This window comes from Ambystoma mexicanum, chromosome 3q (genome assembly GCF_040938575.1).
Source record: "Ambystoma mexicanum isolate Mex_15411 chromosome 3q, UKY_AmexF1_1, whole genome shotgun sequence".
Lineage (NCBI taxonomy): Eukaryota > Metazoa > Chordata > Amphibia > Caudata > Ambystomatidae > Ambystoma > Ambystoma mexicanum.
In genome coordinates, this window is record NC_090926.1 from 855,216,220 (window position 1) to 855,504,577 (window position 288,358).

The window sequence follows — 288,358 nt, forward strand, 5'->3', positions numbered from 1 at the left end:
TGGTCCCAGGCTGGGAAGCTCACGGGCGCACCAATCAGAACATGGGGCTCTTATCACTGACGCCAGTAATATTAACCAATCCTCAGGAGTCTTCATGTAACAATTCTCATGTATCTAATTGTAGGGACAACCCAGATATATCACCTGACTACCCTTTGTCCACTAACATTGTTCTCTATATGTGTGCTATACTAACCCTACCACTCGAGCAACCAATTAAGAGTGGCGATAGGTTTTTTGTTAACTTTCTGAAGTGACGCAAGTAGCGCGTCATAATACAGTAAAAAGGGCCTGCGAGCCCCACGATTGTGTGTGTGTCAGGACGGACGCGTACGCTCCTTGACCCATCCCTGCCGTTTTGTCTAATAAACAGCAGAGTCACCTTGCTCCTTGTGTGTGTCTCATACTCTATCTCATCTGGGATATACACGGGAGGAGTTGGGGCCTCCCTGCCTGGAGGTCTGCGGACGGCCCGGCCGACCCCGGCAGAATTTCCCCCCGACACTTCTTCTCTAGATAACTTAATTTAGGGACCAAAGAGGCAATTCGTTTTGGATAGTCTAGTTCTTGTCGCAGGTTTCCTATTAATTCTATTTTACAGGTAACGGGGTGCCGCATTGTTCAGGCATTTATGTGTGAGGGAGGCAACTTTAAGTTTAATTTTATCATGTGTGGAAAGCCAATTGTTAGCTCTTCTCGTCTCGGGGATGTGTTCTCTCCTAGCAATTCCAAGTGCTGCTCTAAGAGCATTGTTTTGCAAGAATTGGATTTTCTTAGTTTGTTTGCTAGCCCCTATGTACAAGGCGTTGCAGTAGTCAAGCTTTGACAAGGTAAGTGCTCTGGCAAGGGTGATACAACTAGTATTAGACAGGAAAGCTTTGCCTGCTCTAATCAGTTTGCAGGTATATGCCGTGGCCGAGGCCATTGCGTTAACCTGTTTGTTGAAGGAGAGAGTAGAATCCAGGTAGAAGTCCAGGGTTTTTATCTCCTTAGCCACTGTAATAATATTATGGTCTATGTTGAAGACCGAATATTTGGGACTGTTTTTTTTAGGGTCGATGGCGTACCCAGGATGATCTCGGTCTTAAGTATCAATATATACTCATTGATACAAAACTTCAAAGCTGTAACATCCACATTAAAATCAAAACACAAATGCACTGAAAAATATATAAAAATCAAATCTATCAACTTGTTTTGAAGGCACACCCATTTCCTTTTAGGGTCACAAAACGACCATTATAAATGATCAATGGCAACTGCATGAAAGCAGGTTTTGAAGAGCATGTTCAAAAAATATTTTTTTAATGATTTGCATAGTCAACGGGACATCTTCATTTATATTCTTTTGTTAAAACCAAGCTTCTCATGATCAATTTGCTTTAGGTAAGCACACACTGACCTAAAGATAAATGGAGAGCAGTTAATCATATGTGCCACATCGCATACCCCCTAATTGCCCAGCAATGAACTAGTACCCTAACCGCTTTCTTCAATTCTTTATTTACCTAACATATTTAGATAGCTAATTCCGGCCATGTAGGTTTCTCCTAATGCATGCTCCACAGATCTAATATTCATCTCTTTAGTGCATTATTCAAATACTCGGCAAAGATATGCATCAATATGTGAGTTGCTATCCACCCTTACTCCTTAAATTATTTTACTCCTACCATGAGAAACCTTATATTCTCACCACTTCTTACACTGCATATAGTGGGACAAAATAGTAAACAATCCGCCTAAACACCTGATGTAAAACACTATTAAGAAGCATTTATCAAATTGAATGTCAAAAGAAATTGCTGGATGCATAGACATTTTTAAATAACTGCTTTAAGGACAGTATTCCATCTTTACCTTGCCATTCAGTCACTGAGGTATGAGTAAGGATGATGCTCTCTCAGTTCATGTCTTGCATTGAGTGTTTTAGCACCCATCAGATCGCAAATAGTTCAGTCCTTAAATTACAAAGTCAAAGGTTGCCATTATGTCTCAAAAGAAATTTCAAAGTGGGTGGCCATTTTAGAGGGGACAGATTCCATTTATCAACACCAACCTTTTATATAGAGCGCCACACTTATGTGTTCAACGCACAAATAAAAGTACAACTATTTTCCTTTGATGATTTGAAGATAACCTGTAAAACCAGGTATGTGCATTGCAATCATTTAGCAAAGGACGTGTCTTCATAATGCACCTATTTAAAAAAAGAAAAGAAAACGCAGACCACACTATTGCAAACATTTTTTAAAGATGTTCATTTCTAAGAAAATGTTTTGCTTTAACCACAGCCCAACAGGAGCCTCTAAACTAAGGCCATCCATACCACTTTTAAGCTGCTAAATCCATAACTGTTCCCACCTAGACAATCTCTTTTTAAAGGGATACGGCACCATACATTCTTCAGTACCTTCTCAATGGCCCACCATCGAGATCATCAGGGATATATACTACTGCTTAAATAAACAAATTATTCCAGTCTTCACAATGACGTACCAAAAGAAATTCTCAACTAGTGGTAACTAAACCATGTGAATGTCCCACTTTGCATATTTCATTATGAAAAACATCATCAAAATCGAATTATGCTTTGAAAGTTCAAGATAAGCCTGTTCAAGCGACAATAATGCTGACATTACAAAAGTCTCCTGCTAACCTGCACTATCCTTACATTGACACAAAAGAGGACACAAGACTATGTTTAAAACGTGTCATATTTATTACAAAATATATTTTTCTACTGAATTACCTTTTCCTTAATTTTCTTTTAGTCTTTCTACAAAAATAAACAAGTCTAATGCATAACCCAGTTATTTTAATAAATGATCACATCATTCCCATATTGTACACATTTCATCACATTGTTTCAATGTCCACATCTTAAAAATGCTCTTGCTTCCAACATATGAAGTAAACATTTTGTTTTACTCTGAAGACAACCGTTAATATTGGGCCCGCCGAATGTAGATTTGGCATTGTCCTTACCCTGAAATTTATCACTCCACCCTCTATATTCTTTTGACTTTCCTTAGAGGTCTTTAGATACATTATGTTGATGTTTTAAATCCCCAGAAAATCAGTTTGGTGTTTCAACGCCTGACTGTTTTCTGTTGGGATCAAATAATGCAAATCTATTATTGTGTTGCATTTTCTACAATACCAACCTTTGCTACATATTTTAGCCTTCGTTTTTACCTTAATCTAGGATTGGCTGTTGCTCCTTCATTAGTTGCAGTTCAAGGGTACTTTTGGAGGTACCTGCAGCTTTCTCCAATGACCTCTTTGCACAAATATTGTCTGAGATAGAGAAATACTAAAGCTAGGTGCTGGATTTTGTGTTGCTAACATCCTAGTTTTTACATTTCAAAACATTTCAGAGGACAGTGTCTCTTTACCTAAATGGAGTGCTTTTCCTCTAGTATAATTAGATTTGAATTCTGTTCATCTTTGCTATACCTATTTGGCTTTTTATGTGGGATTATCTTACTTTTCTAAGGTGCCTTTAAAGAAGAAATGCAAAATCGGATACTCGGCTTTATTTTAAACCATTACCAGTGGTATGTGATTATAAAAGTAAAAATATCAAAATGCTCACCTTTCTAATTGTCCTTGGCTCACGATAGCCTTATTGTAAAATTTGCAAACCCCGATTCCTCCATAACACATGTTTAGAATGGAAGCATTCAGGAATAGCAGAACTGCAAAGAACAACAAGCTTCCACCAACCCAACATTATCCACTGGTCGGCCAGAATGCGAATATAATTCTTCAACTCTCAGTGGCATCGACAAGCCAAATTGATGTTCATACGCAGGTACAAAAAGGTGCATAAGCTGAACACATCTACATATTTCAATTCCAAACCCTAATATTATGTGTGTATCTAGAAGTACTCTGTGATCTTAAAGTAAATTAAGAGGCAGGTTGCCACTGAAGGGCTTGGTGATCGAAAATGTGTACACTTTCATGTGAAAGCGTAAACATCAGCTAAAAACTGGTTTCAAAACAGCAATGTTAACAGGGAAAATACATACTCATTGTTTTCTAAGGAAGGTGGACAATCACAGACTTACTATGTAATAACGTTAACTGTGGATTTCTTTCTGTATATGAAAACTAAAGGTTTTTCATTTTAGTTTCTGAAACAGATCATGAAAAAGTATTGCGATTGAAACACATAATCTGCAATCAGGGGAAGCGCTCCAAAAACTCTCTGCACCACATGATGGTCAAAGCAATTCAAATAATTGTTTGGTGTATTTCAATGAAAAACAAAATCTGCAAAATGCCCCCAGAAATACGGTCATAACATTCGTACGTTGCAGGTTCTCAGCAGTGGGTTGGTCATTTCGCTTGCTTTTACAAAACATCCTTAAAGGAGATAGTGAGGAAAAGGATAAAGCGGGGCAGCAAATGAATAGCCAACACCTGTCAACATAAAACATTTAACCAATGTATTTTTATTTTCTTTAAAAAATATAAAAATATGAATGATTTTTGATACAACACTTTTTTTTAAACAAAGGGATGACTATGTCTGCTTGTATGCCGAAATTGATGAATCTGGAAACAATCAGTACTTGCACAGTTTACTGCAGCAACTGCCCATTTTCAGAGCTCACTTGATCTGTACCGACTGATAAAGTTTCTACGATCAGTCTTGGTTCTATCAATGAAGTCCAGCTCTGGGTTATCTAGAATATAAAGACATGGGAAGTTAGTTACAGGCATCTCATCCATTTTGTAGCATTCACAAGAGACACGTTTACAACAAGGGCATTTTGTGGTAGATGTCCTTGAGCAGAGAAGCAGCATTGTGTTATGCAGACTTATATGACTGATCGGCATATCTTAATTTGAACATGTTCAAAGATTGTCATTATCCTAACAACTCTAGTAAACATTCTGAATATCAGATTCACAAGTTCCCCATCTACCTACATATCATATTCATTTCATTATGTTAATTATGCAAAAACAGTGCAATGTTTAATTAACTGAATTTTAGAGCATTTTAAAGCATGACAGGGATATCGTGTATACTTCTCACGTCCTAGGAGTAATTAAATCGGGCAGTTGACTCCTGCATTCTATTTCTCATAATTCCTCTAGATATGCAACTACAAGTTGATTTTTACTAGCACTTTGCCTTTCCCAACCCCATTCTACAATATTCCAATTTCTACTTGAGCTTTGTACATTTCATCTTTCGTCTGCTGGTTATTTTTCCTATATTTGGCCCGGTCACATGTGTCTGCCTCGCTCAGCCACCCACTCAATGCTTCTGTGCAGCACTGTCAGCAATCTAAAAAGGAGCTGGTTATTCCAAATGATGCCCTTGACTCAGATGTTCAGTATCCTAATCATATTGAAACAGCTGACACTGATGTAACAAATACTATGCATTTAGTTTGCTACCCGTAGAAAACAACCGCCACAATTGTGGTCAGTAGTAGGATGTCTGCAAAGGAATAGACTGTCAGATACTGGGAAAGGACTAAGGAAGCAGATTATTAACAGGCCTTCACCCAATCAGAAATTGTGTTTGGGAAGGGGATAAGGGCATGTTCTACTTCTCTGCATGCAAACTTTGTGCCATGAAGTGATCCCAGAAGTACCTGAAACATTTCTTTTTCTTCCTTAAACTAATATTTAATGCATCAGTTTTCATTTTAGAGGATAGTAATAGGTTCAACAAACTTAATACTTGCACTAATCAATTCTTGATTTCTTGCTACTATACGCTTGTATATCAGTGCTAAACAATACACATAGAAATCTCAAAAACAAAATCACACTTTCACCAAACAGTCCTACTGCTGAATGTAAAGCTAATCTGATCATACGTTCACTGCAAAGATAATTTTTTTCTCTAAGAGAAGATCATTTTAGGAGAAGATCATTTTAGGAAGAATAACTAAGCTTTGAAATGTGCTTAGTACGGTGTGATTAAGTAACAAACTGTTATATAGTTGATACAAAAATGTAACATATTTGTAAAATACTGTTTATACAGGCAGTTTTCCAAAAATTGCATCATGCAGGTATGGTGGGTCTTAAAAGTGTGAAAACATATGATTAACATTGTTCTGAAGTACTTTCAAACATTTAAACTTGACAAGAAGCTCACATGAAGCATAGCAATTTCATTTAAATAGTGATTGCTAAACTGCGATAAATTGTGACACAATGTACTGCGTGATTGGATGCTCCTATTGGAGGGCAGCATAAATACAAGTTTTCCATGCTAGAGGAAGAATTGATCTGCTACATTCTCCTTTATTCAGTTCAGATGACCACAGAATATGGCCACCAAAGAAAAATACATTTCCCATCAAACCAGGGAAGATTTGTAGATCTTACAAAATAAACTAGGATCAGTCTCCTTATTCATACATCCACTTGGAGTCTGCTGCATTCTTTTCGTTTGAGCTTCACATGCGGGTCCCCAACATTTTCTACTGCAAATTAGTTGTTTGTTATTTCTTTGCAAATACTTATTGCTATACAAAAGCAGCCAACATTTCAAATGTAATCATTTGCAACTTGTGCTTTTAAAAGTAGGTGATAGAAGAATCATGGGTAAAGACGCTGCATTTAGGTGGTTAGCTTAACTGAATTTGGGCTATATGAATTAGAAAGTGCATTGTGTAGATTTGGTGGCATGGACACAGTAGTGCAAAACATTATGACAACGTGATTCACAATACGGATACAAACGTGCGGAATATCAGGCATTATCTTACACGTTCTGCAGCTTAGTCAGATCATACCCTTTACCTTTCCTCTACTTTAGTCCCCTGGACATCCTCCTGTCGAGCCAGTAGGTGAATTTAAATAAATAAGCGCTAAGAGAAAGCAGATCCTGGTGATCTTATTCAAGGCGCTCCTTTACTCACATCTTTAGTATGACAATTTTTCTCATCAGACCCTATAATGCCCCATTAATAGAGAAAGGGATTTCATTTCACCTGTAGCCTCTTACAGGGAAGAATTCTCCTTGTTTTCTCTCGCTCTCCTCCTTTTTCGTAACCAAACCTGCAGGTATCTTGAATCTCACTGGAGGAAAACATAAAATGACAGACCCGATCCTAATAAAAGGAAGCACTTTCAGAATATGAGAAAGCAATCTTTCAAGCAAAGAGACTAAGGGAGATTAATCTTCAGCAGCCTTAAACCAAGGGACATTGTCATATGTACACATTTTGCTAGATCCCACCTCTACCATTGGTTTACCCACGTAAATCAGTTCTTTTTAAAAAGAACCATATTCAAAAGGCTTTTGTCTTTAATCTGTCCACTTCCTCTCATTCTTCATTTGCTACTCCTTTACTAGCCATTTCAGTTTGGTGGCCTTTTTCTGCTCTTCTTCCATTTGGTAACAATGATTTGATTATATATTTCACTCTGCTCCCTTTGGCCAACTTCCAGCCCAGTGGATGGTATCCCCGCCAATCTAGTTTAGCTCTGGGGGCTGTTCTGGCACCTTGTAAATCCAAATTTGTCAACCTGTCTTTCATCAGGGTTGGAACACTCTGCCTTAAAACAAGTCATGTTAAAATCCCTGGAAACAAAAAAATAATTGCTGGCCTATGCTGGGCTTCCTTGGTTGTCGAAAGTTCTTGGAGAAGGGTGTTCACTGGCCAACTTTCTGGAAATACACATGTGCTCTTGACATTTATCATTCTGGATCTCTCCCAAAGCATGGGACTAAAACTGCCCTTCTGGGAGATGGTATCTTTGCCCAGGCTAAAGACTGCACTCCTTCACTGGTCATCAGGCTTGATTTATCTGAGCTTTTGATGCCAAGAATAATAAATAGCCAGGACTGGTTATCGAACGTAACACAAGTGTGGAAAATTTCACTAAGGTAGTTCTGTTCCTTATTAAGTGGCAGGGCACACAAAGCTCAGTAGGGCATGTTCTGCTACCCTGCAGTTCCTGTTGATTTGAGAGCGAGACAGGGGCCCATATCTTTTTACACTTCTGAAGTTACGTAAGAGTTTGGATATCATGCTTAAGCAGATGACCCACAAACATTCTTGTGTGTCAATAACCCCAATCAGGATTCTTACACCATGTTCACCAGCTTGTTCTCTTGTCAGCGCTTGAATAAGAGTGTGGACACAAACGTAACCCCTCAAAAACATTGCTACTTTTGACAGGACAAGATCATTTGTGACATACTCCTAGCCACTATTCTTGGCTCAAACTTTGTTAAGGGAGATTAAAACAAATTGGGGATAAACTGGTAATATGACCCAAGCACGAACGCCGAAGTAAATGCCATTTTGAGTTGCATCAATTAAGATGGTAGTAGTAGCTAACCGAGAGGGATTCCAGGTTAAGAAGGGGGGGGCCTGGTATGTATACACAACAACTACACATGACCTGCTCCATCTCTCTACTGGCCTGTGGTATAGTTTGCTAGAGTTAGAAACAGTATAAATCTGCAGTGAATTCCATGGAGTTAAGGTATCAAAGTGCATGGGGTATTCAACCTGACAATGCTCGCCTTCAGAAAAACATTTAGAACAATTGGCATTTAAAAAAACGTACACTACAATTAAAACCATCAAAAAGGGGCTTGTGCTACAGAAAATGACCAGTGCCTAACACCTCTTCAGTGACTTGAAAGTGCATGTACAATGAAGTACAGTAATACATACGTTAATAATCCTCTAATATCAACATTAAAGTATTAAAAAGCACACATTTTTCGTAACATAGACCACAATTCTCATTATCCACAAAGCTGTGTGATCAAACCTTTACTTGAACACAAATCTAGGTTCTAAGTCCTTATATACGATATTATCTTACTACAACCTAACCCAACACCTATTCTGGTGCTGATAAAAAAAATAAAAAAAAATAAACATTTTTCGTTGCTCCTTTCTGACTGGGACAGGGGATGGAAATCTCCCATTATCCAATCTTCCCAACTCTTTACTTACTGCAAGAGGATCTGCAACCACCAGCTATGGTCAGTTTTCTGGTCATGCTTAGGTGCTTGGGACTGAAATCTTAAAAGCCATACAATCCAATACATATTGGATATTTAAGTTCATGGGGAACCAATTGGGATCCATTTCCATAATCTGGCACAGTGGAAAGATTTTAGGAGGCCACCCTAGTTATAATGAACAGGGAGCTTGGAGAGGTTAGCCAAAACCCAATCAAGGTACGTGGATGAGCAGTCAAGGCTTAGTCTCAGGAGTGTGAGTGGGTTCAGGAGCCCTCAATGAGTCCACACAGAATAGCACACAATTCAATGTAGTCAGTTATAAAAATACAGTTATTTATTTAGCAATGTAGAACACAATGAAAAATTTAACTAGTAGGTAGTAATATAACAATATTCTACACTACACATTTATACAAATCATTGTTAGGTTCACTTAATAGACATCAAATAACTTATCAAGCAATGCAGGTAAGTACTGTAGCTGCAATAAAATGCTGGGAACCAGTCACAAGTACAATATCCCAACTTTAGAAGTCCAAATCCTAAGATTAATGAGGCCATGCATCAAAATTCACAAGGTCCAAAACAGTGTTTCTCACAGGTATGAGTTCTCTTTAAAACAGATGCAATTGGTTTGTGGTGGGGATTAGTTTCAAACCAATTAAAAGTTCAATAATTTACCCAAGCATAGTTCTCTCCTTTCTTCCAGATCCAAGTCTAACCAGGGGCAGGATACCCCTACCAGGGATCGACAACTTAAGGCGAGTGGAGACACGGGAGACAAAGGGACAAGTTTGCAATGTTATCCTATAGAGGAGAGGTGGATACAAGCACACTGATGCTTACTTACCCCACCCCAATCCGATGTTCCCAGATGTCGTTATGGATCGTCTGGGGTGATGGGGTGTTGCTGGGGGCTTGATCTTCTAACTTCCGTTTCAGTAAGAGGTGCCCAGTGTTAGGGAGATATATCAGTTTTATAATGAATCCCCTCTCCTAATGATACCAACCAGCAATTTTTGCTGGACTTCTGGACCTTTTTCTTTCTGTCCTGAATGAGGGGCGTCTTTCATTCTAATGGGCTCTGTCTTTTGGAACTCTGTTCTCCAAGTTTTACTGTCCTATGGAGTCTACTTTCCCCCATACCCTTGGCACAGTGTCCCTTCACTCAAATGTTGCTGCAACATCCCTTCCAAAGTCCCTCCTTTCGTTACCACGGCCAAGGAACAGGAGACCAGGTCCACCGCTGCTGTACCGTGAAAGAATCTAGCTGCATCTTCTTCACAACTCCTCAGGTACTGTGGGACTCGTGGTAGTACATAACTCGAGTCAGTCATTTGGTCGCTCCTGTGCTGCAAGAGTACCCCTTCCAGTGTTTGGGTGTACGCCTATACCGTACACCCAGGCCTAATGCTTTTGCACCCATAGGGAGCCTTTCTCAAGGTCCCTGAAACCTTTCTGACCTTCTAAAGCTGTCTACTTACTTGTAATGGAAGAATCCTTTGTAGCCTTGTCTTTTCTGCTGTTATGCCTTATCTGCTTTATCTACAATCTGACTTTGAAAAACTCATACTTAGATAAGGATGGTCAGCTTAAGCCTTAAGGCCTCTGGAGGAGTGAGTAATGAACGTTTGACCCTGTTTGAAGAGGTGTTTCCCTACCTAAACCAAGGATCTGTCTGCGTCAGAATGTCAAAATAAAATTGTCCTGTGTCCAAAATTCTATTATGACCCTCACACCATAAACTTAACACTGAAGTGAAGGGGAAAGAGTCTTTAACCCTGGGTGGTTAGAAAAGAAAAGTGTTCAGAAAAAGAATACATGGCTCCAACACAAAGGTTCTTCAAGAGCAACAATCCTTGTTCTAGAGAGTGGTTCCCTTCCCCTGGATTCTTCTTTGTTTAAGTATTTCACAAATAACAGTTCTCTGAGCCTTTTCCTGGCCAACAGTCACCTTTATAAAAGAACTTGGTTGACTTTGTAACTGTCTCTTTCAAGATTCCCATTCTGACTTTCTACCAGGATGGTTTCTTTCCTCCGATTTAACACAATCCTTTGTTTAGTTCCAATTTTACCCCCCAGGACTTCTTTGGATCTTGCACTCCTCTTGTTATGACCTGGTATACTCTGCTGCCAGGGCTTCTGGTCTCACACTTGTAATCATGGGTCTTTGCCCTCTCTTTCTTATCAACAGTGTTGGATCATGTATCCTCTTGATATGACATGCATTACTTAGCGTAATAGCATTTCTGATGATATCAGTTTAGATCAGTGGTATTCAAACCGTGGCCCCTACAGGAGCATGAAATTGGATGAAATGGCCAGGGGCAGCTCACATGGCCGTGCTGAAGCATGAATGTCTCAGGCCCCAATAAAAAAGTGGCTGTCATGCTCACCCGATTCCCACTGAGGCGCAGGTCTGGCTTCGAGTGCTGATGCTTCTTCAATGGTGAAGCGCAGGACTCTGATGATCGACAGGAAGGGCCCCTCTACTCTGGCTTTTCTGGCGCGCAGGAATATTCCCCTGTGCGTGAAAAGGGAGTATTACCTACTGACGGAATAATGCTCAAGCCTCCCACTCCCTTCCAACCCTCCTCGATACCCTTCCAAGATTCCCCGTGAAGTCTCACCTTAGGGTCTGGAAGGATGAGTTCTCCATCCTGCTTCTGATGCAGGGGCGCGTTGAAACCCAGTTACTTCACTGGATTGAGGTTTGATGGGAGTTCAAAATAAGCTTGACTATTCTGGTGAGGCGCTGTAAGAGTTCTGTTGCAAGTTCAAAAGTTCAAGCTTAATAATAATGTTCATTGTCTTATTGCAGCAAGCGATAATGCTTATGTCTTTTTCCCCTTAGGGGCCGGGGTTCGGAATGCCGGAGATATGGCGCCGACCCGAAGTGTAAGTTCTGGATGAGCGTTCAGGTAATGTCTTTGCATTCCCTCATTCAATGTCTTTGTCTTTTTTCCCCATTGGGGCCGGGGTCCGGAATGCCAGGAAGCGGCAGGACCCGAAATGAAATGGGAATGACCCAACAGGTAAGTCTTAGAAGGAAACAGAGCTTTTCCTATTTCCCTTCCTTCTCTCACCTTGTTTTCTTGTCTTTTCTCTCTAGGCTCTGGGAAGTGGGTGCGGATCCGGATGATCGCTGCTGAAGATGGAGGCGCCCAGGAAAGGTGAGTGAAATGCAGCGCTGCAGCGATCGAAGCGAAATGCTTTTAAAATGATGTCTTCCCTTTCAGGATCGTCGGTGTGATGTCCCCGTCATGCAGCTTTAGCAGGTAAGGTCTTCTTTCTCTCCAATTCTCTCTTATCTCCCTTTGCAGGCGACCCAGGATGCTGACAGGCGTGGCTGAAGTCCAGATGCAGGAGCTGACACGGTGAGCGTCCAGCTGCGAGGAGCAGAACAACGCGAAGCGGGAGTTGCTGATCGGGCGTGGTTTAAATAGCTTTGGAAGAAGTTCCAGGTATGTATCCTTCCCCGACCACACCCAGGTGGAAAGTAGTCCCACAGGTAAAGTAGTTCCATTCAGGCCTCAAGAGGGCCTGGATGTAGCAGCATGGTCTGCATCAGGTAAGTGCACATTAAAACACTTGAACACATGTCTAGCTTCATGAGCCTGGCGCCTAAGGCGCCAGGTCTGTGTCCAAAGGGCCCCAGCTTGGGCCCGCTGGCACTTCCCTGGGGGGGAATGATGCCTGCCTCTGGGGTTGCTGGGTCGGACCTGGCTCCTTGGAGGTAGGCATCATGACAGTGGCCCACAGTTGTAAATGGATATTCATTCCTTTAGTCACGCACTGTTTGACTAGTACTCAAGGGGGTGCTTTGTGTTAAAATGTAAGTAAATTGAGATATTTATTCAGCAACAATGGTCAAAATTACTAACTGCATAGTGAAGTACCTGATCAAACTGGCCCACATTGCCCAAAAAGTTGGCCCATTTTGACTGGCCCACACTATCATTTTTGGTACAGACATTGCCATATTGTACTATAGGCCAGTCCGAACCTGGCGGCTCATCCATAATGGCAAGGGGACGCCCATCACGTGGCCCCCTCACCCTTTATAGAGTAGCTAAGGAGCCATCCCAGTGAAACAATGAGCACTCCCTCAGATGCTTTTTCCAGCTGAGGGAGTGCTCCTGGGCTGGCTGAACTGTCAAAGGGAAACGCTATTTACCTTTAACAGTTCAGTTCCCCAGCCGCACATGCTCACTGAGCCATGCAAGGCTGGGGCGTTTTGCTTCGCCAGCATTGCATAGCAAGTGGTGGATAGAGGGGGGAAGGAGGGTTATACAACAAAGGCATTTTAAAAATGCCTAAATGCCTTTGTTGCACAATCCCCCTACCCACCTGCCAAAATCAGCTCTCCTTCTGAAGCGCTGTGGAGCCCAGGGACAGGGATGGTATTTTTTTTTTACTGGATTTCTATATATGTCTAGTCGAAAAAACATGCTTTCCCCCTTGGCACCTCAGCGCCTTGCATACACACATAATCATGTTGATTGTGTTAGGCCCAGTGGGGCCCAGGGGACAGGGATGGCATCTTTTTACTGGACATCTATCATGGATGTCCAGTAAAAAATGTCATGCCTTCCCCCTGGGCTCCCCTGCACCAATTGCAAACTGTTTGGCTATTTACCAATTTTTCTTTAAAGTATGCTCTACAATGCAACATTTTAACACATTATTTTAAAAATAATTCACGGGGTGGGAAAACCCCCCCGAACCTCACTTGATTGGTTCGGGCTCCCTCGCTGCGCTTGGTCGCTATGGCTTTTTTGTGGGAAATAGTTATGCCACACCACTTAAATTCACCAGCCGCCACAGGGACTGTGTTGGGAACGGGATCGGGGAAGCCTAGGGACTGTGTTGGGAGCAGGACGGGCAGGAACCATGGGATAGTGGTGGGAGCAGAGTGGGGAGAGTCCATGGTGTGTGATGAGTGGAGAGAGCCCAGAGACTGGGTAGGAGTGGGACGAGGGAGCCCAGCAACTGTGATGGGAGCAGGTGGTGGAGCCCAGGGACTATACTGGGACTAAGGGGCGTGACGGCACGCAATACATACTGTCCATTTGGCATTTTTGGGGAGGCCCGACCTGCCCAAATTTTGCTTAGGTGCAGCCCAGGGCAAAAAAGATTGAAGACCACTGGCTTATATATACATACTGTGCATATAGTCCGACATCTAGTGATAATCGGAGTATTGCATCTTTCTTTCGAGGATCGAAAGAGGACGTCGACATGGGCGTGCGTGTAACACTATCCCTTACTTGATGTGTAGTGTATGATATGATAGTTTATAGCACCTATACACAATGTGTTTCAAAGCACTTCAAGGCACACAGGAAAAATATAAACAGTGAACATTCATACAAGGCATTGAACAATAAGAATGAAATTTACTATCATACTCAGCCTGTGACATTTCAGATTGTCCAAGAGCTAAGACACAGATAAGGGAGGGAGGTGGTGGGAGGAAAGGGAACAGACATGCGTCTAACATACTAGGCCGGATGACATTTCTGATAGAGCCAGAGGATTACAAGAGGAGTGGGTTAAGTCCCTCACGCATCAAGGTCCCCCAGAATGTATTTTTTCTGCCGTGAGGGAGTCTAATGACTATCGTGAGTAAGTGCAGAGAGAGAAAGGTGTAAGAGGTCTATGTTCCTTCTACCCTCTCTGGGGAGGAAGGGTGGGCACATGTGAATCTAAGCAGATACAATCATCAGAAATGCAATTATGGTAAGTAATGCATGTCTTCAGATGGTTGTTAATCTGCTTAGAATCACATGTGGTGCATAGACTAGCGAGCAGTACCCAGAGATGGTGCTGGGATGTGTGAAGGAACAGAAACAAATCGATGTCTTAGCACTGCATTTCCCACCTGAGAATTAGACCTAGAGTGTTTATCTAGGCAGTAGTGTTGTGTAAAGGTGTGTACAGAACTCCAGGTTCCTGCTTTACAAATGGACTCAAGAGGAACATATGCAATGAATGCTATGGAAGCCCCAGAGTAGTGTGCTCGAGGCTTGAAGGACAAATCTCTCTTGGCAAGTGCATAGCACAGTGTGATGCAGTTTACAATCCACTTTCAAATGGCCGATTTACAGACAGGGTCCCCTTCTCTACCACCTGCCGCTGAAACGAAAAATTGATTTGTCTTTCTTAGTGGTTTAGTCTTTTCCAGATAGTATATCACTGCTCTCCTCACATCCAGTGTGTGGAGGCTTCTTTCTGCCACATTTGTGGGGTTCTGGAAGAAGGTGGGTAATTCAATTGATTAGTTCACATGGAACTTTCAAATACATTTAGGCCCAAACCGTGGGTGAATGTGCAAGTACACCTTATCTTTGTGAATTGTGACAAATGGGTCTTGAACTGAAAAGACCTGCAGTTCACCAACTCTCCTTATTGATGTAAATGACACCAAGAAGGTGGTCTTGCAAGTAAGTGCTTTAAGGCTAGCCTTACGCATAGGTTCAAAGGGAGGTCCCATTAGTCTAGTCAGAACAACATTTAGGTCCCATCCGGGAGCTGGGTTGGAGATAGGGGAATTAAGTCTTTTAACCCCCTCCATAAAAGCCTTGATTACTGGTATCTTCCACCACTAAACCTTTCTCTGGGATGTGGTGTAGGCTGAAAGTGCAGCTAAGTGTATTTTTAGGGAATTTAGGGAGTCTAGAAGGTGAGTCAGGTACAGGACAATATCTGTGGGAGAACAAATCAATTGGGTCGATACTCTTGGTCTTGCACCAGATGATGAAGAGTTTCCATTTATTGGAGTAGCAATGTCTGGTGTTGGGTTTTCATGTTTCCCCAAGTATATCCATGCATCTCTGAGGGAGGTGTCCGAACTCTATGACCTCAGGAGCCAGGCTGCCAAGTTGAGAGTTTTCAGGCATGGATGCAGTGTCTCCCCTCTATCTTGCGACAGCATGTTGTACGGGCATGGCAGCTTTTTCACCGGAGCCACTGACATTGCCACAGAGTGAGAGAACCAGAGTTGGCGGGCCCACATTGGGGCCACCAGAATCATCGTGACCGGTTCCTGGTGCATTTTGTGCACTATTTTGTTGATTAGGGGAGGCGGGGGAAAAGCGTAAACAAATTTCCCTGACCATATTATCCACAAACCGTTCCCTATGGAAAGTTTCTGCGGGTACCTCGAGGCATAATCTGGACATTGTGCGTTCTCTAGAGGTGAGAACAAGTCGATCTCTGGGAAGCCCCAGTCTGCGAAGACGTTGATTAGAATGTCTTTGTGTAACTGCCATTCGTACTCTACGGGTAGTGGGAAGTCTCGACTGAGCACGTCCGCCAGAAGATTGAGTTCCCCTGGAACGTGTTGGGACAGGGGAAACATCTTGTGTTTGAGCGCCCACTTTCAAATGTTCTGGAAGAGTTTGGATATCCCTGGAGAGTGAGCGTCCCCTTGTTTGTTCAGGTAATACATGGCTGTGGTACTGTCCGCGAGGACTAGGACCGTCTTCCCCTGGAGGCCTGTTTGGAATGCCTTCAGGGCCTTGAATACTGCCACCCGTTCCAACAGGTTTATGTGGTTGCTTGCTACCACCAGGGACCACAAGCTGTGTGCCATCTGGTGAAGGAGGTGAGCCCCCCACCCTGTCAGAAGCATCCGTTGTGAGAGTGGCTTCTACTGTGGGGGTATGGTGAAGGTTTTCCCCTGCAAGAGGTTCTCCCTTGATCACTACTGCAGAGACTGAACGAGCGCTGCCGAGACAACTACTAGATCGTCCCATTATCCATTGGCCTGACTGACACCACTGGCTCAATTGCCACTCTTGCATGGGGTGCATGCACGGACGCGCGTGCGGGACTAGATATTGCTCGACTTGGCTGGGGTCTAGGCTGGACTTCTCGTTGATCGAGAACCCCAGACTGAATAGGAGATCTACCGTCTTCTGGGTATTTGATAGGCATTCTCTGTACAAATCTCGCATTATTTGCCAATTGTCGAGGTAAGAATAGACTGGGAGGGACTGCCTGCCCAGGTGTGCCGCTACTACCACCAGTACCTGGTAAAGACCCTTGGGGCTGAGGCAATGCCGAAGGGGAGAACCTTGAACTGATAGTGCTTGTTCTCGATTATGAACCTTAGGTACTTTATGCGCTGGCAACATTGAAATATGAAAATATGAAACTATGCATCTTTCATATCCAGTGTTGCCTTGTAATCCCCCTGCGTTAACAGAGTGATTACTTCCTGTAGTGTTGTCATTCTGAACTTTTGTGGTTTGACAAATTTGTTCGCTGGGTGCAAGTCAGGGCGCATGGAGAGATACTTTTTGGGTACAAGGAAGTATACTGAATAAATAACCTTGTTTACCGGATGAATGGGGACTACTTCTATGGCACTCTTTTTTTTGAAGGTTCTGCACCTCTTCCAGTAGACTCTGCAGGTGGGATGGCGATCGGCATCTGTCTTGGTGGATGGTATTGAGGTGGCTGGCGGACCTTGATGCAATAACCGTGGGCTATGGTCTTGAGTACCCACTGGTCTGACGTGACTCCCTCCCATGCGTGGAGAATGATGTTAAAAGTCCCCCGACTGGGAAGACATGGGGGGGACCCGGACTGGCGAGTCATTTATGGGCGGAGGCCGGGGAGCCTCTTGGGATGGAGCTCCTACTCCTGCCTTTGCCTCTTCGCAGACCTCTTTGTTGGTATTGACCTGTGACAGATGTGCCCTGTCAGGAGGACCATGGTGCACTCCCTGTTCCATACTGGTTGTAGGGAGAACGTGAGAAGGATTGCCCTTGAAAGGAATGTCGAGAGATACCGCCTCGCTGTTGATAGTGTTGTGCTGTAATTTGATTTAGAGTCTTAGAGTCTCATGCTCCTCCTTTGCTGTTTCGAAGGCATCATCCACTGCCTTCCCAAATAACGTAAGAGTCCTCCACTGGTTTGTTTATAAGGGATGCCTGTGTCTCAGGCTTAAATCCAGAATGTATGAGTCTCTACTGACCCCCTAAAACCGGGGTGCCTTAGGGGTCGAGATTTGTCAGCCATAGCCTTACAGGGGGGCTGTGACCCATTTGAATATTCTTCTCAGCGTTTAGACACGTCCTTCGGCTCATTTGCCGCTGAAACGATGTTCGCAAGACCCTTGCGTAGCTCCGGCAGGTGGGGTAGTGTTTGACGAGCATGACAGCCTTGTCGAGGTTTAAAGCGCCGCCAAAACCCTTGGCGCTGACGCGCTCTTATGAGGCGCTTCACCACTCTGTTGTTAGAATGCCCGGACGCATGCCGTAGTGACGGTTGCGGAGAGGGCAGCCGATCATTGGGATCGGTGGGTGAAATGAAGTGATATTTTATCCTGTACACAAGTGTTTCAGAGCGCTACCAGTCAAAGGGAAGGGAACAGGGAAGAACAAAAATAACGATCTTACTAGGCCCAGTGACATTGAGAAAGCGCAAGTGCATGGGAAAGGGAAAAAGGGGGAAGTGCTGGAAGGGGGGAGAAGTGGAAAGAGGAACAGAGGAGAGACAGAATAAATGATAAGTAAAATAAAGGAGATAAACAGTGGTAGTGCAGCCAGCAAGTGGCAAGTGCTAGGTTAAGCAGATAGGGTATAACTAGTGCAGAAGAAAATGGGTGGGGACTGTATGGGTAAAGATACAGGCCCCAGTGCAAGGAGTTGCCTGGAGGCAGTGCAGGAGGGTGACCGGGTGAGCAGGTACATAGGCACGAAGGACAGAGGGTGGCCAGGTGCACAATGCCGAGAAAGAAAACCGATTAGCAGGGGAGCAGAGGGGCAAAGGCAGAAGCGAAGAGGTAGCTTGAGGTGCTTACGGAACCCGAAATGGTTCTCCTCAAGTTTCAAAGTGGCAGGGAGGCTGTTCCAAAGGGAGGCCCCAGCCAAAGACAGATCTACCTCCCAGCTTGTTTCTTTGAAAAACAACTGACCCTGAGGGAGTTAAAAGTAGAGGAGCTAAGGTCTCGAGAGGGGAGGCATTTACTGAGGGATAGTTGAAGGTATTTGAAGGTGCCGTCAAAACTGTCGACTGGCCTGTTGGCGTCTGGCTTTCTCGACAAATCTGTTGAGGAAGCTCGTGGGGTTGTGTGCTTTTCTTTTTGTGGTACGGGTGTACCACTGTCGTCAGGATATTTGTCTCCCCATAGGAGAACCGGTGGCCTGCCTGCCGGGGACGGACACTACAGAACCTGCTGGTTCTGCAGAGAGGTCAATGGCCTCCACATCGGAGCCATGGCTGCCGCTTGAATCCTCATCACTCGAGGCGCCTGCGCCGACGGAGGAACCACTCTTGGCCTGCTGCATGGCATAGGCCGGCCATCGCTTTGTCTGCCAACCGGTCGTGGATAATGAAATAAAAATTTTGAAATGTACGAGCTGCGCATAAGGCGACCAGCTAGTGGGGCAGAATTAAACTATTTGAGGTACTGATGCGCGAGGGATTTAGAGTACACTACACAACACATTAAGGATAGTGTTACAGGCACGCCCATGTCGATGTCCCCTTTCGATCCACGAAAGAAAGATGCAATACTTCACGATTACCACGAGATGCCGGACTATATGCACAGCATGTGATTCTAAGCAGATTAACCACCAACAGAAATTATTTTACTCAGGTTTTCTATTTGCTTGCATTGCGCCCATTCATATATGAATAAGGGTTTCGTTTGTGGTTCTTTTCCCTTTAAATAATAGGTCTTTGTGAACTCTTTCTCTCAATTATACAGAGTACAATTATCTGCACTCGGTGTGAGGGCTCCACTGTCTTCGGGAGGACTCGGTTTCTGAATGGCAGTCCCGATTTTTCTCATAGTCAGTAAAGGAATTCTGCTGGTTTCATTGTTGCAACCACTTCTTCTTCGTCTGTCCGTCTCTCCCGGCTTCCACAGATCTTGTCCGCTTCCTTCTTAGCTCTGGTAAGTAAAGCGCTGACATTGGTCACCTGCAAACGCCCCAGAGTCCCTCACCGTTTTTTGGCATTCTTGCAGTGTGTACTGGTGCTACAGTATCTTCTTGTTTCGTCTGTGAGCCCCCTAGCTGCAACATGCTGGCTCCAGCCATTCTCCCAGTTCTCGGAGATAGGTTGCGCTTCATCCCACCTGCTGCAGCAGACCTCGCAGACTCTGCCTTTTGAACTTCCTAGGTTCTGGTGCATGCAAGTGAACCCAAGAGCGCTTGTTGGACCTGGGGCCCGCTTCAATCTACATTCTTTGATCATCTTCGTCACAATATTTTGAGAAATCTGGAACATGCAGTCCATGGTTGCAAGTTGATTCAGACAACGAGAATATACGCATTTTCAAGGGTTTGAGAAAGTAGACTAAAATGTGGAGAATTAGTCTATAGGTTTGGGCAAGGTGGTTTCCTTATTCTCTGGAGGGGAATGAGTAGATGTAGGACAGACCATGAGGGTATTTGCTATGTGAAGGTTATCTTTAAGGGAAAATGAGGGATATCATGTCTCACCCAATGAAGCCATGACATCTCCCCAGAGGTTGTCTCCTCCCATGTGATCTTCCCTCATATAGCCGCCCCAGGGTCAGGATCAGGTAGCGGCTGCCATCCCCTGGCCTCATAATCTTTCCAAGTAGGGCTGAACACTGCAATGTAATCCAAGTATGCCATGCAGAAGTCCCCCATCCCATTCAGAACTTGATTAACCATCCTTTGGAATGTAGCAGGTGCATTTTTTAATCCAAAAAGGCATTACCTTAAACTGGTAGAGGCTTGCTGGGGTCGAAAATGCAGTTTTCTCCTTGGCATGGTCTGTCAGAGCTATTTGCCAATAGCCTGATGTTAGATCAAATGTACTGAGGTATTTGGCTGAACCAAGTTTGTCCACCAGTTCATCTGTCCTAGGTAAAGGATGGGCATCAGTCTTTGTGACTGCATTAAGAGCTCTATAGTCCACACAGAATCTCAACTCCTTGGATCCTGCCTTTGGCACTAGTACAACTGGACTAGACTATGGACTGGTAGATGGCGCTATTACCCCGAGATCAAGCATCTTGTTGACCTCTTCCTTTATGCGGTCTCTTACATGTTCCGACATCCTGTAACCTCTGCTTTTAACAGGTAAACATTCACCAGTGAGAATATCCTGCTGGCCCAAAGGGATCAAGCCTGGTGATAGTGAAAACAGAGGGCAAACTGATTTAACAGATTTGCACTCCTCCTGTTGTTCCAGTGTCAGATTGGAAGAGATTAACTCCTATCTTCCCATCTAAAGGTTGTCCCGAGGAGGTCAGGTAGAGGTTCACTCTCCTCATCCTCCTGAGCAGACGCTAGAAGCAAAGCTCCCACTTCTGGTCTAGAGACAAAGGCTTTTAAATGGTTGGCGTGAAAGACCCTGGGGGCCTCCTTAGGATTGCTTAAGTCCAAATAATTGACCTCTCCAAGTTTTCCCACAAGGTCCAATCCATTTGTCCTGTAAAGCCCTCTCCTCTGCCTTGTAGGTACCATAACTAGAACTAGCTGGTCTTGAGTAAACTCAACCATGCTTGCCTTTTGGTCATGCCAATGCTTCACCAGAGCCTGACCTGCTTTCAAGTTGTCAGAAGCTTCCGTCATGTGTGTCGTTCTCCTACAGAGACCTAACACAGTCAGTGACTCACTGGCTTGGGGGAAGGAGCACTCTCCAACCCCTCCTTAATTAGGGCCAATGGACCTCTAACTGGATGACCATAGAGGAGCTCAAAGGGACTAAATCCAACTCCCTCCTGAGGGACTTCTCTATAAGCAAAGAGAAGGCATGGCAGTAGAAGGTCCCACTTACTTCTAAGGGGTTCTTCTAAAGCACCTATCCTGCTCTTCTTAGTTCTATTAAACCTCTCTACCAACCCATTCGTCAGGGATGGTAGGCAGTTGAGAACGTGTAGGTTTCTCCACAGTTTTTCCACATGGCCTGCATGTAGTGGGACATAAAATGAGATCCCCTGGAGACCCTCACGAGCCGCACATAGGATTTCAGGCACAACACGCCTAACGGCGCCATTGTTCCTCTGGGGGACCGCGGTGAGGCCAGAGGGAAATGAGAACCTCACCCTCCCTAAGGAAAGAGGGAGTCTCCCTCCCAGACTTGCAAACATATAGAGCGGCCCAACTTAGGGCGCTGGCCCCACACCTCAGGGAGAACCCCAACAAACAATGGGTCTACCTCAAAAACTTTTACCTCCGCCCAGTCACGGTAGGCGAATGGTTGTGGGTCCCTTTGAAGAAACTACCAAGAAGAATCAGGGAACACCCCATACTTGGAACGATGTGGAAAGCACTGGCAGGGAAGGGATCTAGAGAGAAGGTGACCACCTGGCCCTCCCCCCTGAGTCACATCTGGTCCACGCCAGTCCTAGAAGAAATCCCAGTCCACGAACATTACCAGTCCTGGTTTTGACGCCGGACTTTGTAGAGTCGGTCAGTTAGTGAGGGAGAGTGGGAGGCAGGGAGGGATGGAGGAAGGGACACCTTCATAACCATTCAAGAGCTTGAGGAGGCCTTGGGAATTGGTAAACTCTCCCCGCTCCTATATCTAAGACTCAAGGGAGTCTTAATGAAACCAAAACTAAAGCCATGTATTCAAAGAAAGCTTACCCCGGTCGAAAAAATCCTAGACTCGCATGTAGAAATGAAAGGTCTAATCTCTCTCCTGTACGGAGCACTCATGATCCCCCGAGAGGGAACAACCAAAAGCCTTAGAAGGAAATGGGAAAGGGACCTGGGCTGTGGAATAGGGGATGGTCTATGGGGATGAATATGCAGCAGGGCATTCAAGACATCCATCTCCTGGCAACATAAGACACATGCCATCAAGCTGCTTCCTAGGTGGCAGTATGACCCGATTACCCTCTCTAAGATGTTCCTCGATGTCGTCCCGATGTGATGGCACGGATGTGGGGAAAAAGCCAACTATTGGCACATGTGGTGGTCATGCAAGAAAGTGCAAGCATACTGGTCAGAACTCTTAAACTGGCTAAAGGAGGTTTACCCACAGGACCCTATCCTAATGTTTGGATTGCAGCTAAGGGATGAACACTGGGAAAAACTTCCGGACCCGACACATTCGCTACTTCTGGCAGCTCGAGTCAGAACATGGAAGAGGGCCGCCCTCCCCACGAGAAGAGAGTGGGTGGCAGTGGCCAAGGACATTTATTTCATGGAAAGACTCACGGTGGCAATACAGGGCTCAAGTGCCCAGATAGAGATGGACTGGCTACAGTTTATGGAGGTGTTTGGCCACACGGAAGAATCACCCGGAGAATCACACTGGCTCTCGGCCCGGCCCGAAATAGGCAATAGTACATGACACTTTGTTCCAGATTTGGGGAAGTCGGTAGGTATAGCTTCAGGATACCTAGTAGCATGGTCTACTACAACCAATATAAATCGATTGCCTGAAGAGGTTGCAGGGTCTAAGGGACCAACAATGTCGATTCCTACCCTCTCAAAAAGGGACTCTCACCACTGGGAGAGGCACCAAAAGGTGCCACATTCTTGGCTCCACTCTTGCCAGATGTCTGCCAAGTGTGACAGCTCCTACATAATGTATCTACATCAGACCCCAATTTAGGCCAGTAGAAAGAGAAAGCCTTTCCTTGGTCTTCTTAAGTGACCAGCCAAAGGAATATTATGGGCTATCTTTAGGAACTGATATCTTATCTCATGAGGCACTACAAGTCTTCTGTAGTCCCCTGGGATAGAGTCAGTAGGTTCACTGTAGAAGAGGTCATCTTCCCAGTATAACATGTGCTTCCCTGGCTCTTGTCTGTCCACTGGGAAGCTGCCTGTTGGCGAAGTCCTTCAAAAGTAGGACACTCTCTTTGACCTCTGCTGAAGTCTGCCCTATAGGGGCCACCTTCTGCCAGTAAAGACTGCAGCTCAGGATAGTCTTTAGGATCCAGATCAACAACAGGCGGAAGGTCTTCTTCCAGCTCGGAATCTTCCTGGTTGTTTCTCACACGCAGCCTCAGCTGGTGGAGTAGTTACAGGTGCGACTTTGGACAGTCCTCTCGGGGATGTCCTAGTTGGATGCACAGGAATGCTATCTTGTTTCTTTACTCAGACCTTGAGTTTCCCCTTTGTCTCCTTCTTGAAAATAGCAGTTAGTAGTTCCTGTGGACTGGGTGTTATAGGTTCTCCTGTAACAACCTCAAGAGTCATTTAGGGTGATCTCTCTGGCCCTCCTGGTCTGCTCCGGTTTCCTTTTACTGGGAGGCCTGGGGTGCTTGATACAACTCCAAGAGTCTTGAAGTCATTCCCCAACAGGACTCTCCCAAGCACGTAACTTTGTACACTAACAGTTATTCTGACAGTCATGTTGTTGCACTGGATGAGAGCTGGTAGTCTTGGAAGCATTTGGACAGGGCCTCCAGCAAGCTTAGTGAGGCCTTTGGGTGCCTTAGCAACATCCTCACGTTTGAAAAAGGTCTCATCCACCACCGTAATGCTGGCCCCAGTGTCTCTAATGGCAGGGGTCTACTGACCATTTACAAGTACACTGTCCTTGTAATATTCTTTTGTGTTATCTGGAATTGAATTCTAGACAACTAAATTCTGCTGTTCCCACAGACCCAGGTACACTAAAGAAACACTGGCAGAGACTCCAATGGGGTCTTCAGCCAAAAATGTAAAGTTTCCACTAGCAATATGTACTTCCTCCTCTGGGGAGAATGCTAAGGAGGCAGTGTGGGCCCCTACACTGGGATCCCCTTTCACATGGCCATTGACCCACAAGCCTAACATTTTCCAAAGGTTTTGACAAATGGGGGCTTCTGCTGTCCTCCCTCTGGTTTGGTACCAGAGGTTTCAGTAGCCCGATTCGGTTCCCCTTGTGGCTTAGCCTTCTTCTGTTTGGGGCCCTCTTTTGGATTGGTGGTATTAGAATTCTCTTTACCATCTTTCTTTTGCTGCTTCCCTTCAACCTTTTCCTGAGTTGCCCCAGAATCCTTGTGAGTAGCCCTGTTGGCAATCCACAAGTCAGCAGCCTTTGCTAGCCTCTTGGGATCAAGCTCTTTAGAGTCAGCCAGGTGCTGTCTCAGCTCAGGAGAGCAGGCATCAAAAATAGATTCCAACATGAACAGATTTCTCATTCCTTCAAAAGTGTTCACTCTGTAACCCTTTACCCAACCATCTAAGTTTCTCAAACAGGCACATAGCCAGGTAGCCCAAGGGGTACCATTATTCTTTTTGAGGGTTCTAAACCTCTTAAGGTACTGGGAAGGAGTTTTCTCAAATCTAGTTATCAAAGCTAGCTTCACATTTTCATACTTCAATCTTTCAAGTCCCCCCACGTCCATTACAGCATCAGTTGCAACCTGGGGTAGCCTATACAAAAGCCAACGAATTAACTGATTCCCTGTGAAACCCTGAATCCCAGAGTTATATTCAAAAGCACCCAACCAATCCAAAATAAAGTTTCACATCATACATTCGGCTTCTTTAGGCATGCAAGGTCTCTTTGGACTGGAAGACCGAGAAGAATTTGGGAAAGAAACCGAGACAATTTCTTCATTTCAAGAGCATGTTGCATTTTCATTTCCCTTAGTTTGATGTCCTGATGTTTGGTTTCAGCTTTGACATGTAATCTTTTGAATTCTAACTCAAGTCTCATTTTCTCAAGAGAGACAAAGTCGAGGCTCAGTGATGGACCTTGTGGGTTCCCAGTGGCTTAGGTTTGAGGCAAAAGGGCCTGTTGAGGCGAAGAGGGGCTCTCTTCCTGAGACTCCTCTCCCTCTTCTGACTCTTAAGACATCAGAGTTAGACTCTGCATTATCATCCCCAATATCATTTTCCACATTTCCTGGGTTAGTAGGTGTGACAGGCCTACTACCCAGACTTTGATGATTCAATAATCTTGCAACCAATTCATTTTTCTTTCCTTTAACAGGGAGACAGCTGACTTTACACATTTCTTTCTGTTGCTCTACTGTCAAAATGATTAGGGCTTCCCGACTGAAGTTATCCATATTTGGCATATTACAATTGCTTTTCTAGTGGAGCTTAGCCTTGTGAAGGTTTTCAGTTGAAGAAAAGCAAAGTAAAGTCTTAGAGTGACAACTGTACAATAAATCCTGACCGCCTGCCACCAGTGTTAGGCCAAATTGTATGCAGTAACCTTTGGGTGCAATACAACAACCCTGACCTCCTTGCAATAGAAACCCAACCTTTGGTACATGTCTATAACACACAGGTTGGTAGTGTGGTCGAGTAGCCAGGCTTATCTCAACAGGGGTCAATGTGAGCTGTAGGGGAGTTACACAGAGATTCACAGTGACAAGTATTCAAATAAAAACTTACACGCAAGGTTTCTTGATTAAAGAATTATTAATTTGTCAGATAGAGTAAGCCTTCTTCAGAAAGGGCAATATAATAGCAACACTGAAATACACTTAAACCCCCCCCCCCCTTAGTTTCAAAATCAGCAAATACCCATTTGGGATGGCATACAGACACTACCTACACCCTCAGGTGACTTCAATAGTTGGGGTGTTGTTGACATTAATATATCACTATTGCATTTAGAATATTCTTGTGAAGTGTCAAAGAAAAGAGGGTTCAGACTAAAACAAGTATTCATGCTATTATTCTTAACCAGGTAAGTACTTTCAATAACCACCCAATGCAAAGTCAGTTAACCCTTTCCTGAAGGAAGGCAAAAACACATAAGCAAGGGAGAGAAGAGTCATTCAGGGAGACAAGCCAGCCAAAGTTAAGTTAGCAAAAGTCAAAGTGAGCTGAAGCCCTTCTCGCAGGTAAGTAAAAAGTATTTCACAATGTTTAAAACGTCTTTGTAGAATAGAAGAAATCAAAGTAGGGCCACAAGCTGATCAGGCTTGTGAGGTAGAGAAGCTGCAAGCAACTCTACAAGAGCCACCGAGACAAGTCTCCAGCAAGGACAAGCAAGGTAGCACAAGTAGTAAGTTCTCTCAGACTTTACAGTACCTTTAGGTTGAAGAAAAAGGGCAGCAGATGACTTCTGTTCCTGTGCAGCTCTGCAGATCCTGTTCGTGGGCCTCAGTCGTGGGGACAAGAGGGAGGACGTCTGGGGACTCCTGCACTGCAATGGGATGGTAACGGTTTGCAAACGGCGAACTTCAAACAAGTGACACTTCAGTGTTACAGCTACTCACGTCTACCGCAAATAGCAACACCGCGGTTCCTGGCTGTCGAGGTGGGCTTTCCTTGCATCTGGTGTCCTGCACTCTGTTGAGGCGGTTCAGGCTTTGTCAGTCCCGCTACCTGGGAGTCCGGAGGATCTTGGCCAGCTTAAAAGCAACACACACAATCTGGTGTTCCTCTCCCTAGCTATTCTGTTCCAGCAGCAACTGCAGCAAAATTTCAACCAGCTCCGAGAGGATGTCCAGGTGGCTTACTTTGGAATGGATTAGTCCCACCAACTCAAAGGGAGAAGTCGTCCTTGCAGGGGCTTCTCTGTCGATACAAATTTGGAGTTTCAGCACAGCAACAGGGCTTCTCCGGGCAAACCAACGGTCCAGGTATTGCAGCAGGGGTGCTCTTAAAGTTCTTCTTCGGATTCCTCCGTCCAGTGGTCGACTCTGCCTTTCAAGCCAAAAAGCCTCACCTTTTATGCAGGTTTCTCCCATTCGTTCCAGCCTAGCTAGCAGTCAACCAGTAGGGTGGCTGTTTTTGCCGGACAGCCAGTCGGCCAATCACCTAAGAGTGCATTCCTGTCTCCTAGGAGACTAAGCACAGGGAGGTTCGGCCACCTCCCTCGCTTTCTGCCCCCGTCAGACACCCTAGAGCCAGAGGCGAGCTTCACTCATGAATCCCGCCAAAAGCAAAATCAATAAAGGGACCAAACCAGGTTTGGCGCGCAGAGTAAATCTCAAGAAGGACCTTTCCACAAAGAAATGGCAAAAAAGAAGACCGGGCCATTTTGACAAAAATGGCACCCATGGCTACTGTACTGTGGCTGCGAACGCAGCCCGCGGTAAAAAACACACTGGTAGTAAAAATAGCCCACTGCCACCAGCCATTCAGTGAGGAAAGGGTAACCTAAAAATGTTACATGAGAAGCTAGACAAAGGGGATACTAAGTAACACCCCCATTTCCCTATTGTAGTGTGTGCTGGGTCTAGAAAGTTGCAAATGTAAGTAAAGTCAATTTCACTTTACTGCTCCGGGAAACAGTAGTTTATCCCAGAGAAGGGATTTAAACCTTGGGGAAATCTGAAAGACTTTCTTGTGTCACTGTACTGAAGGTGCTATTTGACAATGTAAAAGATGATGCCTATGGAGTCTGTCAAACTCCACAACCAATAGAAACAGTGCACAAAAATCACATTAAAATATGCGCGAGTGGGTAAAGGGTCTCACTCTCTCCAGGTTAAAAAAAATGATGTCCTCAAAATCCAGCAAAGTTGCTGGGGGGTCTCTAAGGTAGAGGGAATTGGCACATTTCTCAGAATTCTCCCTAACAGGTAATGACTTGAAAATTCTTGGAGTAGTCTCCAGTACCCCAAGGACTCTCAGCAAAAAGAGACAGGCTGACAAGATTGGCCAGAGAGGCAACGTTAAGAGACTCTCAGTTTGAGGTCAGGGAGTAATCCAGTATCGCAAACAAGCCGACAGGCCAGCCTTCTACTTCGAGAAAGAAGAAAGACCAAGGAGAAAGCCAGAGTCTCTGGAAAGAAAAAAAGGGTCTAAAACCCAAACCCGTTCTGAAAATAAGGCCTTCCCTGAGAGGACAGTCCGAGGTCACCCCAGTGACCCCATCCCCAGCTGAGGCTGAGTGGGTTGTAAGAAACCTGAAAGTATCTCCCTGACTAGTCCCCAGAGATCTGTCATCGTGGTGGTCAGGTCACGGCCATCGCTATTGGATACAGTTCCTGGGGGTGGACCAGTGAAGGAGTATCACCTGGATTGGGTATCCTCGGGGAGTAGAAGTGGGACACCGACAGGTGAGACGCGGTATGCCCCTTCTTTTAACACCTTTTCCCCATCCAACCATGTAGGATACTCAAACACCCTGCCCCCATCACCCTCTTTTCTGACATGAACACTTCGCACACCACGAAAGACGACAGACAAACACCAGAGTTGTTTACCTGCCATGTTCCAGCACAAGGGTCTGGCAAAGTCAGGCAATTGACCAGAATCTCACACACACTCACACACACACACGGACAGCCCTTTCCCTTCCCCACAGAGAAAAATGGTGGAGCACAAGAGCACACTACGAGCAATTCAGACTGCACGACGAGAGAACTATCCAAGCACGGCAGTTCACGAGGAGGAGAAAGTCAGCAAGAACTGAAGGAACGACAATGAGAGCAGCGTTCTTGCCCTTTCTGACCCCAACCAACGAAACCTTTGTGGAAGGAAACATAAGACTGCGAACAATATTCGGCTTGTGTTGCAACAGATGCAAACTGTATACAGAGCTCTCCTCCACCGATAACCATGTGAGGGGAGAGACACTTCCTACCGTGGTGCTGTCCTTGACTCCAGAAACAAGAAAAGCCAAGTGGTTCACCACAACCGGTGAGTCGGGGTGAGAACCGATAAGAAACCGCACTGTGATGAATAAAACTGTTACATGGCAAAATAAGGGAAGTTCAAAGAACTGCTAACATTAAGGGAACACCAGCTGCAGAGGGGTCCGGCACCAGGTGGGTGCCCATTGAAGAAACTCTGGTTGATCCCACGCAAGGTGAAGTTCCAAGTGGTCATACAGGGGTCTAGCAAAATCCCCCTGTAAAGTTGGAAGTCTGACTGACAAACCAGTGAAAACCCAAGGAAGGTGAATCCTGCATGATAAGTAGAAGGAAATGTAAAGTTGGCAAGAGTGAACTCGACAGAGGGATGCCGATGGAAAGGGGTGAAGTCTGAGGTCCCAATGAACAGTGTATTGACAAAGGTGAACCTGACAGAGGGATGTCCACAGTGAAGCTTTTAGAAAGACATCAAGATTTGTGAATGCCATGAGTAGAATTGATTAGAAAAGCTGTAGTGAACCTGACAGAGGCATACATTCGAGAAGGGTCTGAGCCCGGAAGAGGGGTGAAAAGCTATCACTGAACAACACGTGAATTTAACAGATAAAAGGTGTTGGAATACAAGCCATAGTGAACCAGACAGAGGGAGGCTGATATTCGAGAGGGGACTGAGCCCGGAAGAGGGGGACCCAAGGGTGAAGGAACATCACCCCTAGTGCTATCCGAAAAGGAACTTTTGTTTGTTACTTTGAACATATCAGGCCCTCGAAAGCAAGAGATCTAACCACCTGTGGTCCTGATATTGCTAGGAACTGTTTGTGGATATGAGCCCGGGAGAGGGGGATCCACAGGTTAAAAGTCATCACCGAAAGTGTATACAGAAAGGAACTTTTGTTTATTATTTTTGAACAACTCCGATCCTCTGAAACAAGAGGCTTTTTGGGCAAAGAGACAACCACAGAAGATTCTGATACACAAGAGCCGAACTGTAGTCTTGTGCTAGGGAAAGTTAGAGTGTGTGCTATGCTTACGACTCCCGCCATGTACCATGCTGAAAATGTGGGGAAGGGAGACCCCGCCTACCACATCCTGACTTATTGTGACCACTTCTTTCTTTCTTGTGAACACTATCCCACACTCTTTGTATTAATTGTAAGGATTGGCAAAAGGTTTTTCTTAGTATAGGCCCTTTTATTTTGACAAAATGCCACTAGGACTGCCTTATTCGATGGCTTATTCGATGGCCGTAGCTTGCTCCCATCTTAGATTTAGGTTTAGATTAGGTGTTTTCCAACTTGCATATACAGTTTAATAAACACCCTTGAACTGTGATCACTTGTGTCTGTCTTTACTGTTGCCACCATGAGTTCCTTACAGGATGGATAAACCAACTCCTGAAAACCCAGCTACTGGTGAAACAGAACTGAACGAGATCCTTCCCTGCTTGGATGATCTGGATCCTAGAGAACATCCTGAGCTGCAGACTTTGCTTACAGAAGGTGGTCCCTCTAGGGCAACTTTCAGTAGAGGACAGAGAGAGTGTTCCAAACTAGAAGGTCTGAGACAACAGACAGCTTCCCAGCTGGAAGGGCAAGAGCCAAGGAAGCATAGACTAAACTGGGAGGATGGACTCCTCTACAGTGACCCCACATAATCTACCATAGGTGACTTCATGCGACTGGTAGTACCTCAGGAGGTGAGATCTACTACTACTAGCAGATGAGATACCTCAGGCTGGTCGCTTGAGTTCTAAGAAGACCAAAGAAAGGCTTTCTCTGTACTTTTACTGGCCCAAGATGTGTGCAGATGTAGAGGCTACCACACATGCCAGTGGATCCAAGAATGTGGCAACTTTAGTACCCCTCCCATTAGTGGGAGGCCCTTTTGAGAGGGTGGGGATTGACATTGCTGGTCCCCTAGACACTCCTACTTCCTCAGGCAATCGATGTATATTGGTTGTGGTAGACCATGCTACCAGGTCCGCTGAGGCTATACCTATGAGGACTGTTACAGCCCAAGCAGTGGCTAAGGCCCTCCTTGGTATTTTTACCAGGGTTGGGTTTCCTAAGGAAGTCCTCTCTGACAGGGGAATTAATTTTATGTCCCACTATATGTAGACCATGTAGAGTAACCGTGGAGTAACTTACAAGTTCTCAACTGCCTACCACACTCAAACAAATGGGTTGGTGGAGAGATTTTACAGAACAATGAAGAGCATGATAGGTGCCTTAGAAGAATCCCTGAGAAGAAAGTGGATTAGTAGTGTAGATTCTACTGACATGCCTTCTCTTTGCTTACAGAAAGGTGACTCATGCTGGAGTGGGTTTCAGCCTCTTTGACCGGATGACCATAGATGAGCTCAGAGGCCCCGATTGGAGAGTCCTCCATCCGTGAAGCCAGTCTGTGTCACTGACTATGTGCTAGGCGCCTCAGGAGGAGGATGGTACTTTTGATGACAGAAGCAACAGAAAACCTGAAAGCTGGTCAGGCTCTGGTCAAACATTGGCATGACCAGAAGGCCAACATGGTGGAGTTTACTCCAAACCAGTTAGTATTGTTGATGGTTCCTACAAGGCAGAGGGCCTTACAGGACAAATGGATTGGACCCTTCAAAGTTGTGAATTATTTAGTGGACTTGGGCAACCCCAAGGAGGCCCCTAGGGTCTTTCACAATAACTGTCTAAAGGCCTATGTCTGTAGACCATAACTGGGAGCTTTGCTTCTAGCCTCTGATCAAGAGGAGGAGAGCAAGCCTCTTGCTGATCTCCTCAGTGGACACCCTTCAGATGCGACATTTGAAGGTGTCAAACGCTCTTCAGATTTGACTTTGCAGCAACAGGAGGAGTGCAAAGCTCTGTTAAATCAGTCTGCCTCCCTGTTTTCTCCGACACCAGGCTTGACCCGTTGGGTCCAGCATGATATTCTCACTGGTGACAGTCTCCCTGTGAATAGCAGGGGCTACAGAATGGCTGATCATGTCAGAACTCATTTAAAAGGAGGTAAACAAGATGCTTCACCTCAGGGTTATAGAGCCATCTACAAGTTCATGGGCTAGTCCAGTTGTGCTAGTGCCAAAGGCAGGAACCAAGGAATTGAGATTATGTGTGGACTATAGAGCCCTAAATGCAGCCACAAAGACTGATGCCCATCCTTTACCAAAGACAGATGGATCTGCCAAGTTCCTCAGCACATTTGATTAACTTGACCTTAGGCTATTGGCAAATGGCACCAACAGACCATGCCAAGGAGAAAGCTGCATTTTCCACCCCAGGAGGCTTATACCTGTTTAGAGTTATGCCTTTTGGACTATATATATTGCACCTGCTACAGGACTGGGTGACTCCCACTACTCAAACCCAGGTGAGAGCCTTTCTAGGTCTCACTGGGTACTACAGAAATTAAATATGGGACCATAGCTTCTCCCCTGAATGTCATCTCTCCCAAATTTCCTAAGAAGGTCAGATGGAATGAGGAGTGTGTCAAGGCATTCACAGGGCTGAAACAAGCCCTCTGCAAAGCTCCAGTCTTAAGAACTCCTGATTGCAACCAATCCTTTATATTACAAACAGATGCTACTAACACAGGGATAGGTGCTGTCGTAAGACAACTGGATGAGCAAGGCAGAGAACACCCTATTTGGTTCATCAGTAGAAAACTGAAGGACCATGATACAAGCTGGGCAACTATAGAATTTGAGTGTTTTGCCATTGGGTGGTCTTTGAAGAAGTTTAGGCCATACTTGTATGGTCCTACTTTCCTTATTCAAACAGACCACCAACCCTTGAGATGGTTAATGCTAATGAAGGGCTAAAAGATCCTAAATTACTTTACCATTGAGCATAAGCCAGGATTCAATCACCAAAATGCGGATGCTCTCTCCAGAAAGTATGAATGACTGGAACAAGAGATTCATCCAGGAGTGGATTAAACCCTCCAGACTAAGGGGCAGGACGAGACAAGTGTTGGGGAGAATTTTCATTTCTGTGCCAATTCCCTTTAACCTTTGAGACGCCCAGCTCATTTGCTGGACTCCAGGCTTTTTAAACCGTTACTACTGAGTGAGCGGGACCTTTTTCTCACTCACTCATGTGTTTGCCCGACTACGATTGTCTATGTTCCTTACTGTTTTATGGAGTCTGAAAAACTCTATAGGCATTTGCTTTTGCATTTTAACACACATCACCTTTTGTGCAGTGCCCTTTGGACTTCTCTCAATGTTCAACTACATTATCTTGGGTGAACTACTGTTCCCAAGAATAGTAAGAGGACCCCTGTCTTACTTAACTTTACTTTATGGATCCAGCATATACCACAATGTGTGGAGTGCTGGGGGAGGGTGGTGAGGGGGGATTACCTAGTAATCCCTTTAACCCATTCCTCATGTAACATTTGGTTACACTAACTCACTTGAATGGCTGGTGGCAGTGGTTTCCTTTTTACTACCTAGTGACTTATCTGCAGGCTGATACCTCAGCTGGGGTGCTGTAAAATGGCCTGGCTTCCTTTTTTCGCCATTTGTTGTTTGTTTTTTTCTAGGCCTTTACTCTGTTTACATCAGGTTTGAGCCCTTTGTGTAGTTTGCATTTGGCAGGCTTCAGCCCTGATGCCCGCCCAGGCTCCAGTGTGTCTGGAAAGGCAGGAAGTGAGGGAGCGTCCTGAAAATTCCCTCTCCTTTGTCTCTGGGTGTGCCTGAGGGAAACCAGTTCCTATTGGCCGGAGGCTATCCTGAAAGGACAGCCACCATGCTGTGTGATTGAAGGCCTAGAGCTATGAATGAATCGGAATTTGCATAAAAAGCGAAGTTTTGGGACTAAGCAGAGTCGACCAGGACAGAATCCGAAGCAGAGAACGGGAGAAGACGCCAGCAGCACCCTCCTGGAACGCGAAGTGCCCGGTGCAGCCCTGTAGCTGTGCTGACCCCCTTTTCGAATCGACAGGGAAGATCCGCAAAGGACTATTGCCTGCCTTAGGAATTGACAACTAGCCGTGAGACAAACTGTTTTGACAAACCCCCTACTTGCTGAGACTTTGCAAGGCTGCAGAATCCCAATACACAGGGTACCTCGACCACTTGCGAGTGCATTGTCTTCCGAAGTACGAACCCAGCCAGATCTTCGTAGGCATCCAGAGAACCCTACAGAAGTAAGAAATCTGCGTCCAGAGTCCCCTCATCAGAGTCCAGGACCGAGGGATCAAGGAAATCCAAACCAGAGCAGTTCATTCTTCATTGGCATGAGAAAAAGGCGCCAAAACCACAAAAGATGCTGAATCAATAGAAATCCATTGCTGACGAGTCTGTCTCTCGAGTGCTGCCGCAGGAGCCCACCAGGCGGCCTCTTGTCACCATGATCAAGGACCAGGAACAAGGGTCTACTGCATTGCATCATGAAGGCAACCAGCTGGAACACTTTCTTCATTTTCAAGGTACTGTGGGGCCGGAGGTATTTTATCCTTTTGCCATTTGGGGTGCTTCCCACCTTTGGGAGTGCGTTTTAACCCAACACCAAGTTTACCTCAATCTACCTGCATTGGCCTTACAGCTTGTACTTTCTAAAGACAACTCTTCTTGTGTTGCTGCGATTTCTCTTTTGAACACTGGCTATTTGAGAACATTTCTCTAAGAAGAGCATCAGAACTTTGACTTTGTCCATTGGCTTTGGCTGTCCTGGCTCCCTAAAACCCTCCTTCTGAACCAATTGACTTTGGCAGTGCTTGTTCACGTATAGGTCTTCAATGTTGAACACTTTAATGCTGGGATAATTGACTGCCTGTATCCCTTTGGGAGAATCTAACTGTTCTTATAACCCAACAGTCTGTTCTGATCCAACCCTAAACTTTCCTTCCTGAGAAACTCAATATTGCAAAGGTGATACTATATACATGTTATACTGACCTCACATGACGTCACCTCCGGGTGCTAGAACATGTGTAACACATGACGTAATTACTCACCTGCTTTATTGTTCACTTCTTGAATTTAATCCCAACTTGGAATTAATGTTACAGCTAATTATTGCTTTTTAAAGAATGCTTTAAATATCTTTGTGTATAAATAAATAATATATATTCTAACTGTAAGGGTGTAAGTGTTTACTTGGATACCTGCATTTACTGGCTTTATTGCACAGCTCTACAGCTCACATTATCCCTCTTAAAATAAGCCTGGCTGCTCAGTCACACTACGAACTTGTGTAGTACAGGCCTATCTATATTAACAGGTGGGTCTAATACAAAGGAGATAAATCTTGTGTAGTCCCACACCAGTTAGACTGCACTAATTTTTACCAAACACTGTCAAAGACAAAACTCAAATCAGGACCTCCTCCTCCCAGGATGGTAGGATGACCAAGAAAGAACCACCACACAAGAAATGCAGAAAAAGAAAGGAGCCACCATGTTGGAACAAAAAGTGCCCCTATCCTCCTGTGCATAGCCGCAGCTGTGAATACAGCCCGTGAGCAAAAATAGCACCTAAGTCGGTAGAACACATCCACTGGCACCAGCCATAACTATAGGGTTGTTACTGTAACAAATGTTACAGAAGCTGAGAGGGAGGGGATACTAGATAACCCCTCAGCCCTCCACATAGGCTGGTGTTGGCTGATCTCAAGAGGAAAAGCTAAGAAGGATAAAAAGTATCCCTCCAAGCTAAGGGAAATAAAAGAATAGAAAAAGGAGAGCACAAAGGGCTCCCAGCAACACTGCACACAGGGTGATGTGTGCTGCAAAGGTGAAACACAGATGCCTTTAAAAAAAAGTATGGAGGAAAGCAGGACTCCATAAAATAAAGTAAACACAATGAACAGGGTTCCCATGGTCGGAGCAAAAAGGTGAAGGGGGGGGAAGAGGGGGGGGGAACTGACTCCACTCATTCAGGAGAACATGGAAAAGGTCCAGAAGGCCAGCAGAAATGCTCCCCAACACTTACTGACATAAAAAAAGCAAGCTGTAAAAGCAAGTTACCATATGACATTTGTTTGTGTGGATAGATCACTTCTAGGTGCTTGCCTATGGCATGGGGCCATCTGGTAAGTTTGAATTGAGTTAGGTCAGATTCAGCCTTTCATCCTTCCAAGGTGTTCAACTGACTAAACATTTGGCTAATCCCCCACCCCTCAGCATTGTGTTTTGGATCATTGACTAATTTTGGGTCAAAAGAAAGACTGTTCTTGAAATCCCCTTGCTGTTACATACCCTTTTACCTTAAGGTATATTTTTTTTGGGTTGCCTCTATGGTTCCAAGAGCCAGGTGTGCCTCTCAGGCTCATTTTTTGCATATCCATCAACCTTCGATGGTTTTAGGGAGTAGGATGGTGGCAGCTAGACTTTATCGGCTTTACCAGGGGAGCAAGCCATTTTGCTGCATTGGAAGCCCAATTTATCTTTTTCTTAGCCATTGGGGTACTAATGTACCCTTTCCCCAGCCATATCTGTTTAAGTGCTTCTTTTGTTCAGGGTGACCATGAGGTGGCCTGTAAATGGCCGCTCAGAAGATGTGAGCCCACAATGTAAGCCTCCATATTTGTCCTAACTAGTTTGGGCCAGTGTAGTTCCCTGGGCTCTACAGCTCACTTCCTGTGGGGATCGCTAGGGCTATGTGGCAGTTCAACTGACCATCCGGAACGGTTGTTATCTGAACCTTTGCCCTCAGCCCTATTTAGTGATTGGCTGGCTCCTTTTTCAGTAGTATTTAGGCTCTATCCTGCCCCTGCTGCTCCTGTGTTGCTTTACTTCTGGAACTTTGAGGAGGCAGGTCTGCTCTCGGTTGAAGGGGTTTTGCCTTGTTTCCCACAGTTTAAACCCTCACTTGGGAAAACTTGCCGAGTGCAGTGGCTTGGTCAACCGGGTTTCAGTTTTTCCTGGTGGAATTCAGTACAAGTTTCTTGAAGACTCCTGCTGATTGCCCACATCTGAAGGGACGATCCCCCTTTCTGCAACCATTTTCAGAGCCATTTACCAGCGAATCCCACAGTTTCTTAGCAGTAACCCACAGCCACGCAGATGTCCAAAAGGGTTATGAGGCTTCAGCACCCTGACAATTCTTCAGATTGGGATGTCCAAGGGTGCCTCCAGCAGTTATCCCAGTCCCGGGAGCGTTTTGCTGCTATTCTGACTTCATCATTTCCCCCACTGAGTCCGATACCAGCCCTCATGGGTGCCCATAGCCGCCTGAAGCCCAGAGGTTCCCATTTCAGGCTGGTAGGAAGACTCTTTCCTTGGACGCTTGGATCTTTGCCGACTCAGGATGCAAGCCTTTGCGGAAAAAATTTGGTAAGCTACAGACCAGGGAAGAAGCCCTGTAAATACTAGGTTTTTTGTGCAACTGCAGACATTTGCCAAAACTGCTGTTGTGAGTACCTACTTATGGGTCCTGAGGTGGGCAATTACTTGTGATACTCTCAGGGGTCCCCCCCTAATGTGGGTTTTAGATTCTTTGGAAGAGCATCTACTTTATTTCCCATAGACCTCTAGGTTCCCTGGCTTGGCTGCTTTATCCTCAGGGGCTTCCGGTACATCCATAGACCCCTGCCACACTTCTTTGGAGTTTTTTTCTGGCCTTCCATGTGGGTGCTTGCCACACAATTTGCATCTGTGGGGTAGAAAGATTTACAGCCACTAAAATCAGATGGCCCATTGACTCTCCTCTTTTTTTCCTTTGGAACTTTGAACCTGCTCTGGGAACTCTGAAAAATTTACTCTGGGGTACTCACCTGCCCCTCGACATTTTTCCTGGATCCACAGGTGGGGTGTAGGGGTCAGTGAACTCAAGACAAGCATTGAACATTTTTGTATTTATCTTTCATTTTTAATACATTTTAATTCGAGCTCTGCATTTCAGCAATTTTTCACATTGCAGCCAATCCTGGGAAACACTAAAATACGTTTCCCTAAAATGTACGACAAAGGCAAGTGTTTCTAAAAATGTCTCAATTCTTGGAAGCTGCTAGTTTCAAACTGTTTCCTACGCTCAATTGCTTTGATGCTTTGTGTGTACATTTCAATACATGTTCATATTATGCCTGTGAGGGTATGGGAGTCCAACTGTAAGGGGAGTTCTGCTATAAGCATTAGGGCTTTTGCATATTTTTCCTCACTGGTCCCTGTCCCAAACACTGCTTATAGGTGTTTACCATGTCATCTAGGGCCTTCAACATGTACCAGAGCTGGGTTAGGTCTTTAGGATATTGTGCATGACTATGGGGATTTACCTGCTTCTTCAGCATGGTGGGTCCCTGTTTCTCACCACCCTGTGTTGAGAGTTTAACTTTGATTGTGGGCCCACATATTGACAGTGGGGTTAAGAGAGTCCTGTTTAGAAACACTATTTAAAATATAAATTATAAAAACAGCATTATACATGAAGTACTCATTTTGACCTAGTAGACTTCTATGAAGAACCTAATAAAGTATCGATTTTTTCAGTATATTAGTGTAGTGTAGGGACTAATTGTACCTTTGTGTTAACCTACTACTGAGAGTTAAGCATCGTAACTCTATCCACATTACCAACCTTCCCTTTCGTCTCAGGTGGTTTAGCCTCTCATTAGGGTTCGAGGTTGTAGTGACATAAGAGTATAGTCCAAAAACGGTCATCACGTTTATTAACTTTGTTTTCTCACCTCCACTTGTGTTTTCTCCCATGCTGTTAAGTTATAAGTTGGCCACATCACGGTGTAGATGTCTCCATGCAAGAACACACCCTCAACCTTTACTCCTAGCATTATTTTTAGTTACACTAGGGGTCACTTTATGATACAAACACATATCTAAAAGGGAGCAGAGGTATGCAAGAGCCATTGTGCCCTCTGTGCATCGATTTTTATAAGTGTAAAAGAAAAGGTCAAAAGCAGGAAGTGGGATTTTGTGACCTAAGGGTCACGTAGGAGGTTGGGCTTTATAGTTCAGCACTATGCAACAAGCTCTGGTTCAGTGACTGGGAGATGAATCCCCAGGGATTGGGCATCCAGGTGAGCAAGAGATGAATGAATGATATATTGGTACCTGCTTCATTGTTTAATTGCACCCTTAACTCAATGACCCTAGATCAACATTAAATATTTTCATCCACACATCTGTATTTCAGAAAAAGACTAGCATTCTTATAATGCACCTGTAATATATCTGGAAAACCCAACAGCCCAATCCAGAAACCATTTTGGACTGAGTTGCATTCAAACTGTTTTCACTATGACTGGAAGGAGACAGAAATGTCAATGGACTGCAACACTTAATACACCACAGCAGTTATTCTGCTGTTTCTATAAAAAAAACTCCTGGAGTTTGTCAGCACTGTATCCTCTCCCAAAATCCATGCCAGGGACTTCCATTAACCACATACATGACTGCCTGTGTTTAGCCCAATCATACAGCTCCACCCTGGCTTTCCTTCCCGCTTGCACTACTATAAAGCCCCTATAACCTTAAACTCCCTTTAAGGCCCCAGGGTCAGATGGGCTCCTGAGTGAATTTTATAAAACATACAAGCAGGAGGTGCTCTCCCCACTGCTCGCCATGTTAAACGAGGCGTATGAACAAGGGGAATTGCCGATGTCCCCGAGTGAGGCGATAATAATCCCACTCCTGAAACCAGGCTCGGACTGCGGTCCTTACCGACCCTTGTCCATGCTTAACCAGGATAGTAAGATCCTTACTGCCGTGCTAGCAAACAGGCTCAAACGCGTCATAGGGAAACTGGTCCATGCTGACCAAACAAGGTGTCACGACCCTCGCCCAAAACCCCCTCTGGCAAACCCATTGGCCAGGTGGAGTCAGGACTTGGGCGTTTAGAGCCTGGGATCCTCTTCAAAAGCCCTCATGGGGCCAGTCCTGGCGCCTATGGCGCCAGGCTCATACACCATGAAAAACAATGCGCTTGGCAACTACTTTATTGTATTGTCAGCCAACATGGAGGCATCCACATAGCTTGGTTCCTAAAGTGTTTTGGGTGTGGTAGCCTAGGGACTACTTTACCCGGACTATTTTGTTGGGGCTATTTAAACCACACCCGAGCAAGACAACACGCTTCATGTTACTTTGCGGCTTGCAACGCGACGCTCACCATGTCCAGCTATTCCCTTGAACCTCGGAGAAGCAGAACCTGCAAGGAGACAAAAGGATCATCATTAGCAGCAGCATCTTTCCTGCAGTCTTCATCTTTAAACACCCGCAGCTACTGAGAACAGCTTTCTCGAATCTGCACACCTCCCGGACAGAACGACCTGAAAGAGGAAGATGGAGGCAACATTAAAGAAAGCAGTAGAGACATTTACAAATTACGAACTGCTCAAAAGGCTTACCTGGCTGGTGGCCTCTCGGCTGGCACCACTCCGGACATTCCACTCGCGCTGAAGAACACCGCGACCTACAAGGAAGGAAAACACAGGTTAGCAAAGGCAAGACTTTGCAGCGCTGAGCATAGCGCTTAATTACCGCATCATAGCGCTCTTAATGCGCCATCATTTACCAGCGGGGCTCAACCAAGCCAGTTCGCCGCGCTGAAGCTCCGCATACCTAAGGGAGACAAAAAGAGACATTTTAAACAAAGAAAGGCATGCAGGATAGCAACAAAACTAAAGAACAGCAATAAGACCTACCTGAACAATATCAAACGGGCCGCATCAGTGAAGTAACTGGACCGCACTCGCCCATGAAAGTAACGCGCCCCTGCAAAGAAGGCAGCACGGAGAACATGCCTAATTCTACCACAAGGTGAGGAGAGTGCGCCAGAGGGACTGAAATCATAAGGGGGTGGCAGGAGGATACTTACCCCAGTTGGTCAGTCTGAACACAGTCCTCCTGTATTTTCAGGCAGAACCTTCCCCGCAGACCACATCAGGGCAAAGCTGAGAAGCATACCAGCGAGTAACCCGGCTGGGTGGCATCCCTGTGGATACCAGGGGAGCGTAACAAAGGTACGTACCAGGAAGGAATAGAACGGACAATCATAGGAGACTCCACCACATAATCGAACAAACTGAGAAAGACCCGGGCGAAATGGCGATAGCTTCGTTGGATGCAATTAAGGCCTTTGATTTGGTGAGGTGGCCGTGGCTGCTGGCGGCACTGAGGGAGTATGGTATGGGGCTGGGGTATTTGAGGTGGGCCAAAATAATGTATAGCTCCCCAACCGCCAGGATCAAAACGGGTGCCATGATCTCAGACAAATGGCAGCTCAGCAGGGGCACGAGACAGGGTTGTTCATGGTCACCCATGTTGTATATCCTTGTGCTGGAACCGCTGGCAATCTGCCTCAGACAACGGTATGGGGAAATCGGCATCCCCACAAAGGGAGGGACGCACCTCACCTCGCTGTATGCAGATGACATCCTGTTATACCTGCGCTTCCCAGAGGAAAACCTGCAATTTGTCCTGGAGATGATGGAACACTATGCCACCCTCTCGGGCATAGCGGTGAACCCCAGGAAATCGAGCTTGATCCCTTTGGGAAGATATAGAAGGGTCCCAGTGGAGGACTTGCCGGTCTTGCCGATACCCTGGCAGACCAGGACATTTAGGTATCTAGGCATTGATATATACCATTCAGTGGAGGACGAACACAAACAAAATGGAGCAGCGGGTATTAAGAACAGCATGGGGTTCTGGTCTAGGCTCTTCTTGGCCATGATGGGTAGAGCGGTGCTGCTTAAGATGGTGGTCCTGCCGAGACTGTTGCACTTCTTCGTGAATAATACATGTATGCTCCCCAGACGTTTTTTTTTTTTCGAAAACTCCACAGTTTATGTAGGGGCTTCATCTGGCACAATACCAGAAACAGGGTGGCTTTACGGAAATTGCAAAACCTGTGCGACAAAAGGGGCATAAATTTACCGAACTTTGATGAGCTGTATTGTCTGGCAGGACAACTTCAGTATGTGACCAGGTGGCTGTCCGAGGAAGAGTTCGCTGAGACCAGGCTGCTGTATAAGGACTCGGCCCCTTATTTTTTGAAGGAGGTGGTGTGGGTTGTCCAAAGCTAAGGTGCAGGGAAGGGCAAGGCTCCTAACACTGGAACAAAACGTGGCAGCTGGTGGGGATCCTGATTCCGTTCTCCCCGGAGGTGCCAATGGTAGCGGTATGCAGGGAGGACCCGCAATTGATAATGGCGGTCCGTAAATACTGGGAATCAATGGGACTTGTGACCCTCTGGGATGTATGGCAAGAGGGCGAGGCACTAGATTTTAGTAGGCTGATGGAAGACACCGGAGTGCATGCAGGCCAACACATTACCCATACTAGAATTATTAAATTGGTGTTGGATAGATGGTCTGTGGAAGAGTTAGCAGAGGAACCAGATATGGCCAGAGACAATGTATGATATCTCGGACGGTGGGCATGAAGTGTCCCGCATATACGAATTACTGATGTCCAGGGTGGGTAAGGAGGTGTTGCAATTGAGACGGGATTGGGAGGAGGAGGTGGGAGAACCCCTACTAGATGGGCAATGGGACAGAGTTCAGAGGTACCGCAAGAAGGTGTCTCGCAACGCAAGGTTTCAGCAGATACAGCTCTATGTCACCCATAGGCATATATGACCCCCGGTACGATTGCCCAGTTTGGGAACCCAGCGGCGCAAAAATGTCCACGATGTGGAGAGGCGGAAGCGGGGCTAGTACACATGTTCTGGGCTTGCCCGGAGGTGGGCAGATTCTGGACTGAGATCAAGTTGCGCCTGGCGGAGAAAGGGATCACATTGGAGGTGGAATCAGCATGGGCATGTTTGCTGGGGGGTGTTCGCCAGACCGCGTAAACGGGCGCATGTTAGCAAAATGAAGGATCTGGCTTACATTCTGGCCAAACGTAGAATTGCAATGTGCCGCAAGGCCGCCCAGCGCCCCAGAAAAGAGGCGTGGTGGACGGACCTTCTAAAATGGGCAGATGCTGAAACGACGGTCTGGTATGAAGCAATCAACAGGGATGGGGAGGAAGAAGTGGGACCCTTGATTGAATGGAGGCAACTTGTGTCCACACTAGCAGGCACCCCCAAGGCGGGCCCCGATGGGCACCCCGCGCAGGAGATGTGAGAGCACAATGAGATATTTTGGCGGGGGGCATGGAAATAGGGGCTCAGGGTAATGGGGGGGCGTAATGTTTGGTGTATTACTACATCACAACAGACTTAGTTGTAATGTTTGGTGTGTTGGTTATAAAAAAATATATATATTTAAAAAAAAAAAAAACTAAAAAAAAAACCTTAAACTCCCTTTTCATGCAGTGCGCTCTGAACCTCGTGCAGTCAAAACCCATTTGAAAATCGCTCTGCTTTGCGGACCATTCTGCCTTGTGCTGCGACTGATCCCTTCTCTCTGTTGCAGTGTTCCAATTTCCACAGCCCTGCCAGCCCGGTCCTCCCCTCGGTCAGCTGCCAGTGTGTTTTCTTCTTCCCCTTTTGCTGTGCACCTGCAGCTATTTATCCCCATTTCTTGTGTGAATGTCCTACAACTTCTGAGTCTCCGTTTATTGTGCTGTGTTTTCTTCTTTCCTTTTTTTGTGTCCCTGCAGCAATTTACCCAAGTTTCTTATGCTGATTTCCTGCTGCTCCCAGTCTCTATTCAGACTCCTTTTCTTCTCCCTGCTCTGCCTTCTGTTGCTCTTTAGGATTTATCTCAAGCTTCACCTCCACTTTGTCTGACTGTTTCCCTTGTATCTGTTTGTACACTTTTCCCTTAGATCTAGTCCTGCACTCCACAGCCTTGCATAATTTGTGTTTTTATAGTCCAGTTGTTCAGTCTGCTTTTGTTACCTAGATTCATTTACCTTGTACCAGTAGTTTGCATCTGTTACCTTGTACCAGTTCCATGCTGCAGGTTTCTGCATTCTAGTTTCTGCTTTCCCGTTCTGAATTCTTGTTTCCATTTTGGGGCTCTTAGTGTCTGGTGTTAGGACTTTATAAAACAATCCCCTTGCAATACAGAGTACCAACTTTTAATATAGACCTGTACCACTCAGACCATTGTTAGTATGGCAGAGCAGCCAGGCTTATTTTAGGAGCGAGATGTGAGCTGCAGGCAAGTACAAAGAAGGAAGCAAATACATAGGCCCAAGAAACCACTTACACATTGAAAAATAATATGTTATAGGAATAAAATGAACACCACTAACAGCAGGTCAGTACTTTTGAAGACTTTTAATAACTGTTCAGAGCCCTCAAGGCTTTAGCAGTCCATCCCTATCTAAGTAGGAGTTCTTCAAAGTCAAATTGGGGGCATGGGGGAGGGGAGAAGCAGGTTAGGCACAGCTGTAGAAAAGGCAAAGTTCCAAAGAATTCTTTAGTAACAAGTAGGTAGCAAGCTTTTGTTGATAAAAAGGGGGCTGGCTCTCCCTGTAGGTGCACACACGTTAGGCCTGGGCAAACGTGTATGGGTGAACACCCAAAATCTGGAATCGGCACTCCAGCAAGAAAGGAGCGACAGAATGGCTCAAGTTAAGTACTACCATGAGTCCCACAGTACCCGAGGAATGATGAAGTTGAACCTGGATGCCTTTGTGATGCCGCAGCTGCAGACACTGTTGCTTGTTCCTTGGTCGTGGTGACAAAACAAGGGACTCTTAATAATTTGTCACAGCAGCAGTCGAGTGAGGGGACCCCTCCGCAAAGGATTCTTCATGCTCCAACACAGATCTGTGGTTTTGGCGTCTTTTAACAGACACCGCGAACAGTGGTTCTCGTCAGATAGATTTGCCTCACTTGCTCGGTCCTGCACGCTGGTGAGGGGACTGAGGAGGGGATTCGTTCTTGGCAAGACTAGGCACTGCAAAGTGTTTTGCAGCACAGGAAGGTTGCAGCACGTTGAGGGATGGCTCAATTTGCAGGTCGTCTTCGGACTGATTATACCCACAAGTCCAAAGGAGGAAGCCGTCCTCTTCAGCGCTTCCCTGTCGATTCGAAAATGGCGTCAGGACTGCAGCAGTAAAGTAAAACCAGGACCTCCCCCCAACTAGGATGGCAGAAGGAGAACCAGGAAAGAATACAGCCACCATTTTGGATCAGTACCCCTTCTGTGCATTACTGTAGCTCCAAATACAGCCTGCGAGTAAAGATCACACAAAAGTCGATAGAACACGCCACTGCTACCAGTCATTCATGTATGCTTGCCACTGTAACAGATATGTTAGAAGAGCAGTGAGAAGGTGGATACAATATAATCCCTCAGCACTTCAAATAACGTACATAACGTGGTGTGTGCGGATCTCACAAAAGAAAGGTAAGAAGGATACAAAGTATCCCCCTATCCTTGGGAACCGTAGTCCTCACAAGGAAAATACAAATACACCACCCTCTATACCTGTGGTGTCCCCCAGGGCTCTATCCTATCACCCTACCTCTTCAATATCTATCTCGCCCCTCTAGTTCATCTGATCCCCCTCCTTCTGTCCTCATTTCCAGTGTTATGTCTATGATAAATAGCTTTCCATCAAACTTCCCCTCTACATCCTCCTCTCTCATCCCCGGCAATCTGTCCGCCATTCAGCACGATCTCTGTCTCAATGCCAGTAAGATGGAAATCCTCATTGGGGCACCTGTGCCCTCTTTTACTCCCACCATTTGGCCACCCTCCCGTGGCCCTCTACCCCACCATCCTGCGAGGCCAAAAACCTCAGGGTCATCTGTCTCAGCTCTCTCCTTCACCCCTCACATCATGGGCCTTACCAAAAAGTCCCACATCCAGCTCCACCTCCTCAGAGGCATTCTTCCTTTTCTCACCTTCCCCAGAAGTTCAATGTCTCGAGAGCTCTGGTCCTTTCCAGGCTGGACTACTGCAACAGCCTCTTTCCCAATCTCCATCTCTCCTCCCTTTACCCCATCCAGCTAATACAGAATAAGGCTGCAAGATTTATCCTAGGCCTCAAGCCCAGGGACAGTATATCTCCAGCCCTAAAATCACTCCCTTGGCTACAGGTGGTGTTATGGAGAATTCTCACAAATGTGCTAATTCCCTTCACCTTCGAGACCCCCAGCAACTTTGCTGGATTTTGAGGACTTGATTTTTTTACCTGGAAAGAGTGAGCCTTTTTTTCCCCACTCTTTTGTGCATTTTGATGTGCGTTTTACTCTTGGGTTCTTTGATTATGGAGTTTTAGATAACTCCATAGGCATTATCTTTTCATGTGCGTTATACAGCACCTTCAGTGCAGTGACAAAGGGATGCCTTAGACTTCGCAAAGGTTTACATACTTTCTCTGGGATAAACTACTGTTTCCCAGAGAATGTAAGGTTTAATTGACTTTACTAATCTTTTTAAGTTCCTAGACCCAGCACACACTATCTTCCTATAGAGTGCTGGAGCAGTTACCTAGTATCCCCACTGTCTAGAAACTCATGTAGCAGTCAAACGCTACCCTTTCCTAGCGAAATGGCTGGTGGCAGTGGTTTTACAATGAACTACCATGACTTTTCCCGACCACGAACACCGGTAGCAAAAAATTGCGGGAGACATGTTTTCAAGATGGCGCCTTAAACCCCTTTGTTTAAACAGGTCCCGGTCTTCTTTTTTTGCTATTTCTTTTTGGAAAGGTCCTCTGTGTCTCTGCGCGCCAAACCAGGTTTGGTCCCTTTGGTCGTATGCCTTTGGCGGGCTTCAAGACTGAAGACCGCCTCTGGTGCCTGAGTGTCTGGGGTGGGCAGAAAGTGAGGCAAGTGCCCGAAACTCCATGTGCTTAGTCTCCTAGGAGACCCAAATGCACTCTGGCGTGATTGGCTGGCTGACTGTCCGGCAAGGACAGCTACCCTGCTGGGTGAGTGACAGCTAGGCTGGAATGAAAAGGAGAAAACTGTTTAAAAGGTGAGTCTCTTGGACTGGAAAGTATAGTCCAACACTGGATTGAAAGAACCGAAGACGAGATGGAAGAGGACGGCTGCTGCAACTCCTGGACCATTGGTTTGCCCGGTGAAGCCCTGCTGCAGGTCCGAATTGCCAAGTTAATCTCGACAGATAAGCCCCTTCAAGGATGACTTCTTCCTTTGAGTTGGTGGGACCAATCAACTCATAAGCCACCTGGATAACATTCTCAGAGCTTGTTAGGATTAACCAGGGGGGAAGGACACCAGCTTGTGTGCTTGACGACAGCCTCGCGAACCGAAAATCAATTTTGCCAACTTGTTTGACCAGTCCCCATGCAGTGCAGGAGTCCCCCAACGCCCTCCCTCTTGTCCCCACGATTGAGCTCAGGAACTGTGAGATCTGCAGGAACAGACAGGAACCGCCAGGAACCAACGTCTTCAGCTGCATCTTTTCTTCATATTAAGGTACTGTGCGAACCCGATTGAGAGAACTTACATCTCGTGGTGAAAGTGTGTCAAACTTTCCCAACTTGCAGGCCTAATCAGCTTGTGACCCAACATATGATTCTTTTCCGTACAAACTACTTCTGAGAACTTTGGCAAAGACTTTACCGTTTACTACAAGAAATGCTCTTTCCTATCCAAGACAATAGCCCATGGACTTTGGCCTAGGCCTATTGAACTGAATCGAGTCCTCTAGTGAACTGAAACTATTTGCACTGCCTAAGAAAGTATTTGTGATCTATTCTATTAACTTGTGCCTTTTTGCTCCCATTTAAAGTAACTAAAATGCCGTTTTGCTCCCATTACAGGGGAGCCTAATTTACTCAGAAATGTATTGTTTTGGTATTGAAATGAGTTTGTGTATAATATTAAGTTGTCTCCTTCGAGTGAATATTTTCTAAAGGACTGTAATTAATAAGTATTTTACCAAGAAACCTTGAGTGCAAGTGTCTACTTGAACCACTGTGATTGTAAGACCTCTGTGTAACATACTTTTACTGCTCACATTCCCTCTTGTGATAAGCCTGGCTGCTCAGCTCGCTACCAGAAACTTTGTAGTACAGACTTATACCAAAGGCTGGTTTTGCTTACACCTGTAGTCCTAATTGTATGTGGTGGTCCCAGATGGTACTGCATGCAATTCTGCCTAACAGGTGGCAGCTAGGATCAAATTCAAGAACCTCTGCATCATCCACAAGGCCTTGTGGGGCCTAGTGCCACGCTCATCTCCAACTTTCCCTCTAAATACTCCATGCTAGAGCCCTAAATTCCTCTAATTCCACCTCTGTCAAACGCTTATCTAAGCAGAGATTGGGGGAGGGGGGTAGATCACTCTCCATGGCTGGACCCTCCCTTTGGACCAGCCTCCCTGCCCCTCTCAGACTTGAGCCGAATGTGCTTGAGATATGGAAACTGCTCAAAACTGCTCTTCTCTACCTTTTTCCCCCTCTCTCCCCTTTGTGCTAATCACCCCACTGCCACTGAGACCGGAGACCTGATCCTCATGTACCCCTACAGGCTCTCAGGCCCTTCCTACCAGTCATTACCAGCAACCTCCCCCCCCACTACACTGCCCTGTGGGCCCCATCTTGGTGGTTCCACATACCACCCTTGAGAACTGCCTGTTCTAGCACTTACCCTGACGTGCTCCTCCTGGCTCCCGTTAGCACTTCCCTCTCGGGCCCTCCACCAGCACTGGTCCACTCTGTTCCCCCTTTCCTTCCCCCTCCCCTGCACTTTTCATCAATTCACTTGCACAGTCGAATGCCACAAGACCTAGTAGGACCACGACTATATAGATATATATTATTTTCTTTTTGTGTCTTAACCAATTTTTTTTACACATCTTAACTCTTACAAAACAGAATATTAAAAAAAAGAAAAAAGAAACAATTCACTTCAATTATCACATACAAAAACTATGTGAGTCTAACATTAAAACAAAACTGTACAGACCATAACTAAGCATGACTCGTTATCTCATCGTCGCCTTTAAGAGGTAGAGAGCAAGAAAGAAGAAGGTTGGAGCTGGATGAGTAAAGGCATAAGATATAGGATGACGGACTGAATACAAGTCACTCATTGCAATCTAATCCATGCAATTTCTACGAGTCCAACTTTTCCAGACTAGTCCAATCCAGAAAATTACACCTAGGACCTGAACCACATTAAGCGTAAGCGTGGTCTCTTGTCAAGATAGTCTGTCCCAGAACATTTTTGACAAGATGCCCTCTTCTCTATCCACGAATCTTTGTAGAAGAGTTACTCTATATCCCAGATTCCCGTACAGTCCATCAGCAAGTGTCTTATTGTCTGCCTCCTGGGAACTTTACAAATATTACACTGTTTTTGTGCTTTCTCACCCCACCCCCATTTGGTAAGCACCTCCCATGTACGTACTTTCTTATTTTTTTTTATTTGCATTTTATGTCTTTAAAAGGAGAAAAAAACTTTTTGCAAAGGTCTGACATATCAGCCAAATCATTCCATTTAATTTCCTCTTGTACAAAATTAAAAGGCAGAACGAGGAAACACCTCAGAAGGACAGAGCATAATAGACTCCTCGTCTACATGAGAGTCTTTCGGCTAGTAAAAGACAGTGGGCCTCATTGTAAGTTTGCCGGTCTGGTAACAACGGTACCGGTAAGCTTGCCGGTACCGCTGTTACTAGACCCGAAAACTACAAGTTTTGCTCGCGGGTGCCTTCCCGCCAGCCAGGTCTGAACTGGCGGGCGGACCGGCACCCGCGAGCAGGCCCTGTCAGATGCACCGGCACCATTGACAAATGGTGCCGGTGCATTTGACCTCCCCATTTCCATTGAGCCCTACAGGGCTTCAATGGAAATGGGGAGCATTTTTTCTAGCTCCCGGCAATGGGCAATTACCGGGTCCGCCGGGGTTGTAATACCCTAGATATTGCCCATTCCCGGGTGCCGGAACTAAAAACTACTCCGGCGGCGGCCATGTCGGTTTTACCGGCACGGCTACAGGCGAAGTCGTAATGTGGCCCATTGATTTAGTAGTCATTCCATCATCTTTTACCGCCTATCAGGGCTTCTAGAGCATCCCAATAGAATGTAGCCATCGCTATCAACGGCACTCTTCTGCCCCCCCCCCACATTAGGGTCCACCAGTCATATGGGATGCATTACTCACCGTAATTGTATTTCTGATGCTTGTATCTGCTTAGATTCACATGCTGTGCATAGGCCGATATCTAGTGGAAGCTGCAGAGTATTACAGTTTGTTTTTCGAAACTCGAAAATGGGCATCGACACAGGGCGTGCCAGTAATACTATCTCTAGTGTGACGTCCACTGTACCCATGATCCCTCACGCTTATAGGACCCACAGATTGTATTTTTTCTGACATGAGGTAGCATGAGGAGAAGCGTGAGTACAGATAATCCAAGCAGATAGATAGAAAGGTAAGACTACAAGCATCCATGCGCCTTCTCTCAGAGGGGAGGAAGGGTGGGTCGTATGTGAATCTAAGCAGATACAAGCATCAGAAATATGATTACGGTGAGTAATGTATCCCTTCTGAGTTTTGTGGAATCTGCTTAGATCACATGCTGTGCATAGATTAGCAAGCAGTACCTGAAGGAAGTGGGATGTGAGAAGGGTCATGAGCAAATAAATGTCTTAGAACCGCTTGTCCCACTTGTGTGTCTGTCTTGGAATGAGTGTCAATGCAGTAGTGCTGAGTAAAAGTGTGAATAGAGCTCCAAGTAGCTGCTTTGCAAATGGTGTCAAGGGGTACATTTGCAATGAAAACCAGAGTGGCCCCAATGCCTCTTGTAGAGTGGGCCCTAGGCGTGAAAGGCAGAGTTTTTTCAGAAAGTGAGTAACACAGCTGGATACAGTTAATAATCCACTTAGAGATGGCACCTTTAGAGACGCGATCCCCCTCTCTGCCTGTAGCTACGGAGACAAGCAGCTGATCTGTTTTCCTAAGCGTCTGGTCTTGTTTACATAGTAGAGGACCGCCCTACACACATCTAGTGTGTGTAGTTTCACCTCAGCCGAGCTTTGTGGGTCTTGGAAGAAAGCCGGAAGCTCGATGGACTGGTTCACCTGGAATTGTGAAATAAACTTAGGTGAGAACCTAGGGTGTGTGCGTAAAACCAGTTTATCTTTATGGACAGTAAAGAAGGGATCTTGCACTGACAGAGCCTGAATTTCACTGACTCTTCTTATAGATGTAATTGCTAGTAAGAAGGCCGTTTTGTAAGTCAGGTGTTTGAGACTGCTTTTGTGCATGGGCTCGAATGGGGGGCCCATAAGCTTAGATAGCACCACGTTAAGGTCCCATCCTGGTGGTGGGTTTGAAATAGGAGGGTGAAGTCTCTTTACTCCTTCCATAAAGGCTTTAACTACTGGTACTTTCCACCACAACACCTTGTTGTGGGAAGTGGTCTAAGCTGACAGAGCTGCCAGGTGTACCTTCAGTGAGTTAAAAACCAGTCCTGCATCCAGCAGGTGGAGCATGTATGTAACAATAGTGGAAGGGGTGCAATCAACTGGGTTGATTTGTTTATTCTGGCACCAGATAACGAATCTCTTCCATTTGTCAAAGTAGCAGTGCCTCGTGTTTGGCTTCCTAGATTCTTTTAGGATGTCCATACACCTCTGTGGTAAATTGAGATGTCCGAACTCTATGACCTCAGGAGCCATGCTGCCAGGTTAATTGAGTTGGGTTGAGGATGCACTGTTTGACCTTGGTGCTGGGACAGTAGGTTGTACCAGGCCGGAAGTTTGATCGGTTCGCACACGGCTAATCTGCGTAAGTGTGGGAATCGCGGTTGTCTCGCCCACATGGGAGCAACCAGGACAAGCGTCATCGACTCTGTTAATCTTGTTGACCACCTTCCCGATGAGGAGTTGGTGGAAAAGCGTACGCAAACATTCCTGACCAGTTCATCCACAGGGCGTTCCCCTGGGAGTCTGGTTGGGGGAACCTGGATGCAAATCCTGGGCATTGTCTGTTTTCGCTTGTGGCAAATAGGTCTACAGTGGGGAAGCCCCACTGAGAGAAGATATCTTCTACGACTCCTCTGTGTAGACACCATTCGTGTTCTTCTGGGAGGGGATCTCTGCTTAGAGCATCCGCTAGAGAATTGAGATCCCCTGGAACATGTTGCAATGACAAGAAGATGTTCCGTCTGAGTGCCCATATCCAAATTTTCTGGGCAAGCTTGGACAGATTTGGCGAACAAGTCCCTCCTTGCTTGTTCAGGTAAAACATGGCTGTAGTGTTGTCCGTCCGGATTTGCACTGGCAGATTTAGCAGGTAGGGCTCGAACGCTTGAAGCGCTCCGAATACTGCCAGAAGCTCTAGCAGGTTGATGCAATTCTTGGCCACTGAGTGAGACCAGAGACCCTGAGCTGTGTGGTGGAGATGGTGAGCTCCCCACCCTGTCAGGCATGCATCAGTTGTGACTACCGTCTGTATCTCCGGATCGTAAAAGGGTTTCCCCTTGGACAGATTGTCTCTTGTCCACCAGTTTAGGCTTTGTACAAGTGTTGGCGAAACGACCACTAGATCGTCCCACTGACCACTTGCCTGAGACCACTGTTTTGCCAACCATTCCTGCATGGGACGCATGCACAGGCACGCGTGGGGGACAAGGTAAATACATGACGCCATCATGCCCAGCAACCGCATTGCTTTGCGTACCGTTAACTGGCGACCGGACTGATATTGTGGAATTTGCAGCAGTATATTCCGAATTCTTTCCTCGGAAGGAAAGGTCAACCCCTCTTGAGTGTCTAGGATAGCTCCTAGGAACTGTTTGGAAGTGCTTGGCACCAGACTTGACTTTCTTGTTTATTGAGAAGCCCAATTCGAAGAGGAGGTCGATTGTCCTTTGAATGTTTGTTCTGCAAATTACTGGGGTCTCCCCCGTGATGAGCCAGTCGTCCAGGTAAGGGTACCCTGGGATTGCCTCCCTGCGTAGGTGTGCTACCGCCACCGCCAGTACCTTGGTGAAAACCCTTGGAGCCGAAGCTATCCCAAAGGGCAGTACCTTGAACTGGTAGTGCCGACTGTCCACCTTGAAGCGCAAGTACTTTCTGTGCGCTGGGAACATGGAAATATGAAAATAGGCATCTTTCATGTCCAATGTTGCTATGTAATCCCCCCTTTTTTTTTTTTAGGAGGGGGATTATCTCTTGGAGAGTAGTCATGCGAAATGTTTGGGGCTGGACATACTTGTTTGCAGGCCGTAAGTCCAATACTGGGCGCATTGTCAAATCTTTTTTTAGCACAGGGAAGTAAGTTGAATAAATACCCTTGTTTACCTGGTGTCCCGGGACGAGTTCTATTGCGTCCTTTGCTAGCAGATTGACGATCTCCTCGAGAAGGATCTTCTGGTGCTCCAAAGAATGTATTCTTTGTCGTGGAGGATGGTTCCGGGGACGCTCTACTAGTTCTATGCAGTACCCAGCGGATTCTGTGGACAGCACCCATCTGTCTGATGTGATCCCTTCCCAAACTTGGGTGAAGTTGGAAATGCGTCCCCCTACTGGGGTTGCATGAGAAGGGACCCTGAACGGAGCGTCACTGTTTTGGTGGAGGCATGCCGCCTCCTTTACTGGGACTGCCTCTACCCTTACCACGTCCTCTTTTATTCCCCTGCCGTAACCCTGGGTAGACTGTTGGTTATTATTGTTCCACGGTGTACCCTGCCCCTGGGAATAGTTAGATCCTCTCTAGGAATTTTGGCCGCATGGGCGACGAAAATTACCATTCCCTCTCTGATTCGGGGGTTAGTTGGCCTAGGGATTTGAGTTTCTCATATTCGTCCTTGGTATTTTTTAGCGCGCCCTCGACGGCCTTACCAAACAGTTCCGGCTCCACCGGTTTATCTAACAAAGATGCTTGGGTTTCAGCTTTGAATCCATACTGCCTTAACCAAGCGTGTCTCTTGATAACAGTACCTTCTGCTATCAATCTGCCGGCATTATCCGCGGCATCAAAGGTTGCTTTTAAAATGCAACCGGAAACGGCTCTTCCCTCCGCCGCAACTCATGCCAACTGGCTTTTTAAGGGTTCTGGGGCGGAGTCTATGAGTGCCGCGACTTCTTCCCACTGATGGCAGTTGTAGCTGGCCAACAGGGTGGTGGAGTTGGCAAGCCTTGCCTGGTAGGCGGAAGTGGAGGCTACTTTCCTGACAAAACCATACAGTTTCTTGCTCTCCTTGTCGGGAGGAGCTTCGGAAGAGGACAAGGGTGTTCCAGCTCTCTTACGCGTGTAAGTAACAACCAGAGAGTCCGGTTTCAGATGCCCCCTTATATACAGTGGGTCTGATTGGGCTGCCTTGAAAAGTTTCTCAATCCTGGGGTTCACTGCCCTGGTGAGGCTAGGATTTAAAAGTGAGGGGTCTCTCCTTCTCTGAATAGACTTAAGGATAGGGATGGCCTGAGCAACAGGCCTCCTTTCTCCCACTAACTCTTCTGCGAAGTCCCTCTCCTCTCGAGCACCCTGGGTGTCAATGTGGAAATGTTCTGCCGCGGGACAGAACTTCATTCAGGAGAGGTTGATTGTCGACAGGGGAGTCGTTAATCGGGGGTTCTTTCTCTACCGGGGAATCTACTCTGTAGGTCTTCCTCTTTATCATCATCCCCATAGTAGCCCGTACCAGTTTGCTCTTCCAACATGCCCAAATCTGGATCCTCACAAAAGGCTGTATCCCCTTGATATTGGGAGTAAGGCTGTATATAAAAGGGGTCCGAAGACCGTGTTGGGGCTTCAAACCGGGACTTCTTACTTGGAGGTATTGGATCCTTAGAGCCTGAGGGTGCTGACCCGTCGGGAGTATAGGAGAGAAAGTGTTCAGGGTTCTTTGTGTAAAAATCTGCCAATGAAGACATCCTTGACATAACCCTGTCTATGTCATCACTAGACCATTCTCTAGAACTGGGAATGATCCTTTCTGGGGCTTTCTCCGCCTTATCCAGACTAGACTTACTGGTTTTAGCAGGTGTCCTTGGGATAACAGAGGACTGGGACTGGTCTGTCTGTTTATGAGGAGTGGGAAGTTTTTGAGGTGTGTGAGGAGGCTGAGACTGCTTCCTCTGTTTTCTCCCCTCCCCGTGGGCGGAAGAGTGTTTTCCCTGTTTCTTCGCCCCTCCGGAGCCTTCCGACGCCTGGCGTCGAGGTTCGGGGGTGGTGTCCCTATCTTTAGAACGTGGAGGTAGGGACTCGGGGAGCCGCCGTTACGTGGTCTGCGGGCGCCGACTCCTGGAGTGCGGTCTGGGGATGGAAGTCGGCTTAGTCTTCAGACGATCGAACTTCCGTTACACTGGGGAGCGAGGCACTCTTGGCAACAGTGGAAGATTGCCTGGAGTCATGCGGCGATCTAGATCGAGAACGCCCAGAGGACACCGATTCGGACCGTTCTCTATATGCCTCTTTCCGAGAACTCGAGGTGCGCGTCGAATCTCGGTTGGACTTCGTGTGCTTTGTGGAAGTGCTGTGTGTAGCGCTTGTGTCGCCGGGGGTCTTCCCCATAGCCGCCCTGCCGGACGCCCTTCCGAGGTCGGGGACTTGCGCTCGGCTGTCTCTTGACGCCACGTTGCCCTCGCCGTCTGAAAGTACGGCGTCACTGCCATCGCTGAAGGCGCTCTCCGCTGCCATGGCCTCCTGACGCTTGGCGTGGTGGACCCAACGCTTGATCGCACGGTCCTTAAGTGTTTTCGGTTTAAACCTACTACACGCTCTGCAGTTCGCCTCGGGGTGGTCCCTCGGCAAGCAGAGATTGCACGTGGCGTGCCTGTCGACCCAAAGGTACTTGCGGTTGCACTTGGGGCAGAATTGGAAAGGGGTACCCTCCATACGCACCTTGTGGCAGCGGGCTAGTAAGTGTAGGAATATATAAGAATGTACCTATATACCAAAAGAGTGTAGAGTATGTCCACCCCCCACTCTCCCTACTTGCAGGGCAGAGGCCTTCCAAGGCCCGGGCCGAGGCCAGAGGCCTTCCAAGGCCCAAATCCGTCATGCAGCTGTCGACGGTCTAATTCTTCTCCGGGCCGGCGTCGAGTGTGGAAGTTCGGTGACTCGACGTTGGGGTGGAGAAATGGGTAAATATTTAGCAAAAGTATGGCTAAGGCCAGGGAACTCCGCGAAATACTTCCGACCAGTATGGCGGAAAAAAACAATCTGAGGGTCCTACACGCATGAGGGATCATGGGTACAGTGGACGTCACACTAGGGATAGTATTACTGGCACGCCCTGTGTCGACGCCCATTTTCGAGTTTCGAAAAACAAACTGTAATACTCCGCAGCTTCCACTAGATGTCGGCCTATGCACAGCATGTGATCTAAGCAGATTCCACAAGCCTCAGAAATATATATATTATTGTTGCTCTTTGTTATTTTTGTTCCCCCTGTTCCCTTCCCCTTTACCCTTTTGGTGCTTTGAAACACAATTCTGTTGTATAAAGAGCCTTCCAAATGACCAATAAATACATTATTTTTAAAAAGGAAAGCCCAACACTGCACGAAAGGTACTGTGTGCTGTAAATGTGAATCACAGATGCTTTAGACAATATGGAAGAAAACAAGACTCCATAAAATAAGTAAAAACATAATGAACAGGGGTTCCCATAGTTGGAGCAAAAGAATGTATGAGGGAAAAAGGTTCCCCTCATTCAGGAGAACAGACACAAAGATCCAGGAGTCCAGCAAAAGGTGCTGGGGGGGTCTCACAGGTAGGGAGATGTTTCATTTGTATGCCAAATCCCTCTCTAACATCTAAAGTGTTATGACGCCTGGACCCATGCCTCTGTACGTCTTTGTACAGCTATTGGCTCATATACCCTAAAATTGGCTCATATACCCCGAAATTGCTGCCATGTCCTTTGTCTCTTCCTACCTGTAGTCTATAGTGTATTTCATGTAACAGCGAGTTGTTTCCTGTCCCCACAAAAGGCATTCACCATATATTCCGGCTGGACTCACACAGGCTTTGCGTGTAAGAACACTCCATTTTGTGCCCAAGGGTCCAGATACAGGAGCCACTTTTGCTGCCCCCTTCCCTGGGCTTGCAGATTGGGGGGCCCTGTAAGTGTAACTTGCAGAGGCATTAAGCTTCTCGATTTCTAGTCTCGAGTCCGACCTATGTACATCCCTAGTGGGATTGCTTATTGTGTCTCCAATCCATGGTGTCAATCCCTTCTTGTTCACCTTTGCAGTTTTCCTTTTCTTCCCGTTTCATTGTTCTTATTTAAATTGGCTTTTCCTCCCTGTTTACTCTCCTGCTGTATGCGCTTGCCTGTCCTTTTATATCAGCATATGAGCCCCCCACACCTATATCTAGGACACCCTGTGCACCTCCAGATACCAACAATGAAAATGGGACCACTATTACACATATTCCAGCAACCAAGAGTTTATCTAACAAGTTGTGCATGAACAATAAATGTATTTTAACATTACCGTTGTATCTTGAGATACAGCATACTCGATTGTATGTGCTCCACCTGCGTTCTCATAGACTAGATCAAATTTTCCTGGCACCTTCATAACTAAAACGAAGAAAAGAATACCGTATTAGCTACTTGAAATATACAAGATAAGGTGAATGCAATATAAGCAAAATGAAATCTAGATTTCTGAAACCAGATTTGCAAAAGGACTCTATCATAATTCAGATTCATCCCAAAACTCAGCGAGTGACAAGATTTCCTAGGATTTCTCTCCAGAACACTTTGGCATGTGGGGCTATGAAAAATATTAAATAAACATTAAATGGGAGAGAAATGGCTCCTATTTGCTGCACCTGCTAATACATTCTGATTCAGATCTCTGCATGTATCAAAGAAGCCCACTTAAAGAAACAGAATAGCTTCACTAGAAACAGATCCAATACTAAAAATTAAAAGGAAACAACCTAACTCTTTAATGCCTAAGAAATCTCAAACTGCAGATGTGCTAGAAGAAAGTTGACTCGATAATCAAGTTTTAAGTTTCCAAGCATAATCACTATCACAGCTTCACCAATGGCTTTAGTACGACAATAGTTACTTAATGAATAACCCAGCACTAAGGTGAACGGGGCTAACTCGCCTATTTGAAACCTAACACTTGAAGAAGAAAGGACACCTTCAAAAGAACCCCATCAGTAGCACCAGGGTAATACATTTAAAGTACTAGATTAAGCACAGTGATCTACCCATTCTACCGCCCTGCAATTGATTGAGGCATGCAGCATGGCCGAAGCCCTAGGTTTGAATAGGAAAATATATTTTGCTTGCGGCTACAGCCTGAAGTGCTGTAATGAATTACAACAAACTTGCACGAGCTGCATCAGCATGCTGAAAGCATGCTTTTGCAAATCTGTTTTGTTTTTCCAAAGTGTGTACATGTAAGCACAAAAGAAATAGTGATATAAATTTGGTGCATGGACAATGTGCCTAGCCCTCGGCAAGGACGAATGCCTACTCTGATTTACTCATTGGGGCATGCAGCATTTTCAGCTAATCTAGGGTGTTTCAAGCCTTCCACCTTGGCAGTTTCCTCCTGGGCTCCCATGAGCACTTGTCCATCCATACTTCAACTTTTATTTATGGAATTCTCTCACTGCACAATGCATATGTGCATTTATAGGAGCACTATGGATATCTTTTTGGTACAAGTATGGGAAATGCAGATACAAAAGATTTGTAGAACATTGTTAAGTGGCAGATGGTGGGTGGAAGTTTAATGTTGATACGCTATATGGAGAGTTTTTTAAAGTGATTGGTGGATACATGCGTGAATGGTTTAAAGTAGGCAATGAGGGAGTGTTACAAACATCAGTAAAAAAAAAAAGAGTAGAAGGGCTGTCTTGTGTGATGGTGTGCATGTGCAATCTGGGTTTTGTAATAAGGCACGGGCTAGACAGGGGAATGCAGAGACACTGGATAGTAATAAAAGGCAATGGATTATGGTGTTTATTGTATACTAGAGAGAATAATTTGACAGAAAATTGTTTGTGCTTTATTCTTTTTCTCTAGTATACAATTGTCCATTATTTCCATTAGCATAGTAGAAAATGCTAATGGAAATGTTGGAGAATCTTATTGAATACACATACTTCACTGGAAAATGTAAAGTAGATGGAGTCTATAAGCTGATATTTTACTTCTATTTTTGAACTCAAAAGGTGGTTGAAAAGGAACCTTTTTTAATGTTTTATTTTTGCATTAGAGGTCAGAGAGTAATGTGGGGAGGGAAATGAGGGAAGGGGCACCAACCAGAAATATGGAGGGGCAGATGAACAGGGGAAGATATTGCGCGTGCGTTTCTTCCAAGGTAGGGGCATGGTTTCTCATGCTGCTAGATTACAGATTCAAAAGCACTTCGAAATTGTTCCCCCCCCCTGCAGAGTGGTGTGTTGCAGTATATACAGAGTACTGTTGTCTTTGAAAGATATGGATCAACAGCCTCTTTTATCGCTTGCAAGGTAGGTGGTGGGATTTTTGTGTCCCACATAAGTAGGCTGTGTAGTTACATTATGTGTTGAAGAAGGTGAGGTAGAGGAAGACAGCTAACTACTTCCTGAGAAAGGAACAAACTCGCTGTGGCGGCGCATGGAGGTGGCCCCGTAGGAACACTGCCCAGGTAGTCCGCGACAGATTACAATGTCGCACTCTGTGCATTTCACTCTGGTAGCTTTAGCCTTTGGTATAAGCCTTTGGTACATTCCCAACAGTGGTAAAGAACTGCCACACCTACGATTCTCTCTGGGTGCTAGAGGTAGGCGCTTTCTCTATCTCATCTTCTGGTCCTCTTCATTGTCTTTTGAAGTATACTTCTTTCGATTTATATATCCTCCAGCTGGTAGTGGTGGTGGGTCTTGGGGAGGAGGGATGGCAATAGCTGATGTCACTTTTAAGATAAGTAGCAGTTTTGCTAATATTCTTCCAAGTATGTGCTGTGTGCTAGATTCTTAATGGATAATGAATAAGAAGAGGTGTAGGTGCTTCAAGGATTAAGAAATCCTTGAAGATAGGTGCCTTATAGTGGCTCAGCAATACTCGAGCAAATGGACCGAGTAGATGCAGTACCTGGGAAAAGTAAAAAAAAAAATATTTAAGAAAGTACTATGGAAGGAAGTTCTCGGTCTGATATCCAGAGAGAAGATGGTGCTATGCTACCTCTGTGCTCTACCATACAACCAGTTGCTGGAAATGGAAACAAATCCTCTCTGCAAGTCATGTTCTTCCCATAATGGAACCCCTTTCCCCTGTAGGTATGGCGATTAGGTTTTCAAACCTGTAAAAGCCACTGGGGAAACTGAGCACTCTGGGTTTTCATGACTGGTGAGGCAATTCCCAGAGCCCATTATGTTGTGTTACATCCAAAGATCCAACAATAATGTGTAGCAGGTAACCAGGACTGGGTATCTTAATCAGTCACTTGTGGAAGATTTATAAGTGCAGGTGGGAAAAATCTGTCTTGGTGACCCTCTATTCTAATAAGGTGTTCAGACACGGTCAGAAACTATGTTGGGCAGAAAACTGGTATTAGTCGATCTGAGCAGGAACGACCAAAAGTAATATCACCTGGATCAATGTTAAAATACATTAGCATTGATAGCATCCTCTTCCTATAAAGTCATTCTCTTCCTATAAAGCTCATAGATTAAGGACATAAATTGTATTGGTATTGCCACAAAATCTTGAATTTAAAAAAAAAGAAAGTATGGTAGATTTAATAGAATTTCAGATGTATGAAAAAGCCTAATCAAAGAAAAGTCAAATCTATCATACGGTACCATTGTAGCAAGCAAGGAGAGCAGGGGTTGCAGGGGTGTCCCTTGCACCTTTGTTAACTACAGCGATACCAGCGGTGTCCCCCGCTTCCTGTACAATAAAGTTGAAGAAAGAATCAAACAACAAAAATACATTAAAAACGGACCCTGTGGCGTCGGTTCCTATCCACACGTAAGGGAAGCAGTGTCGCTGGGAGATTGCGGGGGTTGGTGGGGAGGGGTCAAATAAGCTCCTAAACAGCAAAGGTTTGTCATGAGAATGCACACTGCACACTATAGGAAGCACCAGCCCCAGAGCAAAAATGACCAGAAAAGTGGGGAATCAAGAAAAACAAGTCTATTTAATAAAATGTATCCAACAATTCTAGATCCCCGCCTGCAACATAACAGATCTAAAAAATGGAATAAAAAATCTGAAAGTGAAAATGTGGCATGGTAGTTGGTCTGGTTACAGAACCCTGGTATATCTGCTGGGGTAGCAGCATGGGCTGGTTGACAACGCTTCAGAGAATTCTGTAGGCTCTTACGAGCCCTGTTAAAGTGGTTTGCCAAAGTCCCGTCTGTGACAAGACTTTAGAAAGCCCACCTTAGATAAACAGAGTTGCCCCCCTTCGGTTTAGCCTGAACTGGCCAAAGCTTTGATAGCTGTGGACGAGCAGGCAGGCTTAGTCGAGGAGAGCGGAGGGCTGTAGTGAGGCACACAGAACCCAGAGCATACACTTCAATGAAACTATTACATACTTGGATTATATAACAACTAGGTATTTATTTAGGCTTGTAGCATTCTGCTAGTACAATCACAAAAATATAATAGGAGAACAGCATTCATAGTTGGGTACTTCAGAATAGGAATAACAGTAACATAACATAATCAAACCTCCGAAACCTACATGCAAACCTTTTAAAACTTTTGCTAAATTCAACTAAGCCTACCTTAGAAAATCCAACCTTGTCTTAGGGTCATTACAGCTGTGATAATGCACAGAAGGGTCCCCATTAAGCTAGAATGGTGACTTCTTCCTGGGAGGTCCCGGTTGCACTTGTCTTCGGCGGGACGCCTATGTGTAGCCTGCCGAGGCTCCAGATTGTCTGTGAAGATAGAAGTGAGGGAGGAGTTTGAAACTCTGCTCTCCTTTGTCTTTTTGGTCCTGATTGGACAGCTAGACCAAAAGATGGACAGCTAGACCAAAAGATGGACAGCCACCCACACCTTTCTGTAAATTGCAGGGAGAGTTTGCACAGGATGAGTCTGGGTTCCTGTACCACTGGCCTGGATCTGGAAACTGAAGACAAGTCGACCACTGGAGCAGAATCTGATGAAGTGAAGACTGCTGCAGCTACCTCCAGCTACCAGAGATGCCCGATGTGTAACCGCTACCTGTGCTAACCCCTTCTTTGATGCGACAGAGGAGTCCCGGAGATGACACGACCCATAGACTGTTGGGACCAATCAGTCTGAAGAAGACCTGCATTTCGAGCCATTCCACAATAAGCTTTGACCTTCAGGGGCTGCGAACTACCAATACCCGGGTTCTGTGCAACGTCTTCCGAAGCAAGAATATTGCTGAAACTTTGGTGTACTCCTACTGGACCTACAGAGACATGATGCTACTCCCTGAAGTCCCCTCGCCAGAGTGCTGGACCGAGATAGGGAGGCAAATCCAATCAGCCACAACCATCCTTCATCTGTTACCTTGCAATGGGTGCCATAATCAAAGAGCCACAAGAAGCACCAAAGATTCCTTTATTGTGAGTCTTTTCTGTCAACTGCTGCTCCAAGTTCCCATCCAGTGTCCCGTCTTTCGTCACCACAACCAAGAATCCAGAGACCGGGTCCTTCATCGTGAAGGCATCCGTCTGCTAGCTCTTCTTCAATGCTGGAGGTACTTTGTGGCTTTGGGTAATACCTGAAGTCTTGTGTTGCTCCTGTGTGGCTAATGTGGCAAATCGTGTAGTTGGGAGATCGCCCATACTGTATGCCCAGGGCTAACACTGGAACGCCTATAGGGAGCCTTCTACGAAGTCCCTGAACACTTCCCCTAAATTCTGATACTCACTTGTCTGACGAGAAATCCTGTGGAACCGACTTTCCTACAGTTCTGCCTTATCGTGACCTGCCTACAGCTGGCTCCTGGAACCCCAGGGTCCCCTTCTGCCCCCGAGATCACTCATGCCCAGAATAGTCAAGGAAAGGATAGGCCTCTAAGAAACGATAACAAGCGTTGCAAAGTGCTTACTTGCTATAGGCTAGTGTTGTAACATTTATTCCTGAAACAGAATAAGTTAGTGTTACAAAGTTATTACTTATCTTTTGAGTTGCTTACTGCCCCTCTGAAAAGTATACTTCGTTATTTACTTGCCTTTGAAGTGTGTTGCACTCTTCTAAAAAAAGTAATGTTGGTTTGCCTACATATTCTTGAAAGAGAATAAGTAAGGGTGTTGGGTAAGATTTTCATAATTATCAACCCCAGAACCTTTTGCTTGGACTTGGTAATTATTATACCTTGTCCCTAGGTGAGTGGGAATCTTTTACCCCCTCTCACTTAGTCTTTTACTCTTTTTATGGGCAACCTTTTTAAGTATCGCCATAGTGTGTGATTGGATCTATAGTTCCCTATAACCCTGGGCTTAGGCTGGGTTGTCCCTTTGAGCTTCCCTTGTAGATTTCTCATTACTTCTTGGGTGAACTACTGTTCCCAATAAGCAAAGTGGGATTACCATCCCCTTTACATTTATAGTAGTGAGCCAGCACATCCCACCTTATGTGGAGTGCTGGGGAGATACATGGTAAATATGAAAAGGTATACATTGTAACATTTTTGTTACAATTGAAAGTTTACTTGAATGTCTGGGCACAGAGGTTTTACCTTAATGACTTTTTATTACTTGCAGGCTGTCAAATCAGCTGTGGTAATGCACAGGAGGGTCACCATTCTCCTAGAATGGTGGGCTCCTGTTTTTGCCATTTTGTGTTTGCTTGTTGCCTCTTAGGTCTTCTGCTGTTCTAGGTGGGAAAGACCCCGGTTGTAGGTGGGAAAGACCCCGGTTGAAGTTTTGTCTTTGGCAGAAATCCTTTGTATTCCTTGACGAGGCTCCAGTGTGTTTGAGAAGGGAGGAAACGAGGAAGTCCAAAACTCTGCAGCCCTTGGTCTTCCACCTTGCCTGAAAGGAACCCGTTCATACTGGGGGGTTGGCAGACATAATAGGACAGCAAGAGCCCACAAATTTGTAAACTGCAGGGAGAGTTTGCAGAAGTTATGCTGTAGTTCCTGATAAATACTCTGACCCTGGAAGCTGCTGACAAGTCAACCAATGGAACCAGATCTGAAGAGGAAGAAATGACAGCTGTAATATTTTTACGCCACTTGCGAGCCTGCTGTGCAACCGGAGCCTGATGTAACCCTTTCTTCCAAGTGACCTGTGGGTCCCATATGCGAAAACTTCTACCCAGAGGCTGGTGAGTTCCACTAGTCTTGAGAACACATGCCAAACGAAGCATCCCCTCAACGTGATGTGACCATATTGGGCTGCAAAACGTCAATACCAGGGGACCTCAAGCACAAGAGCAGTGCATTGTCTTCCGATGTCCGATTTCATCCGAAACTATGTTGGACTGCGGCTGGACCGCCAGAGACACGATTAGTATCTCTGAAGTGCCCTCACCAGAGTGCAGGGCAGAGAGAGTGACGAGAATCCAGGCGGGGATATTCATTTTCATCTGGCTCCTGTAAAAAGGTGCCTAATCCACAGAGCTGCAAGAAGCTGATAAGAATCCTTTGTTGGAAACCTCCCCGGTCAATGACTGCTGCCAGTTTTCGTTCATTTCTTCAGTCTCCAAACCAAGAACCCAAGGACCGGATCTTGTGCTGCTGCATCCTGGCGGCATCCACCCAGAAACTGAGGTACTGTGTCGGCTTGGGTAATACTTACCTTAAGTCTTGTGTGAATCCCGTGATGCTGAGTGGGTGATTCGAGTGTTTGGGAGTTTACCCATAACGAACCCCCAGATCCAACGCTGGTTTGCATACAGAAGCCTTCTGTGAAGTCACTGGACACGTAACAAACTCTAAAGCTAATACTTGTTGAAGAAGATATCCACTGGAACTCTGACTTTCCTGCAACTAAAACTGATCCTGACCCACATAGAGCTGGCACCTAGACCACTAGGGTCCCTCTTCTGCCTCAGAGGAAACTTATGCTATAGAGTAGGGAAGGGCGTTGATGAGGTTTCTGTCTTGAAAATATAACAAGTGTTGAAAACACTTATTTGTTAAAGAGTTAGTGTTGTAACTATGTCTGAAATAGAAGTAGTTCAATAAAAACTGTTACAAAAGTTTTCTTGCCTTTAAGTGTGTCTTGCTCGTTTAAAAAAAGTATGGAAGTTATTTTACTAGCACTGAATTGTGTTCCACTCTTCCTGAAAGTAATAGAGTTGGTTTCTAAAGTGAATGAGTAAAATCCTTCCCATACGATTTACCCATCTGGATTAGCTTTGTGCCCTTCTAAATAAGAGTTATTCGGTTTTGCTTGCCCTGATCTGCTTCAGTGCATTAGTCTTGTATTTAATACCGACCTATGCATTGCTGAATGCCATTCTTAAAAGTATAATAGGTTCCTTATGTAAACCTGCATTTCTTGCAGGTTTCTGTGTATTCGATTATTTTGGGCAGTCCGTTTTCATTTCTGTTGGGCCTTCGTCATGTGGGATCCCAGGGGACATGGTACGCTCCGCCAGCAGAGGGGAAGGGGAACATGGCTGAGGTGATTCTACCTCAGGTCCTGTCACAAGTCTCCCGCTAGCAGCCACCGGTGTGCAGGACTAATCAAGATAAGAAGCTCTGCGAATGGAGTGAAGGAGCTCTCTCTCGCTATCCCCCGGTGAAGCACATTGGGCATGCATGCCCTGTGCTGTGGTGGCTCGAGGGTGTGTGAGCTGCGCAACTCTGATAAAAACATAAGGGGCTGGTACGCCCTGCAGGTACCGGCGCAGCGTTGAGGGACAGAGCCCTGGCGCGTGTTATTTTCTCCATTACATGCAGAGGCTTAAAGGTAGGAGTGGGATTATGTGAGTGGAAGGAGCGGATAATTATGCACAGCGTGTGAGCTGGATTCCACCCCCCACGTCAGTTTTAGACAGGCGAGCTGGTCTGAGTAAGTCAGGTCCGTGGAGATTTAGCAGAGAGCAGCCCCTCTGCTCAGTGTACAAGTATTTCACCTTAGCCCGGTTGGACGAGCCAGTCTGGGCGGGTCCTGTCAGCTGGAAATTTAGGGAGAGTGGCCCCAGTTTCACAGTTGGTCACGGCTACAAGTGGGGAAAGAAAAAAAAAAGTACCTTACCTCATTACCACTCCGAGTGTCCTCTCATGGGTGCGTGTGTTGGTGTAGGGCCCTTGTGGGCGCCAACAAAAGAGAGAGAGTGGTCACTGACCCTTGTTACTGCTTTTACCCAGAGTGTGGCTGCAGTAGGCCCAGCTCTGAGCTAGTGTAATTATCAGTAAGAGATCGGAGGGCAGAAACCCAGGGGAGAGGAGTACTGTGGCCCGATACATCCCGGTTTTCACGAGAGCACCCGGGTCCCATTTTAGCAGGATTAGTTAAATGTTGGGCTGTGTATTATGTGTAGTGCAGCTTGTGGTAGCCTGCAGCTACTAGGGGAGGGTATTTTGTAAGGCTGGAGGGGCTTAAGGAAATACTAAGGAGAGGGGGCGCCAGCACTCCTACCCAGTGCAGAGTTGATGCTATTTAATTATTTAATTACCAAATGTGAATGAACTTGCTCCCATATACCACTCCATCCACATACTGAACGGATACTATAGGATTATTTGACAAATACCAATGAGTTCCTACTGCCTAGCCAGTTATCTATCTATTCATGTAATACCCTCCCCCCCTTTTAAATACCCCCTTGGCCAGGCGACTGAATTGGTGAAATTAATTATCTGTTAAAAGGTCAATTAATTGTCGAGTTGCTTCATGGATGTATTGGAAACGCCCCACAAGGACACAGATTTAAAGTTGCAATTGTTGTAAAGAAAACCGCTTACCCTGATAGTTATATAAGGAAAAGCAAAGCTACCAGGCCTTGCAAATGATATGATAGGATTTTTTATAACGTGCTCAATACCCAGAGGTTTCTAATCGCGGACCCGGGGATCGAACCTGTGTTGCTCCGTGTCGTATTGCTTCCAAGGTGAGCATGTTGCCCCTGAGCTATCCTCCCGAGACTAAAACTGTTTATTAAACCAGGTGCGCAGGTATAGCTGTCAGTCATCAGGGCTGAGCCACACTAGGAGAAGGGCAAATCCCCTCAGGGCAGCCTCCATAAACTGAGATCGGCCACAGACCCTCATATAAGGGTTCTCAATCATCCCCCTGGGGTTTCATTTGCACGTGTGCAGTAAGGTGCAAGTATCCCATGCTCAGGTCTCCGACAGGTTGCTGCTCACCCCTGATAAAGAATCATAGGGAGAAACACCTTAACACTCTTGGAGGCGCAGCTGAGATCGAGGTGGGCATTCACCCAACTTGGAGAGCGGTTATCCCTCCCGTTTACCAGACAGGGGCAAGGTTTAATGCATCTGTGGTTAATTGCAGTCAAAATGGTGCAGGTATATGTGTTGCATTGGGTACAAACCGAAGGGCTTAGTCCAGAAGCCTACTTCATAGTGGGTGAAGTCCCCGTTCATATCACAACAGATGAAGAACTAGCCATGACTGGTTCTTTGGAACCCATCACTGGGAAAGTGAAAAATGTGGGGTGCATACCTGGTCAAGATACCACATGTTATATGCTATGTTATGGTGGATTTTCTCTTACAGGTAAAACTTCGCCCACTCAAGTCCAAGGTGGGGAGCCTCTGATTATCTGCCCCGTTTGGACCTTAGAAACCTGGCCGGAATACCTCTGCACCCAGAAGCTACCACACACCAAAGATGCCATAGTCATTGCTGCTACGGTGGCTGAGGCGGTTAGAGTAACCATGGAATGGCAATCCCAATGTCATGACCACTGTGAGGGGGCACAAGAACCCAGAGGGCCGTAAAACCACTGCAAAAGGGCTCCTGGAGCCAGTCCTGACGCCTTTGGCACAAGGCTCATATGTAGGAAGGAAGGGCTGTTCAAACTAGATCCCATGTATGTACATGGGCCTTTAAATCCAACATGGAAGCACCCACACAGCCTAGTTCTAAGAACCAAGACATGCAGTCTAGTGTTTTGGGTTTGGCAGGCCTGGAACTACTTTCCCTGGTACTACTTTACCTGGGCTATATAAACCACACCCTGACTGCAGAACACGCTTTGCGTTATTCTGCAACCAGCAGCGTGACGCTCACTGTGTCCAGCTCCTGGTCTTCAGCATCTTCTTGCAGTCCTGCAAGAACAAGATTATTCTGTCTTACCTGAGAAAACACCATCCAGCACTCAGCATCTCAACCGGGCTGCAATCTGTGGAAACCGAGCGAAGAAGAAACATCACTCACCTGTGAGTACTAGCTTCAGGACTTCCGGCAAACCGCTACTACAGCTGCTGCTCGAACATCGCGACCTGCAATAACGAGAAAAGAAAAAATATTAGAGCGCGCGCGCTTCCAAAACATCGATTTCCATCAGTCTTACCTGAATTCCACTGCGCTATGCCGCGCTTCCATCCCGAGCACCACAGCAACATCTGCAAAGGAAGAAGACATTCAGGTTCACTTTCAATATTAAACAACCGCATAGCGCTGTACTTACCTTACCGGATTCTGGGGGCCCGTTTATCATCGCGCTCTCAGCCACTCGCAGCACCACAGTGGCCTCTGAGGAGAAGAAGAAGAAGAAAATACAGGTTAGCTTTAAAAGACAAAGGCGCTGCGCGCTTTCTCTTACCTGGAAATGTGCCTCTCCATCCGGCACACCAGCATCAAGACCTTCGCACCTGAAAAGAAGATAAAGACATTAACGAATTCCCACCATAAACAGAACAAAGACTTACAATTAACAAACCTACCTACCAGCAGATTTGGGGTCACAGCAGGCCGGGCCCCAAGGAAGGCGTACTGCACCAGTGAAGCAACTCGGCAGCTAGCCAACAAACGTCAAGTGCCCCTGCACAAGAAACGCAGGACGGATAGCTCACCCTAACAAATAACTAACGTGAGAAAAGAACCCAGTGGGAAGGGAATCGGTCAGAGGGAGGTGGGAGAGTCACCCATTAGAGACAGTTATCACAAATCCTCCCTTCTGTAATTGCAGATTCATTATTCAGCACTGGGCAACTACACATCCAGGGTTCCAGATCTCAGAGCCTTCCAGACGCCCCCGGGGATATCAGGTGAGCGTAACACCCAATCACCTTTGATTAGTGAACATGGAACCTACACCCGCCAACGACCCTTTTCAGGCGAAAAACCTGTGCCTAAAGGAGAAGAGGGCTACGAACTATGGGCCGATCTCACCCAGCATATGCTACACGACTAATGTCTGATCAAGAAAAGAGGGGATGAGTAATAGAAGTATTGCAAGGACCCGCACTGCTGACGGTACAGTCCCTTCGAGCATTGTGTCCTCATCCAACGTCCCTGTAAGTGATGGGCGCACTGGAAGGAGCGTTTGGCACTACCAAACCAGGAGAGGACCAGATGATTGAGGTTTCATGCCACCTGTCTGAAGCTGGGGGAGAAATGGTCTTCTTACCTGGTGAGGGTTGAGCAAATTCTACAACTGGCACACCATAGTGGAGGAATAGAGACTTCCCGATTGAACTGCTGTCGTCTGAAGCAGATACTTAGGGGCCAAAGAAGCCACCATACCCATTCTGCAACTGAGACAGAGTTAGAAACAGGACACCCCTCCATCCTATGAAGAGTTACTAAGGTCGATAAGGGCACTGGAAGAAGAAACCTGCAACATCAATGTCCAGAGCTACCCTGTACAAGGCAGAATCCCAGCACCCAACAATGCCACCTCTCAGCAGAAGCAAATTGAGGAGCTGCAACAGCTAGTTTGGAAGCTACAGACCCAGTTGCTGATCAGTACAAGTCCAAAAGCAAAATCAACATTGAGGTAGAGCGGTTATCCCTTTCTCGAGATGACGGGAAAAAGTATTTAAAAGAGCACAAGAGCTTCGAGAATATTTCCCCAATCCTATGCCCCGCTACCACTGTGGAGATTTTGCCATTAATGTGGGGATGACACCCACTCAACTCGACTGTGTGACCAAGACCCAGACTAAGCCCGAGTAGCTGCTCGCTTTAATGCACCGAAACCCACTCCAGCCTGAGCATTGTCAGGAAACGCACAGGAGGTTGTACCCAATACCCAGTACCGACGCAAGACTCTGGAGGGTCCCACAGCTGACCATCTCCTAGTCCATAAGCGGTGCAACTCCTAGAAGGTGCCACCAGCGAAATGTAACAGACTACAAACGCAAGCCCGTCTTCTCCAAGGCATTCCAGCTGGCCTCATTGGGCCCACCATGATCGTCCCAGATGAACTTGAAGGGCGAAGGACTACAGTATTACTGGGGAGTGGCTCCCAGGTTGCTATTGTATATGAGCCCTACTATAGGCAAAATATGTCACATCTGCCCTTAGAATCGCTGTAGGGGCTACATTTTATGCAAGACGGAGATGCAGCCTGCCGATACCTGGGGTACACCTGTGTGAAGATCCATTTAAATCAAGAGGTGGCTGGAGTAAACACAACCTTGACCACCCTGTAATTAGTGTGCACCACCATAAACCAGAATCCGGAGGTACCCCTGGTCATCAGAATCCTGAGGTAAGCCTGGTCATGGGCACCAACTCCACCCTGTTTGGTACGCTCGCCAGAATGTGTATAGAGATGGCAGGTCCACAGTGTACAATCTTTGAAGATGCACCCAGCTTGCCAACAGGCCTACCTCAAGAAAGCAGGGAGAAGGCGGAACAACCTGACGGGCCAGTGAGAGATGTGACCACCGCCAACCATGGTCAACTTGATATACTGCCTGGCCATGTGCAAATCCAAGGACAAAACTGGTACAGGATATTAGTGATGGAGGCTCCTGAAGGTGAAGACCTGCCTGGAGATCTGATGGTCCAACGCATTCTGATCAGTGTTACTGGCCAAGGAGTAAAAAACATTAGAGTCCCTATCACTAATATCACAGACAAAACAGTACATTTACCCGGCGGTCTGACATTCGCACAGTTTCACGCTGCTGACTCGGTCCCTCAGGCGGCTGGTACCAGAAGGGAGTAGTTTCTTACCTGTAACTCCATTTCTCCAGTGTTGGTATGTTCAATGGATTCACATGCTGTGAATATTTCCCGTCAGGCTGGGAAACCTCAGTAACTTTAATATAGTGGTTTTCCTATGGAAAACCTTCTTGAGTGTCCCACCAACGTCTTTATGGGTGCTTCAGGTCACACCCATGGGACGTCCCGTTTATAGCCCCGGCCCGCGGCTTCCCTTCAGATTCTAACCTCACCAAACAAGGAGGATACCTTAAGAGGATGTTTGACTGAAGGGGGAGGTCGGAGGCGCATGTGAAACCATGAGAGATACCAAAGCTGAAGAATTGGAGTTACAGGTGAGAAACTATTCCTCTCACCATCATTGGATCTTTCATGGATTCACATGCTGTGAATAGATTACGTAGCAGTAAGAGGACCAAGAGGTGCATAACAGGCAAAGGGGACCCGTACTACGGTTACAACAGAAAAACAACACTTTGTTATTCGAAAAAAAGGAACATGAGCAAAGCCAAAATCCGGAAGATGCAGGGCTTGCCTTACTGGAACAGGCGTTGAAGCACAGCATGCCCCACTTGCACGTCCTCCGCATGTTGTTGATTCAGGCAGTAGTGTCTGATAAATATGTGCGGGACTGCCCAGGTTGCTGCTTGGCAAATGTCACTGAGCGGTATGCCCGCCCAGAACCGCCAATGACGCTGTGGACCTTGTAGAGTGAGCCTTGGGAGTCAACTGTAAAGTCTTGTTGGCTCTTTTGTGGCAGAATGATATCGTAGACGAGACCCATCGTGAGAGGTCTTGCTTCAAAATCGGCTTTCCCCTTGGTAGAGGGGCTGACGCCACAAAGGATTGCCTAGATACCCAGTACGACTTTGTTCGGTTCAGGTAGAACTTCAAGGCTCTCTTGACATCCAATGAATGCAATGCTTTTTCCACTGGAGTGGAAGCCATAGGGATGTTAAGGATTTCAAAGGCACGGTACACTCCAGTCTAGAACCCTTGCTACTGCCGGCGAGGCAGCGCACAATCAAAACACTTTGGCACACAACCTGTCTCACACCCACATTTACAAACACCCTAGGTCACAATGGACCATGTACCAGGCTGATGTGTAACAATACAATATTTATTTATTTTTAATGAAAATCACACACACATGTAATATAGGGCAGCAATCACCAGTGTGGTGATAATTACACTGTAATTTGATAGAATACACTTAGTTTGACCCTGTTACATAGGATATATAATGCACAATTGAATACAGGCAAGATCATTTTTTGGGAGGTATTTTCTGATAGCACCACAGTCGAGATCCAAGTCTGTAGGTCCTTAGCATTCAACTGGCTCTGTATGTTAGTCTTTAACTTGTCCAATGGAGATGTGGTTGTAACACCCAAAAGTTTGTTGTCGGGTATTATGGCGATTGGTTCTGGCGCTATGTATGCGTCATCCCCCTCCCCGAGACGAGATCAAGTGTTCGCTTTACCATTGCATACTCCTGGTCGGTAGGTGATAACAGTCGCACTCTGCAAAGAACAGAGCCCATCGTAAATGGCATGATGACTGAGCTTTAGCAGGTATTAGTTATTGTAGGTTACAATGGTCTATGATTACTGTGACCGTATGTCTGGCCCCTAGGAGATAATGCCTCCACTTTTTGAAGGCCGACTTGATTGTGAGAAGATCTTTGTCCATGATGACGTAGTTTCTCTCAGCCGGGGAAGCGTTTCTTCAACCAGAATGCAACGGGATGCAAGTGCCCGGTTTCAGGATTTTTCTGTGATAGCAGCTACCATGGCAATATTGGAAGCGTCGGTTTCAACTATGCATGGGAGGTTGGGTTTCGGATGCTGTAGGATTGGCGCCGAGGTAAACAGATGTTTCAGATCTTGAAAGGCTTTCTCAGCTTCACTGGACCAAACAAAACGTTGGTTCTTCCACAGTAAGGTTGTGAATGGATGTACTATCTGCGAGAAACCAGGGATAAAACGGCGGTAAAAATTTGCGAAGCCTAGAAAGCTCTGGATCCCCTTGATGGATGTTGGTGAAGGGCCAGTTGAGTATCGTGTCAACCTTGCGATTGTCCATTCGAATGCCACGAGGGGTGAGAATAAACCCCAAAAATGCAACTTCACTGACGTGGAAGGAGCATTTTTCCAGCTTGGCATATAGCCGATGTTCCCGTAATCTTTCCAGGACAGCCTGTACAGGTTCAACGTGTTCCTGCGCCATGGCGGAATAGACCAAGATATTGTCGATGTATACGATAGCACAAATGAAGTTCATTCATGAAGCTTTGGAATGCAGCCGGAGCATTACAGAGCCCGAAGGGCATCACCTCGTATTCGTAGAGGCCGTACTTTGTTCTAAATGCCGTTTTCCATTCATCCCCAGGTTTTACTCGTACCAGGTAAAAGGCTCCCCTGAGGTCCAGCTTGGTGTAAATCTGTGCATCCTTTACTTGGTCTAGCAGTTCCGGTATCAGGGGTAAGGGTTATCTATTTTTTACAGTTATCTGGTTCAAGGACCTATAAAATCGATGGCGGCCCTAAGGTACCCCTCCTTCTAGGGCACGAAGAAGAGGGGTGATGCCACTGGAGATTTAGATGGCTGGATGAAGCCGTCCACTAAATATTGGTCGAGGTACTTCTTCAGGTGCTGGTTTTCCTGCTCTATTAAGGCATAAAGGCGGCTGCAAAGGACCTGGGCATCAGGGACGAGATCAATACGACAGTCAGATGCCCTGTGCGGAGGCAGTGTTTCTGCCTTTTCCTTTTGAAAAACATCCTGGTAGGCAAGATAAGCAGAGGGCAATACACCCATCAATCCCAACGTTGACCCTCTTTTGGACTGCTTAGACAGCTTCCATTAAAGAGCGTGGTTCACCCGTGTAGCAGGATTGGGTGCATTCCTTGGAGAAGGTCAGCACTCTGGAGCACCAGTCGATATGTGGATTGTGAGCCTCCAACCAAGGCATCCCCAGAATCAGCTGAAACTGTGGCGGATTTATTAAGTTGAAGGTGAGGACTTCCTTATGGTCATTCTGGCAAAGGAGTGTTACATCGGTGGTGTGAGTCACCGGTCCAGAAGACAATAGAGTACAGTCGACGGTTGTGACATTCTCCGTTGCAGCCTTTGACAAATGGGAAGACCAATCCGCACTGCCAGATCTTGATCAATGTAATTTCCCACTGCTCCGCTGTCTATGAAGACCTCTAAAGCTTTCATCCTAGACAGCTGTTGGTAAATCAGGATTACTGGCATGGCGAAGTGTGAGGTCTGTGGTTCCTTCTCCTCGCTCGACAAACTGACCCCTACGCTTGGCGGGCGTTGGAGTTTTCCGGGTCAAGATCGGGGCCTTCTTTTTCCAAAGCACCCACAGTTTTCCGGAGAGGTTTCACAGGACATTCACGCAAGAAATCTGCATAGGCTCTGAATGGTTCTCAGGTTGACGGGGTTGATTCTCCCTGGGACGTAGATAAGTTGTTCTCCCTTCTGCCCATGCCCAATCGGCTCTCCGGTCCTGCAATCTGTGATATAATTGTACTGCAAGATCGACATACTCAGCGCAGCCGTTGGGTGATTCACGACTTGGGCTAGCATGTCTTAGCAAACCCTGATAAAATAGAGTGGTGTTAAGCTCACCTGGTCGCTGTGGAGGCTTTGGGGCATGGTTGCAGCCCTCTCGGGAGGGAGGTCGCTCAGGTCCGACTTCAACCACTGCGCTTATGTGGTGACTGGTTGTTATAGGTGATGCTGCTCGGGACTGCTCCTGTGTGGAGAATAGGGGGCACGAGTATGCCAGCTTGTGCGCCCGATACCCTTCCAGACCCCTTCTCCCAAACCATGGTACCCGTGGGATGCGCAGTCCCTGGAAAGCTCACCTGTTATTAGTTTTGGCGAGCAGTCCGTCCTGTTGCTACTGGCAGGAGCCTTGTATGATCTGGATCAAGTTCCTTCACTGGTCCTTTGCACGTGGTAGTCCAGTCCTGCTGCGACTAAGCCACTATACTTCAGGTAAGTGTTCCAGTTTGCCTTTATCTTTCGACTGTTTTTATTGTAAAGTTTGTTGTCTTGTATTGCTGTCCGTTCCACTTTTGATGTTTTCTCTTTTGCTTTGTTCCCTTGCAGATGATGTTGCCGGGCGGGCACAGGCAGCGGAGCTCGAGGCGGCAGCCGGAGGGAATGAGGAACGAAGCTGCAGCGGTACAGTAGCTGGTAAGTTGTTAACTAGGGGCTAGGGGGCGCGCTGGGTTCAAATGCAGCACAGCCTTAGGACGGATGTTCTAACCTTGTCTTTCTTCTTCTTCACAGGGTCCGAGTTCGTGGATGCGGAGTGCGATGCTGCGGCGTCGGGATCAAGATCACTGGATGTCAGGAGATGAGTCTGCAGATTAAGCACTGGTTTCCTGCAGGTGAGTATGCAGGAGAACGCCTTGTTTCAAAGGTAAGTAAACTGGTCCAAGCGGCGGTGAGCATCACGTTGGAGGATGGAACAGCTTATATAGCTGAACTTCTGAAGCCACGCCCACCAGGTTCAGTCTTCCTGCCACACCTAATGAGTCAGCACATGAGGATGTTCTCTGGAATAAAGGCTTTCAGCTCCTGGAAAGTTTTGTAAAATAAAAGCACTCCTGCACTGAAATAAAGTGTTCCTGCGCACACCTCTATATGAGCCTGGCGCCAAAGGTGCCAGGACCGAGTCCAGCCAGGGCCCCTGTGTTTATGGGTCCCAAAGGGACATAAGGGAGTCAAGTGACCCATTGACCCCATCACTAGATGGTGTGGTTTTTGTGTTCTGGGGCCTGTGGCCATGACAGCACCCCTCTCATGGGTGGTTTCCCCCACTCCCCCATCGGCCCTGGTTTAGTGGGGTTATTGCAGTGGAACTGCATGATTAATCGTGGAGCGTTGACATGCTCACTGGGTTTCCAGGTCCGATCTTGGGGTCCATAACCTTTCCAGTCTATAAGGTAGTATAACTTGGACTGGACGATCCTAGAGTCCAGGATCCTTTTTAACTTCATATTCTGGTTCTCCTTCAACTATTCTGGGATCCGGTGGAGTATCGATCCGCATACCTGGTCTCAATGGTTTTAGGAGGGAGACATGAAACACCTGGTAGATCCGCATGTGGGCCGGTAATTCTAATTTCATGACTGCAGGGTTGATCACAACCTTGATCGTGTAGGGTCCCACATATCTGGGACGGAACGCACGTGGTCCTTTCAGGGGGATGTTTTTGAATGCTAACCAAACCTCGTCTGCGACTTGGTAGTTGGACACTTCCCTTCGGTATCGAGCCGCAAACTGCTTCCGTTTTTCTTTGGCTCTGGCAAAATGCTCTACGGCTTCCTTAAAAACCTGGGTGATGGTTTTGTGTAAAGTCGTTGCAGGGGGAATTTCTAATGATTCGAGTGGGTCGAAAAGGATTGTCCGTGGCTGTCGACCGTACACTATCTAGAATGGGCTTTGTCCCGGTACTGGTGTGAATGGAGTTATTATATGCGTATTCTGCTAACCAAAGTATGCCCTTCCAGGTATCCTTCGTTTGTTGCAGCATACACCTTATGTATTGCTCGAGGGTCTGGTTAGTGCGTTCGGTCTGGCCGTCGGTTTGGGGGTGATGGCTTGTAGATAACCAGAGGTCGATTTTGGCAATTTTACAACACCTTTTCCAGAATGCAGAGACAAACTGAGATCCTCGGTCCAATATCAATATTGATGGGAACCCGTGTAGCCGGAAGATCTGTTCCAAAAACACAGTGGCCAGAGTAGAAGCAATTGGGAGACCTTTCAGAGGAATAAAGTGGGCCATTTTGGAAAACAGATCTACGACTACGATGGTATTGTAGCCTTTACAGGAGGTAAGGTCTGTAATAAAATCCATTAATAGCTTATGCCAAGGAGCTGGGGGTACTTCTAAAGGACGTAGCAGACCTGCAGGACTTTGTTTTTGGGACTTGTGTTGTGCACAGGTGCCACAGGTTGCGATGACCTGGACAATGGCCTTTCGCCATGTTGGCCACCAGCAGTTTTTCTTTATTTCAGCTTGGGTTTGGCTATTCCCGGATGCCCTTCTACTAATGAATTGTGATAGTTTGCGATTATTTGATTTCTGTAATTTCTTATCCGGGATGTACAATCGTCCTTGGTAGTATGGTAGGTTGTCCATAATCGTATACCGGTCTCCCTTCCCTAGCCATTCCTGTTGCGCTGGTGGACTCATCAAGTGTTGCAGGTCAGATTTTAAGTTGTCTAGAGTGGTGGTTGCGGCAATCATGCCTTGGATTCGTCCTTCAGGGATGATGGCCACGGGGTCTGTGTAGTGAATGCCTCTTCTCATTCACTCATGCGAGACAGGGGGTCCACTTTTCCATTGCGTACTCCGGGCCTATAGGTGATGACGAAGTCGTATTCCGCAAAGAAGAGAGCCCAGCGGAGTTGGTGTGATGATTGCACTTTAGCGGTCTTCCGATATTGTAGATGGCAATGATCCGTGACGAAGGTGACTGTGGGTCTAGCTCCAAGAAGATAATGTCTCCAGGCTTTGAACGCTGCCTTAATTGCTAGAAGTTCCTTATCAGTGATTGCATAATTTGTTAAAATGGATTTCTGAACTCTGACCTGGAGGAGCAGAGGTTCAGAAGGCGAACCTAGTTTCTTGGAACAGGGTAACCTCTGGACAAGCCAGACCAATCAGGGTAGCTATGGCAGGCGGTCAAGATCAAGTCTGAAGAGGGGTGAGGGTGACTGAAAGACCTCAATGAGCACACAAAATAAGGACACTTACAAATTACTCCAGACAGGTGTTATATTAAAAAATATAGACACATTTATTACAAGGCCTTTGTAACAGACCATACCAAAGAGTCACAATAATACTGAAGAAAACCAACACATCACAATCAACACAATATATATACAAGACCAGAGGGGTCTAATGGATTAAGAAGCACGAAATATGTAGTCCACCTAGATGGGGAGGAAAACGGGCAGTGCAAGTAATCTTTAGACCCAGATCCACATCAAGAATACACCTAAGAGGCAGTCTAAGCCCTACGAAGAGAGGAGCCTTATGCTCAATAGTACATGCACACGCTTGTGCCACTGGTCAAAATAGGGTCTCTTCAAGGGTCACTAGTAGTTCAGGAAGGTGGATGCAGTCGATGAAGAACAAGTCCCCACTATTCAAGCAGGACCTCCACTTGTGGGCAGAGGCAGGTTGAGAGTGCAGGATAGAATCGCTATTTCGCAACAGCGGTGGATAAGAAATGGGCTCCTGCGCTAGGGGCCACCGGTTGGGGTATGGACTACTCACCGGTCCCCGACGCAGGGAGACCCAGACTTCGCCAGTTCAGTCCACTTCACTGGCAGGTTCGAATGCGACACTCAGGACGTCTCGACACCATGTAGTTTCCGCGGTAGCAGGCTTCAGGGTCAAGAGGGTCACAAGTGCAGCGAACTTGCACAGGTCGTTGCCACAGCAGGGCAACACAGTAACTGCGTTTACTCTGGTCCGGTTGCACTCGTCTCACTTCAGACGTGGGAATGTCAAGTGTACGAAATTTGGTGTGAGGGTGCCGTGGACACAGAGCAAGCAGTATTCCAAGTTTCGAGGGCTTCGCGATGGTTGGCCCAGGGACACTTCCGAAGAGGCTTACTTGCAGGGTTTGATGAAGGTGCCGAGAATAGTTGGTCCAACTATTCCTCTAATCCAAAGTTCCCTTCGCGCCAAAACGGAGAGGAGCCAATGGGAGATCTGATCACAAACAATCACTCCATACGTGGACCAATCACGGACCACGGTGGTCCCAGGCATTCGGGACACTCCAGACTCTCTGGCACCCAGGATGTGTATTGGGAACAGCCATCCCAGCCCACATCCTGGACGCACACACACAAGGCATGCAGAAGCCCGCGAAAGCTTTGGGTTTCGCGGGAATGTGCATGACCAAATAAGGACTGACCTCGGGAAGGTGAAGGGGCAAGATGGCCAAAGGACAGGACAAAAGAACCTCGTGGCATGGCCATTTTGGATCCAGGCCACCTATTTGTGCCAAACGCGATAAGTGCGGATAACATGGCAAAAAAGGGTTCAAAACATAAGATAAACGACAGCTGCCACCAGTCCTGTCTGTGACACATCTGCACAGTTCATAATAAGTCCAGCGAGAGTTTCTCGGGCCTTTGGAATGACTAGAGACCCAAGTGTGCGGTAAAGTAAGTTACACTGCACTCTTGTTACATGTTGCACAAAAGCTGCAACATGAGGAAAGGACTAAGGGAAACGAAGTCTCGCAGTACTGACTGTCTTAAGGGCATGTCAGTGTCCCCATAAGAAGTGAGCGAAAGCCCAGAGGAGTTCTCTGGCAAAGGTTAGATCAGGGTGTAAAACAGAAGCAAAAAGTTTGGGGGTTGACACAGAGGGAAAATTACATTCAAATATGAAATCTTTCCTAACATAATTCAATTCATAGGCTGAAAACTTGCAAGACCAGAATGCCACGTGATGCAACTGACCTATTTCGGGGTCTAGTTGTGACAGGACTGCTCCCATTGCTATGTTGGAAGAACAAGTTACTTTCTTACCTGGTAACGTTCTTTCGATGGGATGGTCCGACGACGTATTCCATATCTATGACAGGTAATCACCACAGCTGTGCTGCTTCGGAAACTTTTTTCGGCGTCCTGCGTCGATGACGTCGATGCGCCGTCGTCTAGGACCTCCTCCGACGTCATCCGATGTGATAAGTAGGACGCACGACGCCCATAGCCTCCGTTGTAGTTTTTTCCCCCAGAAGGTGTGACATTAGTCTACTGCCAGTCAGACACAAAGCCTTGCGGAACGTAAGCTGCAATCGCATAAGAAATTCTGCAGCGGGGAAGGTAGGGAGGGAGCGATATGGAATACGTCGTCGGACCATCCCATCGAAAGAACGTTACCAGGTAAGAAAGTAACTTGTTCTTCGAGGGGATTGGGTCCTCCGACGTATTCCATATCTATGACAGACTCCCAAAGCAGTACAAGAGCAAGGAGGAGGGAAAGAATTTGGAATTAAAATTTAGAATTGCCAATCAAATAGCGGAGCAAAGGACCGCCTTGCCAAAGGCCAGATCCTGTCCTCGGATGGAATCGAGGGAATAGTGACGTACAAATGTATGTACTGAAGCCCAGGTGGCTGCATCACAGATGTTGTGAATAGGAACACCCCTCTGCAGGGCAGTAGATGCAGCCATACCCCTGGTAGAATGGGCCCGCAAGCCAGCCGGTGGGTCCTTACCCGCCAAGCGGTAACACTCCGAGATGGCCAAAATAATCCAGCGAGACAAAGTCTGTTTCGTCACAGCTTGTCCCAAATGCTTTCCAGCGTAACCAATAAAGAGTTGATTGTCCACTCTGACCCGGGACATGCGTGAAACATAAAAGCTTAAAGCTCTCCTAGGATCAAGCCTATGGAGCCTCTCCTCTTCCTTACCAGGATGCGGAGGAGGATAGAATGCCGGAAGAACAACCTTCTGGGCCAAATGAAATTTCGTCACTACCTTCAGAAGAAAAGAAGGACGGACTCCAAGGACAGCCTTTCCTTATGGAAATCAGTGAAGGGAGGCTTAACTGAAAGTGCCTGTAACTCACTCACTCTGCGAGCGGAAGTGACCGCAACTAAAAACACAGTTTTAAGAGTCAACAGTCTCAAAGGACAAGAGTGCAAAGGCTCAAAGGGAGGACCCGTTAGAAACCTGAGAACAAGGTTCAAATCCCAACCGGGCACCAGGAAAGGTGACGGAGGGAACACATTAGTGAGCCCTTTCAGAAACGGTGAAATTAAAGGGATTTTAAAGTAGGAACACTCTTCAGACGAGCGCTTAAAGATGGACAGCGCCGCCAGGTAACCTTTAAATGGTACCCACTTGCAAGCCCGTCTGGGCCAAAGAAAGTAAAAAGGACAGAATCATGGGGATGTCACATGCAAAAGGATCCACATTCTGAACTCGGCACCAATCGCAGAACTTACGCCAACAGCAACGGTACAGAGACTTTGTTGCTGGCTGTCGGGCCGAGAGCAACACCTCCATCATGTCTTCAGGGAGGTCCCAATCCTTATACCTCAACCTTTCAGAAGCCAAGCGTGAAGGTTGAGGGATCTGACCTCTGGATGGAGAACCTGACCCCCCCCCTCCCGTGAGAGCAGATTGTCTCGGTAGGGAAGACGACGTGGAGGGCAGATGGACAAGTCGTGAAGGTCCGGGTACCACGTCCTCCGAGCCCACGCCGGAGCAATGAGGATCATCCGGGAACCAAACTTCCGTAACCTCCGCAGCACTTGCGGGATGACGGGGACTGGAGGAAACGCGTAGAGCAGTGGGAATGACCCCTCCACCACAAACGCGTCTCCTAAGGCTCCTTTTGGAGGAAATTTCCGCAAGCAGAACCTCTCGCACTTCCGGTTGACACTGGAGGCGAAGAGATCCACTTGAGGGGTCCCCCAAAGGGCGAAGATCTCCAGGAGAATCTCCTGAGCCAACTCCCACTCGTGAGATATTGTGCTCGGCCTGCTCAGAGCGTCCGCCATCACGTTTTCGTCTCCGGCCAGATGAACTGCCGAGATCGAAACTTCCTGCTGGATGGCCCAGAACTCGAGCTGCATCGCCTCCCTGCAAAGAGGAAGTGACCCTGCCCCCCCCTTTTTGTTGAGGTAGTGCATGGCCACTGTGTTGTCCGTCAGGATCAGGACATTCTTTCCTCGCACAGTCGGCAGAAAAGCCTTCAGGGCTAGCCTGACGGCCCTCAGCTCCAACAGATTGATATGGAGTCTGGACTCCGACGGAGACCAACGACCGCTGACTGTCAGCTCGTTGGCATGAGCTCCCCATCCCGTGAAGGATGCATCCGTCACGATCGTCACCTCCGGCCAGGGAAGCCAAAACAGTGCCCCCTTCATCAAGTTGCCTTCGACGGCCCACCACAGAAGGTCCTGGGCGACCGAGGACGGCACCTGAACCGGGTCCGACATCCTGCCGGAGGACTGCGACCATTGCATCTTGAGTGCCCACTGCAAAGATCTCATCCGCAGGCGAGCCTCTGGCACCAGAAGAATGCAGGATGCCATGAGGCCGAGCAACCTCAAGAACTCGGACGCTGGGAGTGTCTGGGCATGCTGAAACTTGTGCACCATCTGCTGAATGTGACGAGCCCTCACCTGGGGAGGAAAACACTGCCCCAGGGAAGTGTCGAGCACTGCTCCGATGTACTGGAGCCGCTGTGTTGGCGTCAAATGGGACTTCTTTAAATTGAGGTGGAAGCCCAGCCTGTGAAGGGAGTGGCAGGTGACTGACAGATGATCCAGGACCTGCTCGGGAGAGCACGCCCTGATCAACCAATCGTCCAGGTAGGGGTAGACTTGAATCCCCCACTTGCCTGAGATGCGCTGCCACCACCACCATGAGCTTGGTGAAAACCCTCGGGGCGGAGGTCAATCCGAACGGCAGGACCCGAAACTGAAAGTGCGAGTCGCCAACGGCGAACCTCAGGTACTTCTTGTGCTTGGGATGGATCGGCACATGGAAGTAAGCATCCTTGAGGTCGGGAGACACCAACCAGTCCTGAAGCTGAAGGGCCTGGAGGACTTGAGAGTAACCATCTTGAACTTGTCCTTCCTGAGGAGTTTGTTCAAACTGCGCAAGTCCATGATGGGTCTCAATCCCCCCCGTCTTTCTTCGAAATCAAAAAATAAGGGGAATACCATCCCTTGGTTCCTCTCCGATACAGGCTCCAGTTCTATGGCGCCTTTCTCCAGCAGGGCTTGAATTTCCTGCGCAAGGAGCGGATCCGGACTCTTCAAAGAGAGGTTCCCTGGTGGATTGTCGCGAGGCCTCTGCCGAAAGGGAAGACAGTAGCCGTGGCTTATGATCTCCAGAACCCACACATCTGAAGTAATGGCACGCCACTCTACAAGATGCTGCGCCAGCCTTCCCCCAACCGGCGAACCATGGGACATGGCCTCATGACTGAGTGGTAGCGGCTGCGGCGTTACCTGAGGGCAAAGAGGCAACTGCCCGAGCGGCCTTGGCACCACAGGTACCGTGTCGTCCACCTCTGGTACCCCTGCGTTGGCCTCTTTGACTGCCAGCTCCTCTCGCTTTACTGAAGTACGAGTAATAGCGAAAGGAACCACCCCTCCATTGCTCTCACCTAGGACGAAAAGGCAGAGGTTGCCGAACTGCAGCGCCCAACGACTTCGCTGCAGCTTTGGAGGTCTGCAACCTCTCAAGGCTCTCGTCAGCCTTGCTGCCAAAAAGGTGTTCACCGTCAAAGGGCATGTTGAGGAGCCGGGACTGCACATCAGGAGCAAACCCCGACTTCCGCAACCACGCAAACCTGCGTATCACGGTGCTCGCCGCCATGGACCTGCTGACGCATTCAGCCATGTCCAAATCCGACTGAACGGACTCACACATGGCATCCTTACCATCATGGACCATAGCAAGGAAACCATCCCGTTCGTCCCCTTCGGGAATATGTTCAGTCGCTAACGCAACACAGTTCCACAGAGTGTGTGTGAAACGAGACAAGGCACATATGGAGTTGGCCGCCTGAAGCGCCATACCACCTGAAGAAAACACTTTCTTCGCCCAGCCATCAAAGCGTTTGTCGTCCCTATCAGGAGGGATGGTACCAGGCCATCAGAATCATCATCCACCTCCGAAATATATTCCAGGTGGTGAAAAGAAGGCCCCCCGAGAGTGCTTGCTCTTAACCAGAGCCTTTCTAGGGGTTTCCCCCGTGCCACGGGGTACCTCTGACACCCCGGCCTCGAAAGGCGTCGAGTGAATCAGCGCCGGCGTCGAAAGAACAGGCATCGGCGCCGAGAGGATCGGCGTCGCGTAAATCGGCGTCGACGTCAGATGCAGCGCCGCCACCATCGACGGCGTCGACAGTCCTCGAAGCCGGAGCTCCGAGCGTGTCCTTCAACGACCTGAGCGTCGACGGCTTTGACGACTTCCTCTGAGCCTCGAGAAAGCCTGTTGACGCCCTCGACGCCTCAGGCGTCAATGTCTTCCTCAAAGACATCACAGGTGCACACGGTCTCGAACGCGTCGAGGACCGGGACCTGGAACGGGTACGTCGAGAACGAGTCCCCTTGTCTGAACGGGACCTCTCCCGTGACTCGTGCCGACCACTCTTACGAGCGGTGTCTCTCGACTTCTCACGGCCGACCCCACTCGGGGGTGCGGACGGCTTAGTACCCTGCGACTCGAGAATCGCCAGCATTTTCTTCCCGAAGGAAGCCCATTCCTCCGGCGTCGCACGGCTGGTGGGGTAAGCGATGTGCCGGGCACAGTCCTCAGACGAGGACCTGGAAGACGACTGCTGTCGGCGCTTCCGAGAATGCCTCGAAGAGGCCGAGGAGTGGCGAGACCGACTCCTAGAAGGAGACCCACGAGACTTCCGACGACGACGCGGAGAGTCACCTCTCGAATCATCCGTCGAAAGCCCCGCAGACTTCGACTTCCGGGGCTTGAACACCCGACCTACCGACAACAACTTCTTACGTTCCCGTGAGGCTTTGGACGTGAGCGACTGGCAGTCGATACAGTCATCTGTGTCGTGGGCCTCCCCGAGGCACCAGAGGCAGGCGTCGTGCGAGTCTGTCACCGACATCTTGGACCCACACCCCCCCACACTTCTTGAAGCCCAGACGCGGGGTCGAAGATGAAGTAGAAGACATCTTCTTACGAAGGATTTTCTCACAAAAACGAACAGGTTCGAAGAACCGAGAAGAACAGAACTCCAAAGAGTCGAGGCGTAACCGAGATTCACGAAGCAACACGTTCGCGGAAAAAACGGAACTGAGGCTACGGGCGTCGTGCGTCCTACTTATCACATCGGACGAGGTCCTCGACGACAGCGCATCGACGTAGGATGCAGAGAAAAGTTTCCGAAGCAGCACAGCTCTGGTGATTATCTGTCATAGATATGGAATACGTCGAAGGACCCAATCCCCTCGAACCATCAGTTTCAACCATGTATGGTAGTTCTGATCGAGGATGCCGTAGAATTGGTGCTGCAGTAAATGCTTGCTTTAGCTCCTGGAAGGCTTTCTCTGCCTCTGCGGAGCAATTAAATTGTTTATTTTTCCGTAGTAAAGAGGTGATTGGGTGGACAATCTGGGAGAACTCGGGAATGAACCGGCGATTTAAGTTGGCGAACCCGAGTACTCTGTACTGCCTTTATGGATGTCGGTGAGGGCCAGTTAAGGATAGAGTCTACCTTGCATGTATCCATGCGTACAACCCATGGTGTGAGAATAAAGTAGAAGAATTCTACCTCGGTCATATGAAAGAAGCATTTCTCCAATTTGGCATATAGCCGGTGTTGCAGACATGGTTGACGTGGTCCTCCTTGGTGGTCGAATAGGTAAGAATTTCATCAATATAGACAAGAGCGCAGGTGTGGCCTGAGCTCATGGAGTGAGGGGCTGCCTGTTTGAAGCTCCCGCAGAGATCCTGTTAAACACCCTTTTCTGCTAAGTTTTGTTGCTTTATGTGAATAACCCACCACACCGGCGAGTAGGGGAAGTGATCCTTGAGACCCTCCCCAAAATCCCCAAAAAATCAGTGCTGTTGAGCGGTGCAACGAACGCTGCGAACTGGAGCCCCCTGCGCTCCCAAAATGGCACCCACGGCAGTCCTCTGATCAGGCGAGAATAAGACCCAGAGCCGTTGGCACGGCGCCCCGACGGACCAAAAGCGTTCCCAGGAGCAGTCCGTACGTTGCTGGAGCTAAATAAATACGTACCGCTATTAGGAAGAAACAACCCTTGAACAGCGCCGCCGGCAGCTACGCCTAACGAGCCTGTGACCAGTGGAGCACTGTGCCTTGAAAGGGGGATGAGACGGAGAGTGGCGCTACGCCTCAGAGGTGGCAAAGAGGTGGGAGGCTAACTGAGCTACCCGCGGGAGGTGCGAGTAGGCAGCGAAGCCGAGTGTAACGGGCACAGAGGAGCCCCGGAAACGCCAGCCACTGGGGACCTGCTCTGGGGCGGGAGCATGTCGGACTGAGAGCCTGCAGGCTTGGAGGCACCCGGGAGGAGGAAGATACAGGGGACACAGGGGCTCGAGCCAGAATATAGTGGCGGCGTGCCACACTACGGAGCAAAGCCACATGAAACGGCTGGAAACCGAAAATTAACTGCGCTGACAACCGGAGCATACAGCACTGGAGGTAAGTGTTTGCGCAAGCAGGGCATGCCTGGCTTCCCCTAATTTTCGGCTAATGCGCTACAGCACAGTGGGGACTTTAATGCAACCACCCGCTAGAGACTCCTAAACTGCTGCCAGAGCAACGTCAAGACGCCCCTGCTGGATATTGCACCCATGTGTGCAGTGGCTGTAAACGCACTCCGGAGATGAGAACCAGCCAAATAGATTGGGCTGCGAGGGAGTGGTAACTACATATCACCTCAAGGAGGTAGGACTGGGTGCTGCACCCTGGGGGCTGGTACACTGGGGACTGGTGGGCGTTCACCCCAAGCCCAAAACACATGGACGGAAAGATCGGATAAGGCACGCAAACATAAGCCTGCAGTGCCGTGCAGGGAAGGGACGGCCCTGAGGGACCTGAGCACATGCAAAGCTACTTAGAGCAGATCAGCTGAACTGATTGGAAATGCGCCACCGGAGCAGCTAGGAAGGCGAACAGGTGAACCAGCCTACAGGAGCTGCACGGTAAAGCTACACTGGAGATAACCGCTCTCCTTAACGACACATCAGGCGAAACCACAAAGAGCTGGACAACAGGTTGTCAGTGCAGCCCACCGATGGCGCTGGGGGCATAGACTGAGAGACTGCACCAGGACCCTGTCCCATGCACCTCAACAGAGACGGCGACACTGAACCCCAACAGAAGGATAACTAACATTGCCCCACACCGGTGGGACGGATCAATGCGTTGCGAGTCCCGGTAGCTGACCCACTGTAGCAGCATCACAGATAGTAAGCACACCTAACAGCAACAAACCAAGATCCTAGTGCAACGAAGGGCTGCGCTTTCTACTCACCACAGGCGACACGCGGAGATCCGATCAGACATAGAAATAGAACAATTTGAAGTGTCGCTGAGGCATGTCACAGACCAAGGGGAAGACCAAGGGAAAGACAACAATAATGAAATCCTTCAATGCAGCTGCATCCAAGGGGACTCCGCAGGGAGAAATAAAGGCGCAACCAGCCCCGTCAGACAAGGAAACCGGGTCCAAAGACAGCCAGGTGCTGGATGCCATTGCAGCCTTGAAGTCCTTTATAGAAACGAAAATTGAGGAAGTCAAATTGGACGTCCAGCTTATGCTGCAAGATATCCGCAATCTCACTGAAAGGGTCACGAACACTGAGAAGGACTTGAAGGAAACAATGGACACTACCATAAGCCTGGAAAAAGACTCTCGGAGCTCGAAAAAAGAAACGCGGACCTTGAAGCCAGAGCAGAAGATGCAGAGGGACGCGCTTGACGCAACAACGTGCGCCTCCTAGGAATACCCGAGTGGATGGAGGGCTCGAACCCCACTGACTTTGTTGAAAACCTGATCTTGCAGGAAATTGGAAAAAGCAGCCTCTCACAGGGTTTTGTGGTGGAGAGGGCCCACAGGTCTTTGCAAAAGAAACCACCACCTGGCTCCTACCCTTGACCCATGATAGCAAAAATACTCAATTTCCGGGATAGAGAAGCCATCCTGAGGTTCTCGAGAGAGGGGGGAGGGGGGGGAGATCCGTCGGGACAATTTCAACATAACCATATACCCAGACTACACGCCTGCAGTTCAGCGAGCAAGGAATTCCTTTGTACCAGTTAAAGCAAGATTACGGCAGTTACACCTTAAGTACATGCTGATGTACCCCTCCAGACTCAGTGATATAGAAAGGGTGCCCGGTGTTCCTCGAAACGCCTGCAGCGACTACAATGTGGTTGGAGCACAACAACCTAGACCAAGGGGAGGAGCGAGTCACTTGAAAAGCACCTGATCAAAGTAAATGCAACAGAGGTGTGGTTGGGGCTGCTGTTTTGTTTGCCATGAAGATCCATGATTAAGCATGTAGGCGGGAGAAGGCCCTACACACTCAACCGGAGCAAAGACTGTTGGTGCCGGCCTATTGCTGACACCGCACAACTCACACCTGATGACCTGGATGTCCGGCTGCAGGGAACTTGAGCTCAAGGTACCAGATCAATTTGGCATTCATACGGTCTGTGCGTAGGTAGGGTGTTTGCTTGCTCTTTTTGAAAGACATCTTGGTAATCCAGGTATTCAGGTGGTAGTGAACTGGTGAGGCCCAGTATGATTTCTTTCTTCGACAAACCTGGGTTGGTAAGATCTTTTAATGAGAATCCCTTGCTATAACAGTTGTCGGCACATTCTTTGGGAAAGGTCGAGCGCCACAAGAGGACAGCGGCTGCTGAGCACAGTTATTTGTTTTTTGTTAACGGTTATAAGCTGGCTGAAGCTGTTGTATGCAGACTGTTGCATTCTTACTGTTCATTGAAGTGTTCTAAGGTCTTTATAGAGGGCTGTGTGCCAGCCGCAATGTATTAGTGCAGTGTGCTGTGTTCGGTTTGCGTGCTGGGAGGTTGTATGGTTTTGAATGGAAAATGGATGCTGCGGAGGGAGGCCTTCGAGGGGTGGTGGGGAGTGGGGAGGACGACGGGGGTTGCGGGACCTGTGATGGCCGAAAATGGAAGCCGATTTAAACGTATTGACATGGAATGTGAGGGGGATGGGAACGTACATGCGCAGGGACAGAATCAAATCCTACCTGGAGGAAGAAGAAGGTCTCCATATCCCTATTACAGGAGACACACCTAACTGCTGAAGGCAATAACAGTGTCGGATCATTGGGGGGGGGGGGAGACGAGGGTTAAGGGCTACTTACTCTTAATACGCTTGAGGGGTCTACACCTGGATCAGTGCTGAGGTGCCATTTCGGCTCTTGGTGAAGGTAGTAGATGCAGAAGGGATATATCTGCTTTTGAGAGGGAGCAAAGAACAACAAGAGATCTTTATAGTGAACACCTATCTCCCCAACCATAGATCTGCAGCATACCTGGTTGAGCTTGCAGCGAAATTGGCCTCATATAGGGGTTGTTTTTTCATTGGGGGGGGCGGGGAGACTAATGGTGTGTGCGATCCCACACTGGATAGGTCCACCCGCTGCCGCAAGGGATGCTACCGACCTCGACCACACTGAACAAGGCGATTGGTAACTTAGACCTGGTGGAGGTGTGAAGAGAGAAACACCCGGTAGACAGGGAATACGCCTATTCGTCCCCGCACGACCTTTACACTAGGATTATTTATTGATCGACAGAGTGTGTCTACCTCAAGTGGTGGCGGCTTCTTACCTAGGCAGAACAATCTTGGACCACTCCCCATTGCTCATTGTATGGAGGTTAAGGGGCCCTAGACCCACCATTCCGCTGTGGCGCATGCCAACAGACGCCCTTATGGACAGCGCTTACATGGAAGAGCTCAGGGACAGAATAGTAGACTACAAAGACATTAATGTGGGAAGCGTTAAGGGCTGGGACACCATATGGTAAACGCTGAAAGTAGTGGTCAGGGGGAAGGTAATTGCTAAAGCGGGTAGCACGAGACGACTGCTCAGAGAAGAACTTGAGAAAGATGAGAGTAAAATTAAACAACTGGGAGGTCTGCCCCCATAAAACTAGGGAGGTGTAACTGGAATTAGCCGAGACGAGAGAGAAGTGCCGAGGCGCATGGACCAGACTAAGTTTGACTACATAGCCAAAACAACCAGGGCACACGCAGAGGGAGTCATGATGGGTAGGCTGCTCTCACGGCTGTGTAAAAGAAAACCCAAAACACCAGATTGTGGCCGTCAGGGATGACACCGGCACGCTACACACCACACAATCAGCCATCAACAAAGTGTTTAAAGACTTCTATTCCCGACTGTACAGCCATGGCCGGCTGGTGCCCCAAGGGGAAATACAAGATGCACTGGAGGAAATAGGGCTGCCCTCACTAGATGCCGCACAGCGCGACTAGCTGGGTGCGAAACTAACAGCTGATGACATACAAGAGGCGATCCAATCGCTAGCCACGTGCAAGACACCAGGGAGCAATGGGTTACCCCCAGAGTTTTACAAAGTCTCTAGTTCAGAGTTGGTCCCTCTGTTGCATGAAACGTTCAAAGAAGCATATGAAACAGGGATACTACGCAAAAGTATGTGCGAGACACTAGTGGTCCCGATCTCGAAACCTGGAAAGCCTCTGGAAGATTGCGGGTCATATAGGCCGCTAGCCATGTTAAACTATGACATCAAAATCCTCATGACTATATTTACAAAATGGCTGTCGAGTGTTATAGGATCCATAGTCCACGGGGACCAAAATGGGTTTGTGCCAGGCAGAAGCACTGCAGGGAACCTACGCATGCTCCAGCACATTATTGCACAGACTTAGAACGAACAAGAGCAGTATGCAGTGATCTCCTTGGACGCTTTAAAGGCCTTTGACTCCATCGACTGGGAGTGGTTGATCGCACCTTTGAGTCAATTTGGATTGGGAGATAGCTTTATAAGGTGGATTAGAATGCTCTGCGAAGCAAGAGTTAAAACAGGGAGGACTGTCTCGGCACTATGGGACATCCGAAGGGGCACCCAACAAGGTTGCCCGCTATCCCCAATGCTCTACATCCTGGGCCTGGAGAAGATTGCAATCTATATAAGGAAGCAGTTCTTTGACACGGGCATACGTGTGGCGGGAGTGGATCATGTTGTGTCTTTGTATGCAGATGATGTACTAATCTATTTAAGAGACCCGCACCTGAATGTCCCTGTGATCATGGAAGTGCTGCAGAACTTTGCATGGGTCTCTGGAATTAGTACTGAGAAGTCATGCATATTCCCACTGGCAGGACTAACAAGAATGAGCGAGGAGGCCATCCCGCAGGTGGGGCTCGAGTGGCGTAAGCATGTGTTCAAGTATTTGGGGATTAATATCTGACACACCCCGGAGCAGATGCATGGGGGGGGTAACACAATGATGGCTGTACAACGACTCCGAAATTCTATGAAATTCTGGGCTAAGCTGCCGCTGTCAGTCATGGGCAGGGTGGCCATAACCAAAATGATAGTTCTGCCACGTTTCCTTTATTCTTTCCAAAACATTCACTACTATATACCGGCTTCCTTTTTTCGGTTATTGTAGAAACTACTGAGGGAACTGCTGTGGGGCCACAGCAGGAATCTACTCTCCCCAACTACATTAATGTTACCCTATAGGTCGGGTGGGGCTCAACTACCAGACCTCGAAAGTTACTATTTAGCTGCACAGCTTAGCCACGTGGCCAAATGGCTAGCGGATGAGGCCACCTCGGAAACAAGCCTACTTAAAACCTTAGAGGCACCTGCGCGCCTGAAATAGGTGCTATGGATACCACAGAAGTGCCTTAAGGAGCAACCAATGATCGTACAACTAGGGAGGAAGGTCTGGGGTAGGGCCTTGAAACTATTAGGACATGATTGCCCTTATTCCCCCGATACCCCGATACCTGCAAACTTATGCATGAAAAGGACAGATCTAGCTACGATCAGATTGTGGGAGAGACACAACATTTACACCTGGGGAGACCTACATGAGTAGGGCTCTTTCCGAGACTTTGACACCATAAGGGAGAAAGAGGGATTACCTGGGGGCAGTTCCTTTGGTACCAAAGGATCAGAAAGTTGGCAAAGAACATCTGGGTGACTTGGCCTGAGGAGCCGGAGGCGGCACCAATGCAGACACTGCTTCATAACTTGGGGGATGGGTGGAAGCCGGTATCCAGGCTTTAGGGCCAGCTTGCGGACAGGCTGAATCCTAGAAGTAATGCAATGAAGCTAGGGTGGGAATCAGACATAAGGACCACTATCACAGAGAAAGAGTGGGAGAGAATACTGGCATACCCCCGAGAAGTGTCCAGAAACGCCAGGTTCCGATTGCTCCGATTGAACGTCCTTTACAAAACATATGACGCTGCATAGAATCGCCAGATTCAGTAATACTACAGACCCACTGTGCCCTTGGTGTACGTCTGAAGGTGCAAACATGATACATATGTTCTGGGAATGCTTGAAGGTGCGTTGTTTTTGGCATAAGGTTCAGCAAGCATGCAGGAGGGCTGGACTGACGAGGTATGAGTGGACACTGAAGACATGCTTGCTTGGCTCCTACCCGAGAGTCAGCAAATTCAGGCACATAGTCAAATTGATGGACGTGGCATGTGTACTGGCCAAGAGGACTATTTTAATGGCGTGGAGGAAGCCTGGGGGCCACAATATGCTAGATGGTATGGTGAACTGGAGCATTGGTCAGGTGCTGAAAACACTGTATGGGGCGATGGTGTGACAAGGGCGGGCGGAGAGCAAAACCCGGCATAAGAGGCCTGGAAGACATTGATATGGGACATGTTCCACCTGTCAGACAATAAACCCCCCTGAGCATGATATACTTGATAAATGGCAGCCATAACGCCTGGACTGCAAGCTGCCACACCTGAAGGCACAAATTTGTAACTACTTGGCCCCCCGCGACTAGACACCTACTGCACCCTGCCCACTGAGCTTCCCTGTAGCACCTGTAAAATGACCCTCGATTACAGTGAAATGAAGACCACTTTTTGTTGGTTGTTGTTAATATAAATGCCAATAAAAACATTTTAAAATAGACAAGAGCACAGACGTCCAACAGTTTGCGGAGTACGTCATTCATGAAAAATTGGAACACCGCCGGGGCATTACATAGTCCAAAGGGTAGAACCTGATATTCATAAAGGCCATATTTCGTGCGAAAGGCCGTCTTCCACTCATCTCCTTTTTTGACTCACTAGATGGTAGGCCCGTCGTAAGTCTAGTTTTGTGTATATCTGAGCGGTTTTGACTTAATCCAAGAGCTCGGGGATAAGGGGAAACGGGCACCATTTTTTTTACTGTGATCTGGTTAAGTGCTCTATAGTCAACGCAAGTTCTCAGGTCTCCCTTTTTAGGCACAAAAAAGGAGGGGCGAGGAGGCAGGGGACTTGGACGGGCAAATTAAGCCATTTGCCAGATACTGATCGAGGTAGATTTTTAGATGCTGGTTTTCCTGTTCTGTTAGGGCATAAACCCGGCTGCAGGGAACTTGAGCTCCAGGTACCAGATCAATTTGGCATTCATACGTTCTGTGCGTAGGTAGGGTGTTCTTTTTGAAAGACATCTTGGTAATCCAGGTATTCAGGTGGTAGTGAACTGGTGAGGCCCAGTATGGTTTCTTTCTTCAACGAACCTGGGTTGGTAAGATCTTTTAATGAGAATCCCTTGCTATAACAGTTGTCGGCACAGTCTTTGGGAAAGGTCAGAACTCGTTTATGCTAGTCAATCCTGGGATTGTTGGTCTCCAGCCAGGGCATTCCCAAAATCATCTGGAACGGAGATTGAAGGTGATGTCCTCTTGGTAACCGTCCTGACACAGAAACGTGACCTTCTCTGTGTAATGCGTCACTGGGCCGGATGATAGCTGAGATCCATCAACTGCTGCAACGTTTTCCGAAACCTGCTTCTGTCGGAGAGGAAGGCCTATCTGGGTAGCCAAATCTTGGTCCACCTAATTTCCCACAGCCCCACTGTCAATGTATGCCTCTAAGCCATGTATTTTCGATGGTTGCTTGTGGTTGGTCTTTATAGGCGTCACGCTCACCTGATATCCACAGGGACACCACTCAGCCCTGGTTGGTTGCCGGAACCACCTCCCGATTCTGAATGTCGTCTTCGGAGGAAGTGTAGCCTAAAAAAAAAAAAAAACACAGGAAGGCTGGGTTCAGGATTGGCCGACACAGGTAAGGCATCCTCCCACCACCCCTTTGACTTCAGCCCTTAGGCCCTCTCCTCACCCTGGTGTGGCATTTGGTGTGCTCTCCATCCTTCTTTCTTAGCAGGGGTGCGTGGTTTTCAGTGGGCGTGGTGACTGAGTTACTTCATTGGTGCGTGCCTGTTCAAGTGTCTTTAAGGTAGGTCTTATTGCAGCAGTTTTTGTATAGCGCTGTTTATTCTAGTCTGCCTTTCTTTTGTGATTAACAATGTCTTTTCCTTCTCCCCAGGCGTGCGAGAGGTTCGAGCGTGGTGAGCTGGCACCGCCGGTATGTGCCGCTTTGTCTTGCCTTTGCTAACCTGTGTCTCCTCTCTTCCTTACAGGTCGCGATGTTCTTTTCCAGTGGGTGCGGAACTCCTGAACGATGCCGGCCGTGAGGTGACAAGCCAGGTAAGCCTCTAGTGATGTTCGTGGCTTACGCAATGCTGGAGTGTGTCTTTTCTAATGCTGTCTTTCTCCTTTTCAGGCTGCTTTGTTCCGGTAGGTATGCAGTGCCCAGAAGAAGCTGTCTGGAGGGCAGCCCACCAGTAGCAGACTCTGGAACGAACAGTGAGCAGATGACAGGATGGAGATTGCAGGTAAGATTCTATTAATGATGTTCCTTTTGTCTTCTCTGCAGGTTCGTTGGTCTGAGGCTCGCGGGTATCACAGGACACGATGAGCGTTACGCTGCAGTCTGCCAAGTAACGTGAAACGTGCTCTGTTGCTTGGGTGTGGTTTAAATAGCCTCCCAGCAAAGTAGTCCAGGTAAAGTAGTCCCAGGCCACCACGCCCAAAAGACTATACTGCATAGCTTAGTTCCTAGGAACTAAGCCTATGCGAATGCCTCCATGTTGACTGCAGGCCCAAGGTAAAATAGTCACCTTCAAACATGTTCTCCACGATGAATATGAGCCTGGCACGAGGACTGACTCAAAGAGAGTCTTGGGAGTGGATGCAAGGCCTCCAAGGCCTTAATGGACCCCAGACCCCTGACCTTACCTGGCAGGTGGACTTGCCAGTCGGTGTCTGGGGTAAGGGTCGTGACAATAGGTTCCTTTTCACTGCTCGACAAATGGACCCCTACGCTTGCCGGGCGTTGGAGTTTTCCCCGAGTCCTGTTCTTCTTCACCCTTGTCAGTTGCTCCAACTGCTTTCCAGGGTGGTTTCACCGGGCATTCTCGGAGATAGTGACCTGCCTTTACCACAGTACAAACAAAGCTGCTGCTGTCTCCTTTTCTCCCTTTCTGTCTTGGTGAGTGGGCTCCGCAAACCACCGATTTGCATTGGCTCAGACTGATTGTGTGACTTGGTTTGATTCTCATGGGGTCGCACGTAGATCGACCGCCCTTGGCCTTGGCCCGATCAATCTTCTGGTCCTGCAATCTGTGATCGAGCTGCACTGTCAGGTCGATGTATTCAGCACATCTTTCCTGGGGGGGGAGGGGGGGAATTTACTACTTGGGCTAATACGTCCTTAAGTTCCCTCACAAGCCTCGGTAAAAGAGCGTAGCTCTTTTCTCCTCTGGCCAGTTTGTGCTATCAGACGATTGAAAGAAGTGATATATGTTAGTAAGTCTTGATTACCCTGCCGTAGTGATAACAGTTAATTGTCCAGAGCCCACCCAGGAGTATGCCATGGAAAACCGTTTCTCCATTTCACGCTGGAAACCTCCGAAGTCTCGAAGCAAAGGATCATCCCGGTTTACCAAGGGTATTGACCAGTCCGCTGCACTACCTTGCAAATATCAGAGTACAAATGCCACTCCCGCTTGATCGTTGGGGAATGCCCGAGGTCTGCACAAGAAATGTAGGTGACATGGATTCATAAAGATGGCATACTTATTCGGACCGCCTGTGAAGCGTTCTGGTGGGGCCAGAGGCAGCCCCCCTGGAAGAACCACCTTTACTGGCGTGGGCTGTGGAGGCGCGGCAGGAGGAGCATACCCCGGCAGTGGGACCTGGCCTGCCTGTGCCTGGAGCATTTGCCTTGCTAGGTCATCTGTCCACTCCCGGTTCACAATTCGATCCCTCCTTAGGGCATTGGTTTCCTGTCTTGAGGCATGAACTTCAGCCCGTAACTCTCCCAGTAATCCGGCCATCTGGTCAGTTTCAGAAGTTTCCGCAACGCCCAGGCAGAGATTCGAAGAAGCTTCGCATTCTGTTACGCTCACCTGGTCTCTGCGGAAGCGTTGGGGCACGGTTGCAGCCCTCCCGGGGTGAGGTAGCTCGGGTCCGACTTCCCCCCTCTGCGCTTATGTGGTGACTGGAGTTAATAGGTGAGGCTGCTCGGGACTGCTCCTGCGTGGAGAATAGGGGGCGTGAGTATGCTAGCTTGTGCGCCTGGTCCCCTTCCAGACCCCTTCTCCCAAACCGTGGTACCCATGGGATGCGCTGTCCCTGGAAAGCTCACCTGTTGATTAGTTTTGGCGATCTGGACCGAGTTCCTTCACTGGTCCCTTGCACTTAGTAGTCCAGTCCTGCTGTTACTAAGCCACTATACTTCAGGTAAGTGTTCCTGTTTGCCTTTGTCTTTCCTCATCTGTTTTTTTTGTAAAGTTAGTTGTCTTGTATTGCTGTCCGGTCCACTTTTGATGTTTGCTCTTTTGCTTGCTTCCCTTGCAGGTGATGTTGCCAGCCGGCAGAAGCTGCAGAGCTCGAGGCGGCAGCGGGAGGGAATGAGGAACGAAGCTGCAGCGGTACAGTAGCTAGTAAGTTAACCAGGGGGCGCGCTGTGTTCAAATGCGGCACAGCCCTAGGATGGATGTTCTACCCTGGTCTTTTTTTCTTCACAGGGTACGAGCTTGTGGATGCGGAGTGCAGTGCTGCGGTGTCGGGACTAAGATCACTGGTTGTCAGGAGAGGAGTCTGCATATGAAGCGATGAAGCACCGGTTTCCTGGAGGTGAGAATGCAGGAGAACGCCTGGTTTCAAAGGTAAGTAAACTGGTCCAAGCGGCGGTGAGCATCACGTTGCACACGAGTGCACAGCAATACGAAGCACCGGCCTTAAAGGAATGGTTCGGTCAGAAATATTATTGTCCCTATGGTTCGGCCATGTGTTTTTAACCATAAGTCGATGGATCGTACAAACATTTCCTATGCACCTTACCAGAGTTTTCGTCTCTTGAACACAAGCGAAATCAGGCAGCAGGGCGTGGCCATCTTGTGATAGTCTTATCACTTGCTGCATCGCCCTGGGTGACCTGCGTTTGCGACACTAAATCATATCCCCCGCCCCTGAGCCTGACATCACTAGACACGTACCGCCCATTTCACAACGCCATAGCACGTCCTGTGTCAACATTCTCTGCGCTTCAGCTAATGATGTGTTGCCATAGAATGGCAGGAAGCCTCTTTCCTCGATAAGTATAATACCGTTCACAACACACAACAGCAGATTTTCTTTTCCATTCCTCTCACTGTATTTCTTTGAGTATTCTGTGACTCGTTTCTGTGATCTGGTCAGCTACCTTCGTTGCTTTGTAGCCCGTGTGAACAGATACCAGTACCACCGCTATAAATTATTTTTGTTTGTTTACCACACAATGGCAACAATAATGCCCTACCTGTACGAGCCAGAGTATTCCGAGGAGGAATTACTGGAAAGAGAAAGATGCGGAAACTATGGGGTTTTGGACGACAGTTGGGCGGACGTTTCAACAGATGACGAGCCTGGGCCTAGTCGCATGGACGGTGCTTCCACCTGGTGTACCTGCAATCGGTGCGCGCTAATGCCAAACCGAGTTGGAGAACTGCAGCTGTCGAGAAAACTCTGAATGCTTGTCCTAAATATCGCAAGGCGATCCACAGCCGCAATGCGTTACCGAGCTGCCAGAGTTCAGGGCAGCCTGCCTCACACGGTCCTTGTTGAGGATTTTGATGGTGCATATGCACGAACTTCGCGCAACAGTTCGCCCTCGTAATCCAAGTAACAAGTAAGTATAGTCTGGTTGTGATGTCAGTTAGGCCACTGCTATTTCATGGTTGTCTCCTATATTCTCGTAAATTCAACATATCATTGTCATATCAGTTTAGTCTTGCAATTGTCAAGTAATAGTCACATAAAAGTCATTCAATATTATGCAGTGTCTAGTTAGCATTTGTCCTGGCAAAAATGCCATTGGATACAAGAATTGTCATTGACAACTAAGGTTTAATACACTTAACTTGGTCATTTAAAAACAGTTTCTATCTTTCTTTTTCACAGGTGGTACAGGCTGGTGGCCCATCGTTCGTTTACATGGTGGCTTCATGGGAGGCTTGGACACCGCGTTCGACGAGTAATACCCGCCTGTGTCGTTGGTGCCATTAGAGAAACTTTCCCCAGTGACAGCGGATTTTCCCTCGCTGTGCTGCAACCAGACCTTTACAATGTAGTGTTTTGTGCCATCAAAATAATAAACCAAATAAAACGCAACATATTTTTATCAATGTTTGTTTCAGTTTAAGTGAATCAAGTGCGTTTCCATTCAGCAGTGTTCCGGTGCCTTGTCTGCATGCCCCAGGCCAATCCATCCCCCCTCCACTATCAAAGGCAGTTCGCACCAGTGGATGTGCGCTGGCAAGGGGAGCTGTCAGGGGAGCGAACGGCCAAGGTGCCAAACACCATGTACACTTCAAAAGCTATCTTACGCCCATTGTTCACATGGCCTCCTCAGACCCCGTGTCTCCAAGCAGGCTCCCTCTGAAGCAGGCCGCTCCCCTGCAATACACATAATACCACAACATAGTCATTCATTCACAAACGAACCCCGTTTTGTTATTCTTTATAAACCACTTGATATTTATCATGAGAACATCTTTGAGCACTGCAAGTTAACTCGTGAACGTGCTACTCTGTGACCGCTTCGAGTGAACTCGTCAGTCTGCTACCTGTGAACATTTCCCTGTTCTCCTGCCACTAACTACTCTGCTTGCTGAATCTAACTGTTGGTCAAGGTAAGGGCATGTATCCTAATCACTTCATTTGTAAATTGATATCTATTTCGAAGTAACGTACTCAGTAGTGCTATGTTAATTTGTCTCATTGCTACTGACTTGAGTTTCTTTTGTTATGTTATCGATTTATCAATTTTTATCAGTGTCAATTGGCATCAAATTGCATCCTTCGCGGACCGTGTCTATAGTATAAGCATGTTTCCTTTTCATGCACGATAGAACATTCAAGGGACGAGTTACATGTTCTGATTTTAAAACACATCAATGAATTGCTTGTGAAAATTATCCTATAATACAGCCGCCCACGCTGCACTGGTTTTGCTGTGGTGCCCAAAAGAAAGCATGCAATGAACAATGTAAATTCATTCTTTCTCACATTTTTATGCAAAACAATTTTCGAATAATGTTGCCCTTTATTTTGCAGAGAAATCGAAAATTGCTCCCAAACGCTATTCCGACTTTATTCGTTCACATGCCGCCACAGGTGAGTCATGCTTCCGGATTTAGCTTTACGCCTGCATTTCCTGTGTAAATTTCACTTCTAATACTTTCAATATTAATATGATTTAATAGCTGTTTAAATAATGACTATTTTGCTAAGCATCAATCCTTGTTTTTGAGAACCCTCATAGAAAATGGATTTATGGGCACAGATAACTATGCTATATTATGCATTTACATAAGCATAATTTTCTCATGTTGGCATTTCTCAATCGAATAATACTTTCCCTTTACAACTCCATGACTATCCACCGAATATGAAGCAACAAGATTCAACGTCCATGTCTTGCCTGGAGTCATCAACCACTTTGAACGCGTATCAGGTAATCTTATCTAGCTATTCTGTTCCAGACTGGTTTTATGCAAGGAATTTTAGATAATGTGATCACATTTTCGCAACGTATCATTGCTTTACACAATTTTTATCGTGGTTTGATATTGATATGTACCTTTGTCATCTTTCCAAATTGTGTCTCCAGTTTCCAATATTTTCATCCTTACACCTTGAAATTCTCTTCCCACAACATCAGAGGGCTGAACTCCCCCTCCAAGCGCAGATCCATACTACAACTACTATTGGATAACAAATCCGACGTGGCATTCCTACAGGAGACACCTCCAGCCGGTGGACTTTGCGCGACTGCGTAATAAACACTTCCAACATCAATTCCTAGCGTCCAACCGAACCAAAAAAAGGGGTAACCGCAATTCGCTTTGCGAAAGGCCTACACCCTCAAATATTGGACAAAAAACTATGTCCTGAGGGCTGCTATGTAGCACTTAAGTGCCTTCTACTGGGTCAACTATATTCACTTGTTTCCGTATACGCACCGAACGAAGGGGAAAACAGCTTTTAAGAATCCCTGGTCGAGGAACTGTCCCCTTTTGTGGAGGGCCAAGTCATAATCGGCGGAGACTTCAATGGAGTCCCTGACCCCTCTAAAGACAGATCACATTTTCCTTCCCCCAGGGACTTCAAGCAGGCCCTCAGTCTCCATCTCTTCAGTACGCTGGATGTGGTAGACTCATGGCGCGGCCTTCACCCTACTGAGAAGGACTACTCCATCTACTCCTAAGTCCACAGAACTTTGTCAAGGATAGACCTGCTCATGGCATCGCCGCGAGTCCTGTCTTATGTCGACGATGTCTCCATTGGCTTGAGGACTCTGTCTGATCATTCCCCGGTCTCCATGACACTCTGAGCGCATGATGCCTCCCCAAGCCCCCAACACAGCTGGTCCTTATACGACTCCATGCTTAATGACATGGCACAGATACTCCGTTGCCAGGTCCATCCAGAGCTTCTTCAGGGAAAACCCCTATGAGGATACTACCCCAGCTAACACCTGGGATGCTATGAAGGCAGTCATTCAGGGGGAGCTCATAGCGCAGGGAGTGGCATATCAAACGCCTACGCCAGACACGCCAATCGCTCAAGTAGGATCTCCTCAACGAGCGGTCCATACCACCCGGAACAAGCTGGAAGCACATTATGCAGAACATACAGCGCACCTGCTGGCGAAGACTAGACAATTTTATTACACGAAAAACAACAAAGCAAATAAATTACTGGTAGCAAAGCTAGCTAAAATGCGCAGGAGGAACACCATAACCAGACTCCGAGACCATCAGGGGGTGCTGCGATACTCAGAACAGGAGTAATTACAACTCACAGTAGACCACATGAAACAGGTGATGGATGCACCACTGCGAGACCCCGACGAACAGCGCAAATTCATACGAAAGGCGGCCCTCCCTCAACTAAACTATTTGGCCCGGAATGCCCTAGAAGCTCCGATCACAGGGGAGGAGATCGAGGCAGTCATCAAGGCCCTTAAACCCCGTGCCCCAGGTCCTGACGGCTTCTCCACCAAGTACTACAAAATATTTTGCCTGCAGCTGACCCCCTCCTTGGTCCAACTCTTCAGTTTCTTCAGGGACTCCGGTGCAGTATCTCCCTCCATGCAGGAGTCGATTACCATTCTCCTCACCAAGCCAGGCAAGGATCTTAAGGATATAACCTCCTACAGACCAATAGCCCTCCTGAATATAGATGCCAGCATTTACTCCAAAGTCCTTGCAAACCGTCTATCACAGATCCTGCCCAACATAATCAATCCCAACCAAACTGGCTTCATCTTAAACAGGTCCACGGGGGATAACATACGCAGAACTTTGAACTTAATAGACAGTGCATCCCAGGATTCAAGAAGATGGCACTCCTAGCCTTAGACGCCACCAAGGCATTTGACAAAGTTGATTGGGCATTTATGCAGCACACGCTGGAGGAATTCGATTCGGACCCACCTTTAGGGGTATGGTCATGGCCAACTACAGATCTCCAAAAACCCTCTTTAGGGTCAACGGCACACTCTCCAATCCAATTGCGCTGACATGTGGCATGAGGCAAGGATGCCCATTATCTCCTCTACTGTTTGCCCTGGTAACGGAACCCTTCGCCCAGAGGATCAGACAGAACACTAACATCAAAGGCCTACAGGTGGGCACGTCACAACACAAGATAGCCTTCTACGCATATGCCGTGCTCCTAACCATCTCGGAAGCGCACACCGCGATTAGACAGGCGCTCGCGGAAATTGATGCCTATGGGATGGTCACAGGCTTTACTATCAACTTTAGCAAATCCGTCTCCTTGGAGATCGGCCTCTCCTCAGGGGAAATAAAAGCCCTCAGCTCCCTCAGTCCCATCCAATGGGAAAGGAAGTCGATTCCTTACTTGGGAGTGTAGATCCCTGCAAATCCAAGGGATACATACAGAGTGAAATTCCCTCCCCTCCTCAAAGAGCTCAAAAAGGGACCTGAATCTCTGGGCAGGACAAGAAATCTCCCTGATGTGACGCATTACTGCCTTCAAAATGAACTCCCTCCCCAGGTTCCTATACGAGAGTACTGCATTACCCGTCGCAATCCCCCTCCCAGCCATACGTAACTTACAAAATAAAATGCTTCGGTTCATTTGGCGGCGCAGAAAATCAAGGATCACAGAACTCTAACTCGATGATGGGAGACGCCAAATTAGGAGGACTGGGAGTCCCCAATTTACGAAACTATCAAGTGGAGGTCCAGCTGGCCCAATCTCACGCCTGGATGTTGACCTCCGACCCCACCAGATGGGTTGAAACTGAACAATCACGGCTTCCCCTCCCGCTGCGGTTCCTGCCACACATCGTACCCCCTCATCGCCGGCGATGGTAAAAGCTACTAGCCTCCACTACCCAAACCTTGTGACTATGGGACTGGGCCTTGAAACGTAAGGGAGTTTCAAGAGGACTGAGCCCGTCCTCCCCAGTCTTTCACAATCCAGCATTCTCCCCGGGCACACATCTTCAAAATTTTTAAAACTAGACCACGGGAGGTCTAACAACTGTGAGCCCACTCTTTGTAGGGGGCGTGCCTCGCACATTCAAACAATTCATGGAAGTCTTTTGCCTCTCGGAGACGGACAGATTCCCCCACATCCAACTCTGCCACTGGAGCTCCAACCCCCACATGCGACAGGCCGAGACACGCACTGCAACAGCTCTTTAACTTACCTTACTGGAGCCCCTGGCGCGGCTTAGAACTTCTTCCTTATACAGATGCTTGCAGCCTGACTTTCTCTCCACAAAGGCGCCCTATATGGCACAATGGGAGGGCGATTTGGGCCGGCACATGGACGACCGAGAATGGGTAGACATATGGACGAGAAGCCATGCCTCGTCTCTTCGCCTAACGAACCCGGAATGTGCCTACAAAATCCTCCTGCACTGGTACTACCCCCTCCCCCGAGGCTCCACCATATGAACAAAGCTTTAAACCCCACCTGCTGGACACTCTGGCCAACCAGACTCCTACCACATGTGGTGGCTCTGCCCCAGAGTAAAACAGTTTTGGACACAATGCTTAGCCACCATTGAGAATATCACCCAGGTAGTACTTCCATTTGAGCCCGAGCAGGTTCTTCTGGGGGCTCCAAGCCTGGGGTGTACACACGATCCGGAAGAAAAGCCAAGTTGGTAACACAATGCCTACTTGCAGGGAGAATTGAGGTAGCACGCTCCTCGAAAACAACGGAGGGACCCCTAATGATCCTATGGTGGGGGAAGATGTGGGACATTCTAATAGCGGAGAAAGTAATGGCAACGAGAGCGGGACTTCACCGGTTCGTAGACATCTGGGCCCCCTTCCTGGAATATGACAGCCTTTCCAGCACTAACATTTAAACCCTGACATGGCCAGAGGGTCCTCAGAGTGGAGTGGGAGCCCCGGGAAGAGGCTGAGCCCAGAACGGAATGGGAGGCCTGTACATGAGGGCAAGCTCCAAACTAAAAGAGACATGGTGGGGAATTTCGGGGACTTTATTGGTATAATTTGTTGTTGCCTGCCTAAGGGGGTGGTTGTTGTAACCTTGCATTTGTTTAAAATAAACATTTATAAAAAATAAAAAAAAATGCCAGTTCTGCCAAACCAGTGTAAAGTATATTGGCCATTTGGTGTCATGCCGAAGGAGTGCGTGTAGATCCCGCCAAGATGGAAAGCCCTCAAAACGTTGCCCAGACCTCAGAACCTGCGAGAGATGAGAAGTTTCCTGGGGTTCTGCAATTATTACTGAAGGTTCGTGCCAGGCTTTGCCAACATAGCCCGACCACTCACTGAGTTGACCAAAGGCTACTCAGCCCCCCAGAAGACTGCAGCTAGAAGGTGTACTCATTCCAAGGCTGTGTACCATCCACTAGATAATATTGGTCTGCGGTGGAGCGAGTAGTGTGAGCAAGCCTTTGCCCGGCTGAAGAAAAAAAAAAAAAAAGAAAATCTTTCAGAAGCACCTGTCCTGGCGTATGTCATTCCACAACTACCTTATATCCTACATGTAGATGTCAGCTACAACGGGTTGGGTGCTGTACTGTGTCAAGAACAGCAGGCCACAGTCAGACCTGTGGAGTTTGCCAGCCGCCGGTTGAGTCCCTCCGAGATGCACTATCCCACCCACAAGTTGGATCTGAAGTGGGCCGTGGCTGAAAAACTGCATGACTAACTTTACGGAGCAACGTTCACAGTGAGAACGGACAACAATCCATTAACCTATATCTTGAAGTCGGCCAAGTTGGATGCTACGGGACATCGAGGGTTAACAGCTTTGTCCATTTACAACTTCCAGTTGGAGCATCGCCAGGGATCAACCATATTGATGCAGACTCCCCGTCCCGCAGACCTTCCACTGAAGACCACTTAGAAGCTACCCCCGGTGAAATGGCATCTGTAGCAAGTATGAAAGCTATTTGTCGAAGTTCCCATTCTCCACTAGCTGAGCCAATGCCATTTATTGACTGTCTGGGAGGGACTGCTAAAGGGGTCCCAGGTGAGCTATTGTGATGCAACCAGTCTGATGGCTCCGGAACTGCTGCACTTGACCCAGGCTGAACGGAGACAAATGCAGTTGAAGGACTTGGAACTGCACGAAGTGCTCCACAGCAAAGAAAACGGCGCTGAAGGGCCACCGGGCAGCCAAAACCTGGGCAATCTATTCCAAGGAGTGGAAATCGCTGGTAATGCAGGGAGGATTGCTGTACAAGGAGAGTCAAATCCAAGGGCACCTTATACACTGGCTGGTACTGCCTCGCTCATTTTGTCCACTGGCACTGCGCGCCCTTCATTATCAACATGGGAACCTGGGAAGTGAGCCAACACTAGAGTTAGTCCGAAGCCGATTTTACTGGCCTCGCTTGGGCCCGGAAGTAGAAGAGTATTGCCATACATGTGCCAGAAGCAGCACCTGGAAAACTCTCAGCCATCCAGCCGCAGCACTTCAACACCTCCAGAACTCTGGACCCATGGATTTAGTCTGCGTCGACTTCCTGAACATTGAAATAGACAACAGCGGAACTCAGAACGTTTTGGTAGTGACAGATCATTTTACCCAATATGCTCAAGTATATCCCACTAAAAATCAGAAGGCTACCACTATAGCCAAGGTACTTTGGGAAACATTCTTTGTGCATTATGGCTGGCTTGCTTGCCTACATTCCGACCAAGGGCAAGACTTCAAATCCAAGCTCATCAACAGAACTCATGCAGTTGATTTGGGTAAAGAAAACCAGGACATCCCCCTATCACCCACAAGGGGATGCGCAAGCTGAACGTTTGAATCTCACATTGTTTGGCATACTGGGGACTCTGAGTGCCAAAGAGAAACTCAAGTGGAATCAATATGTGCCCACTCTAGTTCATGCATACAACTGCACAAGGAACGACAGCACTGGGTTCACACCATATCAGGTGATGTTTAGAAGCGATGCCAGGCTACCCATAGACTTGAGTTTTTGGGTCTCCTCCGATGGAACTACTGCAAGTATGTGAAAGACCTCCAAGACCAATTGTCCCAAGCCTTCCAACTAGCGCAAGCCGCTGCTGAACAGAATGAGCAGCAAAACAAGAAGAGAGGATGATAAAGTCAGGATCCACAACCTACAACCCAGTGATCGGGTGCTCATCAGGAGTTTAGGGAAGAGGACAAAACAAGTTGGGAACCTCAGCCATACCTTGTTGAGTGACAGTTGACAGGGTTGCCTGTGTTTAGACTAGAATGTATCCGACTGTTGCTTAAGGATTTTCATCCCACCACAAGAGAACACATACCAAAGCCAGACCGACTACGGACAGGACTCCTGCATCAGTAGTCAATCAAGATCCAGCATCTGAAGTGCATTCGGAGGCATATGGTGAGCTCCGGCGATCTCAACGAGAGGTCAAGCCAGTCAGAATATTGAGCTACGACACTTCTGGGGCACAAACTGAAGCTATCAGAAGGGGATTTCTTGTTCAAGCTACCACATGTACAGCGTCATATGCTAATGAACCAATCGGTTATGCTCAACAATGGTGGAATGTACCATTGTTATAGGATGGAACATTTCAGTTTGTGTTGTCTGCCCCTCGAGAGCATGTAAAACCTTAGGGAAAAGGGTTTTCGAAGGATAGGGGTGTGAGTGTAAACCCACATTTCTTGCAGGTTTCTGTGTATTCACGATTGTTTTGGGCAGTCCCGTTTTCATTTCTGTTGGGCCTTCGTCACGTGAGATCCCAGGGCACATGGTACGCTCCGTCAGTAGGGGGAAGGGGAACGTGGCTGAGATGATTCTATCTCAGATCCTGTCACAAGTCCCCCCGCTAGCAGCCACCGGTGGGCAGGACAAATCGAAATAAGAGGCTCTGCGAGTGCCGCGAAGGGGCTCTCTCTCGCTCTCCCCTGGTGAAGCACGTAGGGCATCCAGGCCCTCTGCTGTGGCGGGTGGTCCGCAGAGGCCATCCCTCCATCTACGCTGACAATTTCTCTCTCCCCTACCCAGGGTTGAGGGTGTGTGAGTGGCACAACTCAGAGAAAAAAAAAAGAAAAAAAAGGGGGCTGGTACGGCCCAGAGGTACCGGCGCAGAAGTGAGGGACTGAGCCCTGCCGCGTGTTATTTTCTCCATTACACGTGGCAGCTTAAAAGTAGGAGTGGGATTACGCGAGGGGGAGGAGTGGATAATTATGTACAGCGTGTGAGCTGGATTCCACCCTCACGTCAGTTTCAGACAGGCGAGCCGGTCTGAGTACATCAGGTCGGTGGAGATTTAGCGGAGAGCAGCCCCTCTGCTCTGTTAGTCTCTGTGACACGTGTAGAAGTATTCCACCTCAGCCCAGTTGGACGAGACGGTCCGGGCGGGTCCTGTCAGCTGGAGATTTTGGGAGAACGGCCCCAGTTTCACAGTTGGTCATTGATACGAGTAGGGAAAGAAAAAAAGAAAAAAAAGTACCTTACCTCATTACCGCTCCAAGTGCCCTCTTAGGGGTGCGTGTGTTCGTGTAGGGCCCTTGTGGGCTCCAACAAAAGAGGGAGAGTGGTCACCAACCCTTGTTACTGCTTTTACCCAGAGTGTGGCTGCAGTAGGCCCAGCTCAGACCTAGTGTAATTATCAGTAAGAGATTGGAGGGCAGCAACCCAGGGGAGAAGAGTACTGTGGCCCGATGCATCCTGTTTTTTTTTTCTTCCAGGAGTACCCGGGTACCGTTTTAGCCAGATTAGTTAAATGTCGGGCTGTGTATTATATGTAGTGTCTCTTGTGGTAGTCTTCAGCTACTAGTCGAGGGACGGGGGTGTTTGTAAGGCTGGAGGGGCTTAAGGAATTACTAAGGAGAGGGGGCGCCAGCACTCGTACCCAGTGCAGAGCTGATGCCATTTAATTATTTACCAAATGTGAATGAGCTTGCTCACATATACCACTCCTCCCATTTACTGAACGGATACAACAGGATTATTTGACAAATACAAATGAGCTCCTGCTGCCTAGCCAGTTATTTATCTATTCATGTAATACCCCCCCCCCTTCAAACACCCCTCTCCCCAGGTGACTGAATTGGTGAAATGTAATTATCTGTTAATAGGTCAATTAATTGTTGAGTTGTTTCATGGATTTATTGGTAGCGCCCCACTAAGGGCACAGAATTAATGGTGCAATTGTTGTAAAGAAAACCTCATACCCTGATAGTTATATAAAGAAAAGCAAAGCTACCCAAGCCTTGCAAATTAACTAAGACTGTGTGTTTATTTAACCAAGTGCGCAGGTATAGCTTTCAGTCATCAGGGCCGAGTCACACAAGGAGAAGGACAAATCCCCTTCAGGGCAGCCTGCATATACGGAGGTCAGCCATAGACCCTCATATGAGGGTTCTCAATCATCCCCCTTGGTTTTCATTTGCACATGAGTGCCGTAAGGTGCAAGTATTTCATGTTCAGGTTGCTGCTCACCCCACCATACAGAATCATAGGGAGAAGCACCATACACTTACTTACCTTGAAATACATGGTGTCTTTCTTAAAGTGTATAACTGGTTTATGCTTTCCCTGAACAGCTTCAGAGCACTTCTAAAATAGTTATAGGAGTTCTTACTTAACCTAGAATTGGATTTTACAATTCTGAAAAGTATCCTTGGTCTATTCCTTTAATATAAATGGTTAAGTGCTTACATACCAATAGGTTATATTGGCCTTGAATAGCTGATGCTCTTCTTAACTAAGTTAACTGGAATACATACGTTTAGTTGCCTGACTGAAGTCACTCAATGTGTGGTTAGACGCGTACATGGTAAATTACTCACCTGTTGGGTTGTACTTTGCTTGAATTTCTTCAGTGTGCTTCTAAAATAGTTTACTGTGTCCATTAGGCCCCTATAAGTAGTATACAAGGTAAGTTACTCCCTCTGAACTGGTTTCTATATTGGTGTGTAACTGTATCCATTCATACTGAAGAAAGTTGCATATGTTAAAAGGTATACTTGTAACGGGGTTGGTCTAATCAAGTGTTTCTATAACTGGATATCACTGTGTGTTCTGACCAATAGGGTCCACTGCCCTCGAATTACTTGTATTCTGAAAGTATACCCAACCTGGTTTTACTCCACAAGAATAGCAAGAATAGCCAAATGGCATTCTGAATGTGTTATTGCAAACCGAAGTATAATCTTATTTAGATTAGTCCGTAGTCAAGGTGAGTCAAACCTATAAGTATCGAGTTGTTTTATATATAAAATTGTGTTAATATAGTACTTACTGCCCAAAGATTTATCTTGGCCTACTGTATTTAAAATAAACCATTATTTTTATGTTATAGAGAATTCTCAGAAGTGTGCCAATTCCTCTCTACCTTAGAGACCCCCAGCTCTTTAGCTAGACTTATTTTCTACCCTGGAGAGAGCGAGACCTTTTTCCCCACTCATGTTTTTTGCTGGGATTTCCTTTTGACTTTGGACTCTGACAATCTCCATAGGCATCATCTTTGCATTGTGACAGAACATTCAGTGCAGTGGCACAGGGAAGTCTTAGATTTCCCAAAGGTTTAAATACCTTCTCTTGGTGAAACTACTGTTCCTAAGAGCAGTGAAATGAAGTTGACTTTACTTACAATTTGTAACTTTCTAGACCCAGCACACACGATCTTACCATAGGGAGCTGGTGGGGTTACTTAGTATCACCGTTGTCTAGTTTCTCATGTAGCATTTGTTATGTTACCATTTCTACAGTTAATGGCTGGTGGCAGTGGTTTACTTTTCACTACCATTGTGCGTTTTTACCGCGGGCTGCGTTCGCAGCTGCAGTAAGGCACCCATGGGTGCCAATTTTGGCAAAATAGCCCTAGTCTTCTTTTATTGCCATTTCTCGTCAGAAAGGCCCTTCTTGAGATTTACTCTGCACGCCAAACCAGGTTTGGTCCCTTTGTTCGTTTTGCTTTTGGCGGGATTCACAAGTGAAGCCCGCCTCTGGCTCCAGTATGCCTGGCAGGGGCAGGAAGTGAGCGAGGTGCCCGAAACTCCCTGTGCTTAATCCCCTTGGTTACAGGCATGCACCCAAAGGTGATTGGTCGGCTGGCTGTCCGGTAAGGATAGTGACCCTGCTGTGTGATTAATAGCTAAGCTGGAATGAATGGGAGAAACCGGCATAAAAGGCAAGGCTTTTGGCTTGGAAGGAAGAGTCGACCACTGGACGAAGGAATCTGAAGAAGAACTTGGAAGAGACGCCTTTTGCAACTCCTGGACCATTGGTTTGCCCGGTGAAGCCCTGCTGCTGTGCTGAAGCTCTGAATTCGTTTCATCTAGAGAAACCCTGCAAGGATGACTTCTCCCCTTGGGTTGGTCGGACCAATCAACCCCAAAGTGAACTCGTTTGGACATCCTCTCGTCTCTGGCTGTACTTCCACTGCTGCTTCTGCTGGAAGCAAAGTGCCAGGGAGAGGAACACCAAATTGAGCGGATCCCTTTTAAGTCGGACCCGAACACCAGGAAGATCCTCCGGACTTCAAGAAGCAGGACTGACCAAGCCTGAGCCACCTCAACAGTGTGCTGGAATCCAGATGCGAGGAAAGTCCGAAGTGGTATCCGAGAACCGCAGTGTTGCTATATGCTGTTAGACGCAAGGAGCTGAAACCGCGAAGTGCCGCTGAATTGAAGTTTGCCAATTGCTGCCACTGACCTTCCCGTTGCAGGAGTCCCCCAGACATCCTCCCTCTTGTCCCCATGACTGAGGCCTAGGAACACCAGGATCAGAAGCCAGTTGGAACTATTCCTTCTAACCAAAGGTACCTTAAACCCAAGAGGACTTCCCTCTTGTGTAGCCTTATTTGCTCTCAGTTAAGACTTTTCTTGGTTGCCCTTGCAGAGTTGCTTGCAGCTTTTCCCCTCACAAGCCTCCCAGCTTGTAGCTCTTCAAGTGAATCTTATTTCTACAAACTTTTCTAAAACATTGTGCAAGACCTTTACTTACCTACTAAGATCTTCAGATCCGCTAGACTTTGCTCAACTAACATTGGCTGTCCTGGCTCCCCGAGATACCCTTCTTACCTCCGACTCTGTGCCTTTACCTTTCCCCCAGGAAAAGGTTACATTTACTTGACATTGGAAGGTTTAAAAAGTACTTACCTGTTAATTATTTGTTAACCTTTGTTTTATTCCCATATCTAACCTTATCAAACTCCCTATTGCTCTAAATGTACCAGTGATACATCAATGTCCACAGTGTCGTGGCTATTTAAGTCACCCGAGGGTATAGGAAGTGTGTGCGCCATACCCAGTGGGTATAATCTGATGTAGAGAAACTAAGTGTGTTTTGAAGTGTATTCCAATTGTTACATGTATTGCTCCCTTCTGAGGAAGGCTTATATAACTGACTGTTGAATAAATTAATAATTGTTTAATTAAGTAACCTTGAGTGTAAGTGTTTAAATAACTGTCACTGTGAAACTCTTTTACAACCCTGCTGCTCACATTGACCCCTCTTGAGATAAGCTGCTCAGCCACACTACCAAACTGTGTAGTAGAGACTTACACCAAAAGGTTGGGTTCCTATTGCCAGGAGGTCAAGGTTGCTGTAGTCTTCCAAAGGATACTGCACACAAACTTGCCTAACATTTTATAATACCGAGTGTCGGTGCTTGAGAGCCATATGTATGCTATAATTTCTCTAAACCAAGCTTCAGTCCTCTCTCCCTCCTAAGATATGCCTGGCTCCTCTGTATACATCATCAAATGGGTGGTACAACCTTATACTAAGAATGGAGCTTTGTATGGCTTCAGATATAAAGTTTATGAAGCCCTTAGTTGGACTTTAGAAAAACTGTCCCAACAAAGGGTTTACTACCAATAGGGATTTACTCACCTTGAACAGCTTACTGCCATTCTAAATGGGCAAGATTGGGTTTTGCTTAGCGTGAACTGCTTACTGCCTTTCTGAAAAAGTCTTTGAGTTCCTGCTTGCCTTAGAATTGTGTTCCACCAATCTGAAAATTAACATTGGTATGACTAGATAATCCTGAAATGGAATAAGTGTAAGAGTTTATTATCAATAGGGTTTTACTCACCTTGAATAGCTTACTGCCATTCTAAATGTGTAATCCCGAGTTCTTACTTAGAAGTGCATACTGCCTACCTGAAAAGTAATTCATACGTTTTCTTGCTTACCATAGAATTGTGTTCCACTATTCTGAAAAGTAATGTTGGTGTTACTATATAATTCTAGAAACTGAATAAGTAACAGTGTAATACTACCAATAGGATCAGCTTACCTTAAATTGCCTTGGGTCCTTCCAAGTCTACTAATGTGGTTTTACTCCCCTTGAATAGCTTACTACCATTCTAAATGTGTAACACTATGTTTTACTCAACTTGAACTGCATACTGTAATTCTAATTGTAGTTTATGCTTTCGTTTATCATAAGCACTGTTGGATTTTATATTGTATTTATGATTTTTCATAGTACTTACCTTTCTCACGAATTTTCTTTGCCCGTCTATGTAAACTAAACCTTTATTTTTACAATACATCAGTGTATCAATGTTTCTTTGGACCAACTGTATGCTACAAGTTCTTTGTACCTTCCTACAGCCCACTCTAACTCCTAAAATAAGCCTGACTGCTCTTTCCATGCTACCATAAGTATTGCAGGGTTTCATGTGATATTGCCGCAAAAATATCGTCATACAAAAATATCGCCATATTTTTGCGACGATATTACCCCACGGAACCTGCGGGGGACACCCCAGCAACTCCCATATATTTTAAAAGGGAGCGGGGGACACCCCCACAACCTCCCCATCCATTTACCCCATAAATTATCCCCACCAAAAATATCGCCTGTGGCCGTTCCCGACGGCCATATGTACAGCGATATTTTTGGTGGGGATATTACCGGATACCTATTGCAGGTCTGTACTAAATTATATTTTTCTGTATTGCCCAAGGTAGTTTTATGAAGCCTCTTGTGTGGACCTTTTGAAAAACGGTCCTAAGACAGGCATCAAAGGAGCAGAGTCCAGCGGGAACTCCTCAGGTTTGCAGGTTAACAGTCAGGTTTCACAGGAAAAAGACATTAGGAGGTTTCCTCACCGAATTACCCCAAGGTCGTGTCCTAAGGTAAGGTATAGGAAATCTGTCGTCCACCCCAATGTAACTCAAGCCAAGTCCTGGATGGGTGCGAATGCCGCTATCTGCACCACCCCAGAAGCACAGGAACAAAGCAATGCTCCAGGTAAGTAACTAGGATGCAGGACAGTACCTATTAGCAAAGACGCTGGTGCAGGAGGACGGTCCCCACTGAGGCGACAGCTGACCCCGGTTCGGATTTTTATGTCTTGGCGACATAAATTAAAGTAGAGTAGTTGGATGCACATCAGAGGATCTTTGCAGCACTAGCTCGTTGTCAGCCTTTTAAAGGCTCGGGTGAAGGACAGTTGTTATGTGGTAGACTTTGCTCCGGTTCTAGAGCCTCGTCTCGGCTTCAGCAGCGGGATCCAGTCTCTGGAGTCCCAGAAGGAAGCCCGCAAAATTTCAGATGAAACCGCACGGAAGACGTTGCACCACAAAATGGCACCCTGGGCATTGGAAAATTGTGGGCCATGGAGATCGTAGCTCTTCCAAGGAGGGTGCAAAATCCAGGTAGTCTTGGGACTGGATAGGGCCAGCAGTCAAAGGGAGGAAGTCTTCCTCTTTGGGGTTTCCCTATCGCACAGAAGTTGAGGTTGGGACAGTAGTGGTTACTAAGATGGCCCTGGCGATCGCTGGAAATCCTGTGGACGTCCTTCGTCGCAATCTTCTTGGTTCCAGTGGTCAACTCTAGTTTCAGCTCCAGGACACTCAGATTTATCCAGGAACACCAGCTCAGTCCACCAATCCCCACTCATGCACCATTCAAACTTGGAGGGAGGCTGTCCAATGGGGACAGCCAGCCTCCCAGTGCAAACTGGTTTCAGGCAGCACTCTGAAGGACAAAGACCCAAAGTTTCGGTCAGTTCCCCCGCTTCTGTCCTCTCAGGCACTCAAGAGTCTTAGTCCTCAAAAGACAAAAAGGCCCATCAAGGACTCCACCCCTCCCCACCCCCCTCCCAGCTAGGCAGAAGGCAGCTCAAGAAAGGACTAGTCATCGAGAACAGAGCTTAAAATAAATACAGACACCATTTTAGGTAAATGGTGTCCCTTGTGCCCCTCAACGCAACTGCGAAGATAGCTGGCGACAAAATTCCACAAAGTTGTGTAAAAAGGTACCATGCCACCAGCCTGTCAGATCTTGTCACAGTAACCAAAACGTAACTGGAGAGGCGAAAAAAGGGAGACATGGTTTCCCCCTCAGCACTCCACTTAAGTGGAGTGTGCTGATCTTGCAAAATAAAATACAGGTGTGACAAAAAGTGTCTCCCTGCCTGGTAACATTGATTTAACACAGGTAAAATAAAAATGAAGCTCTATGAGCTCCCAGCCACAGAAAGTTCTGTGTGCTATAATAGGAAAAGGTAGATACCGGGAAAGTTGCAGGAAAGCATAACTCCACTGAAAAGTACAAAAAAATATATAAAAAAAATAATAAATAAAAAGGCGGTAAAAAGGGTTCTCAGGGCAACAGCAAAAAGATTGTGTGTGTGTGTGGAAAAAGTCTCCCACTCACTCAGAAGAATCATTCCAAAACTCCAATAGTACAGAAACAATGCTGGGGGACTCACAAAGTGGGGAGAATTTTACTCAAAAAAGGAATATCTACCTAACAAGCCCAATGCTATTTTCGCTAAAACATGCATAGCCCCTGCAGAGTTATTCATTATTGCTGCTGTTCGGAGGGCCCAGTTTACGTGAGCAAGTGACTGGTGGGTTATGAATGAGAAAAGTTCATTTGGAAAATTAACAAGATAATCACTCAACAGCCCATTTAATGACTGGCCATCAATAATGGACTATTTTGTGGGTCAAGCATCTAAATACAAAGTGAAATCCAGGATAAAAGGAGAAGACAATCTTCAAACAAGTGTCCTACCCGATCCTTGGCACAGCCAAGTCTACCAGGTTATCCTCTGCTAAATTGAGAACTTGGGGTGAGATATCTAATGGAAGAAGTGCAAGCTGGTGGCAGGCAAAGACACTGGTCCCACCCATATCCTGAACAACCATAAGCAAAAGCTGCTAGTCATCAGGTGCTAGTACAAGGTAATGCCTGCCTATTTAACACTGCGCAATAGGTTTAGTGTTACAGACACAACAGGCAATCTTATAGGGATGTTTAATCTAACAAATGTAACAAAACAATGCAACCACACACGAACATTCCTCAAGCCAGGAACTGCAGTTAAGTGAGATTATGAGCATATATCAGAGCTCTCAATTCTAGGATGCATTATACTTGCCTGGTGAAGCTGTAAGTATCTCAAGATCCAATTGCTGGGTTGATGGATTGTAGCTAATAATTTTTCCCTCCTTTGAGTGAAGAAAGAAAAAGAAGAGCGGATTACTACACCCGTCGCATAACATCTTAATCACACTTAGCTATACAAATAAGATTTACAAATGCAATCCAAATAAGGTTCTGTTTCTAGCAAAGTTCTAAAGTCACTGGCTAACCTTTCCAAATGAAGGGTGTTAGGATAGTTTTTCTAAAGTCCTAACCAAACTTCATAAACACCTTATCTGAGGCAGTACATGGGCTCCACTCTTAGTATAAGGCTGTACACCAGAAAATTGGGTAGCATGGACAGAGCAGCCAGGCTCATTTTAGGAGAGCGTGTGTGTGTGTGTGCTTTAGCTTGGCACAAAGAAATAGTATACATATGGTCCAAAGAAACACTGAAACACTATGTATTGTACAGAATAAAGGGCTTATTTAAATAAAGGTATGCCAAGATAAATCTTGGCTAAGTACTATAACATCATATAAACACAATCATAACATCCAACTCAATACCTATGGTATGCAAACCAAGGTATAACCTTATTTAGTGGAGCAAGAAGCAAGTCAAGGCGAGTCAAACCTAAGGGTATACGTTCAGGATAGTAATATACTATTCTTGGGGAATAAGACCAGGTTGAATACACTTTTAGAATACAATCAGTATTTCCAGGGTAGTAAAAATCACATAACACAACTATGTTACAAGTATTTGTTAAATAAGATTTGGAGGAGTCCAACTGGTGAGGACTACACAAGACATATCTGCTTGGTATTAGGTAACCCACCTTTAAATATAGGCCTGTACTACACAAGTTGGTAGTGTGACTGAGCAGCCAGGCTCATTTTAAGAGGGGTAATGTGAGCTGTAGAGCGGTACAATTGAAATCATTAAGTACAAGTAGCCAAGTGGCACTTACACACAAAAGTTATATATGGGATACATTACTCACCGTAATCGTATTTCTGATGCTTGTATCTGCTTAGATTCCCATGCTGTGCATAGGCCGACATCTAATGGAAGCTGCGAGTATTAGTTTGTTTTTCGAAACTCGAAAAGGGGCGAACTGGGGCGTGCCAGTAATACTATCCCTAGTGTGACGTCCCATGTACCCATGATCCCTCACACGTGTAGGACCCACAGATTGCATTTTTTCTGACCTGAGGTAGCATGAGAAGTAGCGCGAGTACAGAGTATCAAAGAAGATAGGATAGATAAGACTACAAGCATCCATGCGCCTTCACTCAGAAGGGAGGAAGGGCGGGGGCATGTGAATCTAAGCAGATACAAGCATCAGAAATAAGATTACGGTGAGTAAAGTATCCCTTCTGAGGCTTGTGGAATCTACTTAGATCACATGCTGTGCATAGATTAGCGAGCAGTGTTCGAAGAAGGAGGTGGGTTGTGAGAAGGGTCATGAGCAAATAAATGTCTTAGAACTGCTTGTCCCACTTGAGTATCTGTCTTGGAATGAGTGTCAATGCAGTAGTGCTGAGTAAAGGTGTGAATAGAGCTCCATGTAGCTGCCTTGCAAATGCTGTCAAGGGGTACATTTGCAATGAAAGCCAGAGTGACTCCAGTACCTCTTGTAGAGTGGGCCCTTGGCGTAAAAGGCAGAGTTTTATCTGAGAGGGAATAGCACAGTTGGATACATGAGACTATCCATTCAGAGATGGCATTCTTTGAGACGCGATCTCCTTCTCTGCCTGGAGCTATGGAGACGAAGAGCTGATCTGTCTCTTAGCAGTCTGGTGTCTACATAGTAGAGGACCGCCCTCCTCACATCTAGTGTGTTGAGTTTCACCTCAGGAGAGCTTTTGGGTTCTTGGAAGAAGGCGGTAGCTCAATGGGCTGTTTAACATGGAATTTTAAAATAAACCTAGGTGAAAACCTAGGATGAGTGTGTAAAACCAGTTTATCCTTATGTACTGTAAAGAAAGGATCCCGCACTGACAGAGCTTGAATTTCACTGACCCTTCTTATGGATGTAATGGCTTCTAAGAAGGCCGTTTTGTAAGTAAGAGAAACTAGAGTTTGAGACTAGATTTGTGAATGGGCTCAAAGGGGGTCCCATGAGCTTAGCAAATACCACATTTAGGTCCCAACCTGGTGGTGGGTTATATCCCTTCCATAAATGCTTTGACAAGCACTTTCCACCATGACACTTTGTTATGGGAAGTGGTGTAGGCTGAGTGCACTTTAGGTGAATTAAACACTAACCCTGCATCCAGTAAGTAAGTGAAGCATATAGGTGACAATATTGGAAGAAGTACAATCAACTGGGTTGATTTGCTTATTCTGGCACCAAATAACAAATCATTTCCACTTATCAAAGTAACAGTGTCTTGTGTTAGGTTTTCTTGATTCTTTTAGAATATCCATACATCTCTGAGGCAGGTTGAGATGTCCGAACTCTGACTTCAGGAGCCATGATGCCAAGTTCATCAAGTTGGGCTGAGGATGCACTGTTAGCCCCTAGTGCTGGGAGAGTAGGTTGCACCGGCACGGGAGTTTGATGGGGTCGCACACCGCCAGTTTGCGTAGGTGTGGATACCATGGTTGTCTCGCCCACATACAAGCAACCAGGATGTGCGTCATTGATTCCCTGTGATCTTGTTAACCACCTTCCTCATCAGGGGGGTTGGTGGAAAGCGTAGGCAAACATCCCTGACCAATTCATCCATAGGGCGTTCCCCTGTGAGCCTGGCTGGGGGAATCTGGATGCGAAGTCTGGGCATTGCCTGTTTTCGCCTGTGGCGAATAGGTCTATAGTGGGGAAACCCCACTGAGAAGAGGTCTCCTACGACTTTGTGTAGTCGCCACTCGTGTTCCTCTGGGAGGGGATCCCTGCTCAGAGCGTCTGCCAGTGAGTTGAGATCCCCTGGAACATGTTGACAGGTAAATCTTCCGTTTGAGTGCCCACTTCCAAATTGTCTGGGCAAGCTTGGACTGATTTGGCAAACGAGTGCCCCCTTGTTTGTTTAAGTAAAACATAGCCGTAGTGCTGTCTGTTAGGATCTGCACTGACAGGTTCGGTAGGAGGTCTTCGAACGCTCGAAGCGCTCTGAAGACTGCCAGAAGTTCTAGCAGATTGATGTGGTTCTCAGCTACTGTGTGAGACCAGAGACCCTGAGCTGGATGATGAAGGTAGTGGGCTCCCCACCCTGCTAGGGAGGCATCTGTTGTGACAACGGCCTGTATCTCTGGATCGTAGAAGGGTTTCCCCTGCGTAAGATTCTCCCTTGTCCACCAGTGAAAACTCTGTACTAGTGTTGGCAAAACGACTACTAGATCGACACTGACCACTTGCTTGAGACCACTGTTTCGCCAACCATTCCTGCATGGGTCACATTTGTGGGGAACAAGGTAAATGCAAGATGCCATCATGCCTAGCAAACGCATTGCTTTGCGCACCCTTATGTGGCGACAGGCTTGGTATTGAGGAATTTGCAGCAACAGATTTCAAATTCTTTCCTCTGATGGAAAGGCCAACCCCTCTTGGGTGTTTAGAATAGTTCCTAGGAACTGTTTCGGAGGTGCTTGGCACCAGGCTTGATTTTTTCTCGTTGATCAAGAAGCCCAATTGGAAGAGGAGGTCGATAGTTCTTTGGATGTTTAGTCTGCAAATCATGGGGGGACTCCCCTGTAATGAGCCAGTCGTCCAGGTAAGGGTACACTGGGATTGCCTCCCTGCATAGGTGCGCCGCCACCACCGCCAGTACCTTGGTGAATACCCTTGGAGCCGAGGCTATTCTGAAGGGTAGCACCTTGAATTGTTAGTGCTGGTTGTCCATTTTGAAGCGCAAGAATCTTCTGTGTGCTGCGAACATTGAAATATGAAAATAGGCATCTTTCATATCCAATGTTGCCATGTAATCCCCTTTTTTAGTAGTGGGATTACTTCTTGCAGTGTAGTCATGCAGAATTTTTGTGGCATGACATACTTGTTTGCAGTGTGCAAGTCTAATACTGGGTGCATTGTTAGATTTTTTTTGTTTACCTGGCTGCCTGGACGATTTCTATGGCGTCCTTTGCCAGCAGAATGGTGATTTCCTCGAGAAGGATTTTCTGGTGTTCCAACGAGTGTACTTTCTGTCTTGGAGGATGGTCGTGGGGGCGCCCTAGTAGTTCTATACAGTACCCTGCGGACGCTGCGCTTTCCCTGATGTGCTTATTGCATTCTAAAATAGTTTTTGTGTGTTCATACTTGTCATTGAGTAGCATAATGCCCCTCCAGAAAGTGAGTTATTTTACTAGCTCCAAACTGAGTTCTAAAAAGTAATGTTGCAAGGAGTATACTGTTGGGGAGAACTTTAATTTCTGTGCTAATTCCCTTCAACCTTAGAGACCCCCAGCTCTTTTGCTGGACTCAGGGTTTTGTAAATTTTACTCGTGAGTGGGGCTCAGTCATGTGTTTTTCTGACTATGATTTTCTCTGTTCCTTATTGTTTTATTTATTTTGTCATTTGCATAGCGCACAAAACCGAGAGGCATCTGGGCACTTTTTGGCTTAAGAAATCGGTTACATTTGTTTCTTACAATGAAAACATGTTACAGTCATAACATGATATATCAAAATGTGCAGTCACAGATCGGTATGAGTGAAATGTTAGGGCACACAATTTGAGGTGTTACATCAAAATATGCAGTTATAAAAAGGTAAGATGCGACAATTTTAGGAACACATGTTGTAAAGCCTCGCCTCATGGTAAGGGTGCTACATCAAGATATGCGGTTACAAATAGGCAAGATGCGACTTAATATGCAGTTGCTGAGGGGTAGTGAACGAGTGGAAAGCATGCTGCGGTAAGCTAGTAATGGGGCAGAACAGTGCAGTCTTGGGGGCGTGGCTTGGCAGCTATGCGATAGAGACGCAGTTCCTAAGAGCTCCTTCATGATCCGACAAGCTGATTCGAAAAGCTGGTAAAATACATGTCGGCAAACTGAGAAACTTAAAGGAGAGGTGCCCGAAGGGCTGAGATACAGCTGGGGAAACGCTGAAGCAAAACCAGAGGACGGAGAGACCAGGAGAGAGCCCGAAGCAAGACTCGCGTCACCACACAAAATGGCTCACACATCAAAAAGGTGGAGGACCCAGGCCAAAGTAGATACATTGCACATTGGGAAGCGAAAATAGGAAAACCAATAAACGAAGCAGACTGGGGGAAATTATGGGCAAACATACCTAAGCTCACGAGGTCCCTCCAGATCCAGGAAATATGGATTAAATTGATGCTGTAGTGCAAGGCATAAAATAAGCAGTGTCGAAGAGCATTTGCTATGCAATCCAGTAGCTTTGCTAATTAAATTGGCACATGAGTAGCAAGGTTAGCCATTTAAGTTACCCTGTTCAAGGAAAGCAAAGATCACCCTGCATTCCTTTTGCCTTCAGAGCTCTGTCCACTCTCTTTTCTCTGTTCACTGCAAATTCAAAGGGGCTAATGGAGAGAGATTGCAGCAGTAATCATCACCTTCACCATGTGCCAAAAGGCCCATGTGAGAGTGTTAAGCACATTTTATTTTTATTTTTCCAATAATTGCAAACCAGAAAAAATCCTGTCTGCCAAAGACCAGTATGTGTTAGTTATTGTTTTTAAAAAAGGCTTCCAACTCCCTTTCTGAAAATGTAGGTTACAGTGTTGCTGGTGTAAAACACTGCATTGTCTCCATGCTTTACAGTGAAGTGCGTCTAAATCTCAGTATCAACTAGATTTCATTTTGTTGGAGAATATGCATCATATTAACGAGTGGACACTTTTCAAAATGTACATGACCACACGGCCAAATGCTTTGATGGCAAACCTAGTCCTGTTGCTTGCTGGTTACATACAGCTTGAAAATGGTGTTCAACCCATGAGCTGATCACATACTCCTTGACATTCTATTTTACCATGTTGGTTTATACCTGCTACCCTCAAAGTGAGATGGCAGCAAACTACAATATTCTGGCTAGTTTGCCCAGTTCCCTGCCTGATATGCCATCACTCTGCTTAGCCTTTTACATAATGATTACACAAAGCTAACTTGATATTTACTTAAAGTAGCGATCAAAGGTTTCATCCAGTCTGTACATCCACAGACCTAGTGCAAAACTGTACAATGTATTTGGCCTCCAGGGCACACTTTGCTCTACGATTACGATTGCATTATATATTTGCACCTGCAGTAGAGAGAGAGCTGGCCAAACTGTTTTAAGAAACTTTATCATATCCATTTATTTGTGTCAATTCATGTAGCTAACCTTTTAACCAACACTCACCCAGGGCTCTCAAAGTCTCTCCCACTCGCATAGTCGAGAAGATTTTAAGGAAGGCCAGTACCATTTGCAGAGGATGTTGGAAACCTTTATTTAAACTTTACTTTGTTTGCAGTAAATGTCAAATAAAAGGTTTCACTGTGCATGGCTGGCCTCTGGGTGGCAGCAGTGTTCCAAACTAAAGTGGCTTTGTGGTGACAGGCACCATTTTACAGAAATAATTTGCATGGCCCAACTTCTCACTAATGTCTTACTTCAGCGGTATACAAAACTGCGGTATTGTTGTTGCTCATTTTATATCTTGGGTACAAGTATCTTCTGGTGGCATTAAAACATTAGTACAAAATTGCTAATCAAATGGGTTTGTTTGCTAATCTAGAAAAATGTTAAACTCTGCTAATCAATTTTTGAAAACTAATTTATGCCTTGCAGTGGCACTAACCCCAGCAAAACTCCACAAAATGTACCCCCTGGAATCCAGACTGTCATGGGGAATGCAGGATGGAGGGAACCTGAAGCCACATTTGGTGGGAATGCCCCCACATCCACGAGTACTGGGGGGTAATCCAGGGAGCAGTCGAACAAACCCTGAGTGTAAAGGGAGGAGGTAATAGAGGCATGGCACTGATGGGCTTAGAGGGAACTTTGGACAAACTAACCGAGAGTGGAGCGCTAAGTATATGTCATCCTGATGATGGTGGTAGCACTAGTACTAGCACATAAGTAGAAGCGGAGGAGCTCCCCATGGAACACGAATGGGTCGGAAAAGTATGGAACTTTGAAGCCCTTGAGTGGCTAACTTACTCTCTACAAGGAGACAACTAAATCTACCTAACAGACAGGTCAAGGGTGCTGGGGTTTCTACAGAGGGGGACATGGGGTTGTGGTGCCCAAGAAGAATGAGCCTTTTGGGACTATTGTAACTGTCACAAACATTTACATATGAAGGAATCTGGGTCAGCAAAGGACCTTGTCAATCAATTGGTACCTAAATCTTAAACTATGAGGAGGGATAGGACAGAAGGAGCGGAACCGTCTGGGGGGCGGAGGGTTCAATTTATGTGGAAAAGTTTTACTGAAAATGCAAATAAAAGTTACAATAAAACATTTTTTTTTACCAGGTAAGCAAGAAAGGGGATACATTGTATCCCGCCCGCCCACCACATAAGGTGGGGTGTGCTGACTCACTTATAAAAAATGTAAAGGGTTTGCTTGGGAACAGTAGTTCATCCAAGTATATGAAACAGAAATTAACAGGGGAGCCCAGAGTCTAATCCCAAAAGTTGTAGGAAACTATAACTTCAACTATACACTATGGAGAGACATAGAAAGGTCACACATAAAAAGAGTAAAAGACTAGGTGAAAGGGGAAAAAGATTCCCCGTCACCTAGGGACAAGGTAAAATAGTTAACCAGTCCAAGCAAAATGTTCTGCGGTTGACACAGGTCAGGAAGATTTATCATAAATATGAACATCTTACCTAACAAGGTTCACCTGGAGATATGCAAAGACTTGGATGGATTTGGCCTTGCAAAGACGATGCACTTTTAATTGGTCCAAGGTCTCCTGATATTCGCAGTCTGCAGCTCTGGAGAGGCACAGCACCTCAGGAGATAGCTCGTCTCAGGGCTGGTTGGCCCCACCAGCCAAAACAAAAGGAGTCCTTTTCAGAGCTCCCCTGTCGAGTAGAAAACGGGGTCAGGACAGCAGTGGTGGCTTCATGGTGATGAGAAGAATCTGCAGGCGGCTCTGGTCGTCGTCAATTTAGATTACTTCAGTTTCCACTGGTCGCCTTTCACCTCAGGAACCTCGCCTTATATTTAGTTTCACCACAAACTCCTCTGCAAACTCTCTCCGCATTTTACAGAAAGGGGCAGGTGTCTGTCCAATCAGATATGCCAGGCCACCAGTGGTAACTGGCTCCATTCAGGCACTCGGGCAGACAAAGGGCAAGGGAGTGAATAGCTCCTCTCAACTTCCTGCCTGCCCAGAAACACTCGAGCCTAGGCGGGGACACTCAAGGGTTCCCACCAGAGGCAAAACAAACACATACACATACACACACACACCTCCGTCGCAGAATAGTAGAAGGGTTAACAAAGAACAACCACAATGGCAGAAAAAGAAAAAAAGGAGCCCCCATATTAGAACATAGGTGACCCAATTGTGCACAACCGAGACTCTGAATACAGTCTGCGGTAAAAAATAGCACAATAGTTGGTAGAACACGTCCACTTCCACCAGCCATAACTATAGGGTTGTTTATGTGACTAAAAAGACAGGACCAGAAGGAAGGGGTATACTAGCTATCCCCTTAGCACTGCACATAAGGTGGTGTGTGCTAATCTCGCATAATGTTATAGGAAGGATGCACAGTATCTCTCTATTCATAAGAACAGTAGTTACTTGAGGATAGTAAAATAATATCAAACGAGAACCCAAAGGGTTCCCACCAACACTGCACATAAGGTGCTGTATGCTGCAAAAGTTCAACAAAGATCCCTTAAAAAGGTATATGAGGAAAAGAAGACGCCATAAGAAAGTTAGAACACAGAACAGAGTTCCAAAAGTCAGAGGCAATAATAATGAATGAGGTGGAAAAAGGCTCTACTCATCTAGGATAGAGAGAAAAGGGTCCATGTCCAGCAAAGCGTGCTGGGGGACTCACTGGGAGAGGGGATTAAGCATACAAATGAAACATTTTCCAACAGGTATTAATACCCAAATTAAAAAAGGAGTGGTGCATAACAAACAAAATCATTGAACGGTGCCAGAACCAGTACAGGCCATTGTATGCCCTGGTTAGCTTTGTGTGTCTTAACAACCCACTAATTAGCATGAAAGGTTATCACCTCACCTTAAAACATTGTTAAAGAAATTAACAGTACCTTATATTGCGACACTTCAGGGGTGTAACTTTCAGTTAACTCCAAAAGCTGTTAAAAGAAGAAACACATGCAATGAATTGTGCATCAAGTCATTAAAAGTCATTACAAGACTCAGGCCAAATACCTAAAGACCCTACCAAACCTTTGTTTCAAGCCAAAAGTAATCCCAGTGTTGGTGAAATTATGTGCAACATGGGATTGGCTTAACTGTACAGCTTCAGCAATACTGGATAGGTATGCCCCTTTCTTTTTAAAGCTTGATTTCTCAAAATGTTTTAGTAACCACAACGGTAATGGGGTTACAATAAATATGCTCTTTATAAATAAATGGGTTTACATTGCCCTAGAGAATGATGTGCCCCCAACTGTAAATTAGATTAAGCTTACAGAGTAGTTATGGGCCATATGAAGAATTAAACCACACAGACAGTGCTTCATACGGGCACAGAACCTGTAGGAGAGTTCAAATATTCTGCATCAAAATATAACCCACATTAAAACCTGCATTCACTTTCTAAAGAAACTAATGGCTACCTTGAGTTTAGACAAGCATTTACAAAGAAAAGTGCAACTATTGGAAATCAATGTACTTGGGCACTTTTCAGCAGAGAGAAGTGTGAGGGGTCAGAAATGAAAGCCGGACACAACGTTGTCACATTTTTTATTAAAGAAATTTATTAACATAAATTGGTCGGGAAAATGCCTTTCTGACCCTGCACCTAGTCGAGTTTCCCTACCCAAAATCAAAAACTAAGGATCTGTCTGTCAGGATGCCAGAAATCAAAAGCCGTCTTTGTGTCAAACGTTCTATCCTGACCCTCACACTACAAATAAAATAATAAAGGGAGAAGGGAAATGTCTTTAACTTGGAATTTGAAACAAGTGTTCATAAAGGAAAAATAGAATAGCTCCAACGTAAATGTTCTCCAAGATGAAAAGACCTTGGTTCCAGAGGGTGATTCCTTTCCCCTGGATTCTGCAATGGTACGATAATGTCTCAGGTCCTAGTGTCGTTCTTGTCCCACAACAATTCTGTTAGCTTTACAAGTCCTTCTTTAACAACAGTTCCTTCTTTATTCAAACAAACACTGTCTTTTCATGACACTTCTTGTAGGTTTGCAATGTGCCTTGTATACTCGCTGCCAGAACTCTTTATGAACTTGTCCTGCCAGGACTTCTTATACACTTAAAACTTACTCACATTTTCCCCTGCCAGGACTTCTCTTGTACTTCAATTGCCTGGTATAGTCTTGCCAGTACTTCTCATTTCTTACTTTCTCTTGATCTTCAAAATGGCATAAACCCTCCTTGATTTGATATATCTTTCTGTTTCAATGTTTGTTTCAAACTTTCCCCACAACTGCATTAAATGCACTCATATGTTATTGGGAATCATGTTTGACTTGCAAACAATCTACTAATTACTTCTGCCTCTGCAGCCTCACAATATTTAAACGTTCTCTGTCGCCAAAACGCCCCTACTTTGCTTGGGCTGACTCACCAGCTCTGTGCGACGTCTTTGGTCCGTTTCGTGCATACGCATGTACCTTTGGCAGATGCATCCCACTGTGGGCTGCTCCAACGTCTCTCCTGCTCATCTCGCGGCTCTGCTTCTGCATGCCTGCTCCTTCAGTTTAGGGTAAAGGCAACGCTGCTTCTTTGAGCCGCTGAATGCCCAGGGATCCACTCGCGGTTCCTGGCGTCGCCACGGCACAACCTGCGCTTACAATGTTACTTCCCTTCTCTTCTGGCAAGCTCTTCTCGGCCACACCAGCGTGTGCCTTGAGCTTCCACAGGTCAGCGAGGGAGAGGAAACGTCTTCGCCTGAGCAGCTTTCACTTGAACAGCTTTCTCCTGTACTGCCGCTCATACTTGAATTTCCAGCTTTAAATGACCCACTCAGCAGGGCTTTTGGAAAACTAGCACGCTCATTGAACTTGAGGCTCCCGCTGCTCTGCATCATTTCCTTCATCCTCCTCGTCCCAGTACTTAGTTGGTTAAAGGAATTGGAGTCAATTGATGTCAAATGATGCATAGTATTTGGAAAGTCTCTTTCAATGATTGCATATGACAAGTCAGTTCTACATGAATGGGGTATTAGAACTGAAAAGGGTATTCTTGGAGCTTTTGCCTTTTAGACCAGGAATGGAAGGTTTGTCTGAAGGATGTTGGGAAAAGGTGTCTCCTTTCCCTAAAAGGAGGAACATATACATGACAATAAGCCATTAGGGTATAGGGTATCAGGGGGTCTGCTTCATGGGCAAATGGGGGATACCATGTATCATCCATTGAAGTCATGACATCTCCCCACCATCTATGATGAAACTTTGATAAGATAAGAGGCTCTGTGCGGCAACAAAAGGTTTCTTATAAAAGAAGGTTGAGCTGGGGAAAGCTGCATGCAACGTGAGCTACAGAATCCATGTCCAAGGTGAATGGTATCCACCCATTCCAAATCTTAGTCTCGTCTCCAGGGGGGGGGACATTTTACTCAATTTTCTGTGCATTTGTAAAGAGGGTAGTGGAAAAAAGGGGATAGAATTAGGGATTATAGGGATTGGGGAGGGGCTTTTCAAACAGATTGTAGGGGCAGGATGTTCCAAACAATACTGCAAAAAAGAAAAAAAAAATGCTGTGAAATGTCCCTCACTGCGAGAGGTCATGAATAACTCTCAGAGCCGCTTATGTTTTGGTACACTCACCTACTACACTCTCCTTGGATACTAGCTCTGAACCCATCTTGCCACTCATTCCTTTCACATCTTGGCATCACTCTTTCCATTGGCTCTTGGCAGTGTTCGGGAGTTCCACCCCATGGGTCTTACCAGTTTGATCCTGTCGCAGATTCAGCTTCTTAGCAGAGCACTACTGTGGACAGCTCCTCACCTCAGATCCACACCAGGATGAAAGTGGCAAGAGACAGAAGGTCCAGATACAGAGCCAGTATCCGAAGAGGGTGGAGGAGGTATAGGTGTAGTGGAGCGCAAGCAGTGCTGAGACACTAGAACAGGATGCTGCACGCTGGGAGTCAAGGTTCTGAAACTCTGAAACAGAGCATATGGGTTGACGACGCACAAAGAAAGGAAAATAACTGTACATTGTGAATTGCAGTCCTGTCACTACCTCATTTTGCGCGGAGACAAAGGAAGCCAAGCAGTGAGAATTTGTTTTAAGTTGTGGTTGAAACACTTTACAAGAAAATAAGAACCCTCAAAAAAAAAAAAAAAAAAAAAAAAAAAAGGCTCTGTCTCAGGTGAATTTTTGTCACTCCCCAATGTAGCACAAGAGGCAATGAACAGCCACTGTCATAGCAGGGCATACTAGATTAGCCATTTTGTGATAGGGAATGCAGAGCGACATGAATCCCAACAATCACAAATCCAAGGAACGTTCAGCGGAGAGAAATATAAAAAGAAGAGACCAAGAATGAAAGAGGGAAACATCGTTCTTTGTGATCGCAAAGTCTTCAAATTTAGTTGATTCATGGCGTCATGATTGGTGAAGAACCACCACACATGGTGTTAAAAGTGGGAAAGAGGAACCCAGCCACAACAACCACTAAAATATAATGTGCAACCACATGAATGAAAGGACCTGGATTAGTTTCTGCTTTGTAAAGATGACAGCCCTGCTAGCAAACCTACATACGGAACAGAGGGATCAGCAGAGCCAGATCTCACAGGCCCAAGGATCATGGAATTCCAGCCAGATATGGAGCCCAGCTCCAAACCCATATCCAAGTGGAAAGGTCAGGATACATATGCATGTCTGAGGATTCGAACCGTAGTGCTCCTTTCTCTCTTGCCATGCGCAAAATCAGGTCTCTATCTCGGTAGTTAAGAGGTTTTAGGTAGGGCGGTGCGGGTGGAGCCCCCCGGTTTGGGGACAGGAGCCAGGACCTGGTGTGCCCTCTCCACAAGGTAGTGCGAAAATTTGGATGAGTCGAACAAAGTTTTCAGAAGACGTTTGATAAATTGCTCCATCTGACCTTTACAGGCCGCCACCGGGATCCCGATTATCTGGATGTTGTTACATATAGATCAGGATTCTAAGTCCTCACGCTTATTATGAACTTTGCTGAATTCTTGCTGGAGGTGAGCAATGTATCGATCATGTTTGGAACCTTTATCTTCCGTTTCGCTAACCCTAGTTTCAACTTCAGTAATGGCCTCCCCTTCCTTTTCCAGCTTGGACTTCCAAGGATCCACTTGTAGAGACAATATTGTCAAGCTTCATGTTGACCGCCATGAAGCCTTCTGCATCGCAGCAAGGTGATGACCGTGTCTGGTGGTGTCGGATGCAGAGGGTTGTTCTTCCTCAGACTGTGTTTCTGTGACTCGAGGTTTTAGCCGGGATGCTAGTAGATATATCCATTGGCCCCTTCTTTTTGGCCCCAGCGCCCTTGGTCATGTTGATGTTGGACAGCTTGGGGCCAGGAGCTTTATAGTTAAAAGTGACAGACAGTTGCTAGATGCCCCTTTATGGAGTTGTTCTGGTTAGGGGACCCCTTTCAGTTTCTTCTATCCGGTAGTCAGCGCCGGTTCAGCTTCAGTAACAGGTCAACCTTATTGTGAATATTGCGTAGGCTCGGCTTGATCAGAGATACATGGGCATCTGCGGCAAGCCGCAGGTTCTTCAGGATAGTATAGCTTTCAATGGTGTCGTGTGGTCACGCCGCACAGTTCCAAACAGGCAGCGGCGGCGAGTGGAAACAATGGCTTTATCTCGGGACACTATTGTATGCAGCACACACGTCCATGCTTTTGTTTTCCTCTTGTGCGTGTATCAAGTTTGGTTTTGGAACTTTGAGCCTTCACGGTTGGGGCTCAGCAGGATCCCGAGATTGGGGCTTAAGTAGGCCCCCCGCGTCTCACGGGCACCATCACACAGAAATCTCAGTGTGCCTGTGTGGGTAGAGTCTGGGACCCGGATTACTTGGCAGATGCATCAGTGTGTGCCACCACAGTGCCCCTCAGCAGCCTAAAGATGGACCAAGAGTAAGCAAATCCCAGACTCCCCTCTCGGCAGCCAGTGGTGATGTGTGCACTTTCTCACCTTTTTATGCTCCCATTATGGAGGTCCGCCCAGGGAGGCCCAGGGCGGCTGCCAAGCGTAGTGCAGAGTGTCCACTGGATATGGCTGTAGAGCCCTTTGTTAGCTACGGATCATGCTTCTGCGTTTCGGGTCTCTTCTGAGCAGATCAATGTGCTGCTGCAGCTCCCGGGGCAGAGAACAGCGCTCCTCGCGCCTGGTTTGTGATGGGTGTATGCCACAAGAGACTCACTGTTCAGGAGCCCGCCACCTGTCTCGTTCGGCTCCCTGCGTTCCTCCAGCCACTCAGGGAGGGCCCAGACAGGAGAGTCACAATCTCCGCCTGGGTCAGGGCAGTTGTGACCTGCTGTATGGCCTTAAGTGAGGCGAACTTCCCCCACCGACCCGGAATGCCCTGCCACCTGGTCGAGTCAGAGCCCTGCAGGACCTACTGCGTTCTTCATCTCCCATGTCGGCCCACGTGTGAGATGTGCCTCTATGGAGCAGCTCTTGCAAACAGGAAATGGGCAGGTCCGTATCTTCTGGCGCTATAAAGGCTCCAACCACATCTCCCACAGTGGTAGTATTATGCCCGGGTGGGCGTCTATGCCGCAACGATCCGCAAACAGGTGGGCCGTACCATCCGCGGACCCATAAGAGGTCCCCACAAGATGGCGGCCGTGATCCAGGAAGCATCTGCTAGCTAACTGATCGGCGGCGAGCTCGTAGCTCTTTCAACAGCGGATCTTTGTCAACGGACTCCAACATTGGAGGTAAGAATCCTGACTAATGGAGGACTAGGGAAGTGTGCTCCGAATTTTAAACACGCAGTTTCAAATATATTTATGATCGAGCGACTAAGATATTAGAAACCCGATTATTAAAGTCTGTCTATTCTGTTTACACTTAGACCGTAAAGAGACCGGACTCACGGATACCTCTACTAGACCGAAGGCCCGTATAGAACTCTTCATTAATACAGCTATACACAACTTCTAGGTAAGAGTAATTCTTTCTTATCAAGATAAAAGATATTATCAGCCGGAAATAATCCTTATTTTACTAACAAAAGATTACCATTTTTTCATTACTAATAGGAGGAAAGCTAGAGAAAACTAATATCAGCGTTCAAGATAGACGCTTCGAAGACCCTGACCTAATTAATTAAAAGACTATGATGAAGAAGATCTGAGACTCCTAACACTCGCCACAGGTATTGACACCTCCTGTATTTTGTGTTTTATACACTTTTACTCAGAATTTTTAAATCGACAATATTAGATAAACAAGCTATTGGGTTCCCATGTCGGCCCCAGCTGAGTGTAAAACACTCAGGATTTTACAAGCAAAACATTTGTTTTTCAGGTGAACTCTCTACAAATTGGGGGAAATTCAACCAAAGAGAAGATATCCCTTGCTATACTCAAGGCTGCGTCCTTATATTCTCCACAGAACAGACCAGGTATATTTACCACTAGGCATGTTCTAGATCAATGAATGCTATAAGAGATTCAATCAAGCATTTAGAGCTTACTTTCTCTTTCTTGTTGTTTTTCAACAGTTACAACGGTTACTGTACGAAGAAATCTACAGTCGCACTGTTTTACAAGACGCTGTAGGAAGTCTACAGCAATAAACATTATTAATATACCTTGTAGTTGTTTTTATAGAATTAACAGTGACATTACTCCTGACGAAGGTTCCATTAACAACTTATAGAGGACCGAAACATGTTGAGCATATGACAATGGTTTATGTTTTTTGCCATCAAGAACAGTTGTCAAGTAGCTGATGAATGTGTTTATGAGAAGTTAATTCAAGCCTCTTAAACTAGACTGATTTCCGATCAACTAGGATCGGAGCAGAGTTTAAAAGTCAGCGTATGTCACCATTTCTTTAATTGCATTTTTTATACAGTGTTTTACAATGTTGAGGTTTTTATAACATGTATTTTTACGATTTAATAAACTATGAATTGATTATTTACAGAACAGTTGTGTTTAATGTTGACTACCGTTGAATAGAGCTCTCTATCTCTTGTTTATATAAAGTTTTACTACCCCTTAGAAGGTAGAGCTTCCACTTAGGTGGTTATTATGGGACTCCCTCCTAAATTTAGGGATACTGTGTTGTCTGCCATCTACTGAGAAAACCAATTCGAAATGTCCACTTATATTTGATTCCACGTGTTTGCAATACTCTGACCAGTGGTTGCATTTCTTGTCTTTTCTGGAGTGTTATCTGGGAGAAGTCCTGAAAGAGTTGAATCACCGACCCATTATAAGTGATCGAGGATTGATCGCAGGCTTTCCTCAAAATTAACTCTTTCTGTGGGTACGACGTACATGCTGAGAGCACATCTCGAGGGCTTGCCCCCAGGTAGTTTCTTTTTGGACCAGCATGATGCAAGCAATCTAAAGAAATTGTAGAGGGCTCATTCCCCCCCTTCACCCCTCCCCCCCCCCCCCCCAAGAGTAGATCCGCAAATATATGTGTCACTGCCTGCTTCAAATCTGATTCAGGAATTGTTTCCGGAACATTCCTTATCTGGATATTGGAGCGTCGGGATCTATTTTCCAAGTCCTCGCATTGTAGTTAGAGGTTACGTGTGGCTCTGGTCAGCTCTTCAAGCACTAGATCTGCTTGCTTGGACTCCCTTGTTAGTTCCTGGATAGCCCGTTCATTGACTTCTATGCGCTCACCAATGGTAGCAATATCTTTGCTGAACTCTGATAAAGATTGTTTACTGACGTGAAGGAAGTGAATTGTAACAAATGAATCCCTAAACTCATCTTGAAATTGCTGGAAGCTCGCCGCAAAATCTTCCTTAGGAGCTTGCCATCCTTGTTGTAGATCTTTGCAATAAGCGGAGAATCAGCATTTACTGGCATGTATAGTTTTTTACAGATCATTGTACACTCGCGATTTTGGTGCAATTACAGGTGGTACATATAGTCGTTCTAGATCATAAGCCATGGCCTTCATAATACTGGCCTGTATTCTTCGACAGGCGAGTGAGCTGGTGACCTCTACAATACTAGGGCATGGATTCTTTGTTAGGCTTGAGTGTTTGCCACACGCTTCTGCGCATTACACTCTGCAACCAGTGATTCAATGGTAAGTTAGCCCGGCCACACATCTCTGTAGAATTTACACATTAAAGAATATCCTCCCGAGATGAATGCAGATTTTATAGTCCTTTTTCAGTATGCATTGTTACTTGTTTTAACCGGTAAACACAAGATGGCGTACCGTGTATGCCTGGAACAGCTCCTGTTCCCATAGTGACCGTTACAGGTGCCACACACTCAAGCTTTCGAGTTTCAGAAGTGACCAGCTGAGGAGGGTTAGTTTCGATAACGTCCTGCTTTTTAACAGAGACATTGTTATTATATATACAGACGTGTTGTAGGCACAGTGGTTTGCCACTGCAGTACGTTATATTCACTCTTTAGCTCTCATCACAATCGTCTCTTGAATATTGTGAATTAGCCGCAACAGCGACTTTAGAGACAGTCACCTTCATACTAGAAGCTCCATTCTGAGGACAGTGTTGCTGAATTTCGGCAGAATCGTACCCCTGTTGAGAGTAAGTCTTGTTTTTATGGACCTCGAATTGGACTAAGTAATCTCCCTTATCCACATTATGTTATGGCGTGATCTCTTGTTTTTTGTGATTACGGGAGGTCTAGCCACATTCCTGACTGCAATAAAATTGGGTCACTTGGAAGGTCAAAATAAGACATGGGGGACCTCTTGCCCGATAGCCTCATGGGGATACAACATTTTGAGCATTTGTAAATATTAGGAATAGTGCTGCATTTAATGTTGCGTGCATTTCTTGTCACTAAGCACTCCTGTTGGTCCTAGTCTCAGTTTTTTGTTTTTTTTTACATTTCTTTATTGTTTTTTTAACTTAAACAACAAACACATAACATGCAAACAACTTTAACATAGATGGCTTATTGGCACTTCTTGCGGATCTTTTCTTTCCATTGTAGTTTCATAGTTTCCCCAGCGACCTTATCAGTTCGGTCTGGACCTCCCGTGGAGTCAGGCACCAGGTCTGGTACGCACAATGTTCTATTCTTGGGCTCCGTGCTGGCCTTACTATTACACCTATGGATCCTCTATTTCCGAGGGATCTTCAGAGCTTCCTTCCTCCGGGTGGCCAAAGGTGTCTTGTATTAGTGTGTTCCATGCAGACAACTTGTGCGCAGTTTCACCTTCCCCTCTTGTCCCTGCTCTTGTCCACACCACTGTCTCTGCCTGCGCCCACTTCTGAAGGTCTGACCACCATGCCTCCACACGTGGGCCCTCCTTTGACTTCCAAGACATTGCTATCAGTCTCTTGGCCAGTATACTTATCAAATCTTTCATCTTTGCCAGATGTGAATCATGCTTACCCCCTCTCGAGAAGAGGCCCAGTAGGTACTTTTCGGGATGTTCCGCCTGGATTTGAAGTCCACTTCCCGCTATCTTAAGTCTGATCCCGTCCCAGAACTCCTGTATCACTGCCAGGACCAGAACATGTGTACCATGTCCGCTCTGAGCTCCTGTATGGATTTTATTCATCTTCTTGGGTGTGAGATACGCTCTATGCGTTACGTATAGCTGTGCCTGCCTAAACCTTGCATTTCTGGATACCTTTTTCGGGGATCGTAAGGCCCTGGTCCATTCTTGATCGCTGAGGGGCCTCCCCAACTCCTCCTCCCAACGCTGCCTTGTGTGTTGTTCCTGTGGGTCCTTGGCCTTCAGTAGCTGTTCGTACAACCTAGAGGTTATGTGTGTTCCCTCTGCAATGTCATACCATACATCTAATGCTGTTTCCTCGTCCTGGTCTTCCCAATCTGGCCATCTTCCCGTGATGTTTCTCAGCATGCCAATATAGGATGAATTGACCCATATGTATTTCGTATTCATCTACCATTTCGTGGAAGTCTGCCCACCTTCCCTCCCTTCTCAGGTCTCCAATTTGTGCTACCCCTTTAGCTTCCCAGTGTGCTCGGTATGTTGCTAATGTATTTGTGTTCCCTCCCAGGAGACCCGCTAGGGGGATTTGCGTTGACTGCGGATCCTTTACCCCTTGGAGTTTCCACACTCTTTTCCATAAGTCCACTGCGATGTTAAGCATGTTCGGCAGGGCTCTGAGCCGGGGTCTATCGAGCCATAGTATTTCCCTTAGGTAATACTGTTTCAATGCAGGTTGGAAAATGCGAGTGTATTGTTTCGTCTTCCCCCAGCCATTTTACTGCAAATTGCAGCTGCCCCGCTAAATAATACCTCTCAAAGTCCGGTAGTCTGATACCCCCTTCTTCGTAATCCTTCTGCAGGGTCCTTATTGCGATCCTATTTCTCCCTCCCCCCATAGGAATTAACGCGTTATTGTATTTGGTTTGGTGAAAAAGGCCCTGGGTATGTTGTATGGGATGTTCGTGAGGAAGTATAGTAGGCGGGGCAGCACCACCATTTTCAGGAGGGCTGCTCTTCCCATCATTCCCAGTGGTAGTGTCCCCCAGAAAGTCATTGACCGCTGCGTTTTATCTAGAGCGACGAGCATGTTGGATGCATGGGTATCAGCGGTATTATGATGTATCCCTATACCCAAATATTTAAAGGTGCGGGGTGCCAACGTCAGACCCAGGTCTGGCAAACAATGGGGGGGGGCGTATTTCAGTCCTGCCACGGGGAAGAGGAGGGACTTGATTTATCGCTAGGCCCGAAAGCCTAGTGTACGTCCGGATCGCCTCTAGGAGGCAGGGTAGGTTAGTGGTTGGCTCGCGTACAAATAGGAGCATATCATCCGCGTATAGCGAGATTTGGTGGAGCACCCCATCTATGTCCAGTCCGGTGTCTCTATATTCTGCTCTAAGGAATACCGCAAATGGCTCTAGAGCCAGGATATATAACATTGGCGATAGCGGGCACCCCTGCTTGGTTCCCCTATACATCTTCCACTCCTCGGAAATGAATCGCCCCGTTTTCACCCTTGCTCTGGGTTCCCTGTATAGTAACCTGATCCACCGGAGGTCCCCCTCCCTGATACCAAATGGGAGAGTACACCCATCAGCCATTCCCAACGCACAGAATCGAAAGCTTTGACAGCGTCCAAAGACACTTACACTCTCGTCTTGCAGTCGATTTGTCGCATCTATCACATGGTGAAGTCTGCGGAGGTTCCAGGACGTGTTCCTACCCGGAATGTAGCCTGTTTGGTCCGGGTGGATCAGCGTTGATATTACCTGTTTTAAGCGGTTGGCTAGGACTGCCGTTAATATTTTGGCATCCTGATTAATAAGGGATATTGGCCTATAGGAGGCGCATTTCCTGGGGGGCTTCCCTGGTTTGAGAATCGGGACAATTATCGATTCCGACAGGCTTCCCGGGAGACGCATGGTTTCATATGCGTCTTGGAATGTCTCAAGCAATTTCGGGGCAATGGCGCTCTTGTACGTCTTGTAGAATTCCCCCGGGAGCCCATCCGGGCTCGGGGTTTTGACGGTGGGAAGCTCTGCGATCACCATCTCCATTTCTTCCACCGGGAGGGGTGCATCCAGCAGCTGGGCCTGTTCCTCCTCCAGCCTCGGCAACCCTATTTCTACCAGTGCATCTGTTATGTCCTCCGGGTCTATTTCCGGATTCGGGGCGTACAGTTGCTCATAAAAACGTGCAAACATTGCGTTAATGTGCCCTTGGTCCCTGATCTCTGCCCCGGTGTGATCTTCTAACACTGTTCTGGGATCTCTTATTCTCTTGTCTGGTAAGCCAGGGCAGGAGCCTGCTAGGTTTATCCCCTTCCGCGTGTAACCACTGTAGGTACCTCCCATAGTTTAGCCTCCCTAGTTTTTCCCAGAGCAACATATATTTAGTCCGCAGCTCTATCAGCTCTCCAGGTTCCTCCCCCTCTAATCCCGCTCGTTGTTCTCTCAATTCGATCTCCCTCTCGAGTTCATTCAATTCCCTCATGGCCGCCCCGTCAATCCTCCTGTTTTGCCTATTGCCGCTCCACTTATTACCACCTTGAATGCGTCCCATAATACAGCGCCACTCAACGCTGCCCTCGTTTTGCTCAAAATAATCACTGATCACCTCGCGGAGGTGTTCCTCAAACTCACTCTCCCTCAGGGCCTCTGCTCGAAGTCGCCACGTTGGGATAGGGGCTCTCCTATTGGTGTGCGCCCATGTCGCCACTACTGGGGCATGATCAGAGAGAGTGCGTGCTTTAATGGTGATTCCCCATGATGTCTTGTAGTGATTCTCTGCCCACGAATATGTGGTCTATACTTGTAAATGTTCCATGTGGTGCGCTGTAGTGTGTATAACCCCTCTGCTCCCCATGTACCTGTCTCCATACGTCTTCTAGCTGTAGCTGGTCCAGGATCCTACACAGTTCTTTGGCTGGAGGCGCCAGCTTCTTGTGTTCATTATCAGATCTGTCGAGGAGGGGATTCAAGGTGCAGTTGAAGTCGCCGGCCCAGATGACTGTCGCCTCCCTATATTGCGCTAACTTGGGCGCTAGCTTTCTGCAGAAGTCTGTTGCATCAGTATTCGGTGCGTAGGTGTTGGCCAGGCATACCTCCTTGTTTTCTAGTATAACATGCACCAGTACCAGCCGTCCCTCTGTGTCGGTCTCCTGCTTCAGCAGCTGGAATGGGACCCCCAGGGCAATCCATATTAGTACACCTTGTGCGTAACTTGAATATGTGGCGCTGTAAATCTGTCCTCCCCATTTCTTGTCCACCTTGGCCTGCCTGTCTCTTGTGAGGTGTGTCTCCTGTAACATCGCGATCTTGATTTTCATCCGGTCTAGCCAGGCATAAACCATAAGTCTCTTGACATACGCATTGAGTCCTCTCACATTCCAGGTAGCTATCGTCAGTTCATCCGGTTCCATGATCTCCCTTGTTAGCTTGGCTTCATTGTCCCACTGCCATGTCCTTGCACCCTGTGCTTTATTCCTCTCGTGCTCATCTCCCTCAGTGTCCTGGTCCCGGATCTATGCCTCTTGATGCAGCGGCTGCTGCTGTCACATGGGTCCTGTCCCATGTTGCTCCGGTCGCTTATTATCTGTATTATTTCAGTGTTCTTTGCAATAGTCCTTCCGTAGTTTGTGATTGTACTGCCCATTCACTCCATTCAACGTCCATAACTTCAACAAAAACTGAAAAACTAACGCCCAGCCACCCTCCCCCTGCTCGGGCTCCGCTGCTTCTCTCGCCATGCTCCTGTGATGGGCGCAGACTCGCTGCAGCGTGATGCCTTAAAAGTGACATCCAAACTGATAGTTCATTCTGCTCAGGGGCGCCGCCTCTCTCAGCCAATGCAGCTAATGTGGGGCCGGTTGCTCCTCCATGCTTACTGCTAGCTTCTTTTAACTTACGTTTTCTTGTTCCAGGTTGCCTTTGTTACTTCTCATCGGGGTCCATTTCCAGATTATTAGCGTTTCTCTGCCTCAGCTGGGGGAAGCCTTGTGTGTCCATCCAACTGTGGGCCTCTTCAGTGGAGTCAAAAAAACATGGTTTGCCTTGGTGTATCACCTTGAGTTTAGCGGGGAACAGGAGCATGTATCTCACCCCCGCGGTCCTGAGGCGTTCTTTTGTTGGGCCGAACTGTGCTCGTTGCCTCTGTACCATGGCTGTATAGTCCGGGTACATTGTGATCATGGAAGAGTTTGTGATGATTTCCCCCCCCCCCCCTCCTTGAGAACGCTAGTATTTTCTCCCTGTCTTTGTAGTTCATAATCCTAGCAATCATCGCTCTCGGGGGGGGCACCCGGTTGGGGTCTTCCAGTCAGGGCTCTGTGTGCCCCTTCTACCACAAAGCCCTGGGATAATGCACCTACTGGTACCTCCTGGAGGAGCATGTTCTCGACGTATTCAGTGGGGTCTTTGCCCTCACCTTCCGGAATTCCAATTATGCGGATGTTGTTCCTCCGCGCTCTCCCCTCTGCGTCTTCTGCTCTCCTTTCTAGAACCTTAATTCTCTGTAGTACCTCCGACATCTGTGTATGCGTTACCGCAACCCCTGCCGTAATTTGCTGCACTTGCTGTTCCGTCACCGTCACTCTTTCTGTTAGGTTCCTCGCGTCCTGACGGAGAAGGCCCACATCTACCATTACCGTATCCAGTTTATTTTCTAGAGATGCTTTCAGGGCCCCGATTGCTGTGTCCATTTTGTTTTCGAGCAATTCTTTCATGGAGGCGATTGCTTCCAGTATCGTGCCTTCGTTGGCGGCTTCCACAGGGCGCGACGTGTCATCCGCGGCTGCTGCTTTGTCCGCCGACGGCGACAGTTTGTGTCCTGACGCCATCGTAAAAGTCTCCATGCTTACTTGCTTGGTTTTCCCCTCCGCTTTCTTGTTCGGCATCGCGGGGGAGCCGCCCTCTGCCTGCGTCGCCGGTACCAGTCTTGGCTGTGCTCCACGTGCCGTAGCCCCTGCTTCTTCCACCGCCCTGGTCCCGGTGTTTTACGGGATTACTGCACTCTTCCGGCAGGTGTATTCGTTAGGCCCTCGTTGCGGGCGTCGCTTCAGGCCTTCCCGTGCCTGCTGCGTAGGCCGCCTCACCGTGTCAGGGGCCTTCCCGCTTCCACGTCCCACTTCCACCGGCCGCGCCGGTCTCCACTTCGCGGGGTTGACTCAGGCTCGGGTCTACCCCGCACTGGTTTCGTTGTTATGCGCGTGATGTGCCCCTCTCTCGTGGATTCACCGGTTCATTCTGTATTACGCGGCCGGGGTCCTCCCACAGCTCGCGCGTCCGCCATTTTGATTTCGCAGGGCGATTCCCTCCGACAGTCTATCTCCTTTTCCACTGGCCGGTTTCCTCCGGGGGCTTCGCCGGGTGGACAGCAGGTGTTCCTGTCTCTGTGAGGAGACTTTGGCGGTCTCCTGGAACCAATTTATGCTAGTTTTTAATCTGATTTGGTCAGGATCGCTCCGGAGCTCCTCGGCAGTGCGTCTCACTACATCGGCCGCTAAGCCATGCCCCCGGTCCTAGTCTCATAGTTCTACAATGTTTTGAGCATTTTGTAATACCAGGAATAGCGCCGCATTTTTCATTGGGTGCCTTTTGCTGCTGGCCGAGAGTGGATGGCTGGAATCCTTCACAGGTTGGTCTCTTAGATTTCTTGGACTCTATCTTGGATGTTACACATTAACAATTTGAACCATTTATGCTTGTTCACCATGCTTTCTTCAGTAGGAATTTATTCCACAGTCCGCTTTCCTTTTACATGGTGCGCCCACTTTTGTGAACCCAGGTAAGCCTGCTATGATCCTTAGGACATCATGGTACTCTAAGGCACTATATATATGGGTGATTTTTCCCAAGAGGTGGCTAGACAAGACTATTTCTATACCACTTTATATCAATATATTGAACAGATTATAGATTTGGGGTCACATCCAGTTCGCCATTTGTGATGAAGATTCTCACACTGAGTCGCTACTAAATGGATTGATTAAACACACTATTAACTGAGTTGCCTGCAGATGATTGAATAGTGTTTATCTTGAAGAACACATTAGAATGAATTAGTGATTCATGTTATTTTCCCCTTTCCAGTCCGTATAGCTCTTGAAGAAGAGGTATTTATCTCGAAACGCATAAGCCAGATACGGATGTTACATCAGAAACAGAAAATGTGATGCTATTAAAATAATTTTTCTTTGTTTTACAAAATATTCATACTGTTTTTTCTTTACAATATATACCGACTTAGTCAAATTTTTGTATAGCACTTGTTGAATTTTGGCTGTTTTATGGTATATGCTCGTGTGCAAGGGACGGGAGGATTCGACTATTGGATCCTTTGTTTTTTTATCCTTGTTGTAGGGGAATCAGATTTTCCTGGCGGAATACCTTTCCCTGTATCTCCAATTGCTGCTATCAGCTGCGTCGTTGCACAGAGTTTTTGTATTGGATTCTGTTTAGCCAGGAAGTCCCGTGTATCCCCCACTTGGGTTTGCTTATTTGTCCCCCTCGGCATAAAATGGACCAGAGTACTGTTGTAAGATTGCAGATTGGCTAAGTGCCTAGCGATTGTGTTCCAATGTGCAAAAGATATCAAGGGGATACCATCGGCAAGGACCGAGACCATAGTGAGTTAGTTCAGGTCCACCTTCCCTTCTGCCAGATAACTGCACACCTACTGGGTCTGGGTCCCCCCCCCCCCTCCAAAATGTTCTTTAAATGGGTATGGAGGTTGGTCTGTGGACAGCGGGGTGGGTAGCCTCCCTGCCCCGTCAAAGTTAGCGTCTATTGTAGCCCGACTATGCTGTGGGGAGTGTGGATTCTCAGGCTTACGAGTGATCACCGGCAGCAGCTCCACGTGTCCTTATCTCCTTGTTATTTTCTAGCCCACAGTTGAATGCAGGTGCCATGTCGATAAGGTTAAGTATTCGAAATCCACTGGTTCTGTATATTAGTGCAGATGCTGGTTGACCCTAGAAGGAGGTAACTATACCAGTGAGCGACTGTCTCCTCAGTCAAGCTGCAGATGACAGTTTATATAGCTGCACATGCTGCAATGTATAGATGGAGTCCGCTTTAAACCACGAGGAAGCAACTGGCAGCTGTCACCTTTTCACGTGCAATAACCACAGCTACTGTGATGCAGAGTGCAGCGTTTATTGCCAATGTGTGTTCCCCCACCCAACCCCTCTTCCAGTACCCAGTCTACTAGGGCACAAGCAGATACCCGTGATCAGGAAAGAGGAGGGCCAAATCCAGACAAAGAGCGTACAGCAGCAGGAACAAAGGCAGACCCATAGAAGTAAGCGCACTTAAATTCAGCTTGTTGCCTTCAGCACCCGATGATCATCGCCGGTCCCAGCAATGCATGCAGTGTTTCAGAGGAGTCACACTGTTACTGTTCGTTTCCACTGAGATGAGAAAGCTCTGATCGCAACCACCCGGGATATTAGAGGGATTTTATCTTACGCAGCATACCTTTCGCCTGCTTCCAATCCGGATGTCTGAAGTTAAGCGTTGAAGTTGCGGAACCACTCCAGAGGATTAGATACAACTTAGAGTTCCGGATCTGCCTCCTTCACCTCCGGACACTAAAAGGGCCCTGCTCCGCTCAGATACAACAGGACGTGTGCATTTGTTATGTAGCTCTAGATTTTAAATGGCCCTCAATAGCTGGATATTGTCAAAGAGCTGCTCCCAAGCATATAAAGTCACCCTGACTTCTTTTATGCTCGGATTATGCCCTTGAAAAAGACAAAATCTGACAGACCATCGAATCAAGCTCCCACAGCATCGCGAGACACACACACACACACACACACACCCACCCCCCACACCCCCCGGACTGCTTTTTCTCCTCCCTCACCCACAGATCTTCTAAAAATGACTGCCTCCCTCAAACATACTTCTTACTCCGACAAGATCATACCAGCCTCCAACATTAAACAATTGATGGTTTTGGCATTCAACAAGCTCCTCAGCATCATTAATGCCTCCCTCACAGAAGGGTCACTCAAGACTGGTCTTTTAAGATTTTAAGGCATTTGAAGGATTTAAGAAAGCCTTTTGTCAAGCTCCAGTCTTAAGAGCTCCCGACTACAGCCAAACCTTCATTGTGCAAGCAGATGCTTCCAATACAGGTATAGGTGCAGTTCGGAGTTAGCTGGATGAGAAAGGTAGGGAACACCCAATCTGCTTCATCAGTAGGAAACTGAAGGAACCTGAGATAAGGTGGGCAACCATAGAACGTGAGTGTTTTGCCATTGTGTGGTCTCTGAAGAAGTTTAGACCAGACTTCTATGGATCTACGTTTGCGATTCAGACAGATCACCAAGCCTTGAGATGGTTAATGCAGATGAAGGGGGAAAATCCTAAATTGTTAAGATGATCAATCAGCCTACAGAGGTTTGATTTTACCGTTGAACACAGGTCAGGGTGTAATCACCAAAATGCTGATGGTCTCTCCAGAATGTATGACCGACTGGAGTAAGGAGATTCATCCAGGGGTGGATTAAATCCTCCTGTCGCTTAGTCTTGGGGGGGGATCAGAGGAGGGGGGCGCGAGTGTTAGGGAGAATTCTCATAAATGTGCCAATTCCCTTCACCTTGGAGACCCCCAGCAATTTTGCTGGATTTTGAGGACTTGATTTTTTTACCTGGAGAGAGCGAGAGCCTTTTTCCCCCACTCCCTCGTGTATTTTGATATGTGTTTTACTCTTGTGTTCTTTGATTATGGAGTTTTAGACAACTCCATAGGCGTCATCTTTTGCTTTGTGTCACACAGCACCTTTAGTGCAGTGGCACAGGGTAGCCTTTCAGGCTTTCCCAAGCTTTAAATACCTTCTCTGGGATAAACTACTGTTTCCCAGAGAAAGTAAAGTGAAATTGACTTTACTAGTCTTTTCAAATTCCTAGACCCAGGGCACCCTATCCTAGAGTGCTGGAGGGGTTACCTAGTATGCCCTATTTCTAGATAATCATGTAGAAGTCAAATGCTACCCTTTCCTCTTGAAATGGCTGGTGGCAGTGGTCTTAAAACGAACTACCACGATTTTTCCCGACCGCGAAGACCAGTAGCATTAAATCGCGGAAGCCATGTTTTTCAAGATGGTGTTTGAGCCCCCTTTGTTTAAACAGGTCCCAGTCTTCTTTTTTCACCATTTCTTTTTGGAAAGGTCCTTCTAGAGTTCGTCTCTGCTCGCCAAACCAGGTTTCATCCCTTTGTTCCATCACCTTTGGTGGGCTTCAGGACTGAAGACCGCCTCTGGCGGCCGAGTGTCTGGGGTCGGCAGGAAGTGAGGGAAGTGCCCGAAACTCCCTGGGCTTAGTCTCCTAGGAGACCCAAATGCACCCTGGCGTGATTGGCAGCTAGGCTGGAATGAATGGGAGGAAAGTGGATAAAAGGCAAGTCTCTTGGCTTGGAAGTTAGAGTCGACCACTGGAATGAAAGAACCGAAGACTAGCTGGAAGAGGACGGCTGATGCAACTCCAGGACCGTTGGTTTGCCCGGTGAAGCCGTGCTGCAGGTCCGAATTGCCAAGTACATCTCGACAGAGAAGCCCTTCAAGGACGACTTCTCTCTTTGAGTTGGTGGGACCAACCAACTCGAACCGCAAGCCACCTGGATACCATTCTCGGAGCTGGTTGTATTTTCCTCGGAGTGCTGCAGGAAACCGAATAACCAGGGAGAGGGACACCAGTTTGTGTGCTTGACTACAGCCAACGGAATTTAAGATTTGCCAGCTTTTTGACCAGTCCCAGTGCAGGAGTCCCCAGACGTCCTCCCTCTTGTCCCCACGACTGAAACTCAGGAACAGCAAGATCTGCAGGAACTGCCAGGAACAGAAGTCTTCAGCTGCATCTTTTTCTTCATTGTAAGGTACTGTGAAAACCCGACCGAGAGAACTTACTTCTCACTGCGAAAGTGCTTGAAACTTTGGCAACTTGCAGGCCTAGTCAGCTTGTGACCCAACATAGGATTTTACAAACTACTTCTGAGAATTTTGGCAAAGACTTTTCCGTTTAACAACCAGAAACGTTTTACCCTATACAAGACTTTAGCCTACTGACTTTGGCCTAACCTATTGCATTGAATGGACTCCTCTGGTGAACTCAAACTATGTGCACGATCTAAGAAAAATTGAACTCTTCTTTTTATTAACCTATGCCTTTTTGCTCCTACTTCAAAGTACTCTGAATGCCATTTTGTTCCTCCTTCAAAGTAGTTTAAATGCCTCAGAAACATACTGTGTATTTTTGTGTGATATAGATTGCCTCCTTCTAGTGAATGTTTTATAACCGACTGTGAAATAAAATAAGTGTTTCACCAAGAAACCTTGAGTGTAAGAGTTTGTTTGAATACTTGTAATTCTAGACCTCTGTGTAACACCATTACAGCTCACATTCCCTCTTGAGATAAGCCTGGCTGCTCAGCAACGCTACCAAAACTGTAGTACACACTTATACCTAAGGTTGTTTTGCTGACACCTGTAGCTCTAGTTGTGTGTAGTGGCCCCCACGGGTACTGCATAAAAACTTTGCCTAACACTTGGTCTGCCTGGTGCAAGCCTAAATTAGTGTAGACCGTTACGGCTTACCTTAGTCTGTTTTCCACGGATCTGAAAAGCAACTGTAATTGTATATTACCCAATAAGGTCTTGCTCACCTGGTATAACTGTGTTATCCTGAATGTAATTATAGGTTTATACTGTTCCATTAATTGGTGTTCCACTATGCAGAAAAGTATCCTGGAAACAGGGTTGGTTTATTAAGTGATTTCTAAACCAGAGTGTCACTGCATGACTGACGGGGTCTACTACCCTTGACTTACTGTAAAGTAATCTAAAATTAATTTATGGTTTTACTCCCATTAATAGGTGTGTCCTATACTAAATGTGTTTGATAAGGTCCGACTTCCCTAGAAATACTGTTAAGTGTTCTGATCAGGGTCTATGTTTTGGTCTATGTACTTTGAAGCATTGTGTTGTGTTTTTATAAATGTGTTTATGACTATGACAAAAAAAAAAAAAAGTCCCACAGGCAAAGCCCACCCCAGCACTGCCACCTACCTTCTCGGTCATTCAGCCCATGAAGGGTGTGTCAATGGAAGCCTTTGTCGCTACTTTCTCTGCTCCTCCTACACCTGCGGCAGATTCACACTAACACAGCCCTCTCTAACCTGCATCTTTTTGTTTCCAACACTCTGAATGTCCTTGCCCCCGTCATGAGAATCCGTCTGAAGCCTACCCCAAGTTCAACTCTTGGTAGGACTCCAACCTCGCCGCCCTGAAACGCAAGTGTAGGGTGGCTGTAAAGAAGTGGAGGGCATTGGGCGCATCCTCCGACAAACCAGCCTGCCGCCTGCTCCAAATGCAATACAGACTCTCTGTCCTGTCCAAGAAGAGATTACATAGCCAAGCCCCCGTCTCTGCGGCCTCTACAAGTCGGGTCTATTTGTTTATTGTAAGGCGCACCGAACCCTTAGGTAACTGGCCACAACAAGGTACAAGGATACTTAAAGCTTAGTTACACAACGAGATAGGTACAGTGAGGCAACAGGAATAATGCAAGAAATAAATACAGAAAAGTGGTACAGTAGGTTACAAGCAGATTCCTAGGTATATACAACATTATCCAGGAGGGATTATATATCATTAGAGCGCAGCCAGGAAGTCAGGAAGTAGCTGGGAGGCGTAGGTTACAAGTGGCAAGAGTCCTTACAGTTGCAAGCTAGCAGGTCCGGGCAACGTCCAGCCACTGACAGGTGCCGACAGGCCCTTTTGCTCAGCCCTTCTGCAGAGGCGCTTCTGTGCTCCAGCTTCCGCCTCTCGGTTGGATTGGGGCTCTGAAATACAGCGCTTGGCCCATCAGAGGCTTAGATAGATGAACATGCTTACGAATGGGTCTGCATGCAAAAAGTGAGGCGGCCATTGACCGCATGGAAGGCAATGGAGGTGGGCGATCCGACCAAATTAATCCGTGGTCATGGAGCAGAATAAAGGTCCAAACACTGCACGGGTGTAAATAAATATGCAGGTTAGGAGATGATACAGGCGGTCGTTATAAAAATGTGGGATGGCGCGTCGTCGTAGCTGTACATCCTATATTTGTAAATCACAATGTGGGGCAGGGGAGAGGGGCTCCTGCCCGCTCCTCCTGAACAAAGCTGCTGGAATGGAATCTATGAAAGTGTTGTCCAAACAGGTGCTCCCCTGCTCCTCCAGAACCATCAAGGACCACATCGACACCCTTGCTTCAGCCTTGGTCAATTTTGCAAATCACTCTTTTGCCACTGGAACTTCCCCCTTTCCCCTCAAGCATTCTCTTTTGCAACCCATACTAAAATAAAAAAAGTCTTTGGACGAGCCTACCTGTCTGGCAAACTACTGCACGACCCCAATCACTCCTTTCCTGGGCAAACTCCTGGAAAAGCTGGCCATCTCCCAGCTTACTCTCCACACTGAATCTGTTGGTTGTCTTCATGACCATCAGTCTGGCATCAGATCAGCCAGAGGAACAGAAACTGCTATACTAAACACCCGTGAAGACTGCTCACTTATCTTGATTCTAGCCTTCCTTCGGTCCTCATCCTCCTTGACCTTTCCTCTGCTTTTGACATGGTCAATCACGTCATCCTGATCAATCGTCTCCATGAGAACCTGGGCATCACAGATCAGGCCTTGGCGTGGTGGACCTACTTCCTCCTGGACAGACCATCCCAGGTCCAACTTGGGTCCTTTCTCTCCACCACCTCCCTCTCCACGTATTCCCCAGGGCTCTAACCTCTCACCCTGGTTCTATAATGTCTACTTGGCCCACCTCATCTCTACCTTTTCCTCCAACGGAGTAATGTGTGGATGACACTAGGCTCCATTTCAGGCTCCCCTCAGCCTCCTCTCCTCTTTATTCCCGAGATTTATCCGCGATTCAGGAGTGGTGCATTCCAACTATCTCTGCCTTAATGCCAGCAAGACTGAGATCCTTCTCATTAGGACCCCTGCTCCCACTTTCCCTCTCACTCTGGCTGCTATCCTTGGGCCCTCTTCCTTCGCCTTCCTGGGAGGCAAAAAACCTTGATGTCATCTTCGACTCCAATATCTCCTCCTCTCTTCACATCACAGACCTTGCCAAGAAGGCCCACTACCAGCTGCACCTCCTCAGAGGTATTCTTCCTTTTCTCAATTTCCCCCCAGAAGCTCACTGTCTCCAAAGCCCTGGCTCTCTCAAGGCTACACTACCGCAACAGCCTCTTTCTCAATCTGCCTTCCTCTACGCTCCGCCATCTGCAACTAATCCAGAACAGGACAGCGTGACTTGTCCTTGGCCTCAAGCCCTGGAATTGTATCTCTCCAGTCCTGAAAGCTCTCCACTGGCTCCCGGTGGCTGCAAGGATCAAGTTCAAGACCATTTGCATCGGCCACAAGGCTTTCTGGGGCCAGTGTCTGCACTACATCCAACTCTCTTCCTAAACACCTGTTACGCTCACCTGATCTCTGCGGAGGCGTGGGGGCAGGGTTTCAGGCCTCCCGGGGTGAGGTCGCTCGGGTCCAATTTCGCCCTCTGCGCTTATGTGGTGACTGGTGGTAATAAGTGATGCTGCTCGGGACTGCTCCTGTTGATTAGTTTTGGCGAGCACTCTGTCCTACCGCTTCTGGCAGGGGCGCTTGTATGATCTGGACCGAGTTCCTTCACTGGTCCCTTGCACGTGGTAGTCCAGTCCTGCTGCGACTAAGCCACTATAGTTCAGGTAAGTGTTCCCGTTTGCCTTTGTCTTTCCTCGTCTGTTTTTGTTGTACTGTAAAGTTTGTTGTCTCGTATTGCTGTCCGTTCCACTTTTGATGTTTGCTCTTTTGCTTTCTTCCCTTGCAGGTGATGTTGCCGGCCCGACAGAAGCTGCAGAGCTCGAGGCGACAGCCAGAGGGAATGAGGAATGAAGCTGCAGCAGTACAGTAGCTGGTAACTTGTTAACAAGGGGGCGCGCAGGGTTCAAATGCGGCGCTGCCCTAGGACGGATGTTCTAACCTGGTCTTTCTTCTTCTTCACAGGGTCCGAGTTTGTGGACTCGGAGTGCAGTGCTCTGGCATCGGGATCAAGATCACTGGATGCCAGGAGATGAGTCTGCAGATGAAGCACCCGTTTCCTGGAGGTGAGTATGCAGGAGAACGCCTGGTTTCAAAGGTAAGTAAACTGGTCCAAGCGGCGGTGAGCGTCACGTTGCACGCGAGTGCACAGTAACGCAAAGCACCGGCCTTAAGGATGGAGCAGCTTATATAGCAGAGCTTCTGAAGCCACGCCCACCAGGTTCAGCCTGCCTGCCATACCCGATGAGTGAGCACATGATTAGGTTCTATGGAATAAAGGCTTTCAGCTCCTGGAAAGGTCTTGTAAAATAAAAGCACTCCTGCACTGAAATAAAGTGTTCCTACTTACATATCTATATGTTACACTCACCTGGTCTCTGCAGAGGCATCGGGGCACGGTTGCAGCCCTCCCTGAAATTGAATCACCCCCTTCAGGCCTCTCCCTCAGAAAAGCTGAGAGTGGTGGTACGTGGTGAAACTACTCCTGCATGGAGATAAGAGTGTGTGAGTGTGCCAATCTGGGATTGCTGTACCTCTCGAACCCTTCACCCCAAAGTATGGTTTCTGTGAGCATAGGCCGGCCCATAAAGCTCACCTGTGAATTATGGAAGATAAGCTCTCCGTCCTGCTACTTTGGGCAGGGGCGCATCAAATGGGATCTAGTTCCTTCACTGATCCCTGATAAGGATTAGTCTACCCAGCTGCGAGTATGGTTCTCCTTATGATTGGCAAGTCTTTTGTGAGCTCTTGTGATGCTGTTCGTTCTCTTTAATGTCTTTATATGTTGCTCTTATTTATGCCCGCAATAATGTCTCTCTTCTGTTTTCTTCCCTTAGATGGAAATGCTGCCTCAACGCAGCTGTGAAAGGCGAGACGTGGCCAGATGGAAGCTACCACAATGTTTGACAGCAGGTAAGTGATGGTTTAAGGAAAAGCGCGAAGTATGGCGAAGTGCAACCTTCAACTGACTGTTTTTTCGAAGGTAAGTCTGACCTCAGGCGACGGTGAGCGTTACGCTGCTTGCAAGTGCAGAATAACGCGAAGCATCTGTCTTGAGGATCGGGGCAGCTTCTATAGCTGAGATCGTGGGCATGTCCATTAGGGGCAGCTTACCAGCCACACCCTGCCCCTCCTAGAGCGTGAGCACGTGCAAAGGCAATCCATTAGCAGCCACACCCAAGAATACACTTGGGGCTGCTTAATGGATGGAATGTTCAAGGTTAATGCATCTGAAGTGCTATGTCCATAATAAAAGCCTTTTGGTGTTAAATGGATGTTCTTGCTTACTTTTGTTCATGAGCCTCGTGCCAAAGGCACCAGGACAGTGTCCACCCAGGTCTCCTGTGCATGCGACCCCTGCATGCCTGTGCCCATGACTTCACGACCACAGCATTCTCACATCTCACCTCTTCAATGCTGCACACTTCTCTCACAAGGCTACCACTTGGATCACATCCTTCCTTGAAGGTAGGGCCATGAAAGTGTACTCTGACCAGGACAGCACCCCCCCCCCACCACTATAAACTGTGGTGTCCCACAAGGGTCCTGCACTGCTCCGACCCTCTACAACCTATTCACCAAACCCCTCTTTGACTTACTGGACTCCCTCAACATAGCGTACACAAACTACGCAGATGACACGCAAGTTCTCCTCCCCCTCTCCGGAGACTACGACCTAGACTCAGAAGCCCTCCTCAAAATCTACTCGACTATCCAAACCTGGATGGCTACCAATGGTCTCTGCCTAAACGGAGACAAAACCGAAATCATCATCCTAGCCCCCAACGAAACACTAACCAAACTTAGCCCCAACTATTCTCACATGATCATCGACAGTATTAGCATACCTGTCTCCTCCGCCGTCAAGACCCTAGGAGTCTACATTGACGCCACACTCTCAATGACTAGACAAACCAGCGCCATCGCCTCAGCTTCTGCTCTGACCACCAAACTCATCTATGCCATAAAAACCTACCTCACCACTCCCAACTGCCTCTCCATAGCCAGAGCTACTATAGGAGCCAGATTGGACTACTGCAACGCTCTGCTGGCAGGCACATCGTCAAAAAACCTAAGCAGGCTCCAAATAGTGCAAAACAATGCCCTCCGCGCTGCACTACACATCCCCAAAACTGAACATATTTCACAGGCCAGAAGATTTGTCCACTGGCTCCAAGTCAAGGAAAGAATGAACTTTAAAATCCTCACTCTCACACACAAGTGCATCAATCATACAGCACCCCCCTACCTATCTGAAACTATAACTAAGAACTCTTCCACCCGTCCCAGAAGAAGCCACCACGCCAACCAACTCCGAGTACCCACTGTAAAAAGAGCCAAAGCCGGCGGCATTGGCTTCCCACACATAGCTCCTAAGCTCTGGAATGCCCTCCCTAACGCACTCAGAGCAGAACCTTCTCTGTACTCCTTTCGCAAATCTCTCAAAACCACTCTATTCAACTAACTCCATCCTTCTTTCACCCACACCAGCTCGCATACGTCTGTTACGAAATATGTCTGATACGAAACGTGCCTTGTAATGAAAACTGCTTTGTAACCATCTTCCTTCCACGGTAACCAGATTATGTATGTCCTCATGTAACAGCGCCACGATGCCCCCGGGCTGACGTGCGCTTTAAATAAATCCGAATAAATAAATAAAATAAATAAAAATAAATCTGAATAAATAAATGAACGCGACACTATATGAGCCTGGCGCCAGGAGTGAGTCAAGCCAGGGCCCCTGTGTTTATAGGTCCCAAAGGGACATAAGTGAGTCAAGTGACCCATTGCCCCCATCACTAGATGGTGTGGTTTTTGTGTTGTGGGGCCTGTGGCCATGACAACACCTTCCTTCTTGAGCCCTTCGCTCAGCCACTTCTAACTCTGAGGGTCAAGCGCTTCTCCAGGTAGAGAGTGGGGGTTAAATCTCTCGCCATCTGGAACGGCCTTGCTGCCCGTCTCAAACTTGAGCCGGAACACCAAGTTCCAGAAGCTGGTTAAGACCTTTGTTTCGCCTCTGCCTTCTCTCTCCCCTGCTGACCTACCGGTCTGCTGCGCCGACAGGTGCCTGGTTACACTCAGTCTCACAGGGTACCAGACTCCCCTGCACTGCCTCTGGCCCTACCACACACTTTGGGGCTATAACTAAAACCTTACAGTCCCTTGCCTCCTTGCACTTACCCAGAGTGTGCTGCCCTAACTGTACTTCTCCCTTCTCTCCCCCTGGCATTTCCCCCTCTCCCTGACACTTCCCTGCTGCACTTTGCATTACCACACTTGCACAATCTGAATGACATGGCCTAGTAAGATAGTTTGTTTTGTCCTCCCTCTGTCTTCCCACCCTGGTCTTGTCGCACCAAGAAACACTTGTGCACAGGCATGTTACAAAATAACTTTATACTTCCCCCTCAAGACTTAACTTGGCCTAATTGCGTTGATAATAAACCTTTATTTTTTATAATACTTTTGGTTGGAAGTGTTTCTGTTGAACCCATGGTATACTACAAGTTCTTTGTACCTTCCTACAGCACTCTCTCCCTCCTAAGGTTCGCCTGGCTGCTCCGTCTACGCTACCAAATACTCAGGAGTACAGCCTTATACTAAGAGTGGAGTTTTGCAAGGTCTCAGTTGCATGGTTTTACTAAGCCCTTAGCTGGACTGTCCCAGCAGCGCAATTCCAGGGTGTTTGAATCCAGTCGCAGGACAAAACGGGACCAGGATTATATGAGGTAAGGGGGAGGAGAGCTGTGGTTTTTGGGGGGGGTGCGAGGGCCCTGGGGTTGTTTTTCGGAGTGGTTGGGGGGCTCTGGGACTGTGCTGGGAGCAGGGTTGGGGGAGCCATGGGATAGTGGTGGGAGCAAGGTGGGGAGAGCCCAGGGACTGGGTAGGAGTGGGATGAGGGAGCCCAGTGACTGATGTGAGCAATACTGGGAGCAGGGTGTGGTGATGGTGCGTAATAGTTCATAGCCATTTTGACTTGCTGGCCATTTGGAATTTTTGGGGGGGGAACGGCCTGCCCACATTTTACTCAGGGGGATCCAGGGGGGGGGGGGAGACACAAGCCAAAATAGCTTGAAGACCACTTACCTAGAAGGATTTTATTCACAACTCTCTGACTCACCAAAATGCTTCACCATTGACAACAGCCTGTTCTTCCTGAAACACAGCCAATAATGGCCAAACAGCCTAACTCCGAATCTCCACCAGTCACAAAATCAAACGCTTTATTCCGCTGCAGGACTTCCAGACTGTAGCGCAGGCCCATGAGGTCACACATCGATTGAGGAAATGCCCTTCCGACAGAGCTCCCATCTGCTCAAATGACTCCCCTAAAAGCAGTCCACCACGCTGCAATTGTCTTAATTCGGGTGAACAGATATTTGACCTAATCACCCCCATCCTACGCAAACTACACTGCCTTCCTCTGAAGGCCAAGATACTATTCAAGATTGCATGCATCATCGAGAAAACAGTCACGAGTAGCACACCAGCGTACCTGGCAGCTAAACTCCACATAGCAGGTTGCAAACGCTCCTTGCGCAGCAAAATCAATCAACCGCAACTTGTCCGCAAAGAGAGGACCCTCAAAGAAATCCCTTGTTACACGACCACTTTCTGGAACTCGATCCCGCTATCAGCTCGGAATGGCCCGACAATTGCCCAATTTCACAAATCTCTCAAAACATGGCTTTTTGTACAACAACTGACCGAGGACTAATTCCAGTGGATGCACAGACCTCAACTACTATTAAAAGATGCCAGCCCAAAAGATGGCTACCCACTCTGTACAGCGCTCCACTGCTCTTGAGCTAGGTCAGTGCTTTAAACAATACAAGAAATAAATTATGTTTTTTCATAGCATGTGTTTACAAGACTAATTGACTCCTAAGAAACAAGTCTGAGAGCCGTGCTATGTTGCCCTTTGAGAGGTTTCTTTTGTCCAACTGCACCCTGTTCTTCCATTTATGATTGGTCTCTTCACACCACTTGCTCATGGATTGAGGAAAAAACTAAAACAGTAAGTTATGTCATATTTGATACAATAGATCTTATTTATTGATTTCAAAAAAGGTACCCTGACACAAGAGCTTACAAAAGTGGCCTGAAAATAATGTAAATGTTCAGTAATACTGAAGGAGTTGCAAGGAAAATGTTCGTTCCAATTATTTTGTGAGAATTCAGAGTACAATGAAGTCCAAGTTGTGCATTCATAACTCAAGTTAATTGAACCTACAGCCCTGAAGGAGCAAGAGAGAAAAACCAAACACATATAAATGCAAAGATACTAGGATTATGGGACCTATATTTGACATAAAGAGGGTGAGGAGGGCACCACTTGAAAGTTTAGTCTTGTAGTAGTTGCTTAGATTAAGAAAATCATGAATTTTCTATAAAGAACAGTCTTTTATAATATTCTCGCCTGGAGCTGCCAATCCAAAAAACGGTCCTGTAGGACTAGGACCTAATTGAACAAAAAACTTCCAGGAAACTAAGTGACTCCACTTTGTTAGGAAAGGCGCTTCACAGTTAGCCCCAGTTAGGTTGCTAATATTTAGTATGCTGTAGATTAAGTATCAAGTTTTCAATATGAAAGTAATGAAATTCAAAGAATTGTTTGATTCTTTGCAGGAATTGTTTAATTCGCATTCCTGTAATATTTGCCGCCAAAGTTTGTCTTTGTAAATCACACAATGAGTTTGCATCTCAAATTACCCATAATACTCTGGTGCCAATGCATTTCGGATAAAACCTTCATCAGGGCGCTATTATAGCAAAAAACAAATTATATAGCATGACTTATATTTCATCATTTGTTAACAGTATAGGTATACACATAACAGCCATTATTTAAAGGTAATTACAAAAGCACATACCAATCCGCGAGCCACGTCCATTTGAAGAGATAATGAACAAAAATAAAACAAAACGGCATTCCAATTAGCTAACTGAAGTAAATGTGCATTTTCTCTATCTTTTAAACTATATGTGCATGTCCTACCTTGGTCATGCCGAACGCTTGGATCGTGGTGTTGTACGGTAGTACAACAAGATCTACAAGAAAGTTAAACAATAATACTGAGCCATCCTCAAGAACTTCAGTAAGTGAAGCATGTAAAGCCTAATTGTTGCTGCTGTACTTACTAAGCATCTGCTGTTCACAAGCCGTGACCGCAGAGTGAGCCGCTTGCAACGCGCTCGCGTTAGTTTACCTTTCGTTTTAAAGGTTACCATGGAGACGGTGCAAGGCGTCGTGGTCCAACTGGAGCGCGTACGCCTCGCGCCCCACCCTCGGGCGCGAGCCAGGGGGCGGGGATGTCTCCATGGTGACCGTCGCATTGAGATTCAATGCGCGCGATTGTAGTCTCGTGTCTTCGAAGCCTTAAAGGCGCAGTTACTTGTGCAGGAAGGCTAATAGAAATGTGTATTCTTTGCATGGATCGCAATGATGTATTAAAGACTATGGGTCCGCATTGAACCAGCGACTGAATATGAGCAAGTAGAGCGTATTGAGGAATTAGTTAATCCAGTGTAATCCATCACTAGGACATGTATTCTGTTAATTGGGCATTGATCGCTATGATGTCATTATAGCAATGAGTTCAGAGCATTCCACTATTATGAAGAAATCAACCCAGGTATAGTCCAATCATAAAAAATTACATCAAAAATTGTAAGGTGCAGTTATATAGCGGAGCCATAAAAACGGATGGCTAGGAACAGAAGCTCCACGTTTAGATGGAAAAATGTCAATATTCTGTAAATAAAATATATTTTCGGGTGTGAATTAATCAAAAATTTCTTTGTGTGGTGATTAATCCACTCAAATTCATAATGTTACTTCTGGAGTTTATTAGCAATAACTCGTATTTCCGATATAAGGACGACTACTATCTCCAAGTGGCTGGGACAGCCATGGGAGCCACTATGGCCCCTTCCTATGCTAACTCATTCATGTACAAATTCGAATTTGAAAACATACTACAGAATGAACACTGGTACCCCAAATTGGGCCTTTGGATTAGGTATATTGATGATATATTTGGAGTATGGAAAGACATGGAAGAAGAACTGCTCAACTTCTTTACATATCTCAACAGCATAGATGCCCGCATCCAATTTACTCAGGAACACTCCCTAACTAACATCCATTTTCTGGACGTAGACATTAAGATTACCAACATAGGCTATCAGACCACCATCTTTCAAAAACCTACAGATCGGAACAATCTATTACAACGCCTCAGCTTCCATCAACCGAGTCTTATAAAAAACCTTCCATATAGCCAGATGCTCAGGGTAAAAAGATTGGTAAGTGACCCAGAAGACTACAAAATAGCCATCCAAGAGATGGGGAAGAAGTTCCTGGACAGGGGATATTCGGAAGAAGAAATAAACAGCTCAATCACGAGTAGTCACACAAAGCAGAGAAGACTTATTGAAGATAAAGACTAAGCAAGAGTCGGCTCCCCCACTGGTCTTTGTGTCCAAATACTCACGTCAAAGCAACCGCATTAAGTGCATTATCAAAAAACATTGGAACACATTATTATGTGATCAAAGAGTAGAACAATTGTTTAAGGAAGTACCCACATTCGCCTACCAGCGGAGTCAAAACCTAAAAGATAGACTAGTTCAAACCAAACCAGCACTTAAGAAGAAACTCACAGAAAGAATTGGAACATTTCCTTGTTTGAATTGTAGCAATTGTGGCTATGTGATGAAAGGAGAAACAGTAAAACATCCCCATACAGGAGAGACAATCAGATTGAAAGATTTTGCTACATGTGACTATTAACGTGATTTATGCCATCAAGTGTCCGTGTGGACTGTACTATGTGGGTCAGACATTGCGAGTAGCAAAAATTAGATGGAATGACCATAGATCATGCATAAGGAATCACAATTCGAACTCAGCTGTGTCAAGACATTGGGATGAGAGGAAACACAACTTGGCTCAGATCCGCTTTGTAATTCTAGAAGTGGTTTCTAAAAGAGACACCCACGAGAACTTCCAAAGGAAAATAGACCAAAGAGAAACCTTTTGGATAGACCGAGTTATCTCACTCCAAGAGGGCTCAATGAAGAAATAAACTATATGTGTTTCTTGTAAAATCATTTTTGAAGAACTGAAGTAACTTTATATTTTATTTACAGAATATTGACATTTTTCCATGTAAACGTGGAGCTTCTGTTCCTAGCCATCTGTTTTTATGGCTCCGCTATATAACTGCACTTTTATGATTGGACTATACCTGGGTTGATTTCTTCATAATAGTGGAATGCTCTCAACTCATTGCTATAATGACATCATAGCGATCAATGCACAATTAACAGAATACATGTCGTAGTGATGGATTACACTGGATTAACTAATTCCTCCATACGCTCTACTTCCTCATATTTAGTCGCTGGTTCAATGCGGACCCATAGTCTTTAATACATCATTGCGATCCATGCAAAGAATACACATTTCTATTACCCTTCCTGCACAAGTAACTGCGCATTTAAGGCTTCGAAGACACGAGATTACAATCACTCGCATTGAATCTCAATGCGACGGTCACCATGGAGACATCCCCGCCCCCTGCCTCGCGCCCGAGGGTGGGGCGCGAGGCGTACGTGCTCCAGTTGGACCATGACGCCTCGCACCGTCTCCATGGTAACCTTTAAAACAAAAGGTAAACTAACGCGAGCGCGTTGCAAGCGGCTCACTCTGCGGTCACGGCTTGTGACCAGCAGATGCTTAGTAAGTACAGCAGCAACAATTAGGCTTTACATGCTTCACTTACTGAAGTTCTTGATGATGACTCAGTATTATTGTTTAACTTTCGTGTAGATCTTGTTGTACTACCGTACAACACCACGATCCAAGCGTTCGGCATGACCAAGGTAGGACATGCACATATAGTTTAAAGATTGGGATGCCGTTTTGTTTTATTTTTGTTCATTATCTCTTCAAATGGACGCGGCTCGCGGATTGGTATGTGCTTTTGTAATTACCTTTAAATAATGGCTGTTATGTGTATACATATACTGTTAACAATGATGAAATATAAGTCATGCTATATGATTTGTTTTTTGCTATAATACCGCCCTGATGAAGGTTTTATCCGAAATGCATTGGCACCAGAGTATTATGGGCAATTTGAGATGCAAACTCATTGTGTGATTTACAAAGACAAACTTTGGCGGCAAATATTACAGGAATGTGAATTAAACAATTCCTGCCAAGAATCAAACAATTCTTTGAATTTCATTACTTTCATATTGAAAACTTGAAACTTAATCTACAGCATACTAAATATTAGCAACCTAACTGGGGCTAACTGTGAAGCGCCTTTCCTAACAAAGTGGAGTCACTTTGTTTCCTGGAAGTTTTTTTTTTTTACCTATATTTGACATCACACTTACTTTTGGATGGTATTGTGCACTTTTGCATTTTCCCTCTTAATGCCAGAGTACCATATACTCTAAAATGTCTATGCCACAAGATGGTCGATTGTCCTTTGGCCTTCTTGTAGTCTGACCTTCTTCCTACCCAGGAGTGGCCGGATTTTCCATATAAGGTAAGCCCTTTTCTGGAGAAGACTCCTGCTTTCACATGCAAAGTGGTGGTTGTGTGTTGCCAGATCTTGGGGGCTGGGTCTGTCTGGACCCAGCCCACACCCTTACCAGTTGTGTCTGTTGCTGGGCAGATGCAGTGGTCAGAGGCTATCTTGATTGGACAGAGCCTGCTAAGTTTTAATGGTGCAAATACTTGCCTCCAGCCTCGATTCTGGATAAGAGAGGGAGTTGGGGGGGGTTCTGCAGCCATGTCTCAGAGCATTGTTGGAGCCAAGACACCTACGAAGGAGAGAAGCCAGCTGAATACCTGGAAACTCATAGCTGGAAGATCGCCAGCATCCCCCTGTTCACTTGCCCGGCGAAGTCTCATCTCTCTGCAGATCTCAAGATGACCTTAATTGGTGCTTCGGCCCCAGACCGATGGGAACAACCAGTCCTGACCTCAGCTTGAAGATCCAGCTGCTGGAAGCAATCAGAACGGTCCTGAATAGGAGGAATATATTATTCTAAGTCCCAAGTGCCAAGCACAGTTCTATAATAGATTTATTTGTCGCCGATTGTTTTAGAGTTGAACGTTGCTCCAGGTAACAGTCTGTGCTAAGCTAACCAGGCTGTTCGAACATACAGAAGGATACAAAAATCTCCCAGTTATTTTGATCCTTGCAGCAGACAGGCTCAAATGGCAAGCAGAGCGAAGACAACAATTATCCAGAAGAATAAACTATGCTCAGATTTAGATAAGCTGGTAGAAATCAGGGACTTTGTGACTGGGATGAGCCGTAACTCAGGTCAACTGTTTAGGCAGTTATTTGCTTATGACATTATTCTTATTTGTTTGGAAGGACAACTGGCTGTCAAAATGGAATAATTTCTCTTCACAAAGTAATTATATGGTGTTTTCGGATTTGTACTTGCAACCACATTTATAATTTCTGCCAATTTCTGTGTAATGCATGAACCCAAAAAGTGGCACCTTAACCCACCTCTCCAAGATTTACACCTGACCAGGCTAGTAACATTTGCAGAGTGGATGGGATAAACCTGGGCAGACGATTTAGTATTAAGTATTTATCCGCATCAAGATCTGGTCTCACCAAGACATGGTCATGCTACAGATGTGTCAGCCTTAGCATTGTCTGATGACAAATGTCGAGAGGCGCTGGGAAGAATGGTTTAATATTATGTTGACCATTTTCCCTATGCAACTGAAGACAGGTGAAGGGTGGTTTGGGAGCATTTACACAAGTAGATTTTTTTTTTTTTTTTTAAACAAACCCATCTAAGCATCAGAGAAATCCATGTCAGTGCTGCCCTGAAGTCTGGGGCATCTCTCAATTTGACAGGCCATTTTGCTAAGATATGAAAAATAATGAAGTGGGAAAATTACGATAAATCATGCAGTCTTGTTACTTTGCTATTAACGGTATGCCTAGGTTCCATTACCTTAAATGCAATCTTTTGTCCAACTTGCGGAGCAGCGGCCAACAGAGGCAAGGCGCTGTAATCCTTTGTGGCCTGCAGTGGATTCTGACAAAACAAAAATGATCATCGAAAAAGAAGTATATTAAAAAGGTAAATGACATTGCAGCCTCTTCCTACGGATCACATTTAGAGTGTCTCGAATTACTCACTCTTTAACAGTGCACTCACATCAACCACAAATCTAATTATGCATACATTTGAGACATCAAATACATTACAAAGCCTTTAAGTTTGTAAGGAAAACTCCTCAAAATGGCACCAAAATATTCAAAAGGTGGCAAATGGCATTTAAAAGGTGAAGGGGTTACAGGGAGGAACTACCAGATCAAGTTTGCCCACCTTGATTGAAAAGCCAGGTCTATCGGAGTTTGCATCAGTATCCCCTCTCCTCATTCATAATGCACAAATCACTTACTAGTACCTGCTGCAGAACTATCTTTCCCATTGGCTAGGAGACAAGCCTCAAATGAAGCTAGGGTTCAGATCTTCTCTTCCTCCCAATGTTGCCAGCTTAATGCACTGCCTGACACTTGCCACGCCTGCTGACATCATCCCGTCTTCCAAAGCACTACCACCCCACTCTTCTTAAAGGTCCCTGTCACGACTTTCTCCGGAACACTTTTTTGCTGGCCCCCTCATATGTCTGTCCTAAGCACATTCAGGTCTCTGGTGCCAACGTCTCCTTTCCTGCTACGCCTCACCACTAATCGGTCCTGTTTTTCCAATGGCTTCTTCAGAATGCCTCCCTCTCTCTGCCTGAAAGCAACTTCCACGCCCCGTTTTTTTTAGAACCCAGACACTACTAGTCTCTTCCTCCATGGTCCTGTGGACCTACTAGCTGAAACGCCCTTGGCGGGGGCATTATCAGCTGGAAATGGTGTGAGGGCCATCATGAACCTGTAATTTAGAATCTGCGCCATTGTTAGCCAGTGATGTCCACCACTTCTGAGGTTATTGCTGAGTGTGCGCCTCATCTCACTTGAATGAGAATAGCCCCTAACTGGATGCAAGCAAAACACAAAAGGTTTTAAAATATGAGCCAACATTTTTTGCACCTACTGCTCTCTACAAAGCAGCCACCACATTTGATAACTAAAACTGCCTGTATTGCTTATCCAGTTTAACACCAGATCAAGGCCAAAAGCACTGGGATACGAGAGTGAATACTTAAAAAAAATAAAAATAAAAAAAAAATAAAAAAAAAAAAAAACAATCCCTTTACCACCTCATCTGTAAGATTCATTACAGATCTTGCTTGAACAAATTAAGCCAAAGCAGTGCCTGGCCGTTGACCAGCAGCACAGATCAAAGAGGATTTGTGCGGAGTACCCTTTAAAAAAAATATATATATAAAACTAAAATAAAAATAAATTATATTCCTTTGGTAAATGCAGGGGATATTAACTGTTGAACACCTTGCCTTGCATGCATAATCCATGACATAATTCAAGCATGCATTTGTTTTGCACGATACAGCAGCAATATGTCTGCAAATATCGGCAGTAATTGATCATTTTAACCCAGACTCTGGCCTCTGCATTTGAATTGAACCAAATCAGTGATGTACCCATTACTATGTTGCGATAGGCAGACATGTGGGTGGTGGGACCCAACACTGAATTGAAGTAATTGGGCACATGGCTGCGACAATGTGTTGCTCTATGATAGGCATGTAGCGAAACAGCTGTGGTCTATCAAGAATGTCATTGAATTTTAAAATACATTCCTCATCACTATTGGGAAATTTGGCAATGGCAAAGATGGTCTTGCTTAGAAAACTACTTTTTCAGGAAACGCCTATTCTTACTTGATAGCCCGATTCCAATACTTAATTCCGGTGGGGTAGCGCAAACTGCTGTATCCCATCATCGGTTGCCATATAAACTCAGTGGCATAGAAGCTGTGCGATTCAGGCGATCTCAGTACAGCCCAATTGCATTGTCCAATGGTTTTGAGGTTTTTTTATGGACCTGCCACATGAGGTGCCTGAGCCACTATTACCCAGATAGAAAGAAAAGGGTTGAGCCTGTGACCACCATGCCAGCCATTTGGGTTCAGTGGTCATGCCTTTGTTTGCGAAAACACTATGTGCAGAATTTCTGACTTTTGAAAGTTATTCAGATGGGGCCCGTTAGTTGCCCTATTGTGTAGAGGCAATGTATAAATACCACAAATCGCATGCTCATGTTGATTATAGGACACGATTGAATTTGACAAAGGGTAATTTTCCCCACTTGTTTTATTGTTTTCAGGCAATCCGTGGAGAATTTAGCGGCCACGCCTTGGACACATCATCAACCCGATATTAAGCATCCTGTGGTCCAGGAAGTGTTCTTTAGTTACACTCAAACGAGTGTTCATGACAAATTTATCTTGCTCTTTATATTGATAGGACACTTATCCTGTTGCTTTTTAGCAGAATTTGCACATTGTCAATAACAGTGTCTTGTTTGTTACTTGATGTTGACAGTCCCTGATGAATTTCCATGCACAACCCTTGCACTTTATTTTAGAAAAAAAACATGTTGGAATGAGTTGTATGAATGAGTAATGGTGAATCTGTATGTAGTGTTAGATTTAGTTTACCTGCGTATTTACACAGCACATGAAACTTTTATAACACCACTGACACTTTTTAGGCCATTTGACCCAATACTCTTGACCTATTGTTTTACTGTCGTTCTTTTGCACCGTCTGTTTATGATAATTGGGTATTTTCACCTTGTGTTGAAAAGGTGCATACTGGCGCCTTGTTAAAATTAGTTATAATGATTTAAAACTATTTATATATTTGTTAATAAAATTGTGTATATATCTTCCCGAACTTAGACCCGTTGTGGGCCTCTGAAGTTAATGCATTGCAAGCACTAACTGGTCCTTTTGGTTTTTGATTTTGTCTATTGTACAACATAGCAAAAACAGTACAATTTTCCTGCCTAACCCTAATGTTTGTTGTTGAAGGTGAAAAACCTTAATGAGGGTAGGTTAGCAGTGGGCAGTGCCACTCCCTCAGCCTCTTTCTGCGTGTAATGATTTCGAGTACGGACAGTTGTCCTCGAGGCGCCTTTACATAAGCAAGCTTTTGACGATAGATGGATCGCGACCAAGAGGGTCCTACTAGAGGCCGTTAGAAACAAGGAATCCCCTTCTCTGTAGCTTTTGGTTTGGGAACATGGCTCTGGACCGTTGTAGGAGTTATGACAAAGATAATGTTAAGGAATTACTTGACAAAGCATCCGGTTTGGGAGGCTCAATGGAAGAAACATCTAATATTACCTACTGGGATGAGTTGAGCCAACTAAAAAAAAAAACGCTTGATAAGGACCGAACTACACGGATCAATTATGCTGGAATATCTGAGAAAGGGCACCCTGCCCCAAGGACTTGTCGTGAGAAACGAACCACGAATTTTCCTCGACAATAAAAACTTTATACTCCAAAGGAGTTATGTAGCAAACAAATGCGGACGCGATTGGGTAATCCTCATTATTGATACTGCCGCTGAAATGACGGAAGAAATTCTAATTGACCTAAAAAATTAGAGGAAGAAATACAGAAGGTAGTCCCTCTGGATGTTTATAAAAAAAGATTAGATTCATTGATGCTAGAAATGTCTAATTTCAAGGACGACACCTTGAGAGAAAGAGCCAGAAGGATGAACAAAAATCTAACTAATTTCTCTCATGAGAAAGCCTTAAAAAATATACCCAAGACAACTACTTCCAACAAATTCAGACTGACAACAACCAGTCAGGAGGTCAGAAAAAAGTCCAGTTTAGAAACATCCTTCAGCTCTAGTAACGGCAGTTCTAATGGCGAGCCCACTCCAAGACGAGGACAATCCAACCGCAGACCCAGAGGCTCACGAACAACTATCGAGGCACAAATAACCACAACCGTGGAAACTTCCAAAATAAGACCACCACCATGCAAAATCCTCCGGCACCTTTTTTAGAGAGGAATCCGGAGGACTGGGATTTGGAGCCTCGTGTAACCAGAAGCATGCATGCATTATGGTGAATCTTTCATCTTATGCCCCCACAGAAGACGAAAGGAAAGTAATTGAACGTGGCATGGGCTTTGTCCCGACTAACCTACATGACCCGTTCAACTTTCGCCATGAATTTCTCAATTTCATGCGTAAAATCCACCTGTACCAACATTTTCACGGTACTAATTATGAACCTGAGCCCTCTGACACTGGGTCACATAATAATTCAACATACTGTGTCCCGAGTCAGGCACAAAGTGCTGAGGCTAAGGTTTTTCAAACCAATGTACTACATGACCTAGCACGACTTGAGAAAAAATCCAACAAGAAATCCACCTTTCACAACATGTGCTCCCAAGAGAAAAAAAGCCATGAGAAACCTGTTGGAAAATGAAACCATCATAATCAGTAAGGCGGACAAAGGTGGGGCTATCGTCCTACAGGACAGGGAACAATATGTCCGCGAGTGCAATAGACAATTACTTGACCTGACTTGCTGTGGCCACTTGGAAGATCCAACCCCCAAACTCGGAGGAATTATCGACGTCAAAGTCCAAAAAAGCAAGACAAAGGGACTGGATCACCTCAAAAGAGGCAGATTTTCTAACTAAAGACAAACCAAGGATACCTCAGTTCTACACACTGCCAAAAAATCACAAATCCCTATCAGATCTACCTGGGAGGCCTATTGTGTCTGGAGTAGATTCAGTATTAGAACCACTGTCAAGGTTTGCCGACGCCTTCCTTCAACCATTAGTTAGTCAAATGACATCTTACGTACAAGACAGTTCAGATGATCCAAGAAGTAGAATGTGCTGCTTTCAACCCTAAACTAGAGATTCTAGGGGGTCTGGATGTAGTAGCACTATATACCAGCATTCCACAGAGGGCGTCCACAGAAATGCTTTGAGGAGAAACTACTGGCAGACCATACCGTAAGCAAAACTTCTATCTCCTTCATTCTCTGGTGTGCCGAAATGAGTTTGCAAGAGAGCTACTTTCACTTCAACTGAGATTTTTATCAGCAGATCCAAGGCACCGCGATGGGTGCCACATTGGCACCTAGTATCGCCAACCTCTATATGGAGCAGTTTGAACGCACCAAAATACTACATAGCCATAACCCGTTTGAAAAAAAAACATAAACATAAGGACATGGCATAGATACGACATTTTCATCATATGGCAGGGTACGGAAAGTGACCTTCTACAAATTTCTTGAATTCACATCAATCTATAGCAGAACCAACTTGAATTTTCTAGACATCACCATTATAGGTAATGAAGTCTCCAACAAACTTTTTGTAGAACCAAACAACAAACCCACTGACAAACTCAAATGCTACATTACGACAGTTTCCACCCGAAACATGTCAGGGATAATCTGCCTCTGGGACAATTCCTCAGACTCAAACGCAACAGCTCTTACCAAAACGACTTTTTGACAGATGCTACCAAAATGCGGGACAACCCGACAGAGCGCTGTTACCCTAAGGAAGTGACGAACAGAGCATTGAAAAGAGCCAAGAATAACCATCGCGAGGCTCTTTTGGAATACAAGGAATACAACATCTCTAAAAAACAGGATAAACTAGTTTTCGTGAACACCTACAGCAATAGCCAATCAAATTAAGAATATTATGTTTAAAAACTGGAATATTCTGGACAAAAGCGAGACGCCACTACCAAGACCCACAGTAGCTTTCAAAAGAAGCAAAAGCATCAAAGATCTTGTCACTCGTAACAACATAACCGTAAGACATCAGAGCCAAAAAAGCATCACAAACCTGGAATATGCCTCCGATAATCGGCCATTTTCCTTGCGGAAAATGTACTCACTGCAGATTCACCCTCCCCCTGGCAACCGAACAAACACAAATTGCAACTCTGTAATGGTAATTTATGCCATCTGGTGCCCTTGCCAAAAGATCTATGTTGGCAAAACAGAAAGAAGAGTGAAACTACGGATTGGGGAGCACACAAGTTGCTTCAGGAACAGAATGAGCAATGCCCCGATGGTAGACCACTGGGTTGAAAATCAACACTCAGCCGATGATATCAAATGGCAAGTTCTGTATAAACCGTTACCCAGCATGGATACGAATAGAGACAAACGCACTCTGTTCCGTAAGGAGCAACAAATTATTTTTCTAACTAACAGTGCTGTAACTGGTCTCAATGAAGAAAAAAAAACGACTGCCAACAAGTTTAAAAGTAAGCGTACTATACCTTCAATGAGCCACCAGGAGCAATTTGGGCGCCTACAGAGCGAGACCAAACATTTTTTGTTGCTACTGTAGAATTTCCATCTCCCTGCTAAACACCTTTGGGACCGCCGGCATTAGGGCACAGCAGTCACTGTTGACCCGCGCCTTTAAGATCTCTCTTTCATGTGGCAACAGTTTTTAGCCACCTCTACATACTACGGCAGCTACCTTCGCGGGTACCAGCCACCACCCGGCTTTATTTCCATCTACCTTAAAGTTCCGCTCTAGTTTGTGCACATGATTCACGGACTCCATTTCTGTCTCATTGGTGGGAATGGAGACACCCAGAAAGTTTCCCCTAGTGCAGCTGACATCCCTTATCTTGTCCAATGAAATGGCACGCCTTCTCACACTCTCCTGTACTTAGAGATTAGCAGGTCACATGACGCAGATCTCCGGACCTAGAGGTAATGGATCCTTAGCCATGCAGCACCGCGTACGAATAACGGGTAAGCGTTTTCTCCACGTCCCTAAGAGACTGTATGCAAGTAACGTGTGATAAGACCCCTACAGACTCTTCCCTTCCCCTTTGGATCTCCTTACATGTTTGTTGTCTCCCACTTCCACTTTACTTAGGGTGAGTTTTGGCCATGGGATTCGACTCAGCCAACATTTATGGCTTGTACGGCGACCTATATACCCCAAACTTTTGACATGATTCTGTAACAATCTCGGGTATCTCCCATAATATACCCTCTCTCTCTCTCCTCAACGGTTCTGCAGAAACCGTTATCACCAACGGTCATCCCAGTCAGCCGTAACACTGACACACCGCGACTTTACTGGGTGGTCACGAGCATACCCGCTCTGGCGACAACTACAGCTTACGCCCACACAGCAGCACCAACCAATAGGGTAAGCTCATTCGACATTAGTAGGCGTTTCAGACTCGTTACTGAAGACCAGACACACCGAAACTTAGACCACAGCTTAAACCACGTTTCTTTTCTTTTTCCATCTGACAAACAGCTCGAACAGGGTGGACTTTTGGTTAACTTTCTGCATTGGAAATCCACTACATCGTGGGAAGTGCTCCGTGACAGGTCGTCTAACCGCATCCCGTGCTCATGATTTAAAGCATTTGTGCGTGCAGTGCAGCTCGCAGCCAACAGTAAGCGGTTTGCACGCACTGGATAATTGGAATTTTGGAGTCTGTAGTTGTGTATGCTGGTGAGGAATGGCCTCAACAGTGTTCGGTTTCGTAATGGTTTCAGCATGCTGCTCCGATACTCTGGGCCCTCCCTTAGGGAAGTCTGCTGCTACTGGACCTTTATTAACATGGAAAGTTACAGGTAACCTCTCCTCCCACTCGATGTACCTAGACACACGCTATGGGCAATTAGCTGATTTGTGGGCTTTGGGAACTCACCCACTTGTTTCTCACGCTTTGTGTTCTCCTTTCGACAATAACCCGATGGGCCCATTAGTTGCCCTATTGTGTACAGGCACGGTATTAATACCACAAATAGCATTCTCATGTTGATTATAGGACATGATTGAATTTGACAAAGGGTAATTTTCCCCATTTGTTTAATTGTTTTCAGGCAATCCGTGGTGAATTTAGCGGCCACGCCTTGGACATCACCAACCCGACATTAAGCATCCTGTGGTCCGGGAAGGGTTCTTTAGTTACACTCAAATGAGTGTTCATGACAAATTTATCTTGCTCTTTATAGTGACAGGACACTTATCCTTTTGCGTTTTAGCAGAATTTGCACATTGTCAATAACAGTGTCTTGTGTGTTACTTGATGTTGACGGTCCCTGATGAATTTCCATGCACAACCCTTGCACTTTATTTTGGAAAGAAACATGTTGGAATGATTTGTATGTGGATGAATCAGTAATGGTGTGTCTGTATGAAGTGTTAGATTTAGTTTACATGCGTATTTGCACAGCACATGACACTTTCATAACACCACTTACACTTTTTAGGCCATTTGACCCAATACACTTGACCTATTGTTTTACTGTTTGTAACATCTTTTGCAGTGTGTTTATGATAATTGTGTATTTTCACCTTGTGTTGAAACTTTATGGTGCATACTGGCACCTTATTAAAATTATTTAAAATCATTTAAACTATTTATATTTGTTAATAAAATTGTTTATATATCTTCTCAAACTTAGACCCGTTGTGTGCCTCTGAATTTAATGCATTGCAAGCACTAACTGGTCCTTTTGGTTTTGTCCATGGAGACTCCTCAGTCTGCTGGGACTCACCGTGGGCGACGGTCATTCTGCGCGAGAAGCGGTGCTGCATGCAGAGTAGAAACTGCTTGACAGAAGGGACATTCCAGCGACCTCATTTAATCTTCGTATCGCTTGCACAGAAGACATTTGGGAGTGTTACGCCCCATATATTGAAAGCTGCGTCGCGTGTAGAGTAGGAACTGCGACACAGTGGGGACGTTACGGCGGTCACAGTTTTTTGTCTATCCCTCTTTCATCACTACGAAGCCGGCCTCGATAAGAGACAGACGGTGCCGACACTTCATCTATACAAAGTCAAGGAGAGTTATCCTTTTTTATTGAGGGATTTTTGATGTTTACAAATTTCCTGGAGTGTGCTTTATAATGAGGACTACCTGTATTTAATCCAGCATCTCTAATACAGAGGAGAAGCCGGCCAAGACAAGACCAGTTTACCATCCGGTGTATGGTTTTCAGAAATGTTGTTAGGTTCTACCCTATCCTGATGAAGACATAGATAACTATCCAAGTCGAGATAACTTTTGTCTGGAGTGAACCATTATCATTGAACACAGGAAGTGTTGTTGACATTTCCATTACACAGAATTTGTATCCGTTTGCTTTTGATTCCATTAATTGTTTCTCTAGAAAGCGTAATTTTTATCCCAACAATGGTACAGTTGTTGCATTTTCTTCACTTTTACCTTTAAAAAATGTAAATGTACTATTTTTAGAGCTGTATTAGTATGAATGAATGTATGAATGTCTGCTATATAGGATGTGTTTTACAAAATGAATTAAAGATTTGTTACAATTTATAACAAAATAAAATGAATTTTTGATGTAATATCCTTTGCCTTGTTCTTCAGTTGCTCTCGTGTTTCCGGCACCACCACCTGTTTCATATGCTATAGATCAGTGCCACCTATTATCGTCTCTCTTTCTGAAGCAAAGTTTGACTTCCCTAAAATGACGGCTGACTAACTACCTGGGGATTTTCTATACTAGGCGCCTTCTTTCGCCCAGTATCACGGTCTTGTTCCACACGTTCTCACCGGAACCTTCCCTGAACTAAAGGTTCCCTTCCCGCCATACTGCTATTCCAGTATCTCACTCTGCCTTTCCACCTCAAACCTTTGATTTTACTTCTCTTACTTCTCAACTCCTTCATGTACTATTATCGCTACCTTCTCGCCTCTCGCTATTTCATATGTAATTTCGGTCTCGCTGATGTCTACTCTTATTCTCCCACTATCGCTATTACGATTCTGTCTCTCCTATTTCTACTCCATACTTAACCCTCGCTATCGCCCTCTACGACCTGCTAGCAATGTTTCTTCTGCTCACCAACGCTCTGTATTACCTACACCATTTCCAATATAATTCATTACCAACTACCACTACTTGCTACATTCTCTCACTCCTCGCTACTCCCACCATCTCCACTTCCAACTACTAGCACCACCACCACTGGTTCTCCTACTCTCTCTCTACTTCTCCCACTTATCCCTCTCACACACAAATACTCCACAGGCCACCCGGCTTACGATACCCTCCACACTCCTATAGCTCTAGCCTCCTCTGGTCTGTCTGACATCAACCTCCACCTCCTGTTCTCACCCAACTCAACCATTCTCACGGCTCCTTAAATACCCCACCACCTCCCAGGATTGGATACTTGCCCCATGAAATAAATTGCCTGGCTTCCAGGGGCGTGAAGTGGGCTGGCTATCGGTAGGGCTTAAGACGGCTTGTAAGACCTGCCCCTTGCAGCATGGGCCCCATCAAGGAGATGCTCTATGGCAGGCCTTCCTGGGCCTCTGGTGATTTAGCAGGGCAAGGCCTATGTAGAGGCGAACACAAGGAGCCGGTGCTAGCTGGCGCTGGTCGGTCATTTAGAATTACAATCAATCACAAAAATTAGGATGGCCAAAGAGTAAAGTGCTAGTTGTCATTTATTGTGTGTTCAGTTAATTGCGGAACACTGCTGAATATGTACTGCCGAAAGGCAGGCTGTTCCCTATTGCAGACATGCTGGACCTACCCACTGCGTTCACCCAGCCCATTGAGGGGTTTAGTTTCATGCTGCATATAAGCTCTACTTATTTGGAATCCATCTAATTTGCTAGACGGGTCACAATTGGCTCAGTAGTACGCAACAATCACTCTCCTATGATCCTACCACATGACATCAGACCAGTTATGCGCTTTGCAGGCTCGTCTGTATCCTCATACAGTTAACTCACCATTTGGATATTTACTTATCTTTGCCTTGATAAAGACCTAGGAAGGGTTGAAACACGTGTTGGCAGCTGAACATATAATAAATGGCAACTGGCACTTTACTTTTTGTTCATCCAAATTTTTGGGATAGATTATAATTCAAAATGACCAATGTAAGCTTCTTGTGTTTGATTATTCTAGAGACTCCCCGGCCACGCTACTTAATGCAGGTGTTTCAATTCCCAGATTTTGAAGCATAGATGGTGGTGCGCAGCCCGACCCACTTTACTCGCCCAATCTCCATCACTCCTTTCCTGGTCAAACTCCTGGAAATTTCCCAGCTTAATCTACGCATTGAATCCGTTGGTTGTCTCCATGACCATCAGTATGGCTTCAGAGCAGCCAGAAGCACAGAAACTGCGCTCCTGAACATCCATGAAGACCGGCTCTCTAATCCAGATTCTAATCTCGCCTCTGTCCTCATTTTACTCAATCTCTCTTCTGCCTTTGAAACGGTCAACCATGCCATCCTGCTCAATCGTCTCCATCATAGACTGGGTATCACCTATCAGGCCCTGGCCTGGTTGACCTGTTTCCTCTCTGATCCCCGGGAGTCTGCCCTCTCTCCCTGGCTGTTCAACCAATACCTAGCACTATTCGCCCACTGAATTGCTGGTCTCTGCTCCAACGTTTAGTGCTAATGTGGATGACACTCAGCTTGTTTTCAGGCACCCCTCTGCTACCTCTTCTCTTACTCTCATTTCTGAATGTCTGTCTGCTATCCAGGAGTGGTGTGCCGCCAACGATCTCTGCCTTAATGCCAGTAAGACAGATTCTCCTCATCGGCACACCTGCAACCTCCTTTCCCGTCACTCTCTGGCCGGCCTCCCTTGGCTCTCTTCCTGCTCCCACCTGTGAGGCTAAGAACCTCGGGGTCATCTTTGACTCCACATACTCCTTTTCTCCTCACATCTCTGATGTCTCTAAGAAGTAAAACTACCAACTGAACCTCCTCAGAGTATTCTTCCTTTGCACTCCTTCCCCCAGAAGCTCACTGTCTCTAGAGCTCTGGTTCTCTCTAGGCTGGACTACTGCAGCAGCCTCTTTCTAAATCTGCCTGCTTCTACTCTCCGCCCTCTGCAACTCATCCAGAACAGGACTGCAAGACTTTGGCCTCAAGCCCAGGGATCGTATCTCTACAGCACTGAAATCTTTGCATTGGTTCCCAGTGCATGCAAGGATTAAGTTCAAGACCCTCTGCATAGTCCACAAGGCTTCTGCGGACTGGGTCCTCAATATCTCCAACTCTCTTGTTAGGGAGAATTCTCAGAAATGTGCTAATTCCCGTCTACCTTAGAGACCCCCAGCTCTTTCTGCTGGACTTTAGGGCTTTAATGTATATCCTGGAGCGAGTGAGACCTTTTTCCCACTCCATAGGCGGCATCTTTTTACATTGTGACGGGGGCGTGGCCTGAGCTCACGCCGTAAGGTCGCATTCACCCGTGGCTCCTGCCTCGATCCTGGAAGATCCTGCGTTTTTCTGAGAAAAGACTACTTTGTGCGACTTAGTCCACACCAGCGGACACAAAAGGCGTCCCCCCACCCCCTTGTCCACACAAACAAAGAAACATGGAGTGCGGACGGGGAGGAAAAACGACAACAAAGCTGGGACCCCCCGGAATCAAGATGGCCGGCGCGGCATCGGCCTGGCAGTGGGGGGGGGGATTTGTGCAGCCAGGACGCGCAACAGCAAGTAATGCTGGCCGGCGCTGTGAGTTCTGGCATACCGAGACGGTGACTGAGGAGGACGTGAGGGGGCACAAAGACCTACTGCTGCGGCTGCCCAGACCACCTCACGCGCAGAGGCGAGACCGCGGGCGGAACCGGTGCAGGGTGCGTGTAGCCCCAGGTGACAGAGCGGAGGAGGCACTAGCACCGTAGCACATGCACTGGGCCGCCACCAACCAGTGCGGGGAGGCGGACCATCAACATCCCCGGACGGCCTGGACCGTCAACTAGATGCAGGTGGTGCCTCACCCTGATTGCGGATCAGCCAGAGCAGGAGAAGCACCGTGAAGACGAAGGTACACGGGACACGCTGAATGCAGGGGGACTATGCCACTGCATCCATAGCGGGCTAGCCAGAGCACAGGGGCCAAGACCAAAAAAAAACCCGGACACAATCACCCGCTTACAGATCACGGGAGGAAGCACAGGATTAGGCCATAACGCGGGCAGAGGCGCATAACAGGCGACCCAGAACTGAGGCACCACCCCCGTGGCCACGCACACGTTGGGGAAAGTGGAGCACAGCGCCAGACGGGGTAATGGAGAACACTGCCCGCCACACTGCGCAGGGAGCAACACACCTTGGTCCTGGCTGGGGGAATCAAAACTAAAACTCTGGGGTAATAGGCCACAAGGCCAGTACTCCCACGGGCAGTGGGAGGCCGAGTAAGCTGAGAACAGTGGTAATGCACATCACGACAAGGAGTGGCGCTCAGCTTAACAATCTGAGGGACCCACACAAGCAAGGGTTGGCACCTCGAACCCGCCACACTGCCCGTAGCCGATAGCACAGACCGCCACGCTCTGGGGAGCACATTACAACCAGATCTGGTGACAGATCACCACTAACGAGGTTCTGGGCCAACACACAACGGCACCGAAACCCACCAGGCAGCACCTGGCACGTGGAGATATTAGCCAAGTGCGAGATAAGTGATCCTGGGAGGCACACGGCGGGGCTGACCTGCAGGGCCCCATGTGGAGGTGACAACGCAGCACAAAACGCTGGACAGACCCAGAGCGCCACACTGATCAAACAAGGAGCATACGGTCTGCGTTGCAGCAGAAAACACAGCACTGCCAATATAACGGCAGGGCACCAAACAATATTGCCACATCCTTGCTGGCCACGGCCGAAACTCAAAACCCAGGACATAAACTGCGATAAGGGAAGGTCACCTGACGGAACTAATCTGGGGACCCCCCACCCCCCTCCACGGGCGATACGACAGCGCATAGGTAGCAAAGCGCACGCCTATAGAAGAACCGATATCCCCTGCACGACCAACCACAACCTGGGATATGCCCTCCACAAAACAGAAAAAAGGACCCAACAATCATGGACTCCTTTAACGTCGCCAGACAGAAGGGGCAGCCACAAACTGCCCCAGACAGAGAGGCCGCACAGCCTGTAGAGGACATCGCTACCAAGGACAACCAGGTGCTCTAAGCAATTGCAGCCCTATGAACTTTCATCGACACAAAGATCGAGGAGGTCAAGTCGGACGTACAACTGATGAGGCAAGACATGAGAAACCTCACGGAAAGAGTCACAACGGCTGAAACAATCCTAAAGGAGACAGCAGAAACCACTGGCGAGCTGGGGAGGCGGCTAATGGAGCTGGAAAGGAAGAACGCAATGCTGGAAGCTCGAACAGAGTGCGTAGAAGGGCGCGCCCGGCGGAACACCACCCGCGTCCTGGGAGTGCCCGAGGGGATGGAAGGGTCCAACCCAATGGACTTTGTTGAGAACATGATATTGCAAGAGATCGGAGCTGGAGTTCACGGTGGAAAGGGCCCATAGATCATTGCAAAAAGTCCACCCCCGGGCTCACATCCCTGCCCTATGATAGCTAAAATATTGAACTTTCGCGACAGAGGAACGATCCTGAAATTCTCCAGAGGAGGAGGCGTGATCCGCCGGGATAATGCCAACATAGCCATATAACCGGACTACACCCAAACGGTGCAGAGGGCCCGGAACTCTTTTGTGCCGGTCAAGATGAAATTCAGAAAACTGAACCTCAAGTACATGCTAATGTATCCGTCCTGGCTCAAGATCCTCTACAAAGGGCGTTCTGTTTTCCTAGACACAACAGCTGCGGCCCACATGCGGCTGGAGCACAACAATTTGGATGACGGCAAGGAAGCGGTCACATGAGGAACAGCGGTCCAGTCCGATATGCGGGGGGGGGTAAGGATGCAGCTACGAAAGCCCCCACGGGCGGAAGTAAAGAACTAAGAAAAACACCACAGTTTGTTACAAGGCAGGACACATTGGGGGCCAAACTATCCAGCCACCAAGACGGCCTCTGTATCTGGGGGGACGATCTTAACTGCGTCAGGGACTGGGAACTGGACATATCTAAGTCATCAGCAAACAGGAACGATGCAGCGACTGGTGCGTTAAATGCACTGATGGAAGCCCTAGACCTGGTCGACGTGTGGCGGGAGCTCCACCCAGCCGACAGAGGCTACTCTTGCTTCTCCACGCCGCACACCAGAATCGACTATTTGTACCCAAATACTACCAGGCACAAATAGACTCGGCTCAATACCTGGGCAGGTCAATCTCGGACCATTCCCCCGCTGCAGGTGACATGGAAGGTTGAGGGGCCCTAGGCTACCCAGATCACTATGGCGCACGTCACCAGACGCCCTGACAGACTAGGCCTTTGCAGAAGGGCTACGGGACAAACTCGATGAGTCCATAGAGGTGAATGTGGGCAGCGTTGAACAATGGGGAACAGTATGGGAAGCAATGAAGTAGACGTGAGGGGGAGGCAATCACAGGAGCGGGAGGCATAAGGAAAACACTAAGGCCGGAACTGGAAAAAAATGGGAGGCAATAGAGCACAAGGAAGCTAACACAAAGGGGACGCGGGAGGAGAAGGAAGAACTAGCACTGATGCAAGGAAACTGCCTGGAATCATGGGGCAGGCTCTCCAAATTTGACTACGCAGTTAAAACTGCCAAAACACATGCTGAGGAAGATAGACCAGGTAGACGCCTATCATGGTTATGCAGGAGGGAACACCCACAACATCAAATAACCGAAATTAAAGACAAAACAGGCACACTACTCAAAACACAACAGGAAATAAACGACACATTCCGGGACTTAGATACTCTGGAGAAAACAGGCCTCCCGAAAATAGAGATGACACACAGAGAGGCCCTAGACGCTGAAATAACTGGAGAGGACATTGCCGAGGGTCCCTCGCCTGTAGTAAGACACCTGGTAGCGACGGACTCCCCCCGGAGTTCTACAAAACATACGACACTCACCACACCGCTATTACTTGAGGTCTATCGAGAAGCATTTACCACAGGGGAGCTACCGGGGTCCATGAGAGAAACATTAATTGTCCCAATACCAAAGCCTGGGAAACCAACAGAAGACTGCAACTCCTACCGCCCACTGGCGATGCTAAATTAGGACGTCAAAATCCTTACCACGATACTTGCTAAACACCTGAATAGAATAAAAGGCGACCTAATACACAATGATCAAACGGGCTTCATACTTGGGCGTAGTACTACTCTAAACCTGCGCAGACTGCAACACATCCTGGCGCAGACTGAGGGATCCCAAAAGTAATACGCTATACTCTCCTTAGACACTATAAAAGCATTTGACTGAATCTACTGGGAGTGGTTGCTAGCGACGCTGGGGGAATTTGGTTTCGGGGAGGTCTTCATCCGTTGGGTCCGCATTTTATACACTCACCCCAAGGCCAGGGTTAAAACAGGGAGGTTGGCGTCTGCGATCTGGGATATAAAGAGGGGGACTAGGCAGGGCTGCCCGCTATCCCCAATGCTGTACATCCTGGGCCTTGAGCCAATAGCGATATACCTTAGGAAACAGTACCTAGCCGCTGGTATCTGGGTTGGGGGAGCGGGGCACCTATTGTCACTCTACACTGATGACGTGCTTTTATACGTAAGGGACCCGCACCTAAACTTCCCAGTTATCCTAGACATCCTGGACAACTATGCCAAGGTGTCCAGTATCAGCTTTAGTAGACCCAAATCCTGCATATTTCCAATAGCCGGACTAAAGGGGAGGGAGCCCAGCACACTACCTGTGTTAGGAATTAGATGGGAAACGGTCTTGTTTAAATATCTAAGGGTCAACATCAAACATACGCCTGAATAGCTGCATGGACTTAACACGGCTAGAGTATTGCAAGACATGAAGAACTCTATGAAGTTCTGGTCCAATCTACCGTTGTCTTTACTAGGCAGGGTAGCCATCACCAAGATGATCATCCTGCCGCAATTCTTATATTTCTTTAATAATGTGCACTACTCCATCAAAGCCTCCTTTTTACGAGTATTGGAGAAACTGACCCAGGGGTTCCTGTGGGGCGCAGCTCGCCACAGACTCTCACTACAAATATTACACTTGCCATATGACCAGGGGGGCGTGAAACTGCCAAACCTGGAAAAGTATTATCTAGCAGCCCAACTCAGCCACGTGGTTAAATGGCTGGCGTAAGAGTCCACCTCGGAGACTAACTTGCTTCAACAGCTGGTGACGTCCACCACGCTGAAAGAAGTACTTTGGGTAACACTTGGGGCGCCGGAGCACACTCCAATGCTAATAACACTAGGAAGGAAAATATGGAAGAGAACACAAGCTCTATTAAAACTCACGCACCGGTACTCCCCAGAAGTACCAATACCGGCAGGCACATGCCAGGACAGCACGGACTTGGCAGTGCTAAGGAGACGGGAGGGGAACAGGATATACACATGGGGAGGGAAATGTATGACGAGGGGGCCTTCAGGGAGTTCAGCTCAATAAAGGAACGGGAAGGGGTCCCGGGCGGACAGTTCCTCTAGTACCAACGGGTTCGAAAAGTGGTCAGGGATAGCTGAGTGGGCTGGCCGGAGGAGCCTCAGGCGGAACCAATTCTCAGTCTGATGTACAACCTCAGTAATGGCGGGCGCCGAGTCTCAAGACTGTACAGCATGCTCATAGACACACCCAACCCCAAGAGCACAGCGCTAAAAGAACAGTGGGAAGAAGACGTTGGCACAACATTAACGGAACAAGACTGGGAGAGGGCACTGAGCTACCCCAAAGCAGTGTCACGAAACCACTGTTTCAAACTGATACAGCTAAATGTGCTGTACCGCACTTACATGACCCCACACAGGATAGCCTCCTTCTACAAGAGCGCCAGCTCCTGATGCCCATGGTCCGGTAGCGAGGGAGCTGACATGATACACATGTTCTGGGGCTAAGGGCGTGCGAGGGGTTTTTGGTCACGGATAGAACAAGCTTGCAGAGCGGCTGGCGTAGCCAGGCATGAGTGGACGCCAAAGGAGTGCCTGCTTGGAGCCTACCCCAGGGTTAGTAAACAAGTGCTCAGAGTTATGGACCTCGCATGCATCCTGGCTAAAAGGACCATCGCCATGTCGTGGAAAAGGGTTGGGGGGCCACAATACCAAAACTGGCACAGGGAATTTGTGAGATGGGCAGAGGCTGATACCAAGGTGTGGATGGAAGCAGTCAGAAGAACGGGGCTGAAGGGTAACGACAAATGGGCTGCATGGAATACATTGGTGTGGGACATGTTTCACCCACCTGATGATACAGCCCCCTGAATGAACTGCATTTTGTGGAACACGCCCCCCCACGCCCACACGGCTAGCTCCCTGTACCTAATGAATAGATGCGGGCACTGCCATGTGAAAAAGGGCAAGAACAGCACCCCGGACGACGGGACGCCCACTCTGTCTCACAATGCCACATACTGAGACTGTTGTAGGAAATCACTGGTTTTGTTTGTTTGAAAGTTATTATTAAAAACTTGGCATAATTATATGATCTTAACAAAATGCGTGCAATGCAAGATTGTCTTTAACTAAATGGCAATAAAAACATTTTAAAATGAATCATCTTTTTACATTGCGACACACAGCACCTTCAGTGCAGTGGAACAGGGAAGTCTTCCAGATTTCCCAAAGTTTTAAATACCTTCCTTTGGTTAAACTACTGTTTCCAACAGCAGTGAGGTGAAATTGACTTTACTTACATTTGTAACTTTTCTAGACCCAGCCCACACCATTTTATAATAAGGTGCTGGAGGGGTTACTTAGTATCCCCTTTGTCTAGTTTCTTATGGAACATTTTTAGGTGACCCTTTCTACAACTAATGGCTGGTGGCAGTGGTTTACTTCTCCCCACCATTGTGTGTTTCTACCGCGGGCTGCAATTGCAGCTGCAGTAAAGTACCCATGGGTGCCCATTTTGTCAAAATGGCCCGGCCTTTTTTGACCATTTCTTGTTGGAAAGGTCCTTCTGTTTTGGCACGCAGAGTAAATCTCAAGGTGCGGTCCCTTTGTTCATTTTGTCTTTGGCAGGATTCACTGCTGACGCCCGCCTCTGGCTCCAGCATGTCTGGTAGGGCAGGAGATGAGGGAGGTGCCCGAAACTCCCTATGCTCAACACCTTGGTTACAGGAATGTACCCAAAAGGGATTGGGTGGCTGGCTGGCCTTGGAGGACAGCAACCCTGCTGTGCATGTGACAGCTAGGCTGCGAATGAATGGGAGAAACCTGCATTAAAAGGAGAGGTCTTTTGCTTGGAAGGCAGAGTCAACCATTGGACGAAGGAATCCGAAGAGCTTGGAAGAGACGCTTGCTGCAACTCCTGGACCATTGGTTTTCCCGGTGAAGCCCTGCTGCAGTGCTGAAGCTCTGAATTTGCCTCGACTAAAGAAGCCCTGCAAAGGACGATTTCTCCCCTTGGGTTGGTGGGGTCCAATCGACCTAGACAAATTCATCTGGAAATCCTCTCGGAACTGGCTGTACTTCCATTGCTGCTGCAGAAAAAGATTGCCAAGCAGAGGAACCCCAGAATCGAGTGCATCATTTTTAAGTCGGACGCGAGCTCCAGAAAGATCCCCCGGACTCCCAGGAAGCAGGACTGACCAAGCCTGAGCCAAAACAGAGTGCTGGACCCCAGATGTGAGGAAAGCCCATAAAGTATCCGAAAACCGTAGTGGTGCTATTCGCAAGAAGCTGAAACCGCAAAGTGCTGCTGATCTGAAGTTTGCCCGTTGCTGCCTGCCGACCTTCAAACCGCAGTGCAGGAGTCCCCAGACATCCTGCCTCTTGTCCCCACGACTAAGGCCCAGGGACAACAGGATCTGCCATACTTCAACTGGAACAGAAGCCAGCTGGAACCAATTTCTTCAGACCTTAGATACTGTAAACTAAGGGGTACTTGCCTCTTGTCGTGTAGCCTTGCTAGCGCTCAGTTGAGACTTGCCTTGGTTTCCTTTTGCAGAGTTGCTTGCAGCTTTGCCCTTCACAAGCTCTCCAGCTTGTGGCCAACAGTGATTTCATTTTCTACAAAGATTTCTAAAACAGAAGTCCCTGAAATAACTTTTTTTTTTTTGATAACTGAGTTTGAACAACACAACATAAAGAAACGAATATGAATGAGACATGACTCATCAGTATACATAGGATGAAGGCAACATGGCAATAATAACAGCTAGCATGGGCCCCCTGGGTCAAGGGCCGTAGGACATCAACAGGACGAGGCCGGCAAACAATGCTAACAGTGCTACCGATGTACCCCCACCCGCAGGTCTCAGTGAGCATCTAGCCATTTACCCCATACTTTTTCAAATTTACGGGGGCAGCCCCGTGCGTTATAAATCCAGCGCTCTGAGGCTGCGCACCTGTCCAGTTCGTTGCTCCAACGGTTTAGGCTCAGTGGGTCGGCAGATCCCCAATTGGCTGCGATAAGTCTTTTGCCTGCCCCCAACGCAATTGCCAGAAACAATCTCATATTTAGACAGGTCTACTTTTCCCTTCCCCCGATGCCCAAGAGTATCATCTTGTAGGGATTGGTGTCGCCAGAGCAGCTGAGATTGTGTTAACACAGTCCATCCAGAAGGCCTGTATCACCCGGCAGTCCCATATCATATGGTAGAAGGTGGCGGGTTCATTTTTGCATCGAATGCATGTCCCGTCTTCTATTCCACCCCATCTGGCCATTACGGCGCGTGAGTGGTATGAGCGATGGAAGATCCTCAACTGTATTAGTCGGAGCTTGGATTCTATACCAATTTCTCTGGGGGACATTAATGCCTCCACCCAATCTTCAGGTTCCAGGAGTCCTACGTCCCTTTCCCACTTTGCTTTGAGCCCGTCGAGCTGTGCCGCCCCGAATGAGTTAAGGGCCCGATAGAGAGTGGAGGGGACCTTAGAGGAGATGCGCTGTGGGAGAATATTGGTCTCAATGGGAGAGCAGGGGGGTATGATCGTTGCGTCAGGGAATTGGGTGCGGATGGCGTGGGTCAGTTGCGCATGCCGAAACCGGTCCATGGGTGCCAAGTCGAATTGGTCTCACAAAGTTTCAAAACCCAGGATGTGCCCCCCTTGTATCACATGTGCTAGTGTGTGTATTCCCTTTGCTTGCCAGTGACCAAAGGAGCCCATTTTCACTATTTCTGGGAGGAGCGCATTGTGCCATAAGGGTTGTGTCAATGTTGGCTGTCCTTTCCAGCCGATTAGTTTGTGTGCGTCCTGCCAGGTGCGCCGGATGTGGTGGGTCATTTTGGGCAGCGCCGGGAGTTGATCGTGGGTGGCGTAGAGGATTTGCAGCGGTGTTAACGGGGCCATGGTCTCCAGTTCGATACAGGTGTTAGGTAGTGTGTGGTCTGCGTGCATCCAGTTGTTCACCACTCCTATCTGTATGACCAGGTAATAAGTGTGTATGCAGGGTAAACCGATGCCTCCCTCCCATACTGATCTCTGGAGCGTGTCAAGGGCGATCCTGGATTGTTTCCCACCCCATAGCAGTGTGCGCAGGTTCTTGTCGATGAGTGTGAAGGTTTCTCGAGGGATGGGGGATGGGGCATTCTGGAGGACACAACAGTCTGGGGAGGGCCATCATTTTGAATAGTGTGGCGCGGCCCATTAGCGATAGGGGAAGTGATTGCCAATGGGGGGTGTCTCTGTTGAATCGCTCAATTACTGGTTGTCGATTAAGTCGGAGGAACCCGTTGAGCGTCGGGTCAAGCCGTATACCCAGGTATTTAAATTCCCTGATAGAGACATGGTATGGGCAGGTCTCCGGGATTGCAGACTCGCCACCCTGGATCGGGAAGAAGATTGTTTTGGCATCATTAACCTTTAGGCCCGCAAAGTACTGATATTCTCTGAGGATGAGGGAGACAGCCGGGCACGAGATGCTCGGGTTACTGAGATATATGAGCAGGTCATCCGCATAGAGCGAAAGGCGGTCTTCTCCTCCTCCTCCTGGCTAAACGAAACCGGTCCAGTTGGTGCTAGCTCTAAGTTCAATTGCCAGTAGTTTGATGGCCAGGAGGAAGAGGAGTGGGGATAGCGGGCATCCCTGTCTCGTGCCCTGACCCAAGGGAAATGATCTTGAGGACCTGCCGTTCACCCTCACCGTGGCCTCCGGGGATGCATATAGAAGTTTTACCCATAATATAAATGTCTGCCCCAGGTTCATCCTAGCCATGATCTCCCACAAGGCATCCCAGCCCACAGAGTCAAACGCCTTCTCGAAGTCCACCGCCAGGAGGGCGAGTGGGGCTGGTATTTCCTTTGCACTGGACAGCGGCAATTGGACTCTACGTAAGTTCATTCGAGTTGATTTATTGGGCATGAAGCTGCATTGGTCTGGGTGGACTAGGGTCTCAGTAACCTGCAGTAGTCTGTTAGCGAGTGTTCTGGAGAGGACCTTTGCTTCGCCATTGATCAGGGATATTGGGCGATACGAGGCGCATTCCTCTGGGGGTTTCCCAGGCTTGTGTAGGACTACTATGCATGCCTTCCTGAGGTCTGGGGGGAGGGGTGATGCTCCTAGTTCTCTGCTGCGTAGGAACATGCGATGCATGTGGGTAGGTAGCATGCCACTGAGGCATTTCCATGTCTCTGTCCGGAACCCATTGGGGCCCAGAGTTGTCCCGGGTTGGAGCTGTGCCAGCGCCTCTTGCACCTCGGTGTCAGTGATGTCAGCATTCAGGAGATCTGATTGGTACTGTGGAAGTATCGGGATCTCGATTCGGTCGAGGTATCGTGAGGGTTCAACTGACGGGTTCCCGGTGGGTGGGGTATAGAGATGTTTGTAGTAGGCGGCGAATGCCTCAACAATGTCACAATCCTCTGTCAACAGTTTTCCATCCTGAGATCTGATGGCCCTCACATGTCCCCGGCTTTGTTCGCGTCTCTCCAACCAGGCCAGAGTCTTGTTAGCTTTGTCGTCCCGTTCATATATTTGGCTCCGGACTAATTGGTGAGCAGTTCGTGCGTTATCTAGTGATAGGTTACTAAGGGCATCTTGCGCCGTGAGCATCGCCTCCTTTGCTTCTTGGGTGCTTTGAATTAGGATTTGTCGTTCACACTCCAAGACGCGTGCTTCTGCTTCTCTGACCTCCTGGACTTGACGTTGTTGGTACGCCTCCCAGAACGAGATCGGGCAGTCCACGGAGCCCTCATTGAGTTCGAAATATTCTGTAGTCTTTTTTTCCAGCTCCTCAGCAATTTCAGGGAGACGCAGATCATATGCGTTTAGGCGCCAATTACGATCTGGACGGCGGCAGGAGTTTTTGATGGTTAGAAGGAGCGGAGAGTGGTCCGAAATTCCCCTTGCGAGAAATTCAGCGTCGAGAAGCCTGTGGTCTATGTTGCGGGGGATGAAGGCATAATCAATCCTGGAGAACGATTTGTGGACACCCAAATAGAAGGAAAAACCTGCCTCGTCTCCATGAAGTGAGCGCCATGTGTCCGTCAGTCCCACGGCCTCTGCGAACGCGGCGAGTGGTGTGGAGGTGGGGCGTGTTCCAGGTCTCCTATGGGTTCTACCGGCTGTGATGTCCATGACTTCATTAAAGTCCCCCCCCCCAATCACCCACGTATCGGCTTCTTCTTCCAGGAGCAAGTTCTGGAGTTCGGAGAGCAGTTCTTTCGTCAACGTGGGGGGTCGAGGGGGGCAGAGATTGGTGCCAGGCCCCATTTCTCACCCCAGATGTCCGCCAGCAACAGTACATAGCGGCCCCGGGGGTCTGTCCTGATCTTCCTAACCTGGAGAGGGACACGCTTGTGAACGAGTATCATTGTGCCCCTAGCACCTTTTGTGAATCCGGCATGGTAAGTATGCGAGTAGTTGGATCTTTTGAAAAAGTTGGTGTCTGTGCCTATCAAGTGTGTTTCATTTAAGAGGGCAATGTCCGGCGAATGTCGGTTTATGTACTGGAGCACCAGTCTCTGCTTTATGCTGGAGCCGAGGCCGTTGACATTCCAGGACAGTATGGTTACCTTGTTGGAGTGCATCCTATCTGCGTGAGTCCTTTTGTTGGGGTGTCTGGAAGGATTAGTGGCATTTGCGCTTTTTCCGGGGACATGTGTCGGTATCTTCTCAGGGGAGACGTCCAGGGGCCTCTCCGCACTGAAGTGCCTGATGACTGGCAGACTATCGCATCCACGGTCCTGACCAAAGACAGTGTTTGTTTACCTTGCCTGCATTTGTCCGCTTCCAGCCTTCTTGTCTCGTGATTCCGTTCCCTTGGGTCCCCAAAACTCACCCCACCCTGTACTCTCCCCCCTCCCTCTCCCCAACTGGGAGCACCTGTCGCCCAAACATTAAACTTATAACTTGGTGAACTTCAACTTCCTCGGGATGATCTGAACTCGGGTGGTAACCTCTGCGGGATCACCCGGACTGCGCTTGAGACTGCGGTGCCTAGACGGTGGCAGCCGCAATAGTGTAGTTTCCGTGGTATCCCGCGGCGAGTTCAGTTCTGTGATGCCCAGACCTCATCCGTTCCCTGTGGTATTTTTGGTGGGACGCTGTGGCGATTCGGATTCCGAGTCAATCTGAGTGAGGGGTGGCGAGTTCTGCCCAGGCCCGGGTTTGCGAACAGACGGTCCAGAGGGCGAGCGTCGGGCCGCAGGCCCATTGAGGATCTGCGTTACAAGCCAGTCCCATGCTTCTTTGGGGTTGTGAAATAGGTGGGTCGTGCCCTCGTGGTGGACCTTGAGCATCGCCGGGAAGAAGAGCGCGAACTTGATTGTCTGTCAAGAAGAAACTTCACTCCTTGTCAAACGATTGGCAGGCCTTTTGGACCTCTTTATTATAGTCCGGGTAGAACCCCACTTTGTAGCCGTTGTATGTGATTGGACCGGAGGCCCGTGCCATCTGCAGGATAGCGTCTCGGTCCCGATAGTTGAGGAGACGTGCAATTATTGTTCTGGGCGGGGCTCCTGGGGCAGGTCGCCCGGTGGGTATCCTGTGTGCCCTTTCGATAGAGAAGAATTTCGACAGTTTCTTGGGGGCGAAGATGTGAGTCAGCCAGTCTTCTAGGAAAAGTTTGACACTGGGGCCTTCCTCTTTCTCCGGGATCCCAAGAATCCTGAGGTTATTGCGACGTGCCCTGCCCTCGCTGCCTTCGGCTTGGTATTCAAGTTGGTTGACTTTTTGGGCAATTATGGGAAGTTGTTGTTCCAACTGGCGGACGTTATCTTCTGTGTCCGACACTCTTTGTTCCGCTTCTCCGACCCTGGACGATAAGTTGCAGAGATCTTGGCGTAGGAGAGATACTTCCGTGGAGACTCCGCCTATTTTGAGTTGCAGTGATGTTCTCGAGTCCCCAATTGCCTCCATTACGTCATTCAAGGAGAGTTGGGGGTCCCGAGTTTCTTCCCTGTTGCCTGCTTCCGCCAGGTTTTGCGTCTCCTGATGTGAGGGGGCCTCCACTGTGTAAAGGTCCATTTTACTCTGCAGGGTCTGCCGCTTGGCCTTGTCTTTGCCCATGGCCGGGGCAGTAATTTGTGTGATGATTTAGGCCCGGGTGGATCGTGTGGATGCCCTTCAGGGCATCCACACGTGGAGACCAAGTTGGGGTGGGCTTGTCGGGCGTCTATCTTTCACCCCTCTGTCCTTGATCCTGAGCCCCGGTGGGGCTATGTTGGTTGCTGAGAGCCAATCCCCTGTTCCTGCTGGTCCGGTGTGCTTGATGGAGGGTCATGCCCCGAAGATGGCCAGTCCTCTGGGCTTTTGGGCATTTTCGTGGTGTGGGGGTGGGGGTGGGGCCGCAGGCGCCGACACAAGCACCGGGTGCTTATTGAGGTGGGGGGGCGCCTTCAGTCCCCCCTGCTCCCCACTGTTATCTTGGGGTGTGCCGCCTCCCTCGTGCGGGTCTCTGTCCCGCAATTTGCTGGATTGGAGGGGGGGCCAGGCGGGAGGTGGGGGGGGGGAGGGAGCGGTTGCCCGTATCCTGCTGTTGCTGCTCGGGGAGCGCGGCACCGTGTTGCCTGTGCCGCAGCTCCACTCCAGGTGCTGCCGTCTCGCTGATGGGGGGGGGGGGGGGAAGGAGGGCGGAGGGGCTCCAGCTCCACACCTCGTCTCGTTTTGTGTAGCCCGGTCCGGCAGGTGTTCTTCCCCAGGAAATGGGGAGCGCGCTCAGCCCCCGTATACCAGCTCCTCCGCAGGCGTATCTGCCACGCCGCCAGGGAACACTGGAGAGGTGCGCCGCGCCCCCAGTGCGGGACACTGTCCAATTGTTCGCAGGGTTGGCAGGGGATGCTGCACGTACCTTGTGATGTTGTGGGGGAGCTGCAGCGCCGCGCTGCCCCCAGCCTTCTCTTTCCCCACTGCGTCCCGGCCCCAGGTGTCGCATTCTCGCTGATCGGGGGTGGGGGCCTGTTACAGTTCCTACGAGAGGCCGCCCTGTGCTGCCAGCTCCCAGTTGCTTGATGTGCCGTTCTCCGCCAGGGGATCGGGTCGCGATGGCCGCAGGCGCGGGATGTCAGCCGCGGTCGTGCCGCGATTCGGGGCCGCTTCTGGCCGCCTCCTCTGGATTCCAGCTGGGGGGAGGGAGAGGATGTCCCCCCCCCCCACGGTAGTCCGCAGGCGTGTTCTCGCCAATCGTGGTCCAGGGATCGCTCGTTCCCCGGGGGCCCAAGGCCGCGGCCGCTCTAGGGGGGAGGGGCGGAGCAGCCGCTCACATCTGCCCGGCAATGGCAGTCCGATTCTGCCCCAGGTTGCAGGGGTCGCCGCCTGGATGGGTGCGCTGCCTCTGTGTTGCCCGGGGTTGGGCGTTTTCAAACAATTACAGGCTTTTTTTCAGGATATGTTGTCGCAGCCACCGGGAGCTGATGCCTTTAGCTCCTCATGCGCGGCTCGCGCATGCGCAGTCATCTGAAATGCTCTTCTAACCTCCAGCTCTGTGCTTTAACTATCCCTCAACCAAAGTCAAACATTCTATAACATGTGTAGCTGGGAAAGGGTTAAATTTGCATTGGGGTTTCAAAAGTACTTAGCTGCTTAAGAATATTTGTTAACCATTCTTTTCCTTTTGACACCAAACTCAGTATTGCTCTAAATGTGCCAGTGATATTTCAATGTCCACAGTGTCAGTTATTTAAATTAATTCATGGTGTAGGAAGTGTCTGTGTGCCATCCCAAATGGGTAGCTACTGATTTATTGAAGTATATTTTTGTGTTACATATTACCTCCCTCCTAAAGAAAGCTTATTCAAACTGACTGTTAAATAAAAAAAATATTGTTTAAATCAAGAAACCTTTAGTGTAAGCGTTTATTTGGATACTTGTCACTGTGAAACTATGTTGCAACCCTACAGCTCACATTGACCCCTCTTGAGATAAGCCTGGCTGCTCAGTCACTCTACCAACTTGGGTAATACATGCTTATACCAAAGGATGGGTTAACTATTGCCAAGAGGACAAGGCTGATGCAGTCTCCCACAGGGTACTTCATACAATCTTGCCTAACATCTCTCTTCGTAGATACCTTCCTACCCTAGCTCTTCGCTCCTCCACCTCCTTCAGGGTCAATCGTTTCTCAAAGCAATGAGTTGATGGTAGATCTGTTTCTTCGGTTGGGGCCTCTCTGGAACAGCCTCCCTGCCTCTCTCAAACTTGGAGAACCATCTACTGTTCCGGAAGCACCTCAAGACCTCTTTGCTTCTGCCTTCTCTTGTCCTCCCCCTGGCTGACTTCCTGTCTGATACTGCACTGGTCACCTGGCTACCCTCCGATTCCGGGCGCAGGTCCTGCCCGCCCTCTTTCACATCCGCACTGCCTCCCGGAAACCCTTGCACTTGGGTCTGGAGCTGTAACCCTAGAGTCCCCCTACCTGCACTGGGCACCTGCTGTCTGCACTTCTTGTTATTGTTTTGATTTCATGTACAGCACTCCCCCCTCCGACTTCCCCTGGCACTTTCCCCTCCCCTGTGTGATCTCACGGTCACTTGGCCAAGTAAGATCATTGTCTCTATCCTCCCACTGTTCCCCCTTCCTTGCCTCATCGCGTCTTGAAACACTTGTATATAGGCCTGTTACAAATGCCATATCATACTTGTGCCCTACCCCCTTTGGCCTATGTAAATGCCTTTATATCATACAAAATGTAGTGCTAGTGGGCTCCTTGTCCAATAGGGATTCCCTGGTGGGTTAGTGGAAGTTCCCTCTTAGTGCGGTTTGCTGGAGCAGGCGATGAGGCACCCCCCAGGTGCCGCGTTCCTCATTGCCACGTCCTGCAGCGCCTTCTCCCTTAGCCCGGGATTGTGATGCCGGCCGCCGCACCCCGTGGCATCCCGCAGGACGTCATTCGTGTTGTGTCACCAAGCGCGGCTGGCCCTCAACTCTCTGGTGTCCTCCTGGATGCAGCAGGGTAGCGCCCTTATTGCAGTGGCGTTCTGCCACATCCTCCTCCACCATCGTCAAGGTAAGCAGGGGGCCTGCCCCCTTGCATCCCTAAAAAGGCCTGAAAGCAGGCCCCATCACAGCAAGTACAAAGGGGTTCTTATCTTTCAGGTTTTACTGCCCAGGTGAGAACACCAAAACACAGTGGAGTGGAAGGATAAAAAGAAACTTGTTCTCAATGTTATCCTATGAAAGAAAGGGGGAGACAATGCTTTGCGTTTACTTTCCCCATCCTCCCCACCCCTCATCTTTCCGGGGGGACTCGATGAGTCGCTTGAGGGGTAGTGGGGAGCAGGAGGTGGTCGCTGGAGGGTGGATTTTCTGCCATTGTTTCTGGTGAGAGGTGTCCAGGAGCTGCAGGTGCAAGGATTCTTCTCGTCTGGAGCAGAGTGCAACCCTTGGCGATGGAGAAATGCAGAAGGCACCGATGAAACACTAGTCGGGGTTTAAGTAGAGTTCCAGCAACGAATGGGAGACGGAGGGGGTGGGGGGATTCCAATGACAGTCACCGTACACAGACAGTAGGCATCCTTTCAGTCTCGGTTGAAGACCTTCCAGAGCAGGATCCGTTGAAGCTGGGAGGCTGAAATTTGGTAGGAATGCGATTTACCACACAGGCTGGCAACCACGAAAGTTCCGGCTGCAAACGTGGAATGGCGACGGTTTAAGTGAGGAAGCCCACTGGCGAGCCCGTCAGTCCACAGGGTGGTGCAGGGACACCTCTGAAGACTCATGATGGCTGGATCCTTCAGAACATGTTGACTAGGTGGTCCCAACAGTCCAGGGGTTGAGCGCTACAAAGGGCCTTCGAAGGACTTCACCAGGAGCTGAAAGGAACACTGGGCCTTTCACAAGTCTTCATATCTTCAGTTGGCTGTTCTTCTACACAGGCTTCTTCGATCGAATCCCGATCTGAAGAAATGGCTGTAGGAGTCTTCTTATCCAAAACCCTACCTGGAAGCAAGTCCAAGCCCACCAATGGGAAGGATCTGCACCATTCAAACAGCAAGCAGTGGTCCAATCAGTGACCACTGTGGGTTTGACTCATGCCCCACACCCAGACGTGCAGGCACAACGGATGTGGCGTGGGACCAGACAGACCCCACCCTCTTCCTGTGCCACATACACACAAATGCAACACTAGCCTGCGAAAACTGGGGCTCTCTCAGGCAAGTGCATTCGTTTATATGGTAATAATCAACAATCTCGTGGCTTGCCATTTTATGGCATTAGTCCCGTTTAGTAGCCACACACAGTAAATGCGAATGTGCACACTGCAAATAATGCACACATTTTAAAAATATATCTGCTGCCACCAGCTTATCTATAGGCACATATAAAAGTAACAAAAAATCCCAAGTGTAAAAGACTAGGGTGACATAAAAGTATCCCAACTGCATATCAAAAGGGAAACAGTTTGGGGTTCCATAGAGCAACGGAAGGACGGTTGCTAAAAGAAAAACCTTTCCTAGCAACAAACGCTTTAATACAAGTGTCAGGATGTTTTAACTGTCGGTCAGTCACAACTATGGGAATACTCCTCTTTCCCCAGAGTTCCAAAACTAAATATCCCAATAGTGCCTGCTCCACAGTATAGCATGTGGTTTCTTAGGGTACTTGTCAGGCATAGATGTTGGCCGAGGGGGCGATGAAGGGAGGGGGGGGGGGGGGGGGGGGGATTACCATCGGGGTTAGTTGAAAAACCCTTAAGACATACTACTTTCAGCAAATATCTATTCCCCTTGCTTATGGTTTTTGTTAGGATACAATAGTCTCATCCTACACCCGAGGGCCGCCAACATGTATCAATTTCTCCTGGTTAATGGTTGTAGTTCTGAACAAGTTCTTCAGGTAGTCGCCTTGGACTAGATTCTCCCTTTGTCAGAGATACAGCTTTCGATAGGCTCTTAAATTGCTTTCTAAATCTGGTCTTGAACAGTGTCTGAGATATAGCCTTCAGCAGGATCTTCAAAACCATCTTTCAACTGGATTTCAAACTGGGTCCCCAGGCAGCAAATAAAGTCTTCTGTAGCTGCCAGCTTGTGACGAATCAACTTCTGGGGTAGCAGTGGTCCAGAGATGAATATCGGTTTCTAAACCATCAATCAGCCCACACCTCTAGTACACCAGAAGGCATCTGAATAGATTGGAAAAACAAGCAAATTATTAACCTCCTGTCCAATTTTGGTAGCGTGGTCAGAAAGGCAGGCTTATCCCCGCAAGGTCGTGGATCGTTGGTTAGTTGCAACACAGCGAAACAATTATTACCCAATGATAAAAGGGACTGTCCAGTCAAGGTTGTATAAGAAAATATCGACTATTATTATCACAACGGACAGTTCTATCACACTACAAAATCCAACCCCACCTGTAAAGGAATGAAGAGCGCAGACAGTTTAAAGAAGGAAAGGGGATGCACTCTGGATACTGACAGGAGGGTAATCAGTAAAGTAATTTAAATCACAATACTTCAAGGATACTTGGTCTCAGAACAAAGGGACCAATGGGTCGTGAAATGTCACTAGGGGCCTTCAGAGCAGGACCAGGGGGACAGAACCACAATGTACCTCGTGCTTGTAGAAAACCTTGGTGCTCGACAGGTTCAAGTCGGATTCAGGGTGCTTTGAAGCTTCTGCTACAGTTGAAGACGGGAGACAGCTGCGGGTATCGGGCGGCAGGCACCTCGGCGAGGGAGGCTGGATGGATGGATGGATGGATGGACGGCTGCAGAATGGCCTACACGGCTGCTCGAGGTCAGGAAATCACTGTCTCAGTGCTGGTTGGCAGGTCTGAAGCACGGGTCGAGGTGTCTCGGACGGCGTGAGCGACTGCAGCGTAACAGTCAGCAGTGCAGTCGGTTGCAACTCGAGGGGCTCAACTGGCTCAAATATGTCCTTTAAGGAGTACGCTGGTAAATGCTAGTCGATGCACTCCTCCTAGCTTCTTCACTGGGTTCATCTCATCCTTTAAGGCAGACGTCCCAAAGCTGAGGCGAGAGTTGCAAGCCACGGCCTTGTCCTTGGTTTGGTTCAGAGACTCTCTGGCACTTCCCACCTAGGAAACTTGCTGCAGAGCCTAGCAGGGCACACGGTTTGCTGGCTGGGTACCGGTTCGGAGGCTGCTGGCGTGTCCTCTGGAGTCTCCCTCTGTTCCCTGGAAGATAGGGAGAGGTATCTTGCTCCCCTCTTTGGAAATCCGGGCCATCCTTCACTGGCTGAAGCTGTAAGGCAGACTGTACCTATAGCCAGGGTCCAAGGGGGGTGTGGCCTGGGCTCATGGAGTGAGGTGTCTGAGCAGAGCTCCCGTCCAGATCCTTGAATTGATCCTCCAACTTACCAGCTGCAAGAGTAATTTGCATTTTCATTGTCATTTATGCATAGTGGAAACGGTTCTGATAATAACCGCACGAAAACCGGAAAGAAAAGAAAATCAGAACTTGGACGCTGTTACTTTAGGCTCTCAAACAACCACCCCTCCGGCAGCAAGATGGCAGATACACCTGCTGCCTAACAGTGTAGTGGGGGAGGGACAGCGTTGCGCACCGAACTGCGTTGCGGACATCGGGAGTAGGCGGTCTCTCACCCTCTCCGGTCTGCAGTCCATCCGGCAACGGCAGAGACCCAGAACATCGAGCAGCGATGGAGCGCGCCGTGAGTTAGAGGGGCTGGAGCCTTGGCAGAGGTTCAACGGGCCGGATACAAGACGGGCGCACCCGGCGTGAGAGCTCCACACTGGGCGGAGAGGTGGGCGGGGGAGTGAAGTAGCCATACAAAGTTTGCACAATTGAGGCACACCCCCCTGATGGCTCAAGAAAGGGGGCGAACATGAAACTCACATCGGGGAGAGTGGGGGACCACCGCAGGGTGCTGCAACGAGGGCACGGACGTTGGAGCAAAGCATGGACGAAGCAACACCAGCTCTACACACAACCTGGCCCGAGACCGAAACCAAGCTGGCAGCAGGGGAGTTGCATCAAACGTGGGACATTTTGAGAGCACAGGGCCGGCATGCGTGCCACCTCAGCGCCGGAACACTTGAGGAGCACCACATGGGGAAATGAAGGGGGCAAAGATCAGAGGGGAAGAGGAGGGGTGCCCTGGCGGGAGCAAAACTGGGTTGCGCTATGCACCAATGGCGGCTGATACAAAAGTGCTGACATGGAATGTCAGAGCGATGGGCACCTACATGCAAAGGAACAGGATCAAAGCCTTCCTGAAAAGGAAGCGCGTCTCCATAGCTCTGCTGCAGGAGACCCACCTCACAACTGACAGCAACAATAAAGTGGCAGGGCACTGGCAAAGATAGGGCTTTGGAGCGGCATATTCTAAATACGCACGGGTTGTGTACACATGGTTTAGTGACACAGTGCCTTTCCGACTATTAACTAAGGAGGTGGACACTGAGGGAAGCATAAAGCAGCTAGAGATCTGCATAGTTAACGCCCACCTTCCGAACTGTGGGACCTCAGCATACCTGACCAAGCTGAGCGTGAAGCTAGCCCCCTACCACAACTGCCTCTTTATCTGGGGGAGGGGGGGGGTTTTAACTGTGTCTGATCTTACCCTCGACAGGTCTAGCCCGCTGGCACAGGGGGTGAGGACGATTCCGTCGTCGCTCAACAAAGTGATAGGGAACATAGACCTGGCCGAGGTGTGTAGGGAGTTCCACCCAGAGAGCAGAGAATTTTCTTATTTCTCGCCACGCCACGGGCTATACACTAGAATTGATTATCTACTAGTAGATCAAACACACTTGTCCCAAGTGGAATCAGAAACATATTTGGGCTGATCTATATCAGATTACTCACCGTTACTCATGGAATGGAAGATGCAGGGCCCCAGGCCACCCATACCACTGTGGCGCATGCCAACGGATGCCCTGACAGATGGTGCCTTCAGGGAAGGTCTCCGGAGCAGAATGGTGGAGTATAAAAACAACAATGTGGGACGTGTGGAAAGTTGGGGCACAATCTAGGAAGCACTGAAGGTCGTGGTTAGCGGGGAAGTCATTGCCAGCGCCTGGGGGGCATTAGAAAATCATTGAGAAATGAATTGGAGGCCAGAGAAGGGAGGATAAGACTGATGGAGGCTTGCGCCCAGAAAACCAGAGAGACGCAGAATCGGAACTAGCAGCAGTCAGGGACAGTTGCCAAAGCGCCTGGGCTAGACTAGCAAAGTTCGGCTATATTACAAAAACCACTGGGACACACTCGGAAGGGGACAAACCTAGCAGGCTGCTGTTGTGGCTGTGCAAGAGAGAACACCCGAAACATCGGATCACAGAAATCAAAGATGAGTCAGGCTCGGTGCACACTTCGCAATCGTCAATTAATGACGCTTTCAGCAAATTTTACTCCCAACTGTACCGCCACGACACGCTAACACACTAGGGCGATATACTGGACACGTTAGAGGAAATAGGCCTACCTTTACTTGATGGCACCCAACAGGAAATATTGGATGGGGAGTTTAACGGCAGAGGACATAAGTGATGCGATCAAATCATTAAGCACTAGCAAGACCCCTGGGAGCGATGGGTTGATGCAGGCATCAGAGTAGGAGGAGTGTACCATATTGTGTCCTTATATGCAGATGACATACTGCTGTACTTAAGGGACCCTCACCTTAATGTACCAGTGATTTTAGAAATGCTGGGGAACTTCGCGTGTGTGTCAGGGATCTCATTTAACAGGGAGAAATCCTGCATATTCCCATTGGTGGGGCTGGCAAAGAAATCAGAAGGGGACCTCCCGAAGGTTGGACTCTGGTGGAAGCTGCATTCGTTCAGGTATCTGGGTGTGAATGTCTGGCACACCTCCTGAGCTAACACACTGGGGCAACGGCTCAAATAGTCCACGAGGTTCTGGTCTAGACTCCCGCCATCAGTGATGGGCAGGGTAGCCATTATCAAAATGGTAGTCCTACCGAGGTTCCTATACTTCTTCCATAATGTTCAATGCTACATTTCGGCCACTTTCTTTTGGCTACTGGAAAAGCTGCTGAGAGAGTTACTTTGGTGTCCCGTCAGACACAGTCATCTCTCACTACTCTTACGCTGCCGTTCAAGGAGGGCGGGGTCCAACTGTCAGATTTAGAAAGAGATTATTTGGCAGCACAACTCAGCTTCGTGGCCAAGTGGCTGGCAGATGAGGCCACCTCGGACTAAACGGATAAGGCAACTGATAGCGCCTGTGTGACTAAATTTAACACTGTGGGTCACGCTGGGGCATGAGGGCAACACCCTAATGATTGTACGACTAGGCAGGAGAGTTTGGGGCAAGGCCCTGAAACTGATGGGACGCGAGCATCCCTACTCACCCAAGACCCCGATTGCATTTGATGTCTGTGCATTTGGAGCGGATCTGGCAACTGTAAGGCAATGGGAAAGGTACAGCATTTACACCTGGGGGAACCCATAGGAGGAGGGCGTTTTCAGGGAATTCGAATCCATGGATGAGAAAGAGGGACTGCCCACCGGTCAGTTCCTATGGTATAATAAGATTAGGAAGGTAGCAAAGAGGAAGTGGAAAGAATGGCCGGAGGAGCGGGAGACAGACCAAATACTAACCCTACTCCACAATTTGAGCGATGGATGGAAGCCAGTGTCCAAGATATATAGTCTGCTGGCAGACAGACCCAACCCCAAAAGAAATAAGCTGAAGCAGTGGTGGGAGGTGGAACCGGCATAACAGCGAAGGAATGGGAAAGGATCCTACTGTACCCCCGAGAAGTGTCGAGAAACACCCGATTTAGATTGATCAAACTAAATGTCCTGCACAGGACCTATATGACACTGAGCAGAGTAGCCAAATTTAGTAGCAACACAAACCCACCGTGTCCCTGGTGCGGGCGGAGGGAGCGGGAATGATGCATATGTTCTGGGGATGTTCGAAGACAATGCTTTTGGTCGAAAATAGGACAAGTCTGCGGAAAGGCTGGGGTGGCTCGGTTTGAATAGATGCTGAAGGAGTGCCTTCTGGGAGCCTACCCAAGAATAAGCAAGATCAGACATGTAATTAAGTTTATGGACATGGTATGTGTGCTGGCCAAAAGGTCCCTAGCAATGGGGTGAAAAAAGCACGGGGGCCCGCAATACGCCAGATGGTACAGCGAGTTGAAACACTGGACTGAGGCAGAAATGACGTATGGGGTAAAGGGGTGGCTAAAACAGGAGACGTGACCTGCATACGAAGCCTGGAAAACACTAAATTGGAACATGTTTCACCCATAAGACGATAAACCCCCATGAATGAACTGCGCCCATACTGGAGATATCTGGAACTCGCTGAAAGCAGGACTACTGTAACGGGGGAAGCCCGAATAGTCACCCTCTGGCTCCCAACAACCTCGGTCTCACCCTGTGTGTCAAGGCCTCCTTTAAATGGAGTGGCGAGTACCCCCACGAGTGAAGCTAGCAATAAAGACTAATTGTTGTTGTTATAAAGTTATTTGTTGTTCTTAACTTACCTTTATATTCAAACATGACAATGATGGTTAATAATGAAGCAAACTGTTCATGTACACTGTAAGTAAAAACACTTTAAAATAGAATAGTCAGGGTCCAAATGAGTTCTTCGTGTTACTCCTTGCAAAGGCTTCAGATGATCGGCCCAAAAAAGGGGCTCAGCCCTCAAGCCAAATGTGCCACAGCGATTGGTGTAGGCTAAGCCTACCTTAATTAACCAATCCTGGGTCCCCGCCAACAATCTCCTGTATGCAGGAGGTCATAACCAGAGTGCTTTGCAGCAGAAAAGGTAAAAGGCTTTTTTATTAAATGAGGAGAGTTAAAACAATTTGAATACTAGGTTACGTTTACCAAACAGTTTCAATATGGAAAGTGAACACAGCCAATGGTTGTGACCACTGGCCATGGATGAAGGCCATGGCACGAGGGCCCCCAACGAAAACCTATTGGGGCAACAATACAAGTGGTGCAATGTGGAAAGTATGCACTGCCGAAGGTCCTGGCTAGTGGGCCTGAAAGACATGTATAGTGGTCCTTGGCCATTTAGTGAGTCCAAAAGAAATATATTGGGAGAACATGTAAAGGGGTCATGCTAGTGGTCTGGTAGCATTTTAAAATATACAGTGGGCACGGCAAAAGGACCTGGCAGGTGGCCCGTAAAACAATAACAAAACCCTTGAAATTCACTGAAAAAAACTGCTGTGTTGCCATTGCAAAGCCCATGAAAACACATATTGTAAGAGAAGGGATTCACAATGACATACAAAATGGCATTATGGGGGACACAGCATTATGTGGGGGCATCAATGGGAGCACACCGGGTTAAGCTGGTCATTGCTTCCCACATCTGCTGAACTTCAAGGGTTTTGTTGCGTTAAATTTGCGCAACTTAACTGCACCTTAATTAAGGTTTTTTCAATGAATTTTAATATAGCTCCTGCTGTAGTTCATGCTATGAGGCAAGAAAAGAGACTGGAAACCGGCTCAAGACAAATGTTTCATACAGCAAATCACAACTGGTGCAAAATTCTTGTTCCAGAAACAAAACCCCAAAAATGTACAGAAAACGAGACGAGAACAATTTCTTTCTAACCTTAAATTAAGTGCAAGCAATACTCTTACCTGAATTACGATAGACCGGTTTGTAACACTGTGATTTAACTGCTGTTGTTTCAGATTGTCATTGCTGTAATCAAAATGGACGTGATTGGCATCTCCTCGTCCACGACCCTTCACTCTCCCACGGAATCCTCGCCCTCTGTGACCCCTCCAAAAAAAGGCATCTTCTCCCCTTCCACATCCCCTAGCTATGCCCCTCCCTGCGCCTCTTGCGTTTGGAGAGGGACCACATAAAACAGGAGTGGTTTGTTTAATACCATTTCCAACAAATACTTGTTCACCACTAGTCAAAGGTCCTACATTACTTTTTTTAATAACAAAACTGTCTGAATCAGAGCTGTCCGAACTCTCCGAGGACTCGGACCCATTCTTTTTTTGAGGTTGTAATGGCATTTTCTCTACTGTAGAGGGATTAGTAATTTCAGTGCATATCTTGCCGAGTGTGCCTTTAGCCACATCTTTATTGGATTTATCAGAGTCTGTGCTAGAAGATGAAGGATCCACTGTTTTACTAACTGCAGGGGTGATGTCAAGTCCTTTTGTTGAAGCTACAAGATCATTTGTAACATTACCTGTGGTGGTGGAGCCGGCACTCTGGTTGGGCTCAACCTTCTTTTTGATGGCTACTGAAGATCTGCTTGTCGGCTGTTTTGTTTTACTGTCTTTGTCCGATGAGCTGGAAGAATCACTTTCAGATGCTCTCTTAGACTCTTTGATTGTTTCCATAGCAACCTTTTTGGAGGTACTACTTTTTTCTAAGCACATAGATGCTTCTAAAGCTTTCTTGCCTTTAGCAATAGGAACATTTTTCACCTCTGTGTTCTGGTTTTCCAACTCTGTCTCTTTGAGTCTCTTTTTCCTTTTCTTCTTTAATTTTGTTGTCTGTCCAACACTAATATCCCTGTCTTCAGAGCTGGAATCCAGATGTCTATCTGGTTTTGTGCTGCTTTTCTTCGTTTTTTTCTGTAATTTCCCGTTTTCTAAGTGCAGAAGATTGGGCATCGAAGTTTCAAACTTTGGTTTCTTCTTTTTCTTCTTTGGGTGTGGTTCTTCTTCATTTTCATAGTTATGCCTAGATCTTTTACTGGCTTTCTTGGAGGAATAGGGGACCTCATCTTCAGCCTCGTGAACATCCTCTGGGTTACATACTTCTTCTAGTTTAACTCTGTTAAGTATAAAAACAAAATATTTATAAAAAAAAGAGTTATGTTATATTATGTCCCAGAACTAGAAAAAGAACATGGTAAAAATCACTTGAATCTATGGGTTACCATTTGCTCCTCCATTGCCCAAAAGGCGTTGCTAGGTGGGTGTGGGCTGAGGGGGCTATAGGCCCAGGTCTTTTGGTTGTAGCACCAGATAGATGTTCAGGTGCTACAACCAAAACGCAAGCTAGCCCTGACATTAGCGTAGCCCCTGATCTTTTCCAGACCTACCAACACCCCTGCATTGCCCCATTACTTGGTGGGAGTATGCCGTGTTTCGACAAACAAGTTAATGAGGGAGCATAACTGTTTACAAAAGTCAAGTATACAGAACCAAACTATATTACTAAAAAATGCCTGTCCTCCTTACTGTTATACAAACAAGGAACTGGCCTCATCCCATCAAAAATATGTATCTTATTACACACTGTTTTTTCCGTGTGGTGCTCTACGAACATAAGGCTTACAGCTAATTCGCCTATAAAACAATGAATGTTGAACCCAAATACTCTGGATATCTAATTAATTTGATATCTCAGGCTACCCCGAAGCATCGGGTGTTGCTGCCTTGGAGCAAAAAACAATATATAAAGAAAATTACTGTAATAGCTTAGTGGCTGTTTATTATTTGTACAGTTGTTGTCTAGCAAATAGACATGATCTCCCAAAGGAGCATTTACAAAAAAAAAAAATTGTACTTTCAAAAGCAGAAACCATGACCATTAAAGTGCACAGTGAATTGCATCGAATAGTGTGGAACATACACTCTGGTATTTGGCAAGAAATAAACATTTTCAAACAAGAACCATCCACAAGATGTGTAGCTGGATACACAGTCTATATAATGAGTTAAAAAGACAAAGTGAAGAGAAGGAAACAACAAAAAGCAAAACCCCAACACGTCCTGGTTGTGTGTGATAGGGCAAAGCAACCAAATGCGACCCCCACCAGAGTCTGGTGTATTAGCCAAAGAACCAAATGTCAAGTCCTAGGGTTTGGAGCCCAGGGCATACATGGTTCCAAACCAATGCCGGAGGTCAGGTCCTCCTGATAACTTGGAGGATCAGCTGATGGGAGTTTATCAAGAGACAAATCCTAGGTCAACGTCGGTGGTTATATTCCTGCTGATTTTGAAAAATGGGCCGTATAGCGATTATGTGTCCAATAAGACGTTTCGGCGGGCAGTGAAGTCTACCTTCACTGCCAGTAGCAGGAACAAATCACCCCCAGCATCCCACCAATCTGTACATGCCTAACAATGGTAGAACACGTGAAGCACTAGTAGTAAAAAGGGGAGGGTTCGAAAAGGAAAGAGACATGAAGCTGGAGAGGCCTTCCAGTTTTGACACATCGGGTTTCTACTCACCCTCTGCTCTACTGGCTTCGGGCCCCTACGGAGGAACCTGCTTCTTGCAACTACGGTTCCACACAGTACCTGTGCACATTTTGCACGGGCCCTCTGCTACTGATCATCGGAGCCTCTTCTCTACACCCCCCCTCTTCTCCGTTCAGGTGGGTAGTGCCAGCCTACAGGTGCCAAATGTTCTCTCCTTTTGGCAACCTCTCCAGCTTCATGTCTCTTTCCTTTTTAAACCCTCCCCTTTTTACTACTAGTGCTTCACGTGTTCTACCATTGTTAGGCATGTACAGATTGGTGGGATGCTGGGGGTGATTTGTTCTTACCCTCTCCCCTCTTCTGATTTCTTTTCTTTGCTCTGTTTCCCCACGTAGAGCGACATCCGCAGGTCCAGATGAAGATAGCCTTCACTGCCCGCCGAAACGTCTTATTGGATATACGGCCCATTTTTCAAAATCAGCAGGAATATAACCACCGACGTTGACCTAGGATTGGTCTCTTGATAAACTCCCATCAGCTGATCCTCCAAGTTATCAGGAGGACCTGACCTCCGGCATTGGTTTGGAACCATGTATGCCCTGGGCTCCAAACCCTAGGACTTGACATTTGGTTCTTTGGCCGTGGCCACTAATACACCAGACTCTGGTGGGGGGGGGTCGCATTTGGTTGCTTTGCCCTATCACACACCACCAGGACGTGTTGGGGTTTTGCTTTTTGTTGTTTCCTTCACTTCACTTTGTCTTTTTAACTCATTATATAGACTGTGTATCCAGCTACACATCTTGTGGATGGTTTTTGTTTGAAAATGTTTATTTCTTGCCAAATACCAGAGTGTATGTTCCACACTATTCGATGCAATTCACTGTGCACTTTAATGATCATGGTTTCTGCTTTTGAAAGTACCATTTTTTTTGTAAATGCTCCTTTGGGGGATCATGTCTATTTGCTAGACAACAACTGTACAATTAATAAACAGCCACTAAGCTATTACAGTCATTTTCTTTATATATTGTCTTTTGCTCCAAGGTAGCAACACCCGATGCTTTGGGGTAGCCTGAGATATCAAATTAGATATCCAGAGTATTTGGGTTCAACATTCATTGTTTCATAGGCGTACTAGTCTTAAGCCTTATGTTCGTAGAGCACCACACGGAAAAAACAGTGTGTGTAATAAGATAAATATTTTTGATGGGATGAGGCCAGTTCCTTGTTTGTATAACAGCATTTTCGATGCCCTTAACCTGACCTTCCCAATAGATAGGGCTTTCCCTCCAGTTTACTTGTCCTCCTTACTGACCAGTTTTGAGTTTGAAACTGGGACTGTCCAAAATATACCTACTACAGCAACTTCCAACCTATACAATATATGGCAATATTCCTGTCCCTGTAGTACAGAAGTGCTGTCAGTAGCAGGTTGCCCATGAACCTTATTCAGCAAATAACCAGTGGGCAAGATGCATCAAAGCCTCCGGGGCTGTGTCCTGGGCGATTTAGGGACCCATGACTGCTGTGATGGGCACCCCTTTCTCTTATCACTCTAAGCCAGGGGTGATCTCAAAAGTAGAAAATGAACTGTTCCTCCTTGCCAACACCTTGGATCCAGATAAATGTACTGTTGCTGGTCACTTGCACATAGCACTTCAACCCCTCCATGTGATGTCCTGCCTACTTACCAGTAATCTTCATAACACCTAGACCTTCCTTGTCACAGTCCTAACTCATTCATAAAGCCACTATGACTTCCCCAAGACACTTGTATCCTTAGTCCAAAATTATTATTATTTTCTTTTTTTAAATAATCCTATTCCTCCCTTCCTGCCATGGAATATAACCCATGATTTACCCAAACTCTTCCTGTTCTGTCAGGGCAATAAAGTACCCACGTCCTGTTCTCCCACTCCCACCTCATGAAGTATAGCAGCCAGATATCTTCCAGAGGAGAAAGATGGAGCCATAAATGATTCAACGTACAGTACACCTTTAATAACTAGTCAAGCAATTCCAGCCATTGTAATTGGATATTTATAATGTGCTTAAAACCCAGACGTTTCCAAGCGCGGTCCTTGGGAAATCGAACCTGTATTGCTCCGCGTGGTCTTTTTTCCATGACGAGCGCATTGCCCCCGAGCTATCCCCCCCCCTGAGACGCCATGGAAGAGCAGACCGAAGAACCATGATCAGGCACAGAGACGATCATTATGAAAACACATGCTCGGGTTGCCCATGCGTCAGAGCCTCTAAATACGCACTTGGGGCTTTGGGAGGTTTTGGAACATAGAATAATATGGTACCCAACGCAAGGCTCTGCAGAGTTGGATATCTATGCTTACTACAAGAGAACCCACAGCCCCTGTGCACCCGGTAGTCCTACTACTGAACAGCAGATTTGTTGTGGTATGACTTTAGAGTACACTAGAGCTTTTAGGAAACAATGATCATGACCTTTGTGTGCACAATTCAGAATTTCAACACTAATAGGAAGGCATAATTCTATTAAAGAAAGAGGCAAAGGATCATGCTTCCTCCAAACTTTACTTCGAGCAGCAATTTTAACTGACCAACATAATATAAACAACAAAGCGAATAGACTACAAATCCCAAAAAAGTTTGGGTCTTTGGTAGTCCATATATTATTGGTGTGCACAAAACATGCACTTGCGGTAAGGTACGTACTCGTATCTGGTTCCCCAATGTAGCTGCTGACTGCTAGGCAATGCCCGATACACATGAGCTGGTTTTAACATGAGCAATAAAATAGTTGCATGGATTACCAACATCCTACCCTTCTATTCACTTCTAAAACGTTAAAGCCACCTACAACCAATCAGCAATGTGTGCAGGTGGCCATTGTGGTACAGTAAATCCTATTCACAATCAAGTGCTGCTAAGATTGGCTTGGCAGGGAACAGATTAAATTATACGTGCCAACCCCTGAATAGCCCATTAAAAGGAAGGGTAAAGAGCATTGCATCTGTCAAAAGTCCCTTGCTTCCAAGGGCAGTTTAAGAACAACCTCAAATCACTCTAAAACCATGGAGGGGTGGGGAGGGAATACAGTTTCAGCATTTTAAGGACTCTGCAAGGATGCCTCACGTCTGTCCACTGTGCTTTGATGGATCCACTTATCCTGACCAGGGAAACTGAACAGGTAGCAGAGTCTTATGAGCTGTGCTGCGATTCGGTATCATAACGCAGTCAGTGTTTCACCAGCACAATAGTTTCAAAACCTTAATTTACTAAGGCTCTTGGGTTGGTGTAATGCCTAGCTGGCTCTAACTCTAAAGGGATGGTTCCCTTAACTGATGTTTATAAAGGCCGCCGACAAGAGTCTGTCTGTGTCTAAACCTATGCTTGCCCTCACCCTTTACAAAAATGTGTTAGAAAATCTTCAAAAAGGAAAAAGTGGTTCAATCCAAGGTTGGTTTCAGGTGAAATTCTGACCAGGTGTGGGGTGGTCAGCTTCACAAAAAGTAGATCAACAAAGGGATGTTCATCAGACCTTCTCCATAATTCTTGTCGCAGACTTACACTTTCAAATGTCTTACGTTCCTTAGGATTCCCTTCCCCAAGCTTTAGCTCTACCACGTTCCACAACACAACCAAAAAGAAACACACAGTTCCTTACCAAGCTCCTCGGTTTTCCCTTCCACAAGCTTCAACTCCTTTAGCATCAAAACCAATAAATATTCCACTCTTGGATTCAAACACAAGTTCAGCCATCACAAAATAATAGGTATTCCACTTTGTTAGGCCCCTCAAGGTGTCCCTTCCCCAAGCTCAGGCCCCTCTTGGATTCACACACAAGTTCAGTGGTCAGGATATACCTTTCCTTTTATATTGTGTTCCTTCATACACATTGCACGTGTGGGGTAGAATCAAAGACTTTACCTTCGAAACCGCCAGATTCTTTGCTTCTCCTAGGCGTGACCACTCTGATCGGTATCGCCTCTCTTTATTTCTTGCTCTTACCTTAACTTCAGGTGCTTCCTGCACCCCTTTCTTGCTTTCCTGCGTCTCTTACTTTCTCGTGCACCCTTGCACCTTCCTCCGCTTTGTTCTATCGATATTGTGCCTCTTGCACACGTTCCTTTAACGTGCACACTTGCACCTGGTTAACGTGCACACTTTCCTTCCCATGCTGCTGCACACTTTACACTCTTCAAAAAAGGTTTTAACTTTCACTCTGCGCAGCTAGCACCTTTACCTTCTTTCTGCTTTCCCCTTAAGCTTCCTGTCGCTTTCCGCTATGTGCCGCTTTATAAGCTTCCTCTCACTTTTCCATGCTGCGCTGCTTTTACAAACTGTCTTTCTCACACTCTGCTCTAATCAACCGCATACTCCACCGGACATGAAACTCATCGGACAGCGTTGTGTTGATGAGCGGTCACTCTAGATACACAGGGTCGAGGTCAGGGCACCCCACCTGCCCCTCAAATACCCTTGGGACAGGCACCAGTCCCAAGGGAACTAGCACCTCGCCGGACACCAACAGCAGGATGCAGGCTGCTGTGCTCTGGCTCATTGGAGGCACGGTTCCCAAGCCGAGCTGCAACCCCTCACAAAACACTAGGCCAGCATCTTGGCAAGCCGTTCTCCATGCTGCAGTTCCTGATGTTCTCTGATCTGAACTATTTGTATTTTGTTTATTTATATTGCGCACCGTACCCAGGGGCATCTGGGTGCATTTCTTACATGTTTACAGGTTAAGTTACAGTTGAAAACCTCAAGTTACAATTCTTGGAAGCAAGTACATAGTAAGAAGCAACGGTAGTGGAGGTGGGCACAAAACATATATTACGTCATTCAATACATAGTATATGCATTTATGAGTACACGTAATTTACTTAGAGCAGCTAGGCTATCCACAATATCCCCAGCTCGCTCTCTCCTCTGTGACAAACCAAACCTTTCATAGTTGAACAAACAGTCAAGTAGAGTCAGGTGGGAGTGGTCATTATCAAAATGTCTGACCCTGCCCAACTATTAGTGGGACAACTTGTGTTCTTTCTATAGTAGGTTTGCCTTACTTCCTCCCCCCACCCCCATCTTGTTTCTTCCCCATCTTGTTTCTATGGGTAACCTTCTCTGATACTAGTTGCATCCTCCTCGTCTCAGTATTTGCTAGAAATGGGTGGGGGGGGGGTCAGATTGTAAACACCCCATAAAGGCTGAGGGAGAGTGGGTTGTGATATTATTGGGAATTGGGGGTGGAGGGGATATCATGTCTCGCCCTTGGGTATCCTCTGCCCAGTCCCTCATGACCCTCCACTCAGGTGATTCTCCCTCACTTGTCCACCCCCAGGGTCTGGATCCAAAAGCAATGGCCCTTCCCTGGCCACCTGAATGGAAGATCCCAAAGGTGTAGGGGGAGAATACTGTCAGGTTGCTCACAATTATTATTAATAGATGATGGAAAAATTGATTTCAACCCACAAAACAGCAAAGAAATTTGAATTTGGAATATTTTGGGCCTATGACCAAACGTACCTTATCACGGGGAAAGCGTGTGAAAGTGGTCATCTGAAAACAGTTCTGCTTTTTTTAACTTTAGCTTGCTTCGAAACGATTGCAGCAAATTTTAAAACAGGTTAGCCTATAGGCAGAACTAAGGTCCTGGCCCATGCATCAAATTAGCCACTTGCTTTCTTTTTTCCCAGGTAAGCCATCTTGTAAATCAGCTGGGTCCTCCAGAATCTGCCCCAATCTAGCTTATTCAATGAACTGGCCTCCAGGGCTTCTGTGTATCATTGTTGTTCTGATCTGAGTTATACAGGGTGAAAGCTCATCCTCTCAGACCCCATCCAAATTACTCCAATTTTCTTGCTAGGCAATCCTTAGTAGTGGGTGTCATTCATGTAATTATTTGTTTCTGGACCTCACTGCGCGATTCGTATCCTATTTTGATAATATTCGATTTGCAAAAATGTCCATCTTAGAAATGCATCCCAGAACAGCGTTCTTCCATCTCTGGCTGCTGTAATATGTCCTTGATCATTTGGACTGAAACGTGAAGTGGTGGCCCATTGGAATAACAATTCTGTGACAAGCGACTTTTGCCTTGTGCTGTCATACCCAGAGTGCACGGTCTGTAGGAGGGGAGGGTGACAGGAAGGTTGGTTGTCCGGGCAACAGCCAAGAAGAAGAGACCCCCCCTCAATTGACTGAAGCACTCTGCTGGGCTACTCTAACTTCACCCCTTCCTGCATCTGCCTACGTCAAAAGAACTGCATTAATCAGCACCCTGGTGAGATGTGGCCATTGTAATGGCTGGACTGTCTTTGAATCCCTAGTACTCAGTTCAAACCCAAGGAGTGTTCCTGTGGTGTCTGGAGAAGGTGACCAGCCTTCACAGAGGAATTAAAGAGTGTGAACTCATTACACACAAGGCAATCTCATGCATAAGTCACTGTCCACCAGGCGATCACATGACATTAAATGCTTGCTGCGGTAGGATCGTCTAACCCCAGTAGTCACCATTTTAAAACCATACATGGCTTAGATTTATTTTTGAACCATCTGCCACCAGACATCTGCGGGAACACAATTATGATATTTTGAACTAGAGGTGCTTACAGGGTTCTTTGCGAGTATACAGTCCATTGAAAGCCACTCCAAAACAATGACTGGCTTTTTTTTTTTTTTTAAGACTGCCTTGAAGTGGCATCCAACAGATGGGATTTTGCCACAACTGTGTGTTGGGGAGGGGGCTCAGGGCAGGAGGAGGGGGACGGGTCCTACTCGCTCAATTCTTTTTCCACCCCAATCCTTCCCGCAGTGCGGTCTTCTCTGGGTGGCGGTTGCTGGTTGAACTCATTTAGAGGCGGGGGTGGAAATGTCGACCAAAAAAGTTACAAAGCTGCCACTGCCTGTTGAAAATATGTTTCAGCAGCTGCGTTTAGAAATGCACATGTGACCTTTGAACCCACCATGATACCCCTGCAAAGCAGTTGGGTGGGGGGGGGGGGAGATTTAGGTAGGTCAGTACACCATCACAAGAAGGTGCATGCATCGAGCATTAGGAGAGTGAACTTTAGAAGCAGAGCTTAAAAGCTCAGACTGTACCACCCTTACAAATGGCATTCTGTCACAACTAGCTCAGCACACACACACCTTGCCATGAAGACGAGTAATGTTTCAACAGTGTACTACGTAAATAAGCAATCCAAGATATAAACAAGCCCTTTCGTGCTCTGTGCAGTTTGCATATAGAAAATATATTTTAAACGCAAAAGAGTGTTTTAACTCACAATCAAATGTGGACATGATGTGTGTGTAAAATATGTTACCACCAATAGGCACGAACGTACATGTGAAAATCTCTCTTGTCAATTGAGATTATTGTGCATAGGTTCCAGGTGTATATAGCTTGCCTTGGTTTCTAATCTGTCAGTTCAAAGGCACATCATGCAATATTCAACAGACTGTCCTACAGCTGTCCAAATGTGAGGCACCTCTGGCCTCAGTGCAGAAGACTGCCATCCCTCAGATAGATCTCACCAGGTTATTCTTTATATGTGCAAACGAAAGAGCGTAGGCCCACAAGACTGTCTTTCAGCCAGCTTGCGACCCTTGTTGACACCCCAAAAAGGTTGCATGTGTTAATATCCCCATACAAGAAAGGTGTCGTATTTTTGCGGCAATATTAACCCATTGAACCTGCAGGTGGACACCCCTGCAAACCCCTATATTATTTTAAAAAGGAGCGGTGGACACTGCTGCAACCCCCGCTCCCATTTACCCCAACAATTATCCCCACTAATAAGATCGCCTATGGCCGTTCCCGACGACCATATATATGACGATATTATTGGTCGGGATATTACTTGATACCCAAACGCCAGACGGTTCGATGAGCAGGACTGAGCCATACACTCAAGGTAGGCCAGGATGACAGTAGACATGCAGAGAGGGCAACAGGGCCCTCTTACCCTGCAACATCTCTGGTGGGATAGCTGCTAGAAGATAAAGATAGAGACCATCTTACGCCTGAAGGGTGAGTCACACAAAGGGACTACTTTAGGAGAACGCAGCAGGTAAGGAAGAACGGAAAGAAGTGCTCAGAATTCACCAATCCTCCTGGCTAAAGTGTTCTTTGCCAAATAGATGGCCTTCATAGTCAGATGCTTGAGCGCTATCAGCAGGAGAGGTCAAACAGAGGACTTGGGGGGGGTGGAGATATTAGAAAGACAGGATGAAGGGCAGGTCCCAGATTGGAGTCAGAGACAATTTCACCTGTTGCATTCAGGTGAGGTGGTGAAAAATAAGGTCCCACTATTCAAGGAGGGTCTCCACAAGAGGGGAGAGCGAACTCCAAGAATTGGGAATAGCTTGGTAGCACAGGCTACCTTGACAAAGGAGAGTGGCCCTCAGGGGAGACTTGTGCGTAAAAGTCTATGGATGTGCCAGGGACCACCGGGAAGGGACGCAAGTACATACCGACCCTCGGCGGACCAAACTTTGCCAGTCAAGTCCAGTTCATTCGCAGGTTCGAATCCTGCAGTTGCACGTCTCTGCGGCTTTCAGGGGCTGTGTTCCGGGCCCTCAGTCCGTGGCGATTTCTCTGCTTCTGATGAAGCAATCGGGCTAGTTCCACTGCAGCTTGTCTTAGGGCACAGGGCAGCACAGCAGCAAGGTACCCACGAAGTTTGTCACCACAGCGGGGCAACACAGTGACCACGTATGCTTGGGTTCAGGCGAACTCGCCTAATTCCAGACCTAGGAATGCCAGGTGTACGAAACTCAGCGGGAGAGTGCCTTATATCCAGAGCTTACAGTCTCCAAAGGCAAAACTCGAGACGGCAGCGGCTCCAAGGCAAAGGTCCCACGCGAGCTGGTCAGTTCACTGGGCCGTCAAGGAACACTTCTGACCAGGATTGTTTGCAGGTTAAGCAGGAGGTGCAGAGAGTTGTTGTTTTCACTACAACAACGGGTCGAAGCGCCCTTGCAGGACTTCTGTGACCGATGCGAAACAGGGGCTCCGACAGGACAACAGCAGTGTCAGGAGTCCAAACCATCCAGCGGTTCCACAGTTTACTGAGTGTGGTGTGAACTCAGAAGAACAGCCTGGGTTTAAGGTGTCTTCTCTTATCCAAAATCTCCTTCGCGCCAAAAAATAAAGGAAACCAATAAGATCTGCTCACATTCAGCCATCCTAGACATTCAGCCATCCTAGACATGGACCAATCACAGACCAAGGTGGTCCCAGACATCCCAGCACACCAGAATGTGTATTGGAACTAGACAGCACTAGACCACATCTTGGAGGCACACACACAAGGAATGCAGAAGCCGGCGAAAGCTTCCGTTTGTGCGGGGGTTTGCATGAGCAAATAATGAATTTCCCGGGTCTGCTCGACCTGGGGAAGGCAAAGGAACAAAATGGCCAAAGGACAGGACAAAGGACCTTGTGACATGGCCATTTTAGGTACTGGCCACTGTGCTGGGCCAAACGCGGTTTGGATCATAGAAAAGAGTCAAAAATGCTTTAAAAGTAACAGCTGCCACAGCTCTGTCCTGGACACACTTGTGCATTCACCAAAAATCCTTTGAGGGCGTCTAGGGCCTTAAAAATGCAAAAGAGACCACAGCACACTGTACTGGAAGGTAAATTGTGCACTGATAAAGTGTTGCTAAGAAATAGCAACAAGGTGAAAGACTAAGGGAAACAAAGTCTCAGTATTAAGGGCATGTCAGTTTCCCCATAACAAAATGAGCAAAAGCCCAGCCTGGGCTCCACTGGCAAAACCCAGGCTAGGATGGTCAGACAATGCAAAAAGTTGGGGGAGGGGGAAGAGTTCACAACTGGAGGGAAAAACTACCCATAAATGGAAATCTTTCCTAACACAGACACATACAGTGTTGTACCTGTCCAAACTGGTGTGTGTATATATATATATATATATATATATATATATATATATATATATATCCTTCAATTTACAGACAACTTTGTTAGGGTGAGTATTGCAATTAAGCAAAACAGCAGAGTCTTACTTCCATTATTCGCATTAAAAGGGTTTCTTTTAAAATTGTAGACATTCATATATTCCCATTTTCCCCTTTGCTTTTATGCAAATCACCAGTATTGGGTTCTATAAGAGATACTGGGCCTCATTCCACGTATGGCGGTCCGGAAATACTGGCACCTTTTTCGGACAGTCATACCACGAGAAGGCCGGATGGTGGGCATGGATCCCCCAGCAGGCGACCTGCTGGGAGTCAAGGCCCCTACTGGCATGATTGTCACAGAAGCACCAGCACCCTTAGCAACAGTGCCAGTGCTTCCATGTACCCATTCCCATAGAGTCGTGCTTTTGACCAGGATATCAGGCAGCAGTAAGGGGTGACAGGGTTGGTGCCAACCTCGTAATGAGGCCCACTGTGTTGCATCTGGCTTGTGGTCACCAAAGGAGGAAAGGGTTCGTACAGCATATTTTTTTTCCATTTCCAGGACTGTTTATAACTGGTACATTACGGATCTGGGACTATTTATACTCTTTGAGGCGGCGGAGTTAGCAGAGGAAAAGATTGGAAGGAGGTTTCTGTCATGGAGGCTGATGCATCACAAGTAAGCATGCGAGAGGAAGAGGCAAGGCAGAGCAATGTTTTTGACAACCTACCTCGCATCCCCATCAATGCTTTTATAACAATTAGGGAGCTGGTGAAATCATAAAACACGGTTTGGTATCTCCTAGTTCACAGGCACTCAAAGCTGTGCATCCCCCCACTTTTTCAATCAAGAAAAGGCCCCCACAGTGCACCACCCGCACATCCATCGCTAGTGCGTTACCTAATGCAGTCGTTGTCGCGCACTACTCCGATAGATTCACACGGGGGCAGAAGGCATTCATCCAAGAACAGGCTGAGCCGCGTTTGGGCACTGAAGCCGAACCTGCTGCGGATCAGGCTGCCCAAGTCGGTAACCACGCGGCATCTGCTCAGGTCCAGCAGTAACCAACACTGGCAGCTTTCTGGCGTGTGGGGCGGTGGATAATCAAAAAAGAGCCGGAGCCGCAGTGAACCAACACCTGGAACAGACATGCTTCTCTATGCTTGGTTTCCACAACCTCAGACTCGTCAGTATCAGCACATTCATAGACACAGAAAAGGGACAAACACTTTGACACCACCTCTTCAGAGGCTGCACAGTGCGATAAACGAAGGACAAGGAATAAATCATGGGCATAGAAAAAAGACTTGAGAAACCCTATGGTTTTCAACATGCTTTATTGAATTCATATAACAAATGCATCCCACTGTTAAAGCTAGCGGATGATTAAAGAATAGAGAGCGACGATATACATGCCAACTTTGTAGAGTCGGCAGTTAATCCACCAGGCATTGGAATAAAACAGGGTCAGCAGGTCTCAGTTTACACGTCTTCTTTATTTCCCATCTACATACTAACTGCCCGCGGCGTTCCCTGACCCGCCCCCTCCCAAGTTCCCGTCACTTCCCTGGGATAGGCTCGCAACAGCGACCTTCCCACATAAAGATGTGGAGGAGTTGTATTCTGAGGTTGTTGGCAGAATCTGACATCTCCCTCCTTTTGAATGTACAGCTGTTATCCCATCACTTCAATGAGTCTTTGGAGTTTTATGTGACTTCTCTGTGGTCTTTGGTGACCGTGAGGAGTGCAGACGGCCGCCTGTGCCTGTGTGTCTTGCTCTTCTTCACCAGTGCAGGCAGTACCGGTTGTACATGTTTTTTCCCCATTTGCATTCAGCTCTATGAGCGGTGATCTGTAAAACCAAATCTAGGAGTTCACCATAGGCAGTGGGGACCACAGGAACGGTTGCCAGAGTGTCTTTAAGCTCGTTGGAGAATCCTTTGTAAAACACTGCTGACTTTCTCTCCTCCAGCCAGTGATTCTTAGCAGCAAGTTGTTTGAAGCAGGTTAGATAAGAGAACAATGAGGAGGAACCTTGTCCAAGACTCAAGAATTCCGAGTCGGTCGCCTGAGACTTGTAACGGGTGTAGAATACCCTATTCATTGCTGTGATGAGTGCAGCACAGTCATACAGCATATAGCTGGTTGTCTCCAACAACGGATTTGCACATGCTGCAGCCGTGCCCCCCAAAAGAAAGAGCACAAATGCAACTTTGGTGGTAGAATTAGGAAATGCCGTGGGGCGGCACAAAAAGTGCAATTTGCACTGATTAATGAAAGTCTGGTATTGTTTTGGGTCTCCGGAGAAGCATTTAGGTGGTTCTAACGGAAACTGGGTGACCATGAGGACTTGTGTTTGGTCACGGCCTGGGAAGGATGAGCCGGAACCGGAGGCCGTTGCCCCAGAGGAATCGGCCCCCGAAGGGCGGGAGCTTGCCATCTCTTGCAAGGAATCCATCCTATGATGCATTGAATCGTTGCATCGATCGTATCAGCTCGGAGATCGGCCACCAACTGTGTCAGCGTGGTCAAGGGGTCCGCACCTTCCATGGCTTCCAATTCTGTCACTCACCGGATGGAATGCCTGGTAATCCCGCAGAGACCCGAACCTGACTTGATTGCAGTGCCCTAGTTAGACCTAAACCAGGGCCTCCACTTTATTGAGGGATAGAACTCTTTTCAGTGATATGTCCCCAGACTGATCTAGATAGACAATCAAGTGAGGCCAATCACTTAAAAGAGCGGGAGCACGCACCGCTACGACCACCAGCTGTAAAGGAATAAACACTGTTTACTACTTTAGGTGAAGGCAGTCGCTGAGTACAACTGGATAGGACTGAGATATACCTGAACTATGGTGGCTTGATCTTCCTCTAAGAATCCCTGCCCTAGTTATCCTAGAGAAGAAAGGACGGTTAACTAACTGTCTATTGGATGGGAGTAAAGAACAACCAATATACAAAGAAGGGAAAAAGAATCCAATGATAGTATGTGAGTTCTTACCGTGTTGTTCGGAGAAGGTAAGAAGAACAACATTGTACCACAACGACTGGGATAAAATAACAAAGGGGGAAGGTTAGTACAGGAGCTACCCCGATGGAACGAGGAGCGCACTAAGGTCGGGGTGGTGCACGTTACTGCAAAGCATCCCCAGGTGCAGGTACATATGGGAGTGCTCCAGAAAACTGGTGTAGCGTAGAGAATGGTTCACAAGCAGGAGTGTCAATTGTAGAACAATGCAGACAACACGTTCAACTATGCAGGAGTAGAGAGATTGGGTAATGGCAACACAAAAGAGCAGAATAATACTTGCTGTGGAGTGCTCCGAGTAAGGCGTAATCAAGAAAACAGACAGTGGAAGTAGGTAAGAGGTCTGGTACACGGGGAGAGTCAGACAGCAACAAACGTAGCAAAAATGTATTTAGAGGCAGTCCGTGTAAGCAGACAAGAGGTCCGGTACACAGTGAGTGTCAAATGTAGCAAAAACATATTCAGAGGGAGTCCGTGTAAGCAGGCAAGAGGTCCGGTACACGAGGAGAGTTAGGCAGCAACAACGTAGAAAAAATGTAATCAGAGGCAGTCCGTGTAAACAGGCAAGAGGTCTGGTACACAGTGAGTTGGATTCAAAGCAGAACGAAGACGGAACTTCACAGAAAAAAATGCCAGAAGTAACTTCAATTGGAAGCAGCATTACGCGTCCTTCATGGTGTTTTGTGTGACCCAAAGTGAGGCTCTGGGTTCCCATTGGAGGCATCAGGGAGACGATGCAGGGGAGATGGGAATCGTAGTCCTGATATGATGCAGGAAGCAGCAGCCACGGGAACAGCCCGTTTCCACAGCCATTTCCATTGCCTGTGGAACAGAGCTGAAAATCTTGTTTGTGGCAAAAAAAGGGCACCAGGCCTCTTAAATAGATTATGGGCAGCAGGATAAGTGTGTACTTTTGTCCTGCGGGGAAGCACCGGGCCATGAACCGTAACGATTATGTTCTTCTGGTATCAGGTGTATATGGGCCACATTTGTGGCTACCTCAGATGGTAGGTCAGTTAGACAGGAAACCAGACCGTTAAATGAGTCCCAAGTACAATGCTCAACAAAAAATTCAGACCCTAGAAACAAAGTGTCAACAATGGAAGGGTCCTCCTGACCTGAGTCTTCGTTGCTGGACAGACTCAGTGATTCTTCCTGTGGTGGAGGCATTCCTTTCTTTCTGGAGGATCGCCTGTCCTTGTAGAGATAAAGACGTTCTCGGGGGGAAGCTACTATTCCAACCGTTTATGCAGCAAAGGCACAAGACTACCACCCGAAAAGACCAAAAGAAGGGAAAAAGCCAAATGGCACCAAAAAACCCTTCAGTCCGAAGCAAGATGATAAAGTAGAGAGCGGCTGAAGTTCTGGCAAATAGCAATGTCCAGTCGGGAGAATGATAAGTCCTTGAATCCCTTAGTAGCCAAGACAATTGGGTAGTCAGGAGATGAGCACCACGTAGAGTAATTGGTACTAGCACAAAAGCAAAAGGACAGGGAGTCCTGTAAGGTAGTACAGTGAAATCTCAGCAGAGACAGAAAGTAAGGAAGCGAGGAAGGCAGCAAGCAGTTCAAAGCAACAGAGTACCAGGAAGGAATCAGGAACGTACAAAAGGGTAGGAAGAACCAGAGCAAAGCAAAATCGAGAGAAGTAGCCAAGGTAGGGGAGAAAGGGCGAAGGATACGCACTATTGAAAACAGCATTTTACCCCAAAGATCCAAGAGCAGGGTTGCAACGCGCGGTACGACCGACACCAGAGAGATGTATAGGGAGAAGCGGCCATCATGTTGGAAATGAACTAGACCTGTAATGATGTTCCGGAGAAATATGGCAGAACATTAATAGCGCTGTAAACACCATTTCTTCCATAAGCTCCATGAGGGGCGGCCAATGACACAAAGTCCCGGCCGACCAATTTATAAAAGGATTATGCTGCTGAGCCATGGGATTCCTAGAACAATAGAGAAATGTGCAGCCTTAATGAGATCAAAACATATATTTTCTGAATGTTGAGCTACGGACATACGTAGGAGGAGAGTATTTTCCACAATCAGTCCAGATGAAAGAGGGCTGTCATTGTTGCCTTCCACTGGTGGACTGACTGTTTCCTTTGTGTAAGAATGTGGTGTTTTTGGAAAAGTCCATGAGGTTTCCCACTGCTCTGCAATCAACTAATGCCAGTGCCTGTATAGATTCCATGGGCGGGACGGGGCGGGGCGGTAGGAATCGGTGACTCCTAAAACCACCAAAGAAGACATTGTTACAGCTGATTGAACTGATATCTCGGAGCCGGATTCCATCTCCCTGTTCCGTGCAACGTGGAACGGGAGGCGGTGTTTCTAAAACATCTAGGAGGTGCTATTTGGCAATCCTTTACAATATGTGATCGGGAGGCACAGTACATACAAAGCCCCAGAGAAACTCTTTGTGCTTTTTCTTCAGGGGTTAGTGGTCCCCGTGCACTAACCAATTGCATGGGTTTGGGTTCCAAGGATGCAGTGGAACCAGGAGAAGGAAGAGGAACCGTTCTCTAGCAACATAAGAGCATGTTCTTTGCTGTTCCTGATGCCTTTCTTGAAGCCTATAGTCGTTCTAAAGAGCTAAGGAAAACATAGCACTCAGGGTATCAAGTCTTGGTATTTTAGCCAGCTCATCTTTAATGTGTTCAGTTAAACCCCTCCTATACAGAATACTGCAGGCATCATCCAACCATCCGGATTCCTTGGCCTGCTGTTTAAACTTGGTTGTATAGGTTATCAAGTCCTGCGAGCCTTGTCAACAATCCAAGAGGTTCTCGTGAGCTGAAAATACATATCAGGCCGGTCAAAGATGGCTCGCAAGGCAGCAAGAAAGGCTGTATAATTATCCAATACTGGATCGTTCGAAGTTACCAGGGCCGTAGCCCAAGATAAAGCATTAGCAGTAAGGTGAGATATAACAAATCGCACGTTTGCCCTATCAGACCTATATAATAAGCGCTTAAAGGGAAAATTAAATGTACATGAATCCAAAAACAGGCAATACTTTTTTGGGTTCCCGTCATATTTTCCTACGTAGGATTCTCATTGACAATGCATCTCTAGCGAGTACTATCTGCTTAACAGCAACATTTTCAGCCTTCACACTCTGTACATCTGCCGACAATTCTTGCACTGCCCGGATTACATCCTGCATATGTTCCATTCTTTCAGAGGATGTGTGGTGTCTCAAACTGCCAAGTTTTCTGCTTAACTGAGTCGGGGTGTGGGAATTAGATGAGGCAGCTTGCCTCTGTCGGTGCTGCCATCCCTGGTCACATGGGAGAAGGTCACCACCGGGAAATCAGTGATGACTCCATCAGATTCATCACAATGGTAAACAGATGCTCTAAGAGTCTTAATCTGAAGGATCTCCTTTACTTCGGCCGTATGTTTATTCATACAACTGGTTCCCTGATCCATTAGGATCTCCTTTGGGAAACCTACACAGGACATGAAGGGGATAAGATGTTTTCATATCTGCTGTGTATAGAGATTTCACATCACAAAAGCTTCTGGGTAACAGGTCACATAATCTAGGATAACCAATATGTATTTGTTACCAAGACGTGAAGGTTCTAGTGGACCCACAATATCTATGCAACAAACGATACCTCGATGATAGGTAATGGTTGTAGCGCAGCTGGAGGTGGCATATGTGGTGCTGTTTTCTGGCATACGGAGCACGTAGACACAACATTTTTTACATCTGTGAAAACTCCTGGCCAGTAGAATCAGTTTACAACCTGTACCTGGGTTTTAGCTGCCCCTAAGTCTCCCACGGTAAGGTGAGAATGGGTGATTTCCAAATCAACCCTACAATGACTTCTCAGGACTACAATATGGGATCGTGGGGTCCCCTCCTGGGTAATACCTGCCCTATACAGCAACATCTGCTTAATAAAGAAGAAGTGACCCTCTCTCTTCCTTCCCTCCTCCTTTGTTACAACTTTAAGGAACGCATCAGTTAAAATAGGGTAATTATGCTGCGCAAATGCCAGATCTGGCATGATTTCTGCCTCCTCAGTTTACACCCTTAGTGTTTCAGTTCTTATTTCGGTGTTTGGTTCTACATCAGCTTCACTGAACCCTTTTTCCCCCTCTATCAGTTTGATCTTGGTCGCGAACCGCTAACAAGTCCGGAAATATTGCTTTTTCTAAAATTCCCTGGAAGGTCTTATCGCCGATTTTAATATGATAAGTTTGTCTCCAGTTATTCTGAATCAGGATTTCTTTTTATTTGGTTTTATTAAGGTTTTCAAGAACATCTTACACACTACAAAACATTGCTTAAGGTACATCCTGGATATCAACTTTCCACTTCTGTCCCGCCCCCAAACAAACCCCTTGCTGTCCTTTTACAACACCTCCCCTCTCCTTGTCCCCCCCCCATGAAACGGTGCATCCTCCAGCATTTAACATAATGTTTTGCTTTTCTGCTTGTGGCAACTGTGCCGTTTTCCATCAGTCAATGGCGTTGGCCGCCTGGTTGAGGCACAGTTGGAAATACATTGTGGCTCTCCTCGGGTGAGATGTCTCTGTGATGTAAATTAGTCCACTCGTACGTGAGCAGTAAGCTTCCAAGGTCAGGGTCCACGATCCTTGTACAATACAACCTCTCAGGAGTTAGACATATATTTATTCAAAAATCCACCCCACAATAGCTCATATGGAGCAGATTTCCCATGGAGGGCTGCAGTAATTTTTTCCATTGTACAGATATTGGTGGCCACATTTACTCATTCTTTCTTACTAGGTACTGTGACCCCTTTTCATCGAATCACTAGGCAGGCCCATGCAGCCAAGAGGAGTGGTGTTGCCACTTCTGTTATTCTCCTGAGTTCCCCTTCACACTCCTCCAACCCAAATAGTATGAGGAGGGGTCCAGTAATACGCTGGATCCTGTCATGTTCCCTGATCCATCCCAGGACTTCGTCCCAAAACATCTTAATATGGGGGCACCCCCACCACATATGCCAATAATCCGCTCTCTCTCCGCATTGGTGCCAGCAAAGAGGACTTGTTCACTGGAACATCTTTGATAGTCTATATGGATCATATTGCCATCTGTGTAATAGCTTAATGGCATGTATTTTGTACTGGCTTCCTTTTGATATTTGCGATGCCCCTTTACATATTTTCGCCGACAGGTCAGGGTCTAATTCTGACCTGAGATCCCTTTCCCACCTGCGCTTCAGATTTACGGTTGACCCCTACCCTGCGTCTATCAAAGCTCTGTACATGGCTGAGATTGGGCACTTGGAGTCTCTCCTTTTGTGTAGGAGTTCTTCGAAGGGGGTAAGATCTTGCTGGATTTTCTCTTTCCATTTGTCCCTCCTGAGGATTTCTTTGAGCTGAAGGAAGAGAAATACCACCATGGGGCCTATCCCCAATGCCTCCTCTAATTCTGAGATTGTGACGAAGTTGGCCTCCCTCTAGAGTTGACCCACTCTTTCGAGGCCCGCTTTAAACCAGGATTGGAATCTTTAGTGGTTGGGGATATCTTCTCGGACCGGCAGTGCGCAGATATGGCTTAGAGGAGATGGCCATTAAGTGATCTGCTGCATGTCGACTCCTTCTCACTAGATCTCCCATATGGTGCCCAGTATCGGATGGTCCCTTATTCTGCGCATCAACCTATTTCTTGGGACCCATAGCCATTCCACGATCATGGCCGGGGACAGATTGCGATTGTCTAGATCTATCCATTGGAACTTTTTATGGCCTCTCAGATAAGGGACAAGAAATCTTAGCTGCACAGCCTCATATTATTTCCATATACCTGGCAGGCCTACACAACCCATGTCTTTGGGCAACGTTAGAACCTTGTATGCTACTCTAGCTTTCTTTCCTTGCCACAGAAACTTCAGGATTACCCTTTTACCTCACCAAAGAAGGATTTCGGGAGTCAGATAGGGAGCATTTGGAATGGGTGCAGGAATATGGGCAGACACACCATCTTGATAGCGTTTAATCTCCCCAGCCAGGATATCGTGAGTTTTTGCCATTTTTCTAGATCAGTCCAGAAGCTTGAGAGAAGAGGGGGATAGTTGGCTTCATATAGTGTGTCTAGGTCCCTTGTAATATTTATTCCCAGATATCAGAGGGTGTCATGTCCAATGGTTAGGCCCAATGGGGCAAATCTTTCAGTTTCACCCCAGTCAGTATTCTGCAGTGGAAATAAATTGACTTGGCCCTATTGATCTTCAAACCACATAATTCCCCATACTGTTCAATCAAGTGTATTGGAAGTCAAAGGGTTCTGTACATGTAGCAGTAGATCATCTGCGTAAAGGGCCACTTTGTATTACCTCCAGCCCACCTTAAGTCCCTCTACCTGTTGATCCCCTCTAAGTCTCTGGGCTAGGGGTTCAAGGGAGAGGGCAAACAATATCGCTGATAGGGGGCAACCCTGTCGCATTCCCTTAACTAGATCGAACCACCGGGAGTAATCGCCATTACTGATGCTTTGGGGGACGTATACACTGCCTTCACCCCTCTCCTAAATCTATTGTCCAGTCTCACTTTGCCCAGTACCGCCTCAAGAACATAACCCAAATAGCTCTACAACGTAATGTTAAACACCCGACTCAGGAAAGAATTGAAGCAGTATTTCCACAGGCTCTGCCGATTCTGGAGACGGATGCTACTCGCACTATAGCCCAGAAACTTAAATCCACACTGGACCTGGTGGTTAATACACTGGCCCCTCTGAAAAGGAAGAAGAAATCTGCAGAGACCAAAAGGAGTAATCCTTGGAATTTCAAACTCTTAAAGCAGATTCACTCAAATTATTCCATATCTGGAAAGTGAATTAACTTCCTTTAGCATTACAAAACTACAAGAAGGCCTCCAAAAATAGAAAATAGCCATAATGGAAGCTAAGAAGTCGCATCATAACTCCAGAATTTCTCAAGCATCTTCCGACTCGAGGGAATTGTTCAAAATCCTCAAAGAGCAGGAGTTAATTCCTCAACCTAAAGCGTCTACTTACATCAAAGATGACAAATGGTTTCTTGGCATTCAGCACGCCATGACAAAGAAACTGAAAGGGATTCGTGAAGGTATAGCTATCAAAAAGACTGCTACTGACACTATGGGGGTCCTTAGAGATGGTAAAACATTCATCAGAAATAAAGACATTCCCACTTTTGCTTTTACCCCTATATCAGAGGAGGACCTAGCCTCGATCATTACCAAACTTAAGGCTCCCAATTGCACAGGCGATCCTTGTGCATCGACTATCATCAAAGTCTGTCCGCCCTCACTAGTGCAGGCCATCTGTAAATTTGCCAACTCATCCTTTTCCTACAACACTGTCCCGGATGAGATGAAGCAGGCCTGGGTAACACCGCTATCGAAAAAGCCTAATTTGGATCAGTGTCCCTACCAGCTATATGCCAATAACGAATACCCCATTCCTGCTCAAAATACTGGATTGTGTTGCTTACTCCCAAATGGCCCAACATCTTAATATCTAACCTATTCTTAACCCTCTTCAATCTGGGTTCAGACAAGGTTTTGGCACAGAAACCTCTTTATTGGATCTTAAATTGCAACTTCTAAATAGATTGGACAATCAGCAGATCTCTCTTCTCATCTCTTTGGATCAATCCGCAGCATTTGACTTGGTCGATCATACCATTCTGGCCAATAGGGTCATGTCGGTGGCAAATTGCTACCAGGCCACCACGAAATAGTTGCTATCATTCCTATCCAACAGAATTAGTAGGGTTTGCGCAAACGAGGCGATGGCGCCTGCCATACTGGTGCTCTTTGGAGTTCCACAGGGAGCCAGTTTATCACCTTGCATCTACAATATTTTCATGGTCCCCTTTTTCGCACATCTGGCACAAGACCGGTACTCTTCTCCAATTACGCTGACAACACGCAATGTGTCATTCCACGCACGGGACTTCAAGATTCGGATGAAATTGAACTTAACCGAATATTCTCCATTATCGAGCAGTGGATGATGCAGAATAATCTTGCCCTCAATCGGGGAAAAATCCAAACTCATGGTAGTGGGTTCTGAGGGCATTTTAGCCAAACTTGACCCTGCATATAAACACTTTCAGTTGGGGGATGTTGAAATCCCCACCCTCCCGAAAGTGAAAATCTTGGGAGCGTTGCTGGACCAGTCTCTGAACATGAAGGCCTATGTAGGTTGCACAGTCGCATCCGCGTCCTATTACATCAAACTATTGGCTCACTTAAGACCCTACATCTCCCACCAGAATGCAGAGGCAATCGCACAAGCTACACTAGGCTCTAAATTAGACTACTGCTGTGGCCTATTGGTGGGGGCCAGCAAAGCAACCATCAGTAGACTTCAAGTGGTACAAAATGGAGCCGTAAGAGTCATAACAGGTATCCCCTTTCGCTCTCACATAACGGAAGCACGACGTGCACTTCACTGGCTCCCTGTAGAGGCATGAATCTCCTTTAGACTGCTGGTTATTACGTGCAAGTGTCACATGGGGACTATGCCCCCTTACCCACAAAAGCACGTTAGGGAAAACCCCTGTTACAGAACCCTAAAATCTAATAATCAAAATCTCCTCTTTCAGCCCAGATGCAAAACTAAGAAAGTCCAAGCAGTAGCATTCTTCTGCGTGGCCTCTATGCTTTGGAATGCTCTACCAACCCACTTAAGAAATGCATCTTCACTGAGCACCTTTAAAAAAGAGCTCAAGACCCTGCTTTTTAACTGGTCTCTGCTTTCTCTTCGCCTGTTTGCTCCTTTCTGTCTCTCCTGTGTGTCGGGACAGCTTTTGTACTTTGTTCTTGTCAGTCTTGTCCGTGCCCACAGACCCATGGGTCTATGGCTGCGCAGTATAAACGTTTTAAAGTAAAGTAAAGTAAAGAAAGCCCCATTCAAACCTGCCAAACGCTTTCTCTGCGTCCACAGAGAGGAGGGCCAGGTCTCCCACCATATTTCGCGACTCATGGATCAGGTGTAGTGTCTTCCGCATTGTGTCTGCGCCTTGTCTTCCCAATATAAAGCCGACCTGATCTGAATGTATCAGGCGAGGCATGAATATTTCCAATCTTGCTGCGAGTACTCTTGTATAGATCTTGGCCTCAATATTTAATAGCAATATGGGGCGGTAGGATCCGCACGTTTTGGTATCTCTGCCTGCTTTGGGGATCACCGTAATGAGCGCACGCGAGAAGGAGTCAGTGTCAGGCCTACGGTTTCCACCAGGTATCAATCACGCCTCACGGGTTTTCCCAGTATGGCTGCTAAACGTAACAGTAAAACACACACTCACGCATTCAGTTATGACACATGCTTTCATTCTACACACAGGAACATACGATATCTTTCCTCTCACTATGGTTCCCAAAGGTTCATGCGTTTCTGCCGTAAGGGACATTACGGCAAGGAATGGAAGTTACCATGGAGATGGGGGCGTCCTGGTAGGGGAGTTTCTGTATCACAACGTATACGTCAGTCACGTGATACAGCCTGAGACTCTTAAGCACCTCCCCTCCACTGCCTCGGTGCTTCTGAATCTGCCGAAGCGTGTTTGGATTGTTTGCCTGTTCTACTGTGACTTCCTGGTTTGCCTTGATCCTCACCTGACTCCTGGAATATCCTTTGTCTGCCCTTCATCTGTTGTGTTGCCTTGGACCTCATCTGGATTTTGTCGTGCTTGACCCAGAACGTTTCTACAGACTGCTTTGCCTCTCGTTTATCTGTTACTCTGCCTCAGACTTTTAATTACCTTGGAATCTGCTGCCCTCTGAACTGGCCATTTGGCATCTTCGCTTCACTTTGCAACCTAGTCACACGTCCAGAGTTGGCACCAAGTATCGTGGAGCAGACCCATCCTCGGCCTCACATGGACTAGAGACCTTCGGTGTGTGTTGGTGACACCCCCAGGCATCTGCATTCCGTCGGGCTAGGCGTTTGGGACTAGAGACTTTCATCCCGCTCCAGGCGTCCTTGTGCCGTCGGGAAGAGGCTCCATCTCTCTTAGTGCCTTCTGCTGCAACTCTCTACTATTCTTACTCTCCTTTGGAACCTACGGTAAGACGCTTCATTCACACCTGATTACATTGACATCATTAGTCTTGCTTCTCTGTCCTGCCTGTTCACTAGCGTGGTTATCCATTACAGATACAGACGTTCCCAAGGAATCCCTAATGCCTCAACGTTATCCTAGGGGGCTGGTGTTACTTCATTGCTTGCTGCTTTCTTCTCCAAGGTCAGTCCTAATTATGTAGGCTCATTTGTGAAATTCGTTATAGAAGGGTCTAACTAACCCTTTCCTCTTGTATCCTAGGTAGCCTGGTGTTCGTTGGTTCCATTCTTTCTAGGAATACATTCCTCTGTTCTGTTTATCCTATAGACAGTGGGTTCTATTGCTAGGAAGAATCCGTCGGCTACACTACGAGTGCCAAACGGAAGACAGATTCTTACAGTCAGGGGCTACGCCTGTCTCAAATATATCATTAAACAAGTTGACCCTAAAGCGGAGGAGTGAAGAGAGAAAGGACTTATAAAACTCTGCAGTGTAACCGTCCTCCCCCGGGGCCTTCCCTAGAGGCAGCCATGTTAGGCAAAGTTTGAATGCAGTACCCCCTGGGAACATTACAAACAACTATGACTACAGGTATAGGCAACCCAAACTTTGGTATAAGGTTGTACTACACAGTTTTGGTAGCGTGTCATAGCTCTCAACCATTTGTCTCGCAAAGGCGGGTGAAATCACCCGATTTTGTTTCTGGCGGGTGAGACGCCAATTGAAATGAATGGGCGTGTAGGAGACTTGGCGGGTGAGTCAGCCCTTTGCAAGGCGGGTGACACCCGCCAAAAGCGGGTGAGTTGAGAGCTATGAGCGTGTTGAGCAGCCAGGCTTATCTCAAGAGGGGAAATGTCAGCTGTAGTGGAGTCAAGAAACAACAGGGGAATCGAGGGGTACCTGTATTGCTCTCCTCTGAAAAGTGCACGGAACAACCATAAATCACCAATGCAATTATAGAGCAAATATTTCAACCCATAAACAGACAGACACAATAACTCACAGCCACGCACTCTTTAGCAGATAATCAGCTCTTTACGGCTATTTATTCAAAGATTACAAGTACATAGAAATAACTCATAAAACTAACATGGACATAGATCGCAGAAGAAGTAATGAAGTCAAAAGAAATACATCACCGTGAGCATAATTCTTGTCCTCATCTCTTCCAGAAGCGGCTGGAAGACTCCGGGGGGCAGCCAGGAGGAGAGTGCTACAGCTCACACGAAGGCCAGACGGAGCGTCCTTCTCTGGCTGAAGTCTCACCTGACCCCTCCGGGTTTCCGCATTTATAGGAACTCCAAAAAAAAAGGAGTTAATTCTCGAACCTTCTGGAATTACACCTGCGCAGTTGAGGAACAGCCGTCGGTTGCCAGCTGGGTCAATCGAGAGCTCCCCCCAAGGAACGCAGGGCCTCCCTGCTCTAAAAACATGCTCCACGGAGAACAGTAGCAAGTCATAACAACATTAGCTTTTCCCAGCAGAAATGGCCTTGACTGCATACCAAGTTTGAAAAAGCATGTTTGTCTCAGCACTGTGAATCTAACACTTCAGCAAAATGTGTGCAGCCTTTCACTGCGGAGTGAAGTAAATATCCAACATGGCTCCGAGCACTCCCAGAATGCATTGCGCGTCCGCGCCATTTTGAACTAAGCATGAATTAAGCAGAACATTTCCACCCTATGGATATTTATCTTCCGTAGCCAGGTGGCACTGGAACTGGTCTCTGAAACCTACGAAATGTTAAAGCTAAATTGGGAATACATTGAAGGCAACAAGAACAAGCAATTATAATAGACAGAATAATAAAAATGCAAGCAAAAATATAACGTAATGTACCCCCAATATCAGGTATCCATGAAAATAACCAATCCCACCAGTTTCTATTTTGATCTTGAGACACTTGAGAAATGAGATCCCTCAAACCTCTAATATGACTTTCAATGGATCATGAGTGGTCACTCAAATTGAAGCAACACATACCTTCAAAGGCATTACACCCTAAATGATGTTTCAGCAATAAGTAATCAACAGCAGCTCTGTTCTGCAAAGTAGCTTTTCTAATAACTTGACTATCAAGGAGTAATTCTTCTAAAGCTTGCGAAGTATGATTAAGACTTTTAACTACTAAGCTTCTGATAGCAAATGTACATGTGAATCACAGTCAGGAGATAGTTCCATAGATTCAAAGGTTGACCTTTTACCTCGAGTTATCGCTGAGTGTAAAGGAAACATCATTAGTCCTAATCGAGTCAAAGCACATGGACCTCCAGAAATGTTAGCTGGAATATAAGTATATGTAATATTACCACATGAAAAGAGCCATCCTGTTGGAAGTTTCACATGATTCAAATGACTAGAAGTTATCACTGTATGATTGCAAGACACTATAGTGTTATTTACACTGGTGCATTTGCGTGACATTCGTGAACACAGTCTCCTCTCGAATGTAATGTGATTGTATTGATCTTTCAACTCTATTTGTCTGCATTTACCAATTTCTTGTGCTTTGCACGTCATAATATAACATACATCACCTTGGGTTACGTTGTACGTGATCACACGTGTCAAATTTCTCCACTTCTTGTCGGTTTCTTGGCAGAAGCGGCAATACTCGTAGACTGAAAAAGATTGTCTAATGTCTGAATCTTGAACTAAAGAATCATTATGTGTGACGCCGAAAATACGCTTTAAAACCGGAACAGGCGTTGGCACCGCTACTAAACATGTAGTCAATAAAGCTTCAGCATTGGGCACATCAGATAAACAAAAGTGTGATATATTCAGTACTTGCTGTGCCAGATAGATCCACATATTTTCTTCTTGAGTAATCATAGGAGAGTGTTTCCTCCGTCCTACAAAGGGCTCCTGCGCAACTGGCATCAAGGTTGTTTTCACTTGCTCCTGATGTTTTTGTCGCAATTCACGGATCCATGTCTTCGGTCTGGCGTGTTTGTCGGCACTGGCATAGGGTTGCTTGGGGACAACATTATTCATCACTATCAGTATCCCCTTGATCATTGGCACAGATGTGACATTTATTGCTGGTGACAGAATACTTTTTAACCCGTCCAAATGGAGTCCATTTAGTGCCACAGTCACACCAACCAGACCCAGGATCTACAAAGCAAACCCAGAAAAGAGATATCAGTGTTGCACATCACTCTCTTAGGTAACATTTGTCTGCGGGTACATATTGCCATTTCCTTCTTACCAGGCTCCATTACTAAAACCACTTGATCTTTGCCTGATGCAATGACATCTGCTGGCACTGGTGGACCACTTGGCTGTTCCACCCACACCTTTACACCCGGTACCATGCTGTCTGAAGAGCCAAAACCGCGATCCCCACGGGTAGTTAACACTGTAGGAGGCTCCCCTTTCTTAATCATGGACAACTTAATAAGAATGACTATCAATTGGGCCACTCGATCACCCTTGTGGATTGATAACAATTGATCCCCACTATTCATTAGGATGACTTTAATCTCGCCTTGGTAATCAGCACCAATTACCCCTCCCAACACTTGCTAGACCAGATCTAGGGGCAATCCATCCCATATGCTCTGGGGGAATCTGTACTCCAATCCCTGTTTCAATAACAACTATTCCTCTTGGGTCTAATCTGATTTCTTCATTAGAATGCAAGTCTACCCCTGCTGACTCTGGAGTTGCTCGATAGGGAGCTAAAGAACCTGGTGTAATTTCCCAGTACAAGAGTGTTTCTCTGACTGAATTGGGTTGAACCTGCAAAGTAGGAGTCATTAATCGCATAAAAGGAGTTTCATGTTCATACACAGGCCTATTGTTCAACACTTGCAACGCATCAAACAGACGTTCACGCAAGCCTGTCAAACTGCGTTTCCAGATTTGCGCAACTGTTCTTTCAGTAACCCATTCATTCGTTCAATTAGCCCTGCTGCAGCTGAGTGGTAGGGAATATGATATACCCACTCAATGCTCTTTCCCTGATAAAACTCCTGGACTATTTTGCCTTTGAAATGTGACCCATTGTCACTTTGAATCTGCAAAGGCACTCCATAATGTAATATGATCTGATCTAACAATCTGATGGTGTTCAATTGGGTTGCACGTTTGCACGGCAAAACCATCAAATATCCCGAGTATGTATCTACAATAGTGCATGCATACTGACAACCTCTGCTGATTGGCATAGGACCGATATAATCAATCTGCCAAATTTGACCTGGTAATTTTACTCTTCTCAAGGTGCCTCGAACAATTTGAGGTATAGGTCTATGCAATTGGTGTTGGCACACGGGACACTGCAAAATAATGGTTTTCACTAGTTCTAAAGGAAGACTGATGCCTCGAGCTTGTGCCCACCTGATAGTAGCCTTTTCTCCAAGGTGCCCACATTTCTGATGGGCCCATTTGGCCAAACCCTCCATATCGTCTTCCCGAGCCTCTGCATCCACTGAGGCAATCTTGGTGTGTTCATCTGCAACAGAATTAAACCAACGTTCTAATGAATCTGTGGCACAATGCGCGTCTACATGATATACAGTGACTTCACTTTGTAACAACATTTCTGCAATATCTTGCCACAGTTCCTTTCCCCACAACTCTTTTGAATGAATCTTCCATCCATTCTTTTGCCAAGTTGGCAACCACACTGCCAATCCATTCGCCACTGACCATGAATCTGTGTACATATAACATTGTTTCAATGCTTGGTAAACTGCGTAAAGTTCTGCGAACTGACTGCTTTTTCCTTTCCCTGTCGTTGTCAACATCTTTTTGGTTTTGGGATTGTACGACACTGCTTTCCAGTACCGCTCAGTTCCCACATATCGGGCTGAACCATCCGTGAACCAAGCATGCTCTGTTTGTTCCACGGTCAAATCGCTGTAAGGTACTCCCCATTTCACAGGAGACTCACGTTTTTCAGGCACTTCCGGTGGTATGTAATCTGAGGGCGGTATGTTGGCTACTTGCTCATGTAATTTTGCCACTCCACCCTTTCCTGATTTGGCTCTGTCTTGAATGTACCATTTCCATGTAATTATGCTGGCTTCTTGAGCATGTCCTGTTCTATGTGTTTTAGGAGAGCTCAGTACCCATTGCATGATTGGTATTTCTGGCCTCATCAATACATCATGGCCCACCGTCATTTGCTCAGTATCAACAAGAGCCCAATAACATGCCAGCAATTGTTTCTCAAACGGAGTATATGAGTTACCAGCATCGGGCAACTTACGACTCCAAAACCCTAATGGCACACGTTTCCTGTCTTGTTTCTGCCACACACTCCAGTTAGCATAATTGTCCTGCACAGACACATTTAATTCCACTTCGCCTTCCTTCAAGGGCCATAAATCAAGCACCTGCTGCACGGCGTCTTTCGCCATCTCAAAGGCTCTCTGCTGCTCTTCCCCCCACTAAAACTCATTTTTCTTTCGTGTCACCTTGTAGATGGGGGGCAATATCTGCCCTAAATGGGGAATGTGCTGTCTCCAAAACCCAAACAGTCCTATAAACTGCTGAGCTTGCTTTTTGTTCGTTGGAGTGGTGAATTCAAGTATTTTCTGTCGATTTTTTGGCACCATTTCTCGATGCCCATGATGCCACTGAATCCCTAGAAATATCACTGTTTCAGCTGGACCTTGAATTTTACTCTGATTAATCTCCCACCCTTCCTTTTTCAATCCTTCCATAAGGACATCTAACTGACTTTGCACGCTGTGCTCATCCTTGCCCTGAATCAAAATGTCATCAATGTAATGAGAAATTTGTATGTCAGGTTTACACGGTATCTTGTCTAAGTGCTCTGCCACCAGCCGGTGACAGATAGTCGGGCTGTGCATGTACCCCATGGGTGGTCTCGTGAAAGTGTACTGACGTCCACCCCACGTAAATGCAAACTGTTCTTGACACTCTTCAGCAATTGGCACAGAGAAAAATGCATTAGCTAAATCAATCACTGCATACCAAGTCCCCTCAAACTTTTGGACATGCTCAATCAAAGTAATGGCATCTGGGACTGCGGGCACTAAGGGAGGAGTATGTTTATTCAACTCCCTGTAATCCACTGTCATCCTCCACGACCCATCCCCCTTTTTAATGGGCCGGAGCGGATTGTTCCATGATGTGGTAATAGGGCGTAATACACCTGCCTCCACGTACTCTTTGATGGTGTCTGAAATTTCCTTGTGCCCCCCAGGAATGCGGTATTGTTTCATTGCTACCCGCTTGGTTGCAATTGGCACTTGCACTGGGGGCATCTTCTACAGTAATGGGGGTACAAATCAATGCACTCACCCCAAGTTGGTACGTTTTACCGCCAAGTCCCAAGGTTAGCCCTTCCAAAATGTCAAAACCAATTATATACTCAGGTATCGGGACAATCAACACTTGGTATTTCTGCCTCTTTAAATTGCTTATTTTCATCTCCACTCGCGTTTGCACTGCGGAGGTCTCCTTTCCCCCTAAACCTGTGATTGTGAACTGTTTGCCTTTAAATCGTGTTGGTTTACCATGAATCAAAGAGGCCTCCGCCCCGGTGTCTATCAATGCTCGCACCCCTTGTGTATTTCCTGGCCCCCAAAAAATCTTAACATCAACATGAGGCCGTCTATCCACTTTTATGCGGGCAGACGCTGCCGGAGCTTGGCCGTAGCCCTAGTCAAACTTCGAATGAGTATGACTTGACTCCGCCTCTAGCTTTGCACTCACTACCTTTCTCAAATCAGCATATGTCGGCTGGTACGGGGAAGGTGTCCCCATAGACCCTTCATCTTGTTCTTCTGCAGGGGGAGCTGAAGGTGAGGCACCCCTCCTTGGCGTGGTGACTACTTGTTTCCTAACCTGTTTATAGTGCTCTTTTGCTGCAAGTCCTCGTTTTTTGTATAATCCATACATTACTCTGGTTTCAATGCCATCAATTTCTTCATGTGGCACACCATCTTTCAACAAAGCCAAAAACATGTCTTTTCGGGACATGTGGGAGTCTCTGCTATCTTGCCGCCTGCCTTCAGTTCTTCTCTCACTAGGCCCCTCTCTCTCCCGTGGCTTGTTATCGCTCTTGTCCCACTCTCCCAAATCTGCAAGTTGCCTAATGGCATCTGCTGCCTCATCAGTAGCCTTGCCCGTCATGCCTACGAGCAAAGTCATAATGATACTTTTGTATGCGGGTGGCACAGTTCTAATCACCATGTTGCGAGTTGAAACTGAGAGTGCCAGGGCTCCCATGTGATCAGGAGCATCTATGTGAATAGCCTCTTTCATAGCATGCTCTCTGACTTTTTGAATTGCTTCTCTCAATGTATACCACTTTGTTTCTTCACTAGGCGAGTCTGTGGTAATAGGGTATTTACGGTTACATGCTTGGGCTATCAGGTGCAACAAAGACACCTGCGTATCTTGACCATTTGCATCAGGGGGCGGTCCTGCTCTTAAGACCTCCTGTGCATTGGTGTCAATTGACAGGGGTAAAAAACGCGGTGAATCAGTAGAATCTACCAGCAACCCTGCAGCACCCCCATCTAGCAATCTCACCATCCATGTCAATAAAGCTTCCCCTGATTTTTGCCTCAAACGGGTAATCATTTCCCCAACCTCCTGTTGTGTGTAATCCTCCAGCGTGGTTAAATCCACCATACGACCACCAGGATTCTGCGGGTGTGGTCCGGCTCGCCGTCTTCTAACAGGCTTCACCGCCACTGTTTTCTGTTTTACCTCTGGTTTGGGGTCAGACTCTTCTGCAGAACTACTTTCTAGACTGGTGGAATCAAAAATATCACCATCCCATTTGTCTGGATCCCAGTTGGCGCCAGCGGTAGTGATTACAGTTGCCACCTTTCTTTTGTTGACCCTTGCCCGTCTTTTCCTATATTTATAACGAGCTACTCTGACTGCTGCCCTCTCGGCCACCGCCTGATATGTGTCGGCCTTACCTTTAAACAGTTTCATTTGAATCTGCTGCATTAACGCAGTCTGCCGTTCTGCAGCCAGCTCTCTCTCTAATCGCAAAACCTCATTTGTCATATCCATTTGCCTCTGATGTATTTTCCTATAAGCATGCAAAAGAACCCAACCTCGCCTGCCCAATGCCACACATTCTTTACCACTTTCTACTGAAAGTTGTTGCAAGCATGCAATTACATCAGCCGGATCGGCATCCCCCAATCCTTGATCCCAGGTCTCACATAGCCCGGCACCACAGGCCCATGCCTGAGCCAACTTATCATATGGACTCTTAGTCCAGCCTGGAATGACAACATAAGAGCATTCACGGCCAGCTGGAACATTCTTTTTCCTGAACAAACTATTCATTACTGCAAAATGGTACAAAACCTCTTTATATCTATTTTTCTTTTTTCTTTTCTCACTGCAATCACTCCCACAAGCACGCACACACCAGCAAGGAAGAAAAAAACAGCTTAACACAGTTCAACACTCACTGACAAATTACTGTTGCTTGTGAGATAACCGAAACCTATCTACGTTCAAACAGATGCTGGAATATTTGGAACACTTCATCAAAAATAACCCTGTTCACAGCGCCATAATGTATTGCTCTCCTCTGAAAAGTGTACGGAACAACCATAAATCACCAATGCAATTATAGAGCAAATACTTCAAACCATAAACAGATAGACACAATAACTCACAGCCACGCACTCTTTAGAAGATAATCAGCTCTTTACGGCTATTTATTCAAAGATTACAAGTACATAGAAATAACTCATAAAACTAACATGGACATAGATCGCAGAAGAAGTAAAGAAGTCAAAAGAAACACATCACCGTGAGCGTAATTCTTGTCCTCATCTCGTCCAGAAGCGGCTGGAAGACTCCGGGGGGCAGCCAGGAAGAGAGTGCTACAGCTCACAGGAAGGCCAGACGGAGAGTCCTTCTCTGGCTGAAGTCTCACCTGACCCCTCTGGGTTTCTGCATTTATAGGAACTCAAAAAAAAAAAGGAGTTAATTCTCGAACCTTCTGGAATTGCATCTGCGCAGTTGAGGAACAGCCGTCAGTTGCCAGCTGGGTCAATCGAGATCTCCCCCCAAGGAACGCAGGGCCTCTCCCTGCTCTAAAAACATGCTCCACGGAGAACAGTAGCAAGTCATAACAACATTAGCTTATCCCAGCAGAAATGGCGTTGACTGCATACCAAGTTTGAAAAAGCATGTTTGTCTCAGCACTGTGAATCTAACACTTCAGCAAAATGTGTGCAGCCTTTCACTGCGGAGTGAAGTAAATATCCAACATGGCTCCGAGCGCTCCCAGAATGCATTGCGCGTCCGCGCCATTTTGAACTAAGCATGAATTAAGCAGAACAGTACCTGTATTAACGTCCCTAGTCCTACAGGTCATTGAATCAAGAAACAACAGGGGAATGGACTAGTAGACAAAAAGAGGATGGCGGGATACCCAAAAAGTTTTTTAACTTGGTTTATATTTCCAAGATTTTTATTTTATTCAAAAACAAGTCTAAAATGATTATTAAACACAATTTCAATTAAAACATTATGGCTCATTCATTTTCAATCATTCACATTCACGCTCTCTTCAACAAATTATCACACTTCTTTTGTCAAAAAATGGTCTATACATAAGAAAACAGTCATATATCTGTTGCATCTTTGAACATTCAAAATTCATAAAGAGAAATCTCCATCAATTTGGGGTAACAAAAAGTCTGTGTTGTTTAGTTCCCACAGATTCTCACGTTTATTTATCAGTCAGTTATAAAGCCTTCTTCAGAAGGGAGCAATAGAATAGTAACACAAAAATATACTTCAATACTGTACATTCTGAGTTTCTGAATCAGACAAGGCCCTTTTGGGATGGCCCAAAGACACAACCTACACCCACAGGTGACTTCAGTAACAAGGGTGCTGGGCACATTAATACCTTACTGTTAGTATTCAGAATATTCTTAAAAAGTAAGTAAAAGGCAAAGGCTATTAGAACACAAGAAATTACAAATAGTCATAAGCAGGTCTAATACTTTCATATATCACTTAGAAGAGTCATTCAACTCAATAGGCTAAGCCAAAGTCAATAGGCCAAAGTCTTTGGCCCTCATTACGACCCTGGCGGAAATCGAAAAACGATGGCGGAAATGCAATACCGCCATCGAATAGCGCTCGGTGCGACTATGACCCGTCACCGCAAAGTACGAAGCCATTAGCGACACCGTAGTGAACGCCAACGTTAACTGCACCAAGCACGCGCGCGCGCCATGCCAAACCGCAAACACCACCATGGTGCAACGGTACGCCAATTCCGACCCTAGCGGACATGTACCTAACGCCATCAGGCATGGCGTAATGTACCATTCCGCCATGGCGAGAAGTACGGCATCGCGAATCAACCGTAAACGGCCCCACTGAGTGCCTGTACACCGCTCCCTGCCCACAAAGTACAACTCCCCGTAGGTGCAATGAAGCCACAATGCAACCATTGAAATGTACAAGTCACCCATGCATGCCAACGAACAAAAGAAACACAAGAGGGGCCAATGGGAGCTGCAGGGCACAGATGGCACGAATACAGAAGCCATCCCAATGGACATGACCACAGTCCCCCACCAAGAAACGCACGCAAACACAGGCACCTGTGACCAGCAATATTCCGAAAATCACATCATTCCACCAGTCCACCTGGCTGACCGGCATCTGTTACACAAAACCCAATCCCCCGCCCCTGAGCATGACAACATTCAAACTGTCATATTGGCAGCCCCCATCCCTGACCTCACTGGGCTTCGTAGGCAAACGCGCACAGCACAGTACCACGCAACTAAACCCCGAAGCTGGAACCCAATGCAGATCTCCTCACAATACATCGCCCCCCAAATAGGCATATGCCACATCACTTGCAAAGAAAAACGCTACACGGGCCAAATCAGAATAGAAATTTTATGCACATCAAAATCACCAAGCCCATACAGCCATCAGGCCATGAACTCCAAAACACTAATCACCATTGTGGGCTGCTTCCGCAAGAAATGACCAGCCACTACCTGTGTGTCGCCCTGTTCCCCCATGGTACACAGAGCCACATTCACGTACGAAAAGGCAACATGGAAGCGCACAGAACCGCAGGGCCGTCCCAATGGGGAGGCACTAGTCCAGCTGAAAGGCCGAAATGTTGCTCCGAGCCACCAGTACTGCGTAAGGGCATGTGGCCCATTGGCGATCGTCCCATAAGATCGTAATGCTGCTCCACTGATTAACACGAAGCAGCAGGTGTCGGGAGTAAAATCCATCAGCAGGAGTGGCATACAGATGGCAGTGGCAAAAGGGGAGGAGATACCTGTCAACCAAAAGAAAAGAAAAAGAACAGAATGGCCATCAGAACTACATTCCAACAACTCACCTCAATGATCACACGAAATCCACAGCCATATGCATGCTAGCCCACTCAAAAGGATCATCACCACCCCAAAACCACTTGCGACTCATAACTATCTATATCGAGGTGCAAACACCATCACAAACGAGTGTACCTGTGCATGCGTCTGTCAAAACAGATTCCATCAGATGGGAATGTTAACGTGCATGGACACAAGTGTCTGAGGGCGCCTCGAGACAGGGAGGGCTCAACAAGGCCAGATGGACGATGGTCCCACTATGGCAGCCCTGCATCACATAGCGTAGGGGAGGCGGATAGATCCCAAGAAGCCCTGTACATGGCAAACTCTGTATCAAATCACCTGCCCATGCATCCATCCATCATTCCCTCATCCCGGGATCAAAATGCCTGAATAATTACTCACATGACATTAGAAACATCCATTGAGTCTGTGCGTTATGCAGCCTGCTAAATCCACAGTGCCCCAGCCCGTGATTCCAGTGTTGTGAAGTAACATGTATTTGGGAACGTCCGGCCTCATCGCCCACGTAGCTATTGCGCATCCCAAACTATTCATATCAATCATTGCTCCCTCGCCATGGGCCCTGTCTCAAGGACATAGAACAATAGAACGTTACATTTGCAGTCAGACCTGTGGGCATCTCCTCGCCGCTAGCTGGAAACCGAAAGCGCCGCCCTTCGAATTCCTCATTTGCAACATCACGTCGAAAAGGCATCTGTGGCCGTTTGAAATCACTAATTATTCCATCGAGTGCGGCTGTGTGTGAAAATGGCAACTGCCTTCACCCACGAATGGGACGCCCCGCCCGTCGTTGCAACTCGGTACAGTGATGCATGAGGGCCCACCGTTACTCGAGTACTACGTTCCACTGACCCCTCACAAGTCTGTTCGCGACTGCACAGATAGTATGTGAAACAATGGGACCACAGCAGAATGAACATATCAACCAATCTTACACGGCCATCGGGTACAAATACATGATTGCAATAGCAAGATACAATTCCCCGAATTGCAGCGTTGTGCGCGGGACGTGCTCGGCCAAAGGGGAGAGCAGTTTGCACAGGTGGAATCAATCACCACAGGTGGAGGCCATACAGCCTGAAAACACATAAATTGCACAGCCAGTCTCCTCCCACAACCACTCCGAAATGCTACCGGCAGGACTCGCGATGTTGGCCCTGGGGGACCTGATAGCACTGCAAGTGCTCCGACTCCAAGAAGAAGACGAACACCAACTACAACCAGCCGCACGGAGGAGACGCAGGAGGAGGAGGAGGCCAAGGCAGGGCCAGCAAGGCCCACCAGCACAGCCACTACCACCACGCAGGCAGCCCGCAATCCCACGCCTCCGAGCACATCCGTTCAACCTCACTGATGAGCAGATCCACACCCTCTACCGTCTGGACCGGGACACCATAGCCGCCATTGTGGACATGACACAGGCTGACCTTGTCAGCATGATAGATAGCCCAACCGCCATCCCACCCCTACTGAAGGTGGTGTCTGTACTACACTTCCTGGCCACAGGCACCTACCAGCACACAGTCGGACAGTTGCATGGCATTTCTCAGCCACTGTTCTCACGGACACTATTGCAAGTGCTCGATGCCCTCCTGAAGCACGCAGACGACTACATCTCTCTACCACGCTCGGAGCAGGAAATAACCAACACAAAAGTGGGATTCCATGCACTTGCCGGCATACCGGGTTGCATTGGTGCCATCGACTGCACCCATGTTGAATTGGTCGTCCCACATGCCATGGAGGCCCAGTACCGCAACCGAAAACAATTTCATTCCCTGAATGTACAGATGGTGTGTGACTCCAACAGGATCATTACACATTGTTGTGCCCGATTCCCTGGATCAACCCATGATTCTATGGTCTTGAGGAACTCTACAATACCACGCTACATGGAGCGACACGCAGGGAACAGATCCTGGCTACTCGGTGAGTCTCATTACATGCATGATGATGTGGGGTATGTGAATTGGCAATGACCTGCCAGGAAGGGGGGGGGGTGTGCGTACGTATCAATGGCATTCCACATCATACGTTTCTCGTCCACATACAGGTGATGCTGGATATCCACTGAAGAGATGGCTCCTCACACCAGTCCGGAACCCACGGGACCAGCATGAGGAGGACTACAACCATGCCCACTCACGTACCCGTGTAGTCATTGAACAGGCATTCGGCCTACTGAAGACTCGTTTCCGCTGCCTCAGCAGGTCTGGCGGGGCACTCCTGTACCGCCATGAGAAGGTTGCAAAGATGGTGATGGCATGTGTCATGCTCCACAACATGTGCGTACGTAGAAATGTGCCCATGCCCCCTGACGCAGAACTGCAAGCACCTGATGATGGTCATGATGAGGGTGGGGATGTGGCAGCACCTCATGGAGTCTGCGAGGCACCGGAGGCCCGTGACATTCGTCAGCATCTCATTGATGTATGCTTCTAGCACTCACGCCTGGTGGCTGATACATGGACACGGGACTCGTGGCACTGCGTGTGTCTGGGACATGCACAATATGGACTGTACGCCTATGATGGCCTAGTACACAAAGATCAATGTCCACACTTCTCATTGGTTGATCGTGCACTTTTTATGGCATATGTGATATCATGTTGAACACCCTATCGACCCGCCACCCAAGTGAGCCCAACACACCTCCTCCACCCTCCTACCTCCCCCCCGAACACCAGTGTCCAAAGATGCTCATTGTCAGTGGGCTGTCGCTATTGCATGCCCCCTCTGCGGGTATCAGGGGCACCCCTGCCTGTGGAGCGCAGGTTCCTTCCAGATCTACGTTGGGGGCTGGCCTGGACGGAACTTGCAACGGATGATGTGTCTGCCTGCTCACGTCCATGCATGTCCCTAAGGGTTTGTGAGAGCTCAGTGAGCACACGGCGCACTGCGGCAAGTTCGGCACATACGTCTTTGGACGTCGCATGCAGTTCCCCCCTCAGGCTCTCGGTGCTTCTCTCAATTTGTGCCCTTAGCGTCTCTGTACCTCTCTCCATTTCTGCCCTAAGTGTCTCAGTTGATGTTTCTATGTCTGCCTTAGTGCCCCCACATTCATCGGCATGGTCCTTGAGGAGTGTGGCCAGTTGCTGCTGTTGTTCGATCAACTGGTCGAGGGACTGTTGCCTCTGCTGGGCCATGGCCATTTGCGGGGGTGTCACAGAGGGGCTGTTGTCCTCATGTTGCCTTGCCACAGGGCTTGTGGGGGATGGCCAGTCGTCGTCTTGTGGGTGCCCCTGCGTGGTATCCTCATGTTGTACGGGATGGGACAGACAGGGGGATTGGGACAGGTCATGGATGGATCTGACTTCGGCATCCCCGTTTTCTGTGTCCGAGCATGCTGCCATCAATGGGGTGTCACCTATGGTGCTGCTGCCACCAGAGGCAGTGCCTTCTGTGGCATCCATTGGGGGGACCTGTGGTGGTGGTGATGTGGGCATGCTGGCTGCTGGGGTGCCTGTTGATGTTCCCTCCTCTGTGCTGCCACCTGATTTGTGCTGCTGCCGTGTCTTGATGCGTGCAGCTGAGGTGGAGGGTCTCTGGCCGTTGGTCTTGGCCCTCTTTGCAGGTGTGCTGGTAGGGGTGTCCTGTAGCTCGTCGTTTGGATCGGACCCTGTGGTGGAGTAAAGGAGGGCGAGGGTTATTGATGGGTCTGTGGGAATTGGAATGGCATTGTATCACATGCTTTGGGGTGGTACCTGAGGGTGATTTGGGTCGGGGCCTTGGAGGTGCTTTGATTTGTGTGTGGAGTGAGGGTGCAGTTGTTTGGCAGCCTGCAGTTAGGGTGTGCCTGCTGCACGTGTAGTGCGTGTATTAGGGGTTTTTAATTATTTATGTATTTATTGTGGGTTTTAACGTGCGCTTTCAGGCCGATGTGTGTGGACGTTCTCCTGGACATGTGTTTCTGTTGCACTATGTGGACGCATGGTACTTCACATGGATGGACTGTGTGGATTTGGCATTGTTTTATCTGGCCCACCTACCTGAATCTTCGGATGTCTGCACTCCTTTCTCCATCCCTCCGACTCCCTCTATGCTCTCCATTCCGATGGTGGAGGCACAGATTTCTTCCCAGGGGGTCAACTTGATGGGTGATTCAGGACCTCCCCCGGTGGCTGTGGCAATGTTGCGGTTGGCAGAGAGTATGCTGCGGACGCGTATCCGCAGGTCGTCCCATCGCTTGCGGCATTGCTGTGGGGTGCGGGGTGCGGTCCCCACCGCACTTACCCGCTGTGCCACCAGAGCCCATATGGCCTTCTTGTTTGCAAGTGCCGTCCTGGTCATTTGCGTGGAGAAGACGACGGCAGCATTCTCCTGGAGGGTCTCTGTTAGCACGGTGAGTTCCTCACGGGAGAAGTGGACCTGCCGCTTGCGGTCGCACGCTTTCTTCGCTACTTTTCCCATTTTTCGTGGTTTCGCTAGGGTGGTTGATGGGTTGGGGTGTGTTTCAGGGTAGTGATTTTAGTGGTTGTGTGGTTTTAGTGTTTTTATAGGTGTACGCCGGGATGTTTCCCGTTCCGGGCCCATGTTTTAACTTCCGTTTCCGTATATTTCCGGGCACCGTACTTTCCGGTAGGCGCACACTGCGGTGACCGCTAAGAGGGGTGGCGGTATTGCACCTAGGGCGCCGTACGGCGGCGGTGTGGGCCGTTTTGGGGTCATTTCCGCCATCGCGGACTTTGCACTTCCGCCGTGGCGTGGTGCTCGTGCCCGATGGGTCGGAATGGGCCGCACTTTGCTCCTTCGTGCAATGGCGGAAACGCTATTTACGCTGTGGCGCTCCGGTCAGTCGCTTTCCGCCAGGGTCGTAATGAGGGCCTTTGTATAGGATGCAGCACTTCAGGTGAGTAAATGGAAAAGTCTTTGCACTAGTTCTTAGGATTCTTTGATAAAAAGAAGAACCAAATGTAGGGCCACAAACTGATTAGACTTGTGAGTTGCTGAGGTTACACGCACTACCACAGTAAGAGGTAAGTTCTCTTAGGCTAGTTTTACAGTACCTTAGTAAAGAAGAAAAAGATTCAGCTGAAGATTCCTGTTCCTGTACAGCTCTGCAGATCTCACTGTTCCTGGGCCTCAGTCGTGGGGACAAGAGGGAGGACGTCGGGGGACTCCTGCACTGTACTATCACCATCAAAGCTGACAACCGGCAAACTTTACTTTCAGTGGCTGTTCCGCGTTTCAGCTCCTTGCGGTACAGCAAATAGCAATAAGCGTGGTTCCTGGCTGTCAGGGTGGACTTTCCTCACATCTGAGGTCCCACACTCAACTGAGGGGGGTCAGGCTTGGTCAGTCCTGCTTTGTGGGAGTCCGGAGGATCTTCCAAAAGCTTTAGCCCAGCTTACAAGCATCGCATACAATCTGGTGTCCCTCTCCCTGGTTCTACGGTTTCCTGCAGCAACTCTGAGGAAATTCAACCAGCTCCGAGATGGGTGTCCAGGTGGTTACTTGGGAGTTGATTGGTCCCACCAACTCAAAAGGAGAAGTCGTCCTTGCAGGGCTTCTCTGTCGATGCGAACTTGGCGATTTGGACATGCAACAGGGCCTCACCGGGCAAACCAATGGTCCAGGAGTTGCAGCAACCGTCCTCTTCAAGCTCTTCTTCAGTGCATTCATCCGGTAGTCGACTCTGCCTTCCAAGCCAAGAGACTCGCCTTTTATTCAGTTCTCTCCCATTCATTCCAGCCTAGCTGCCACTTACCTAGCAGGGTGGCTGTCCGTGCCGGACAGTCATCCAGCCAATCGTCACAGAGTGCATTTGGGTCTCCTAGGAGACTTAGCACAGGGAGTTTCGGGCACCTCCCTCAGTTCCTGCCTACCGCAGACACTCTGGAGCCAGAGGTGGTCTTCACTCCTGAAGCCCGCCAAAGGCGAATGAACAAAGAGACCAAACCTGGTTTGGCGCACAGAGAAAAACTCTAGAAGGACCTTTCCACAAAGACCTGGCGAAAAAAGGAGACCGGGCACCATTTTAGCAATGCTGGCTGGACGTCATCCTGAAAAAGATGGCCCCCGCGGTTAACGTTACAGGGTCCGCGAACGGTCGCGGTAAATACTAATGTTGGTAGTTCAAAACGAAACCACTGCCACCAGCCAGTCAATTGAGGAAAGGGTAACAAAAAAGATGTTACATGAGCATATAGACACAGGGGATACTAAGTAACCCCTCCAGCACTCTAGGGTAAGATAGGGTGTGCTGGGTCTAGCAGGTACAATGCTAAGTAGAGTCAATTTCACTCTACTGCTCTGGTAAACAGTAGTTTATCCCAGAGAAGGTATTTAAGGCTTTGGAAATCTGAAAGACTTCCCTGTGCCACTGCACTGAAGGTGCTGTGTGACAAAATTGTAAAAGATGATGCCTATGGAGTTTGTTAGATTCCATAACCAAAAAGAAACACAAAGGTAAAATTCACACAAAAATACATGAGAGAGTGGGAAAAAGGATCACACTCTCTCCAGGTTAAGAAAATCAAGTCCTCAAAATCCAACAAAGTTGCTGGGGCTCTCTAAGATAGAGGCAATTAGCACATTTTTGAGAATTCTCCCAAACAAACCTCTTCACCGCCCACTTAATTTCCTCTGCAGTGATTGGGGCATCCAGTTTGTCAGCCTCCTCTTGGGAGAGTTTCAGCATCTCTATGTTTTCTATGTATCCCTACATTCTCGAATTCCTGTTGCTATTCTCAGATTTATATAGGGTCTCATAAAATGTTGCAAATACCTCTGGAATTCCCCCTGTCACTGAATCCTGAGACCCTCCACTCCTATTCTATGTTTGTCACCGATCTCTCGGTGCGTTGTCCACGCAACCTGGCGGCCAACAGAGTGTCCGCCTTGTCTCCCTTCTCATAGTATTTCTGTTTGAGAAGTTGCAATTTTCGGACTATCTGACCTTCCTCTAGCAAACGGACCTCCTATCTCTTTTTTATAAGTCTAGCCTCCAGGACTTTATCATCCCTCCCCTCCGTGGCATTCCGCGCCACTCTATCCAGATGGGCTATCTCCTTCCTCAGTATATTTTCTATCAGGGCCCTCTCTCCCCTTTTACTGGCACCCTCCATGATCAGGATCCCACGCCATGTTTGCCTTTCCTGCCTCTCACACCATCGTTCTTGGTATCTCTCCTGTATCGTTTGTTTTAAAGTATTCCCTTATTTCGCCTTCCATCTCGGTTCTAAAGACCGGGTCTTTCCACAGTGGCTCGTTACATTTCCACTTTGATCCCTTGTGTGGGAGACCAGCCCAGTCCATACCAACCGTGCCATATAATGATCGGACCATGTAATCGGTGATATCTCCGAGCTCATCGCCACCTCCCACAGGCCGCCCGTGACGTATAAGTAGTCAATCCTGGTGAAGGTGCCATGCGACATCGAGTAAAAAGTGTACCAAGTGTCATTTGGGTGGAATTCCTGCCATGCATCGCGAAGCCCTTAAACATATAGCATTTCCATAGCCCCGGACCAACCTCCATCTAATGGGTCGCGTTTGTTCGGGTTACGCGCTTGCCTGTCTAGTTTGGTGTCTGCCGAGAGGTTAAAGTCCCCTCCCAAGATTACATGTCCAGAGGCCTCCAGCATTAATTTGGGAAGTGTTTTCTGCAGGAATCTGGATTGACCCGTTTTAGGGGAGTATAGTGTTGCTAGTGTGAGGGTCACTTTCTGACCGGCGCCTACAATCAAGAGAGCCCTCCCCTCCACATCTGCCCACACCTTGGTCACCTCGAGATTAAATCCTTTTCTAATGAGAATGCCCACCCCAGCGTTCCTCAGGGGGCCAGAGCCCCAGTATTCCATCCCCGTTTTCGGGCTCAGGACCCTACGTTTCTCCCCCATGCGTATTTGGTTTCCTGTAGGAACATCACGTCAAGTCCCGTTCTTCGAAACTCCCTGGACACTAGTGACCCTTTCATTGGCGAGTTCAGACCTCTAACATTCAGTGTTCCAACCCGGAGATTACCCCTTCGACAGCCTAGATCTATTGCCATTTTTTCCTCTGTGCACCTGTCAGCCCTATAAGAAGCCCTGACGGCCAGGCTCGTACTTCAACCCACATGACACCACTTGTTTTGTGCTTAAAGAGGGTCCCGTTCCTACCCATTCTCCCCGCCCCTATCCTCATCCCTCCTCCCCACCCTAACCGCATCCGATACTGCCTTGTTAACCTCACCAAGCCGAATTCGGACCACCAGCGGAGACCGGATATCCCCCGGTCCTATTTCTAAAACAACCACATTAACATTGAGCCCCCTTTAAACTCCCCTACCAAACACCACACACATCCCCAAATCCCCAACAGTTCTCATACTGAACATGTCCTCTTGACTGATATGTCGCCCGGATCGCCGATCCTGCACTCCAGGGTACTTGGTTTCTCTAGGAGCGGTACCGCCAAGCATAATCGTAGCCCAGCGTGAACCAGGCGCCCATCCTCAATGGGGCCTATGACTAGCCGTGTGTCCGTGGGTCTGATGTTCAAGTGACACATGGGGCCTCATTACGACCCGGGTGGTAAGGGATTACCGGTACTGGTAAGGGCACTGGTGCCGGTAATCCCTTACTGCCCAATTCCGAGGTCCCTTTGCGGGTCCTCCCTTAATGGCTGGTTTTACCAGCTGTTAAGGATGGGACCCGCAAAAGGACTTTGGAGGTAATTACGGTACTGCAATTTGCGGTACCGTAATTACCGCCTTCCCCATTCCCATTGATCCCTATGGGGACAAAAATGGGAATGGGGAAGGGCCATGGTGAATGGGGAATTACCGCCCCCGCAAACCTTGGAATGGGGCAGTAATTCCGCCATTCACCATGGCGGAATCGGTAGTTTACCGGTGGCAACTATGGCGCAATTAGCGCCATGGTTACCGCCCGGGTCGTAATGAGGCCCATGCTCCGGCCAGCCCCTAACAGTCCCGGAGTGCTCTCGGAATGGACCCACCTCGAAATTAACCGTCCAGAGCTGATATGCGATTCTGCGTCATCCACTTCCAACTTTGTAAGAAGCAACACATTTCCTTAAAACGGTGCGCTGATGCTTCAAAGATCTTTTAAGCATCTACCCCTGGGGAGGCATTCATCCTTCTGTATTTTCTGGAGCCAGGTATGCGTCTCTGTCTTGGTTTCTGAATACGCCACTGTCTGTCGTCGTCTCTCCTTCCGTCTTGGTTTTACTCCTCGTCCTGGTTGCCCAGAAGCTCAGATATGCAGTGTTTCTCTGTTCTCAGCCTTTCCTTTCATCCTTCCAATTCAAATGTAAGAGAGAATGGATAGCCCCATCTATTGCAGACTCCTCGCTCTTTTAGCCACTTTGCGAGGGGCATACACATCCGTCTCAAAGCCAAAGTCAAAGATGACATGCCTTGGAAGATCGTCACTGTCGCTGCGTCAAGTGAGACAGGACCACCATGTTTAGCTTTTTCCAAGATTCTGGCCTTGTCACTGTAGCTGTGAAATCTTACTAGGAGGGTCTTCGGGCCTCCAGTAGCTCCTCCCGCTCTGTGTATTCTTTCAATTTTAGGTTTGTCGATGGAGTCATCCTCAAATAAGAGCTTCATGATTTCATGAAGTGTCCTTTTTAGGTCCTGGTGGGTATAACGCTCACCTGGTATCCACGGGGACATCACTCAGCCTGTTCTGATCTCTTACGACCTCGAACCCTTCCCTGGAGTCTACTCGACTGGAGACTGGGCCTGAAACACAGGATTAGTAGAGTTTAACTCCCTATTGTCTCTGTGTGCTTGAACCCCTTCTTCCCCGGGGCCCAACCCTTCCCTTTGATCCACAGCTCACCTTGTTTTCTTGGAAAGTGTGCTCTGCGTCCTGCTTTCAGCGCAGGGGCGCGTTGATTGATGCAGGCTCGTTGCTGCCTAGTTGCTTCCCTGGCAAGAGTCCGACAGGTAAGTATAATGAGTCTTTTAAACAGTTCTCTAACTTTGTTCCCTTCCTTCCTTAGATAATGGCCGTTTTCCGGGGATGGCGACGTGCTGCTGAGATGAGTAGCGCTGAAGGTGAGTGAGAGCACGATGGGCAATGTGACCCTTTCGTATTTGTATTGAACTGAGTTTTTTTCTGTGTCTTTTAGGTGCCGCAACGTTTTCAGCGTGGATGCCGGTTATGAAGAAGAAATGCGGTGAGTAGGCGCGGTATGCGGCACCTCTAGATGTTTCCACATTAACCTGGAGTGTCTTTTCCCTCTTGCAGATGGATGAGAAGTTCTGGAGACAGAGTTCCCCGAGAGCGGCTGGGATTCAGGTAAGCGTTTGAAGCTCGTACAGTCTTTAAAAATAAGCGAAGATTTGCTGAATGCTTACGACACCGCCGAAGATGCCGGCAGAACAGAAGGAGCGATGAATGATGGGCAGAAACGCCACAAGGTAAGGCTGTTCCTAATGGTGTTCTTGTTCTTGCAGGAGCTGAGCGCAGAAGAAAGATGCAGGCCTACTGGAGACCGATCCAAACACGGTGAGTGTCACGCTGCAGGTGCAGAAAACACAAAGTATGTTTCTCAGCCTGGGCGTGGCTTAATTAGTCTCTGGGTATCCCAGGTGTCTCTGGGCTGAACCACACCCAAAAGACTAGACTGCACATACAGTTCTGGGAACCGAAATATGTGGGGGCATCCATCTTGTCCCCATCAATGCACTACAAGTCCAATCCCCAATGTTATCCTATGGGAGTGAGTGAGTATGGTGCCACAAGCGCCAAGTCTGACTCCAAGTGGCTCTTTGGAGGGATGGAGAGGCCCTTGTGGGCCATGTAGGTGATTGTGGCCTGGCTCCAGCCTGACATCTTGGAGGGCTGGGGACATGAGGGGCAGGAATCATGACAGCACTCCCCCCCCAAGGCCCCTCTCAAGGTGGCTCTTCTGTCTGGTCCTGATTTGTTTTGATGGTTTTGATGAAATCGTCTAAGCAAGCGAGGTGCATGGATGTACTCACAAGGCTCCCATGTCCTGTCTTGTGGACCATACCCCTTCCAGTCTACTAAGTAGTATAATTTGGATCTGACGTACTTTGAATCCAGGATGTCCTTGACTTCGAATTCTGGCTCCCCGGCAACTACTACTGGATGTGGTGGCGTTGCTACCCGGGTCCCAGGTTGAACAGGTTTAAGGAGAGACACGTGGAACACAGGATGAATCTGCATGTTTGACAGCAAAGCTAGTCTGACCACCACAGGATTTATCACGGAGGTGATGGTGAATGGACTCGGGTATCTTGGACGATAAGTTTGGGTTCCTTTAATGGACACGTGTTTAGACGCCAGCTAGACTTTGTCTCCCACTTGGTAGTTGGGGGCCTTTGCTCGGTGTTGATCAGCAAACTTCTTTTGGCGATTCTTAGCTTGAAGAAGGTGTTCAGCTGCCCTTTTAAAGGTTTGAGAAATGGTTGTGTGCAAGGTTTTGACTGCTGGCATTTCCAGGGTTGTAGGAACATCCAACTCAGAAGTACGTGGGTGCCTGCCATACATGGTATACAAAGGTGTCTGCCCAGTGCTGGTGTGTAGGGAAATATTATAAGCATATTCAGCTATCCATAATAGGTCGAACCAGCTTCCTTCAGCTTGGTGTAACATGCAATGCAGATACTGCTCGAGCGTCTGATTTGTCCTCTCAGTTTGACCATCCGTTTGGGGATGGTGACTGGTGGATAGCCGGATGTCGATCTGGGCCATAGAGCAGCAATTTCTCCAGAAGTTAGATACAAATTGAGTACCTCGGTCTGAGACCAAAACTGAAGGAAAGCCATGGAGCCGGACAATGCCTTCAAGAAATACCTTTGCCAGAGTGGAAGCATTTGGGAGCCCCTTAAGAGGAATGAAATGTGCCATTTTTGAAAATAGGTCCACGACCACAAGATGTGGGATGCATCAACCCACTCATCCAAGCCCTGCAACAGTACTGTGCATTGCTGGCAGCAGAAACATCAGAATGGCCACTAGAAACATGCTGCTCGCTCAAAACCAGCCAAAAATGTGCAGTAAAAATCTGAAAGATAAGCTGCCATCCACTTTTGCCTATCTTAGGGAGCAGAGGAGATCACTGCCTAAAACCACCATTGGGCCATCCACAAAGCAGTCTGAAACCACTTGGAAAAAGCAATGCTGATTGCCAAAAGCAACACAGAGCTGTTTGGGAATTAATTTTCTTGATTGTCAAAATGTGCTAAAATCATGGCTCACAAATCACCAAAAAGATCCAACCTTCTTGTTGGGTGTTCCACATTATTCTACTGCAAGAATCCACATCAATGCAATGTCGGCAAGAATCATATGCTATCAAGCTAAATCTCCTTTTAAAGATAGACAGCTGTCAAAAATGGGTGTAGTACCGTTACTCGCCTCTGTCAGGTGCTGGCGATTTATAATTCTAACAGGAGAACTGGTGTTTCAGAAGTTAAATATGCCAAAGAAGAGAATTCCATCAAAATGCCATATAGAGTGCCACACAGCGACGTCATTGTTGAAAAATACTTGATTTAAAGATATGTTGCTTATTGTGAGTTTATAAATGTTATTTTTTACAAGGAGCTATGTTGCGATGGACTAGAAGGAATCTGTTTTAATTAAAACTTCAAGAGGTCTTCTGTCCATGGGAACCCTTCACACCTTGTCCTTCCTACCAACAGGAGAGGATATTGCATGCCAATAACACTGAGGAGGCAAAGAGGGAAGAAAAGCCTGTGCTGGACCACCCTCAAGAAAAGGTCAACAACCTTTAGAACTAAACATACAGGTCAGACAGGTATCTTGTTTGAATTCGACGTAAGTAACCTCGGGTCAACAAAAGGGTTGAGAGAAAAAGGCCTGCCCTTATTCCATTAAATCAATAGGCAATTTGTAGAAAAATATACAATGTTGTTAATATTCACAACAAATGATCATAAGAATCTATACAAAGATAATACACTCACTGAAGAGTATAGCAGTACATTTGAAGAGATTGTACTGACATTGAGTAGTTCATGGAGGGAGAACAATATAGTTTGCTGATTGTCAAATTAACCCTCCTTGTTTCTTCTTCAGATTAGCAATAATGGACAAGAAAAAAGAAGAACATCAGTGCAATGACATGGATAAAACTGTCAGTCTAGGGTGTACAGGACAGAGCAAAATAGCTCTCCTACAAGTTTGAGTTATTATGCACATAAAGTGTCATGTGCAAGTGCAATTACGCAAAAATGTAAGCAAAGTAACACCGGGTTTTCTCAAACATACACACCCTTCTCAACATACAATTATCCAACATGTTTCTTTCCGTCAACCACTCAACAAAAAGAGGGGGTATAAACAAAAAATGAAAGGAAATTCGTCAGGGAACTGTCACGTCTATGTCGGTCATTTGTGCACTAAGTAAAACATGAGAACACACACATTAATTGATTCTCTCGTGGTACAATCCTATCAGTGCCTATATAGAAGTACAAATAATGGCATAAGAACAATGCGCCACTCTAGTATTCCTATAGGGTGTATATCCACAGCCACAACCCCTTGTTGAAACGATTAGTTACCTACGGAAAAAGAAAAACAAGAAGGACAATTAGAACATTGTCCAAATGCCCTACCAAACTAACCAGTATATAATTTACCAGTTGCACGTTTTTTTCTATTTTTTTACAAAAATAACTCAATTTGGCTAGAAAAAAAGGAGAAAAGTGTTCACCAATCAACACCACCAGCCGACATCAGTACAACACCGAGGTCCGAGTCTACAGTGGGTGCCCATCACTACCGCTACCCCCCCGGGTAACTGTTCCTACAAACATGCCTCTGTTCCTGTGCCCCAACTAGTACACCACTTTACAAATATGTGGGGCAGGTGCTTACTATCCAAAAGAATGGTCCAGGAGGCTCAACTGCACTCTCACGTGGGCAGTTTGACCGAATGGAACACACACCAGAGATCCTCTGCTGCGGGATATTCTCAACGAGAATGTGCTTGGGCATCACACAACTATTCTCTTCTGTAACAAGGTGGAAACACACAACACATAAGTGGACCTCAATAGGTCTATTTCCCAAAGCAATAGGGAGAAGAAAAAGGGAAACTCTAACGTAATCCTTCTGCGATCCGGGTCACATGACCATTGCCTTTCTAAGCAGAATTCCATCCATAAATGGGTAGAGTTGTCTCGGCCTGGGGGATCCCAATAATGAGGAAAAAGGGGGAACGAGAAGCCTTGGAGTCCAAATTTCCTACAGCATGCTTCTTAATGCAGGGTCTAACACGTGTAGACACTAGCAGAGAAACAGGAAGAGAAACACATGGGGAAGGAGAAAAAGAGAGAGATGCGGGTGAGTCTAGACCTCGCGGGTGCTCATTAACAAAAACGCATAAGACTAGCTGCTGTTGTTTACCTTGCTGCAGTCGGGCTTCTTTCCGTACAGTTCCGTCTTCCGGTATGTGACGTGGCCGTGGCTGGAAGTGCAAATCTATCCACCCTACGTGGTCCTTTATGCAGGAAGTGGAAATTGACGGAGCATTATGATTGGAGCGCCTGTGTTCTACGTTCAGTCACGTGACATTCTTGGATGTACCCGCACGAAAACCCCATTCGGATTCCTATTGCGTATCTAGTGTCATGTGCTATTTCACGTGACGTCCATGTCCCTGCTTGTTTACGTCCACAACAGTGGTAACTTAGTGAACGTAATCGGGTTATAACGTACCATGAGTACGAATCATCCTGAACTGTACACAAGCCATACTCGGCATCAGCCATACCAGACGCGTGCCGCCCATAAACAACTCACCCACCCCATGTGTTAGGCACGGTAACCAACGCTCGATTACACATGGCACATCGTAACCTCCCACGGCACGCCCCGGACTACAACCAGAGGGCAATCTGCCCAAAAAACAGAACATCCCCATCTGTTAAAAACCGGGTAGATGCCATCTGAAGTGCTGGGGAGTAAAGAAATATCAGCCATCACGGGTGGGGAGAGAAGAATATATACCACAGGGGGTAAGTATGACAAAAGGGAGAGGGAGTGGAAAAAGAAAGTGGAGTCCAATATGATCCACCCATCTCATCCCTCATACCGACTCGAGATCAAATATTAAGCCAGTCGATTTTATCATTCAGACCTGTGGTGGCACTTTTGGTTAAGAAAATTAATTCTTGTTCTTTACGGAGAAGTAGACGCTTGTCTCCATTAGTGTCGGTGCTAGGTGTAAGTTTGTATATTACTGTCCATTGTAGATCTTCGACTTTATGCCCAAACTCGATCCAATGGTCGACCAGTGGAGCATTGGCAGTTCTATTTCTGAGGCAGCTCTTGTGCTCCCCTATCCTCAATTTCACCTTTCTGTCTGTTTTGCCAATGTAGATTTTTCTACAGGGACACCAGATGGTATAAATGACCATACTTGTGTTACAGTTGGTGAGCTTAGTTTGTTTCCACGGTGAGTCAAGACCCAAATCTACCTCTGTGCTTCTTTTAGTGGAATTGCAGTAGGTACAGTGACCACAAGGAAAATGACCAATTGCTGGGGGCATATTCCATGTCTCTGTGATGCTTTTTTGCTGTTTAATTCTGGTGGTAATATCATTCCCAGTTATGTAGTCTTTGATGTTTTTGCTACGTTTGAACGCAACCACAGGTTTAGGGACTGGTGTCTCGCTTTTACTCAGGACATGCCAATTTTTTAGTACAATTTTCTTGATTTAGTTGGATCTGTCACTGTAGGTGTTTACAAATACTAGTTTCCTGTCTTGGTTTTTCCGTTGGTTGTATTCTCTGTATTCCAACAAGGATTCCCGATGATTATTTCTAGTCCTTTTCAAAGCCTGTGTTGTTATTTGTTTGGGATAACCCCTTTTTTCCAAGTTGTTTTTCATATTGGTCGCACTTGCTTGAAAATCTTCTTTGGTAGAGCTGTTTCTTTTCAGTCTTAAAAACTGTCTCAGAGGTAAATGGTCCCGAACATGTTTTGGGTGAAAGCTCTCATAATGGAGCATAGAATTGCGGTCGGTTGGTTTATTATATGGTCTGACATACAAGGTTTTTGACTGGATATCTGTTATTGTGATATCTAGAAAGTTAAGTTTTTCCTTGCTGAAGTTTGAAGTAAATTTGAGAAACCGATTTTGAGTATTGATCTAAGTGAGAACATTTTGAAGATCTGTGATGGAACCCTTCCAGATGACAAATATGTCATCTATATATCTTTTCCATTCGGAAATGTTCTTCAAAAATGGATTGGTGGCATGAAAGATTTTAGAGAGCTCAAATGATTCCATATAAAGATTGGCGATACTGGGGGCTAATGTAGCGCCCATGGCTGTTCCTTGGATTTGTTGAAAAAAATCGCCATCAAAATGGAAATAGTTTTCCTGGAGGCTCATCTCAGCGCACCACAGGATGAAAGAGATGGGGGTATTCCTCACTGTGTGGTCATTCAATAATTTCTCTTCCAACATATCGATCGATTCTCTCTGTGGGATGCTCGTATAGAGTGCCACTACATCTAATCCTAAAAGGATTTCTGTTTCTGGATCGGAAGGTACATTTTCTACTAGTTTGATCATTTGAGTAGTGTCTTGTATGTAAGATGCCATCTTTCGAACCAAAGGCTGAAGAAAAGTGTCAGTGAACCTAGACAAGGGTTCAAGCACTGATTCCACACCCGACACAATCGGTCTACCTGGCAGATCTGATAGAGACTTATGAATTTTGGGCAACGTGTAGAACTGGGGGATCCGAGGTTTGGTTTTGATGAGAAAATCTGCTTCCTTCGGTGTGATCCACTCCCTCTGTTTAGCTTTTTCAACTTTTTGCGCAATTAATTCCTTAAGTTTGTCAGTGGGGTCATGGTCGAGATGCCGATATTTGTCCAAATTGAGCAATTGTCTATTGCATTCCCTTTTGTATTTATCTTTATCTTGTAATACAATTGCACCCCCCTTGTCCCCCTTTCGAATAAGTATTTGGTCATTCGTAAGTAGAGCTCTCATTGCATCCATTTCCCGTGTGGTCATATTCATAAACGTTTTCTTGTTCTTGTTTTTTTTCTCCAGTTGCTCTAAGTCATGGAGGACACATTTCTGAAATACCTTGGCCTCTGCGGTTTGTGCTTGAGTCGGGACACAAAAAGTGGACTTATTGTGAAGTTTGGAATCCGAATTGTCAGAGTCAATGCCTTCAAAAAATTGGAAGAGGTGGATTTTTCTCATAAAGCTAAAAAATTCCTGTCTGAAATTGAAGGGGTCATGTTTGTTGGTGGGTACAAATCCCAACCCCTTTTCAAATACCTTAATCTCATACTCGGTAGGTGTATACTTCGAAAGATTCACCATAATGCTTGCATGCTCCGAGTAATCCTCGGTTCCAAATCCCAGTCCTCTAGGTTGCTCTCTAAAAAAGGCTGTGCTGTTGGAGGGGCTCTACTTTTATTCTGGGGAGCACCACGGTTTGAGTTATTCTTCCCACGGTAGTTGTTTTTTTAATTCCTAGGTCTACGGTTTGATTGACCTTGTCTAGGGGTTGGATCTCCGTTGGAGCTGCCGTTGCTCGAGATGAAATAAGTGTTCCTGAATTGGACTTTTTTCTGTGCCCCTTGTGGAGAGTTTCCTGTGGCTGTGGTCTGGAAATAGTTATCCTGTGTATATCTGAACGCTTTTTCGTGGGAGAAATTCGTAAGTTCTTTATTCATCCTCCGAACTCGTTCAGTTAAGGTACTCTCTTTAAAGGCTGTCATTTCTGCCAATAAGGTGTCAATTCTTTTTTTGTAAGTATCGAGGGGAACCAATTTCTGAATTTCCTCCTCCAGCGTTTTGAGATCAACTAAGATTTTCTCCGTTGTCTCAGATGCAGTATCGATGATCAGAATCACCCAGTCCCTGCCACATTTATTAGCGATGTAACTCCACTGTAATATGAAGTTTTTATTGTCTGTCACGCTGCGGAGACCGTGGAAGTTATGGGCAAGATGGAGGCGCTATTAGGTCCTTACAGCCTGTCTGTGAGCGGTCTAGTCTTTTTGTTGCTGCTGCATTTAAGGAAGCCACGCCCCCTGCGAGTCGCGTTGCAACTCGCTATGCTGACTTTCGATTTGTGCCTACTACAGTTCCTGACATACCGAGCTCCTCTTTTGCTTTCTCGGTTAATCACCGCGGCCCATCGCCTTCTCGTTAGGCGACGGCCGTTCACTCTTGCCTTTACTTTCCTTGCCCTTTATCTGGTCCTCGGTTCCTGCCTAGCTTCTCTCCCGTAGAACTCTCTACCTCGCTCGGCGGGTTCCTATTCTTCCCCGTCGGTGAGGTTCCGGTTTTCCGGTTCCCTGTGGCTCGGGGTCTTTTCCGTCTTCCCTCGGTCTTGTCATTCCTCTCTTTCACCCCCTCTTTCATTCTCGCACGCTCGCATTCATTCACTCTCTCTCTCATTCGCGCACTCCTGCATCCACTCGCTCTCTCATTCATACTCTCTCGCATTCACTCTCTCTTTCTCTCACGGACTCACTACTGCTCTCTATTACTCACACTCTCTCTCTCCCCATTCCTTTACCTGGCTACCAAAACAACTTACCTCCGTCTGCAGTCTTCTGTGCCTATGTTCGATCCTTCGGAAGCATAGAAGTTCTCCTTTGTGGCTCCACACTCCATCGCCTCTCCCAGGGCTCTTTCATCCCTGCCAAGGGATCACAGTCCGGTAGCTGTCATCCATTGGAGTATCAACTGGACTTTCGCCTCAAGACTTTAAAAGCCTCTGGATCCGCAATTCCTCCATTCTATCCGCGCCTGCAGCCTCACAGGGTTTTTTCTGCCTTATTGGCTTTTTCCCTGTTTTGGGAGGGGCGGACTCCCCAGGGTTCACCTGACGGTTTATTCCAATAACGGTCAAGGTGGCCTCCGGAGGAGACCGTCCCTATCTCTTCGAACGCAAGAAGGGGAAAGGACTCCTTAAGAAGGATACTGAAGAGGAGAGAACCCCGAAAGACCGGAGGAGAAGACAGAAAGTCGCCAGTCACAGTGAAGATCAAGGTGAGGAGACTCCTGGGGAAGGCACTGTGGGAAGTGGCTGTGACAGTTTGCAACGCCAAACGAGAACGATGGCCTCCTTGGAACAATACCAGGAGATGGTAACAGCGATTCAGGGTCTCCAGGCAGAGGTTCAGAGCCTTCGAATAGAGAACATCAACTTACGTCAACAGGTGACGACTCGAGAGGATTTCCGAGGCGACCTGCCTCCCCTGACGTTCTCCTTCGGGAAGTATGATGGCAGTCCGCAACTCCTGAAAGGATTTTTGGATGCCTGTATGATTTACTTTACCTTTCGACCTAAGGCCTATGAACTCGATAGGGCCAAGGTTGGGTTTTTGGTCTCCAACCTAGTGGGCAATGCTTTGGCCTGGGCTACTCCACTGATAGCGCAAGCAAATCCTGCGGTTAATGACTACGCACAGTTCACTCAATTGCTGCGGAACAGATTTGAACGACCAGAGGTCCAATATTCTTCTTATGAAGCCCTCCTGGATCTCCGTCAGGGAAATCAAGGTGTACAGACATATGCCTCCGTGTTTATGAAGTTGGCTACGGAGGCGGGATGGCCAGATTCAGCCCAACAGACCCTCTTCCGAAGAGGATTACATGATGAACTCAAAGACGAACTAGCCCGGATGGCACGTCCTGCTTCCTTTCCAGAGTTGGTCACGATGTCTCTGCAGTTGGAGTATAGATTGCAGGAGCGAAGATTAGAAAGGAGGAGGTTCAGACCACATCAGACTATCGGAATACCCGCCTCAAATCCTCCTACTCGATCGCAGACAGAGGAACCTATGCAAATAGGATCAACTAGGGGCCCGTTGACTCCCGAGGAACGAAAAAGACGCAGAGAACAGGGTCTTTGCATGTACTGCGGATCCTCTAAGCATCTGCTTCGGAGTTGCCCCGAGGTACCCCCGAGACGGTCGGGAAACGCGTCTCCCCGGTCTTGAGCAGGGAAAGAAACCGGGCGGAATTGATTAATCCCTGCAATTTCAGGCAGCAGGATAAGTCGAAAGAGGACCATAGACTCATGGTATTTACAGTTCATCTAACTTTCGGATCTCTTGCTTCACTAGAGACCTTGGCTATGCTGGATTGCGGTGCTGCTGGAAACTTTATTGATGTTCAGTGGGTTCAAGAACAAGCTATCCCCCTACTTCAGAAAGACTGTCCTTTACCGGTAGAGGGTGTAGACGGAGCTCCTCTCTCTTCTGGACCTATCATTCAAGAGACTTGTCCTGCCACTATGTCTTTGTTTCAACACCAGGAACAAATTACCTTTGATGTCATTAGAGCTGCCCATTTCCCAGTCATCCTGGGCATACCCTGGTTGCGCAAGCATAATCCCAGGATAGACTGGGCTACTAATACAGTAAGTTTTCTGTCTTCATATTGTTCCACTTCGTGTCTTCCCCAGACATCTCCTTCCAGGGGGAAGGGGATTGCGGTTCCAACTTCCTCGGCAGTGGTTCAAACGATCCCTCTTTATTACCAGCAGTATGCCGAGATCTTTGAGGATATACTACCCCGTACTTTACCCCCACATCGAGCAGAGGATTGTGCCATCAATTTGAAACCTGAAGCATCGGTACCGTTTGGACGCATGTATCCGATGTCCCTACCAGAAAGAAGGGCATTGAAGGAGTATCTAGATGCTAATCTACAGAATGGCTTGATCCAGGAATCTCACTCCCCAGCAGGGGCTTCAATGTTCTTCATCCCAAAGAAGGGCTCTGCTGAACTCAGGCCGTGTATAGACTACCGAGGATTGAACAGCTTGACTATTCGAGACAGATATCCTATGCCTCTCATAAAGGAGGTACTGGAAGCAGTAGAAGGAGCCTCCATATTCACCAAATTAGACCTTCGGGGAGCCTACCATCTGCTGAGAATAAAGAAAGGGGATGAGTGGAAGACGGCCTTTCGAACTCCTCTGGGACATTTCGAATATCGAGTCATGCCCTTTGGCCTGGTGAACGCCCCGGCAGTCTTCCAGCGCTTTGTTGATAAGATTTTTTCTGACTTGCTGTATGCCTCAGTGGTGGTCTATTTAGACGATATTTTGGTCTTTTCCTCCTCTCTCTCGGAACACCGAAGGCATGTCTCCCTGGTCCTCCAAAGGTTAAGGGAAAATCAGCTCCTGGTCAAGCCAGAGAAGTGCATCTTCGAGGCTGCCTCAGTGTCATACTTAGGTTTTATCGTCTCAAAGGAGGGGGTACAGATGGATCCTGAGAAAGTCAGGGCAGTCCTTAGATGGCCTGTTCCGAAGAGTCCCAAGGACATACAGAGGTTTTTGGGTCTTTCCAACTTTTACAGACGATTCATCCCTAACTTCTCTGACATAGTCTTGCCCATCACTCGTCTTCTAAAAAAGGGCCAGAAGTTTGAATGGGATAAGGATGTCGACCAAGCCTTCCTGGTACTCAAGAAAGCCTTTACTACTGCCCCCATTCTGGTACAACCTAACCAATCTCTCCCCTTTGTGGTTGAAACGGATGCCTCTGGAGGGGCCATTGGAGCTGCCCTCCTACAAGTCGGCGAAGATGGAGTGGAACATCCGGTGGCTTATTATTCTAGAACACTTACACCTAGTGAAAGGAATTACTCGGTGTTGGAACGAGAGCTACTGGCTATCAGACAGGCCTGTATTGAATGGAGACATTTGTTACAGGGAGCTGCCCATCCCTTTCTGGTTCGTACTGACCACCGGAATCTGAAGATATTGCAGCAAATGGAGTGTCGCAATTCCAGACACGCTCGATGGGCCTATTTCTTTTCCCAATATGACTTTGAAATCTCATATCTTCCCGGAAAGGAGAACGCTTTAGCGGACGCTCTCTCTCGGAGACTGGAGTACCAAGAGGAAGAGAAACAGGGTCAGGAAGGGATACTTGCTGGCAAGAGAATCCTGGGAATGGTCAGCTCTTTCCTACAAGAAGTAGAGCTTGCCACTAAACATATCGATGTGTCTTCAGAGTATCAACCACTCCTGGTGAAGAGGGGTGGGTTGTACTTTCATCAAGGCGCCCTGTTTCTACCGTCTAAGGAGTTCCAAACGCAAGCCCTATGTTGGTGTCACGACCTTCCGTCTGCGGGTCACAAGGGACAGAGGGCAACCCTACGCCTGGCTTCTAGATATTTCTGGTGGCCGACAATGGTAAAGGACACTAAGGCATACGTGATGAGTTGTCCAGTATGTGCGGCCAACAAGAATACCACTCACAGACCATTGGGCCTGCTCCAACAAGAGCCTCTACCATCTCAGCCTTGGGTACATGTATCTATCGATTTTATTGTAGATCTTCCCCCCTCGGGGGTATACACAGCAATTATGGTGACTATTGACTCCCTGAGCAAGATGGCACATTTCTCTCCCTTACATGGCTTGCCTTCCGCCCCCATGACGGCTGAAGTGTTCCTGAAAGACGTAGTGAGATTACATGGCTTGCCTCGGACCATAGTGTCGGATAGGGGAACCCAATTTACCTCCCGTTTTTGGTCAGCGTTATGTAGCTCTCTGGGGATTCAGAAAGCATTGTCTTCTGGTTACCATCCCCAGAGTAACGGCCAGACCGAACGCTTAAATGCCACCATCGAACAATATCTACGTTGTTTCTGCAATCAGGAGCAGGATAAGTGGCAATCTTATCTAGCACTGGCAGAGTTTACCTACAACAATACCCAACATTCTGCTACAGGCATCAGTCCCTTCTTTTTTACCTACGGGTATCATCCAAGACATATTCCTCTTTTTGGGATTCCTCCTACAACTGTACCCTCGGTGGATCAACATCTTCATGATCTCCGTACCATCCAAAAGGAAGCTGTACAGAAGTTGGAGGCAAGCTGGATACGTTACAAGAAGTATGCGGATAAGAAGCGATCCCCTAACCCTAACTGGGCTGTAGGAACCAAGGTGTGGTTATCTACCAAATATCTCCCTCGTTGGGTTCACCCAGGAAAGTTCTCGGCCCGCTTCATAGGTCCTTTCCCTATTTTGTCTCAGGTAAATCCAGTGGCCTTTCGGTTACAATTACCACCCAAGATGAAGAGGATTCACCCTGTTTTCCATACGTCTCTCCTAAAGGCTTATCTTCCCGATCCTACGAGTCATCGTAGACCCTCTTCTTTGAGGATCGAGGACCCGGACCCTGACGAGTATGAAGTGGAGAGGCTGGTGGATTCCCGTTACAGACATGGCACTGTACAATACCTGGTCCATTGGAAAGGGTACTCTGCAGCAGAACAATCTTGGGAGCCCAGACGTAACATCCATGCCCCACGCCTTCTCAGATTGTTCCATCGCCTTCACCCAGGGAAGCCCGGGGGAAAGGGGATAAGGAGAGGGCATACTGTCACGCTGCGGAGACCGTGGAAGTTATGGGCAAGATGGAGGCGCTATTAGGTCCTTACAGCCTGTCTGTGAGCGGTCTAGTCTTTTTGTTGCTGCTGCATTTAAGGAAGCCACGCCCCCTGCGAGTCGCGTTGCAACTCGCTATGCTGACTTTCGATTTGTGCCTACTACAGTTCCTGACATACCGAGCTCCTCTTTTGCTTTCTCGGTTAATCACCGCGGCCCATCGCCTTCTCGTTAGGCGACGGCCGTTCACTCTTGCCTTTCCTTTCCTTGCCCTTTATCTGGTCCTCGGTTCCTGCCTAGCTTCTCTCCCGTAGAACTCTCTACCTCGCTCGGCGGGTTCCTATTCTTCCCCGTCGGTGAGGTTCCGGTTTTCCGGTTCCCTGTGGCTCGGGGTCTTTTCCGTCTTCCCTCAGTCTTGTCATTCCTCTCTTTCACCCCCTCTTTCATTCTCGCACGCTCGCATTCATTCACTCTCTCTCTCATTCGCGCACTCCTGCATCCACTCGCTCTCTCATTCATACTCTCTCGCATTCACTCTCTCTTTCTCTCACGGACTCACTACTGCTCTCTATTACTCACACTCTCTCTCTCCCCATTCCTTTACCTGGCTACCAAAACAACTTACCTCCGTCTGCAGTCTTCTGTGCCTATGTTCGATCCTTCGGAAGCATAGAAGTTCTCCTTTGTGGCTCCACACTCCATCGCCTCTCCCAGGGCTCTTTCATCCCTGCCAAGGGATCACAGTCCGGTAGCTGTCATCCATTGGAGTATCAACTGGACTTTCGCCTCAAGACTTTAAAAGCCTCTGGATCCGCAATTCCTCCATTCTATCCGCGCCTGCAGCCCCACAGGGTTTTTTCTGCCTTATTGGCTCTTTCCCTGTTTTGGGAGGGGCGGACTCCCCAGGGTTCACCTGACGGTTTATTCCAATAACGGTCAAGGTGGCCTCCGGAGGAGACCGTCCCTATCTCTTTGAATGCAAGAAGGGGAAAGGACTCCTTAAGAAGGATACTGAAGAGGAGAGAACCCCGAAAGACCGGAGGAGAAGACAGAAAGTCGCCAGTCACAGTGAAGATCAAGGTGAGGAGACTCCTGGGGAAGGCACTGTGGGAAGTGGCTGTGACATTGTCTAAGAATAACCTGGGTTCATTTCTAACAACTAATCCTTGTGGTAAGGTCCCTTTCTTCAGGTATTCCAGCATAATTGAGCCGTGTAGCTCGGTCCTTATTAGTCGTTTTTTGAGTTGGCTGAGTTCATCCCAGTTCGTGATGTTACAAGTAGCCTCGGATAAACCGCCTAATCCTGAGGCTTTCTCAAGCAGTTCTTTTACATAATTTTCGTCATAGCTCAAGCACCGTTCTAGTGCCATTTTGGGAGAATCCTAGCAGCAAAGTGATAATGACGTGACGGGAACCATACAAACTCGGACCCTCCTCGTGCCATCCCAATTGGCTAGAGAAAGGTAAATAACACCTCTCGGTTAATCAACCGTACTCGATACCAATAACACTGAGGAGGTAAAGAGGGAAGAAAAGCCTGTGCTGGACCACCCTCAAGAAAAGGTCAACAACCTTTAGAACTAAACATACAGGTCCGACAGGTATCTTCTTTGAATTCGACGTAGGTAACCTCGGGTCAACAAAAGGGTTGAGAGAAAAAGGCCTGCCCTTATTCCATTAACTCAATAGGCAATTTGTAGAAAAATATACAATTTTATTAATGTTCACAACAAATGATCATAAGAATCTATACAAATATAATACACTCACTGAAGAGTATAGCAGTATATTTGAAGAGATTGTACTGACATTGAGTAGTTCAGGGAGGGAGAACAATATAGTTTGCTGATTGTCAAATTAACCCTCCTTGTTTCTTCAGTGTTAGCAATAATGGACAAGAAAAAAGAAGAACATCAGTGCAATGACATAGATAAAACCGTCAGTCTAGGGTGTACAGGACAGAGCAAAATAGCTCACCTACAAGTTTGAGGTATTATGCACATAAAGTGTCATGTGCAAGTGCAATTACGCAAAAATTTAAGCAAAGTAACACCGGGTTTTCTCAAACATACACAGCATTCTCTCGTTCAACACATCTCATACACACCCTTCTCAACATACAATTATCCAACATGTTTCTTTCCATCAACCACTCAACAAAAAGAGGGGGTATAAACAAAAAATTAAAGGAAATTCGTCAGGGAATATTGCATAGACATGTTAATTAGAACTGTTGTGAGAGGAGGAGATTTCCCCGGCTGGTAGGAAAAAGAGACAATAGATTCCTTGACTGAATAGAATATGCTAAATTTGGGTGTAACTGTCAACAACAACTGCTCTGGGAGAGACAGGCCATGTGACCTCCGAGTCAGGCCAGATTCTGGGGGCGGAGACAAACCATTGTGGATTCAGAGAGCCCAGAAAATATGTGTTTTATGAAATTGCTTATAAACAAAGCGTACCAAGCTGACAGAAATGTCAAACTTTGAGACGGTTAATATGAAAATTTCACTCACAATTTAAGACTAAGCTGGACGTCGTGCAATGTTCTGAGACCAAACACCAGGATTTATTAATATTGCAGCTGTAGTGTTTTTGCTATGAACATACGAACTTACAGTAATATGCCCAGGGAGGATCTGCATGCATGTATCAAATTTGGTGCAGAACCAATATTGCGAAACCCACCAAAAGCGCAAATAAGTTGTCATTTCTGAACCCAAGCTCATAGGAACATGGGACTTGGATAGAGACGTGCCTTCATTAATCTGTGATGTGTACATGTATTATGAACAACTTGTGTTTCTGGGAAATATGTTTTTGTGAAAAATTGATTTTCCATGTAAAAGCAGAGGGGAGGGATTTCAGCTAAGCCATATACACAGCATCATGATGACACCTCATGACACGCTGATCATTTTCATCAGTCAGGCGACTGGAAATCCTTTAACCTATCAAATCCTTAGGGGGTTGGGCATGTAAAATCAGCCTCCACACCCACTTTGAAACCACATAAAAAGAGACTGCTTAGGACAGATAGGACATTCTTTCCACTCTTCAACCAATTTCTTGGCGCAGCACCCTGACGGAAGACTCCAGAATCCAGATAGATCCAGAGACCAGAACTTAGAATCCAGACTCCAGAACTTTGAAGCAGAAAGGCCCAATTCCAAAAGCTGAACTCTTCTCAGCAGGCCTCAGAATCTTTTGCAACCTGATTCTCAACAGCCGGGCTGTGCTGTTTGCTTCTAGCCAAGAACCCTGTGCTAGAACCAAGATCCAGAGAAAGCAGAGCTGTATCCAGGACCCGCTTGATCCAGTCTAAGAGGCCGCGCAGACCACCGTGCAGTGCTGATCGCAGACCAGGGTGCCTGACCTGTCCGGTGGCGAGAGAACCACAGCCCAATCCCTTGACCAGGTCTTGACGGGGCCCATTTCCATTCCAATCCAAATCTAGGAGTGAGTATCTAGTCTAGAACTGTCCAGAGCCAATCTCTTAGTTTAAAGTAATCCTATTCCAACCATTTTACCCTGTCCAGAACTGCATTATAGAATCTTGTGTCCATCCTGTTGTTGGTAAATCTCTAAGGCGCATCTGTCATTTCTGAAATCTTGACTTTATTTCTGAAAATCTACCTTCACAAAAACATCCGTATCTTTTGAACCGCACGCCCTTTAACTGTCATTCCAAAGCTAAGATCCTAAGCTTGCCAACAAACCCAAAATGACAATCCAGTTATAGTTTTTCCATAATCGCGATTTACGCGCACAGAAAAATTGCCGCGAATTGCAATTTAGCTTCATTTCACCACTTGTAAAAATAGCTGCTTCTTGCTTTCCACTGCTGAATTTCATTTCCAATTTGATAATCATTCATGAATCATTGCTAGTGTTGACCCGAACCAATCTAAAGTAACTATCACTCATCCTGAATCTCTTTAGTGAATTAAAATCAATTTAGCATATTCTCCCATCCATTGCAATCACATTAAAAAGCATTTTGACCTGTGTTTTAAAATCATTCCTGTGTCTCTCTAAGCTTGCTGGGGAAACTGGAATTGAACTGCATTCTTGATTGTATTCCTGAAACCTGTGTGCCCTCATTTCCATCTCTTCATATTGCATAGGGTGGGGAGTGAGTAGTCACAGGGGAAAAAGTGATGATATTATCTTTTGTTGAAATCATATCAAGTTTATTTCTGTGCTGAATTCTTTCCCATTATTGCATTTCCTTGAATCACATAAAATATTCTCTGCTACAGTATCCTTCATATCCATACTCCATGAGTGATTAAAGAGATGGTTACTTTTATAATATTATCCATTGTTGATTAACGTCCATATTCATGAGTGTGCTATTTGAATATTATTTTGTTCATAAAAGTGTGATATATATATTGTTTAATTCTTCAAATAAATCTTTTAATTTGCAAAACAAACCTACTTCTTGGCTCAGTGAGTTCAGGGGGATTCAATGAGAAGGGCGTTAAACAAGGGTTCATCATCCAGATTTAAAGAACTTTGACATAGCAATATATAAAAAAGGGCTTCCATTGGGCATCCCATCCTAAGCATTGACTTAGTTGGATTGCTGGATTGAAGTCACTTACAAAGAATAGTGTTAAACCCTTGACTGGGTGGTAAGTCAGTAATAAAATCGAGGGACAACGTGTGCCAGGGTGCTGGTGGGATTTCCAGGGGTTGTAATAGCCCAGCCGGTTTCTGCTTGGATGACTTGTTTTGAGCACACACTCCACAAGATGGGATGAATTGGATAATGTCTTTACGCCACGTGGGCCACCAACAATTTTGTTTTACCTTGGCTAGGGTTTTAGCGATTCCGGGGTGGCCCTCGATCAAGGAATCATGATAATCGGACATGACTTGTTCTCGTAGTTCTTGATTTGGTAAGAATAAACGATTCCTGAAGTAGGGCAACTGATTTTTTATCATGTAATGTTCTCCTTGTGCACTCTACGTTTGTAATTGCTCCGGACTCATTAGGTTTTGGATTTCTTCATGTAATTCTTTCTGAGTTATGGTTGCTGTGATTCCTAGGAGCCTGTCACTCGGGATGATTGCTATTGGGTCAGGGGTCTGATACCCTTGTTCTTCCACCCCCATACAGGAAAGGGCAGCGGCCTGGTCGAAATGTAATCACGTAGTCATATTCAGCAAAAAAAAGAGCCCAACATAGTTGTCGTGAGGATTGGGCCTTTGCCGTTTTTAGGTACTGGAGGTTCCGGTGGTCAGTTATTACGGTGATTGTGTGTCTGGCGCCCAAGAGGTAGTGCCGCCATGCCTTAAAGGCTGACTTAATGGCCAGGAGTTCTTTGTCTGTGATAGCGTAATTGAGTTCATGGGGTGTGAATTTACGCGACCAGAAGGCAGCAGGGTTTAACTGTCCCGTTTCGAGGTCCTTTTGTGAGAGGACGGCTCCCATAGCCATGATTGATTGGGGCAGATGTGAATCTTGCTTTGAGTTCCTGGAAAGCTTCCTCGGCTTCTGTTGTCCACTGGAACTTTTTGTTGCTTTTCCTTAGCAATGACGTGATGGGATGCACGATTTGCGAAAATCCTGGGATGAACCGGTGGTAGAAGTTTGCAAAACCCAGCGCACTTTGAACCCCCTTGAATGAATTTGGGGATGGCCAGTTCAGGATAGCATCTACCTTGTGTACATCCATTCGGATTCCATTCGGGCCGAGAATAAAGCCCAGGAAATCCACCTCGGAGATGTGGAATGAGCACTTTTCGAGCTTGGCGTAGAGCTGGTGTTGACGGAGTTTCTCCAATACAGATCGGACGTGTTTAACGTGGTCCTGCTTTGATGCGGAATATACTAGAATATCGTCGATGTACGTTCTCAAGTCCCCCTCCTTTTTCGGTATGAAGAATAGAGGACTGGCTGCTAGAGACTTCGAGGGACGGATGAACCCATTGGCCAGGTATTGGTCAAGATAGGCCTTCCGGTGCTGGTTTTCTGGTTACGCGAGTGCGTAAATTCGCCCACAAGGGATTTGTGCGCCGGGTATCAGGTCGATCTGGCAATCGTATGGTCTATGCGGTGGCATGGTATTAGCCTGTTCTTTCTGAAAGACATCTTGAAAGTCCTGGTATTCACTTGGTAGGGTGCCGATTGCCACAGTCGCAAGCTTGGAGGTTCGGGTGTCTATTGGTTGTTTCTCTTGGCGATAACATGTGTGGGCGCAAGTCTCGGGAAAGGCCAATTCTTTTGCTCGCCAATCGATTCCAGGATTGTGAGCTACCAACCATGGCATTCCCAAAAACAACCGGAACTGTGGTGCCTTAATGAGGTCGAAAACAATAGATTCTTGGTATCCATCCTGGCACAGAGGGTTAAAGCTGCAGTGCATTGGGATACTGGACCAGAAGCTATTTCCGTGCCGTCGACAGTGGTAACAGTGTCGGTGGTTGATTTAGGGCGTAACGGAAGCCCCATCTTTGCCGCAAGATCCTGGTCAATGTAATTCCCAACGGCTCCACTGTCAATGTACGCTCTTACTGCGTGCATCTGAGATGGTTGTTGGTGATTGATCAAGACCACAGATAGTGCAAAATGGGAAGTCTGTAGTTCACTTTCTTCGCTCGACAAATGGACCCCTACACTTGCCGGGCTGGGGAGTTTTCTGATTCCTTAATGGTATCTTCCTTGTCCGTGGCCCCTACCGTCCTCCTCGGTGGCTTCATAGAGCACTCTTTAAGGAAATGACATGACCTTCCACAGTACAGACATAACTGCTGCTGTCTCCTTTTATACCTTTCCGCTTTAGTCAAGGGGGATCTGACCCCCCCGATTTGCATTGGTTCTCCTGAACCTTCCGTTGTGCGGACAATATTGTCCTCTGAACGCACATACATAGGGCGAGGGTCCGGTCTGGTTCGATCTGCTCTTCGGTCCTGCAACCTATGATCCAGTTGAACAACAAGGTCAATGAATTCTGAGCAGTCTTTCGGGGCGTTCACTACTTGTGCGAGAACATCCTTGAGCTCCCCCCGCAACCCCTGATGAAATAACGTGGTTCTCTTCTCCACTGGCCATTCTGCTCCAACTACGAGTCTATTGAATGTGGTTATGTATGTTAATAGGTCTTGATTCCCTTGGCATAGGGACAGAAGTTCGTTATCTAATGCCTGCCCATGAGTATGACGGGCGAACAGCTTTTCCATCTCCTGCTGAAAGCCCCTGAAGTCATGCAGCAAAGGATCATCTTGTGCCACAAAGGGTACAGACCAGTCCGCAGCGCTACCACTCAGGTAGGATAGCACAAAAGCGATCCGTGATTGGTCGTTCGGAAAGGCCCCTGGTCTACAAAGGAAGTGCAGGCGGCACTGGTTCATGAACGTTGCAAACCTCTTGTGATCCCCTGTAAATCGTTCGGGCGGGGCCAAGGGAACTGCCCCAGGAAGGGTTATCTGAACGGGATTGGCTGATGGTGCTGGCATCGAGGGCACACTTCCCGGCAATGGTGCATGCCCTGCTTGTGACTGGAGAAGTTGCCGGCTTAAATCATCAGTGCGTTCTTTGGCTACTATCAGCTCTCTCCTCAGGGTGTTGGTCTCCTGCCTGGCTGCATGTACTTCGGAACGTAGCTGCCCCAACATGTGGGCTAACTGGTCGGTTTCTGATGTTTCCTTGACGCCCAGGTGGATTTTGATGTGAGGCTTTGTGTTCTGTAACGCTCACCTGGTGTCCACGGGGACATCACTCAGCCTGTTCTGATCTCTTACGACCTCGAACCCTTCCCTGGAGTCTACTCGACTGGAGACTGGGCCTGAAACACAGGATTGGTAGAGTTTAACTCCCTATTGTCTCTGTGTGCTTGAACCCCTTCTTCCCCGGGGTCCAACCCTTCCCTTTGATCCACAGCTCACCTTGTTTTCTTGGAAAGTGTGCTCTCCGTCCTGCTTTCAGCGCAGGGGCGTATTGATTGATGCGGGCTCGTTGCGGCCTAGTTACTTCACTGGCAAGAGTCCGACAGGTAAGTATAATGTGTCTTTTGAACAGTTCTCTAACTTCGTTCCTTTCCTTCCTTAGATGATGGCCGGTGTCCGGGGATGGAGATGTGCTGCTGAGATGAGTAGCGCTGAAGGTGAGTGAGAGCGCGATGCGCGATGCGACCCTTTCGTATTTGTATTGAACTGAGTTATTTTTCTGTGTCATTTAGGTGCCGCAATGTTTTCAGCGTGGATGCCGGTTATGAAGAAGAAATGCAGTGAGTAAGCGCGGTATGCGGCGCCTCTAGATGTTTCTACACTAACCTGGAGTGTCTTTTCCCTCTTGCAGATGGATGAGAAGTTCCGGAGACAGAGTTCCCCCAGAGCGGCTGGGATTCAGGTAAGCGTTTGAAGCTCGTACAGTCTTTAAATATAAGCGAAGATTTTCTGAATGCTTACGACACCGCCAAAGATGCCAGCATAACAGAAGGAGCGATGAATGATGGGCAGAAGCGCTGCAAAGTAAGGCTGTTCCTTATGGTGTTCTTGTTCTTGCAGGAGCTGAGCGCAGAAGAAAGATGCAGGCCTACTGGAGACCGATCCAAACACGGTGAGTGTCACGCTGCAGGTGCAGAAAACACAAAGTATGTTTCTCATCCTGGGCGTGGTTTAAATAGTCTCTGGGTATCCGAGGTGTCTCTGGGCTGAACCACACCCAAAAGACTAGACTGCACATGCAGTTCTGGGAACCAAAATATATGGGGGCATCCATCTTGTCCCCATCAATGCACTACAAGTCCAATCCCCAATGTTATCCAATGGAAGTGAGTGAGTCTGGTGCCACAAGCGCCAAGTCTGACTCCAAGTGGGTCTTTGGAGGGATGGAGAGGCCCTTGAGGGCCATGTAGGTGATTGTGGCCTGGCTCCAGCCTGACATCTTGGAGGGCTGGGGACATGAGGAGCAGGAATCATGACAGTGGGACTCTCCTTCTCTTTCTGGGATGCCAAAAAAGTCTCAGGTTGTTCCGTCGTTCACGATTCTCCAAATCGTCCATCTTTAGGCAGAATTCCTCTTCCCGGGTCTCAGTATTGGTTATCCTCTGGTCCATCTGTGTCTCGAGAGTACTCAGCAAGGTTTGATTGTTTTCGACACTTTCAAGTCTCTCCTTCATCTTGTCGATCCTCTGGGTGATTCTGTTGACCGCGCTACCAATATCAGCCGTCATGTTCTTAATTTCTTCCAGTAGGGCTGCTACGTCTCCCTTGGTTGCCACGGCTTCAGTCACTGAGGTCGCCATGATGTGTTTGTGAGGATTCTCCGAATCAGGACGGAGTGGAGTATACCTGTATGTCGCCAATTTCTCCTTTACTTCATGTACTCCAATATCAGCGCTTGTGAGTCACCCCCTGTGCACACCTTGTATCTCATACTCCCCTTGTCAGCTTCCTCTCTTTGGGGAGGTCTTTCATTTCCAGGAGCGCTATTAGGAGCAGGACATCCAATTCACTTTCCTTAGAGCGCAACTCTGAGTATGTCTATTTTCATCTGGATCGAGTGTAGGAGGAGGGCACACGCCCCAAGACTGGGGGCCCAACCCTCAAATTGACCAAGTTTGTCATATCATCCGGGGGATCAGGCCGTACACTCCACCTGGTTCACTACAAGGGGCCCGAGCTTGGAGGTTTGGATCCTTTGACTTCGGCTAGTGACCTTCCTCTATCAAAAAGGGGAGAAGTTGATCATGGATTCCCTCTGCCTTCCCTGGGTTGAGGTTGTTGACGCTGTAGTTGGACCCTGCATGGAGCCTCGAAGGAGGTCACACACCCCAGGGCTGGAGACCATACCCTTCGTCACTCCTATATAGTGTGCAGAGGTAGGTACCTTTGCAAATGTGTATCCACGGGCTAGTAGGACCCCACTGCCAATGTGAAGGCTAATGACAGGAGACGGGTCCTAAATAATTGATAGGGGTCTGTGACTGATCTATTGGGGTGCCTGGAGGGTCAGCCTAGATCCTGTATTTCTCTTTCCCACTCTTGTGAACCGTCTTATTGATGCAGGCAGGTCCCGGGAGGTGGTTAGGTTCTAATATGCTTACTAGTAGGCAGTGCGCGCCAGGTAAAGTTCCACAGAATGGGAGGATACACTCCCCCTTCTCTAATGATCCTCACTGAATAGACTGCTCAGTCGCACCCCCCCTCCCGGGCGAGTCCCCTATCCACAGATCCTGTGCGAATGGTCCCCCTTTTTGGGCACTACAAGTTTCACTCTGTGTCTTTGCTGTGCTTCCCTTTCTTGGGTACTGCCCAGCAGGGTACAGCAAAATCCGGGTGCTGCCCCTCTGTGGATAAGAGTGTGCGCCCCTTTTCGTTCCTTTGCGCGCAGGCCCTTCATCTGCTGATTCTGCACATGTTGTGAAGCCCTAGATCCAGGGGGCATAGTGTCCGATCCTGGCATGCGGGCGGGTGCCTGCCCCCCAACGGCGGCCCCTCCTGTATATGCATGCTTTGGGGGAGCAAGCACTATGCTTCTTTGGCCCACCTGCGACTACTATGGTCCTCCCGTGATTCCCCACGTGCAGTCGCTCCTCGAGCCGCTTGACAGCCTCCACTCCTTACCTCCACTGACAATGGAGAGAGGACGCCTCTCCTGTTCACCCCTGGCCACTTCTCCACGGTCCCAACATTGAAGGCGGTGCAGGCCGGAAACATGCCGCGTATCGCTGGTGCTTCTCTGGGGTGAAGTGTAGAAATTAGAGTAGTTGAGAATATGGGGAGTGGAGAGTAGTGGGGAATATAGGGGAGTGGAGAGTAGTAGTAGAGAGGTCAGAAGAGGGAGTAGTGACATGTTGATATGGAAGGCGAGTAGTGGAGAGTAAACATGTGAAGGAATAACATTGAAGAGACAGATGACAAAGTGGAAGAGAGTAGAGAGTGGGAGGTGTGAGTAACGCATGATGACAACAAGTAAAACAGACACAAGTGATCACAGTTCAAGGGTGTTTATTGAACAATGAAATGCTATATGCAGGTTGGAAAATCACCTAATCTAAACCTAAATCTAAGGTGGGAGGAAGCGTCAACCATCAAATGAATATAAGTTAATCCCAGTGGCGTTGCGTCAAAATAAAAGGGCCTATACTAAGAAACCTATTGCCAAACCTCACAACTAATACAAAAAGGGGTGTGGGACACTTCTCAAGAAAAGAAAGAAGTGTTCTCAAGTTATATGTCAGGATGCAGTAGCTTGGGTTTCCCTTCCCCATGTTTTGGACACGGAGTAAGATGGGAGCTTGAAGCACAGTACAGTCTCTGGCTTCTGATATGATATGATATTTTATTTGTATCGCGCTCATACACAAGTGTTTCTCCAGCACGAGATGACAGTTTCAATGGCAGCTCTTACAACACACTCTCTGGCTTTTCTAGCACGAGATGATAGTTCAGCTTTTAACCCTCGAGCTCCCAGTTATCAGGGCCGTCGTAGCCAAGTCTTGATTCACATGAAAGTCTCTTGCCTTCGAGGACCTGACGTTTTCAAACAACAAAACAAAAGTTCCTTTAACAAATGAAAGTTCTTTTCCAATGTTTGCTGGGCGATGGGCTCAACCCTGGGTCCCATATTCCGAAATATATTGCAGTTCTTTTGGGGTGACAGCTTCATCCCAGGATTTACCTCGGTCGGGCTCGAACCCCTCTTGCCTTTTTCAGGATTTCTTTTCCCTTGGTTTCTCAATGTTTTATGAAGGCACTGCTGAGATTCACTTCCCTTTCTCTCACACTATTGGTAGATCAAAGTCTTTCGATTGTACATGGATTTTGCTTGACCCTCGGTAGGACTGCTTTGACCTATTTTGCCAGTCCTCCTACGGCCTTCTGCTACATGTAGTTTCTCTCACATGGGGGTCGACCATAGTCTCTCAAATTAGCACCCATGTGGTGCTGCTTTTCCTCTGCAGCTTGTCTCCCCTTCACACTTTTAACAGTTAATTTCAAAGTTCATCAGCTTTGATTCAAAACTTGCCACTTTGCGATTCTCACTCAACACAGCCTGGTTCTTATCGGCTCTCACCTCGGCTCACAGGCTGTGAGGAACCACTTGGATGTTGGCTTCTTTGGAGTCAAGGCCGGTACCAGAGACGCAGGAGCTTCCCTCGCTCCTGTCTATCGGCATAGGCTTGCCCCGTGTACCGTTGACATCTGCTGCAGGACACGTGTGCTATTGTTCGCAGTCTTAGCCTCTTGTCCACGAAGATTCCGCGGGCCTGGGATGAAATGGGCAAGGTCACTTCTCTCCGCACCACCCTCTAGATTCCTGCCACCTTCTTTTGAACTGCTGCGTGGTAGCCATCTCATCGTGCTGCCTGCTCTACTTGTCTTCCTCATACTGTGCCCTCTGGCTCCACCTTTTATCTCTGCGGGGAAGGAAAAGGGCTGCCAGGTGTGTGTGTGTGATTCTGATCAATTGCCTGTCTTTGCCTAACCCTTGTATTGGGACATGTCAGGTAAACGGCTCTGATGTTAGTCTGTTGTCCTTTGTGTTGTGCGAAAGTGTTAGAGTAAGAGAGGTGGCAGTGGTTTGGAATGTGCTCCATGAGAGGATGGGGAAAAGGGATAAAAGAAAAGGGGATACCACGTCTCACTCGCCGGTGTCCCACTCCCACTCCCCGAGGAGCCCCCATTCAGGTGATCCTCCCTCACTGGTCCATCCCCAGGAATGGGATCCAACAGCGATGCCGTATCCTTGTCACTTGGATGACAGATCCCGAGGACTAGCTAGGGAGACACCTCCATGTTTCTCACATACCCTTCCTCCATGAGATGTAGCCACATTTGTTTCACATGGGAACCGGGAAAGAAAATCCATGTTTCCCTGGTCTTTTCCTTTCCGGTGCTGTTAGGCAGAATCCAGGGCAGTTCCCTTAGGGAGCACTACCCCAGATTAGGACTACAGGTGAGAGCAATAAATCCACTTTGGTATCAGTCTGTACCACACAGATTTAGTTGGTAGCTGTGGCTGAGCAGTCAGACTTATCTCAAGAGGGAGATGAGCAGTATTCAGGGTTGACACATTAGGCAGTACAGTACTATGGAGCAAGGAAACACTGACCAAAGTTTTGTATTAAAAAAGGATTATATATTTATTTTATACACTTCTAAGTCAACACGTAGATCACAGTTAATAAAGTAAGTTAAGTTTAGTCAATACAACTCCCTATTCAATTGTAGACAAGTTTGCGGTAGAGTGAAAACTGAGCAAATCGGCACAGTGAAAACCAACTACAAATGACACTCTAACAATTCAACGAAAGGGAGGGAAAGTACAAGTTAAGTCAAAATATCTTCAGACACCCCTAGCAACACTTCCCTGAAGTTTAGTGAACAAGTAAGGCACAGTAACACTTTAACCAAAAGACAAGTGAATGAAAACTGAGCAAAATGGCACTCCACAAGTTAAAAAAGTAGGAAGGAAGAGGGGTTTAGAAGATTTAGATGCATCAACACATTTCTCATTGACAACTAATCTAGTGAGAGCAGATCTAACAAATCAGCCACTCAATAGGCCTGAGCCAGAGTCAGTGGTACAGGACCAAGAGTTTAGGAGCAAAAATGTTCTTGTAGCTGCAGTCAAGTCTTTAGTAGAATGTTCTTGTAGCTGCAGTCAAGTCTTTAGTAGAAAATGTTTGAAGAGGTAGATGCAAGGCGAAAGACAATGTTAAGAGAGAGGGCGGCCTACCCCACAGGTAGTTAAAGGATGTAAAACACCTTTAGGGCTTCCACGGAGAAAGGGCGGCCTGGCGGAACAATGTAACTTAAACGTGAAGAAGTGGCTCCTGCGGTGGGGGTTGTTCCTGGTAGTTCCTGAAGGTCGAGGGGTCCAACAGAGGAAGACAGGCTCTCGTCGTGGAGGAAGGTTCGAGTCGCTGCACTATCCACGGATCAAACCAGCCGCAGTGCTGCCAAACAAAGTTTAAAAGGTACGCTCCTTTTAATCGCGGTCCGGGTCGATAGCTGCCTGGCTATCCGGTCTTCAAGTGCGGGGCACTGTGCAGTCGACCAAGGCAGGTCCGAGGATGCAATGGGTGAACTGTCTGACCCCAACAGCTCAAGGGAAGGAGGTTCCTTCTCTGAAAATCTCCTCTCGTCGTGTGGAAGAAAAGTGGTGAGACGATCCGGCAGGGCTTCCCCGGTGGTGTAGATGCTGAAGATGTCTCTGGCTTCTCTTTCCTTCAGTTCCTTAGTTCCAGTGGTGACCTCTTGCTCTTCCAGTCCTCATGACCCTGCTTTTATGCAGAAAGAGACCCATTCATACAGCCTAGCTGTCACTCACACAGTGGAGTGGTCTTCTTGGCGGGAGACCCTCCAGCCTATCAGGTTAGAGTGCGACCTGAGTTTCTGTGGTAACTCTGTCCGAGGGTTCTATTCTCCCTCCCAAACAACAGACTCACCCCAGACTCAGTGGCGCCGAAAGGAGGGCTTCTTGGCAGAAGCCCACCAAAAGGACGAACAAAGGATCCCCGACCAGAGTTAGGAAAATGGAGTACGACTCGAGAAAGAAGTTTTATCAAAGTTCTGGCAAGTAAAACCTACCGGAGTAAAGTTAATAATAAAATAAACCGGCAGTATGTTAGAGGCTGTCAGTAAAAGTGGTAGCCTCGAACAATGGGAAAATCCCATAGAGAAATATTTGCGGTCGAATATAAAAGGTAGTAACCACTGCCACCAGGCAAAAACTTTGTAGAGGGGGACTTTAAGGTACCCTCTAAAAAATGAACATAGGGGAAAAACTATTAACCCCTTCCAATACTTCCATATTAAGATGGGGTGTACTGGTTAGGTTCATAAAAATCGACTAGTAAAGTCAATGGGGACTTGACATGCGCTGGGAGACAGTAGTCAGCCCCAGGGTATGGAGTCTATGTTTGGGGGTCGCTACGACACCCCTGTGCCACTGCACAGAGGGTGCTGTGTGACACATGTGCATAAAGATGGTTCCTATGGGTGCGAGAAAAGATACCATAGGCATTAAACACAAAAATAGCCTAGAACACTCATAGAAAAAATGCCTAAGAGTGGGAAAAAGAGTCTCACTCTTAGCAGGTAAAAAGAAACAAACCCTTCAAATCCAGCAAAGCTGCTGGGGGACTCTATAGGTAAGGGAAATTAGCCATGAAATGAGAATTCTCCCTAACACTCGCCCCCACCCCCAGACTAAGGGACAGGAGGATCAAATCCACTCCTGGATGAGTCTCATACCTCCAGTCGGTTAAAAACATCATAGAGAGACCATCAGCATTTTGGTGGTGAAATCCTGATCTGTGCTAAATGGTAAAATCAAACCCTTGGAGGCAGATTGACCATCTTAGCAGTTTTGGGTTTTCCCCTTTCATTTGCATCAACCATCTCAAGGGTTGGTGGTCTGTTTGAATGGTGAAAGTAGATCCATAGATGTATGGTCTAAACGTCTTCAAAGCCCACACAATGGCAAAACATTCTCTCTCAATAGTTGCCCACCTTGTTTCAGGTTCCTTCAGTTTCCTACTGATGAAGCAAATGGGGTGTTCCCTATCTTTCTCATCCAGTTGACTGAGTACTGCACCTATACCTATCTTGGAAGCATCTTTCTGTACAATGAAGGGTTGGTGGTAGTCAGGAGCTCTGAGAACTGGAGCTTGACAAAGGTCTTTCTTTAGGCTTTCAAAGGCCTGATTGCACTCCTCATTCCATTTGACCTTTTTAGGAAATTTAGGAGAAGAGATTACATTCAGTGGAGAAGCTATGGATCCATAGTTCCCAATGAAATTCCTGTAATACCCAGTGAGGCCTAGGAAGGCTCTCACCTGGGTTTGAGTAGAAGGGGTTGTCCAATCTTCCACAGCTTCAATCTTGCTGAGCAAAGGCCTTATTTCAACACCTCCTACCTCATGCCCAAGGTAGACCACTTTACTATGACCAATTTGACATTTGCTTGCCTTTATGGTCAGATGGGCCTGTGGAGAGCCTGCAAAACATATCCTAGGTGGTCAACATGTTCTTTCCAAGTAGGGCTGAACACTGCAATGTCATCCAAGTATGCCATGCAGACGTCCTCCATCCCAATCAGAACCTGATTAACCATCCTTTGGAATGTAGCAGGTGCATTCTTTAAACCAAACGGCATAACCTTAAACTGGTATAAGCCCACTGGGGTGGAGAATGCAGTTTTCTCCTTGGCATGGTCAGTCAGGGCTATTTGCCAATAGCCTGACATGAGATCAAATGTGCTGAGGAACTTGGCTGAACCAAGTCTATCCACCAGCTAATCTGGCCTTGGCAAAGGATGGGCATCAGTCTTAGTGACTGCATTTAGAGCTCTATAGTCCACACAGAATCTCAACTCCTTGGATCCTGCCTTTGGTACTAACACAACTGGGCTAGACCATGGACTAGTAGAGGGCTCTATTACCCCGAGATCAAGCATCTTGTTGACCTCTCCTTTGATGTGGGTTCTTACATTTTCTGACATCCTGTAGCCCCTGCTTTTGACAGGTAGACAGTCACCAGTTTGGATATCATGTTGGCCCCAAGGGGTCAAACCTGGTGGCAGTGGGAACAGAGGGGCAAATTGATTTAACAAAAGTTTGCACTCCTCCTGTTGCTCAGGTGTCAGATTAGAAAAGAGATTGACTCCTTCTATTTTCTCATCTAAAGGTTTGCCTCTGAGGAGGTCGGGCAGAGGTTCACTCTCCTCCTCCTCTTGAGCTGAAGCTAGAAGCAGAGCTCCCAGTTCTGGCCTCGAGACATAAGCTTTTAAACGGTTGATGTGAAAGACTCTAGGAGCCTCTTTAGGATTGCCTAAGTCCACCAGATAGTTCACCTCTCCAAGTTTTCTCACAACCTTGAAGGGTCCCATCCATTTGTCCTGCAAGGCCCTCTGCCTTGTTGGTACCATAACAAGAACTAGCTGGTCTTGAGCGAACTCAACCATGTTGGCCTTCTGGTCATGCCAATGCTTGACCAGAGCCTGACCTGCTTTCAAGTTATCACTTGCTTCAGCCATCATGTGTGACATTCTCCTCCGGAGTCCTATCACATAGTCAGTGACTCTGACTGGTGTGGGGGAAGGAGCTCTCCAACCCTTCCTTGATCAGGGCCAATGGACCTCTAACCGGATGGCCATAGAGAAGTTCAAAGGGAATGTAAGCCACTTGTCATGATCTCTGCTTCCAAAAGGTCAGGGTTTTCCCAACTCCCTTGGAAGCAGATCCATAACCCAGGTTCCGAGTGCCAACCAGTCCCAATTGGGACCTTTTGGACCCAGTCCTGGCGCCAGTGGCACCAGGCTCATAAATATGCCCAGTCCCAGCGCTGGAAGCGCCGGGCTCATAATGCTTGGGTGGACTTACCTTCAGCAGACCATGCTGCTTACTTGCCTGCCAGTTGAGCCTCTGATCCTCTTCTGTTTGGAACTACTTTTCCTGTTGGGTGGGGCTGGAGCCACTCCCTAGATTCAGAACACTGGAACTCTTCTGGAAGGCAGGAACTCTTTTCTTACCAGGAACTCTTTTCTTACTTAGGCGTGGCTGTGGAAGGAGACACCTAAGCACTACAGGAGGCTATTTAAACCACACCCGGTGGATGAATCTTGCTTTGCGTTATTCTGCAACCTCTGCAGCAGAACGCTCATCGTGTCTTCTGCATCCGGTCCTGGGCCTAAGGAAAAAGGCTTACCATCCTGAATCCAGTCTTCAGCAACACCTATAAAGACAAGAAAGAACAGGTTAGCATTCCGGCATCTGAAAGGCAAAGGCTTACCATCCTGAATCCAGTCTTCAGCAACACCTATAAAGACAAGAAAGAACAGGTTAGCATTCCGGCATCTGAAAGGCAAAGGCTTACCTACTCTTCGTGCGCTCCGGAGGTCTTCACACTGCATTCCGGCATCTGAAAGACAAAAGTTTACCAACTCTTCGCACGCTCCGGAGGCCTTCGGCGCTGCATCCCGCATCTGAAAGACAAAACAAGGTGCGTTTAAAGACATTGGGGAACTTTAATCCTCACGTGCCATTACTCCTTTCCACATCTAATCCAGTGGGTATTCCGGCACCCTGCAGCCGCTCCGAACTCGTACCTGCATATAAAAAGACAGTTAGAGCGCATAGTGAAGCAGGCAACAAGCGCTTACTTACGTGCTTCCAGGCGCTTCTATTCATCACACGGGCTCCATCTTCAACTCACTTCAGCCCGTCATCCGCCATCGCCGGAACCCTGCAAAACAAGAGACATCATTACTAAAGACTTTAAAGACATTTGAATGACTCGAAACTTACCGTTCGTGCAGTAAACGACGGACAGCAGTCCTCTGAAGTCAAGAGGCCTGCGCTACCTATCCAGTGAAGAAACTGGTTAGAGCACCCTGCCCCGAGGCAGATGGAGAGCTCGGCATTCACTTACCTAAGGTGAGAACGTTAACCTTTGGGGGGTCTACAGGAGAGGAGAAGAGGAAAGAGATAGGGACACCCCAATAACCCCAGTTAATTAACCCCATATTTTCTATCTGCAGACATCTTACTCTACACGTCAGGCATACAGTGCACAGAGGTCCAGCCCAAAGAGCCAACCGGGTGCTACACATCACCTTTGAAGATACGGTAGTCGCCCAGTCAAGACCGGCGCCTCTGCGAGAATCAGGTGTGCGTTACAGAACGCAAAGCCTACCGCAAAACTCTCGCCCAGGCGCTATGGAAACCTCGGATACTGACCCCCTAGCCCGGTTACTTGGGGAACTAAGGGCAGAAGTGCATGCAGCTCGTCAGGAAACGAATGCTCTAAGAAGGGAACTAATTATTTCCAAGGAGAGAACAGACAATCTTGCTAGACAAGTGCTACAGTCACAAGCCGGACAGACCCCGTTACCCGCATCAGGGGCAAATCTTCCTTCAACATCCTCTATGAATCCAGTGCAGATCAACCTACCTGGGAACGTACCTCTGGCTCCGCCCGAACGATTTTCTGGTGACCCAAAGAGGTTTGCAGTATTTATCAATCAGTGCCGGTTGCACTTCTTATGCCGGCCAGCAGCCTTTCCAACTGATCAAGCAAAAGTAGCTTTTGTACTTTCGTACCTTAGTGGCAATGCGGCAGACTGGTCGATCCCTCTAGTTAATCAAGATGATCCGGTTCTCCATGATTTTCAAGCCTTTCAGCTTAGTATGGAAAAACTGTTCGCAAGACATTCACAGGGGCAGGCCTTGGACAATGAGCTTCTTTCGTTGCGACAGGGTAATCAAGACCTTTTGGCTTATATTGCATCTTTCAATAGACTAATAGTGGAAACTCAATGGCCTGAGGACAAAAGGATTACGCTGTTTTATAGAGGTCTACGTGGAGAGCTCAAAGACGTTTTAGCCCAAGTAGTGAATCCCCCACAAGACTGTTCGGATTATATAGACTTGGTCGTTCAAATAGATCACAGGCTGCAGAACAGGAAGGCCGATCGTTCCAAGTTTGATGCTCGAGTATTTTCCAAACCGCCAACTCCTTCCAAAGGAGTAGACTCCGGGCAACCCATGCAAATAGGGGGTCTGAAAGGTCCTCTAACACAAAGGGAGCGGGAAAGGAGGAAACAGTTGCAATTATGCCTATATTGCGGAAACTCAGGGCACTTTCTTCGAGACTGTCCGGTGAAACCTGCCAAGAAGGCAGTAGGAGCTGCAGTTACCAAAGTTACAAACTCTGAGCAGGGAAACGACCTTGCCCGACAAGAATAGAGGTCCTCTTGCCGAGCGTGAAAACCAGTTCCGTGACCTCGCATTTCGTGATACCTATGGTCCTCATTAGCCCTGATAATCCGGATCGATTACATGCAATTGAAGCTTACGTCGACAGCGGTGCCATCGGCAATTATGTGGATCATGAAATGGTTTTGAGGATGAATCTAACTCTTTGTCCCAAGGCTGTAAAGGACGTCATTACTACGGTGGATGGTACGGAGATAGCCTCCGGGCCAGTAACGCATACCACTCAAGAGGTGACGCTAGTAAGTCAAGATGGACACCATGAGAAGATCGTGTTCGATGTGATCAAGGCCCCTCAGTTTCAGATTATTCTAGGAATACCTTGGTTAGAGAAACACAATCCTCTGATCGATTGGCGAGCAAGAACGGTCCAGTTTCCAGAATGTGTCTCTACTTGTCACCCTCCACCTGGTGTTGCACTGGCCGCAATTTCTTCAGAGACTCCCCAGTTACCTCCCGAATACCTAGAATACCAAGATGTTTTCCGGAAGGATCAGGCTAACTCTCTACCTCCTCATAGGTCTTATGACTGCCAGATAGACCTGATACCTGGATCTACTCCTCCTTGTAGTAGAATTTATGCCCTCACCGAGCCTGAGAACCTTCACCTTCGACAATACCTGGATCAATACCTGGCAAATGGGTTTATTCGCCCTTCCAAGTCCCCTGCTTCTTCAGCTTTGTTCTTCGTTCCAAAAAAGGAAGGAGACCTTAGAACTTGTATCGATTATCGCTCCCTGAACCAGATCACCGTTAAGAATAGATATCCGTTACCTTTGATCCCTGAACTCCTGGACCAAGTCAGAAAAGCATGCATATATACAAAGCTGGATCTTAGAGGAGCTTACCACTTGGTACGAGTAAAAGAGGGCGATGAATGGAAGACGGCCTTCCGCACCAAGTATGGGCTATTTGAATATCAGGTCATGCCCTTCGGACTTTGCAATGCCCCGGCCGCCTTTCAATATTTTATGAACGATGTCCTCAGAGAGCTCATAGATGTATGTGTTGTTGTTTACATTGACGACATCCTCGTTTATTCTTCATCGGAATCTGAACATCGGAAACACGTGAAAATGGTCCTCGAAAGATTGCGTCAACACAAACTTTTCGCTAAGTTGGAAAAATGTGTTTTCAACGTGACTGAAGTTGAATTCTAGGGATTCATATTATCACCTGGCGGAGTGCGTATGGATTCAAAGAAGGTCGATGCAGTTCTCAAATGGCCATCACCATCCTCTGTAAAAGGTGTGCAAAGCATGTTAGGCTTCGCTAACTTTTACCGCAGGTTTATCCCCGAATTCTCTCGAATAGTCCAGCCCATCACTGCCTTGTTAAAGAAAAACAAACGTTTTGAATGGTCTACCGAGGCGGAACAAGCTTTCCAGGATTTGAAGACTAAATTTATCTCTGCACCAATCTTAAAACACCCTCGCCCCGAACTCCCCTACATCGTTAAAGGCTTGGGTGATTGTAGAATGCAGGTAGTCTACTGCTGGTGTTTCAAGATCTTGGAGGGGATCCAACTCCGAGGTTCGAGGGTGACTGCCGTACAAAAGAAAAAACGGGGTTTTCCCAGTTCCCGAATGGACAGAGTTATTGTAGGCATACTCGGCTATCCAAAGGATATCTTTCCAAGTTTTTTCAGTTTGTTGCAGCATGCAGCGTAAATACTGTTCCAGAGTTTGATTGGTCCTCTCGGTTTGTCCGTCGGTCTGAGGGTGGTGACTGGTCGATAGTCTCACATCAATTTGAGCCGACCGACAGCAACTTCGCCAAAAATGAGAAATAAATTGACTACCTCGATCCGAAATTAGAACCGAAGGAAAACCGTGCAGTCGGACAATGTTTTCGAGAAATTCTCGGGCCAGAGTTGCTGCTGTTGGCAAGCCTTTGAGCGGAATGTAATGCACCATCTTGGAGAATAAGTCCACGATTACTAAAATCGTATTGTATCCGGAGCATGGAGGTAGATCGGTGATGAAGTCCATAGAAAGCGTATGCCAAGGGCGAGGTGGGATGTCAATAGGGCGTAAGAGGCCTGCTGGTCTTTCCTTTTGACTCTTGTTTTGGGCGCATACTCCACAGGACATTATAAAGTCTCTGATATCTTTTTTCCAAGACGGCCACCAGAAGTAGCGCTTGATCTTTTCTGAGGTCTTGGCTATACCGGGATGACCTTCCATTAAAGAGTCGTGATAACAAGAGATTACTTTTTTCTGTAAATCTGTGCTGGGTAGGTATAATCGTTCTTGGAAATACAATAAGTTGTCCTTTACTGCAAAGTCCTTTCCCTGCAGATGCCAATTCTGTATGTCTGCTGGAGTTACAAGTTGCCTGGCTTTATCCTTAACTTCCTCTATGGATTCTGTGGCGATTACACCCAGAATTCTTTGTTCGGGAATGATTGGTACAGGTTTAGGGTTGACCAAGTGTTCTTCCACTCCCATCCGAGAAAGGGCATCGGCTTTACCGTTCTTTGTACCAGGTCGATAGGTAATTATGAAGTCAAACTCGGCAAAGAATAATGCCCAACGGAGTTGTCTAGAGGATTGGGCTTTTGCGGTCTTCAAATATTGCAGGTTTCGGTGATCCGTAATCACAGTAACGGTGTGTCGGGCCCCCAGCAGATAATGCCGCCAAGCCTTAAAGGCAGACTTGATAGCCAGAAGTTCCTTGTCAGTAATCGTGTAATTGATTTCAGGAGGCGAGAATTTGCGGGACCAAAATGCCACGGGATGCAACTGATTGGTTACCGGGTCCTTTTGTGATAGAACTGCCCCCATGGCAAGGCTTGAAGCATCAGTTTCCACGATGTAGGGGAGTTCGGGGCGAGGGTGTTTTAAGATTGGTGCAGAGATAAATTTAGTCTTCAAATCCTGGAAAGCTTGTTCCGCCTCGGTAGACCATTCAAAACGTTTGTTTTTCTTTAACAAGGCAGTGATGGGCTGGACTATTCGAGAGAATTCGGGGATAAACCTGCGGTAAAAGTTAGCGAAGCCTAACATGCTTTGCACACCTTTTACGGAGGATGGTGATGGCCATTTGAGAACTGCATCGACCTTCTTTGAATCCATACGCACTCCGCCAGGTGATAATATGAATCCCAAGAATTCAACTTCAGTCACGTTGAAAACACATTTTTCCAACTTAGCGAAAAGTTTGTGTTGACGCAATCTTTCGAGGACCATTTTCACGTGTTTCCGATGTTCAGATTCCGATGAAGAATAAACGAGGATGTCGTCAATGTAAACAACAACACATACATCTATGAGCTCTCTGAGGACATCGTTCATAAAATATTGAAAGGCGGCCGGGGCATTGCAAAGTCCGAAGGGCATGACCTGATATTCAAATAGCCCATACTTGGTGCGGAAGGCCGTCTTCCATTCATCGCCCTCTTTTACTCGTACCAAGTGGTAAGCTCCTCTAAGATCCAGCTTTGTATATATGCATGCTTTTCTGACTTGGTCCAGGAGTTCAGGGATCAAAGGTAACGGATATCTATTCTTAACGGTGATCTGGTTCAGGGAGCGATAATCAATACAAGTTCTAAGGTCTCCTTCCTTTTTTGGAACGAAGAACAAAGCTGAAGAAGCAGGGGACTTGGAAGGACGAATAAACCCATTTGCCAGGTATTGATCCAGGTATTGTCGAAGGTGAAGGTTCTCAGGCTCGGTGAGGGCATAAATTCTACTACAAGGAGGAGTAGATCCAGGTATCAGGTCTATCTGGCAGTCATAAGACCTATGAGGAGGTAGAGAGTTAGCCTGATCCTTCCGGAAAACATCTTGGTATTCTAGGTATTCGGGAGGTAACTGGGGAGTCTCTGAAGAAATTGCGGCCAGTGCAACACCAGGTGGAGGGTGACAAGTAGAGACACATTCTGGAAACTGGACCGTTCTTGCTCGCCAATCGATCAGAGGATTGTGTTTCTCTAACCAAGGTATTCCTAGAATAATCTGAAACTGAGGGGCCTTGATCACATCGAACACGATCTTCTCATGGTGTCCATCTTGACTTACTAGCGTCACCTCTTGAGTGGTATGCGTTACTGGCCCGGAGGCTATCTCCGTACCATCCACCGTAGTAATGACGTCCTTTACAGCCTTGGGACAAAGAGTTAGATTCATCCTCAAAACCATTTCATGATCCACATAATTGCCGATGGCACCGCTGTCGACGTAAGCTTCAATTGCAGGTAATCGATCCGGATTATCAGGGCTAATGAGGACCATAGGTATCACGAAATGCGAGGTCACGGAACTGGTTTTCACGCTCGGCAAGAGGACCTCTATTCTTGTCGGGCGAGGTCGTTTCCCTGCTCAGAGTTTGTAACTTTGGTAACTGCAGCTCCTACTGCCTTCTTGGCAGGTTTCACCGGACAGTCTCGAAGAAAGTGCCCTGAGTTTCCGCAATATAGGCATAATTGCAACTGTTTCCTCCTTTCCCGCTCCCTTTGTGTTAGAGGACCTTTCAGACCCCCTATTTGCATGGGTTCCCCGGAGTCTACTCCTTTGGAAGGAGTTGGCGGTTTGGAAAATACTCGAGCATCAAACTTGGAACGATCGGCCTTCCTGTTCTGCAGCCTGTGATCTATTTGAACGACCAAGTCTATATAATCCGAACAGTCTTGTGGGGGATTCACTACTTGGGCTAAAACGTCTTTGAGCTCTCCACGTAGACCTCTATAAAACAGCGTAATCCTTTTGTCCTCAGGCCATTGAGTTTCCACTATTAGTCTATTGAAAGATGCAATATAAGCCAAAAGGTCTTGATTACCCTGTCGCAACGAAAGAAGCTCATTGTCCAAGGCCTGCCCCTGTGAATGTCTTGCGAACAGTTTTTCCATACTAAGCTGAAAGGCTTGAAAATCATGGAGAACCGGATCATCTTGATTAACTAGAGGGATCGACCAGTCTGCCGCATTGCCACTAAGGTACGAAAGTACAAAAGCTACTTTTGCTTGATCAGTTGGAAAGGCTGCTGGCCGGCATAAGAAGTGCAACCGGCACTGATTGATAAATACTGCAAACCTCTTTGGGTCACCAGAAAATCGTTCGGGCGGAGCCAGAGGTACGTTCCCAGGTAGGTTGATCTGCACTGGATTCATAGAGGATGTTGAAGGAAGATTTGCCCCTGATGCGGGTAACGGGGTCTGTCCGGCTTGTGACTGTAGCACTTGTCTAGCAAGATTGTCTGTTCTCTCCTTGGAAATAATTAGTTCCCTTCTTAGAGCATTCGTTTCCTGACGAGCTGCATGCACTTCTGCCCTTAGTTCCCCAAGTAACCGGGCTAGGGGGTCAGTATCCGAGGTTTCCATAGCGCCTGGGCGAGAGTTTTGCGGTAGTCTTTGCGTTCTGTAACGCTCACCTGATTCTCGCAGAGGCGCCGGTCTTGACTGGGCGACTACCGTATCTTCAAAGGTGATGTGTAGCACCCGGTTGGCTCTTTGGGCTGGACCTCTGTGCACTGTATGCCTGACGTGTAGAGTAAGATGTCTGCAGATAGAAAATATGGGGTTAATGAACTGGGGTTATTGGGGTGTCCCTATCTCTTTCCTCTTCTCCTCTCCTGTAGACCCCCAAAGGTTAACGCTCTCACCTTAGGTAAGTGAATGCCGAGCTCTCCATCTGCCTCGGGGCAGGGTGCTGTAACCAGTTTCTTCACTGGATAGGTAGCGCAGGCCTCTTGACTTCAGAGGACTGCTGTCCGTCGTTTACTGCACGAACGGTAAGTTTCGAGTCATTCAAATGTCTTTAAAGTCTTTAGTAATGATGTCTCTTGTTTTGCAGGGTTCCGGCGATGGCGGATGACGGGCTGAAGTGAGTTGAAGATGGAGCCCGTGTGATGAATAGAAGCGCCTGGAAGCACGTAAGTAAGCGCTTGTTGCCTGCTTCACTAGGCGCTCTAACTGTCTTTTTATTTTGCAGGTACGAGTTCGGAGCGGCTGCAGGGTGCCGGAATACCCACTGGATTAGATGTGGAAAGGAGTAATGGCACGTGAGTATTAAAGTTCCCCAATGTCTTTAAACGCACCTTGTTTTGTCTTTCAGATGCGGGATGCAGCGCCGAAGGCCTCCGGAGCGTGCGAAGAGTTGGTAAACTTTTGTCTTTCAGATGCCGGAATGCAGTGTGAAGACCTCCGGAGCGCACGAAGAGTAGGTAAGCCTTTGCCTTTCAGATGCCGGAATGCTAACCTGTTCTTTCTTGTCTTTATAGGTGTTGCTGAAGACTGGATTCAGGATGGTAAGCCTTTGCCTTTCAGATGCCGGAATGCTAACCTGTTCTTTCTTGTCTTTATAGGTGTTGCTGAAGACTGGATTCAGGATGGTAAGCCTTTTTCCTTAGGCCAGGACCGGATGCAGAAGACACGATGAGCGTTCTGCTGCAGAGGTTGCAGAATAACGCAAAGCAAGATTCATCCACCGGGTGTGGTTTAAATAGCCTCCTGTAGTGCTTAGGTGTCTCCTTCCACAGCCACGCCTAAGTAAGAAAAGAGTTCCTGGTAAGAAAAGAGTTCCTGCCTTCCAGAAGAGTTCCAGTGTTCTGAATCTAGGGAGTGGCTCCAGCCCCACCCAACAGGAAAAGTAGTTCCAAACAGAAGAGGATCAGAGGCTCAACTGGCAGGCAAGTAAGCAGCATGGTCTGCTGAAGGTAAGTCCACCCAAGCATTATGAGCCCGGCGCTTCCAGCGCTGGGACTGGGCATATTTATGAGCCTGGTGCCACTGGCGCCAGGACTGGGTCCAGAAGGTCCCAATTGGGACTGGTTGGCACTCGGAACCTGGGTTATGGATCTGCTTCCAAGGGAGTTGGGAAAACCCTGACCTTTTGGAAGCAGAGATCATGACAGTTCTGTAACGCTCACCTGATTCTCGCAGAGGCGCCGGTCTTGACTGGGCGACTACCGTATCTTCAAAGGTGATGTGTAGCACCCGGTTGGCTCTTTGGGCTGGACCTCTGTGCACTGTATGCCTGACGTGTAGAGTAAGATGTCTGCAGATAGAAAATATGGGGTTAATGAACTGGGGTTATTGGGGTGTCCCTATCTCTTTCCTCTTCTCCTCTCCTGTAGACCCCCAAAGGTTAACGCTCTCACCTTAGGTAAGTGAATGCCGAGCTCTCCATCTGCCTCGGGGCAGGGTGCTGTAACCAGTTTCTTCACTGGATAGGTAGCGCAGGCCTCTTGACTTCAGAGGACTGCTGTCCGTCGTTTACTGCACGAACGGTAAGTTTCGAGTCATTCAAATGTCTTTAAAGTCTTTAGTAATGATGTCTCTTGTTTTGCAGGGTTCCGGCGATGGCGGATGACGGGCTGAAGTGAGTTGAAGATGGAGCCCGTGTGATGAATAGAAGCGCCTGGAAGCACGTAAGTAAGCGCTTGTTGCCTGCTTCACTATGCGCTCTAACTGTCTTTTTATTTTGCAGGTACGAGTTCGGAGCGGCTGCAGGGTGCCGGAATACCCACTGGATTAGATGTGGAAAGGAGTAATGGCACGTGAGTATTAAAGTTCCCCAATGTCTTTAAACGCACCTTGTTTTGTCTTTCAGATGCGGGATGCAGCGCCGAAGGCCTCCGGAGCGTGCGAAGAGTTGGTAAACTTTTGTCTTTCAGATGCCGGAATGCAGTGTGAAGACCTCCGGAGCGCACGAAGAGTAGGTAAGCACTCGGAACCTGGGTTATGGATCTGCTTCCAAGGGAGTTGGGAAAACCCTGACCTTTTGGAAGCAGAGATCATGACAGTACCCCCCCTCAAGGCCCCTCTCAAACCGGGCTTCTCCGGGGGTTTTGGCTTGTCAGGAAATGTTCGGTGAAATCTTTTGATTAGGCGAGGAGCGTGGACATATTCAGCAGGTTCCCAGGATCTCTCTTGGGGGCCGTAGCCTTTCCAGTCAATTAGGTAGAATAGTTTAGATTTGGAGATCTTGGAGTCCAGAATGCTTTTGACTTCAAACTCGAGTTCTCCATCCACTAGGATAGGTTTTGGAGATTTGGTTAGTCGGGTTTGAGGTTGCACGGGTTTTAATAGAGAGACGTGGAAGACCGGATGTATCTTCATGTGCGGGGGCAAGTCCAACTTGACCGCTACTGGGTTTACTATGGTAGTGATGGAATAGGGACCAAGGTATCTTGGGTTGAATGTGCGTGGCCCTTTTAGAGATAGATATTTGGTGGATAACCAGACTTGATCCCCTACTTGATAGTGAGGGGCTTCCTTCCGATGTTGATCTGCTCCTTTCTTGTATTGTTCTTTAGCCCTTTGAAGGTGAGAAACAGCTTCCTTAAAGGCTTGGGTGATTGTAGAATGCAGGTAGTCTACTGCTGGTGTTTCAAGATCTTGGAGGGGATCCAACTCCGAGGTTCGAGGGTGACTGCCGTACAAAAGAAAAAACGGGGTTTTCCCAGTTCCCGAATGGACAGAGTTATTGTAGGCATACTCGGCTATCCAAAGGATATCTTTCCAAGTTTTTTCAGTTTGTTGCAGCATGCAGCGTAAATACTGTTCCAGAGTTTGATTGGTCCTCTCGGTTTGTCCGTCGGTCTGAGGGTGGTGACTGGTCGATAGTCTCACATCAATTTGAGCCGACCGACAGCAACTTCGCCAAAAATGAGAAATAAATTGACTACCTCGATCCGAAATTAGAACCGAAGGAAAACCGTGCAGTCGGACGATGTTTTCGAGAAATTCTCGGGCCAGAGTTGCTGCTGTTGGCAAGCCTTTGAGCGGAATGAAATGCGCCATCTTGGAGAATAAGTCCACGATTACTAGAATCGTATTGTATCCGGAGCATGGAGGTAGATCGGTGATGAAGTCCATAGAAAGCGTATGCCAAGGGCGAGGTGGGATGTCAATAGGGCGTAAGAGGCCTGCTGGTCTTTCCTTTTGACTCTTGTTTTGGGCGCATACTCCACAGGACATTATAAAGTCTCTGATATCTTTTTTCCAAGACAGCCACCAGAAGTAGCGCTTGATCTTTTCTGAGGTCTTGGCTATACCGGGATGACCTTCCATTAAAGAGTCGTGATAACAAGAGATTACTTTTTTCTGTAAATCTGTGCTGGGTAGGTATAATCGTTCTTGGAAATACAATAAGTTGTCCTTTACTGCAAAGTCCTTTCCCTGCAGATGCCAATTCTGTATGTCTGCTGGAGTTACAAGTTGCCTGGCTTTATCCTTAACTTCCTCTATGGATTCTGTGGCGATTACACCCAGAATTCTTTGTTCGGGAATGATTGGTACAGGTTTAGGGTTGACCAAGTGTTCTTCCACTCCCATCCGAGAAAGGGCATCGGCTTTACCGTTCTTTGTACCAGGTCGATAGGTAATTATGAAGTCAAACTTGGCAAAGAATAATGCCCAACGGAGTTGTCTAGAGGATTGGGGTTTTGCGGTCTTCAAATATTGCAGGTTTCGGTGATCCGTAATCACAGTAACAGTGTGTCGGGCCCCCAGCAGATAATGCCGCCAAGCCTTAAAGGCAGACTTGATAGCCAGAAGTTCCTTGTCAGTAATCGTGTAATTGATTTCAGGAGGCGAGAATTTGCGGGACCAAAATGCCACGGGATGCAACTGATTGGTTACCGGGTCCTTTTGTGATAGAACTGCCCCCATGGCAAGGCTTGAAGCATCAGTTTCCACGATGTAGGGGAGTTCGGGGCGAGGGTGTTTTAAGATTGGTGCAGAGATAAATTTAGTCTTCAAATCCTGGAAAGCTTGTTCCGCCTCGGTAGACCATTCAAAACGTTTGTTTTTCTTTAACAAGGCAGTGATGGGCTGGACTATTCGAGAGAATTCGGGGATAAACCTGCGGTAAAAGTTAGCGAAGCCTAACATGCTTTGCACACCTTTTACGGAGGATGGTGATGGCCATTTGAGAACTGCATCGACCTTCTTTGAATCCATACGCACTCCGCCAGGTGATAATATGAATCCCAAGAATTCAACTTCAGTCACGTTGAAAACACATTTTTCCAACTTAGCGAAAAGTTTGTGTTGACGCAATCTTTCGAGGACCATTTTCACGTGTTTCCGATGTTCAGATACCGATGAAGAATAAACGAGGATGTCGTCAATGTAAACAACAACACATACATCTATGAGCTCTCTGAGGACATCGTTCATAAAATATTGAAAGGCGGCCGGGGCATTGCAAAGTCCGAAGGGCATGACCTGATATTCAAATAGCCCATACTTGGTGCGGAAGGCCGTCTTCCATTCATCGCCCTCTTTTACTCGTACCAGGTGGTAAGCTCCTCTAAGATCCAGCTTTGTATATATGCATGCTTTTCTGACTTGGTCCAGGAGTTCAGGGATCAAAGGTAACGGATATCTATTCTTAACGGTGATCTGGTTCAGGGAGCGATAATCGATACAAGTTCTAAGGTCTCCTTCCTTTTTTGGAACGAAGAACAAAGCTGAAGAAGCAGGGGACTTGGAAGGACGAATAAACCCATTTGCCAGGTATTGATCCAGGTATTGTCGAAGGTGAAGGTTCTCAGGCTCGGTGAGGGCATAAATTCTACTACAAGGAGGAGTAGTTCCAGGTATCAGGTCTATCTGGCAGTCATAAGACCTATGAGGAGGTAGAGAGTTAGCCTGATCCTTCCGGAAAACATCTTGGTATTCTAGGTATTCGGGAGGTAACTGGGGAGTCTCTGAAGAAATTGCGGCCAGTGCAACACCAGGTGGAGGGTGACAAGTAGAGACACATTCTGGAAACTGGACCGTTCTTGCTCGCCAATCGATCAGAGGATTGTGTTTCTCTAACCAAGGTATTCCTAGAATAATCTGAAACTGAGGGGCCTTGATCACATCGAACACGATCTTCTCATGGTGTCCATCTTGACTTACTAGCGTCACCTCTTGAGTGGTATGCGTTACTGGCCCGGAGGCTATCTCCGTACCATCCACCGTAGTAATGACGTCCTTTACAGCCTTGGGACAAAGAGTTAGATTCATCCTCAAAACCATTTCATGATCCACATAATTGCCGATGGCACCGCTGTCGACGTAAGCTTCAATTGCATGTAATCGATCCGGATTATCAGGGCTAATGAGGACCATAGGTATCACGAAATGCGAGGTCACGGAACTGGTTTTCACGCTCGGCAAGAGGACCTCTATTCTTGTCGGGCGAGGTCGTTTCCCTGCTCAGAGTTTGTAACTTTGGTAACTGCAGCTCCTACTGCCTTCTTGGCAGGTTTCACCGGACAGTCTCGAAGAAAGTGCCCTGAGTTTCCGCAATATAGGCATAATTGCAACTGTTTCCTCCTTTCCCGCTCCCTTTGTGTTAGAGGACCTTTCAGACCCCCTATTTGCATGGGTTCCCCGGAGTCTACTCCCTTGGAAGCAGATCCATAACCCAGGTTCCGAGTGCCAACCAGTCCCAATTGGGACCTTTTGGACCCAGTCCTGGCGCCAGTGGCACCAGGCTCATAAATATGCCCAGTCCCAGCGCTGGAAGCGCCGGGCTCATAATGCTTGGGTGGATTTACCTTCAGCAGACCATGCTGCTTACTTGCCTGCCAGTTGAGCCTCTGATCCTCTTCTGTTTGGAACTACTTTTCCTGTTGGGTGGGGCTGGAGCCACTCCCTAGATTCAGAACACTGGAACTCTTCTGGAAGGCAGGAACTCTTTTCTTACCAGGAACTCTTTTCTTACTTGGGCGTGGCTGTGGAAGGAGAGACCTAAGCACTACAGGAGGCTATTTAAACCACACCCGGTGGATGAATCTTGCTTTGCGTTATTCTGCAACCTCTGCAGCAGAACGCTCATCGTGTCTTCTGCATCCGGTCCTGGGCCTAAGGAAAAAGGCTTACCATCCTGAATCCAGTCTTCAGCAACACCTATAAAGACAAGAAAGAACAGGTTAGCATTCCGGCATCTGAAAGGCAAAGGCTTACCATCCTGAATCCAGTCTTCAGCAACACCTATAAAGACAAGAAACAACAGGTTAGCATTCCGGCATCTGAAAGACAAAGGCTTACCTACTCTTCGTGCGCTCCGGAGGTCTTCACACTGCATTCCGGCATCTGAAAGACAAAAGTTTACCAACTCTTCGCACGCTCCGGAGGCTTTCGGCGCTGCATCCCACATCTGAAAGACAAAACAAGGTGCGTTTAAAGACATTGGGGAACTTTAATACTCACGTGCCATTACTCCTTTCCACATCTAATCCAGTGGGTATTCCGGCACCCTGCAGCCGCTCCGAACTCGTACCTGCAAAATAAAAAGACAGTTAGAGCGCATAGTGAAGCAGGCAACAAGCGCTTACTTACGTGCTTCCAGGCGCTTCTATTCATCACACGGGCTCCATCTTCAACTCACTTCAGCCCGTCATCCGCCATCGCCGGAACCCTGCAAAACAAGAGACATCATTACTAAAGACTTTAAAGACATTTGAATGACTCGAAACTTACCGTTCGTGCAGTAAACGACGGACAGCAGTCCTCTGAAGTCAAGAGGCCTGCGCTACCTATCCAGTGAAGAAACTGGTTACAGCACCCTGCCCTGAGGCAGATGGAGAGCTCGGCATTCACTTACCTAAGGTGAGAGCGTTAACCTTTGGGGGTCTACAGGAGAGGA

The 288,358-nt window shown here is 47.2% G+C and overlaps 1 protein-coding gene across 2 annotated transcripts; it reads right to left on the bottom strand.

Annotated features, from left to right (window-relative positions):
- Window positions 1-4,443: 4,443 nt before the first annotated feature.
- COIL (coilin) lies at window positions 4,444-209,460 on the bottom strand. Of its 2 annotated transcripts, XM_069654948.1 has the most exons (7): window positions 209,135-209,459; window positions 195,787-196,948; window positions 158,980-159,063; window positions 124,389-124,436; window positions 115,205-115,274; window positions 57,647-57,735; window positions 4,444-4,697 (listed from the first exon to the last, which is right to left on the bottom strand). In XM_069654948.1, exons 1-7 carry the CDS (start codon window positions 209,383-209,385, stop codon window positions 4,593-4,595), a joined length of 1,809 nt encoding a protein of 602 aa, XP_069511049.1. In that variant the 5' UTR covers window positions 209,386-209,459; the 3' UTR covers window positions 4,444-4,592. The 2 variants fall into 2 exon arrangements, with proteins under 2 accessions (XP_069511049.1, XP_069511050.1); XM_069654949.1 differs by lacking the exon at window positions 124,389-124,436 and having other exon boundaries at window positions 209,135-209,460.
- Between the last annotated feature and the right edge of the window lie 78,898 nt (window positions 209,461-288,358).

Bases quoted from the DNA above. Each gene is read 5' to 3' on its own strand.
- COIL (XM_069654948.1), bottom strand. From the start codon at position 209,385: ATGTCTGTTCCAGGTGTTGGTTCACTGCGGCTCCGGCTCTTTTTTGAT. The intron at 196,949-209,134 runs GTAACGCACTAG...TATACTTAACAG, and splicing joins CGCGACAACGACTGCATTAG to AGTTAAACTAGAAGAAGTAT. The intron at 159,064-195,786 runs GTAAGAGTATTG...TTGTTTTGTCAG, and splicing joins ACCGGTCTATCGTAATTCAG to AATCCACTGCAGGCCACAAA.